Here is a 288,358-nt window from a genome sequence, read left to right as displayed (position 1 = left end):
GACATGCAGTGCATGTCATAAAAAAAATAAAAAACATTAAGAAGATTGACGTGTCATGCTGGTACCATATCTCCAACCTCATATCCCAACTGTCACGAGCCTGGGTCATTTGACCCAACGTTTTGAGTTATAGTTTATTTTGATGTTTATGGTTTATGTTTAAGTCATTTAGGTTTTCAAAGTTCATTTCTACTATGACTAGGTTGCTGTTTTAGTTCATTGTTTTTAAGATTCCTCTTGTGTCTTCTACCCCTGTGTTTAAGTCTCCCTGGGCCTTCATGTGTTTCATGTCTGTGTGTCTTATGTTGTCAAGTTTGTGTTGTCAGGTCTGCATCTCATTATGTTTCCTGTTTAATTTTGAAAAGGTCTTGTGTTCCTATGTTCAATGTGTTTAGTTTTACTCTTCCCCTGTGATGTTATGTTCATTTGTGTCAGCTGTTTCCCCATGTGTTTCCACTTGCCCTGATCACCTCCTGTGTGTATTTATTCTGTGTGTTTTCATTCGTTCCTCGTCCAGTCGTCTGCTATGTTCATGTCATGTTTTTCCATGCCAGGTTTTCACGTTCAAGGTTTTTTTCATGTTTGAATCTTAGTTCACCCAGTTTAGGTTATTGTTTAGATTAGTCTTTGCCTTTTGTTCTGTACTGTTTTGCCAGCCTTAATAAACGGTTAGTCTTTGTTTTGTCTCTTCGCACGTCTGCTCTTGGGTCCATTTCCTCACTCCACACAATCAGCTTTGCAGCCAGACTGTGACACCAACAATGTGTTTTAGTGACACATTACTTTCATTCTTGTTTCTATTTCTTCATTGCTGGGCTATTATAATAGCTATTGCTTCATTTCTGTTTTTGTTTTTTTAGAATCCCTATTGTACCAAAAACATTAACTAAGAAAAGCGAATATCAAACTTCAGTTTTTGCTAGAGCTTTTTTCCTGTTAATAGGGAGTTTTTTCTTCCCACTGTCACCAAGTGCTTGCTCATAGCTGGGTCATCTGATTGTCGAGGTTTTCTCTATATTATTGGGGTCTTTACCCTAATACTAGGGAAATACGCCAGGGTCTTTACCTTACAATACAAAGTGCCTTGAGGCAACCGCTGTTGTGATTTGGCGCTATATAAATAAAACTGGACAGAATTTAATTGAATGGCCCTAGAGTTGCTCAAGATTCATTTGAGTCCTGATTTAAATATTAGAGTAAAACATTTAAAGCCCTAGAATCTTAAACACAAGTGCTGTTATTTTTCTATGAGTGCACAATCCGAGATCCTCAGTCAGGAATCTGTTGAAGGTCTTCAACTTAGACTAAAAGACTGCAAGAAGATGCACACCATGATTTCACAAGTTGGTTCACTGAAAGAAACACTTTAAAAGAACATTCTCTGAATCCACAACGCAATCAGAAACTTTTGACTCAAGCCAGTTTTACTTATTTTAAAGGTGAATAAATGCCAACCCCTCTCCCTTTACCACAGTTAATAAAAGTTCAGAGAGTTCATCTTTTGCTACAGATGGAACGGTATTAATGAAACGAACGTTCCACGGTCGTACAATCTCTATAGTCCTCTCTCAGGAAAATGGGTTGTGCTGCACCGTTTATCACCTTCTCTCAGAAGAACACAGTCAGTGAGGGGTAGCCTGCTGGAGAGCAGGGGTAGGTGGGGGATTTTCTCGACATTATATCACCTTTTGCCAGACTGCATATAAACCTTCTCTTTAAACACAACAGTAAGTCACTTTATTAAAGTTTTGGATGTTTTTTTGACATAAAAAACTTGTTACAGAATAAAATGTCTATCAAATAGCCCCATGGTTTGGCTTTACAAAGAGGCCTTTTGTGTGTTTTCTTTTCTTTTTTTCCTTTTTTAGTCCTAAGATTCAAGCAATGATTATCTCAACAGACAAGAGAAGAGGAAGGGGACAATCAATTTGAAGAATACAGTAATTCCACAAAATGTTTGGGACATTGATTTTCCCTATTGTGTATTTTTGAAGCAAGACATAATTATGGGGAACATCACATTGACATCTTTGTCATAAAGGCAGAAGGAAGAGGTGTTCATTATCCCAAGATTGATATCTTATAAAATACTTAATTGATATTTCTGAATTGCCACGAGGAACCGGCCAGGAAATGAAATGGCTCTTTCCTCCCGTTTCACACAATAGTGTTAATTAAAATTTGGAGGATTTTAATATTTCTAGAAAATCATATGTCGGGTTGAAACAATTAGAACTGGATTCTGAAATGGTGACACTTGGATTATTCCAATACTGCCAAGACTTTATAGGCAGTTTCTACAAAGACTCCCTATACTGGAACATACAAGATTAATTTCAGTGTATCACGCAAGGCTATTTAATTTCAACTCTAAATGTCTTTTATTCCCAGGGAGGATGGCTTTTCCTTTCTAAGAGCTCATGGTGTGTGGGACAGAGCTTTGGCCTTTTTTTGCCTGAATCTGTGGGTGGTACTGTAGGATTAAAAGGAGCTGCTGGCTCACGCACAAGATGTTGTTGTTTTTGTCAGACAACTTTATCAGGCTGTCTCATGAGGTCATTTACTGTCTGTGTTTGTGTGTTCGCATAAAGTGCGCACACTTAAAATTAGCTAGGATAAATAAGTTAAGTGTAATCGCTTCCCCTTTCAGTGTGTCTTCCAGTATCTGCCCGTATCAGAGACATCATCTGCACAAAAGGACTTGCCGAGTCTGCCCTGAGTGATTCAACCTTTGGCCCAGCAAAGAATGAATATCTCCTTTTCATTTTCTCCCCAATTCATATTTCTTGTAATTAATCTAATTCTTCCTATCTTGGCATCCTAATAGTGGCACAGGACAAACGTCTGAACTCTCCTTGGGGATCCTGGCATTCTGCCTGGGAGCGTTTCTAGTCAGAAGTAAAGCCAAAGAAATCTGAGACAAAAAGGGCTAAGTCGTCCGGCTGTGTGTACTGTAGAACCTCCCAACCATAGCAACGTCAAATGTTTTTTTGCCTGTCCGGTCATGATAATGAAAGGATGACAAAGAGACAAAGGGAGCTTGAATGACCTGTCATTTCTTTAGAGGCCCCAACACTTAAGAGATTTTCATTTGAAGCCTATGACAAGGCTGATGTTACTATAGAGATAACCTTTTCTGCAGCCTCACTTTTATTTGTTTACGAATGCATAAGCATTTATATAGACATGGGGAAAAATACATTTTCTTCAAATAATATTTTTAAACCCGCAATATACTAAATATGGGTATAATTGCATGCCCAAACAAAGCTCTTCCTGTTACTGGCCACCACAGTGCATCATCCGTTTCCAGCTCTTCCTGTCCTCTGCATCTTCCTCTGCCACACCTACCATCTGCATGTGCTCTCTCACCACATCCATAAACCACCTCTTTGAGCTTCTTCCTAAGAGGGAACAAGGGAAGGCCATCTTCAACGACCTGCCTCTGTGCTCTTCTTCACTTCTCTTCCACATGCCCTGATGGCTTGGATAGTTGACCCTATCCGCCTTGGCCATTCTAACTATTCCACTGTCCTCCCTCTCATCCATGCTGAGATCACTGTGCAATTCGCAGACATCATAGTCCAAGGAGTTGTTTGCCTGATCTCATCTGCTGTCTGATCATCTAAGTAAGAATAATATACATAAATGGAAGCGTTTGGAAATGTTTTGAGTGAAAACATAGTGCATGTTGCATTCAGCTGCCATTTTTGGTTGAAGGAATACAGAAGGAAGACAGAAAACTGCTGACATATTGTTGGGCCTCTTTGAGCCTTATAAATTTAGCTTTGTATTTATTTTTGACAAAAAAAAGCTCTGGCTGAAGTATATTTGTGTCTATGATTGTAATTGGGTTTGAAAGAAGGTGTGTTAGTTAAACATCAACCTTCAGAAATATAAACAGGAATGACTCTTCCGTGAAATGTATGTTATTCCTGTCATTCAGAGCTGTTGAGTGATACTGAGCAGCTTCCTTGTACAGGCAGTTGTGTATGACAGACAGAAAGTACTCTTACATTCTCTGGTCTGAGGCATTTGTTTGTCTGTACATTTGATTAAAGGTGGTACGTCATATCTCAGAAGCATTAAAGTGTAATTTTGGATCAAAGAGGGTGATTCACAATTAGTGGTAGTGCAGCTAACAGCGGTCCAATGTAATGGTCTATTTTGGTCTGGTTACACTGTATTATCTGGGCTGCACAAGCTGATATGTGGAGAAGTAGACCTGTGATGCTGTGCCAGTGGAATGCCAAATGTCCAACAAGGCAGCCTCTTCAAGCGCAGTCATGCCACAGCTTTGCTTTCTCTTTCGTCACTCAATGAACAGCTTGAGCAAGTGTGAGAAAGACTTTCAGGAAATGGAGAAGCTGGTGGATCACGTCCAACTGTCAAACTGCCTTCCAGGAACTGAAGAAAATCATAACATAGTTACTTCAGTGACTAACTGCACCTGACATGTTTACATGTATAGTTTACTCGTCTGATTTGCAATTTACTCTAGAAAAAATACCTAGATAAAGTACAGCTCAATAGTGGAGATAAAAATGCTAAAACTTGGTGCATGTTGTTTAAAAAAACTACAAACATCACGCAACAAGAGATCAGCTCAATAGTCAAGTAAGCATTTCTGATTTGTATATGCCTATATTCTCAAACCAAATATTACAGGCTGTAGTATCACATGTATTTCCACAATATGTACAAGAGAAAAACAAACAAAAAAGTTTGTGATTATCGAGGTTTTGTACTAACTTGAGGTCAAGACTTGTCTGGTATTGTGGATCTGTGGCAATATAAAGGGTAGCACGTTGGCTCACAGCAGGAAGGTCCTAGGTTTAAACTCGCCATCTGTATGATGTCCTGTGTCTGTGTGGATTCTCACTGGTTCCTCATGCTTCCTCCCACTGTCCAGAGACATGCAATTAGTGGGGTTTGGTTAACTGGTGATTCAATATTCACCTTAGGTGTGAATGATAGTCTCTCTCAGTGACAGATTGTTGACCTGTCTAGGGTTCTCACTCTTCGGTAGCTGGATTAGGCTTCAGACCCTCACAACCCTGAATTGGATAGGTAGAAGAAAACAGGTGGATGAACAATGTAGGGTCAACTGAATAAGGCCCCAGTCACACACGCCTAGAAAGCATCCCACAACAATCATACCAGCAGTCCTAAGTGAATTATGTGTTTCCCCTGAACCATCAAAAACCGAATCCTTTGGTAGTTTGCCACCTCTTATGTCACCGCCATGCCAGTGGATACAGAGTTTTCTCATGTGACGTCATGCACATGTCCCTCAAGAGTTGTCCACCATATTGGATTTGATACAACCACCAGTCACAAGGAATGAAAAGTGGAAAATAAATATTGAGTGTCACTAAGGGGTGCTGCACCATAAGCCACTGTAATAGCACTGGTCGCTAGCAGACTGCCACAGTCAACTGTAATTTGCATGGAATGCACCAACTTATCTGCAAACTCTCACCAACCACTCTCTAGGCATTAGTGAAACTGTGCCCCATAAACCGGAAACTGAGAACATTTGCCTTCAAAGTTAAAGTAAAGCTCAAAAGGCACAACTTTTACTTTGAAGACAAGATTTCTCAGTATCTGGTTTATGTGCCACATGTCTGCTATTGTGGATCTGTGGCAATAATAAGAGGCAACACGTTGGCAGCACTTTTACTACCACCAGACAAATTGGTGTCTTACATGAAAACTACAGGTGACTGCTAGACACCAATGCAATCACAAACTGGTTTTTGGTGTAGCACCCCTTAGCAACAGCTAGCAATTTTTTCCCCTGCAACCGATGTTTGTATCACATCCAATATGGTGGATAACTCACAAGCAACGTGTGCACATGCGTGTACACATCTGTACCAATGGCATGGCACTCAGAGGAGCAGTAGAACTAAGTACACAGTGTTGGATGGAACTCAAGAACATAGCAGAACTTAGCACAATTATAAACGCAGAGGGAGAATGTCCATTTGATATACTGTGTGGCTGAATAAAATGAAAACATTAAAAAAAGGAGGAGGAAAAAAACTACATCTACAGTGTGTGTGTGTGTTTGTTTACTTGACCTGCTTATAGTTAGAAGAAAATTTGTCATAAATAAACATTAAGTTAATGACCTTTTAACTCAACTGGAATGCACTGATGTGGATAATCTAGTAGCCTTCATAATACAGCAACACTATGGGATTAGATCAAGTACATTCTCTTTAAAACATGTGCGCGTACACACACGCACAAAACTCATCTGAATTTGGGAATAATATGGAGGGTGAAAAACTAAATATTTCATTGAAATGAGATGTTTTTCCCCGCAATTAGGACATTTAAGTCAAGTGAAAACAAAGAAAAAATGTTCCCATGGTCATAACTCATGCAAGTTCTGGTGAACTTATTTTCTTCCCTTACGTAACTCTGCTGTTTGCTGTTTCAGTCCATTTCCATGTCATTTCTTTCTTTCTTTTTTTTCTTACCGCTTCCCTGTCTTTTTAAAACCTTTTTTAAAAATTTACTACCCATTCATCGGTGCAAGTACCTTCACACAGAGCTAGAATATCTTGGGAAACTCGTAACACATACTCTGGTGACTGGTAGAATTCAAAAGTGGGTTCTAATGATGTTTTGTCTCAACTCAATGCACTCATCGGCATTCCCTAGAGAAAGAACAGCTGCACTTATACCCTTAAGTACACACATCCTACGAGTGTGTAGTGCTGGCTACAACGCAGCATAAGAGGTACAAATGCATCTCTGTGTGATTAATGCCAGATGAGCAATCATTTTTAAATGCATGTAAGACTAAACTGGTTTCTAGTGTTCTATAAGCTACACAGCCACATTGTCTTCGCAAACACATGACCTAGTTTTGTTTTTGGATCTGTTCCAAAACCTGTTTGGGAGCACAACTGGTCCGCAGGTGTTTACATCCAGGTTCTGGGGATTTAATGGACAGGGTGTGAGACAGTCTGGCTAATGAAATGCTTAAATATCAGCTCATGGTTCAGAAAGAATTACATACCAGAAAGCGAGTGGGTCTGGCAGAGTGCTTGCTGGTATGGTGTAGTGTTTTATGTCAAAGTCACAGTTTCTACACCTGCACAGTGGCAAGGGACTACGCTTAGATGTCGCCATCTGCGCTTGACGGCTAATGTCCTTGCAGACCAGCAGCCCATGATCTATAGCAGTGCTGACAGCACATATTTAATGGGTAATGAACTGTGGATTTATGTAATGTATTATGTAGCCTCAGCCCTATTCCTGTTGTGTAGTCCTACACGCTGTAGTTGTTGCTGTTTTACAGGTTAATGTTGTCAAGCTCAAACCAACCATCCAATCTTCTTGCCATTAAAAAGGTGTCATAGAGCTCTCTAGTGTGAGAGGTATGCTATAAAAGAAATTCAACACAACCAGGTTTCTTTGCATTTTTCTTGCTTTTTCTTTACAAAATCTAAAACTCCAGCCAGCGATAATGGGTATCATGACAGTTGTTATCAGCTTTCTATGTTAAACCAGTTTTCCTGCTTTGGGCTCTGTGCATGCTCACATAAAAAAAGGTGTCATGTGGCTCTTCTGACGTCCCTGTCAGTGATTATAAAATGGTAATAAAAAGTTATAAAGAAGAACATAAAAGCAGTTGAAATTCCAAGGAATGTAAAAGAATTGGCAGCCGCTTAGAATCAAGCATAAAAACATATTTATATATTTTCGCCATCACCAACTGAACACATGCAAATTACAGCTGCAATGACACATACTGTTTGCACTCACGTGACTTCTTTGGGTGGTTTTGCTTAACAAATTGCATGAATAATATGTATTTGTGGAGCAGAATCTGTATCGCACTTAAAAACATGGTTTAAATGAAGGAACCAGAGAAAAATGCCACTTTCTTACTAAAACTCCTGGTTTTGATGAGCTGTGTGCTCAACATAAGTAACCACTAAGCTTTTTTTTTTTTCCTGACACAACAAAAACTGACTTTAAGCTCGGCATGGCTCAGTAATCCGTTAATCTTGCGTTGTAGTCCCCCCCCCCATGGTCTAGGGCCTTCACCCACCCATCTTTTAGTAGTTTTCATATGTGTTTTACTGGAACAGGGTTTCTTCAGTTCCCTCAGAGGTTCCCTTGCCACTGTTTTCATGTTAGTGAGAAGTCATTTCTCTTCTGTAGTCCAGTTTCTTTCATCTCCTGTATTAGTTTTACTTCCTGTCTGCTTTCCTTTGATTCCCTGACTCTTTTCACCTGTTGTTAATTACTTTCACCTGCGTCTCATCTCCGAGCCATTTGTCCTCCCCAGTCAGCACTTGGAGTGTTTGTAGCTTGTCTCTCCTCTCTTGCTTTGTCAAGATGTCTGTTCGTGTTCCCTGATGTGTAGCCCCGATTTCTCTTTGTGCCCTTGTTTTGCCTGGCTTCTCTTGTGGATTTCAGTTTTACTTTGCATTTTTGGACATATTTGTGGACTTTTTGTACCAGCCTAAATAAAGCTCTGTTTTTCCGTTTCATTCCATTATTTCTGTGTCTTGCAGTTGGGGCCTCAGCTCAGCGAAATCAAAATGCATCCTAAAGAAAAACCTATGACTCAAGCATCCTAAATCTATCAGTGCAGGATGTTATTATTATTATTATTTTTTTTTTGCAATGTTTCGAACACACTAAAAAGGCCTTTTATTACTTGTTCAAACCTAGCCTGAGTGCTTGGTCATTTTTGATCATAATCATTCCATTTATCTTTTTTACCTTTAGTAGCAGTGGCAACCTGACCGATCTCATGGAAATAAAAATGTTTTATTTTGATTACCGAGAACAACATTGTATCATTTTGCATTTGATTTATGACCATTTACCTCTATGGAGACAAGTGGACCATTTCATAAAAAAGCCGTCCACAGCAAAACAGAGCAACCACTTGCAACCACTAGAGCTGTGCTTAAGGTTTTCTTTCAGTATGGTGCTAATCTGTATACGGCAAAAACCTAAAAAAAAAGAAAAAAAAAGTGAAAATTTAGATAATAAAATGATTGAAAATATATGTTTGTGTGGTGACCCATTAGAGGGCCCCACTCACACCCAAGCTTGGAGGAGAGGTTCTGTTGTGTTTGGGCCCAATATGCTCAGTTGATGTACGGAGGTGAATAAAGTTGGAGTGGAAAACTAGAGCTCCTGTGTTGTGTGTCCCATGCCTCCATATTGGTGACCCTACTTTGAACACGCGGTGAACCACGGAGATCGCCCTGATCACCCTCTGCCTCCTGCTGCGGCTACGTTTGCCGTGGCGCTCCAGTTGCCAGACTTCTGGCTCCACGACTCCTCGTCATGGTTCGTCCATGTGGAGGCATAGTTTGCTCTCCACTGCATCTCGGCTGACAACACGAAATTTCATCTTCTGTATACGGCAAAATCCTCACAAAGAAAAAATTTAGATAATAAAATGATTGAAAATATATGTTTGTTTGTTTTTATTGGGACTCAGAATGAATACTTGTTTCTTGTTTTGATGTTTTTCCCATTTTCATTTGCTTCCTATTACTGGAAGGATTATCGCTGTTGTGCTCCCTGACTATTGTCTGGCAAGAGGACACAAAACAGCCTTTTTTTCCTGACTAGGACTTAAAATCCAGGTGAAAATAAGTTTTCATCATCCTTTTGTGTGCATGTCACATTTCCAAGATGACAAAACCACATCTTTTGATGTGAGAATTAACTGCGGTCTACAGAGGCTGTTCATTCATTATATTTTCTTCACCCAGCGCACAATCCAAAACAGCTTGAACAAGGGCCACAACATTAACGAGACCAGAACATCCACAAACGTTAAAACAGACTTCCAGTCATTGTGTGTAAATGATGGATGGAGGTTAAACATCCATTCTTTCGACACTGATTTCACAAAGAAAGCAAATAGTATAGAAGTCTATCAGAAAATGATTCTACTCCAACCATGAATTATGACCTTGAATATTGGCTTAAATAAACTTCACGTCTTATTTAAGCCAGTGTGTTTGTTTTGTATATTATTGACATCATTAGTGTCCAAAAGGAGGATAAAGCAGGTTATGCTTTACGGTTAACCTGTCGTTCTGCAGTGTTTTCAGGCTAGGCCACAGTATCGGGATCCTTCTTGTGTTCCTCCAAATAGAGCAGGGTGATATGACCAAAAATATTTATCACGATATACATTTGAAAATTTGCGATAACGATATAACTGACGATATAATTGACACTAGACAAAATACTTTACAACTCCACAACTTTATTAGTGCAAAAAACCTCATCAATGTATTTTCACTTAAACAAGCAGCTGTTATTTATGTGCATTAAAGTTATATAAAAATGTAACAGTGCAAATGCAAATTCCTTGCTGACAGTTTAACCAAAAGGCATTTCCAGTGGAAATTGGTCGACATATCCTCAGCATAACCATGTATAATATCCACAAAACTTAAAAAGAGGTTATACACACACAATACGTAATATTATGTTGAAGCACAGTACGTGTCACTCCGCGAGGCCCCCGCCTACGATAGCCGTAATGCTCCGACAATCCATCAAGCGGTGCGGGTTCGTAGCTTAGCAAAGTCGTACTGAAACATCTAACAGATTTTCAAGCGCCATGTACCACATAAAATCGTTTCGAGGTCAGTAAACACAACCAGAATTCATACATAAGGCACACGGGATTATAAGGGGCACTGTCGATTTTCAGAAAAATCAAAGGATTGATTTTAAGTGTGCCGTATTTTCCAAACAACACGGTAATAACGACGGCCCGCTAGCATGCTCTACCAAAAATAGTGCTTTGTTGTGTATCTGACGGACGAAAGCTAAACCAGTTCCACACCACTGAAGTTGCAGCATTTTTACAAACCAGTTCTGGTTCATCCGTTTCATTTAACGATCCACTTTCGCTCTTCTCATTCTGCGTCGCCGCCATGTGCGTATGTAAACAAAGGCACTGCGCATGCGCGTTTTACCCATATTCTATCGTGATCAGTGTTGGGTAAGTTACTTAAATTAGTAACTTAGTTACATTACTAGTTACTTCTCTAAAAAAGTAACTCAGTTACTTCAAGTTACTCGTTACTTTCAGAGTAACTAGTTACTAGGGAAAGTAACTTTGGTTTTACTCAGAATTCTCTTGTTAATGTGTTGCTTCCGTAACTGGATACCCAGCCAGACTGCCAGTCTTCTAGCTTGCTTACTTGCCACAAGTGCACTGTGCCACCTACCAATAGAAAGGAAAAATAATGTGCACATTTCCATGAGAGAAATCACGCCTGGACCGTTGTTGACCGCCGCCATGATTCTAGCCTGCTTTTTACATCCAACACAAAAACTGCAGTCGTGGTGCTTTTGATTGTACTCAGAACTTGGAAATTCTGCCTTCTGAATAGGAAGATGTAGGTAACACCAGACTGCAGATGAGCTGCATACAGAGCTGGACTGGGACAAAACAATCGTCCCGGGCATTTTGACTAGAGACCGCCCACCATTATAGGAAAAATCATAAAGCCTTTGAATGAAAACAAACACTGTTGTGACAGTGATGTACACTGTTCTGATGGTATATATGTATCAATCTATCAATCGTTTGTTGTAAGACTCAAATAATTATTTTTTTTAAAAGCGAGACATTTTAAATGAGAATAATAAAGAAAAGTATTTCCTTGTGCCCCCCTTTCCCTGTTAATGCCCTACCTGGCCCCCTGGCAACACTTTGCTAGACCCGCCCCTGCACAGTTACCAGCTGTCAGCTGCTTAGAAAAGGATCCTGGTGTTATTTGTCTCTCAGAAACAGTTCATAACTTCCCTTCAACTCATTCATGTCACCTAAAAGGTAAACCTGTTTCTACATCACCTGTTCAGCTCTGATGATTCAGTAAGGACATCTCCTGGTTTCATCTGCATGTTTCCCTCTCACCAGATAACCAAACCGATATCATGACCAGCAGCTTTACAGCTGTGGCTCCAGCAAACATCAGCTGATACTAGAAATTAATATTAAATAAATTCTAACAACAGCTGATCAAGCTTAAACGTGCTGCTGTTGTTTAACGCGACATCCGCTGGTTTCCTCTTTCTGGCGCAAAGTGGGCGATAAATAAACAAGAGAGAAAAGCCGATCAGCTGATCATTGATCAGTTTCGTGATTGAAGTAGAAACAGGAGAGGAGAGAATGAGAGAAGAAGAGGCAGCTGTGCAGCTTCAGCTTTGTGTCTTTTTCATTGTAGCTGAAGTCCGGGACAAACTGTGTTCCTTTTCACCTCAGTACGAAACGCGTAATATTTTCTCTGAATACCAGACGATTCTGTTTTTTAGGGGACGGTTGGAAACTCTAATAATTAACCTTATGAACAAAATAAAGTTCAACATCAGTAACATAGCACCCACACAGCTGTATAGAAACTCCGTCATGCTAGCTAGTACGCAGTACAAAAATGTCAGCATACCGAAAATAAACTCCACCTAAACTTGGTTTATATCTGACCCGGATAGACTGCAGGTCATAACTTCTTACCTGAAGTTCAGTTCAGCTGACACGCGGACGGGCGGCGCGCTCGGGTCTCCTCTTGCCTCCCTTTTCCTTCATCCACCTGCTGGCTTCCACCACTTGCTAATGTTACTGAATCTGTGGAAGCTCCGCGATATCCACCACAGGAAGTAACGAGTAACGAGCCTATCTAAATCCCAGTAACGAGTAACGCGTTCCTGGTTTTGGCATAATAACTAGTTACCGTGCTTGTTACCACAATAATAACGTAGTTACTGTAACGCGTTACTTAATAACGCGTTAGTCCCAACACTGATCGTGATATTTCATTTTTCTATCGTTGCCCAAAATTACACCGGTATTACCGTGAACGGTATGATATAGCCCAGCCCTACCTCCAAAGTACTTCTTGTCCTGCTCATGGGAGGGTGGTACAATACAATAACATCAGCACAAATGAAAACCATTGCAGTGCAGTGTTGCAGTGTTCTTCTGATTGTAAAATGTGTATAAGTTTTAATCACGCACCACATCTGTTGCAACTGGTATCACCAACAAGTCGAGTAAGAAAAGGGTCGGTTTTTAAGCATCTTTCATGTTACACAGTCTTCTTTCATTTCTGTTTAGTTTGTCTGGTTTTATAGGGTTTTTTGCAAGTTTTAGTTTTCTTATATACAAAACGTTCTCAGTGGGTACATCTGCAATCTTGCTGCTATAGCAACCGCTGTCAGGAAGAGGCCAACATCCTGTATAATCTGTGTTTAAAAAAAACACAATAAAACATCAGACAAACTCTGGAGTAATTTACCATAATATTTGCACCAGCCCCACCTCGCACACAGTTTCTTATCTCTGTGTGCTGTAAGTCACAAAGAATATTAGTAGCAAAAGCACCACACAAAGCCCGAAATACTGGACTTAACATTTGGCTTCTTCTTCTTTAAAAAAAAAAAAAAAGATTCAAAACCTGTTAAGAATGAACATCTTCCAGTTCATTGGTTATAATTAGATGGTTAGTGGGAATAAAAAAGATGAAGAGGAAAAGAAGAAAAAAGGGGGGCCTGGAACATCCTGCCTCTTTGTTCTTGTTCTCACTCACAGGTTCTTTGGGATTCAGTTCTGCTCTTGCTAAATATTCCCATTTATATGCAGGTGAGTGATCAGGTGCATGCCAGTCTATTATGCCTTTGATTCGTATTTCGTAAACAACACGTCAGAGATGATGGCGAAGATGGAGCGCAATCAGATTCTATAATTATATCCACTCTCCTCCGGAACACAACACTAATATAAGAGATTGTGCTAATGCATCTTTCAGTTAAATTCTGAATTAAAAAGCTGCATTATTCATCACTCCCAGTCTTGGAACAGAACCTGGGTAGAAAACCCGAAGCCTATCATGCATTGGTTAATAGGAGCCATTTGTCTGTGCTTCAGATAAACCGATAACTCAATGCCCCTGTTTTGTATGTATAACTGGAAAATTAAAAGGAAAAAAAAAACAGCAACAAAAAAAAAACAAAGCAAAAAATCATTTTGGAGACATATAAACCACGTCTCTGAAATGTTAGACGATAAATAGTGCGTCTTCAAAACAACTTTCCCAGTTTAAAACTAGCACTAAAGATAAGCAAGCGCTCTTAAAAAATTTCCAGGCATAATCTTAGGAACAACTATGTGTAAAACAACACAAGTAAAGTTATCTAAACTATACAGTGCAATCACTGATTTTAAAAAGTTGTGTGCAAGCTGAATAACAACACAAATGGCAAGTTAAATGCAGGGTTTAGAGTAAAGAGGGTAATTGTTATGAGCTAAGCTAACACAATGGGCACATGGAAGACATGTTTAGTTATTCTCTGCCTGCCCATTTAATCAGAGGTGATGTTTTAGTATAAACAGTGTACATGGGCAAGCTTAAAATATTTATTCCTTACTGCCTCTGGTGGAGCATTTAGCTCTCAACTGATGCAGTATAATAAATGTGTATTTGCATATGTTATAAATCCAAGATTTGTGTTTATTAACTGGCATCAAATATGAGAAAAGCCATTAGTGAACAGTATAAGTGAACTTAGACTGGAAAAGTGAGGCTTCTCTCTGAAACCTTTTATCAAAACGAGTGTGGAATGTGGAAAAGTTTCTAATTTTGTTCAAGTCCCAGCAGAGCTTTGATATAAACTTTGATGGGGGTAACATCAAATAAACAGTTTATTTAGCCGTGTTAGTGTCTTGGCACAAGTAGAGCACTGCACTTTTGAGAGGTTTAAAATGTTTCCATCGGCACGCTGATACTTTCTCGACTCCAAACTAACACATATTTTCTCTATTATACTCTCTGCTTTACAACACAAAACACCTTGACGTGACTGGCTCCTGTCGCATTCTACTGTCTCACTCGTCCGCGTACGCTTATGTCTCGTAGAAGTACACTGTGGCCAGTCATGCTAATTTTACTATGTCATTGCTACAAAACAAGTTCAAGAGCAAAGCCAAATGATTTTATGGTTTAACAACTTTTGCCCTGATGATCCTTGACTCATAATCTGTTAATGAATAGGCTGGAATCTGCTGGTAAAATTAACACTGCATGTCCTGTCCTCAAGCAAGACCGGAAAGTTCATCAAAGTGATCCTCGTTTCGGTCCACTGTTATCACCGCTGGCTTTATTTATAATTACAGACAGGCACAAAGTGCATGTAAGGGCTTGGATTGCTATCTACTGTATTATATGTGGACAATAAGACTTCATAATTATTTCAGTACAATCGAGCAGTGTTTTTTCTGTAGGTGGTGCTGCTGTATGAAATGTTATTATTACTCCTACCTACCAGTACTTACAATTCATCAGATAGATAGGGGCATGGGTTGGGTGATAAGGTCCTATTTTTCATGCTTAGTCAGGGCTCTAATGACGTCTCTTCTGCAAACAAATGTGTGTTATGCAATTATTTTAAGTGGCACTACACTGCACAAAAAATGTATAAATCCAGACGTAAACCAGGCTTTTACAGAAAAATTAGTACGCCAGTGACTAAACACTTAACTTTCCAAAAGCTGCAAATCCTCTCAGCAACATTTCCTGTCTTCATTTTATCCATTTTCCTAGTGTGTGCTGTCTGACTTTGGTTTATATCACAAGAAATGTAAGTGTTTGGTTTATTATTATAGTTGCAGCAGTGTCTGTATCCTTATAAGACACTCTGGTTTTTCTGTTGGATTTTTTTTTCTGTATTACTTCTCAAATACGACGGGGCTCTAAAGGAGTGTGAATACTATTCCTCAAAAAGCTGTTGTTTAATTTGTTGTTTTGATTATGGTGTTAGAAAGAATTAGCTAGCACAGTGGTTCCCAAAGTGGGGGGCGCGCCCCAGAGCCATTGCATGATAGCAATGTTGAATATTATTACACAGGAAAAAGACAACCACAGTACACGTAAAATAATTACACCATGACGCCTCTGCCTTTCTAAATGGAGAGACAGTAACTGCGTGTGTATATGTAAGCGTGTAAAAACTGCAGATAGTATGTTTAACAGCAACAGTATTTTGTCTCTATCCGCCATTGTAGAAATTCATCTCATGTAAAAAAATAACGTGGCGCACAGCGTGACATGAAAAAAGCCACACATCTTTGACGTTGTGTGACGAACTGCGTATTCCTCGTCCACAGGTAAACGCAAAAACTGAGTTTTCAAAAATCTCCACCCCGGCAGGAGTTTTTAAAATCTCCATTTTCGGTTATCCAAAACACCGTTTATTGTGGAAGAAGGGTCCAAATGCATAGAAAAAGCTGGGTTTTCAAAAATACTCGTGTATGTAAAAGAGTTAGTAGTTTATTTTGTTGCTACCTGTAACTTATTTGATAAGGATTCTGAAAGGGACTCAGGCGCAGGCCAGGGTTTTCCTTTAAGCGAAAGACAGTGCGTTTATTCACAGTGAACACAACACCAGGTGACTATGTACAATGTGCAGGGAAAAGGAAGTCCAGGTCGCCAGGGTCCGTGGGGGGACGGGGATCAGGGAAAAAATGCTCCACGCTCTCTGTACAGAAGCTCGAAAACCTCCTCCTCAGTCACTCCTCTCGTAGTCGGGTTCCAGAAATGATCTATACACAGAAAGGTCAGGTTAGCGGAATAATCACAAAACGGGTTACAGACTCAGGTTTGCAGATCTACTAGTTGACTGACGGTGATAGCTCAACGATCCAGCAAAGACTGGTGTAGATCCACCATCTTAAGTAGTACTGCAATCAGCTGGAATCAGCGGCCGGTGCGGTGATGAGAGCAGGTGTGTGGGCCAGCGGCGGGAGCCCGCAATGAGCATCGCCGCGGCGAAAGAGAGAGAGCGAGAGGGGGAGAGCAAAAAACCAAAAACAAACATATTGCCTAATAGAGGGTTGGCCAGCGAGGCACAGGGACCATGACATTATTGCAGTTTACTTTTATTTGTTCAATTATTTACTAAATGTTTGAGCTGTGAAATAAACTGCAATGGAGTTTGAAAACACAATATGGTGAAGATTTTCTTGGAAAACAAACAGGGGCCTAGGGAAAAAGTTTGGGAACCACTGAGCTAGCATGTCTAAAATATCATTTTAGACATACCAGGTTGAGATGTGTCGACTATGATGGCTATGGCATATGATCCACATTGTTTTCATGCTCTAGCCATTCAATGTCCAATCATTGTAAGCGTAACAGAGAAGAGATAATGTCTGTGATGCTGTATAAACTAAAAACATCTGTCAGGAAATTATACACCAAGTCTAGTCAGTACATTTGTTCTTAGTGTTGTGGAAATACAAAAAAAAATAATACAGTGTTAGTTACAAAATGTCAGAGGTTGTGCTAACTTTGTTCTTTTGCCACTGACTGGGAATGCAACCTATTCAACTCAATAATTTGTTTTTTTCCCCTCCTCTCACTCCCAACTAGTCACGGCAGATCGCTGAGGCTGGTTCTTCTAGAGATTACTTCCTGTTAAAAGGGAGATTTTCCTTCCCACTGTTGCCAAGTGTTTGTCATTGTTGGGGATTTCTCTATTACTGTAAGTTCTGTACCTTAAGAAATGAATCAGGTTGAGGTGACTGCTTTTGTGATTTGGTATTATAGGAATAATTGTTGAATAGAATAAATGTTTAAAGATGTAGCCCAGATATTGTTTATTTTAATTAAAAAAATAAAACAACAACTTTGCTTTAGAAGAGGAACATCCTAATTTAGAAAGATGTAATTCTGAATTATTCAGACACTGGTAATGCCTGCCATTTTGTGTTTCTTTATATAAATATATAAATAACATTTATTATGTGCTGCTACAAGATGCTATTTTGGATCTGCTACCTCTTTATAGTACATATAAAGAGAGCAATAATAAATAATAGCACAGCGTACATTATACTACAGTTACAGTAATTCACTGTGTATACTTACTTTCAGTTCACAGTCAAACACTGGAGGCTATCTGCTTTAATTCTCACATATTGTGGTTCAGATGTGATGGCTATCAAGGCTATGACATATAATCCACATTGTTTTCATGCTCTAACCTTTCAGTGACCAATCAATGAAAGCGTAACAGAGAATAGAAAATGTCTGTGATACTTTATAAACTAAAAACACCTGTTTGGTAATTATACACCAAATCTAGGCAGTACATTTGTTCTTAGACTTTTGGAAATATGAAAAAAGTTTTTTTCCTGTTAAAAATGATCCCCCCCACCATTGCCAAGAGCTTGCTCATAGGGAGTCATCTGATTATAAAGTAAGGAACCTAAAAAATAGAAAGAAAACTCCAACAATATAACACAAGTTGAGGCGTACATAAAAGACATAACATAAACAGAACATAGTCTATTTGGTAACACCATTTGAGTACATCACCGGCTATACTTACTATGAAGTTATTTAGGTAAATGCCATTGTTAAAGGATTAGTACTTTAATAATATGATCATGCACTGAAAAACCCCCATTAACAAGTGGTTTATAATTGACTTTAAAAGGTTACACTGGGCTAATATACATGGTAATAAGCCCCTATTTAATGCTGCATATATGCATTATAATATAAATTTCTTGTAAGAATGCAAAAGAAGAAGCCAGTGCTTTATCACAAAAAATAAATAAGTAAATAAAGAGAAAGCACATTTACACTAAAAATATATCAGCATTGAAAGAAGAATGGGTGGAATAACCATTGTGCGATATTATTTTACTTTTGTGTGGAGTTCTTACTTTATTCTTTTATATAATTTTTGAAAATTTGAATTAAGTTATTCACACTCTTATTGTTTGCCATTTTGTATCTCTTTAAATACCCATATAAATAACATTATTTGCTTAATAAGATTTTTCAAATGTGCTATCTCTTTGTAGCACATATAAACAGAAGCACACAATAAAATATATTACATAATAGTCAGACAGTTCAAGTACATCACCTCCTATACTTACTATCAATGCACAGTCAGGCACAGGTTATTGAGGTAAAAGCTATAGTCAAAAGATTAGTACCATAACAATATGATGATGCAGAAAAAACATTAATAAGTGGTTTATAACAACCTTAAATGGGCCAAACGGTGCAATAAGGCACTAGTTAATGGTAAGTATCTGTGCTGTAATTCTAAGTATGTCAGTGATAAAGCCAGAGCTTTATCACAAAAGATAGCTGCTATCTTTTTATGTATATGTTGTTTAAAAAAAAGGCTGATGCTTCTCTTCCCAGAATTTGTTTTATGGTGTTACTCTCTGTTTTAAAAACAAGTAGTACAATAAAAATAAATAATTTACTGTGAAAATATACAAATATTGAAAGAAGAACGTCTAAAATTAACACTAAAGACATATTTTCTAACTTCTGTGAAGAGTTCTTACTTCAGTTGGAGTCAATTGTTATGTTGATTTTATGGTTTATGATTTTTACTTTAAGTTTTGTTTAAAGGGGGGAAAAAAGCTCACTAACTGATGATTTTAACCATTCATTTAAAAGCCCAGTAGGTGTTTCCGTCTTTGGGTCAAAAGGGATTATATTAAAGATTTTGTATCGAAAATAACAAAAAGCACGTTCCCAGTTGATATAATGTGTCAGTGTGAGCACTAAGTCTCAGGATCTGAGATCTCTGTCAGAAACATATTTTGGCAGCATATCAAAGCTGGGGAAAACTGCATGGCTTAAAGACAGAAAACAAGGTCTTTAACTATAGCCTTACTTTAGGCCAATTATCCGAGCAGTTTCGGCGCCACTGCTAAACTGCCCCTCACAGGCAGCTCCCTCACACAAAGCCGGCTGCCACACGAAACCTCCAGACAGCAGCTCCTGTCTCACCAGGTTGCGGAAGCTCCATCAAACAGCCACAGCAGTTTGTGGCTGTTTGATTGTTGCTACAGTTTGATCTTGCTGTTTTTAGTATTGACAAACAGTTAATATGATTGAAGTTAGTTTTTTGCTTCCATCGACATACCTGCAGCATCAAACAACAAAACCCACCTATGGCTCTTTTAAAGGAAGGGTTGGATGAAATGTTATCGTACACCAACAATTAATAACTTCTAATAAATTATGTTCTAGATTGAAAAATTACTGATTGGGATGTAAAAGCGAACAAACAGACAAGTGAGGTGTTCTACAGAGTCACAGTTCCTAAGATGCAGATTAAAAACTGACTGATCCACTGATTCAGTGTGTGAATACATTTCCATGGTGCAGTAAGCAGCTTCTATAAAAATCAAAATATAGCCCCAAATGAAAGCAACTCTAACCTCACGCATTAGATGTCAGTTGATGTAATGTCAAATCTTGAACACAGTACAAGGAATTCTGTTCCTAAGCTTGTTTCTTTGTAAAATGTCAAGGTTGGATACTGTAAGCCAACTACAATCCTTTACTTATTGCAGTGCCACTATCTGTTTGCCTTATATGATGACATTTAAAAAAATACAAAAATATAGTCTGCACTTATAACATCAAAACATGTTACTGTCATTATTTTAACCTGTGTATCTCAACTGACAGATGGAAGACTTCAGGGCAGAACGACCCAGTTAAAAGCCCTGACCAGAATGAGGCCAACAGAGGCCTGTACCAGAAAGCAAGTTCAGCATATCCTGGGTTTGAAGCTACTCTGTGGGAAATATATGAAAAGGTTAAACAGATAAAACAGACTGAAAGAGAGGTAAAGCACTGTAGAGTAATATAGCATGAAGTGTCAGCTTTAAGTGCTTTGGTCACTAAGACTGGAAAAGTGCTGCTACATTAATGAAGTTTAGCCGGTTGGAAGCCAGGAAAGAACGCTGGTGTTAGACCAAAAAGTGATCATCTGCCAAAAAGTGATTGCTGGTATTTAAATTGTTGTAAATGACTTGTTGACCTATAATCTACCAAACACATCTCTCATGCATGATATGAAGCCATTTGGAAACCAAAAAGAACATTTCCATCACAAGGTAGAATCTGCAATCAGCTTTTGGCAGAGGGATTTTTTAGATCCTTGTAAAATGCCCAATTGAGATTAAAAATCTCCTTTTTAAGACAGACCAGGCAAAAAAAGGAGCAGAAATTGCACCAAACACAACATACCAGTTCTATAAATATATTTGAAGTGGCAAAAAAGGACAAGATCGATAATAATGTAGAGTACAGAGTAGGCACAATAATGCAGTCATAAGGATAGCTGACAAAACAGATCATTTCTGCATTTTATGTATAAATCCTGCTGACTACAACGTATTTATGAAAACAGGGCTATAAGCATAAAGATCAGACATATGATCCAATACTTTGATACTATATCTTCATGCAGCTATTTTTATAGTGTATATATTATTTATTATTGCTACTACTACTCTGACACAATGTCAGTGTTACTTTTACTGTTTTTTTAACTTCATTTTTACTTTTCTTTGTTTATTAGTGTTGTATATATGTTTTTTTCTCTTTGATCTCGTAGTACAAAGCCCTTACTAGGCATTGTGTTTTTGCTGTTTATTGTAGACTGTACTATTCTTTAAATTGATCATGTTTGTGGGACAACAAAGTATCGATCTCGGACACAGAAAATACATTCAGGAACATCAGGAATAACCTTTTGGCAGATGATCACTTATCAATTTTGAAACTGGAAAAGGAAAGAAAACATGAAGTCTCAAGGAAATGACTCAATGCAGGGCACATGAGGAGGAACACAAAGGCCTGATTAGCCAGCCTGAGACAGGTTGCACAGCCAAAAAAAATCAATGCAGGTGAAGACTTTTAGGGCGGAGCTGACAAGAATAAAGGTGGGGAAAACAGAAAGCAAAACCAAAGCAAGAAACAACAGAAAACTAACCTTCAAAGTGAAACAGGAAGTAACACAAACAAACACATAAAAATATAATAAACAAGACTCCAAAAATCAGAGATACAAAACCCTAGGACCATGGAGTATATGGGGTAGAAATCCTGAGTAGTATAATTACAAGGACTTATATTGTGGGGATACTTACACAGGCAGAAAAACTTTAAAACCTTGCGGTATTCCCAGTGCAAAGAAGCTGTTTGGTCTTCCATACAGCTTTAATACTTGCTTTAATTTAGCAGATTTGCGTTTGTTTGCAGGAGGAGGAAAATGGTTGATTTGTCTACAGCCTTTAAGAAATAAATATTTAGACACTTTACTTTTATTTTTACTGCACATAATGACAAGAGCATGACAGTAAAATGTAAACTCCATCCAGGACAGAAACAACCACATTATACTGCTGACACAACGTCAGCTCTTTGCAATCATGTGCACAGAAACCATGCTAACACAAAGCTAACCAAGAACCAGCAGTGATGATAAACCTATGAAAGCCCCAGCACAGCAGTCAGACCTGAACTTCATCATGTAACAAAGGCAGTGATGAGCAATCAGGCTTGCAGCCTCCATTTCTACCTGTTCACAGTTGCTTTGAAGTCTTTAGCCTGGTTTCATCATTGTGTTCTGCTGTTGGCTTAGTGGTTTGTCTTAGTGTATGGAAATGTAGCCTCAGGTTGATATTGTTAACTGGTAAGCATGAGAAAATGTGATTCAGTTCATTTAATGGAGTAATGAGAAAGTAATGTAACAATTAGTGAATCACATTACTCTAATAATCAGGTAAAGTACTGTGTTACTTTTAAGGACATTAGCGAGTAATGGTTAATACTGAGTAATGACCCCAACACTGGTTAAAAGAAGAAACCTTTTATTCACATTTTAGCATAAAGAAAATCTCACTAAGAAAGAATAAAAAAGTAGACATGTTTGATCAGTAAACTGCCACAAGAGCCTGTGAGAGATAGCCAAAGATTAGCTTATAAATCTGACACAAACTGTAACCCAAAGGTTTTAAATATGTTTAGCAGTGATGACACAGTGAGATACAAGATCAGTAGATTTTTATCTCCTCTAGTCGAGTGAGGTAGCGGTGTGTTTTGATGTGGAACTCTTTCAAGTCGCACCCCACACCAAGTTCTTGGCCTTAATCTCCGCATGGGTCTGATTGGCTTGAGTTAGAGGACCGAGGCTGCGTATGTACTCACAAGGTAGCCAATGTTCTGTGTCTGCTCCCAAAATAGGGCATCTGCTAATTGCCACTCTACTGGGATATGACTTGAAAATGAAAATCATTATTGCCTTTGATTACAGTTTGGGTAGAAAAAAAAAGTCCACTAACTGGTTGTGCAGCTTACAGAATGGTGCTTCAATAATAATAATAAACATCAAAACATTTCAGAAGCAGTTAGCAGCCAGGAAGATGAGATATATTGTGCTCCTAATGGCAACATTTAATAAAAAAAATACTTTCCTAATTTTTAAGAAAGGCTATGTTCTTTTCAAGCCTTTCACTAAGTGCCTTCTCTGCCCGGGAAGCCTTTAATTGTGGCTCTTTTGTCATTTCGCTTTTAGGTTTTCTACTAAGTAAAAGATGACAAGGCCAGATCTTGTCTTTTCCTAACCCTTTGCTCTCTGTGTGCATTTATGTGGGCATAGCAACCAGGCAGAACAGCAATAAAGGTGAGTGGAAAAAGAGCGGAGTGAGTCATCCTCATCCACAACTGAATTCACAAATCAATTGAAAGGGGAAAAAAAGGATGTAGGGGATGCTTTTTACTCCCAAATCAAGCTAGATCCCAAACCGGTCCAAACACACTCATTTAGGACACTTTCCATATGTAATGAGCTCATATAGTGCTTCTAATATGCACGTGAGAGAATGCAAAAGTACTGTAAACAAGCGCTGATATGATGTTTGCACTGTGGCAATAATGATGCCTTCAGGAAAAATAGAATTGCAAAAGGCTGGTTGCCATCATTAAAGATATGCTTGAGAGCACACAGTGGGATATCACAACACCCACATTAAAGTTAAGACTTTATGACTCATATCTGTACAAATGAACACATCTATTAGTGTAACTTTCTTGCTCTAAGTTTTAATGTCGATGCTGTTCTCATTTGGCGAACTCCTTGGCTCTGGTTGTTAGTGAAAGAGAAGTTGTATAATAGAAATGTGAGCAATTTAAGGCTGCCTTGACACCTGCGGGAAGAAAGATAGTATGTGGTAAAAGAGCATCTCGCTAACACAATTACCAGAGCACTCTCCAGTTAAAGAGCGTCGCTCAGGCACACGTTCACTTGGCTTCATTACATTCAGCTTTCCAGTGCAACCTTACCTTTAAATTCAGAGTTGTAAGTTAGAGCTCCAGCTGCCTCTTTCCCTTTTGAATGATTAAAGCAATTTAAATTTCCCTGGGTTTCATAAATGATATACATCGTGCATGCCAAGCCCCAACACATGGCCTACATACGGCTGCCACGTGCGCAGATAGTAGAATGTTTTGGAGGTGTCAGGTATGGAAATCTGTGTTGTACTACTTCACAGATTGGTTTCCGACTACAGGTGCCACTCAGCAGACCAGCCAGACCTGTTGACACCTTTCTATTGGTTCCTGTTGGCTCGTGCTAGGTCATAAATACTGGAAGAGGTGGTGACTGACAGATGTATTTTTGCCAGTTTAAACACTGATAAAACTGCTAAAGACAGGGTACTTTTGTTGTGGAAAAGCACATTAAAAAACTCCATATGCTTGAGAAAAATGAGTAAAATGGCACCTCGAAGAAAAATGAGCAGTAAAAATGTGATATTGACATGCTGAAGAAACAAATAAACTGTGACATTGCTTTGCCACACACTGCTAAACTTTGCTTTTCCTTTTTTCCCCTCCAGGACCTTTCGATTTTTTATTACATAGCTTTCCTTTTTTCTTTTCTTTTTTGCTTTTGTTGTCAGTTGATGAATAAGGCCCTTGAGTGAGTGAATAGCTTTTAGAAATCTCTGGCAAAGGTCTAGCTCTTATCTCCTTTTTTTCACCATTATTCTAAACCTGACGTGGTCAACCTAAAATGCACCAACACTAGCATATATATGTTAAATTTTACAAAAGCTTTTGCTTTTATTAATAGGAAAAGTACAACATTAAACGTTTTTAATGCAAAGTATTGTAAAACAAGATTTCCATAACCTGAGTACCATATGACCACACTTAAAACTAAGTGATTGTAATTTCTCAAGTTCTGCCATGTGATAAGAAATAGCTTATGGTATAAATAGTCTCCCTCTGTCCCAGAATAATTTTGGCCCCATGCTGTCCTGGCCTGAACTGCCAGCTATCAGGAACACTCAGGCGTACAAGGTTTCATTTGGTGGAAATGCATATGGTGTCTGCTTGTAACTAAGAGGTATCATGTGCCCCATGGAACAGGAAGATAAAGTGCCATATGCTGCAAAAATGCAGGCATAAGACACAGAGATGCCGACATCTGACCAGGACCCAAGTACACCTTCATGCGAACACCTGTATGTTGTGACCCCCCACCCCCCCAAAAAAACAAAACAAAACAACTGTGACACAGTTCAGTCTGCGCCTTAAATGCAGCACTTGCTTTTTGCCTTGTGTCGGATGTCAAATTCTCCCCTGTGCACCGCCATCTATCAGAAAAATATACACTTTTGTTTGATGCAGTTCTTGGAAGCATCCGCGATCGAGTCATGTGGCAACGGCGTGGATCATGGTTGCAAACAAGCTTCCACTGACTTTATACAGACAGAAAGCTAACCGAGACGTGAAGTGTTCTATCATATTTAACGTTTGATTTTTAAATTTTTTTTTTTTTTTTTGCCTGACCTTAATTCGCCTGTAAAATTTGCCAGTCCTGAAGCATCAGTCAACAGTTAGCATTGAAACACCGCCTGTGCTGTATCTGGTCATTAACTGTTTTGCGTCAGCTGGCCTCGTACTAGGAAAGAATTGAGCTAAATCCACACAAACTCCTCCACACAAGGAATTCCCCTTCCTTTTTAAATAGTCAGTTGGACACATCACATCCACTCTGCTTATAGGGTATGAACAAACTGCATTTGCCCCCTGCATCTCTGTTCCTCGCTCATTCTTTCACTTAACAGTGTTTCTTTCTGTTCACAGCTTGAGAACTTTCTGAGACCAAAAGAGGTCCCTTCATTGCTCAGTCAGACTCACTATCCACAATTGAACAAAGCTTATTTAAAAGCCCTGGGACCAGAAGGAAGATTAAAACTTCCCATCCGTTTGACTGTGTCTTTTTAAATGCTTGTCATGCCTCACACTAGCTGCTTGGCACATAGTTGTCATCAGTAGTTCACCCCCTGGTTAGGCTGCAGCAGCAGTGTAAGTTTTTAGCTGTATTTAGACTTTTATGTCAGTCTCTCACTGTCTGCATTCAGCATAGAAACACCAGTGTGATTCTGTGCCACAGCAGTAAATCAGCATAACCAAACTGAACTAGGAGTTATTCAGTACTTTGATCAGGCTCTAATCAGTTGCAGACCTTGTACTTTTGGCATCATGTAGGCTGACAGATATGACCTCTGCTCACTTACTGTGCATTTATGACTGGGAGCCATATTTCTTTTCATTCCTGTTCAAGGTTTCTGTGTTCCTGTAATGATGAGCGACCACTGGAAACCAGCGTCACAGAGGGACCTGGCAAGGTATTGAGCGGCCAGTTGAACACTTCCACTAACAGCCAAGGCGGCTGTGATAATTATATCTCCTGCGGGGGCAATCTGGAAAGGTTATTTCCATCTGCTGAAAGGCTTGTGGGTGGGCTTCCTCTTGGCCCTTGTGGAAAAATGGTTTGGGGAGAGAGTGACAGACATTAAGGAAAGACTCTGATGTACATCTGATATTTCTACGCTGACTAATCAGCTATAGTGAGATTGGGGTATTTAAGGCATTTCAGGAGATCTGTTATTAGGCTTTTAAATTTATTTGGTTGACTTAAGGAACCTGTTAGACTCATTTTCATCTGGGACTACAATACTTTTACTTGAATCAAAGAACAACAGACAGTGAATGATTAACTTCATCCATTATCTGAAACAAGCTGTTTCAGCTTCTGTCTATTTAGAGCTCCCTTGTTAAATGTTCACTTTCTTCTGATTGGTTAAACTTGGCTGATTGATTGTAAGGACCACCTCCTCTACCTCCTGCAACTGCAGGAGATCCAAACTAAAAGTGCTAAAAATGAAAACTCTCTTGTTAAAAATTCTTCCTTTGATGCACACACATGTCATTCCTGTATCTGTCTAGCAATCCATCTGTTTACATATATTTATCCCACTGAATCGATTACATGTTACACAAGCTTACGTGACCTCTTTAGCTTAATGCTACTGCTTGTTGTTTTTACCTATATAAAAACGGCTAAAAGCTGCAATTATATAGAACAAGCCACACACCTTTCAATGTGGTTACATATTGTGACCTTAGTTATTTGAAAATATTATCCTAATATGTTGTCATAAAAACAAACTGGAAAGTTAAGAGAAGAAGCAATTACTAACTGCTTGGTTGCATTTTGGTGCTATGTAATAAGAGCTGCTAAAATCAGGGAACTGAAAAACCTGTTTTTGTGTACATGTTTTAAATCTATACCCACATAATTACTGTTTCTAGTAATTTTCAGAGTATCACTTTAATAGTAGGACATATTTGGTGTCATGCTACAATAGATTGAGACTGAAACAGCTACTGTAAGGAAATGGGTCTTTGTCAAGGGTGAGTTGATAACACCCACAGCACACAGTGAATGCACTGTGTATGTAACCATGTAAGTGCAGTAGTAACACTGCACGCTTTTAATTGCAGCTTTGTCCTGTTATTCAAACTTCACTACCACTTTACTGATAATGAGGTTTAAATCACTATCATACTGATAATGATTTAAACAATAAACTTTATTTAATAATTAGTAGATATTAGAACGAATACGCCCAATAGGGTGAGTACGTTATGCAACACATCCTGTTTTGTCATGTCTAACAGGCCAAATATAAGAAAATGTCACCTGATGAATCTGTGAGAATCCGTTTCATAACAATTAAGAAATTTACCACGAAACAAGCCACACCTTGTTTAAACAGCTTAAAATGCTTTAACTTGATTTCTTTTGTGTTTGTTTTTTTTGTTTTAAACATAACATAATAATAATAATAGGTATATACTTCATAAATGCATATTTCCAACCCAATAATTGTTGGTGTCACTGCATACTTTTTACAACTTTTCTAAAGGCAATAATAAACCCTTATGTATGTTGAATGTCCTATGGAGGAAGGTTCAGGTGCTATTAATCTTCATGTGTATTGACCAAGCGTTTCCTGCATCATTGTGAATCTCTATGCTGTGGCATTTGGTGTTCAACTAGTGAAAAGGTTAACGATATATGAAACTAATTGTACTGTACTTGAGGAGGCTATGGCATTTGATCGGCTGTTTTTCTGATCCCCCAACACAATTAGTATTTTTGATTCATAAAGTTGAGTTGAAAATACCAAGAATGACTTATACGGGCAGATAATGAAATGTCAGGATATGCTGAAAATCCATAAGCACCGCAGCCACACCTACATGACAACCTCTAACCTTAGATGTTCGACACAACACCTTACCATGTATTTCTCATTCACCCATTAACTCACACACCAATGGTAGCAGAGCTACCATGCAAGGTACTTGCTTAACATCAGGGGTAATAGCTCCTTGAGGCAACTCTTGTTGTGAATCGGTGCTATATATATATATAAAATTAAATTGGAATTGAATTAACTTGGGTATCAGTGTCTTGCTTGAGAACACGTAGACATGGGGAGGGGCTGGGCATCTTGACAACCAATGTGGGAATTAGTGCACAGCTTTGACTTCAGCCACAGCCAGCACAGGGACATGCTCATTACATAAAAAATGTGTGTTGCCTGTTTTCCCGTTAAAAAAGAAAACTGATTATGTCCTCCACTTGAATTAATCATGTTTACTGGCAGTTTAATTTTCTTCCTCCAGCGTTGTCCTCTTACTTGCTTCCTCTCAAGTGTGACATTGTCTACACAATAGCTGCTCTTGTAATTAAATATATCCGACGCAATGCTACGCAGAGTGGATAATTGATTATAATCAGCTGTTTTAGGTTTCCAATTAACTAGGAAGAGCTCTGTTTGCCTCGGTACATCTTGTTTGTATATTTTGGACTTCTAATCATTCAGTCAGGGACTATAAAACCTGTAGGAACAACACAACCTCTTAAACTGAGGAAGCAAGATGACTCAACACTGTATGGTGAAAGTCCAAAAACAAGAGAAGCAGAAGTGACAAGGAGCTGACCCTTGCCCTCAAGGAAATAGGGTCATGAAAAAAATTATGAGAAAAAGGTGGCGCTAACAACAGGGTGAACGCATTTCAAGTTCACAATAGCACATTGTATTCTTGGGCTTTGAATGTCTGACCCTGGGCTATTTAAACTTTATCACTAATACATGTTTACCCTTTGGCTGAAGCATCACATATGGGTTGAGTTTTTTGTCCTTCTGCACAAATAAATTACTTAACAAATGAAAAAAAAGAAAGAAAGAAAAAACAAAAACAAAAAAAAGCTGAGATGCAAAAATGGGCAAATAAAAAATATATCACAAATAATAAGTCTATTGTTGGGTGCAGGCACATGCAGTCCACAAACAGTGAAACTGTCAGGAACAAACACCTGTTGTCACTTTGTAACACATGTTGGATACCACTTTTTCATAATCACTCCATGTTTATGAATTGCTTTAATTCATAAACATGGAAGTAGTGGTTCTATTGGTTGACTCCCACATTAGGAAGGTGTGGTTCGGGCCTTCTAGTCACCATTATGCTGACATCTGGAATATGGTTTATGTTATGACATCTGGCTGTTTTTCACATATTTTCATATGTTTTATGGATATGGTTACTGCTGACCATATAGTCATAAAACTCATGTAGTACTTTCACAAACACTGTCATTCAGTGGTGAAGCAGAGGATATCTCATATTTTACCTTCCTGCTAATATTGTATACAAATTGAGGTTACACTGAATGTACAAAATACACTACATATTTTACAAATGATGTACATATTCATATTTATACAGCTTGATATGTCATGAGTTTGGGCTGGAGGTGAAAAGCTTGACCAGAAAGATAAAGCCTAACAGGATGAGAATCTTTCTGAAGTTTGGTCAGAAGAGCAGCAGTGATGGCAAATTCTTGAAAATTTGCCATCACCGCATGCTTTACATTGTAAGGTAGATCCTACAAGAATACATGCAGAGAAAAACCTAACAATCATGACTCGATATGAGCAAGCACTTTGGTGACAGTGGGAAGGAAAAACTCCCTTTTAGCAGGAAGAAACCTCCAGCAGAACCAGGCTCAAGGAGTGGCGGCCATCTGCTGCAACCGGTTGGGGTGAGGGGAGGAAGACAGTACAAAAACATGTTGTGGAAGAGAGCCAGAGAATAATAACAGGTAATCATTCATTGCAGAGAGGTTTATTAACACATAATGAGTGAGAAAGATGACTAACGAATAAATACTCACTGCAACATGGAAATCCCCCAGAAGCCTACGTCTATTGCAGTATAATCAGGGGAGGATTCAGGGTCACCTGGTCCAGCCCTAACTATATGCTTTAGCAAAAATGAAAATTTTAAGCCTAATCTTAAAAGTAGAGATAGTGTCTGTCTCCCAAATCCAAATTGGAAGCTGGTTCCACAGAAGAGGAGCCTGAAAACCGAAGGCTCTCCCTCCCATTCTACTTTTAAATACTCTAGGAAACACTAGTAAGCCCGCAGTCTGAGATTGAAGTATTCTAAACGGGCGATATGGTATTATATTATGATTATATGGGGCCTGATTATTCAAGACCTTTGATGTGAGGATTTGTATTTCAGGCCAAGTACAATAATCTCAGTTATATCTGAATTTAGAAGCAGAAAGTTAGAGGTCATGTTGATCTTTATAACCTAAAGACGTTCCTACAATTGAACTAATTGGTGTGTGTTATCTGGCTTCATGAATAGATAAAGTTGGGTATCATCTGCATAGCAGTGAAAATGTATCCTATGCCTTCTGATGATGCTGCCTAAGGGAAGCATGTATAATGTAAATAGAATTGGTCCAAGTATTGAACCCTGTGGAACACCATAATTAACCTTAGTGTGTGAAGAAGACTCTCCATTTACCTGAACAAATTGGAGTCTATTACATGGATATGATTCAAACCAAACAAAATAAGACTGGTCTTTGAGTTTTCCAGCAAGGGTGGACAAGGCTAAGCATCAAGCTTTCAAATGAATTACAACTCTGTCTTGGTCTTTGGTTGATTAATTAGATACTGTGGAAGATTGCTGCTACACCGCCCCCTCTGCCTCTGCCTCAAGGATTCTGATAGTTAGTATGACTCAGGGGTGTTGATTCATTTAAACTAATATAATTATCCTGCTGTAACTAGGTTTCCATAAAGCAGAGTAAATCAATTTGATGATCAATTATTAATTCATGAACTAACAGAGACATGGAAGAGAGAGACCGCTTATTAATCCACATTTCACCATTTTACTCTTTTGTGCAGATGTGGATACTATATTGTTCTTTCTACATGTTTTTTTTTTTTGCACAGAGGCATGTAAGAGTGCAACTCTACTTCCTGGTCCCAACTCTGTATAGTCACGTTTTGGGTGGGTTTAATAAATTTGGCCAGATTTCTAGAAATAAGAGCTGTTCCATCCAAAGTGGGATGGATGCCGTCTCTCCTAACAAGACCAGGTTTCCGCCATAAAGTTGACCAATTATCTATAAAGCCCACATTGTTTTTGGACACCACTCAGACAGCTAGCAATTTAAGGAGAACATGAGGCTTAACATGTCACTCCTGGTCCAATTTGGGAGGGGACCAGAGAAAACTTTCAGACAGACAAAAGACAGGGCAGAAAAAGGATGAAGGATGAGGATGAGGGATGAATAGAAGGCAGAAAATCAAAGCAGCTGGACCCCAACTGAATCAAGTGAGGAGCCATTAAACAACTCTGATATTTTGTCAACTTACTCAGGAAAAGGTGAACAGCCTATGTAAAGAGTCAGGAATGTAGGCATATGGGTGCCATCAGTAGACACAGATTAAGTCGGCATTGTGTCTGTAAACTGAAACTAAAATACTGTAGACTCATTACAGTCTTACTGTTGGCCAATAGAGAAAGAAGGTTTGGCTTGCTGACCACCACAGATGCAGAGTGGTGTCAAAGTCCCAAGCTAATGTGGATACTGGAGCAGGATTGTGAGAGACAAGGGTGTCAATTTCCACCTCCCTCTGGCAAAGACATGCTGTCTAACTCCTCACAAAAGTGTTTTTACTGAAATCAAAGTCCCTGAAATAAAAAGGCAAATTGGCTAGGAAATGGCAACGGGGTTTATGCTGTACTGTTAGAAATTAGGGTAAAGTTTAAAAAATTGACCCACATGCTGATACAAAAGAGACAATAGGGCTGGAAAAGTAACAGAACTGAGGACACAAAAAAATCCAAAAGAAATGATCCAACTAAGAGAATCCAAATATGTAAACATAATGAAGTCCAAAAAGGTAATGAACTAAAAAACATAACTCAGGGAAGACAGGCAGACTGTGAGACATGAGAAAGTCTCACAGTCTGCAAAGATAGAGAACAGGACATGGACGACTTGACAGACTGACAAAGGAATAAAACACACAAATTAAATACTCACATGGAAGAGTAGGGTAACAAGGAAGAAGTAAACACAATCAGGCCGGACCAGGCAATAACGAGGGCAGGAAAAGCAAAAACACACGTGAAGTAAAAACACATGTCAAGCAAAGTAAATAACCTTCAGAGTACGAAAGGAAGCAAGTAAAAGACAGACATGGAAAACACACATACACAGGAAGACGCACAAAAGGCACTGAGAAAAGGCCAAAAAAAAAGTCTTTCATTACTTTCCTTCCTTTTTCTCAAATTCTCATGTGTGAAGATAATTGTTTTAGCATTTACGGTAACTAACACAAACGCATCTGACTGTTACTGTTCATAAATCTTAAAGAATACCTGCTTATTTGTAAAAACAGCTCTTGCAGTCGTTTAAAGTTTGATTAACGGCAGCGCTATAACCAATCAGCGAAAAGGCCCAACTGTCGCAGGCAGTTTCTGTAATGAGGAGAGATGAGTTTTGTAACAGAGGAAGGGAGGACAAAATGCCAAGCCATCAGATGAACAGATTTATATTAAGGCTGTGTCTCATAGAGTGGCATTGATCACGTCAACACGGTGTAACCATAAGGCATCTCTGTTCCTCACAAGACCGCGCTGAACTTTAGTCCTGATCTGTTCAAACCAAGGTCAGACAGATCAAACAACGTGTAAAACAAGTCAAAGCAGAGCAATGTGTAATTAGTTTCTCAGTTTGTTTGGCCTTGCCCATAGTAACTGCACATTTATCTTCATGCAAATTAGTTTCTCATTGTAATACCAAAATATAGAGGGCACACATGTCCCCTGGCAACAGTAGTGGTTACTTGAAGAGCCGGGATTTGAAGCCCAAGTAGAACACGTTGCCTTTAAATAAAAGTGCTGTAGCAATTGCATAACTCTTATAGTGCACAAACATTCCAGTACGTGTGGCTGAACAGCCTTTAAGCAATCTCATCTTACGCTTCTCCAACAGAACTGGTTTACCTTTTGTCCTTTATCTATCTGTCCCTTTATGAGTGGGTTTGCAACACTACAAATGCCTCAGAGAAGAAACTACATGAAAGTGCGCACCATTACCATCAAACTGCCTATCTCGTCCAGAAGAGCTGGCTTTTCAACTCAACTTTCAGTGCCTTGTAACACGCTCCAGGACAGTTATAAAACCATTTACCTTTCATCATCATTAGACACTATCATGTTTAGTCATTCTTTTGGGGACAAATAAACCTAAGCCACCTAAGGCCAAGTTGCATACACACATTACAGCTTGTGCCTGTCGCTCATTAGGCAGTACATTTGTTAGGTATTTTTCCACTGTCATCTCACACTATTGCAAATAATTGGGTGTTATTTAGGACAAGATTGGCTGTGACATGATGTAAAGGACTATTGATATTTTCATGTGATATATTTCTGGGAAATTAGCCTCATGCAAACAAACGCATGTATCAAAACTGAAATGGTTCAGGGTCTATAGCCAGTTTTGATGTAGACCTTTTACAAAAGAGAAGAAATTACCTTATTTTAAATCACCTCTCATACATCAACCTGTATGAGGTGCAGTAGTAGTAATTCAACTACTGTAGAAAATTATATCTGTGAGGCACGCTGCATCTGGAATGAAGTGCATACCAGTTTTGCCTTCTTCTTTACTCTTCATGAGCATGGCCAACAAGACCACAGCTCTTATTGCTTGCTATAGAGTCACGGAGACATTTTAAAACCTTGTCTAGGGTTCTTATTAATGCATTGCTGCAACGCCATTCTCCTCACCAGAGCTAACATTAGTAGCTAACTGTGATCCTTGGGGAGGATTTACAACATTTGTCTTGGCAGATGCATGCCCATGTGTGAATATTTACAAGTCCTAGACACGTGACTGTTGTGCATCACTTTCCAGCTAAATGAGGTTTCCAATTACCAAGGATATCGGCTACAGTTAGAGTTTGCCTCTGAGTGTACTCTGTCTCTCCCCAAACAAGGAAAATACTGTGGTCACTGGGCAAGAAGATGAGATTCTATGACAGAGAAAAAAAATCTGAATAAAATACAATCAATAAAACAATTAAATAAGATCTGAAGTGGTACAACCGTTCTTTAACTCTTTCCCCCAAGAATAATGAACAAACATCGCTTTGTATACCTCTGTCTGCTGACACCTAACATGAGGCTTAAGTCTCTTCAATCATCTCTCCCCATCTGTCTCTGTATTTTTGACATGCACAAATGTAGCACCACCCCAGAGTCAAGAGTTTCCAAGATCTTCAGTTCTGTTTTCTAATGCCAGGGCACATCAGACTGACTAGTTTCCTGTTCAGAGAGTAAACAGTCAGGGAAAATTGTGAGGTTGGAGAGATAAATAACTGAGACTTATACAAAGGAATCGATGACACAGTTTGTCAATACTGAAGTGGCGATGTTCTCCCTTCAAAAGAAGACACTGAAGAAGCGATTGGGACGATAATAAAGCATGAACTTTCTATTGCATTCTTGTTTTTGAGGACTTGTTTCCTCCAACTTGTGGGAAAGCTATAAAGTTGTGCAAATTGTGTGATGTATGCTCAGACACATTTTTGTTTTGAATACAGAATCAGCCTTGTTAACGTGTGCTATTTACAAGGCCCTGTGTCCATTTAGCTTTGCCAGATGTCCTTGTGTAACACTTTAAATCATCATCAGCCATGCAGACCCAGTTGTCTCTCTGACTTGGGTTGTGACAGTGAAAGTCACATAATCAGTATAATAATAAGCGTGACAAGTATAACAAGTGAGTGTTTTAAATGCTACATCAGTATGGTATTAAATATTGTTGACCTTGCTGCAATTTATTACACATTCAATGAGCTCATTAATGACTTAAACACATTAATGAATTAAACATTCAGGCTCAGTTTAATAAATGCCTATCTGGATGATGTTTGGGGAATGCTCTTTATTCCCAATAAAAATCTCATCAAAAAACTCATACACACTGTGTTATTTATAACCTAACCAACTTTTGAATTTAGTTTCACAATGTTCAGCAAAACACGGCTGACTGACACCAGCCGAGATATAGCAGGAGGTCACTGGCCTCATTCGTTTGTCTTCATTGGTTATGCAACTTAAATTTGCTTCTTCCTCTGATAAGTGTTGAGTGCTGTGTTTTCTGGCAGCAGAAAAGAGGAACCAGAAGTGAAGGTAATGCAGAAAGGACACCTCCCTCTGGTATGGTTTACCAAGCTAAGATTAGCAGTCAATACTTCCTTTCTTACCCTTTAGAAAGAAGAAATGTTCAAGTACTGTTTTCTTTTTGAGAGAAGAAATCAATACTAGAGTCTGCTTTACCAGGCATGATAACAAAAAAGTGAAGATACTGTCATTGGTAAGATCACACTGTACACTACACTGAACTTTAATATGAGGTGTTATGTATTTAGTAAAAGCAATATATTGTTTACTGGTACTACTTTCTGTTATAAAGTAGAGATGTGTGCATTGATATGCCTGTGCCCTTCCACAACATCTTTAATAAAGTAAGTTACTTTCCACAAAAAGGTGTTGTTGCTTAAGTAGTTATAAGAGAGAACATAACATGAGGGTTAAAGGAAAAATTAAATCTAGGATTACAAATGATGACTAACAAACATAAAGGCTATAATGATCTATATGATTTTACCTTAGCAGCTCAACACGCCATGTTTTGGTATGAGTAGCAGCACTTACAAGCATGAACACTGTGTGTACTTGTCTGCTTAAAGAAGAAGCTCCCTTCTTTGCTAATTGCATTGCATTTGATTTAGTTTACATTTTCATGAACAGTAAGCCTGCATGGTGAGTCTGTGGCTGATGTTTGCACTATCTGTAATGTTTCAGTTATCTTATGCAATGCAAAGTGTTCTGTATCCACTGGGTTAAATTTTAAACGATTTTGGTTTATGATACCACCATGCCAGATACGAATGGTGTAACTGAAAAGATTAAGGACATCTCCACCATTCTCAGCTAATGATAATTATCTCATTTCTATCTGTACTAGCAGACACTCTGGCTACACTTCCGCTCATTATCACAAATGTCTTATCAGCCAATTATATGGAAGTAGCTCAGTGCATTTACACAGGCAGAAATGGTCAAAAGGACCTGCTGAAGTTCAAATCAAGGAACAGAATGGGGAAGAAAAGGGGATTTAAGTGACTTTAAATGTGACATGGTTGTTGGTGTCAGATGTGCTGGTCTGAGTATTAAAAAAAATACTGATCTACTGGGATTTTCCCACACACACAACCATCTCTAGATTTTACAGAGTGCGGTCTGAAAAAGAGAAAATATCCAGTGAGTGGCAGTTCTCTGGGCAAAAATGACTTTTTGATGTCAGAGGTCAGAGGAGAATCAGCCTGGTTCTAACTTATAGGAGGTCAACAGTAACTCAAGTAAAGAATGGTTACAAACAAGGTATACAGAAGACTATCTCTGAATACATAGCTTATCAACTCTTGAAGCAGCACGCCACATTAAATGCCACAGCCTACCTGAGTATTGTTGCTGACTACGGTCATCCCTTTTTGACCGAGTGTACCCGTCTTCTGATGGATGTCAGTGACACCTTGAAAAAAAACACCATCACTGGATCTCAAACCAACAGAGCACCTTTGGGATATGGTGGAGCTGATAAAAATGCAGCAACTGAGTAATACTGTAATGTTAACATGGACCAGAATCTCTGAGCAAGGTTTCCAACATGTTGCAGAGTCCAACGCAATACTGTCCACGTGTACCTGATGAACTGGCCGGTGAGCGTATGTTTACACTGAGTGTGTCGGCATGGTAACATGAATGTTTACTGTAAATACTGGTTATCTGTTTGCAACACTTTATAATAATAATCATTAAAAACGTGATTGTTTATTAAACTTCAGGCAGTACTTTTGGACTTTTAACAAACAGTAAAATAATTAATAATGCAAAATAATTGGTTAATTAATTTTGAAAGTACTGCTTTCATCTTGTGAAATACACAAGCTATTCACAGTTAGTTTTTTGCATTTTTTTATTTATGATATAGTAATAGTGTATCATTTTCAAAATGAGGTAACACAGAACCACTTTAAGTGCACAGACGTTTCCCTGCTTTCTACTATGCTTGTAAGATTTATCTTCTCCTTTTGTCTTTTTCATCATGAACTGGGTCACAGGTGATATACAACTTTTACTGTCCTTGCCTTTGTCTTGACATTTTTACAGAAGTATCACAATTTCATCAGTTTTGCCCTTAATGTTGGCTGAAACCTCAGTGACAAAATGGTCTGACCTGAATATTTTGACAGTGGTGGCCATCAGCTTGTATGCCACTTATAAAGCATCACTTTTAAAAGTCCTGCATCTACCACTGTGGTCCAGACTGTCTTTTTTGGGTCAGGTGACTGAAAAAATAAACTCACCAACTTTCTTTTATCTAAATCTGTGTATGTGTTGGAATCTGTGTGTCTGTTATCTTATTTGCAGCAATCTGCCAGACATTAAATGATGGCACGTGAAGATACAGATGTCTTATTTAAGACAGACAAGTAAGCTGACAAGGAAATTAAAAAGCAATGTAACCGGTAGCATAAATTTATCAGCAGTGCAGCTGCACTTTAAGTTAAAAAATGCAATGGACGAACTCTCTCTCTACTTCAACCTGTGATTTTGTACAACTGTAGGCCTGGTTTTGTGCCATACAGTCATTACAGTGATAATAGCTCCAAATTAGCTTCATCCTGCAAGCTTGCCCCATCCGTCTTGGGCCTAGATAACAGAGGTTCATCTTTGGGAAGTGCAGATAAGTTACATTTATATCAATTATATTACCATGCCAGAATAGATGAAGTGAGACCAGATTTACTGGCTGCTCTACAGTATCCCATGGGGCAATCTTACGAGCACAGAAATTAAGCCATCTGGGAAAAGCCAAAAACTGCAGTTCTTCAAGTGGCCACTTGAGATTGGATAATTTGCATGTTTGGAGCCTGGTACACAAGCAGGTTTTTGTTCTTTCTAGCTAAATCCCCCCTCCCGGCCTTAACCTAACTACAGGATGAGATACATGGATTCCAGTACAGGCAGCTGTAGCCGGCAGCTGTCTGGAAAGCTTCACCTCTGCACATCTGAGTCACCGAACTGGACCTTTTGTGCCTTTTGGAAAGGTTAATTGATTGATGTGGTGAATTGCACTAACAACATGTCCAAGAAGCCGGTGTTTAGTGAGTGATGTTCTGTTCTGCAGTTTTGTTTGTATATTATGTAGTACTATTTAGCAGGTATCTGTAACTGAGCAGTGCGCCTATACAGTCTACGGAGCTAATAATATCGCACTCCATCATCACTTCCAAATTTGGTTACTTCTGGCTGCAATCCAAGATGGGGATGGCAAACAAGCTAAAATTCAGGTTTTAAAATAGGACTTCACAAACCATCTTTTAACATCTTCTATATGCAGTCTGTACAACATCCTCAAAGGCTGTAAGAGGATTTTGGCCTACAATGTGTACATGCTCATGCATATCAGCTGGTCAGGAACGTCTGATTCTTTCTCATGGCTACACTGAGCGAGGAAGTAGCCTGTTTACCTTTATCAGAGCATCGAACATCTAATTTGCCATCGTAAAGCACAGCTAGCTCTGCAAAAACAATACCAAGATGGCATTCTCACTCAAATTTGCTGAATAAACAATGTAAGATGTTCAAACAGCAAAAGCAGATGTGTTGTGACAACAGCACTTTTTTTTCTTGCATCACATTACTTGAATGCATACAGCCTTTACCCACATGGAATATTCTGACCACACACAGAAAACCGAGACTGAACATGACCGGTCATCACGTTGCGTGGTAATTGTGTAATACAAATTGCCAAGTGAGCAAATGCTTATTTTTTGTCAGTGTTAGCCCTTGTTTGAGTTTTCACCTAGAAAAAATAAGTACTTCCTGGTGTAGTGATTGTGTTCAATTGCTAGTTTTGAGTAAAATGATGTCTCTTCATGCAAAAAAAACCAATTTATTCCAGAGAATTTGGTTTTAAGAAGAATTTTTGTATTTGATTGCCATGTATTTTTATGTTCTCAGTCACTAGTCTGAGGCATTCACCTGTGCATTATTTACAAAGGACTGTTATGTAATTCAATGTTTTGGTTAGGGCAGATGGTCAGAAAAAAGAAAGGTCACAGAACATGTGCTTGTGTTTTTTAAGAAGCAGATTCCATAAATAACCTGTGATGGGTTTTTTTCCCTTTTTGTTTATGATGGCGTCAAAAACTTTTGCCGCTTTGTAGTGTAAAGTGTGCAGTGACAGCAAAGTACGGTATCGGCAGCATATTTAGTAATCAGGAAATCCCCTTAAAGATGGCAGGAAACATTAGGACTGACCTTAATCTGTACCAGTGGAGTGAGCTTTAAATTTTTGAATGAAGAAAAAAAACAAAAACAAATCTAGTCCTGTTTTTTTCATTAATTTTATTTAATTGCCAGACAGGAGTGCAAACAGTCCCGTATTGGCGAACCTTTCATTAGTGACAGCTGATCAATCAGACCCCCTCAGATGCCTTATAGTAATATTCTTCTTGCTGGAAATTAAGTTTTTCAATTAACATTACTGAAAATGTCTGCAATACCAACAAGGAAAGAAATGCATACACTGTAGTGTCTTTGTGCAGACCCTGTGGGTACATCTGTTTATCAGTTTATCAGTTTGTGCATGTGTGTGTGTTTCACCTCTCAAGAGGAAGGTGTAGCTTTCCCATCAACAATGTAACATGTGTGCATGACATCTCTGTGTGTTTTCTATTATGTCTTCCTATGCAAAATATATTTTAACACTGTCACCATCCAACAGTAAATACAAGAAGGAAGTAAATACTTTCCCATCATCTGGCTAGCCTCTGTTACTAAAGTCAAGCTCTAAACAAATTTTAATGAATAATTTTCTGCCCATTTGGATTTGTGGAGACTAAACTAAGAGCACATATCATAAAACAGCATAAATCTAATAAAGAAAGCAAAGCAGCAGAGAAGAGACAATGCCGTTTAAAAGCCAAACTCATAACAAAATTGTTCTCCTTATTGGGAGTCATTGTTATTCGGACCCCCATAGTCATTTTTATTGACTGCTGTTGGCATGCTGTCTTTTGATATACATATTTTGGCTTTCGGAGGTTGGAATGTGAAGATTAAGTTATCTATGAACTGTTTTAGTGCAACATCTTAAATCTGATTAGCAAATCGAATTTAGATTTGATGGATGTTCTTAAAATGAGCAGTTTCAGTATACATAGCACTGTGGCTAGTCCACAACAGCTGTGTTTGCATGTCCAAATCTCCCACTACTGCAGCTGGATTTATCTGTTAACACAAGAAGCCTTCAACCAGGGTGCTGGAAGAGTTTGTGTGGAGTCTGTACAGTATTTTCTCCAGTTTTTTCAAGGCACTGAGCATTCCTCCCAGTACTGAAAAAAACGCAGGTTTAGGGTTAATTGGTTTGACCATGTAGTGCTTGGAGGTGTGAATGTGAGTTTGAGTGGTTGTCTATCTCTGGGATGTGTTCCAGCACCTCATGGCCCGCAGAGATAAGAGGGTATGGATGGAATGATGTTGAACGGGTTAAACAGATGTTTGCTTTTTCCTTAACAGATGAGATTTTATTACACCTTAAATATCTTTTATGGGCAATCTTTTCTTATCCTTTTCAGTGATTTCATTATTAGTAATGACAGACACGTTACTCTAAAGATGTTTTAATGCTATTACAGAGTTTCCCGTTCTTTTAATGTCATGTTTGTTATGAATATCAGGCTTCTTTTGACACATTTCTCTTTGAATGAAATAAGTGAGTTGCCTGGAGTGTGCGGCTATTGTGCAAAGTTATATAGGATACCGCTGTCAAGGCTGGCTGTGTGGCTGGCAGAGTGGGATGCAATGCAGGACTTGGAAACAACAGGGGTAAACTAAAAAGCTGTTTTGTTAAACAAAACCTAATTAAAAAATAAAGCAGGCCAAAAAAAAGGAGAAACCAAATCTGCATATTAACACGGATACTATACTGCCAGGGAGGATTAACCAAGAGGGAGAATGCAATGAAAACCAGAGGGAAACTTAGGACTAAGAGAGAGAGGAAACAGCTGGGCAAAGCAAGATACAGGTGAACAGAATCAAACTAACAAGGCAAGGGGAGGGGAGGCAAAACTGAAGACAACACACGAGATGCTGGAATATCAAAATAAAACAGGAAGTTTTACCAGTACTAAGACATATGAACTTGACAGAATTAAAGAAGACAAGAGTTAATACTACAGGTGACACTGAGGACAAGACGCAGAGACAAGAATAGGACATGAAAGGCAAATAACATAATCAAACAAGAAACCACGAACTACTAATATAGATAAGAAAGCTCAGAGGGGTTAGAAAAGTAGAATCTAAACAGAAGTCTATGGAGCTCAAAAAAAAATCTCATCTTTAAACAGAATGAAACTCAAATTCTATAGAACAAAGCAAATCATCCCAAAACTCAACACACTGTTTCAATGATCCAGGGGCCGCGTAAATCACTAGGGAAAAAAAAGACTTCAAAGGTTCCTCAAAAATACATAATGATCTTTATTTATTTTTGTTAATTTATCATTAAGTCAGGTATAACCTTCAATAGATATTCAATGGATAAAACAATACAAAATGGAAATGCAAAATGGTACAGGTACATTGTATTCATTCTGAAAAAGAACAGATTCCTTTTTTCATTTATTGTTTTATTTGTTTCTTGTTTCCAGAAAACAATATGAAGCACCTTGAGGCGACTGTTGTTGTGATTTGGCACTATATAAATAAAATTGAATTGAATTGAACAGAAAAGTAGAACACTGGAATAACTTAGTGTACTGTGAATGCATTCAAACATAGTGGCAAAACAAAGCACCATGAACTAAATGTTCCTTTCACAACGGAGGCACGCAAGGCAGACTTCAGATAGGTTTTAGGTCAGTAGGTTTTAGTATCTTGGTGACATTGTCCCACATGCAGCTCCAAGATGAACTCTGCATGGCTGATTCTGATAGCGAGCCCTGGTGATACACAGGCCTCGGATTCAGTATATCTTGCTGACAAAGAAGCAGCCCCCATCATTGTGACAAAGAGCTAACTTGATGTGTATGAAAATGTTTCTGCAGATCTCCTCTAGGCTCACACAGGTTTTCATATTACCAGCCAAAAGCACAAATGCAGTCTAATGTTTCCTACTGCATGACACACAAAGACAGGCACACACACACACACACACACAGAAGTGGCATCAGAAGATGATGGCGAGTCATGTGCAAAGGTGTTATGAAATCGCTCGACTTCAATTTAAATGTGGCTTTCTCAGTTGTCACTTTGCCTGGCATTGTTGTGGCCTGCTGGCATCCAGTTTTAATAATCTAAGGCTGTAAACAGTAGAGTGTCAGGGGGAGGGGCTGCTTGATGGTGGCATCTTAACTCATACCATACCTCATACGCTACCAAAAATACCAATACAGGCCTTTGCATGTGTGTGTTTGTGCGTGTGTGCGCCAGAGTCAGACAGATGGGTGGTACATTCTAACAGAGTGATAAATGAGTGATACATTATTGAGTTTGTGTTATGTGATTCCATTCAACAGTTTGTCGTTTACAGACTGCAAAGGAATGGAAAGCCTTTATCTTTATTAGTTTTTTCCCCAGGATATAAAGATAATATCACTGTTGGTATGCTTTGTCCCCATCTCCCTTAGTCTTTCTAAGTATACACATCTTGTCAATATTCTCATAAATTGTGGCATACCAGGCTACAGCTATTTATATAAGTGGGAGATCTGCCAGATTTACAGTGAGAAACAAAACCAGAGGTATTTCAGTAGCCCACATCTCTTTCACACTTGGTATGGAAAGAGTTAAAAGTTGAATGTTTTCTACAATTAATCACTGTGAGAGAAGTTTGAAGGTGGTACAGAAAAGTTGCTTCCTTAAGTGGCAAAGAGAAAGAAATCTGCCTCCAGCCTGTTTATTCACACATTAATCATTGTGGACATTGGAAGAACAAAAGGACTGTGATTCCATGGGTCAGCCCTATTCCCACTAGTCTCAGTAAGCAAATTTGTACACTGTTGGAAATATAAAAGTTCTTACATTAGTAAAGCAAATGGACACAAACTGTTCTGAAACATTCCAAGAGGTCCATTATTTCATACAACAATATATTAGAAGAGCAAAGAATACAGTGCATGAAAGAGAGAGAAAAAAAGAAGCTAGGGACTTAACACTTAGGTGTGAATACTTGGGATTAAAAAAAATTCACACAGGTCACTAATATTGCGGTGGCACTGCATTAATAAAAAACTAGTAAATAGACTAGAGAAACTCTGCAAAACAACACAAAACACAGCTGAAGTTTAATATGACACAATCAAAGTAGAAAAACAATCTCAGAAAACACAACAGAAGTGTTTCTGGGGACACAGTAACGTGACGGAAATGCTGCAGAAGTGACAGAAACCAAAACATGCAAAGGCCTGCACTGAGACATGCTTAAAATACAGATTTGTTGGTGTTTTGAGGCAGAAAAATATGCAAGGTGATGTGTGTTCTAATCACATGATCCATATACCACTGTAGATACATGTCTGCTATCAGCCTTTTACTGTTAGCTTGTCACTTCCTCATCACGTTATGGTCTCCCAAAAAACACTTGTGTTTTATTATTATTCTATTTTGTTTTTTATTTTCTTTAGATGTTCAACTTCCGTTGTGCTTTGTGTGCTTTGTTCTGCGAGATTTTTCTGTTTGCAGGTTTTTTTCTTAAAGTGGAGTGCATTTGACCTCTCTGGGCCACCATAATAATAATATTACTGGAAACCACATGATTGGACCTCAGTTGCCTCTAATCCATATCTGTCAAAATAATTGGGAAAAAATGCCACTGTTCAATTATTTATCTTTCTATTAAGTTTCATGACTAAAATGGCACCATGATCTTAGAATATATATAAATATATATATATATATATATATTCCTCTTGGAATATATTTTATTTTATTAAACTAGCTGAAAACTGATTATCTTTATAAATAAATAAATATAGATTTTTAAAAAAATATGTATTCATATTACATATTTAAAGGTAGAATCACTCGTGCTTTCTAAGGAAAGTTGGATTAAAGTTCCCAATCCCATTCTTCCCAAAGTCTTAAGTAAAGGTAATAATTTGGCTTAACCTTAAATACCTAATTTATACTATTAATCCTGTTGTAAGTCTTGCTGCAGACTGCCTTTTTTCTAACAGCATGTTTCAGTAAACCGATAGGTCACTAGGTCACCACAGTATTTGGCCTTTAACCTCCTCAAACAAGAGTCTAATTCGCCCTTCTCTTTGTATGTTTGCAATCAATGAGGCAGAGAAAACAGTGACTCCCGTGAGACTGGCAATTCCTCTGCCAGGTGAAGAAAGACTTCCCGTCTCTAGTTTACCTTACCCTTAGATATTAGCATTAGAATTCAAGTGGGCCGCTGGAAACTGTCAAATTGTGACGGTAAAATGCAGGTGCAGGTGGAACAAACTGAATTCTCACACATTTTGCGGGTTTTAAAATTCTGTACACACAGTAAAATATGACACTGTAACAGGTGTTGCATTGAGTAACTTGTTGGGCCATCAGGTCAGCATCACAACTTCAATAAAGAGAAGTAGGAATTGTAGAGGAGATGGTAAAGAGATAAGACACTTTTAATGTGACAGTGTTTGACTAAATAGAGCAGTGCACAACATCTAAGTGCAGACAGGACCCAAATGTGAACCGGTTCTGCCTGGGAGTGACAGGATACAGGAAAACAGATGTCACAGACTGAGGAAACCAGTTGTGATTAATCCAACACTGGAACAAGCTTTCCAAAACAGAACACAGAACAGAAATTTCATTTACAATTAGTGTAGGTTATTGTACTGCATATTTAAACTAAATCAATGTGAAGTTTAATATGTACTGTGTTTCACTTAGTTGTCCACATAGGCCTACAATTACAAACGAGCTCAAGGTCTAAATCCAGCATTCTCAGACAACGCTAAAGCTGATCATCCAATAAAAAGCTGTCTTGATATTATTTAAAAATCTTTTTTCTGCATTAAAAGCAAAATAGAAAAGCTCCTCAAAGTAATACATGAAGGAGAAAAAAGCATTTGATGCCTATGCTGTACATTATAACTTACAATCTAACTGTTGGAAGGTGCTGATAATATACTGACTTATCTTTAGAGGCTAAGCATGGTGGGTTTGTCATGCATGTTGTGCAAGAGATAAGACTATGGGGGTTACTAAAATCAAATGAGTAAACACATGGGTAGGCAGCACGGTGGCACGGTGGTTAGCACTGTTGCCGCACAGCAAGAAGGTCCTGAGTTCAATTCCACCATCAGGCCGGGGTCTTTCTGTGTGGAGTTTGCATGTTCTCACCGTGTTTGCGTGGGTTCCCTCCGGGTACTCTGGCTTCCTCCCACCGTCCAAAGACATGCAGTTTGAGGGGATAGGTTAATTGGATAATCCAAATTGTCACTAGGTGTGAATATGAGTGTGAATGGTTGTCTGTCCCTGTGTGTTGGCCCTGTGACAGACTGGCGACCTGTCCAGGGTGTACCCCGCCTCTCGCCCTATGATAGCTGGGATAGGCTCCAGCGCCCCCCGCGACCCTGGAAAGGATAAGCGGAAGCGAATGGATGGAGCTGGGGGTATTTCATGGCACTATTTTTACCTGCTGATCCAGTGGGAAAGCCCAAGGAGTGGACTTTTGATTTCAGAGCAATGCATGTTTACATTTTTCCTCTTTTTGGGGCGCATGTGGAAGTTTAATCCTCACAGTAGTAAAAGGAAATAGATTAAAAGGTCATTAAAACATCTAAATGAATTTTGGGAATATGACTACTGGTTTTCATGGAAATCTGCCAAGAGAAGTTGTCATATAAGCAACATATGTAATGAGACAAAAGGTCACCAAATCAATTTAAGTCTTCCTATGAGTGCCTATGGAACATTTTCGAGTAATTCACCCAGTAGCTAGTTACTGACATTTTGCCTGGAACGTTTACTGTGAGCAACAAAGTTCAAATTAGTCAGAAGGCACCATGGTTACAAGCAGTATGCAGCATGTCTCTGACCCGTTTTTGTTTAAAAAGTGGGACATAGAAAATCATATTTGTATAAATAAGTACTGAGATGTCTGTGTAAATGCTGAAAATTGGATTTGCGCATATGGATTGAGTGGTTGGATTTGCTCTTGCGTCATCAGTCATATAGGCATTTGTCAAAGCTCCCTTGGAAGTGCACAGAGGAAGTACAGTGCCTTTGGCGTCTGCATTCTTTGAAGATCAGAGCTCTGGAAACTATCATCACTTCCCTTTGTAAGCTTAGCGTGGACCTGTACACACTTGAAAGCACCCACAGATAACTGAGACACACTTACCTCGACCTGGGATTTGAAATGTTGGACCAGTAGCTCAAAAATGACAAAAGCACAAGCTGTAGCTCATTTTCACTGCTGTGATGCTGATAATAGAGCAGCCTAATTTTCATCAAAATGTACAGTCATCTGAACCTGGTTAACAGTGTGTTCCACACATAACTCCATTCCACAGTACTGTCACTAAAATCACTTCACTCATCACTGATCTCCCGTTGGTTAGGCTTGAGAATGCCATTGGCAAAGCTCATATGTGATGTGGTATTTAAGCCATTTTACCTTGTCTACCATTACTACTTCCTCTCGGTCTCATGAGTACAAGCAGGCTGTCAATTATCACACTTCATTTACTCTAATGGTTTCTGTGTCGATCACCATCATCAAGATTCGCAGCATCAGCAAGCTGAAGCAGAAGCAGCAGAAGCCATTTGGAAAGCACTCGGACTGGACGTTGCCAGTCTTGACCAAAATTCAGTCACTATCTAAAACATTAGTGCTATCACGTGCTATTGCAGTCTACACTCGAGTTTGCAATTTGTCACTATTGGTGAAAACTGATTCTACCATTAAATCATCTTTAACAAATCTTTGTTAGCTATTTTGCTTATCTGCCACAAAATGTAAACGAGAAGTCCACTGTTGGGCAGGGTCATTGCATGGGGCTCTCAGAGAAGGTTCTTAAGCGGCACGTGCTTCTAAGCAGTTTTTGCAGTGTGGCGTGGCACGCTGTCAGGCTAGTGGTCACTGATTTTGACAAGTGGTATTGTAATGTAGTGGTAACCTTTGGTAGCACGCTTCAAATTAACATAAGTGCCAGGCCCTAGCACAACATTGCATTTTACTGATCAGTGTCATTCACTTCAACTGTCAGGTGCTTCAGTGTGGAGACTAACCGGTGTATGTTGAAGACACAATTCCATTCGTATGGCTCAACCACTTGAAAACTACCGCTTTGTTTGTTTGTACATCTGTTACACCTGCTAGCACACTTTTCAGAGTCTTCGTATGTTAGCTGAAACAAGCAAGTGAAGTCTGTGTTTACAGTGTAATCACTGTTATCGTGTTAGCTGCTTTTACTACTTTCCCTGCCTCAGGCTTTCCATGTATATACATGAAAGGGCAGGAGGTGTGTTTCCCTCTATGTTAGGCTTTTCAAGTATCCATGTAGAATGACGGGGACGTCCAACAAAACAACCAAATGCAAATTGTTGTAGATGAAAAACAGACTAACCTGTATTAGTATATTCGAGTGTCTTTTACATAGACACTACAATGTATAAGTATGAAGTTATTGTTAAGATGCCTAAACAATGAAAATGTTATTTATCTAGCTCAGAAGATTTCACTGTTTGCCTTTTAACTTGTGTAATATAATGTAAATGTACAAAAACATGGGAACAAATTGCATCTTGTGGCCGCTAATTAACTAAAACGTGGGATCAACTTGATCAGAACATTGGAATGTTTATTTAAATAAGAAATAAAGTTGCTGTTCATAAAAAACAAACACATAAACAAATATAAAAAAATTATTTCCATGCTCAAAGATTTAAAAAAAAAAAAGCTATACACACTGAAAGTAACTGTGGTAAAACATCCTGCTTACTCAGTTGTTGCACAACCAGGTCACAAACCCAAACAAACGTACTGTGGTTCAGGTGCTCTGTAGCTTTCTTATCAGCCACGGTTTGGCTGAAACACAGATAACAAAGTTCTCTGCATCAAAATTTAAATAGTATTTAAGATACATATATTAAAAAAAACAAAACAAACAAACATCCCAGTTTTTTTATGATTTGCACAGAGCTACTTTTAATATATAAATGCAAATTTGTCCTGAATCCTGAAAACATTTTTGTATCTTGATAAGGTATAGCGTGACAGCTTGTCCCTGTCAAACTGGCCACACTAGTGGTGCAGTCCTAGACTAAAATTATGAGGGACTCTTCCCTAGTTTGACTTTTAGACATCTGTACTTGTAGCATTATGTAAATCTAAGTGTTTTCATTCTGTGGTTACAAAAACTAAACGGGCTGTAATATACATTTAAGTATGCGGGCAGTATTTAAGTTCAACAAGTAAAATAGGTCAGAAAAAAATATACATAGTTTTAAAACATTACTTTGACATTAAAACATAAAAAGGTAAAGCAGAAAGCTGAGCCTGTTTTCAATATGAAATATGAGCAATGAGTAAGATCTGTAAAGCAGCTATTACACATTACCCCCCCCCCACCCCCACCTCCAAGTAGTTTTGCAGTGCCAAACTTTAAGTAGAGTCTAATTTTAAGCACAATGTAGACCTTCTAAAACTAATTTCACACTATAAAAAAAAAGATCAATCTAAGGAGTCCTTTACTTTGTTTGCAGTTTTTGTCTCATGCAGCCCTGCAAACACCACTGTAGGGACAGCGTGTTCAAACTCTTGAGAGCTCTCTGCACCCTCCGCAGGCTGGCTGTCTGATTGGCTCAGCACTGACCATGATGTCATCACTGCATGCTATAAGGGCTCTGACAAATAGCCTGGGAGACACATTAGAAGAAACACTGCTCAGCTGAGGGACTGAGTGAGTGAGACACGCGTAGATCAAGTAAAGCAGAAAGTAGCTGGGACATGTGATACTCACTGCTTTGTGGGAACTACCTAAACAGTGACATTTTACTTTGTATGGGAGCCAGGAAACACGACTGCTACCTGTGGAGGTTTGTACTTCTGCTTTTGTCTGGCTTGTTTAGCATGTTTTAAAGCTTGCTTGAAACTAACTGGATATACTGAGTTTATGTATGTGGGTTTTGTGCGGTAAGCTTTGGTCTCCTTTTTCTTTTTTGTTAGTGCTAGATTTAAGTGCATGCATTTTTTTTCATTTTCTTTTGTTGTAATTAGGCAGAATTAAAAAAAAACGTAATTTGTAAAATTCACTCCTTTTGTTTGTGTGTGTGTGTGTGTGTGTGTGTGTGTGTGTGTGTTTGTGTGTGTGTGTGTTTTGTTCATATGTGTTCTCTTCAGATGGGAAGTACAACCAACTCAGAGTACACCAATATGACTGCGATGAACTCGTCATCGAATTCAACTGGGACTGATGAAGGTTTCAGTGCCCCTGTAATGATCCTGCTGGGCATGGTCATGTCCTTATTAGTTTTGACTATTGTCTTTGGCAACATCCTGGTCATAACGGCAATTGCCCGCTTTCAGCGTCTCCAGAATGTCACCAACTGTTTCATCACATCGCTTGCCTGTGCCGACCTGGTCATGGGTCTGATTGTGATTCCTTTCGGTGCCTGTAAAATTATCTCTAATAATACGTGGTACTTTGGTCATTTCTGGTGTGACTTCTGGACTGCCACTGATGTGCTCTGCGTGACTGCAAGCATTGAGACCCTCTGTGTCATCGCCATAGACCGTTATTTGGCCATTACTTCTCCCTTCCGCTACCAGTCAATGTTGACCAAGTGCAAAGCTCGCTTTGTGGTGGTGCTGGTCTGGGTGATTGCTGCACTGATATCTTACCTGCCCATCCACATGATGTGGTGGACTGCTGATAATGATGAAGCTAAAAAGTGTATAAACCAAACCGATTGCTGCGAATTCCACACCAACCAGGCTTATGCCATCACTTCCTCTATCATCTCCTTCTACATCCCTTTGGTCATCATGATTTTTGTCTACAGTCGAGTTTTCCAGGAGGCGAGGCACCAACTAAAAAAGATTGACAAAAGCGTTGGACGTTTTCATAACAGCGACATCAGCAACACTAATTCTCTGGAGGCCAATAATGGGCGTGGCCTTAAAAAGGCAAAGTTTTGCCTTCGGGAACACAAAGCTCTGAAGACTCTGGGCATCATCATGGGGACCTTTACTCTGTGCTGGCTGCCCTTCTTCGTGCTAAACGTGGTGGAGGCTATATGGGCTGTGAACAGCCCGATCACCTTTATGGTACTTAACTGGATAGGTTACGCAAACTCTGCCTTCAACCCACTTATTTACTGTCGGAGCCCTGAATTCTGGTATGCATTCAAGGAAATCCTGTGCATGAAGAGGAACCGCCTCAGCAACCCTGGACCTGTGAATGGATACATCTATAGCAGGCACAGTTGGCAGAGTGAGCAGCAGGGGAGGAGTAAAGGTAACTCAGAAGAGAGTGACCCCACTGAAGGGTTTCTGGGGAAAGGAGCAGGGGTCTGCAGTGTTGTGGACAGAGCAGTGGACCCCAACGGGAATTGCAGCAAAGACATAATGACTGTAACGAGTATAACGACTGTCCTATAAACTTGAAGCACTGAGACTTCTGTCAACAAGGAAATCCAGATATGTTTACATTGCTATTGTAAACTTTTTTTTTAAATGGCTGATGAAGGTAAGGCCAGTCAAAAATGACTGACAGAGTCTCTGGAGACTTTAAAGAAACAATAACTCAGCTGTTCAGCTGAGTAAAGTGTCACTTTTCCTCTTCAAACACAGTGACACAAAACTGTAGGTCTCTCACATTTCCCTTTTGTGTGCGTTTCTTGCATTTTTTTTTTTTTAATTTTCACATCTACCTCATCATACCTTTTCAATATTTGCATCTTAGCCGACCATCTGTCACATTAAGTCACTGTCCGCAGGAGTTAAAGTAGGGCAGCATCTCAGCAGTTTATTTACTCTACTAAATGGCCTGTGGATTGTATGACTGCTAATTGTCTGGCTTCAACTGAATTTGTAGCCATGTTGTTTATCTTTGTGCTGGAGAAAGATCCCACAGTTTTTATTAGCATAAAATGTTTCAGAATTTCAAAGGAGAAGCAGTCGGAGGTTGTAAATTTCATCCGAACGTGCCAATTTGGCACAAAGAGCAAAGTAATCAGAGAACGATTGAAGGTGAAGGGTTAAACGTAATACCTCTTCGATGCTTTGCTTCAAGAAACACATTCCAAATTGACCGAGACTATAATCTGGCATCCTTTACTTTGCTCTTTTTTTCTTTAACGATTGTCCAAATCTGAAAAATGATCCAAAGCAGGTGTGGCAAAACCTGTCTCAGTCGCTCTGTTTCACTCCTCAGCAATGTTACGAGGCCCTGTTCCCTTCTATAGTGTATTACAGTCTCTTGCATTTGAGTTTCCATTGCGGGCGGATAGCACTAGAGATATGAAGCTTCACAGTAATCTATGAGTTACTGATGAAACCTAGGTCAAAGTGAGGGTGGTCAAAACTTGCAAGCATGTACAGTATATGCTGTCTAAGCCAGATTCCGCTGTCAGGTCAAAAGATATATGTAATCTTTCGGTGCAAAGTGGATGCCATTACAGATAATGCGGTTAATCCTGAGTGTTGACCTTTGAAGCTTGCAGCTGTTATTAACATAAATTCAAAAGTGCACATTTTAAAGTTTGCTATTGCACAGTCAGAACCCATCACTTCTTGCATTCTGTTAAGTGGCCGACTTATGTGCTACATGTGACTCAGTACATTATGGCCATTACGTAAGTGTAAGAAAAACTATTCATCTTTCCCTTTCCTTCTATGCAACAGTTACAGTAGCGCCCTTTGTTGCACAAGCCCTATTTATTTATTAAAATCTGTGGTTGCTCTGTTTCAGCATGTACACTGTTTACTGAAACCAGAGAAGCCATTTCCTTAGTCATGGCACAAGGGTACAAACCACACGTAATAATAAACAGTGTGTCAAAATAGCCAAGCGATAACAAAGTTCCACACCCAAGATGTGGCGGTGGTGAATATTCAGGCTAATAAAGATAGATGAGAGGAAGAAAAAGAAAACAGCCCTGAGTAGCGCACCGCTGTCATGGCTCTCTCACAGGTGCCTCCGCCGTTGTAAAATCAGTTGAAAATCAGAAAACCTTTGGATAAGACACTCAGGAGTCCATAGAACAGTGCCTTAGCTGTTCCACTTTCTGACATTAATTCTCTAATAAACAATGCAGGTTAGAATAAAATCCGAAGGGGCAATTTAACATGAGATCAGATACTCATGGGAACAGAATTTTTTTTTTTTTGTGACTTACAGTAAACGGTGTGCAAGATCATTAGTCTTAAGAGAAGTAATGAAGGTGTGCCTACAGACAGAACCCCTTTCCCCAGTCAGTTTGGCGGTCTCTAGTATGTCTTGATCAGCATGCTAAATGTGGCAGAAGGGGGACCAGGGATTCTCTGCAAGTCTAAATCGGTGTTAGTGACCTGTGTTAAAGTGCATGTAGCATTGCCGGTGCAGGTCTGCTGATGCTGTAAAAACTGTGAACTTTGTTCTCTCAGAGGAATCTCCATGTACTGTATTGCTATGTCCGATCAGCGGTGCTGCTGCTGCAGACCTTAGGAATAGACGTAAATATGGTATCCTCATACGTCACTGTTTGCCATGTGAAAAAACAAGCTTTCCAGGATGTCGAGCTCATTATCTGTTTTTCTTTTTAACAGATTTACAGCAAAGTAAATGCAGGGGTTGGGTGTCATAAGACATGTTGGTCTGCATTTTCCCAACATTTTCACTGTACAGTCTACGCAAAGCACAAAACGGTCAAAGCCTCTAGACCATTTTCTATGTTGCTTTTATTAAGATGCAAATAGCTGAGTCTCTGCTGGTTTAAAAGGTCTGCAGCTTAAACACGTGTAATTTTAGGAGTAATGCACCAATGATCTCTTGCATGCCAGCTTCACATTTGTAGTGAGGTGTTTGTGGACTTCTGTGCCATTTCCTTTAAAATTGATCAGTTTGAGCCCAAGTGCTGTAGATTGTGAACTATATATCCACACTGCTCTCTCCTGGCAGTGGACTCTCCTTGCACCTCAGCTGTCTCAGAGTTACTCATGGTTACTGTTTCATCAATAAGGCTGTATAATAAGGGATGCAATGCATGGCTTCACCTCCCGTTGTTGCTGGAGGACACGACACTGTTATGTGCAATGAGTCCTGAATGAATAGCTGACAGTATAACATTCCAAGCAAAGCACAGCTGATGGTTTCTAACCACATACCTTGCCTACGGATGCTTGCAGTCCACATTTAGTTCTCCCACCAGTGTCTCGCAGAAGATAAGCGATTTTAGTGTGGGTACACACAGAAAGAAATATATTTTTAAAACAGATTCAGGGTTACAGAGAAGTCTTAGAGGTTATGTTACAAAGTGACATGCACATTTCACACATATATTTTTTTGTACGGCAATCAATATCTTGGAGTACCAGGTTAAATATGATACAAGTCTCGGTGGGGTAAAACCAGTGCTTTTCTAACAGAACCACAGTTGTTCAGATTGAATAAAAGTCAGTTTTGCCCATGAGAAGAACTTAGTCATGATTTTAATTAAACTATTCACCATCCTAAAAGCAGCACTGTATAGGACTTTCATTTACTTTCAGGAAGTATTTGTAGAGATTTCGAATAACCAAATAGACATTGGAGTTCATGAACTTTAAACAGTTTTGCCTTTTCAATTGTACCATAATATTTCCATGGAAGTTCTTCTTCCTGTTTGCAGCTCAAAATAAAGACTGTAGCATCTCAGCACAGATGCTGTTCAGTGTGAAGCATTCAGAGAAAATGACATGTGTAAATGTGAATTTTTACAAATGTTAAATATTGCTTAAGCCGTCATATAAAAAAGTATGTGAAATACTTCTTTTTTTTTCCTCTCGTGGCCGGGGTGAATAAGCTGTCACTCAGCTTACTAAATGTTTACTAAATGTTTGCAAGCTAACTTCGCACAAGTTCTTGTCACTGTTTGTTAAGGTATCGGAGGCTGTTACAATATGTGGTGTCTTGTGATATTTATTACAAAAATATGTATATATGTGATGTAACATTTGTATGGAAATAAATTATTTACATGTTGCACTCAATGTCCTCATGTGCGTTTCCTTTATACACATTAAAGTGCACACGTAAAGGATACGTCAGGCACGAAGGCTTAACTGCAGTTAAGTCTATTTTAGTATGGGAAAACTATCAAAATGTGATCTGGAATGATGGACAGGAAGGACATCGGGATACAATTAAAATCTTTCCACTTTCCTTTTTAAACAGCATGTCTGCCTAGTGCTCCAAGTAATCATACATTATACAGAGCACCTAATTCTATTCCAGAAATCCAAGGGAGGAGGATAGAAGAAATATATAGAGCCATAAAAATGTCTCGATATTTGGCACTAAGCTGGAGTGGAGAGCATTTTTCATGTTTCTTTCAAGAATAAAATATGTTCATTTGCAGAATGAAGATTAAAAACCTTAAGAGTAGTCATCATAGTTAGGAATGCAGTTTCATAGAAAAGGATTTTGCTCTGGAGATGTGATTGCGCCTTTCATGCTGAGTAGAGAACACTGGGCACTGGTTTACTATTTTAAATAAGATATGAACAGTTTTTTACATCATGCAAAACATTAAAATGAGCCACTTTCAGTAATACCACATACTGCAGTTTCTATAGGTATACTAAGAACGATGAAAAAATGGTGACTAGCTTTGAAGCTTGATAAAATTTCTGCACACTTTAAGGAATATTAATTTTCAGGGTTACAGGTTAAACTCTCCACACAGACAGAACATCTACATGTGGCCTTTTCTGCTCTGTGGAGGGTCCTGGACGAATGCCATATCAGAATCCGGGCTAACCCAGCAGATGCTTCTTATTTCAGGGTTTTAGACGTCTACTGAAATTGAGTCACTAGGATGCACGCATACATGAGTCTCCAAGATTAATATTGTGCCAACTTATGTGCCAAGCCCCTCAAATAAGTCCTTCCATGGTAATAGCCGCAATCAAGCTTTACAGACTTTGATCCTTAAGAGCTAGATAAGAACGCCGTTTTCCCATAGAGACCCACCGTGTTGAGTCAGAGAAAAAAGAAAGTAGCATGGAGGGAAAACTCTGGAAAGAAGGAGTCTGTTTTGGGACAGGAAGAATATTTTCTCAGATATGTTAATCGTGTCAGGGATATACTGCATACAGGGTGTGACTATGTGAAAACATTGTCTTTGATAGATCGATATGTCCCCTGGCACCCTGGTGACTACAGTGACCGAGGCACCGCTATGTCTGCAGTTCCCTTTCTCCCAAGAGACCTGCTAGCATGTGTGTCTGTGTGAGTGTGTTCGTCTGTGTGTATTTGAGAGCGCGTGGATGTTTGGGGACTCATAGGCACATCTCAAATTAAAGTTTGCCCCCCTCTGAAAAACTAGATCCACCTGACCTAAGGTTAAAAAAGCAAAAGTGACCTTGAAAGATGTGTTTCACTCTGTTTAAAGGCCAAAGTAAATATAATAAAACACATCTTTTCAAAAATATTTTATGTTTGGTAATTCTGTCATTACCAAAAATTATCTATGTTTATCCCATAAATGTTTTTCTTCATAACCATGTCAAATTAATTTTTTTGTTTTGATCTCCAGTGAGCAACAAAATGATCAGTGTATCATTTCTATATCGCTACATTACAAGATATAAAAACCTCTGTTCTTGCAGACTTAACATAGCACCAGCAATGGACATAGCATTTTTAGTAAGCGCTTGCGGCTGCGCTCATGAGTTCAGACCAATCACTGGACTAAACTACTGGACAATAAGGTCACAGCCGATTGCGTGCTTTAGGTGTGACAATTTAAAGAAGGAAAGAAGAGCAAGGCCAGTCCAAGAAAAAGTTGGCAGTCTATGAGAGCTCAGTGAAATGTTATCCCTGTGGATTTTTATCAGCGGGGTTGCTAACTCTCGACCTTCTGGTGTGTGACATGCACATTAACCTTCATTCTCACGTTCTCACTATGTCCAGAGAAATCTCACAACAAACAGAGAGAAGGATCACAAGCAGAAAAAAAATATCAAAATCTGTTTTGTTTTCTCTTTTTTTGTTTGTTTTTTTAACATCGGGCCTTTTACCTCTTTCAGCACCAACACTTTTTCATAACCAGTGGAGAATGTAAAAAATACAGCTTATGGACTGATTTGTCAGATGGGCACAAATCTGTCTGTAAGAGGTTATTATGAGACTCACAAGTGTATATAACCTAACCCTAGTTTGACAGAATGTAAACAGGAGATCAAACTGTGTGAAACATAGAGTTTCACACATTTAAGCAGGCAGCACAGTAGCAGTGACATCACCAATTATTCACTTATTACTACTTATTATTTGTAACTATTAATATCACATCGTTGTTATAAGTCCAACGTGGTAAGTCTTGTGCTTTGAATAAAGTGAAATATGTTGATGAAATGTGGTGTCTATTGCATTAAGGGTGTAACTGTGTTTATTTTAGACCTTATAGTCCAGCTCAATGTTTAAAAAAGAAATAAAATATGAAAAAAAAAAACACTCAAATGCAGTAATCATTGTATAGAACACTAACGTGCAATTGATTCAAACTTTTCAGAAGCAGGAGGAGTATTTTGTCACTTAAAGTTGGTACAGTTAAGACCACTATGGCCACAGAATCAATTAATTGACACACACATACACATTTGTCCATCTTGGAAGCAAGATCCCAAACGCATCATTACATGCTGCCTGAAGCATTTTCATGTTTGTTTTACTGTAAGCACACTTGTGTTGTAGTGAAGTACCATAGGCTCTAAAAATGGCTATTTCAATATAATCTGCATGCAAACAGAATTTCCAGTCTAGTATATTTACTTTACTGCACATCACGAACATCATTTCAGAGATCATTCCTGTTCATTTCACATTTGCATGCTGCAAATCACAGTTTGAGCAAACCAGAAGCAGCTGCTGCAAGTATAAGGAGAGGAAACGGCATCGTCAGCATACATCCAGCATTCTGCTTCTAGTTTTCCACCTATCGTGAGATCCATCATTGATGGTATTTAAATTCATCTATCTTTATTGGCATACAATTTTAAATTAAAATAAAATGCCAGAAATTGTTCATACAAATGGAAGCTTTCCATATTAAGTATACACAATATTTGGAATATCTTGTATTTGTGTTTATTTAGTTACATACAAAAAGAATTTTCAGAGTTCAGAAATTAATAATTAAGCTAATGAAATTATGTTTTAAGCAACATAGAAAGCTAAATTTGGGCTAATACATAGTAATGAATTATTTAGAATATCATAGTGCTGATGGGACAAATTTTACTGTGAGTAATTTTTAAGATGTTATTAGGGCAGAGCTGATATTATTGATGCAAAGGTTAGTCTGATAACATTTATGGTAGTAGAAGTAGGTTGGGATAAACAATGCAAATTAATATGTGCTAATACACTCCTTTAGTGCATGCTATAAGCTTTCAGAGAGCTTGGTGCTCTTCTGTGAGTAGATATTAAACAATCCCTCCTTCTGCCTCACTCCCCATCCTTTTTTTCCTACTTCACGTACCTTAAATGATCATTTAAGATTTTTCTTTGACTGTGTTCAGTCAATAAGCAACCAATTTTTGTGCTGACTGCTTTATTTCAAATGTTTTCTTATTTACTTTTATTTCATGTAAACTGCAAATGACAATGAGTAGGCTCCCGATATCGTGCGTCTTAGAGTCCAACAGAGGACTACATCAACACTGCACTCGTGAATAATATGCATGAGCAGCTCCTTTGAACAGACTTGGCTACAAACTGCATACATCTGCTTGTGGTTTTCTTTGATGAAAAATACATTCTGTCTATGGTTTACAGAGGGTCAGGATTGTTTTTTTAACTGAGGGAATGGGTGGCCACATATAAAATATGTTAACTGCTTAAAGTAAGAAGGGAGTGTTGTGCTACTTAATTTCAAGTGTCAGGCTCTTGTTTAAAGCTTGATTAATGTTTTTCCTGTTGCTGATAGTAGCTGGCACATTAACACAGGCCAAAAGGGATGCGGTGAAAGATTCCCTTTTAAAATGTGCCTGACTTCCTGTCTTTTTCTTTCTCTGTTTCTTTCTTCCTTCCCTAATGGCTCAATTATCTGTTACTTGTTTCCAAGCAATCAATTTGACTGTGCTGTATTCTGTAAGCAACTGCCTCTTTGTTGCTAACTTTAAAGTGTCTCTTTTACTGGCTATGCTGCAGTTCTTAAGGTAAGTGGTAGAGTGGTTGTGGTGTACTCTGAACTGACAGTCACCAGTTACCATGCACCTCTCTGTGACTCCGTTGTGTGACTGGCAGGCTGAACAACCTGTTTGAAAGCACATGTCTGGAGAATTCACAGCTTTTAAACAGTACAAAAGAAACAAAAACAAAGACAGGAAAGCAAAAACCGTACTACGTAATGTTCTAAAGTGTAAAGTCACAGTCAGTCTTGCCAGGCTTCGTCACTACTAGACTGTGTGATTATCCCTCTGACACAACAGTATTCCCATAAGCATTCCCCAACTCGTGAGACAAAGATGCTTGTCAGTTTGAACCCTAATATGGTGCTGCAGCCATGGATATGGTGTGATGCTGGTGAGCAGCTCTGGCTAACAAATGTTTCTAATGTCTGTGTGTTTACGTGTTTGGCCCTATGGGCTCATGTTTAGTGTCCAGTGGTGAAGAAGTATGCAGTAGTACGCCATAACTGAGGGAGCACAGAATGTGAAATGGAAGCTATGAATTGTATTTAAAACACTTCTTGGGCCAGTAGTAAATAGTGCGACATAGGCAGTAAAATCCGTCAGGCGCGTGTCAGCAGATGTTACTTTATCAAGTAAATGGACACACACCACGTTCTGTGCTGCGTACATTTCCCTGAAGTTCGTCACAGTGTAATGATATATCAGTCATGAAATAGTCTAAGAATGTTAAAAAGCCCTTTTGTTCCAGTGTTTTTTAATCACAGCGAACACAAATTAAGATTGAATGTAGATAAAATGTAAAATACAATTATTACCATATTAATGTATTAGAGAAAGTGGACTAAAAATGGGTGGAAGAACTTCATTATATACGTACGTTATAAGACTTGATGTTAGAAGAAAATAATGTCCCACCAGTTCAAATGCAATGATCTTGAAGAACCTGCTTACCCAGGCATTTTCCACTTCATATCTGGATCGCGTCCAGTAAGAAGAGACAGTTCCTGTCAACATGAACCTCTCCTAATAAAAATCTGTAGGGGCAGGGAGTGAAACCAGAGTAAATCCTGCCGGCCAAACTTTCATCACAAGCCTCTATAGTTATTCACCTCGACCTTATTGAGGGCACTGATAGCAGGGGAAATTCATTCTGCTCCAAGCTCGTCTAAGGATGAGCAGTCAACCTTAGACAGTAACTTTGCTTAATATTATAGAGAGCACACACTGTATATAATGGGACAAACTGAAAAATGATAGCATTGTGTGTGTGTGTGTGTGTGTGTGTGTGTGTGTGTGTGTGTGTGTGTGTGTGTGTGTGTGTGTGTGTGTGTGTGTGTGTGTGTGTGTGTGTATGATGTTAGAGGTGGGTGAAATAAACTCACTCATCTGTTACAACAGCGAAGGAGAAGGTAGCCAGACAAGAAGAGTTATCATCCTAAAGCAGAGGTGAGAGGTGGTACGGAGAATGACATGGCGTTGTAGAAAAGTTAGCAAGAGCGTGTGGATGTCCTAAACTGTACAGCAAAGTCACCTGCTTCTGATGTTACCCACTGTAATCATTTTTCTCTCTTCTCTTTCCTGTCACCACCCAGCTGCTGCAGTTGGGGGGGACAATCGCTGAGCCTGGATCTGTGGTCTTTTCCTGTTAAAGGGGAGTTTTCTTCCGCACGATCACCAAGTGATTACCTATACCGGTCCCATCCCACTAATACTGCAGGATTTTTACCTTAAAATGTCAAACATTATTGGATAATATTATCTGATAGTATTTGAAAGAAAATGATAATTTTCCATACTGGTCAGGCTGTAATGTAAAGTCCTTTCAGGCAGCTATTGTTAATTGGTGCTATTTAAAACCTAAATGAGATTACTAGTAGGTTCAGCAGGCAATTATCACCTGATTTAATGATACTTGAGTTCTTTATCACATGATATATAACAAGAACAAAGTGAATTAAAGACATGGAAATGGTTAGAATTCTGCAATTGACTGCATGGGCAAGACCTTTAATAGTTTAAGAATAATGTTTCTCAAAGTAAAATGATAAGGAATTAAGATACTGTATCATCTGTACACATTAAAGGGTTCAGAGAATCAGGAAACATATCTGTATGGAAAGCTTAAAATTAACATTTTCCTCCAGCAAGGAGGTCTTTGGTAGCGGTTGCGTGCACACGTGCGTGTCAACCTTCGATTGCTCAAAAGTTATTCATACAATGCATCTGACTTATTATCAGTGCTTTTTCAGAACCTAGCATCTGTGTTAATATGAGGGTGCACTGGGTTCACATGGCTTGGGTAAACAGACATCTGTCAACCTACAATCAATGATTAAAAAAATATGAGCAGGCTTTGGCGAAAACTAGACCGCTTATTTTTCAGGCAGACCCTCCCTTCTTTTCAGCAGGACAACAACAAACCACATTCTGTACATGTTCCAACAGCATGTCTATGTAGTCAAAGAGTCTGGGTCCTAAACTGGCCTACTTTCAGTCCCCATCTGTCATTCACGTAAAATATTTGTGCATTATTCAAAATATAACAAATATATATAAAGCACGACATGGGAGAAATATTTTCTTTATTTGACATGTTGTCTTATTAGTTATGTGTGTTGCATATTTAATACAGCGTTTAAAATATTTGCAATTTTTTGCATGCTGTATTTATTTACAAAGCATCTCAGTGTTTTTGGGAACAGGTTATACTTGTTTATTATAAAAACTACTCGGATAAGTTTAGAGGGAAATAATGTGCTGCATCAAAGTTCTTACAGGACCTGAACAGGCCAATGAGCCTATTACCTGTAGTGGGGCAGTCGGTATATTACAAGGCTACAACAACAGGTTCTCAGAACAGGTCTGTAAAATCAAATGGTAGCTTATTTGAATATGCTTTGAAGGTCATTTTCATTTTCAGGAAAAGGAGTTGTTGGGAGCCAAGATTGGTCAGTGGTCTAGGATGGTTGTGTGTGTGTGTGTGTGTGTGTGTGTGTGTGTGTGTGTGTGTGTGTGTGTGTGTGTGTGTGTGTGTGTGTGTGTGTGTGTTCTTCCTGAGAAACCTCAGGGCGGTACAGTAAAACGCTTCATTTCTGTTGCGCGCTGTTGAGGTTGAGAAAATTGACGAGCATTCTCTTTGCTGTTGCTCCTCACCTTTAGCGCTGCCTCAGGGCTTGGAATGTGTTGAAAACTGGGGCTTTCAGAAAGCAGTCGAAAAGAAAAAAAGGAAAGAAAATAGCAGCTGTGTTGGAACCTGTCTGAATACTGTGAAAAATACCTAAACATGAGCTGGATAAATTCAAAACATAAGGTTTCTGATTTTTATAGACCTGTTCTCCAAGTGTTTTGATCACACCTCATTTGTGCTTTGCTAGATGAACAAAGAGAATGACGCTGGCTAACTTTTGTTTTTTTTTTCTTAGTAGTTTATTGAACAAGAATCATGGCATCAAGCCATGTTCGTTAATTATATTTGTATTTATTATAGTATGTTTTGTATACAGGACTAGACACTGCTCATTTGTCTGCAGTTGGGATTTTAATGATATTACAATATATAAGAATAATGACAAAAATAATGGCTAAAACTAATTATACATACTTAAACGATTAGCACATGACAACGATCTTTATGGAGTGTGATGAGAGGACATATTGCAGGGCACACGACACACAAAGGGAACAAATAGTAGCCCTTTAATTTGGCAAAAACTTTAAAAAAGAACAGTACCAACTAACAGAAAGAGCTTGAGATTGATGTGTAGACACTAAGGACTATACACAGGGACTGATTGGGGATAGGAAACAGGAGGGAAATGAGACACAAAGTAAAAACTGAAACAAGGCGAGAGAAAGGGGAACGACCAAAAGACAAATATTAACTCCAGTCTCATGACCACTAAAACTAACATGATGACAAAGACAGGAGAAAGCAAAAGAGCGAGATGATGTGAGTCTGACGGGAAGACTAGAATAACAATTAAGTCAATACATGAATCAGAAAGCAATACTATAAATAAAACTAAAACTCGGGGTTAGAAGAATATTAATAAAATGAATACCGAAAGCAGAACTCAATAATATTACAAAAAGTCAAACCAATAACTGGAATAACCATGAAGTCAAAACAGGATCCAGAACCTAATGAAATTCGACAAGCATTCAAAACACAAACCAATACAAAATCCTCAAACTGTCACAACTACAGGTAGGTTGAAAAGGCCGTTAATGCCCATTCTCAGCATACAGTATATGAAGCTGTCTGTGTGGTGGTGTTGTCCATGACAGACAGAGGCAAAGGTCCCCCCGTGTTTTTGGTCATCTCGAAAGCTTGTTTGGTTTCTTTCTCTCTAATTATAATAATGGAGATGATAACAATAAAACAAAAAAGATAAAACTATTCTTTGGTTAAATAAATAACTAAAACTATATTCTTGCATGAACAATATTTATCTCACAAACTAGCTTTTAGTCAGCTGGTTGAGTTTCTACAGTTGACAATTGTTTGCACAAATTAGACTCAAATGTGTAAAATAAAATGTGTCAAATGTGTAAAATAAAATGGTTACAGTGTTTTATTATATTGTATTGTTGCTATTGTTCTTGTGTTATTGTAAGGTCACCTTGAGGGTCTTAAAGGCGCCTATAAATAAAATGTATTATTATTATTAGTATTGTATGCTTCAGTAACTTGTGCGTGTGTGAGAGTTGTAGAGAGTTGTGTGTCACAGGTGAGCAACATAAATATGCTGCGTAGCTGAAATAACTGTTGATGTCGATTCATGCTATTGTGAGCAGTTACAGGACACCGACAGGGGACAGCAACATGGATTTCACCGTTTTTATTTTAACTGTTATTTCTCAATCTGGGAATGTTATCTAGGGTCAGAAGGCTAGTGGGAATCACTTTAAGCAGGAAGCCGTAAGTAATTCATTAAATCTGATTTATGAAAGAGGCTATTCATGAAGTCACTTGTTATTATGAGCTGGTAAACATTAATTATCTGTTCCTAAAAGAAAATGCTTATAAGCCTTATATATATTGTTATATATAGAGAGATATTTTTTTGCATACTGCTTTTATTTACAAAGCATCTCAGCGTTTTTGGGAACATTGTTGTACTTCTTTATTATAAAAACTACTCGGTTAAGTTTAGAGGGAAATCATGTGCTGCATCAAAGTTCTTAGATAAAACCTTTGTTTAAACAGGACAATGAGCCTATTACCTGTAGTGGGGCGGCGGGTATATTATGAGATGAGAACAAAGATTGTAAGAACAGGTGTGTAAAATCAAAAGACAGCTGATTTGAATGATGCTTTGATGTTAATTTTCGGTTTCAGGAATTTTCAGCCAAATTTGGTCAGTGGTCTCTAGGTGGTTAGCAAAGACGTGTGTGTGTGTGTGTGTGTGTGTGTGTGTGTGTGTGTGTGTGTGTGTGTGTGTGTGTGTGCGTGCGTGTTCTTTTTGACCCTCTCTCCCTCTCTTTGCCAAAGTACGCAAAATGTACAATTTTGCATAACTTTTCACATGTTTATTGTTGGATTGGTTTGGGTCACATGAGATTGTTTGCCCTTGTGGTTTTCTTTTTTGATCCTAATGAGCTCTTATAATTTCACATGAGTATTAGGTGGAGCGTAGAGTGTAAACTTGTTAATTATAAGTCCCTAAAGATTGCTTGAATGTAACCCTGGGAATACTTAAAAAGGAAGAACAATTCAGTGCTTGTTTTGGCACAGCTGTTCTCGTTTTGAACTTGTGCTAAACTCATGCTTTCGGGGGGAAGGAAGCCTTGCAATACTATTTACCATGCAGATCATGTATGCAAACATTTCTTCCTTTTCCTCATTGTGCTGCAACAATCAAGTCATTAGCCGTTTCTTTGTTTGCCCTTGTTTGAACTCTCACTCTGATATTTTCCTATTTGCCAATGAAATTCAGGGTAATTAATATGTTAGTGATTTAATCAGAAAAATCCAGTGGAGCAAAACAGTCTCCACAAAAGTATGGCTACAGTCAAGCAGCACTATATGTACCTATAAAAAATCACCCATTATTATTGTCTGTGTTTTAAAGTAAATCTGTCAGGAAGTCTGTCTTAGTTCAAATCTTCCTACTCACTGTTCATTTCAAAGCTCTGGGACATAAAGGTCATTACAGGACATTATGTGAACTGAAGCCATAAATGTGACATAGAGGACACTTTACATTATGCTCCCCCTGGTTTGCTGTCATTACCAAGCAGATTGATGGAGATATTCTTCCTCATCTTCTCTCCTATTCTACCTGTTGTAAGGCTGCTGATGAAAAAAAAAAAAAAACTATCATGAAGCTAAGCTTTGTCTTTCACTGCCCACCTCTGGCTAAAGACGGGAACACCGTGCTGATGGTTTTTACTGCACAGCCAAATACTAAATCAGTATGAGAGTGCCCTCTTGTGGAGCTGTTTAAGAAGTGCCAAATTTACAAAAACCCATCCTTAATAAAAAAAAGAAAGAAAGAAAGAAAAAAAAGAAAAAGTTTTTATAGGTTATGGTGTATATTTAAAAAAGAACTTTTAAAAAGTTAACTTTCTTTCAGTGATTTGTACTTTTCTAAACAGAAATATCTGCTTGCTTAGACTCCTGCCTTACAGGAAGTTTAATGAAATGTACTATATGTAAAGAAGAATTCATTATTGGGAAAATAATTTTTTACAGTTCTCCAAATAATGTGTTTTAGCCCAGAGAGTACCGTGGTCAGTGGAGAGGAGGTCAACCATAGTCTGAAGTCTACCTGTTCCTCTAATAATACCGTATAATTCCAGCATTATTTTTTGCTTCCCTCTATTTGACCTTAAGGTACAACAGAACTCTATTACATAAAATCTTAGTGCTTAGTTTTTGCTCAGTACTCATTGTCATATGATAAATATTTAGAGAGAGGAAAAAATGAGAGCAAAATCTGAAAATGATCAATCTGATTTATCTTTGAAAATACAACCACACTTTCTTTTCATTTTTTTTCACATTTGGAATGAAAAGTTGTCTAATATTAAAAATAAATAAATAAATAGTGGAAACACTTCTTCTCACATGTCATGGCTAATGTGATAACTCAGTAAAGTCTTAACAGTATTTTAGAACTCAAGTTGGCTAAAAGTTCAGGCTTGTGTGAAAGACCGGCAGTGAAAAGTTTAACAAATGAAGAATATTGTTCAAAACTGCAACGGATTTCTGGATTTCATCATCTCAGGAGCACAATGTGGTTAAAGGATTCGGAGAATATCAAAACATCTTTGTATACTACCAGTAATCACGGCTAACCAATTGTGAATGGCTGAAATCTAGTGTCATAGAACTCTAGGGCTTGGAGGACGAAAACTCTTTTGATCTTATTAATGGATCACACTGTGGATCAGCACCATCCAGCCGGTCATCAGCTCATTTGAAGGAAGATTTGCTGAAATACAGATTTTGAGTAGTAAACTATCTGGTAAGTAGACTCCAGTGAAGCTCCATATCAGAGTGGAGTGAAACAATGTTAGGAAGTAGGAAGGTTCTCCTTGAGTCTAGATGCTGGTGGTGGTCAGGAGGAGATGGATTGGACAAATGAGAGTGTAACAGGCAGAATGACAGAAAAGCAGTGAGATTTAAAGGATGTGCAACAGAGGTGGGCAAGAAAATGAAAATGATAACAACCGAACTGAGTTTTGCAGTAGTAGCTCAAACACAGATGGCAGATGAATGAGCACAACTCGTCCTTATTGATCTTAGGCATGAGTTTCACGAGTGGAAGTGTGTTCGTGCTCATAGCATGGATAACTTGCACATCTCTCAAAGCCTTTATATTGCTGAAGGACATATTCAGGTTTCTGAACAACATAGCATGCTGCCATTGATGGCCTCTTTTTAAGAGCACGCTTTCCTTATATCAGAAAGTCAATGCCAAACCACAAAAACAGTAGATGTACTAAAGTGGCCTGTCATCCTCTAAAAAGAAAATTGTACCAAAGACAAAATGGAAAACACTTGGTTTTCAAAACTGAACAAGTGGTGATGCAACAGAGTGGGAAACATGCCTCTGCCTCTGTTTTGCTGCCATCAAATTAAGAATAAGCATATTAAAAATAATCAAATGAAATAAGATAAAATGTTCTCAGTTTTGACATTTAGTGATAAATGCAGTATTTAGAAATGCACATGGTTTGAATTGACTTAATATGACAGATTTACGGTAATGACATCAGGGTTGCACAATAAGCGCCATGTGCTCCTAACATTACAGTCAATTTGCTTGCAAAGACACACGTGGGAAAATGAAAGAAATATGAGTGGCGCTAAGAGACTGTGTGTAGTGTGCATGTTCACTCTGTGTGGCACCAACATTGTTCACTTAGATCTTCATCACTGTTTATATTAAGACACTCTGGGAAGTACCAAACTACTTGAAATGAAGTCTCTTTTGTGGGTGTATTTTAGACTTCTGTTTCCTGTGATGTCCCTTGTGAAACATTTATTTGACTAGGCTTGATGTAATTAGTAAATATAGTAATTTCCAAGCAGTGGATTCCAATAAGCTTGTAAAAGGACTGAAAAGACACTTTTCATTATGCTCAGCCTGGATTTGTGGTTTCCAGGCATTTGGTGGAAGGTTTATTTCTATCTCTGTCTCTTTTCTGCCTTCCCTGTATTTGTATTTCAGCTGGTACAGAACAGGTCACTTCACAGCATTGGCAAAAATAAGTAAGCAATAATAAAAAAATATCAGTATCAGAAAGCCTTTCACTGTAAGTCAGATAGCTCATAGGATTGATGTAAAGACAACTTTATTAGTGACTTTTAATATTAACTTTGAATTTGTTTTTTTTAAATTTATACTTCACCAAATGGAAACTTGTGCATTATATAAATAAATACTTGATTTTGATCAGGTGCTTTATTTTTTAATTTGCTGACTAAAGTTTCAGCTAATTAATACAAAACATATGTTTATATCATTTATATTATAACAAATATATGGACCTTTGCAATTTAATGAACTCTGTTCTGATCTTACCGACCAGTCAGAGCACTTTGATTACAAATCACATTTAAGGGAAATTATACTGTACACTTCACGGCCTTCATTCAGATCACATTAATGCTAATTCAGAATCAGAATCACCGGTTGGCCTAACATCCATGTCTCTGGACTAAGAATGTCAGTGAAATATGGATGGGTTTTATGCATCCATTCCTTTTATCCATCCAGAAAGACACACAGGCACAGGGAGAACATACAAACTCCTTGCAGAAAGGCGAAATAGGAGCCTTCTTGTTGTGAGACGACAAGGCACTGTTGACCAGTATCAATGGCTTTTGCACAGCTGAACTCTCAAATGTGCATTCATCTTTGTTATGATGGCTTTAAGCAGTGCAACCTGACTACAGTATCCATTTGCCTCTTCTGCTTATGGATGTTCTTGCTTACAGTCTGATTCCATTCTTCGCCTTCTTAGTCACCCGAGGAAGATTTTCTCTTTTATGTTGCATTAATGCGATATACAGTTCATGCCTCCGACTCAGGAGGCAGAGCAGCTCACCCGCTAATTGGAAGGTTGGTGGTTCGATCCCTGGCTGCTCCAGTCTACATGCCAAAGTGTCCTTGGGCAAGATACTGAACCTCAAGTTGCTCTAGATGCATTCATAGGAATGTCATTGTTAGATAGACATGTTGCAAAAAGTGCTTTGAGTGCTCCAACAGAAAAACGCTATATTAGAACCAGTCCTTTAACCATCTACTACTCCTACAGGTTTAAATTAAAACATTTTTTAAGATCACAGTTTTCAAAGACACACTACTCTGTCGAAAAGCATTTGTGGCCAAGATCCCTCCTGAAACACTGAGGTCACTTGGATCCATTCCTCCTGCCATCATTGCTAAATCTGAATCAAACTGGCCTGCTCAAGACTTTTAACTGCTCAAGTGAGCTGCTGTGAACATGCTCTTTGCCATCTAAGAGCACTTCATGGTTGTCAAAAATGGAAACTTACTTACTTACATAAACCCAATGAAGACAACATTATGGTAAACAAATGCGCCATTTTCTCTTTCATTCCTTCTTTTGCATTTCCATTATAACAATAAACACAACAGGAATAAGGTCAATTTCAACACAGGGAGCATCAGAACCTTCATATTTTCACAATTTCCTTCATATTTTTGTGCACCAAATTGTGCCTAATCTGCATCAGTTTATGGTGGTCTTTCTATCAACCAAAACACAAATAAGAAACAAAGCCAGAGGGACAAAACATACTGGAACACACTGCAGGGAAGCTGTAGAGCATTCTGGATCACTTTCAAGTACATCTTCTCACACCATTTACTCCTCTGTCCTCTTTTTGCCTGGTTTCAAGCATGAAATCACCTGGAACATTGTGATTTCTTTCTGACATCAGGTTGGTTTTGTGCCTTCCATTAAGGAAAGTAAGCTGCTGAATAACGCACGTGTCACCTGTATGCAAATGAATTTATCTAACCTTGTATTCAAATAGCTCAGACATACTTCGGCTTATTTTTAAAACTTCCTCTACATTTACAGCATATCACACTTATCTTTGTTTTGGAATGGTTTCTAGGAAACCTAAATATATATGTATGTATATACTGGAATGGGTGGCACTGCCCATGAAATGCTACCACAAAGAATCATTAATACTACCAACCATTATAGCAGTAACAGCAGGTGATATAAATGAGCAGTGATTATTATAAAGACATAAAATAGACTGTTTTCGTGTTTTATATCTGTTCTTCCTTATCGAACCGCGCACATACTCTGCATATTCCTCCCTTATTTGATTGGGCGACCACTTAAAAATCAACACTCAGGAAAGAAAATAACACTTTTTTTTATGTTTGTGTCATATCTTCCAGAGATAAAAAAATGTACAAAACATATATTACAAGCACAGTGTCCTGTAATTGCATAAGACAGAATGCACATGCTCTAAATCAGCGAATTGTCTCATAGATTTACAGTATTGGGTTTGTGCCCTGTGGCTTTTTCCCTGCCAAGACACATGTGACCTGATGAAGCAAAAGCCGGCAGGATCCGTAAAGGGAGAAAGACTATGTGCCTCCGTCAGCGTGTTCACTGTGTGCGTCACCTGTCTCACAACCATTTCCCTCTTTGTCCTCTCTTAGAGCTTCATCATTGTTTATAACAACACTCTCTTTCTGGTCAGTACCAGGCTCTGTTTGAGCTGGAGTCTCATTAGCGAGGGTGTTTTTGTCATCCTGAGTATCAGAATCAGCGTCTTTGGTCTGTGCGTGTCCTGTGATGTCACTTGTGCAATTAACAGGTTTTTGAGTGGGAATGTTATGTTCAGGTGGCTTTAGTTGAGTTTGTAGAGTGTCAGTTGAGCTGCTGGAGTCTGACATGTCCTCCTTGGCTGTATCGAAGGACTCTGTCAAAATGCTCTCACTGTACGACTGACTGGCGATGGTATCTGTCTCAGAGCCAGACACATCCACTGAGTCAGGAAGATAGTTATGGTGGGTTTTCCCATTAGCAGCTAATCTACGATTAGCGTCCGTGCATCTGTCGTCTGATTTCACGTGCATCCTACGAGTTCTTGGAGCCAAGTCATCTTCATTCGTGGCACCTTCAGGTATAGAATAAAAAGAGGAGCTTGACTTAACCAAATTTTCTGTATATCCCACGTCAGCATCCAAGTTCCTTTCCATATTTTGGACAGCCTCACTATCTGCATCATCTTTGTTTTCCTGTCCAACAGCAGCGCCTTCCAATCCAGCCAAAACTCTCTTCAGACTCTGGGCTCTGTCTCTGTAAACTTGGCACAGCTGAGCATCGGGCATGTGGTTGCCATGGATCTCGGCCAGCTTCATGTACACCACATACAGAGCCTCAGGGTTAGCTTGGTCCTCAAGTGCTGCTGCCAGAGCCAGCTGGAAGTAGCCCACTGCATCAAAAGCATCCTGTAGAGAGAGCGCGCAGAACAGAGGTCAGAACTGGTCTCGTCAAAATCAAACACATAATTTCCACATTTGAAGGGTAGATCGCCACGAGATGAACCTGAAAGCGATTTAACTGTTCCTCAGCCAATGATTAAAACATGAGCAGGTCATTTTGACACATAGAAAGATGAAGCTTACATTTGCCATCAGCTTTTGACTGTGAAATCGATCATCGCCAACAAAAGAAGTAAATATATATCAGTGCAATTTCTCTAAAGTTATTTTTAAAACAGAAAGCAAGAAGATTTTTAATACTGCCACTAAATTATTGGTTAAAGTGTAAAACAAATGACAGTGTGAGCATGTGTGTTTCTCTTAACAGAGTAATATTAAATATGCCTGAGTCAGAACGCACTCTTATTATTTTTTTCTTTCTGGGGGCATTTTTCCATTTCTTTCTGAGAACGCTGACTTCAGCGAGATGAAAAATAAGAGAAAATAAGAGGCGGTGCGGTCGCTTCCCCACATAGGATCATTTTAGGAATGTGCTCTCTCTATCTTTCCCAATGCAACACTGTAACTGTGTCCCTTGTACCTTCAGTTTGTGTAGAGTGAAGTTTCCCAGCCTGCAGTAGACCTTGGTGTAGTAGCGAGCCTCCTTGGGTTGCTGTAGGACAGGCGGACTCAGTGACAGCGACTTCAGGTAGTAGTTTTCTGCCATCTCATACTGCTCCAGACTGTAGTAAATTGTAGCTAGCCGATGGTAAGCGCTCCTCTCATTCACACTCACTCCTAAAGCAAAAAAAAGTCAATGTTTTTTTTTTAAGTATCTTGCCAAGTACAAATACCACACTGTACCTGGATTGAGAGGAATATTACAGACATGAGGCTCAGGCACTGCTCAACTTTGTACCTGTTTTGCTGGCGATCTGGACAGCCAGTGTTGCGTACTGCAGAGCCTCCTGGTGCTCCTTTTCATTCATCAGCAGGTCTGTGAGTTTACTTAACAATCGAAACTCTGACTGGATGTCATCGATGCTCCTCGCAAACGGCAGACTCCCATCCTGAAAGCAAATATAAATAATTTTACTGAGAACCAAACTTTCTACAGTTTGTTATTGAACAAAAAAACCAGTACGCTAGAAGTATCAGTACATCCTTTTACCCTGTAGAAAGGCAGTGAAGCCATCCGGTTCCTGTGACCTTTAAAGTAAACATCTCCTGCCTCCTCATAGATGCTCATGGCAAAGTGAGGGTCATTCATCCTTAAGGCTGTCTTTACTGCTGCCTGAAAAACACCAAAAAAAAAATAAGAAAAGACACAATCAAATTTTATCATTTGATCTTATCTTATACTTCATAAGTAAAAAAATTAACTGTTTAGTAAGGGAAATGTTTGCTGCTTAGGAATGTGGAATATCGACATTCCAGGAATACCTGAAACAACAAAAGGCACTGAATGGAAAAAGTTCCCTCTACCCACCACTGTACACACACCAACACTCCTCACCTGTAAATACATGTCAGCCAATTCATCCTCATGAATGAGATAATAAATGCGTCCGACCTGTAGCCAGGTCTCAGACTCTTCCTCTTTCTTTCCCAGATCGATAGAAATTCTCAAGCTCTGCTTGGTGTAGTCGAGAGATTTACGAGATGACCTGCACAGAATGCACGATTAAAAAAAACATAAAATCTAAGACACAGGTGTTAGGTTACAGATAGAGACAGAATCATAGAAATGAGATGCAAATCTTCACCTCTCATCGTTGAGTGTGAGGTAGAGACTACTGAGCTTTTCCAGATACTCCCCCTCCAGTCTCTTATCCTTCAGTTCTCTGGATACTGACACACAGTGCTCATAGTAGACAATGCTCTGACCATAAAGCAGCATGTCAGCATACAGTCGACTCAGCACCTTGGCCACCACCATCTGACCTGTGAAAAATTCAGATCAGCATAATCAGCTGATCATACTGGTCATATTTTGATTCCTCTTCTATATTCTATTTATAGTTACGTAATACATGTGGGTTTAAAGGACAGACTACCTGCGTTAATTTTAATACAAAGTCCACTATTTACATGCAGTAGTTAGTGTGCACAAATACATGAACCTAAATGCATGCTTGAAGGTGATGCCTCACTAGCCATTTTCAGTGGAGCTACATTACATCAAGTTTCATGGATGAACTTGTACTTACTGTGCAAGTTTTTGGCATGTAGTGCAATTAGTAACCCAATTTCATAGCATGCCCTGATGTCCTGACTCCGCCCCCTGTCTTTGTAGCTACGCCCCAGCCACAGGTAGGTTTGAACATGCTCCTCATCTGTCGGGCTTTCCCAGAGATCCCAAAAAAGGCACAGGGATCTAAAATAAAGAGAAAATAAGATTATATCAAAAATAAATAATCCTATAGACGCTAGATTTGTTTGATCTGTCAAAACTTATCTGTGGCAGATTTTTCAAAAAATGTCAAAGATCTGACCTGACCAGGAAGCGTTCTGCAATCAAAGACGCCCCCGCATCCAGTGCCAGACACCCCAGGTTGGCCAGTGCCAGGGCCTGATTCCTTTGGTTTCCATTTTCTCTGGAGATTACCAAGGCAGAGTGGAGGTGCCAGCCTGCCTCTGGGATGCGACCCTGACGCCTCAGACATAAAGCCAGCAGGTTATGGATCACACCTCGCTGAGTGGGACTGTCTGTTCCCTGCAGAAAGATGCGAAGGCACGTATTACCCATGACATTCATGTTTTTTTAGATGTTATTCACTGCGTGTGCGTCATTCTTCACCAGTTCATCACTGGTCGCTGTACCTGTAGTGATGTGAGCAGTGGTTGTAGAACACTCTGGGCCTTCTCAGCCTGGCCTGTCAACACCAGCAACCAGCCAAGCAACACAGACGCCTCAAATCCCTCCTCCTCATTGATGTGGCCTCCTTTCTCCACGGCTCGTTGAGCACAGTGCAGTGCTTTATCAAGAGCGCCGTACTGCTGGTAAACTGAGGCCAAGCCCAAACACAGGTCCCTTTGGATCTTCATGTCATCCCCGCGCTCGGCTATTGCCAGAGTCTGCTGCAGGTAAACTACGATCTGAGCAGGGAGCAGTGAGGTTCCTTCCTTCCAGCAGGGGTTCAAACGAACAGAGTTCCTGATAAATAACTCAATCCTCTGAAAGACATTGTGAAGAGAGTGGTCCTGTCTCGAATCCAGGCTCAGCGAGGCCAGTGCTAAGTAAGGCATGTATTTGCAGTGATAGAGCCAGCTGAGGAGCCAGTTGAGATCCAAAGGAGCTATCGGTTGCCCGTCGGCGGCAGACAGAGTCAGCGAAAGAAACTGGAGCCGCTCGACAAAAGGAAGAGCATCATCGCTCTTCTTGAGTAGCAGGAAGAGGGTGGACATGAGGTAGCAGATACGAGCCTCCAGGTGCTTGTCCACCATCACCACCGATCTCCTCAGGAGCACCTTGAGCAGTTCGACTTCATCGGTCGATGTGAAGGAATGACAGGGGAGGCAGAGGAGCAGGGCGCTGGCCTTCTCCAGAGTCTGGGGCAGCTTGTCAGTCATGCGTTGCTTCAGGTAAATAGCAGTGAGGTTTGTGAAGAGAGCAACGAGGAGCGGAACGTCAGAGAAGCTGTCGACCCTGACGCTCAGAGCTTCCTCGTAGTATACGCGTGCCTGAGGAGGAAAGAGTGTAGACTGATGTAGATCACCAAATAAAACTGCACCAAAATTCTGTGTTTCAAACCTATTTTCATTTAAAAGGTACGGCAAATAATTTGTGCACATGACTTTATCTCTCTCCACACTGCAAAAAGCATCATTTCTAAAATTATTATTACAATATTATGTAAATGATAATGTGCTGTACAGTGTGGTGTTTTGTTACAGGCTAACTTGCCTTGAAATCTCTGTTTAGAAAACACTAAGTATGTAATCATACAGCCTACAAAACACACTTATGGTAAATACAAATAAAAGAAAAAAAAAACATGCCTGTGAGAACTTTAGCTTCCTGGCACATAGTCTCCCCAGGAGAAAGCACGCCCGCCGATGTGCCCAGTGCATTCCCATTCTCTTGGCACACTCTCTGACACTCTCAAGGTGACCTGACAGCTCGTCCTCAGTCTTGCCGCTGAAGGTCACCCACAGGAAGGAATACTGCAGGTCATACAGGGGCAAGAAAGCATCCTGGGGGTAAAAAACAACAAACAAAGGATTTTAGAGTTTTTTAGGCATTAACCGAGTTAACAGGAGGGCAAATGTCCTAATGAAAGTCAGACACAGGAAGCTCAACATGGACAAGAAAGAAAGACTTGGGTAATGTAATAAATGAATGAATAAAAACAGACTCTGCTGACCTGGAAGTGTTCCTGGTTGAGTAGAGTCAGTGTAGGGTCACTGCTCTCTGACTCCTCCCCATCCCAGCTGTTCTCTTCCAAGAAGAGAGGAGGATCTTCCTGGAACTCGTCCAGTTCTCTGAATGTGTCATCCAGGGTGAAGGATAGGCGCTCTCCCTCTCGTGGCAGAGGATTGAGAGAGTGACAGAGGGACAGATGAGGAGAGGAGCGAGAGAGCGATTGGCGAGGGGACGACTGGTGGGTGGATGTGACCCCACTTCTCTCTGACATGATGCTTTGACGAGCGCTTGTAAGGCCTTTAAGATCTGTATAGATGACAGGTATCATCATAAACCCTTTCTCAAGCTGCTCAAAGGCATCAGCATCGTAAATGTCTGGTTTCTTCTTGAAAAGTCATTACCATGTTTTGGCCGACTCCTAATGTACATGAAGTCGGTTTCATCCAGCCTATCTGGAAACACACAAGGTAAATCAATTCAGCATTGATTTTCCAGCTGGAAGCGCAGATGGAAACTATCTTTCCCAGAATAAATTACAAATACCGCCGCTATTTAGGAAACAAACATGACTTGTATTTCAGTTATGCCTCCTAGACATGATCCCTCCCTTTTCCCCTAGCTAATTAAAAGTGCAACATTTCTCAGCGAGCCCAGTCATTCCTTTACCTAGCCTGTAAACAGAGCTGATGTCAGTCGAGAAAAGCCTTTCCAGCAGGCCGCTGTCGCTCAGCTCAGAACTGCAAGGGTTAACCTGAGCCAGGCTGGCTTTCTCCTCCTCAGTCAGAAAGACCAATTGTCCATCTCTGTGTAACGGAAACAAAGGCAGCATTATGATTATCCAGGCCTCATCACCTGATCCGCCCTGTCCAGACTGCGGATCCTCGAAATAGGATTTCATAAAAGATTAGCAGAAGACTGTAAACAAGACATGAGGAATGTAGATGGCATCGCGATAAAGTGATTTTAAGGTGGAACGTCACATGTTACAATGAGACCAGCTAGTTTAAGCCACTGCCTGGATTTAAAAAAAAGAGAAAAAAAAACTTTCTTACAAGGGTGTGGTATTGAGAGGCTTGACGTGAGCTATTTGAACAAATCCGCTGCGTCCAGTTGAAGTGTGTCGTCCTATGAAAACACCCAGGCTTCGGAGCAGCAGACCCTGGATCTCCACAACGTCACCTTGGCTGAGCGGGAGCTCATCTGGTCCCACTGGGCTGTAGTCAGCTACTGCCACACAGGAGCCAGTCACTGAGGCATTTAATGAGGTGAAGGGCAAAAGAAACAACAGTTTTAAGCACACTGATTAGGAATTTGAGGGTATATCAGTTAGTTATGCAGTTACATTTCAACAGGCACTGTGGTTACAGTATGCTGTATGTGATAGCAAAGCTTTACCGATAGGATGCTCAAATGGTTCCCTTTCTGTTTGTGAGCATCCAGCATAGACTGGGTACTTCTTCAGGAACCACCTGACCAAACAGGAAGTATAATTTAACAAATATTGTACTCCACATAGGTGAAGTGGTCAATTTGAGGAACAGATAGCAACTTACTGATAGAACGGGTAGGGCAGGGGCTGCATGGCGGTGACTGGCACCATGCCGTGGTTTCCTGTGGTGAGCAAGGTGCCCTCCCACATGTCGTCCTGCCCCGTGTCCCTCACCACCAAGAGGTCATTCTTTTGAAATGACAGCTGCTCCTCATCCTCGTCATTGTCGGCTCTGGCGAACAGCGCCTTAGCAAAGCAGGATCCTGGAAGGAGAGTGATGTTTAGTAGAGAGAATCAGCTTCTCTATCCCCCCGCCCCAAACACAAAGAAACACAAAACCTGTCCTTAGTCATTGCTTATGATGCTGGTAAAAGTTACTGCACTTAAGTTCAAAATCAGCAAAATTGCCAGAGTCGTCGCGCCCTCATTCAGTCACTGGGAAATGATGGATGTTCTATAACCTGGCCCATTAAGTTAATGTAATTTTCACCACTATTTGCCAGCACTGCAGTCCTATTATACATTCCCATGATGCTTTTTGCCTGAAGGATATGTTCAAGAGAAAGAAGGGATGTCTGCTGCCCCGGCAGGAGGGAATCGATACACATTCATGGAGGAGAGCAGCGCAATAAGTTGTACTTCAGGTCTAATGCATTCAAAGAGCAGATCAAATTTGGGATTTTGGTTTAACAGTAACTCTATAAACCTGATATGAATAAAAGTGCGATTATAATGTTGACTTGATTAAAAGTGTATCATAGTTTCTAAATTAGTTTCCGCACAGCACAAAAGTGCTTCCACTACATATGAGGTGGGTCTGTTCTACAATTTTACTTAAGCCATGTGAGGCAATCTGTTCATTAAGTCTTAATTGGGGTCACAAAGAAATGGATTAAAAATAATGGGATCAAATCACACCTAGTGACAATTTGGATTATCCAATTAACCTATCCCCTCAAACTGCATGTCTTTGGACGGTGGGAGGAAGCCGGAGTACCCGGAGGGAACCCACGCAAACACGGGGAGAACATGCAAACTCCACACAGAAAGACCCCGGCCTGATGGTGGAATTGAACCCAGGACCTTCTTGCTGTGCGGCAACAGTGCTAACCACCGTGCCACCGTGCTGCCCCAAATGATCCAAATTGTCACTAGGTGTGAATGTGCGAGTGAATGTGAGTGTGAATGGTTGTCTGTCCCTGTGTGTTGGCCCTGCGACAGACTGGCGACCTGTCCAGGGTGTACCCCGCCTCTCGCCCTATGACAGCTGGGATAGGCTCCAGCGCCCCCCGCGACCCTGGAAAGGATAAGCGGAAGCGAATGGATAGATGGATGGATGGATGGGATCAAATCACAGTGAACTCAGTTAACATGCTATAATTAACTACTTAAGTTCAAGATTCCTCTGACAATGACTCATTAAAATATCTTTAAGGTCTTTCTTTTTTATTTTTTAAATCTCATTATAAATCAGTAGATTAACATTTTGAAATATAGGCAGAAGATTTAGAGTCTAAAGTAGAGACTTTGGATCACTGATTTACTGACAGGATCTCATTTCTATTTACAAATGCTTAACCTTTTCCCTCCCCCTGTTATCCTTTTGCAATGCCAGGACTGATAAAACAAACCCTTATATTTCAGTGTCATGAATCATTGCGCTTACGACACTACTGACCTTCCTGGAGTAAAAGTCCGAGGTACAGTGTGGCCAGATGTTCCTCATCCACCGTCACACTGATCTGCAAGTCACTGAGCAGCTCTGGGTCCAGCCAGAATGACGGATCGCAGAGGAAGTTTTCCAAGCAACGAGCCACATAGCCTGGGCAAGAGCACATGCGGCACCACATGAAATACTATTGCTTATACTCATGCCAACCAGTATTATTACTGTGATGACGGCACAACAAAGACAAAAAAGAGAGAATACAGACACTGAAATGTCATCCAGAAGGTTGCTTATTAGTCCTACCTAGTGCAAGGTATGTTGAAAACTTCCAGATTTCCTCTACAGTTTTGAATGTGAGTACAAAGCTATCCTTCTCAGCGTGGACAGAGACCAGACGTGCAGACAAGTCCTGCAGAAACAAAGTCTCACGTTACAGTAAAAAATCATTAAGCCATCTCTATAAAGTGCACATTACATGTACAGTATATAATACCACATAATATGAACTCATTATATGGTAAAAACATACTACTTTTTCATTTTTATATCAGAAAGTTTAGAAGTGCAGGAAAGCTTATGTGTTGTCTTCATCATCGGGACTCACTTTGAAGAGCTGTATGACGTCCTGGCTGTTGCTCTCCACCACTCGGAGTCGTGTGCGTAGCGCCTCCTGGAGGGTCCGGTCAGAATCTGCACTGGAACGCCGTCGTCCGGTGAACAAAAGCACGATTTCTAGCAAGAGGACAAAATGCGCGCTGGGGTTATCAACACTGAGTTTAAATTTGTTATCGCAGTGAAATAATGAGGAATATAAAGAATTAGCCTTTTCTACTCCACTTATATTGTACTCAAAACGCTTTATATAACATGTTTCCTTCACCAATTCACACACATTCACATTCTGATGAATGCACTGGAACACTTAAGGTTCAGTATCTTGCCCCAAAATACTTTACAGCACAGATTGGAGCAGCCAGGAATCAAACCACCAACCTTCCAGTTAGTACATCACCCACTCTACCTGAGCTACAGCTAACCAGGAATAAATATGGAGGGTATTTTAAATCCTTTTGTTCCACTATTCAGAGTATCTCCAAAAAAGTAAAACATAAAACCGAAACCAGAATAAAAACACATCATTTTCATCAAGAAAAAAAAAAGCAAGATTTTGTAAAATATTTTCTCTGAGAGCTTATATTTCAGGAAGATGCTTTGTGAGCACAATGTGATTCCTCAGAGGAATAACAAAGCTATTAGGCCTTTTACTGGACACTCAGTGTGGCCATTTAAATCCATTTGAGAGGAAGAACCTGAGGGAAAATGATGGATGAAGTTAAAATGCTGAGTGAGTAAAACATTAGCAGACGGGGAATGTTGTTCATCAGTATGCATAAATATAATGTGCATGGGAAACGGTCCTGTGTATGAAATTAGTTTAGCAAAGCTTATACGAAAGCAGGTTTTCCAGTAATAAGGCAGCACAATCCAGGCAAATAATTCCAGTAAAAGCACCACAAAGTGTACCTGAAGAGAATTTGTCTCCCAGTGACACGGTACTTCCTCTAAGGAAGGCCTCCTTCCTCTTCTTCCAGTAACTGTCAGGCTCCACCGTACCTTCACCTGATTCTACTATTGCAACATCCTCTTCTTCACCCGCACCTGAAAGAGGAAACAAAGTCATGAAACAGTTCCTGAATCTAGTTTAGATCTTAAATTTTAAACAAGGAGAAAATGAGGAGAGGAAACTCAGCGTACTTTTGGTTAAGCCAGTGTTTTCTAAACAGCATTTCACATTTGAGGTGTAATCGAGACATGGATGTTGTATGTGGAAACTATTTTATCAAAACAGACAACACAAGGGCTTTAAGAGTAGATTGCTACTGTAATGCATGTTCCAGACTGGCATGGAGATTAAACTGGGAATGTTACCAGATGACACAAGATAGCTATCGCTCTTTGCTATTTACAAAAACAACACGCTGCAGTCTGTATTTGAACAGGCTGAACTCATGAATTTAAAAGTAGTTTCTAGACTTTCTTCCTGATACATCCACAGTAGTCCATGAACTAACACCACACATCCTATCTTCCAAAACTGGATGCTGTAAGAAGTCAAGTTTTTCATTTTATGCTCAGTTTAAACTCATTTGCTACATACTTTAGTAGATTACAGCTTTAGACATATCACCAATTACTCTAGCACTTTTTCTGTGCCAGCCATTTAAGTAAACAGGATCTTAATCATTTTTAAACCTGCAGAAAGCTGAATGCACACACTTTTTTTTTTTCAGGAAAGTTGATACGGGCTGTCCCTGGTTTGTTCCATTGTGCAGGGAGGATATCCCAAACACTTCCTCTGCTTGAACACGGCGCAAGCAGCACCGCTCTTTATCACATGAACCCTAATGACTTATTTGTACTCTAAACTAATCGGGCACTTAATAATATTATGATTTCAAACTGATCCCAAACATTCGGCTGTTTGGTGCAACATAGCTAACACACCTTGAGTCATGATGTCATTTCCTGGGAAGTGTTCATTAGCTCCACCGAGAGTATATGGCGGTTCCCTCCATAGAGCATCCAGTTCGGCAGGAGAGATGTCTGAAAAAAGAAAAGCAATGACAATACGGAAAATGGAAAAAAAAATTAAATTGTGTCTATGATCCTAAGCAATAGAGTGTTAAATATCACACTAGTAATAGTCTAAAATTTGGGGATACATGCATAATGTACTTTCTTTGATCCAGCACTCCTGCATCCACTGGTTAATACAAAGCTACAGCCAGCAGCCACTTAGCAAATAGCTAACCTATCTTTAAAAAAAAAATAAATAAATCAAACAAATGTTGCTTATCAGTACCCCAAATCTCATTACGGTCCTCATTTATCACCTTTTTGAATACTTAGCTTATAAGGTAGACCATTTCCTGGCAGGAAGTGTTAAAAAGTAACCAGCAAAGAATCCAGGAAGTTATTTCATTCATATCAAGGTTCATAAACGAGGGTTTGCAAACTCAACAAAACAAAAAGATATGAGTTGAGTTTAATATTTGCTTTTAGTCCTTTAATATATTTCTAGTCTTTAAGTCAAGATCCTCCTGGGTGTAGCTTTACCTTACAGATGCTAGAGAAGGATCTTCTGGTTTTTTAAACAAATATGTTTCTGGGTGGGGAGAGTGCTGACATCACTTAGGGAGACGGAGGCATACTTGAGCTTTTTCGTTAGTTTGAGGAGTTGTTAAGGGTATACACGGACGTTAAACACACACAGGCTGAGCATGGACACACAACTGCGCTGACATCATTAAGACCTCCAGGCTTACTCATACACACACACACACTCAGCTGCTCTGCCCCTGACTCCTCAGAGCACACATTTATGTCACTGTGGTCACAACATCAGACATAATTTAAATTTAAAAAAGGGATAAAAACTGTAATAATTCGGATTAGAATTCCACTTTTTACATGCGTTGTCAGTGCAGAACCACAACAGAACATCATTATCTTGATGCAAAGCATTCACAAAACAATGGGAGCACACAATTTAGTAACACAGGCTGCAACATGACATTATGCCTAAGAGGACAAAAGCCTATTCTTTCCATTCTACAACACGGAGGACAGTTAGCACCACTGGGACTGCTTGAGTCAACACAAGCAAAGTCATGCAGTCACAGTGCAGAAACACACCATGCCTCCCCCCTTTTATTTGTATTTTTTTTTACCTTCTTGGCTAAGTGTATTACCCATGTTGTATACTGATTATTGCTCCTGCCTATATGAATGTAGCAGTTGCTCATGGCAGCAGAGCACAGAGAACGGAGTGGGACCGACCTGTGAATGAGGAGAGGCATAGTTTGATGAGCGGTCCGCAACAGGAGGAGCTGAGGAGAGGTCTGCAGCAACAAGACGCCATCTGGCCCAGGAGTCGGCAGCTCCCAGAGATCAATGCCATCCCATCAGTTTCCCTCAGCCTCTTTAACAACAACAACTCCCTCTCTTCCTCTCTACTGGACAATTCCCGGCTCCCTTCCTATTTCTGTACTCTCCTTCCTGCCCTGCTCACTCTGTCTTCCCACCAGTTAGGATCTGTCTCTAATGCCCCCCCCCCCACCCCAGTCTTAACTTCTTCTTCTTCCCTATCTGTCTGCTTCTCTTTCTAATATTTCTGTGTCTTGCTGTCTCCATCTTCCCCCTCCCACCAGTCTTACTCTCTCTCTCTCTTCAGTAGCTGCCCAGCCAGTCAGTGAATGCACAAAGCACTCTCTGCGATTGGTATGAGTGTGTAGGGGGGTGGGAGGCCAGGCCTCAGTGGTAGCGTTCTTATGTGTTGTGTGTGTCAGTGAAAATATGCACAGAATGTGTGTCACATAGACAATGTGTGTGTGTGTGCGTTTGTTGCTGGGATAACGTATTGCTGATACACAGTAAGGCGATTCCATAGAGGGACAGGCTGCAAGGTCAGCGCTAAGTGGGGGTAGGAGTTTCCTGGTGGCACAGGTTGAGGATCAGTTTGTCTCGTCGTCAAGTTTAACCCAACTCAGCTTTCCACCATCAGATAGCAAACTGATATGACAAGAGCACCGCAGGAAAGCCTCTTTCTACAGTGTGAGGTCACTGAGAAAAAAAAAGGACTGATGCTGAAAATAGAGATGGCGTGGTGAGAAGATCGTGATAGATGCCATTGTTCTCACTTATGAGACACCCTGTTAATTAAGCGCATCAAAGGGAGGGGAAAATTAGAATCATTGACCTTAGGTGACCCATTAGCATCAGAGAGGGACGCGGTAAATAATACAGCAATGGCTCCATTGAGAGTGTGAAATTCTCTCCATTCTTTAAACATATAAAAAAAAACAATTACCCATATTATGATTTTCTCTTCAACATACAGAGTATAGACAGAAGTAGTTATAATTGACAGTGTTTATGTCAATTATAACTGCTAAACATAAAAGCTAAATGGTAACTAATCATTTTCCTATATTTAATCTCTCTCTCATCCATTTTCTTAACCACTTATCCAATTCAGGGTCACAGGGGCACACACAGCTGGGCCCTATGTTGGCAGCCCATCACAGGGCTAATACAAAGGAACAGACAACTATTGACAGTCCCATTCACAACCAATTTAGAATCACCAGTTCACCTAAATATGCACGTCTCTAGACTGTGATAGGAGGCCGGTGTGCTCAGAGTCGAGCCCGACTGATATAACATGTTTAAAATCGAATCCTGATATATCAGTTTTGGGTTTTTTTGGTTTTTTTGCTCTTTCAGACACTGAAGCATACATTTCCCTAGCATTTGTTACCTGTAGTTACTCATTTACGTTCTGCATGACTCTACTCAGATCAGCTGTTACTGGTTTTTTGTGGTGTTCCAAATGTGTGTTCCCAAAAGGAAACTTGCAGAGTGCCTCCTGGTGGAAAAACTATGCAATGTGAACGATCTTAAAATTGTTGATTATTATAAAATATTATTTATAAGCTGTTACAAATGCTGGTATTGTTAGATAGCCAATACCAGCTGATAATATTTGCCCGCCAATAAATCGGTCAGGCTCTACCAGAGTGAATCACACAGGGACATGGAGAAGATGCAGACTCCACACAGAAAACTCACACACAGCTGACCAGTCGATCGGAAATTACTGAAACTAAAATACCAAAGTGGGTTTTATAGCAAAGCGCGTTTCCCACAAAATGTATGTGCACATATCTATACTTATCTGTTCTAATACTGTAAATGAAAAGTGGATAAAACTACCAAAAAGTGTCAAATTGATGGCATAAACCTCACATGCTGTAAAAATAAGCTTATATAGAGAGTAAACCTGGGTAGATTACAAGTGTACATCCATTAAAAACTCACTGTTATTAAAACTGTTAAAACTATAACAATCCGTGGCTTTGATAGTCAGATTTATGGCTGCTGGTACGAGACAAGGTCGATTTACCGCTGACAAAATATTAAGCATCTTTCAGAATTTTCTACCTTTCAAATGTCAAATGCCAGCTTTCCATCACTTTGTCAATACTGTCTAACATCACCATATTTAAGTGAATGATGCATTTTGTTTTTGTACCCGAACAGTATCCAAGTTAAACTTTGAAAACGTATCTGATGACTGCCGGCTGGTGTGCAGACACAGCAAATTGCAGATTACGCTGTTAACCATGATGGAGAAGCCAATTGATGTAATGAGGTGATAGAAACAGCTGATGCCTTACACGCCTCGTGTCAGCTGCCATCAGATGCAATCACTGATGTTGGAAAACAATTGCTTCCGCAAAATTAGGCGATGCAGAGGCCTGATATTCTTGTCTGTAACCGGTCTCCTCTTCTTCATGACTGAATCTGTGCATGTGTGCCTGGTGAGGCAGAAAGCTGTAAACACGCCAGAGCCATGTCAGGAAATATCCTGACGCTCTCTGTACAGCCCTGCTTGTTTGCCATTGTTCAACAAATGTCCAATCTAATAAACGCAGACTGGTCTCCAAGCTCATATGCGCAGTCACATGCACAGGGCTTTGTTAGCATCAAAACCTAACAGCAGCTGTCTCCATAACACCCATAGATACTATCATTAAAACAAGGCAATTTGATTATACAAGTCACATATATCCTCTTTACCAAACACCTTTAGATAAAAATATTGTTTCCTCTCAGCTTCAGTGTTCAAAACCCTTTCTCTTCTGAGTGAGGCTGTCACACCACTTCACTAAAGTCTCTTATAAACAATGCACGATTGCTGACTTGTTAAGCCTCAGACACATCATGCATTGCTTGTAATGACAGGAGTTGTTGTAACTAATGACCACATACCTAAAACAACCTCCCAGTCTCCACACAGTCTGAAGCCACAGCCAAAGCCTGGTACACTATTGTGACACTCTGTGGGCCATGACAATAACATCTAGCATAATGAGAGACATATGGTGTGATCAGCTGTGTGGTGGCTGTGTCCAACTGCATGACTAGGCAGGAGTTGTTTGAGGTGAGGTGTCTCTGGGTGTACAGTGTAGGCTTGTAGACGGCAAACATGTGGGATAGGAGTTAGCAGAGAGAAATGTGAGACAGGGGTTATGAGCTCTAAGTTTAGACTATAACCCCCTGTTAACTCACTCACATGCCTGTGTGTCTGGGATGGAGAGAGCTCCCTGCAGGGAGATTCCCACAGTTACACAGAGACATTTGGATCCCTTAAACATACACTTTGGAGGATCACTGCAAAATGTATCAACATGCTGGTGGATAATGTCTGCTGATTCTAAGAAGCCTTTGGATTGCCGCTTACTTGACTTTTCTGACCTTTTGGGAGAATCTGTAACTATTTACTGTCAAACGATTAGTGAAACCGAGGAACTGAAATCACTTCTTGGCAGTCACTTCTCATTCAAACGTTCAGAAAACTGTTTACCGTTTTCACTAGAGACTGACAACAGCCTCATGGTCCAAAGTACAGCAGCGACTGCCCAACGGAATAAAGTTTATGACAACACGAAACTTAAAGATCAGCTAAAAGCACATTCTTACCTCTCTGTTGGTGCCAGCTCTGTCTTTTCAGTTCATTCCTGGTGTGCGTGGCAGAACGTATCTAATGAATGTACCGTGAGCGGTAACCGGTGAGCTGCGTGTCATGACAGCGGCTCAGTGTGCTGTCAATCTCCGCGGGTGAAAGCAAAGGAAACAGCGAAAAAGTGTGGAAGTGAGTGAGAATGTGGGTGTATGCGTGGGTTTGTGTGCGTGCCTGTCGCTTCAAAGGCTATCCAACAGCGTGCCACTGACCGAGGAAGTTTTTTTTTTCCCTGTAACTCCTCCTACATTTACTTTGGGGCAGTCGTAGGGCCTCCTTTTCTCTCTCTCTCTCTCTCCCTCTTTCTTCCCCTCACTCACCCTCATACATAAAAAACTTCCTCTTTCTGTCAGAATCTGGAAACAGGATCCCACAGAGGACTAAACCGAAAAGAGGTCAGGTTATAAATATATCCTCAATCTATCGTCTCAAAACTATTCAAACCTGTTGCACGATTACATTCTTCGTATTTAGAGTACCAGATGCACAATAATAAATACTTTCTCTCTTCCCATTCTACAACACCAGTCTCACCAGCTTGTCTTGATGCACCACTAATGATGTCAGACGTTTAGATGACTGAGTAATCACCTGTTTTGTTTTGTTTTGTTTCCTCTCTTTGCATTGTTCAGCACATACCTGACAAATCACTCATCTTCATTCCAAAGCTCCTGTTTTTTCACAGGCCTGCTCAACAAGTCCACTGAATGTGCGAAATGTCCAGAGTGATGCCTGGAAGTGTGACATATTTACCCTGGCGTGCTGCATGACACTACAAAAACAAAACAAAACAAAAAGGCACAGCAGTGACCTCTTGTCATTCACTTTCTGGGTTATGTATCTGTGTTATGCATATCTGTGTGTGCAGTGATAATAAACCCCGAGCCGGCAGTGCTTTGGTCTACCATGTTTTTTTTTTCTGTTTCTTTTGCGTGCTTAGTTAAATATAAACTCTGGAACTGATTGTGTAGCCCCAAGTACACCACCACTAAGTCACCCTGAACACACAACATCGCCCCTGTGGTGCTCATGTGATCGTGCAACTGGCTATGCAAGGCTGGAGGACACAGACCATTTATTTTGCTCTGCTTCCAATAGTCTGAGAGTGTTGGAGAGGAGGGGGGGTGAAAGCATTAAATATCAGCAAATTACAAATAGCCAGGAATGAGTAGAAACAAGCAAGCACAGCGTTGTAGGATGAATGGTATAACACGGAGTGGGTATGTGCACTTTCCCCTTGCCATGTGAGTGGACAAAGGGCAAGGATTGTGAGATTTAGTGAAGAATGCAGCACACTGCTGATCAGTGCTACTGATAGTGGACACATGGCCACGGTGCGAATGACAAACAAAAGACACATTACCTCCAACTGATAAACAAATGAATGATATGGCCAAAAACAACACAACCACACACACACACAAACAGTTTAGCAACACATTAGTAGTGCAACTAAATGACGTGTCTGTCATGTGTTATTTGTGCTGACTGTGGTTGTTTTCCACTGCTTGGCATACTTAAAGAAACAGTTTCCATTCGAAAGAACAGAGTGATGTCACCAGTGGATGTTTGGCCTTACTGTCAGTTATGGAGGGCACTGGCGCCTTTACATATACCGACAGGACTGTGTTGACCCAGCAGCCTCCTGCCCCGCTGCCTTCAGTGCACAGGAAAGTCAGTTTCCTGTTTTTCTGCCCCATCAGTTTGGAGAACAAAAGTACAATACTGGATTGACACAGGAGCATGATCAGCAGCCGGCACAAGTCTGTCCTACACACCATCCAGTTTGTCACATTTACACAGACATGAAGATAAGGATGCTTCACGTCAGTACATCCTATTAACAGACGTCACAGTCAGTACTAACCCAAGTTAGTCCAGCACAGATAGCTGTAAACGTGCTGTGTGATACTATTAATAAGCTTCATTTGACTTACCATAAGCAAAACTTAAGACAGGTGGAATGAGGTAATGGTTTGAACTGAATGGACAGTGAAATGGTTTCCAAATAAATATGTCAGTGAGATTCATGCTAGGTTTTTACAAAGCTCCCAGATGAAACTAAGAACCAAAGTGTGCGAGGCAAAAATAAGATTAAAGGTGCAAAGAAAGAACATCTTGTAAAATCGCTGAGCTCCAGAACCAGAAGAGGTGAGACTGTGCAGCACAGAGAGAGCGAGAAAGCCGGGCGCCTTTTACATCCCGCCATTGTCCAGCTTCCTAAAGGCTCCAGAACCAGGGCTTCCTCAGGACACAGGGACAAGGTTAATAAAAACAGCACACTCACACACACACTCAGCTTCATTTCACTGCACATAAGCTGACAGAGCAATGAGTTCACCACCTTACAATCTGCACCAAACACTTAAATTATTAGGAGTTCATCAAGATTAAATGCACTGTGAATAATCAGTTGCAGTTTAACTTTGCAAATGTTTTAAATTAGGGAGGTAAAACTCATTTTACATCCTGGGCCACCTACATGTACAGCCAGACCAGTGAAAGTGCCCTTTCTGTCATTGAAAAGAAATAAAGTATTGAATCCCTGAGATGTTTCAATATAAGAATAATATTATATATAATATAAGAAAAAAGACTTTCAACAGTATTTATCCACTTTTTCTACACGATAATGAAACACACCCGCTTTCACACCTTGGCGCATGTGATTAGAGGATCACCAGGGGGTCCTTTGTCCCTCTTTGGGGGGATACTCCCACTGGGTTTAAATCTGGGACTCTCGGCCATTTGACCTTAGAACTGAAGAAGCTTCTCGGATGAGAGGTGAAACGTCTTCAAGCAACTCAAAGAAGTCCAGACGCTTTTCTTTGCAAACTCCTTTGACTGTCCAATATGCAGTGTTCAGTTTGTGGAAAACACACAAAACTTTAAGGAGTAAGTAATTTTTCCTGTTGTTTTCGAAAGCTCACATAAACAGACACTTAATAAAAAGCTGAAGGGAATATCTTTGATTTGAATCAGTTTTCCAGTAGCAAGAGGTCAGCTGGTTGTCTCACTTGTCCTGGGCTTGGTTTTCACACATGTGACAACCAAGCCTCTGATGAGAAATGTTTTTGCAGCTAAGCATGTAAAGGTTTTTGTTTTGTTTTGTTCTGTTTTTTGTTTCCTTGTTGGTAGAATGGTTTGCGTTGAGCCATACCTCAACAACCAGCCCAAGGAATAAGACTTCAGTGTGTTGTCTTCCGAAACTGGTCTTGCAAAGATTGTACTGCTGGACGTCCAAGGGTATAAAGAGTCATGACACAGAGACACAGGTTTGCTAGATGAAGCCTAGCCAAATGGAGATCCCAGAAAATGTCCACTTTTATTTTTTTTTTAAAACAAAGTTTTTAAGGTATAAGTTATCGTGATAACTATAGGGACTAACAACCCTACACCATGTGACAACTTATCCCACTATCGGGATGGTTGTCACAAAGTGTCAGAGTGTCGTTAAAGTTTATTTCGTTTTTGTTAAAATTAATTGCAAAATGGAAAACTGTAAAAACAAAATGAACACACACACACAAAATAAATTTCTATAACTCACAGAGAAAAAAAATGAACTGGTTTTTTATTATTTCATTGTTTATCTGTCTGGTGTAGTATGAATGACTATGGGGGATTTCTTTATCTGCAGGAAAAGCTGTAAAACTTATTAAAATACATTTAAAAGCACATAATTTATGCTCTCCTCCCCTGTTTTTGAAGATGTCCATTGGGCAGGATTGAGTCTGTGCAAGGCCGATTCTTGCTCCCAGGCCTTATGTTTAACATCCCATTCTAAAGGAACATATTTAGAAATCTGACAGCATAAATTTTCTCCTGTCTCTGTACCAGAAATAAATATAAAGTTTTCTTTATCACAGCGTTACCTGCTTTTTATCTTCAAGTTTAATAAGCCACTTGTTATTTATGTAATAGTTAATCCCTTAAATTGGCCAGGCGTTAACCTTTTGGCGAACTTCAGTTGTTTCCTTATGGCTACTGGCTCATACCACGGGAAACAGCGGATGGGTGTTTCACGCAAGCTCTAAGATTGAAATCTTTCAACGTTGATGCCATTGGACCTGGTGAAGAAATATCACTGAGCCATAAAGGCAGGGCAGCTTTTAATCTCGTGTCAGAACTAGCTCATGCCTTTTAAGGCAATTGCTGTGATTCCGCAGTTGAAAACCGTGGAAACAAATCCGTCCACAGTTTCTAAATTAACATGGCCTCAGCAGCGGCTTCATTATAAATAATCCAATTAACTTATTTGCTTACGTCGATTTTCCAGAAGAGGGCGGTGTCATAACAGTTTTAGCAACAAGCCCAGCCCAGCACTGCAAAAACAAAGTGGTTTTATGAACGCTCTCGACCTTCTCTAAATAATTTTGTTTTAAATATTACATGCATCTCTTGAAAAGTGACAAATGTGTTCCGGCCCAGTTTCAATTCAAGATGGCTTTGCAAATTGCAAATGAATCTAACATTCTTCAAACACTAAGCATCTTTCTGTCAGTCTTCCTTTGCTTTGGAAATCGACTTAAAAGGAAGGACTCGTGAACACGTATCACTTATTGCAGAGTGATGTAGGGTATAGTATCCCCAAAGCGCTCACAGCAGCCCAGAGTGACGTCGTTAACCCAGGATAGAAAAAAGAGCGCTGTCAATTTGGACTCAGAAACCCGGAGCAGTACCGGAAATGAGTTTACTCTACTTTCATAAAAAAAAATCAGTTTTGAATATTTATATATTTTACTAATACAGAATGTAGTAATGATATACAGCCTAAAGCCTAATATTATTTGTTACATTAAAAGTACCAAAGTATGACTTCTTTTTTATGTGGGGCTTAACATTTTAGTTCAAATCACATACTTAATACCTTAACAACACTGTAATAAGATACAGTTGGGAATTGGAATGTCTCGTACCCAGGTTGTGCATGTCTTAACTGTTGCTTGCAGTTTTGCTTTAATAGTGCATTGAATTAGCTACCACTAAATTAGATAATTCAAATCAAAATCTAAATTAACTAATAATTTAGTCTTAGCTTATTATAAAAATATAAAGGATCAAAGACGATTAGAGCTGAAACCTCGATTTAGGTCTAAGTTGTCAGCGTTTATAAATGATATTCGAGGTGTATGCATGTCTATTGTAGGCTAATATTTTAATTTCAGATACACCAGAATTATTGTTTTTCCTTTTCTTTTCACGCAACGTTCACATGCTAACACGCAAAAGTGTTTGCTTTATTTTGAAAACCTCAAACGGAAAACCATATAGGGAGGCTGTGTTTACAGCGCGTGAAAGGCGCACGATGACACGCCAGGGGAGCGCGGCGGAGCTGGGATCAGCCGGGAGCGAAAATGTGAAGGTGGAATCCGTGTGAGCAGCATTGTGTGTTGTCACTGGCGTCTCTAGGAAAAAAAAAGGGAGAAAAAAGAAGAAAGAAAATAATAATAATAAAAAAGACTGCCGACGTTCACACAGCAAGAGCGGGAGTTTTATTTGGATGTTGTAGCTGAGTACGGGTATTATCCTGCCTTCTATTTCTTTTTTCTTATATTTTTGTACCCCTCTATGCCCACCTTCTTCTTCTGAGAAATTGACTGGAAGCAGTGCTGCTGGGAGTGAGAAGCATCATTTGCGTTTAGTGGATTATCATTATTATTATTATTATTGTTATTATTGTTATCAATAATATTATTGCAAAATTGCGAAGGAGTAAAACTGCCGAAACTGAGGAATTCCTCGTGCTTTATGGGATTATTTTCTGACGAAGCCGCTTTGTTTTGGATAACAACCGATTGGGCATCATGAGTTCCAGTGGTAAGTGAATGTGCGCTCCACCTCTCCACTTGAAGCGCAGGAACGATTTATGTAGGTGAGAGCAGAGAGAAGTGCCATAGAACAATAGTAGTCTAGACTATGTCACGTTTGCGCTATTATTTATTATAAATAATAAACATTTTAAAAATAAGGATGACTTGCAATTTAATGTAATAAAAATAGGAAATTAGCATTTTTGCATTAAGGAAAAACAAAACAAAACACAAAAACATACAAACACACACACACCAGTGTGACTGTGGGTGCCAAGTCCTTATAATAGACTTGGAGCAGGTTTAGAGATTAGAGCTAAGTATATCTCGAGGTCAGAGTGGCATTTGCCCTGAGTTCATCCAACGAGGAGCATTTTTGAAATTCTTCATCCACATAACAGTTGTTTTCTGGGGCCTTCACCCACTTCTTTCACTTCCTCTCTTTCATCTTCTTCTCTCCCTCCTCATCCTCCTTCCCATCACTCTTGAGGGAACACCCAAGCCTCCAGCTGTTGCTTCTTCTTCTTCTCTTTTAAAATCCACCTGCTCCTTACTGACACACTCCTCACAGGATCAGTAAGACCTTTGGTTGAAAGTTCCTAAGCTGAGCGTTTGGGACTTTAGTTGTGTGTCTGTCAGCCTCGGGGGCTCCTGTCATACTTACCTCAGAATGGCTCTGGGACAGCCATGATGCTAAGCTGACCTTGTATCACCTGACTCTGACCCTGATCCTCTGTCAGCTGAATCAGGGCTTTCCCCGTAGGGCTTGTAGGGTAATGCGTATTTGTTTTGTTTACAAGTCAGACCGCGTGTGGATCTCAAGGTTAACTTTAAAAGAAAATTCCACCACCACCCCACCCCACCCCACCCCCGCCCCTTAGCTGTCAGTAAGGCCTCTTGAAGTTGATGTGCACCAGGTGCTCCGTGAACTGATGGTGTCAGGCGCTTCCTGTCCACCCTCTGGTATTACTGCATCATTCATAATCGAGCCTGTCATTGTGTGGCACTACATTATTCATCCAGTGCTCTTAACTCTGTGGCACAGAGTCTTGCCTGACAGCCCAGTGCCATTGCCGTCCGTGCCAGGAGTGGTGTGGCAGCTTCTTGTGGTCTGAGTAAATGACTATAATTCCTTTGTTAAGCTTCAGAATGCTTTTCTCAGCTGACACAGAGGGAGGGGGAGGAGCACACGCGGCCAACATGTGAAGAGCTGTCCAAAAGCTCCTGTGAGTTAATAGCGTGAGCTCCTACAGGTTTGCACACAAACACGCGCAGAAACAACATGCCAACATGTGGTGTTTGATGTGTCAGAATTTAAAAGTGTTTGTTTGTGTGTGTGTTTGTGTGTGTTAGCGATGACACAGCAGGCAGATGGTGGTGTGACATGTGTCTCTACTCTGGCTTTAGGCATCGAAACAAAGCAAACATGAACATGTCCTCTTCTCTCCTCTCCTTCAGTCAGTCAAATATGTGTTTCCTTCTGCTTTCAACACTTTTAAGGTTTAGACATGAACGGGCCTGTTAGGCTGTGCTGTGTGCAGTTGTTCCGCTGCACTGGGTGTTATTGCCCAGCAGCTATCGACGCACATAGAGTAATTACACACAGCTCTGATAGTCTGTCTTCATCTTCTGGTCCTTCTGTCTGTCATGGTCACCAGTTTTTTGTACGTGCACGAGTGTGTCTCGTCTCGTCTGGTCTTATTTTCCATGTGGCTGACAGACGGTGCAGTACCCTGGGCACGGGAGGTACATTTCTTGCAGAAGGAGCCTTGTTTTTCAATAATTAGATATACAGAAAGTATGTGGGTAGCCATGATGACAGATTTTGAGTTGCTTCTGCAGAATGGGCTCCAGACATTTAGTGTGTTTCAGGGGAGTGATAAAACACATGTTGATCAATATACTGATCATTGAGCTCAAGGACCTGAGGGGATCTGCAGAGCCATACATCACAGGCAGCTCTGACATGTCTCCTCCTTGCTCTCTGTCTTTATGTAGAGAAAAAAATCTAAGGCTATCCAACAAAGTGCATTTAGTAGACCATAGCTGCATAGTGCAGCAAATTGGGACTGTAAAGATATTTTCCTCTTTTGCTGTCTTAATTTAAAAAAAAGTTGTATTGTGTCTCATGAAAAATAACACATATGGTTTAAATGTTACAGCAGCACTTTCCAATATGTTGACCATTTGGATTTATTGTTTAGTCTTGTGCAAATGCTTTGAAAATACAGCAAAGTCACAAACAACAACCAAAGAGACTTGTTGGAATGAAACCTGAATCTCTCCAAACTGCTGAAACATTATTGCTAGCTTTCCTCCTACCATCATGTACTGGTTTGCCAGTGCAGTGCTGCCGAAGGATATAGGTAACTCAGAATAACAACGAATGGAAATGAATGCAAAAGCCAGCCCGTACTTACAGATGCTAGTGTCAGGCCAGTCTCTGATAATGATGTTGCTGCTCTTCTAGCCACATGGAAATGAAATTTGATGCAAATATTCATGTTCCCATACATTATATTCTAATGACTAACTTATGCCACCATGAGGTCAAAGGTGGCCCAGTAGTGCTAAAACACCAAATACCTGCCTAATGAGCATCAGCTGTACTGTCTAACAAATGCTTATTGGAAAATGGTAGCATAATAAACTAAGAGGAGAGTGATATAAATGTTGTCTGCTGGAATTTCATGTTTCAGGGATGTGCATCCTAAAGTGCAGAATAAAGCAAACAGATCTGATTGGATCAAGAAAATCGGAGAAAGAAAATCGCTCTGCTTTAAACACAATTTGATTTGCTTTAGCTTTAGCCAAATTTTAAGTTTAGTTAAGTTGCTTATTTATAGCTTCAATATGAAATAAAATAGAATACGACACAGACAATCAGTGAAAGATGACTTTACAGATGAGCAGCTCATTTGACACTTGAGGGTCATCCATAAACGACCTGCTGCCAGATGCTGTCCTTATTGGGCCCAGGAACACTAAGGTAATTAATAATTATGTTAATTAGGATAATTAAATGATTTATGACTACATTAATTAATATTTTTTGTTTATTTTGCTGTTTTATTTACTGTTCATTGTTTTCCTGGTTTTATGGGTAGCATCTACTGGAGCAGGGCTAGTGAAGGAGGAGAAGATCCGTGTCATGTGGTGAACAGTCCAAACCAGAGCCAAATGTTATTTTCCCTCTCGATGCAAAATGCCTTATTATAATAACACAGAGAACAAAGATGCACAGATGCAAACACAGATGCTGGTATAGACTGATGAATATTCATATGCAGTAACCACATACAACTGGTGTGTTTTTCTTACAGGCCGACATTAAAATGGAGCACATGTTTTTTGTTGTTAATTGCAGCCGAGGCCATTGTTGCTGCTTTTAGGTGAGGTTTTTTTTCTTTTTCTTTTTTTTTTAACAGCAGTAAAAGCCACTGTCAAATCATAATAATAACATTTAGCATTTGTTTTATCTTAAACTGTAAGTGCTCTTATCATTTCATTGCGCAGTTTAATCAGTAGACTGTTTTGAGCCAGACCACTGTTCTGTCCTCAAGGATGCCGTCTCCACGACCTTGGCTTCTGGTAGGATTGAGTGATTATTCAGACTGTCAGTAGCGACCTGACCCTTCTTGCTCTCTGTGGAGCGACAGGATGTTTGTGATACAATTGGACACTACCATTGCTCTGATAAATGCTCCTACCCAAAGGGGATATAAAGACAGGGGATGGGGGAAGGCATGGAGAAACCTGACCACTGGCTTCTTTAGATCACAGAAACGGAAGATATGATGTTGCTTTGTTGTGAAAATATATATCAGAATTACAACACCATTGCTTATGATTTCTGTGGTGTTGCACTCACAAGTTGATTAACTGTTAAGATTATTATCAGATAACAAACTGTTTTGATCATCTGACAGATGTTTTACTGTGTAATCTCTGAACATTAGAGAAACCAAGGCATTCTTCAAATGTTTGTTAATGGGCCTTCAACGAGTGAAACGCATGCACAATCGGGTTAAGATCAGGTGGCTGACTTGGCAACTCAAGAATATTCCACTTCTTTGCTTTAATAAACAGCTTTGGCTCTATGTTTGGATCATTGTCCATCTCTATCATGAAACATCGCCCAATCAATTTGACTGTATTTAGCTGGATTTGAAAAGACACTATGTCTCTCATTACCTCAGAATTCATTCGACTGTTTCTGACCTGTGTGACATCATCAATGAACGCATCAATAAATCCCCCAATGCCACTGGCAGCCATGTACACCCAAGCCATCGCACTGCCGTCGCCATGTTTTAGAGATAATATGATATGCTTTGGATCATGAGCTGTTCCACGTCCTCTCCATACTTTTTTCTTGTCATCATTCTGGTAGAGGTTGGTCTTGGTCTTGTCCAAGGAATGTTTTTCTATTATTGTACTGGCTTTTTTAGATGCTTTTTAGCAACGTCCATCTAGCTTTTCTATTCTTGAGGCTTATGAGTGGCTTGCATCTTGCAGTGAACCTTCTGTATTTACTTTCATGCAGTCTTGAATTTACTGCAGACTTGGATATCGATACACCTACCTCCTGGAGTTAGGTGCAGCAATTTCTCATATAGGTTTTTTCTGTTTTCGCAGCTTAAGGACGGCTTGTTTCACTTGCATGACCGCATGTTTTCTGTTTACAGCAAAATCTTCCAAATGCAAGCACTGCACCTTAAGCCAACTCCAGGCCTTTTATCTGCCTAATTGATAATGACATAATGAAAGAATTGCCCGAACCTGGCTATGAAATAGCCTTTGAGTTTTTTTGTCCAATTACCTTTGGTCCCTTTAAATAAACGGCAGTTGTTAAAGAGCTGAAACTTGTAAACTCTTCATCCAATTTAAATGTGAATACACTCAAATGAAAGCTGAGAGTCTACACATTATGTCCATGTCGATTATATAACTATAACTGGAAAATGTTTCAGTAAACAGGTTAAAAAAAAAACCTTCAGTACATCAGTATCCAAATATTTATGGACCTAACTACATCAGTTCTGGGATCTTTTTTTCAGATTGTTTCGCATTGCAAAGGAATAACATGGAGCTCATGGCAGTCAAATGAGTCACCTGCAGTCCTTATTTGTACTTTATTTTACACTGTTTTCATACTTGGACAATGAAAACCTCTGTAGGCCTACTGTTTTCCTGCTTGTCTCGTTAAGGGAATCGATAAAGAATGAGACCCATGAGCAGAACTGATAATAGCACTGGTATCAATAACATTTTTTCAATATCTGTGCTTGTGGTTTTACTCTCCAGCCTGTATAGACAGTAACAATAGCTGGACCTAAGCTGAGTATTTTGTTCTTGATCAAATAATGCTTTTTAAAATTTGTCACCAAGACACACATGAGACTTCAGGCTTGTAGAAAACAAAAGCTAATATATTTCATAGAGAAGTTGGGGTTTTTCCCAGTCATTTCAACAAAGCGAGTCTTTTAGGGCCAGCATCTAGCTGCCGTACTTCTCGAGTGGCTTCAACTTTTGGCATTGCTGGTTGCCGCTTGGATTTCATGGCACTTTAGAGTTTTATAAGAGGATTTAGTGTCTGGATCAGAAAATGGCAAAAAGCAGAATTTCAAAAATTCATCAGCAGCTTTCTCTAAAGGGTTTGAGTTGTCGCCCAGATACATGAGCGACATTAGGCATTGATGTTTTGCTACCAGCTGTCTAATTGTCCAGGAAGATGCCTTGCTGAAAAATTATGGATGAGATTCTCACAGCTTGTGATAGATTATCTGCTACCTTACCGGATACCACAGCTCTGTTGCTAAACTACAAGTTGATGTTTTTGCATCAAAATGACTGTCAGTCAAGTCTTTTTGCAAACTTCTCAAACCGCAGTTACTATGCTATGGATTTTCAACAATAAAAGTTAAAATTTTAAGATGACTACCAAATAAGTTGCTCCTGTAATGAATTAACCTTGATTTACGTCTAGTGCCTGTGGTCTTTGTTCAGTAGAGATCAATTAAAATTGTTAGATATCAACAAAAAAATTTAAGTTTTTGAAAACCAAAGAAAAAGCTTTGGAAAGTAGTCACAGATTGCAAAGCAGTTCTTTTCCTTTTAATAATTCATCTTAATTCCTCAAGGTCTTTGTATCGGCTCGCTTAGAATGTCCTATTCTTTTTTCTCATTGCTACCCTGCATCCCTCATGACTGAGCCCACAGCATGTCTTTCCCTGGGGCTGTCAGGTCAGGGGTAGAAATAGCAGCAACCTCTCAGTCCCTGGGGATGTTGTCTGCCTCTCTGACCAAAGCCCTGTTGTTATCACCTGTTACCAAAGGCTGTATTCTTCCAGGCTACTCTCAAATGATTTGGAGTCAGTGGATTAAACTGGTAGTCTGGTGGCCATAATTTAGAAGAATGACTCAACACCTCACTAGGAGAGAGGAAGGAGGATTGTTAGAGAGGTGCCTATAAGGGGCTTGGACTTGGAGAGCTTTGCTGCAGTTAATGAGAGTGAGCGTGCTGACACAATTAGATAGAGTTACATAATGCTTCGGCTCCTGAGCTGTTTTGGACCTGTCTTTCTGTCACAGACATTCAAGAGGTTAAACAAGCACCTAGATCATTAAAACAGACTTGTTGAGTGTTTGAAAAAAAATCTTGCCATTTACCTCACCCCTGCCTATAATTTAAGTATCTGTTGATAACTGCCATTCCTTACCACGGTCAGATTTGAGCTACATTGTTAATTTTTGTATAATGTTACCTACCTGTGTTGTGTGCCAGAGGTTTGTTCTGGCCAAGATTAAGAAGGTCAGACCTGTAAATAAATACTCTGTGTCTTTTACAGGTGCTGGCACGGCTTACATGTTCTGCCGTTAGTTCCCATCATCTCTCATGTCCACCTGTTGGGAACAGCGTTAATGATTAGGTTTTTTTTACATTAATAAAAAAACTAAAAAGACAAAAAAGAGATAGTTTTACAGAAGTGCTATTGTTTGAACCATCGCCTTTGCACTTATCAGTCAGGTTAGTGCTGCCAGCATTGTGAGGAAAGTTATGGACTTACAGAGGCTCCAGTGTGGGAGGTGGGGAGTGGGAAAAATATGCTTGCATATTTCCAGTGCCCACAACCCTGTCCAGAGTGAGAAAATACACAGCTACAGTTATACATACATGCACGTCCTCGTGTTCACGTGCACAGTGAATATCCTGTTGTCAACTTCGAGGCACGCGAGGAGCGCTCAGACTCTGAGATGTGCAAGGCCCTTAGACTGTTTAAGTGATGCCAGCCCTTTGGGATTCACTCGGTGAAATGGAATCGGTAGCACTGTCACGGCAGCCCATATGCTGCTGCTGCTTTGACTGAAGCGGCGCAATCCTTCACTTAGCTATTCAGGTAGTCAAGGCCAGCTGGTTACCCAGCCATTATACCCCTTCCACGGAGAGTATGACCTCTCATACACCTTTGAAAGATAGAGATAAATAAGTGATAAATCCCAGCTCTTTTGCCATAATATATATATCTCAATATTGAATGACTGGTTGCCCATTATCCATTTCTTTGCCTGTGGATTCAAGTGTGTTTACAACCCAGAGGAGAAGATGGACCTTTAAAGAGCCCTTAATAGCCTAAGAGATTTAGATTCAGTTAATAGAATATTTCGACCTTTTTCCCTTGTGTTTGCATTTATTCCGATACTCTTAAGGCTTTCTGTGCGAACGTGGTTTCCTGACTGTGTGAAATAGCTATTGGGCTTGCAGGAGTCTGACATGTAAGGTATAATGAGGTAAGGGGATCCATCTCGCTTTCTCTACTCACACAGCAGTGTATCTGTGTGTGTGCTTGTCTATATGTGTGTGTGTGTATATGTTTGTGTGTGTCATCCTGTATAACTGTGTGAAAAATAGAGACAGTGAGAGAGAAAGCCTGGAGCTTACCAAGCTTACATAGGTGTCAGACCTCACAGCTTCAGAGCAAGTGTTGACAGAGCTACACACTGATCTTATTGTTTGAACTGCACACAGTGGAGTCTGTAATGTAGTCTCCTGGTGCACTCAGATAACATTTGAAAATGAAAAGCCGCGTTATGTCTTTCACCCATTAACAGAAGTATTATTATGCTGATTAAAGAAGATGCTGTGGATACTGTATAGTTTCTCTGAATCACATTTGTGTGACTAGCAACGGCAATATCAAACTGCATTAGTATGTAATTTTGAGAAAAGATCATCTGCTGCGATTGCAGCTGAGCTTGATTCCCTGGCCTGCTTGAACTCATACCAGGCTCCATTTATACTGAATATTAGAATCAGAATACTTTATTAATCCCAGGGGGAAGTTGATTAAATTTAGTTTAAGAGGGCAAGAATTTAAAAAATCAAGAAATAGTATTAAAAAATGGCAGGAACGACGGCAACATGTCCATGCAGGTTAATATATAGTTATATCTAGTATATAGTATACTTGTATAGTTATATATACAAGTAACTATAACTTAAAGTGTCTTTAAAAGCTAGCATCAGTTACATATAACAGGCCTGTGAAGCTTAGGACTTTGTCAGAGGTTGAGAACTGCAAATGTGCTTTGAGAGAGAGGAAAACTAAACCTTAAGTAAACTGGGAATGGGAGCAGTCAACACAACTTTTAAAATTGTGTTTTAATGTGTGTGTTAGTGGACCATAGCTGAGTTAAGTAAATGTTCTTTTTATGCCTTCATCAGCTTATCGCCAAGACTCAACAGGCGGTCAGCGGAGCTCTGGACCAATCCGGTGCCAGCGATGTCGGGAAGTTTGCAAAGGCGAAGTTGTACGAGTACAAGAGACCCACTTTCATGTCAAGTGTTTCACCTGCACCGGTAAGAAATGAATCAGTTAAATAAACTCACAAAAACTGGAGCTGCCTTGCACAGTTCCTAAGCCTGGGTGGTCATGGTTAGAAAGAACTGGGAATTCCAGTGGTAGGCCAGAAACAAGACATCTATCTTGGTCACGTCTTCGTCTGCTGAGCACACACCCACATGCACGCTTGCAGATACCGCCTATGCGTTTTTTCATCCGTCTTCTAGCGTACATGCTGAGTGCTACTATAAGTAAACGGTGGGGATTGGAATGGATCAGAGGTGCCTTGCAGGGGACTCAGGCTCCTGCTAAGGTAGCTTGTTAATTTGCTGGCAACTTAAAAGAGATTGTATGCTATGGATTAATGAGACCGACTTAGCTTTGCAGTGGAAAAGCACCGCTGACCTCCAATGGAAACAATGGTGACATACTCACACACCCTCTTAGTGTAGGAGTTGTGTGGAATGCCTTTCACTTTTGTAATTTGTGTTTGTGTATTGTGTAAAGCACATTTACATGGCAGCGTGCTCTATGACATGTTTTACTGCAGGGTTAATTGGCATTTTGAGAACTACACACCCAGGTAAAATGTACACTGGTTATGCTCTAGACTTTGGAGGCAAAATGTATTCACACTGTGACCAACTGACATTCAAATTGAGGGAAATTTAGGAGGTTGACAGTCTGATGAATGGGATTTATATTTTTATTTAGCTCAGCAAAAATCAGACTGACTCATAGTTCATTTCAAATGCAAAACTGACATGTACAATTGGCAACATTTGCAGAGTGAAGGGCAAGTCTGAAAGGGGCTCGTGATAAGCAAGTGTCTGTGCATGTGTAACATGAAAACTGGAAATGAAAGAAGCGAGGAATGCTGTTTGTCACGCTGCTGTACAGCCTTGAGCAAGCGTTCTCAGAATTATGTTAATAGTTCCACACTAAAACAAAGACAGTCAGTAAGTTGTGGGTTACTTATCAGTTCTTTGTGACATTTGAGACCAAAACTGCTACAGGACAAATGAAAAAGGAATCGCCTTGCTACATCTTTTCTGTAATATGTTTGCATTAGTTGCACAAGTTGCGTAGAGGAATGGTTTATTATCGTTTAATGCTCTACAAGGGATTTGGAGCAAACGTTTTGTACATGCGCATGCAATTATATACACCCAAATCAATTGACAGTGTGCTAAAAGAGTCTTGAGCCACGCCTCATTTCTTTATATTTTCCTTCCAAGCAGCCAAGCTTTCTTGTAAATGTTTAAAGTGGTCTTAATTAATAGTTTGTAAAGGTCTTTAAAAAATTTTCTGTGGACATTGGCTACTTTTTCAATCATTCTCAGTTCAGTTATTGTACCTGACCATTTTTAAAGGAATATTTTTTATAAAGCCCTTTAATACTGACGTACAAAGTATTCAAGCTCAAAAATGGCGAGGGATGAACCAGTGTTGCGTTACGCATAACAGCTTAGCAAAGAAGCATTTTTTGTATCTTTAGGCACTTTGCTAGCATCAGTCTGTTGCAAAAACACATCATTTTTCCCATTTCTTTATATGAATATTTGAAAAGTGCCAAAAATAAAGCAGTTTGACAAGCCTAAAACTTTATGTTTGCACCAACAAAACAAGAACAAAAAGAGCTATTAGCTGAAAGCTTAGCAAATCTCAGCATCCTGTGCAGCATGTCCTTAAAAAAAATTGAAGAAACTGCACAATTGAAGGACAAAAAAAAAACAAGTGATGGAGCTTGAAAAAATCAAATGAACTGTTTCTGAAAGTCATGCCCTTAAGAAACAGGAAACAAATGAGCTGATAGATGCATCTATCAGATGCATCTATGCAGATTTTCATCCAGCAAGCATTAACATTGTGAAAGTGTACGACTGTTAAAGCGTAATTTAGGGTCCTGTAAATGTGTCTGTCAAGGGGGTTTTTTACCCCGCAGACCTGCTCCTTTGTAGTCCTCCAAAATCCTAACTGCATCCAGTCACTGCATCCAGTGACGTGAAGTTAGCCAAATGCTGATTGGTTGACAGGTATGCTGGAGGAGCTCACCAGGAACAGGAGGACTGCAGAAAAAACTTCAAAGATCAAAAAATACTGCATGAAAAGCACAGACAGCAGTGGACACCTTTTATTGTTTTTAACACTGGTTTCCCATCAGCTCTTTGAATGTTATAGTTTCACTCTTCTCCACGGCTGGCTGACGCACCAACAATAGCACAAGTAAGAGTGGTCCACAGACTGGTTGTACCACATACTTTGTACACTGCTTACATCTGATAACAGAGCTCTCTGCAGGTGCACGGGTTATCCCGGGACTACCAGCGGACTATGAATACACTACCCCTGCTGAACCATAAATTTGCCTTCATGCCTTCATTTTTCAGCCTGACAATGATCCCAAACTCAATGCCAATGCAGTAAAAGCATACCTGGATAGAAAAACCACACAATGGAGTACTGTGAGTCAGTGATTGGCTGCCCCAGAGCTCAGACCCCAACATTTTTGAAGCAGTGTGGGATAATTTTGACAGAGAATGGAACTAAAGGCAGCCGACATCCAAAAAAGAGCTTTGGAATGTCCTTCAAGAAGCCTGGAGAACTATTCCTGTAGACTACTTAAGCAAATGACAAGAAAGCTTTGCTCAGAGAGTTCAGGCTGTGCCAAAAAATAAATGCTGTCGTACCAAAATCTGAGTTTCAAGCTCATTAGAATTGTGCAAACTCTGCCACTGTAAACATTATTCAGTGCAAATGAATTTTAAAAAAATGAAAAAAAAAACCTCAGAAAAAATATTATTTCTTTTTTTTTTTCATTTCCTGTTTTTTTGTGAGACAGGACAACTGTCTTTTTCTTTTTTTAACACCCTGACAACCTTTTTACATAATTAAATGTCCTGAGTAGTCTTTAGTTAATCATGAAGCAATGCTGGGTAAGTTGGGTTTATTTATTCTCTGCACTACAGTGCTGTGCAGCTCCCAGACGTTCTACAGTTGATAAACTCTTATTCATCAGAGGATTGTTGTTACATCTAGCTGTCACACATGTAAAAAAAACAAAGAAAAAAAGAAAAAAGCTTATTGTGCACACATGCAGTCGTGTTTATAAGCGCGCACGTCTACTGTATACATGTGTGCACGCTCACCGTGGTTGTGTGGGGTTGCTGTGGTAACGATGTGAAGGGGCACCCGGGCCCTGGTTGGTGGATATTCTCAGCATCTCTATGGTCCTATTAACCAATCGAAAGGCTCTGTTCTGTGCCCCAGAGAAAAAGGGGGGCAGAGCACCGAAACCGAGCAGAAAAGAGAAAAAGAGGGGGGATGGGGGTGTCGTTTGTGTCGCCTAAACATTACATCATCACTTGAGTATAATGCCAGTCTGATTCTCACTTTCTTTTCTTCCTCTTCCTCGCACTCGTAGCAGCGCGACGCTAATGGAAAGCTGTCACTGATCGCATCATCTTAGCCTACACCTATCTGACAAATCTCTCCCCTCGTGTTCCAGACAGTTCTCCTGTTCCCATGAGGCAATGGGGGACTATTGTGTGGCCAGGCTCTGACACAAACCTGCCCATAATATGCTCTCCCGTATGGACTTCTGCACACCCAGCAGTTTTCTAAAGCTTTTATTGTTCAGTGTGTAAATCCCCCTCACACACAAACATGTTCCATGTTCTGTTGAACTTCGCAAACTCCATCTTTCCCCTTTTGTCTGCGTTGCCAGTCGCTGCTTTTAGTTTGTTCTCTGTCCTGAATGCATTGGTAAGATTTTTCACGTCTGTCCATCTGTCATTTTTTTTTATTCTTCTTCTGTCTCTCTCTTTTGCTTTCTCCATCTTTTTCTTTTTCCTCATGACAGTCACCCAAGCATGAAATCAATTTCTCATCTCAGGGCAGGATGACATTGGCAAGCGGTGTGTGCAATTTGGAGGCTAATGGCTAAACTGTATTATGCCAACACACCGTAGTGAAAATTCACTGCCCTGCAGCCAATATCTTTATCTATCACTCCTGGTTATGAACTTTGAGACCGGGGTGTGTTTCATCATTTGATTTTGCTCTTTCCAGGCCTTTTTTTTCTTTTTAAAAATCAGAATGAGTGCGCAGGTTATTGACCTTGACCATTTCCTTCATCTCCACTGTGAAACTATGACATAAAATCTCCCTCCTGTTTTTCCTACTTCTCCTTTTCTGTCTGTATTCCATCCAGCCTCTTTTTCTCCTCAAAAGGGCTGACTATGCCTCACTGAATAGCTCCTGATCATTCAGTCTTAAACAGTCTGATACTCTCAGTTACTGTCACCCACATTCTCTTAGAATGTAAAAACACATATAGACATATAGCCACATCATTGATCATTTCATCCTCCCTCTATCTTTGCCCACTCTTATGAACCTTCTGCATGCTACATTACCATAATTTATCTCTCATGCATTAGTTAGAGGAGGAACAGATCACTAATCATCTCATTTGAACCCATTATACCACAGCTGATTACGGCATGAAAAAGCAGCCACGCAATCAGCTGGAAAATATCGAGAAAAAAAAGAAGAAGAAGTCTGGAAAACGCTGAAGACAGAAGCCAGCTCACAGAATGATTAAACAGCTCCTGAATACATGCATCCTGTAGCACTTGTCAGCAGCTGGCTATAGTGTGTGACGATGGAGTGTTCTATTACTGCTGTATGGGCTGACTAGTGCATACTGGTTCAGTGACATAGTGACCACATTTACCCAAAGCATAATTGGCACTCTTAGATTCCAGCAAAAACAGAGGGAGCCTGTCAGTGTCACAAGCATAAGGCTAACTCAAACATAAATCAAGGTGCTTGCTGCCTATGCAGCCAGCTCACAGACTAACAAAGAACACAGACACAGAGAAGCAAATATCCAAACAGAGCAGGAGACAGATGCAAACACAGACACGTTTGCACATAAACTGCAAACCTGCTCCCGGTAGTTATTTATTTTCTGAGACAAAGCAGATTTCTCTCATAAAACAGCGCTGAGGGGAATAGAAGATTTATTCAGACAGGTCAGATAAATACTTGACTGCTCTGCTAATGCACCCTTTCTGGCTGATATTCTCACCGGGGCTTTTATAAAGCAGCAGCATCTTTGGCTCTTTCTCTGCAGATCTGTCTCAGTCAATCCAGCCTCCCTTTGGATGCCATCAGCCCCCATCATAATAACATCTACTGTACTGTACTGCCACTGCTCTCTGAAGGCAAGGGGAGAGACTGTAATGGAGAGAAGTACAGTGGGGAGTAGAATAAAAAAAGAAAACAAAGAGAGAAATAAAGAGAAAAACAAAGACAGCAAGGTTATGAGGAGAAACAGAGAGACAGACACAGAAAAAGCAAAAAAAAAACAAAAAACGTGGGGGGTTACAGGAAAGGGGAGCTTCCTGTAGCTATAGCAACCGCTGGTACGCCGGTCCAATCACCACGCCAATGCATGGTTGCTAGGGAGAGATTCCGGCGGAGGGAGAAGGGAGTGTGGCAGGAAGTAGCGCTTTTCCCTGACGACTCTGGATTTGGTTCAGATGGCAGGGATTATACCTCTGTTCATTTCTCCCAAAGTGTTTTGGTCCTGAGGGCTTTCACATACTGAGACGCTTTCTGTTTCCTCTAGGTGTGTCTGTGTGTGTTTGCTTGGCACAGTGAGGTGCAGCTTCCTAGGTGTGCAAGTGTCTTCTTCAGAGAAGGAGTCTTTTCTTGATTGTAAAGAAGAAGCCGTGTTAGACGAGCGCATTCGGACATACCGACAACTGGAGCATGTTTAGGGCTTATTTCAAAGCGTCATCTGTAGCCGTCTGGCTGTCTCTGTGTGTCTGTGATCTCGTTCATGTCTTGTTTTCCCTTCCCCTCAGAATCTCTCATCAGCTCTCTTAGGGTTAAAAGCTGAAGGCCTCAGCAGCAGGGCTGGTCTGCTGGTATGAAGAGACTCCGCTGGGCAACCATCTGTCTCCATCAACTACAGCAGCCAAATATGAGGGAAGCCCTGCCACTCATGCATGCTTTCTCTCTGCTTTAGCCTTTAGCTGCCCACCCACCTCCTCCTTCTCTTGCCCTTTCCTATAAAAACATCTCCGTCTGTCTTCTATTGCCGTTTTCCTTTAGACGTGCTCGAAGCAGAGCTCTAGGGATGGCAGCACTGGCCAGTCGATCCAGACAAAAATATCCCAAAAACTACTGGATAGGTGAACCTTATTAAATCTCTTGATGTGGATCAGAAGTTTAGTTATTTACTGAATTCCCCTGATTAATTGTCACAAATTTGGCATGGATCTATAAATTCTTCATAGACAATGAATTCATGCTATCATCAGTTCACGTTTGGTTTGCCCCAATAATTTTCATCAAGAACTTGTATGCATATTGCTAAGTAGCGAGCTTTAGCATCTAGCTATACTGCATGCACTGTAAAAATATGTGCAAAAGCTCAACCTGCATTACCTGCATATCAACTGTACGTCTGTTAAGAGTATTGAGATTGAAGCGCAGTGCCTCACAGAGCTGCTAGTGTGCCTTTTGTCTGTCTCCTCTTCCTGTTTGTCTGACCCCTTCTTCCACCGCCCCACGATTTGGCACAACTTGAGAAAACACATTATTTACTCTTGAAGTGTTCCCTCCTGTCAGAGAGCCTCAGATCCGGGGGGACAGGGAGAGGGCAGCGAAGGCCCCATGTTGGTACCACAGATGTGCGTCTGAAGTTCTTTCTCTAATGAAACTTGTCACTGCCCCACTACTAAATGTCCCTTTGCTAAACTATCTGTCACTGCCTGTATTATCCTGCAAAAGGCTGGGAAATTAGCACAATGCTGACAGCAATTAAAATGTGCCGCGAGGCTACTTTTCGGTACTGCATAAGCAAGTCAATTCACTTAATAGCGTATTATGAAAACCTAAGTGTGGCGTAATAAGCAGTGGGAAAAAGTCACAGTGACAGACAGAGCAAGGGAAGGAACACTGTAAAAAAAAGGCGAGGTTGCGTCGAGGTACAGCTCTGTAGTGGTGAGAAGAGAGGGTGCAAATTGAGATAAAGCGGAGACCTTGTGCTCAGAGCCACAAAAATTTGGAAGCAGTCTTGAAACGGAAAGGCACAGAAAGAGAAGGGAGAAATGGGGGTGGGGGTGGGGGGGTTGTCGGGACTATTTTGGAGTTCCGGCCTGGGCTGACTTTCAGAAGGGAATTTTAATTGCGTCTGTTGGCTGGAGATAAATACCCAATCAGGCAGACCCCCCGTGGATGCCTAATCAGTGCTGTTATAATGACCACAGCTGCAGACACCAGCCTACATGTTAACCTCTAATAAGGAGACTTATGATCTCTAGATGCTTCCTGCACAGCCCCAGAATGAAATACATCAAGAAGAGGAGCGTCATCTTTTGGTTTCCCTCATTAGCATGTCATTCAGGGAGGGAGCATAAAACAAGCAAATAGATGAAATTAAGTGTTTGATCTAATTTGGTTCTGCAAAGCTGGTCTTTATTTAGGCATTTAAGTGACAATAAATCTAGCAACGTCTCCACGGGATAATGCACATTTCTTACACAAACAAACAAAAAGTCTTTTTATTGACTTTTGAGTTTTGCACATCGATGTGGGATGTGCGCAGTAAAAATCCCCACGGTCTATTCAGAGGATATTAAAACAGACCAGAAAAGTTTTCAGTCGGTTGTGCTGGGCTCTTGTTTTTATGAGTGTGTGCCCGCACCCATGTGGTGCTGGTTGTGTGGCTCTTACCAAAATCTTTCTTCTTAGAGCCAAGCTGGGCCACAACTGTGTAGCAGCAGCAGAGACACCGGATTCAGTCCCAACTCCACCCACTGTGCTGGCACCTAAAATTCTGAGGGATGAGCTTAGAAAATATGCCTGATGGTCACGGTTGAATAAGGAGCACTTGGAAAGTAGAAGGACTCCTTCTGAGTAGGCTTGTAAAAGTGGAAAGCTTTTTAGGAAAGTGTTATGAATGGCACTTTTTTTCAAATATCTAAAAAGTGTAATTTTCTTTTGGTTACTCACTCAGGTGCACATTACAAAGTGATTACCCTGTTCAAGCAAACAAGCAATACTCGTAGTTTGATCTGATGTAATGATTGATTCGTAGTAATAGGCATGGTTGTAGTTACAGAAATATCGTGGAAAGTCTTTAAATCCAATAAAAAAAGAGTTGCTACAGGTTAATAAGCTACAAAAATTCTCATTTCATCATTAATGTCTGCTAAAAGTTGTTTGTTCAGGTTAGAACTATATAAATCAGACCATGGTATAATCCTTTATGTCACAATTACAGTAACAGAGAATCTGGCTGCAGATCATCAGATTATAAAAGACGAGGTTTGGTATTTACAGCTCCCCGTTCAACTAAAGCTTCTCCGAATGAGCTACCACCAGTACCACCACCACCTCATCACTCAAACTGGGACCTAGCTGTCTCTAGGGCAACCGTGGAAGGTTTATGTCCTCCTGGCAACTGGGTAAGGGGGGGACGTCCTTTGCAATGCAACCGGCTTATCGTCTGAAGAAAACAGCCCGATAAGCCAACAGGTGAACCACGCATCTCTCCCGTCCAATCCAGGCTGAGCTGATCAATTCAGCCAGCTGTGATTTGATCCAGCATCCGTATGCTAATGCATACAGTGCATTAGGCTAATTGAGCAGATTTCACTTATTTAGAAATCAATCTGGGCCGAGACTAAAAAGCAAATCATTTTGAGAACGAGGGTGGAGAGGCTGAGCGAAAGGAAAAGAGAGAGGCAAGCGAGAACCAGACGAAATTAAACCAGTCAATGACTTCAATTTAGTTTGAGAAGATGAAAACATTGTTTTTATTAAGTGAATGGCATTTCAAGACACAATGATTTTTATTTTTTTTTTTCCATGGTGAAAACATTAATAGATGTGGAAATATTTACCCTCTCATTCCCTTTTTTCCGTAAAGGAACTGGATAGCCTGTGATTTGGGTTTCTGGTAAGAGCCTTAGTAAGTCTGGCTCAAAATGCAGTCGAGGCACTTTTTGAAGCTATGTGCCATTGTTCAGTGGTTCTGGAAATGTGGTTGGCGCAGGCACACACACACTTATATAAACAAGCTATTTTATATCTGAGAGCTGTGGATCTCCTTATGGATCTTCTCCTCTACTGCAAATCTGCACCCACTTTTCCTCAATGCCAATGACCTGTCAAAATGATAAAGATCTGCTGTGATCGCGTCTCAGAGTGCACGCTGTCCAGTTCTGTCATGCTATCTCTGCATACGCAGTGTGCCACCTCATCGGGGATGGATTTATGTGTTTCCATCCTCCTGAGGGAGATTGTTTTGTTTTTAAGTGAGGGCCCATTGATCTTTTATTACACCATTAAGTCAATGTGCTCCACTCATAAACAGCTTGAGATTAAATGAGCCCCTTTGAAGGGTTTATGTGTATGTCTGCGTGTCTGTGAACTCTCAGCCTGCCAACAAAAATTGAAAACTGGGCGGCTATAGGGAGCCAAGTACTGCCTAGAGCAGCAGCTCAGTCTCTGTAGTATGTGGCCAGTATAAATCCATTTATTATCAGTAAGTTATTGGTATTGAAGGTGATTCATTCCACCGTAAGAAGAGTGATGCCTTGGTAAATTGAGATATTTATTTACTGTGGCAGTCATTTAGCAGCAGTTAACCTGATACTGTTAACCTCCTGATTTTCCATAAAGCTAATATTTCCTTTACATGTGATGATGATAGTCAGTGGTTTGGCTTCAGTGTAGAAACACAGGAGAATTTCTCATGCGTCCAGAGTTTCACAAAATAACATCATGGCATTCATATATCAATGCATTATTTTCTTTTACTGTTATTGAGGTCAGGGTCGTGGTGGGAGGCTTATTCCAGCTATCATAGGACAAAGGGTACATCTTGTTTAGGCCGCCGCTCCATCATCAGTTAATTAAAACATCTGAATGAAAATTAAACACACACAGAAACACACACTGGAGTTCAAATTTAGAAACATGGGAGGCAAATGCTGGATGTGTTTCTAACTCACTGACCATTGCTTGCAAGACTTCCTGCTTCACCAGGGACATGTGATGTATTTCTGCACAGAATCTGCTCTGGTCCAACAACACCAGAAGTTCACCTGTGTTTTTGAGATCATTTGTGCAAGAGTCTCTGTGTTCGGCAGGTGATGTTTCCACATAGAACAAGCACAATAAAACTATCATGTCAAAAAGAGTTCATAAATACTTACCAGCTCAGACCTACTGCTTATGGTGTTGATATAGTTTTTAATACATAATTTCCTGACATCATAAACACTGAATATTCTGTCTAGGTGTAGTGATAATTTAACAGTCACTTATCGTCCTGTAGGATGGGTTTTATTTATTTTCTGTCTAACTGCTGCCATATGTTGTTAGTTACTTTCACAGGACTCTATGCACTCCTGTGAAAATTAACTACACTTCATGATTTAGTATCTTGTAGAACCACCTTTACCACTTGGAATAATTGTTGTTTTGGAGGAATTTTGTCCCCCTCTTCTTCACAACAATGCTTCAGTTCATTGCGGTTTGCAGTTGTTTGTTAATGCACTTTTAAAGTCCCACCACAGCAATGAGGTCTGGACTTTGCCTCTACAACACCTTGCTTCTTTTCATTTTCAGGTGTTCTGTTGTAGATTTTCTGCTGTGCTTGGGAATCACTGTCCTGTTGCATGATCCAGTTTTAGCAAAGCTTCAGCTATAGGACAGATGGCCTCACATTTGAGTCTAGAATACTTTGGCATAAAGAGGAGTTCATGGTCAACTCAATAACTGCTCTGTGCCCAGGTCCTGTGGCTAATTCTACTGTCATGAACCTTAAGATCTAAAATGCTAACTGAGGTCTGTAAAGTCTGAGATGATTGTTTTTTGCAGTTCCACTGAGCATTGCAAAATCTGACCTCTCGGTGAATTTTCTAGGGATGTTTGTTTTTAATAATCTTCCTGGGAAGATTTAGGGATTGTGTTAAGACACATCTGAAACACTCCTAAACAGCAAACTGTCACAACTTCTGGTTTCATAGAGGTGGTCACTTGATGATGATCACCTATTCAAGTGCATCTGGTGATACTTAACCTCTTGATGCCTGTAGAAGCAGTAATGGTGTACTTAGTTTTTCCTTTATGCATAGAACTGCATAAAGTCCTCTTCCACTTGCTTTTTCACATGACTGTAAAGGTCTGAGATATAGAAAAGCACAGATTGTACGCTGAGTCTCTGAGTCAGATATAATCAATTGTTATGAATAATGAATTAAGTTACCACTCCTTTGCCATGTACATATAAGCACACAACTCACCTGCTTTGGGGATACACATATGGATTCTGTAAGGGAGCCTATAAAGCAGCAAGGAAAGACTTCTACAAAACAGCCTGAAGTAAGAAATTCAGCTTGTTGTCAAACTAGAATTAAATTATGGTTTGTGACATTACCAACCTTAAACATGCAAACTGACGTTTTGAGTTCAGTCTGATGTGTATGGACATGTGTTCACACTGAAATGTGGGAAAAAAAACATCAGATTTCGATTCAGATTTTGTTTTGCATGTAGAAAATAGACCCCTATTTGATATTAGACCAATATGTTTAGTGAGAAGATAAGTATGATGGTTGGCTCCATCTGAAGCTTTGCCATCTGGACTGTTACAGTGGTTGCTGCTATGTTACATGATAATTGTATACTATACAGAAGTCTAATTACAGTGCCCGTGTCAGCAAATGAGTAATTACTGGGTCAAAGCTATAATGCCGAAAGCGAGGGTGAAGTTCAGCATTGGCAAAGGTTTAAATACTCTTTATGTTGGTTTCAAGAATTTCTCATTTGGCTAAAACAATAAAAAAAACTAAATGTTTATACAAGTACCTCTCTAATGACCTTCATTAGTGCAATATATGTCAGGTAATAATAGTTTTTTCAGTCAGAGGTTCCAGTAATTGTCAGCTTTTCCTGTTGGTTAACCGCATAGGAAGAAACTAGAGACCACGCCGGCCGCTGATCTGTGAAAACGCCTCTTGGCTATATTGTTACACCCACTGGAATTCCCTCTCAGTTACACAGCAAAGGGCTGTAGCACGTACTGTCTGCTTAGGATCCACAATATATAGAAACACATACACAAACTGAGCACTTACCTTGTGCATACACAGCAAGAAATGTTGATGTCTTCTCCAGTGAAATGTAATGAGACCGTAGTGGATGTCCTGATGATGCTGGGAGCTTGTGGTTTGTTGTTTTGTCTCCTTCTTCACATTGTTTAGCACAAAATGACTTTTCCACTGATTATATAATTATATTCCCATCACTGCAAATTGGCTCACCACTGTCTGGAACTGAATAACTTCCCTAGCAGCCATGTGTGAAGACAAACAGACACACACAGCACAACCAAGCACACTTATACACACACAAACAGGTAAAAAAGGAGGGCGCTCAGACTGAATGAAAAAAGTGCTGACTGAAAAAAACATGTTTAGGTAGTGGAACAAAGAGAAAAAGAGCAGATGACAGATAAAGAAAAATGTGTTCTCTTAAAGCAGAAAACCAAAAATAGAATTAAAAACAGACATATAGAATTCTGTTTTGTATGCCTTACTGTTTCCAATGTCCCACTTTTCCTGTCTCTCACCATTCTGTCCACAGTGTGTAACTGTGATTTAGCACAATCTGGCTTCTTCCAGAAGAAGGGCGAATACATCTGTACGGCAGACTATCAGCGTTTGTACGGTACACGCTGTGACCGCTGTGATGCCTTCATCACGGGAGAAGTGGTCTCTGCTCTGGGACGCACGTACCACCCCAAGTGCTTTGTCTGCAGTGTTTGCAGGTATGTATGTTCCTTCTAAAAACAGACACATAACACTATATTTGAGTGTCTTGTTTGGGAAGCACTGATATATATTCTCTGATGTATTCTGATGATGTTTATGTGCACCCGAAAGAGTGAAGAAGAGCACAAGAACTTTATTCTGAAATATGAATTTTAGCTCAAGCGATCGATGACTTCCAGTCTGTCCGTCCATCTGTCCACAGTTCACAACAAGTCATAACAATTGCTAGTCATCCTACAGTACTGGTCAGAATTTAATCTGACCTTTAAGGGGCCTTCACCCACAGTTTGCCCAAGGTCAAGGTCACATTTGTTATTTTCACAGGATTTGTCACTCCTCCTAGAGTATTAGTCTGTTTTTGGCAAAACATGCACACAACATGCACACAACCTAGAGCACCCAAATTGTGCTCTAGGTTGCGCTGTAGTTATCTTGGCAAATGTATATTGTATTATATTATATAATACAATATATATATACAATATATATATAATAAATTTGGCCATGTTGGAAGATTTAAAGATGATACAGAGTCTCTTTTTCCTCTGCTTTGGTTTCCACCGATTCAGAATGACACAACAATGTCTGGCTCATCTGCTAGTCAATGTTAACCAGTTATTGCAAAGCAGAAAATGTATTATCACTTATGTGGATATTTTGCATCCACTTTATTGCGTAACATTTTATTTGATTGTATTTGATGGCTTGGGCCCCAGGAAGACTAGCAACCACTGTTGTGGAAGCTAATGGGGTTCCTTATAAATAAACAAACAAATAAACAAACTTGATGTGAATAAAAGTTGCCTATGCAACAGTTATCTTAGTTATTTTTGATTAGCTTGGAATTGGATATGTAGAATTATAACAAATAAACAGTATAATATTGTTATTGGTAGCTACTATTTGCAGCATGCACTTAGCCTGCTGCTTTATGTATTGCACAAAAGATATGTGAGACCTGCCGATTGACTTCTGTAGAGTATCTGTGCTTTTCTCAGTCTATTCTGTGAGACTTCATTAGTAATTTGTTAGAGAACAGCATGATAGAGGCGACGGGAAATAGCAAACAGATTGTGGAGGCACTGAATAAGAAACGCATGACTGTTTTTTACTTTTCTGCTATGAGTCACTATTTTCAGCCTCAAGACCTGAAGTGACGCAGCAAAAGTTGCATCTTTAAAAACAAGAATTGGCTAATTGACTGACTTTTTTCATGGAGGATTTAATAATTAACTTATGAGTCATCTTCTGAATGTCAGCAAACACGTGATTGGAAAGCTCAAGTGTAGGAAAGATAGGAAGCTGACCTGCTGTATCGCGCTTTTAGGTTTAGTAAAAGTAGGTCATCTCTCCTATGAACTCCATCAGTGTTCATGTTAAGCTCCTTCAGAATGAAATCTCAGCATCAATGTTGGCTCCTTTCTTTATTTTATTTAACCGTGTCACTCGCTTTCGCTTCAGAGCATGCTGTATATATGGGATAACCTGTCTCTCATTTGCACCCCCTCACTTGCTGACTGGTTTTTAATGTGTTGTTTACATTATAAGGATCTTTACTAACAGTATCCAGAGTAAATCATATTGTAGTGGTTTACACATTCACCTAACAAGCGAAAGATCCCTGCTTTGATCCTGGGAGAAGACACAAATCCCTTGCGGGGTTGCGTCCGGAAGGGCATCAGGGCGTAAAAAATCGGACAAATCAAACATGCAGAGGTACCTGCTGTGGCGCCTCCTTGTGAATAAGCAAGCAGCCTTTTAGCTTACTTATAGTATCGTCTTCCAGTAGAGTAGAGATTGTTGTCGGGTATCTGCTTGACATTGCCTGATAAACACACATTCAGATCCAGCAGCTGTGGGCAAAAAACAAAAAACAAACCCCCCCCCCAAAAAAACTGAAATGATACCAGCAGGACAGAGACAGGCAGTGGAGCAGCGCTGGCAGTGACAGGGATGTGTGTGTATGTGTTGTCAGTGTATGTGGAGTAAACTAGAAGAGACAGCAAGAAGCCAAAGGGTGAATCTCTTCTTTCGTGCTCCGTCTGCCCCCTGTCACATTGCTGACTGTTCCATCTTGTACGTCCTTTCTTCCCCTCATCTTTCACTCCTGTCTTCCTTCTGGACGCACCTCCTTTGCTCTTTCTTCTTCTTCATCATTCGCATTATTCACAAATGATAATCTTAGCACTCTTTAATCATCAACCACATCGCCTTCTCTTCTTTTGTGTCCTTATCATTATTCCACTTTGACTTCTTTGTCATAACTGCTTCAGCTTTAATGGAGTCCGAATGCAAGTTTCACTTTTCCACGTGAAAGTTTTTTTAACGCGGTGGTGATCAAAGCAAGAGGACATACCCCTAAAGCCAGAAATAGCTTTACTTTTTTGGCCAGTTAAGAAAAAGAAAGCATTAAATATGTAAACAGAGTAAATTTTTAAAGTGCTGCAAAAGGCTGACAAGGCAAGAGTGTCTTGAGGGAGTGAGAGCAACACACAGGTAAAGACAAGGTCAGAAATGCACGAACATGCTTTTCTGCACCATCACAGCATTTCTGGTGCTTCGTTTTGCTGAACTATACAATGTGAATGCTATGTTCAGACATGTAGAAGAGATTTAGTTTGTCGTGTTTGGTGCTGGACACAAATATTCGCATGGACACATGTCTGAGTGTTAAAATGTGCGGTTAACCTCTGGACCAGCCGAAGAGTGACATTCAAAATAAAGCCTTAGTGAAATCACTTTTCAGCAGCTTGTGTTTACCAGAGCTTTTGTTGCATAATTTGTGTATCTGCAGCTCAGCTCTCATGTTTGGATGGTTCCCTTTTGTGAATAAAATAAATGCACAGAGGAGCAAGTCTCGAATACGTTGTTAGCAAAGACACACAGAGAGAGAAGACTTTATACATGCTCTGAGCACCTTTAAGTGACTACATGGATGTGCTGCACTCATGTGTGCTGACTGGGGGCTCTACTGGAGACTCAAGCCTCCCTCTGGGTCTTGGCTCCGGCTCCAGGGCTCGGTGGGGGAGTAAAAGGATTACTGCCATCTATGTCTTTTACACAGCCTTCTCTAAGCCTTTTAGCTCCCCATTCATTCTCGTATCGTCCCTGGTCATAAGGAAATCAATCTGTCTCCTTGGAAAGGAGAGGAAAGCGAGTCAAAACAGTGCATCGTGATGTGGCAAATTTGATTTCATTGGTGTTGCCTGGTTGTCATATTCTCCGCCTGTCAGCAGGCGCATGTTTTTGCTCTTCTTTATTTCTTCTTTCTTTCTTTGAAGCCTTGAAAACAGTGACCTGGTGGCGTCAGCTGTGTAGGGAGGGCAAACTGGATGGCTAGACTGAGAGAGCAATAGGCAATTAAAATTAGTATGCGCTCCACGAAGTCTGCCTAATAAGTTTTTATTCTCACTGAGAGAGCCAGTTTTCCTTTCAGAAGCCTGTCGCATTATCGCCTCTTTAATCACAGAGCAGCCAGGTGCTCCTGTAACAATCAGCATCCTATTAACCCGTCATCACAACAGTTTGCAAATGTATTTTCAGTTTCATAGAGGATGTCGGACCGCATTCAGCTTGTGTCAGCAGGATTATGGCCTGTCTGTCACCGAATCATGTCCCTGCCAGCACCCATTTGTTATTTCAATGAATACAGTAGACTTGGATGTAAACACAGAATTACTGCAGGCGTTTTAACGCCCATTGTGCTCCGCTTTCTAATTCTCTTGTCTGTCTTTTTTTTTGCCTCCTCAGTAAACCCTTTCCAATCGGAGACAGGGTGACGTTCAGTGGAAAGGACTGCGTGTGCCAGCAGTGCTCCCACACACTTGTCAAGTCAAATGAACCGATCAAGATCCACGGGCCCAGCCGTAAGTCCAGCGCCCACCTCGCTCTGTCCATTCTGTTTAGGTCCACCAGGCGCTACGGTGAGCTAAAGCTAATGCGACGTGTCCATGAAGCCTACTTTGCTCATTTAGCTAATCATGTGTCTGTCAAATCAGCGGAGTGACCTGTTGCGTTGATCTGCCAGCTGAGAATTATGCAACACAAACAGACACATACTCCACTTCTGCCAATTTCAAACATACAGGGTTTAGCGGTTTTGTTCACTGCATGCTCGCATTTATATCATATAGTTGTTTATTAACATAAATCATTAGCCTGCTACCATGTGTGTTACTACATCTTTGACTGCATATAAAAACTGAATCTAGCCATAGTGATGTTGGGTTTGTGACTGTTTTAAAGACTCATTAAGTCAATGTCAAAGTGCTTTAATCTCACATTCTATCTGAAGGGCACCAGATGGCGATAGCTATAGCTACAAAAAGACTTCCAGTTCTACTGAAGTGTGTCTTGACCTTTGTAAACAAGCTCTTGCTGAGTCAGTCACTCATTTCGAGTCAGATTGAATAAAAAATGTGGTCTGTTTTGTAAATCTCAGTCATACTGTGTTTTAAAATTTAGGATTATCTGTGGTAGGAAATCACTAATGGCTAATGGTTTGTCAATCATAAATCATTGGTCACTGAGCAAGCAGTTTAGACCAAGATGGCAGTGGTGTTAACACTCATCTAGATGCTTCATAACAGAACTTTAGAAACCAACAGGTGATGTCACCTGCATCCATCTTATTTTACAGTCTATGATAAAACCTGAGGATGAATGACAGGATGTAGAGACTAAAATTTTTTAAGATGGTTGGTTTATTCCTGGTACCAGAGCTGGATGATCTACATGCAGTAGCAAAGAGGAGGCGGTGTTTAAGCTCTGTCTTGGAAGTCTCCCACAGTCTGCACAGTCATCCTGCTGGCAAGAGTAGCCCACACAGAAAAAGTCCTAATAATGACAGAATACTTCAGCGAAGGTCACAGAGAGCTCTTCCTTCCTCAGTTCATTCAGATATGCGTAATTCCTCCTTCTGCAAATCTTCCGCAACTGTTATGCAGGAATTTCCCAGAGGGATTATTAGTAAAGTTATTTTTCTCCTCCTCGTTATTTAAAATGACAAATTACTATCATACAGCAGCAGGATAGTGACTGATAGTGAATCATTTGTTAAGCGTAGCATACAGACAGCAGTCTGCTGCTCGGTGACTGTGCAGTAACAACAGATGGCGTATAGGCAGTGAACAACAGTCCTCCCCAGATTGCTCCATTCAGGAGAATAAAATTCAAACAGCTCCCCAGGTACATGTTCATCACTCTGTCTTATGAGGATGCAGTGTGTGTGGACGGAACAGGGCACACACACTAATGCACTGCCTCATTTTGCATAACGATCGGGATATTTAAGAAGGTAAATAAACGCTTAGTGTGCAGAATTCTTAGGGAAAAAAAAGAAAAAACCCCCAGAGCTGAGTAATTATTAAAGTTTTCTCATGCATACACCAGTGGAAGCAAAATATAAAGAAATGAGGGGCGACTTAAGATTCTTTACACAGTGCTGTAATTTCATGTACTGAGCCTTCTTAAGGATTCGAATTCAGTTCATTCAAGATTAGAACGTGATATATTACAGTGGGGTAAGAGCTTAGTGTGCCCAGTTTTGTTGGGCACCTTTGTTGCGTATCAGCCCCCTCAACTACTGCTTTCATTTTCTCTTCACCCTACCCACACAATAACAGACACACCACCTCACATGATTGATGAGGCTATATGTTTTGGGTCATAAGCAGTTACTTTTTTAAAAGGTTTTTTTTGTGGCAATTTCTGCACTTTGAGAACTGTGTATTCACACGTGTTCCAAAAACCAAATTATATTTATAAAAAAAAAAATCAAACTGAATGTATTTTAAGGTCTGAGCTCAGGGAATAGGCGTGCATGGCTAAATAAGGCGAGTTGTGTGAAGAAGAACCATACCATTTACCATTAGATTAAAAAAACTGCTTTGACATCACAGACAAAGGCATGGTGAGCAGCAACATTCCTGCATTATTTATTGTACATTTTTGTGCGTCCATAGCCGGCTGCTCTTTATCACAAACATTGTTACGTAATTTTAGATGATCTAATACCTATTTCTTCGAGTGGCTAAAATTAGAAGTGCATAATGACTCAGTAGAAGAACGGTCTGGGACTAAAATCCCAGCCCTTTTACACTCAGCACAATCGCCACTAAATCACTATTGAAGATTGATTTGGACGCCAGAGACCCAGCCTGCACTGTACACTGCAGTTTTTCACTACAAAACACAGTTTGTCTTGGCTGACGAAGCAGACTGGAGTGGTCCCTAGAGTGACTTACTCTCATGTGCAACAGAGCGGGTCAAAAAGGTTAAGCTAAAGCCAAGCGTCCATCTAGTACAAAGAAATAGAGGGCTGACCCTTTTTTAAGCCTCCCGACACTCCTGTTGGTCAGTAACACCTGCTGAAGCATCTTTCTGAGGGGAAAAACGATGTATGTGCTCTATGCTTGTATAATCAGTAATTAAGCTAACGTACTTCAGGCCAGAGAAAGGTGAACTTTGGTGCCAGAGAGCCTTGCTGGTTGTGAAGCTAGTGAGCTGTGTGTGGTGGTCTGTGGAGACGAGTGTGTGCTTCGCTGACTTACCCTTTTTTGATTTACTTTTCAGTTTAGTGATGAACTCCTGCTTTTTGTTGTTTTCCTTACTTAAAAAGTGACAGCGGCTTGCCCGTCTCTCTCAGTTTAACTAGTGATAGAAATTTTAATGAAAACTTTTAATGTAACAATTTTGCCTCCCTGTCTCCTCTTTTTTAACCCGGACACTTTTTGTTACTTTCCCACATCCCCTGGACCTCTTAGGGCAGCGTAAAAAGCACACTAGGTTTTATTTAAGGTGGTGGCAGTGATGAAAACTGCACGTAGTAGCTCAGAAAGTGCTTAAAGATGTACACTTAGTCCTTGGGCTCATTTTGCCTTCCTCTGTCTCTTACAAGTTCCACCGCTCCACAACATTTTAACATCTTATCTCTCTGCGTCCCTCTTTTCTTTCCCTCCCTTTGCCTGTTCTTTGTTTCTCCAGACTGCGCTGGATGTGGAGCCGAGATCAAGCAGGGTCAGTCTCTCCTGGCGCTGGACAAACAGTGGCACGTCAGCTGCTTCAGATGTCGGACTTGCAATATGGTCCTCACTGGAGAGTACATCAGCAAGTGAGTGTCTAAAGGGAAGAAAGACAGAGAGAAACAAAATGCCCTACAACTGCTCTGTCCTTCTTTATCTGCGGTTTCCCCAAGACAAGGCAAATTGTGTCTTTGACACTCTACTAGCAGTTTCTTTTATATGTTCTATGTTGCAGGGATGGAGTGCCATACTGTGAGGCAGATTACCACGCCCAGTATGGGGTGAAATGTGAGACCTGCAGCAGATACATCAGTGGAAGGGTTTTGGAGGTGAGAACAGAACCAGATGTCAACATTAGATGATCCCACCGCAGCAGCAGCACAGAAATCCAAATTGGAGTGAACCGCGGAGCGTAATCAGCGTTATCGTAATTGAACGGCCGCGTCGCACGTCCTCTGCGGAGTTTAAGCCCTGCTGCGCTTCAGGGAGTGACCGACTTAAGATTGAGGGGGTGATAAAACATTTTGTGAAGCTTTACTAAACCGAAACCAATTGAGCTGCACCACGTTGAACGCGCCCGACAGAACATCCGAGCAGATCGACTGTTTCTACTTGAGGTCGAAGAAAACGCAAACCACCCTCCACTCTGAGGAGGTAAAAAAAAAAAAAAAACTAGACTGAGGCACAACTTTTGTGAAAGGAACGGAGACAAAAAGGGAGTTTAAAAAAAAAAAGATCAGAGGCTAAAAAGTGAAGGGTGATGTCAGAGGGAGACACAGAAAGCGAGATTAAAAATGCACAGAGTGAAGCAGTTTTTTAAGAGATTGCTGAAGGAGTGAGCAGCAAAGGATCTACAGCAAAGAGTTAGGAGTTGGGCTTAAGAAAGAAGTGAAGGGAGAGTAATGAGGAGAGCAGGGCTGGAAATAATGAAAGTGATAAAGCGCAGATGCTAATTAAATGTTTTGGAAGAGTCTCTGGTGGGCATCTTGTGTCTGAGGGGACTTGAGGAAAGGGAGCAGATGTAGTAAAACTTTGTCAGACGCACACACACAAACACACACATGCACATACAGGGTCTTGTTGTCCCTCTGCTCCTTCGCCTGTCAGAATAGCTGGTGTAAAGTGCTTTGTTCCTGACTGTCAGCCTCTCTAGGCTATTTATAGACATGGGGACATGTCAGCCTTCATGCTGCAAGTCTCTCTCTCACTTTCTTTTCCCACTGCATCTGTGTCGTTTGTTCTCTGAACATGTGTATCTGCAACTCGCTTGCATTCAGTCTTCTGTCAGTATTTGATCACATAATGATGCACTTCTTTAGGATGCAGCGTGCATCTAGACTGACTCAGGGGAAGTCTCATGCAGAGGTTTGTAGCCCTACACTTGCAAAATGCAGTTCATTAAGCATAAGAAAAACTTAGGAGCTGATTATTGGCACATTGACAGATACCAATAAGTCACACAGACGTCTGTTTAAAAGTGTTGTTTTCATTTATGCTGTCCGACGTCAAACACTCGGATTAATCTCTCTGCGTCTGCGTTGATAATTAGGCTTTTTTTTTTTCCCACAGCGCAACGCTTCCGTTTAACTTAACACAGCCAAAGGTTGTTAGTTTAATGAGTAGTTATAGAGAAGATGGAGGAGGGGAGACATAAAGGGGGAAAGTGGAGGGTGGAGGATCATAAAACCGTCTTTCTTATGTTTCACTTAATGTCTCAGTTTGGCAATAAATTTAGCAGCCTGTTAATGCCACCAGAGAGGTTCCTCATTTGAGACGGTAACAGCATTTGTTTAACTGATACTGTTTGGCCACCGATAGTAAACGCTCCACTGCTTGGAAAACAGACAGAAGTGCTGCATCCTCCCCCTTTCGTAGTAACCTGAGCAGATAGGGAGTGCGGTTAAGATGCGTCTCGGAAACAGCTGAGCGTCTTGCTGCACAGTGGCAGTTCTTGGAGGGAGCTCGCTCATCAGGTGCGACCGATTTCCTGGAAATCCAGTAAAAATGTGCGATTTATGAACACCAGGAAGATTCATTGCAGCTTGAAATGATATAAAGTACCTCACTGCGCACACAAACACACCCACTTAAACTTGCATGCCGGGGGTGTTCAGCTGACACAGTTCAGGTCTCCTCGTCTGCAGTGCCTCTATAAATAGAAATTCTCGAATGGTGCGTTTAGGGAAGGCAGAGGTGATGGGATGGGGCCACGTCTCGGCCATCAGCCCCGCAGGGTTGCATGTGAGAAACATCAGGAGCGTGATCACTTTTCTGTGTCCATTTCAGCTGCACCGTGTGCTTGGATTTATCCCCTCGAGCCACCCTGCATGTTCAAGGGCATATTTCACACTCACATGTCCTTCACTTACATGATTCTGTATTGTACACACACATGCATACACACACTTCCTCATGTGACTGACCTACGGGGATCTTTGCTCTAATTATGGCATAGGGAGAGAATGGGTGGTTTCTAGCATGCTAATGAAACAGCTTCAGGCAATCCACTGGTGTCCTAATACTTTCTGAGGCTACTGGTGGCCAAATAAAGCACATAAAAAACATATGGAAGCAGTGACCTGCTCTGCTAGGCAGGGTGTGATTTTTAGATTAGCCCTCAATCTGTGAAAATCCTTGTGGTCATGATTTACGTTCAGCCACGTCCTCTCCTCATCACACAGGCAGGAGGGAAACACTACCATCCAACCTGCGCTCGGTGCGCCCGCTGCAACATGATGTTCAAAGAGGGCGAGGAAATGTACCTGACAGGTCGAGTATCCACACATATGCATGTTTTAGATTGTGCTCACCACTTTTAGAAAATGCATGGCATGCGGGAACACCCAGCAACTGTGTGACTGCCCTCTTTCTCTTGCTCCTCAGGATGCGAGGTGTGGCACCCGTTATGCAAGCAAGCGGCGAGAGCAGAGAGGAGACTCAGGGTGAGCTGGAGTTTCAGTTCAGTCTTTGTGTGTTTATGGAGCGCTAGTGTAAAACAGTCCTAAGAGCATTTGACAGTGGTGTAGAGAGAAGCCCACAGATACAGAGCGAAACTTCCTCACTATGTGAATTAACTCCCTCTTTGTCTGATTCTAACCCACAGCACAGACGCCTGTCCGAGGCCTCCATCTCTCCCCCGGGCTCCTCAATAGGCTCTCCCAGTAGAGTTATATGTGTAAGTAACCTGTGACTCTGCAGCTTTTAGTCACTTTTGGCTGCCACACTGCCACCAAGCCTACCCTTGAAGCACCTTTGCTACACTAGAATCACGAGCACTATGCTTAGGCTTGAACGGTCAAGCACAAAATAAGAGAGGCTGCTCGCTCCCTTGGCCTGTTCACTTTGTCTGTGTCCTTAACCTCTGTTGTCACTGCTGATGTGCCAGACATCCCATTAGATTTGAAATAAAACAACTGTGATGCGTTTGAACTCCAAAAGCTTATTGTTTAGTCTCAAGGGGTTGAACTGCATTGCTGCTTCATTTATTGTTATACACATTTCCATGCTTTCAGGGGGCAGTTCACAAGTTCAAATTCACATAAGCATTTTATAAACTGATTATTTTAATGCTTTAATGACAAAAACTGTTTTGGCTGCAAGGACCGCCTGAAGTCTGGAACTTAAGAACTGCCAAAAAAATGGGTTTGCTCCTTTTGCAAAGCTTTGTCAGTCCTTTACTGAATCTCTGTCTTCAGTTTTATTTCAAATCAAATGGCAAAATTGTGGATACAATGTGTCACTGTCTTCAACCTGACTGGATATTTCATGCTCATTTTCAATATTCAATGACCAAAAAGCACTCTACTCATAATACACTAAGTAAAAAAATTAAAGGAACACTTGTTAATCGGAGTATAGCATCAAGTCAGTTAAACTTCTGTGATATTGATCTGCTCAGTTAAATATCAGAGGGGGTTGGTAATCAGTTTTAGCTGCTTTAGTGTTAATGAAATTAATAACAGGTGGACTAGAGTGGCAACCCTCAAAACAGGAATGGTTTTACAGCTGGAGGACACTGAAATTTTTTTCTGTCATCCGCTTTCTCACTGTTTTGCATTTGGTTAGCGTCAGTGCCACTAGTGGTAGCATGAGGTGATTCCTGGACCCTACAGAGGTTGCACAGGTAGTCCAGGCATATCAATATGTGCCATTACCAGAAAGTTTGCTATGTCTCCCAGTACAGTCTCAAGAGCATGGAGGAGATTCCAGGACACCGGCAGTTACTGTAGGAAAGCTGGACATGGCCACAGAAGGTCCTTAACCCATCAGGAGGGCCGATATCTGTTGGTTTGTGCAAGGAGGAACAGGATGTCTGATCTAAACAATCAGAAATAGACTTAATAAGGGTGGCCTGAGGAACCAACATCCTCTAGTGGGCTCTGTACTCAGTGGCTAGAACTATGGAGCCTGACTGGCATTTCCCATAGACTACCAGAATTGGCAGGTTCATCATTGGTGCCCTGTGCTTTTTTGCAGATGAGAGCAGGTTCACTCTGAGGACATGTGACAGACATGAAAGTGTCTGGGGAAGTTGTGGATAACATTATGTTAATCCTAAATCTGGACCAGGGCATCACTGCGCTCCTGGACAGTCTGAAGTGCAGCCTAGTGGCGCCCTGGTCCAGATCTGCGAGGAGATCCTCCAGGCACCATCTGTCATCTTATTACCAGCATGCCCCAACATACAAACTACTGAGTACCCTTCTGACTCACTGGAATAAAATTTAATCAAAATGGACTAGCCTGTTGCATCATTTTTTAACTTTGACCGTCAAGGTGTCTTTGAATTCAGCCCTCCCTAGGCTGATAATTTTCATTAACATCAAACGATGTGGCATCCTTTCATTTCTAACACATTACAGAGTCCATATTGGTTTAGATATCCAGCATTATCTCTCCCCCCCAATCTGACGTGTTGTCAAAGTGTTCCTTTAAGTTTTTTGAGCAGTGTTTATGCTGAAAACCACATCAGAGTGTCAGCCAGGCCTCGTTTTTTGTTTAGTGCTTAGCAGTTGCACTTGTAAGTCCTGCCTTTTTGGCTGTCTAAATTGTTGCTGTGTATCACTGCAGCATTAGCATGTCAGGGGTTATCTGCATGCAAGCAGGAGTCACTGCTCAGCCCTGCCCTGCTCAGCTCTCTTCTCATAATCAATGACCTTTCTGTTTAAGGTGATGGATGAGGGAGAAATGCAGTGTAAGCACGCTTGTCGTCCATACTGTCTCCACGCTTCCTCCCTCTCTTTCGCTCTCCTGCTGTCTGTGCTTCCTCTTCTTTCTTTCTGACATATGCTGATATCCGGAAGGTCAACAGCTTACAGTGCTGTCAGCTCCTGCAGCGTGTTCGTTTGTACCTGTGTGTTCCTCATCAAGCTTTCGCTGCCCCCCCTCTACGGCTCTCACTGCTTCACGATCTCCTTGCTATCACTGGTGAAGTTCTCATTCATTGTCCATGTGGTTGATGTTGGGTCTTGTTGCTGTAGCGCTGTCTTTTGGTGGGTGTATGTGTGTCCTCTCTCCAGGCCAGAGTGGAGAATGAGATCCTAGATTATAAGGACCTAGCTGCCCTGCCAAAGGTCAAAGCCATATATGAGGTCCAACAGCCAGACCTCATATCCTCCTCATACCAGCCGTACCACAGATACATCTCTGATGACAGGCTAGACACTTACAGCTATGGGGAGGTACTGCAGCCACACACTCCAGGTCAAACACAGCATTGCTCTCGTCACTAGTGTCTTTTCAGGAAGATCAAAAGTGGGTGTCATGCAGTTTGATTGGGCATATTTTGTTACTTTTCTATTTGTTTTTTCTGTTTTTGAATGATAATCCCAGAAATTATTGATATTTCTTTGGATGATTTTGATTAGGTATTGATTGATGACTGATTGATGTGATGTTTGCAGAAGTACTTTTAAAGGTGAAAAACTATCAAACTGTCTTTTGTGGATAGCAGCCAGTTATTTGTAGTGCAAATGTGCAATTAAATGTAAACATACTTACAGGAAATTATGTTTTCATGATTAAAATTTTGATTATATTTCATGCCACTCTCACATCTGTCTTCTCAAGAAGAAAGAGCTTGCAGGTGATCGGTTTGGGTTTTAAACAACGAACCTTGCAAGCTTCAACCAAGAAATAATGCATGCTAACCTTCATTTGGATTTTGCAGTCTAAAAACGAAGATAAATTGCCACTTTCCCAGACAATGAATTAAACCTGGTCTTTAAAAAAACAGAAAAGAAAAATTAAACTGAAAGTAGACTAGACTCCGTGTCTGGGAAACTGAGCAATAAAGTTTTAATCAGTCAGCTTTTGAAATCTATGAAAGAGGTATGGAAGAGGATTACAGCCACAGATTCAGTTCAACATCCTGAGAAAAACATCACAATTTACACATTTTTTCCATCCTGAGATTTTTCTCAGAATTATTACTTTAGTCTTACAATCTCATTTTCTTTTCCACATTTTCATTTCTTTTACATTTGTATTCTGAAAACAAAGTCATGAAGCCCTATTTTCTTTTTTTTCTTACTTTCTTTTCTTCAGCCCCTCTTCTACAGAGTGGTTATCTAAGAAACTGAATGAGTTGATTTCATAAAAATTTTAAACTTTAATTGTCTTTTCCTGTCTCCACTGCAGTCACTTGGGACTCTCTCTCCCTATTCTCAGGTAAGCACTTTGAACGTAGCAGTGAACATAGTGCAAGTTCACCCAATTGAGCTGTTGTCATTCAGTGAGCTATTTGTCTGTTTGCTCGTCTTTCACCTGACTTGCTTTGTTTGTCCTTTTTAGGACTATGACAGCCTAGATATAAAGCAGAGGCGGTGCTCCAGTCCCGGCTACATCGACTCACCAACATATAGCCGGCAAGGCATGTCACCCATCATTCCTCGCTCTCCACAGCACTATGGCTACCCTGGTAAGATATCTGTTTTAGAAAGTTTAGGAAGCAGTCTCGAGCAGTATATCTATATAAATACAAAATATGCAATCAACTTGTTAGCCAGCTGCTGGAAACTTCAGTAAGTCACATAACAACCAAGTAAAAATCTTTTAATTAGAAGCTCCTGTAGAAGTTGTAGCCACATAATTAGCATATTTAGCATAAAGACAATAAATGAAGTCAACTGTGTCGTCCAACTAGTTGCACAAAATGCAAAATGTCAAACTATTCCTTTTACTAGAGATCAAAGTGTTCAAAGTCATTTCCATCTTTCATTACCAGTTAAGACAAATAGCCCCTAATATATTTGTACTGGTGACAAATATCTGCCACGGTAGCTGTTTGACTGTCACCTTTGCTGCATTTGCTCCTTGGCTATCATTTCATTTAACTCTTACACGTTTGCGTTGATGCTGTAATTACTAATTACAATTCTAAACAGCCCTCTATGCTGCTGATAAGTCAATAACCTTTGTCGTTACACAAGTGGAAAGGTTACTGAGTGTCACCTTGTAATTTTAAACACACTTTTGAGCTGTTTGGCTTTCATCTGCATGTGCTGATGCCTTCCTTCATGCTCGTGTTTCCTTCGCTGTGATTGGCTCGTGGCTGGCTGCAGGCTCTGAGAGTGGCAGGAGTTCACCTTACTATAGCCAAGACGGGCGACCAAGCACACCCACCACAAACCAGCCCCCTAAACATTTTCATGTACCAGGTAGGACTCCTCATCTCCTCACATTCACACTACTCTCAGATTTATTTATTTCTTTTTTCACTTCACAGAGAAGATTTCATCAGCCATTATTCACTGAAGGAAGTCCTTAACAAAAGGTCATATTAAGTTCCTCAGGAGTGAGCGTGTGTGAAAATGTGAATACAACACGCAGTCGATCTGGCATATTCTTCCCCTCATACTGCATATTTACTTTTCTTTACAATCATCCCTCCTACCTCGCCTGCCAGTAGTTCACATCCTCTCATCCTTTACTCCTCCATGTTTCACGTCTTCATCTCCTCTTTCTCTCCTCAGCCACAGGGGATCCCAACATCTACAGGAAGCCTCCCATCTATAAGAGAACGGGTACAGTGCAGTTAGTCCTGCCTTAGCCTGCCTGTCCTTCTGTCAGTTTTAGTCATGCTTTGTTTAACCCGATGTAGATGTGTTTACCGGCCTCTCGCCATTCAGCTTCGAGTAGTGTCGATGTTCCAGCTGTTCAGTGAAACCGAAGCCTGCACAAACAAAAACAGCAACGATTAGAAGTGCTAGAAAAAGCACAAAGGGAATAGAGTTTTGAGTTGCGCGGCTCGTTCCAAAGTTGAGGAAGGGGATCAGTCAGACTTCTCGCATTAGTGGCACTGACTGAATATAAAAGAGCAATGTTTTAGTGTGCATGCCACAAGCATATGAATATGCCTGCTACTGCGCGCAGTTCCCGACAGGTTCTTGTTGGCAAATAATGCTGGAACAGGCCATGAATGAAGTGAAGGTTGCTCAGGCGTGAGAAGCGTTGAGTACAGAGGGCTCTGAGGACAACACAGTTCACCAGAATAGAACAGAACAATGGAACAAAGCGCACTGGAAAAAACTGTTTTGTAACAGAATTTTAGATTTGCTGTGGAGTCTTCTTTTATTTGTCGGCCTTGCCTTTTCTTTTTTTCTCTTTTTAATGTGGGCTTAAACCGTTTGTTACAAGTGTTCCAGCTCTAGAAAACAAATAGACTTGTTGTTTAAAGTCTTTATTACGTTCAAATAGCATGGTGGTGTGGTTAACACGAGATGCTGGGGACTTTTTTTCACGAGGCCCAGCAATTAAATGCGCTTGAACTTTCTGGGTAGTGTGCTCGAGTATAAATATGCATCAGTAACAGAGTCTCTTTCATTAAACTGCATTTTAAAGGCCTTTTCAGCTGAGAGTCATAAGATCTCTTGACTGTGGACAGTTTTATCTCTGTTGTTGTCCTGCATGCTTTTCCGTGCTGTGCGTGTGTGTGTGTGTGTGTGGGTTAGTTAGTGAGCAGCGTGTCGACTCCCGTCACCCGTCAGTGTCTCTGTTCTAAAAATTAGTACATCACTGGTCACGACGCTGCCTCGCGCAGACAGTCCTTTACACACGATTAAGAAAGTAGCATGTACTGTAATTGGCAGCCTTTGTTAGCTCGCCTTGTTTGAATAATGACATTTAACTCATACATCAGTGATATTGATCCCTGTACTTCATGTCTTCCTGAATAGCCATTGATTAACACGTTCTCTTGTGTCAGCGCCAAACACACCCCATGTAAACCCAAGGCCACAGCACGTGCTTTCCATTTGCTTTGTTCGCCAAATGCCAGTTATGTACTAATCAGTTAGCACCCGGTCAGCTACATGTATGCCTTCCGTGTGGGTAGCAAAGCACTCACATTGGATGCTCCAATAATGTTGCCCTTTATCTTTGCACCTCTTTTTTTCTTTTATTGCATCCAATCACTTTTACTCACTTCCCTCCACCTTCTGCTCCACTTTACCCGGTGACCTTGCCTCTGTAAGTATCTCCCTCCTTTCACTGTTTCAGTTACCGTCAGTGAATAGATACAGAATTTCATTTGTCTTCATGCGTGTGTGTCACTGTATTTCGCATTCAGTGTTGTGCAGCCATACTTCCTCTGACAGAAGTATCAAGAGCGTTCAATATTGCTCTGAATGTGTGTTGGTGTCGTGCATCGTGTACATGGGACTTCAATGGGCCATGGATTGGATCTGGCATGGCTAATGGCTAACCGAGTGAAGAGCGATCTATGCGACATTACACCGCATGTCACTCCCATTGACTTCCGTTGACCGTGCTTTAGTGCAGAGTGGCATCAATATCGCCGCCCCGCGCCATTCGTGAAATGAATGCGAGCCTCAGGCTGAGCCGTAACAGAACTCCCTTTTTAATGCCGGCTATTTTCCCGCCGTCGGCCGGAATATTGATCTCCTCTGACAAGAGCGTTGGATATTATAACTGTGAAGCTGTGGAGTGAATGTGCTTCATCGCTATACGTCTTTGTGACGCTCATTAAGATGTTTTTGTTAGTGCGCTGCTGGTGCGTGCCGTCTTAAAGCAATAGTTTGACATGTTGGGAAATTTCCTTTCACAATGAGAGCAAGATGAGAAGATCAATACCAATCTTGTTAAGTATCTGTCTGTTCAATATGAAGCCAGGAGACATCTTCGCTTAGCTTGACAGAAAGAGTAGACGCAGGGTGAAGCAGCTAGCCTGGGTCTGTAAAACGCGAGGCCCTAAAGCTCATTAACAATCTAGTTTGGGTAATTTGTTCAGAAACCAAGCACCATATCTTTCCTGTAGTCTATAGACACCAGGAGTAAGCTGCTGCAAGCCAAGAAATAATCCACATTTATTTTAATTTCTCCACTCTGGTGTTGCAAGATCCTGTTTATATCTGGTTTCTACTAAAACCAGAGGATTGTCATCATAGTGAAGTTTTCAGCCTTTGTGCTAAGCTGTGATGACCCTCTAATAACATAGGTGGGCAATTAATTTTCCCAAGGGGCCACATTAGAAACCGGGACTGTTTTTGGAGGGCCACACCAATAAGCTGAACTCAGTTCTCCTCATTATTAATTTTCTCTTTATAAGCATGTTGATGTATTTCTTCACAGCATTTCTCATGTGGCCCTTTGGGGAAAATTAATTTCCCACCCGAGCGCTAGTGACTCCCGAAACATATTGAACTAACAGATATAAGAATGGTTTCTAATTTCCCATCTAGCTCCCGTCCATAAACTGAACAGGCAAATTATTCCTCTAACAGGCCAGTTCTTTTGGTTCTGCCTCTTTCTCTCTTAATTCAAACAGACAATCACGTGGATGCAGCCACCAAAAGCAGGACCAGTGAGGACATCCTCAGATCCTCCAGACTGTCTACCTACTCTCCAGAGCCATACAGCCAGTCAGAGTCTGACTACTACCCCTACACAAGCTCCCCCAGGGGTACGAAACACTGCCGTTTCACTTATTCAGAGTGTACCGATGACACACATGGGAGAGCGGTTCATTTTGTAGCCATATTGTCATGTTTATCCATTTACTCGCGCTGTTGCTGTGCTCCACGCGAAAGTGCAAAATTCATAAAGGGAATCTCTTTCATCTCTTTTCCTCTCCCAGCCTATCGGGCGCCGAGAAGACGCTTCTCGACGGGAGGAGATGAAGAGACTTGGAGTCACGGTCTTCAAAGAGTAAGAGCTTCTTCATTTTCTCTCTTTTCTTCAACATCACATTGAAGTAAGTCCCCACCTCAAAAAAAAAAAAAATAGAAAGAAAATCACCCATAAATAAATAAATAAATGCACTATTTTAAATCGCGCGACGCCTCTGCCGTCCTCCTTATTTGCTTCGATTGCTCTCTTTCTCTCTCTTTCGTTTAATTCAACAACGCATCCTTCATTGTTTCCTCTCCACCTTCTGCTTCTCTCCTCGCCCTCTTTCCTCGCAGATTGGGAGTGGCATCGGGAGGATGATTCTAAAGGAGGAGATGAAAGCCAGATCTGGTTCCTATGACAACGACCCCTGGGGCAGCGCGAGGAATTCTCGTAGCGGGAGCAAGGAAACACTGAACACAACAAGCTATGGCACCACGGCGTACAACAACACCATTAACGGCTGTAAGGATCCACCTATCCCACCCACCCCCGCAACCCCAGTACATCCACCTCTTTTGTCTGCTGGTTTCTTCTGTTTCAGCAAGTTTATGACTGTATTTCTGTACAGCCCTATATGTTGCCACAAGGGTTTTTTTTATGAGCCTCAGTATGTCGCCGGCGTTGTGAGGGCGAGGGCGATGAGGTTTGCGGATGCAGGTCACAGAGGGTCACGGCCGCTGCTGGAGGCTGGGTGGTGTATTGAGATGGAACGATGATGAGTGTGCTTAACAGCTGTGGTAGGCCAGTGGCAGGGGGAGATGTGGTCTGTCAGTGTTGCAGAGATATCTGATCACACTGATTTAGAACATTTCAAGTTAACTGAAACAGAGTGCTCAACCAGGTGTGCTGAAATTCCAGATATGACGAAGTCACATGCCGACTTGTTTCTCTTTGTAATAGCCGCACTTCGCTGCTCATACAGTGTATAAGCGACTGGTTATTTTATCTTCTGACATTCAGCCTCACCTCATCTCTATCAGACAGGTTTTTTCCCCGCTCCCTTTGCTTTCTCTCTCCGAAATTGTTCCATATGGGTGGATCTACCCTCCCATCTTCCCCTGTATCTATGTGATTCTCTCACTCTCACAGCTGGTGTCCCATATCCTGTTTTATTTATGAGCGGTAAGATCTCTCATTAAAGCCGCTTCTCAAATGGGAGTGAGCGGGGCTGAATGGGACTTGGCTCGCTGGTGGTGTTTGAAAGGCAACAAAGGCTTGTAACTGTGCAAGCTTGGGTGTTGTGCAGTTAGATGTTGAAGCATGTAGTGTATTTTTTGCGCACTTGTGCATCTTATTTTTCTCGTTTTTTAAAAGATGCTTGCATGTTCCCTGGCCTTATTGCCCCTTTGATGTTTTGTGTTCCTCGCATGGCTTGATGAATGTGGAACTTGCCCCCTTTTTTCTTTAATTCCTCTTTTTGTCAAGCCTATAAAAGACAGATTGATGTCAAATCTCTACACTTATTTTCCCTGATGAGGTTTTTCATGAATTTAGATTAGGCTCATGTGCTGCAGCATTTATTGTTTTATTATTGTTGTTGTTTTTGTGACAGGTAATCATATCATCTGTTTGTTTACAGCTCCTCGGTCACAGTACAGCACCGATAGCGGTAAGTTCATCTGCGATTTTTATATATTTAAAAATATTTAGGTTGGGTGGAGTGTTTCAATATGTGGCTCTGGTTTATTTAAATACCTGTTTTTTTAAGGCATCAGTTTATTATTGATCTTTTCCTGCTGGCTTTAATACTGCTGGATTCTTCGACCAGCATGATGTGCACACATCTGGAGCTCTAGGGATATTTTTTGTTTTAGGTTAGGCATGAGCGCCATCTTATGGTGCCAGATTGCATGAAATCAACTGAACATTTAAGCAGCTGTTGGCCACACTGATACAATGCTGATGTATTTTCTTTTTTCTGCTTCAGATTTTGTTTGTAAGTCAGCTTCACTACCAGGATATGGTCGCAACGGCATCCAGCGGGTGAGATCACACTGAACCTGGCACAACATGAATAGCTGTGACATATTCCATCATACATATTATTTGGCTTAATTCAAATATCTCTTTTGGCCCCTTTCACTTTTCATTTTTACCTTAGGCCAGCTTTCAAGCTGTTTTATTAGTTAATTCCCCAAAGCTCGCTGCTCTTGTTAATCTCGCTGTCCTACTCTGCTCCCGCAGCCTCAGAGTGCAGATTGCTACCAGTACCAATATGACAGTGGCAGCGAGGTCAACTGGGGAAGCAGAGGTAATTTAATATGAATTAAAAACACCTTATTAGAGCCAAGCAATTAATCTAATATGCTTTTTTTCAATTGCACTGACTTCATTCTCTCTCTCTCTTTTCTCCCAGCAGAACATAAAGTAAGGCTTTTTTTTTTAAAATAATGAAATTCCACTCCTTTTGTACCCGAGTGTCTGAAATATGTATGTGTGTGTGTCCTTTCCCTTATCCTGCAGATTTACCCCTATGAGTCGCTCATCGTCACCACCAGAGGGCGCAACAGGCTGCCCAAAGATGTAGACAGAGCCAGACTGGAAGTAAGTTGATGGAATGGGACATTGACGGCCAAAGAAACCCCAAAACCATGACTAGAATTTGAGACTTAATTTCTGCTATGATGTGTTTTTCCAGCGCCACCTGTCCCCAGAGGAGTTTGTCCAAGTGTTCGGTATGACCGTGGAAGAGTTTGACCGGCTGGCTCTGTGGAAGAGAAATGAACTGAAAAAACAGGCGCGACTGTTTTAATAACATACAGACGTGTGTTGAATACTGCCATAGAGCTGGAGACGGACTAACTGTAGGAGGGGACGGATAGAAATGAAGACTCCTACCCAGTTACACTGCCATGCCCGAGAAACCTGTTCTACATCCCCTCACATGATAAACCAAATTCTGGTCCCACCAGATGGACTCCCGGGATACTGAGAGACATTATGCACAGCTGGACTGATAAACTTGTGTGCAACTAGTGTGGGGTGCAAGCAATAGAGACTGTCATACAGTAGTGTTTTGCTTTTGTTAAGCCTAAAGGATGAAGGATGGCGTGACCGTTAGTGACCAGAACTGCAGTAGTAAAACATAATGAGGAGAATTTTGGCTTTGCCTTATTTGTTACGCTCTCTTAGGTATGACTGTGCAGCACCAGCAATCTGAATGAGTAGAATGTAGGTATAGCATATCATTTATGACACTTTATCAGTGAGAATGACTAGATGAAAAAGAGTGTGAGCCTGCGAGCATCACTTTGCTTTTTTTTCTCTCTTTTTTTTTTTTTTGTTTAGGGATGCATTTTGTTTACCTGTGCCCCTGTTTTCTTGCTCTCTCACAGAAACTAAGAGACCTCTAGTTTACAACAATTGAGTTAGAAATGAAAACCAAACTGAGAACGCAAATGTACAATTTATCAGATCACTCTGGTTAAACTTGTCAAAGGTCACCAATAGATTCATCTCACTGTGCAGCTGTGCGATAACCTAAAAGAATGTGCAATCACGGCGGTCCTGTCCTGCTTTTCTACCTGTTGCAATAGAACAATGACTAAATGTTTTAGGATGAGAGTTGTAGTCATCCATTTACATTTGCTTTTTATTTATATACTTTTAGAATGGTAATCTAATAATTTTGTAGCTCCAGAGATTATATCACTCACAGATAAAACACTCTGCAAAGGATTTAACGTGCTGACAAAGATCCAGGGTTGTTGAAGACTTTACTTCCTTTGAATACTGTTATTTTTGATTTTTGTCACTAAAATTAAACTTCAAATCAAAAGCAGCCTCCTCTTTTTTAATTCATTTACTGGCTACACTTTTAATAGACTGTGGAATATTTGTTTTAGGCAACTGCCCTTATTTGCTTTCCAGGTGCTTGTGCAAGTATGAAGACTGATACCACCAGAGCCTGTTCACTTCCTGTTAATGCCAGCTGGGGTGCTCAGTAGTCCTCACTGCATAGAGTACTGTGCAACAGTGTCGAGTCATCCCTCATTTCTTCATGTTTTATTTCAAAAGACTCAGACTTTCTGGTAATTTGGTCTTGAGCAATAGTTATCCAGCCCTTTGAAGGGTGTTTTAACTGGGTTTTTTTTAAACATTTCCTTTTTTTCCACTCATTTTCAGTCATGTCACAACAGCAGTCACCTCAAGACGCTTTACATTGTAAGGTAAAGACACCAGAATAATACAGCGTCTACAGCTGTCTATATAATACGGTAGAGGCTCTGTCATGGTTTCGGGCTCCCTTTCAGCCAGTGGTGTTGGGGATTTTGTTAAAACTGATTGAATCATGAAAGCAAAAAAAAAAAAAGTACTGTCAGATTTTTATTCTTCAGCATGAAGATCCGAAACACTGCCAAAGCAGTAAACGCACATCTTTAAAGAAAAACACACAATGGAACACTATGAGTCATGGTTTGGCCTCCCCAGAGCCCAGACCTCAACATTATTGAAGCAGTGTGGGATCATCTTGACAGAGAACAAAACAAAAGGCAACCAACATCCAAAGAAGAGCTTCGAAAGTCCTTCAAGGAGCCTGGAGAACAGTTCCTGAAGACTACCTAAAGAAATCACAAGAAAGCTTGGCTAAGGCTGTGTTGAAGAATCAAGGTGGTCATACCAAATATTGACTTTCAAGCTTGCTGGAATTACACAAACTCTGCTTTGGCCTTATATACTGTATTTCTACATATGCTTGCATGTTTTAATAAATAACTGCACCTCTTTCCTAACAATCCTAACGGATCAAGATTGCACAGTAGAGTAGGACCAAATGAAGCTAAATGGCTAAATGGTTTATGTATTAGTTTCACAAATCTAGTACTGATCATGTGTCTGAAATGATTTTTTTTCTCATAGCTAATCCTAGCATTCTGCTAATGCATGCTGATTGGTCAGCTATGGATTTAGGAGATTAAATGTATTCCTTAATGGCACATTTTTTCCAAAAAGATCAATACAACAGATGTCACTGCCATAGTGTGTTGAGAAAAAAAAAATAAAATGAAAAATAAAACAGTTTTCTAGAGGTTAGGATCAGTGGTCCTGTGAGACTGCTATCTGGTGGCCTGTGTTAGAAATTGTCTGCTCTTTGCTTATCTGAATTGTGAAATCATGACAAGAGTGACTCATGGTATGCCTACCTGTGTGATTGTGCCTTACACTCGCAGTTGTCTGTTTTGTCAAAACCCTTTATGAAAAACTCTACCTTTATTTTATCAATTTCCTGTTGACTCCTGGGGAGCATAGGTCCGCAACAACACCCTACCTTTATTTTACTGCTATTTTATTTGCTAACTATCAGGCAAGTCCCCTCTATGAAACAAGATACTTGGAGTTAGACTTCTCTCCTATTTAAAAGGGTTTTTATTCCCATTATATAACTGGCTGGAAGCCCCATGGAAATCATTGTACCTATCTTGGCTGTTCTTTCTTAAAAAGAAAAAAATCTACTGCTTTTGACAGTAAAACCTCTACTTGCGCAAGGAGAATAGCCAGCGGAAGCTCTGCTCCCAGGCAAGTACAGACAGGGTCACATCATCATCTTTGCAACAGGTTCTTGTCTAAGATAAGCAAATAAGTCATAATACGCGCTTCAAGGGAGCTGCTAGGTGGGCTTGGCTTTCGGGCCAGGCGAGTTCCTTCTCCTTGTTTGGCAGACTGCAGACGAAGAAGTGCTAACTTTACCCTTCAAACACACTTGTAACCTTGTCAAACACGAGTTATTTGTGGCTCCGAGCTGTCCTGCTGCGACGGGAGTTTGCTGGCTTTAGGACCCAGCAGATCAGCGGCTTGTCTGCTTCTGCTCTGTGTTGTATCCACTGTGGATCTATCAGCGGCGGCAGCAAGCAGCTCTCCACACGTCCTCACACGCTCACTCACTCATGGACCAGCAGTAGACTTAAGCAACTCTCACAGGGACAGCATCACAGCGCAATGGACACAAGCGGCCCCAAGTGTAAGTGTAAGCTGCTTTCTAATTCTAAGCTAATTAAGACAAGCATGTGTTTGTTTATGGGAACTAATCATTTCTGGGAGACTGTCAAAGAGTGACACACGCACACACACACACACCCTTCCTCTCACACTTTTATCTGCGGAAATTCTTGTTGGTTTTTGCACTTCACTGAACCCAAATGCTTACTGGCTCATTTACCTTCAACAAACACTCACAAACATGTCATTTTAGACAGAGTAAATGTAAATGAAGCAAATTTAGTAAATGTGAACTCATGTGGAGCATCTACAAAGATACAATTGTAGTCCACTTAAAAGGAAAAGAAAAGAAATAAAGCTGCTTTGGTCTCCCCCCAGCTGCTTGGACAACCAGGAAACCAAGTGCAGACCCAAGACCCACAGTTTGATTGTTGTTCTAGAAAGTGAATCTCACTCATCCTGAGTCAAGTCAAATATCTGGATGTGGAGATGAGATCTTTACAGATTGGGTGATCCTGCTAGTAATTGTCTGGTATTGGACGCAAACGGCACAGAATTCTTTTGCACAGATCTCCAGGGATATGCAGTGTTTTTGTGTGTGCGTTGAATAGCCAGGAATACAAAATGTGTTTCCATGCCATGTGTTTTCTCTGGGCGGGGTGCAGTCGCACCCCCTGCACAGCAACATGTTTTCCCACTGTAACAAAAAGCATATACACTTGCCTCCGTCTGGGCTTTAGCTAAACATCAGAAGTGATGGCATTAATCAGGAAAGGTTTGACCCAGTGTAGCATTTCAACTAAGAACATATGGTCAAACCTGTAGTGATTTAAGCTGGTGTTGCTGTTTGCTTTTAGAGCTGTGAACTCTCAAATGGTTTTCATCGACTTGTTGCCCGCAGCCAGGCAGGTAAACATGTGATAGTGATTATAACGTTCAGCTTAATGGACGTTTTTACTCAGCTGACTGGAAATGAAAGAAAAGGGGACAAACTTGCATGCCTACAAGAAAAACAACCCTGTCTTTGGTCACTCCTGCCCTCCCATCCTCAGTTTACCTCCTTTTCCATTCTCTGTGACTCTGTCAGCGTATGAGGATTATGTTGATGTTAGCAGTGTTTTTGGTGTGGAGGCAAAGCATCTTAGGAAGGAAGTTTTTAGGTCTTGTCCAGATTTGCAGATGAGCAGAAAATCTCATCTGTCATTCCTATCTTTCTCAATAGAGAAACTCGTACAAACACACAAGAATGCATCTTGACAGACTGGGCTTTTTGTTTGTGTAAACACCACCAGAATAAACACTCCCCTGTCCCCCGCTTGCCTGCAGCTATTTATTTGATCTGTCTGATATGTTATAATGATCTAATGAGCATTCGTAAAGTTTGTAGCATGTCATAAAAGATAAAGATATAAGTAAAGAACTCCACTTCAAAACATCCTGCAAAGTGATGAACACTCTCCAGGAGGCTGACATTGATAATATACAGGACTTCACAAGAGCTGAATCTTTTGTATTTGTGAGGAGCAAACTAGAAGTCAGCTTCAAGAACAGAAAAGTCAAATTAGCTCTGGGACTGCAATCTTTGGACAGACGACACTAAGATCCAAATTATAGAGAAAGGTTCAGGACCTGAGGTATATCTTTCAAAGCCCAGTAAATGCAGTGATGCATGGGTGTGTGCCTTCCAGTGGCATTGGATCACTAATGTTTACAGATGACGTGATAGGAGATAGAAGCAGCCAGATAAATTCTAATGCTTATAAAGATTTATACACATCTTCTGAGGAAGAAGGCAGCAAAAATGTGCGGAACTGCTTTTGCAGTTAGAATTCATATGTTCAGATATCAAGCTTGTAAAAGTTGACAAGTGGCAGGTAGGAACTTGAATGGTGTGAGCCAGCGACTGTGTGAGCCAGCTGCAGCAGCAGTGTAACAAAGGTTTTGTTTCCACAGTCAACCTCAGTGAACAGTGTGAGAAGCAGAGCATTCAGGTGGGTGTGAGAAGGGTGAGGTCGTCCCTGCAGAGATGCATCACAGCAACGGGGTTTGCCTGTGATTTAGCCCATCAGTTATGATGAATTGAGGCTATTGTCAGAGCATGTGGAAGAACTTGTGGAAAAAAACAATAGACTATGGAGTTGAAAATGATGCAGAGAGAAATGCACAAGTTCACCGCATGCAAATCCCTACTACATATATGCATTTCTGCTAATGTGACAATTAGCGCACTCCACATTCCACTGAATACTATACGAAAAAGACAGCCAGTGTGTTGCAGGGCATCCATGCGCCCATGCTTGTGTGGCTGTTGGAATGTCATTCCAACCCCCACCAACCTCTTAATATATTATTCACATAGGAAACGGCTCAGAGTAAGAAATATGTTTTTCTTTTCATAGAACTGAGTTCTGAGCACTGTTGGGAGACAACAGAGGTTTTAATTGGTAGCGGTTGTATTAAATCACAGCTTCAGTGATTTTAGGTTAGCAGTGCAAAAGAGCACAATTAAAATGCTACCCGCTTTCGTCATCTATGCAGTGGTCAGGGGACTTCACTGTGTGCACATTTATGCAACACTTCCTGATTTAAAAATGGTTGATCTGCATTTTTACGTAACAAACAAGGAGTCCTTATTCATTTGGCTTTTCTCCAGTATTTTGCAAGTTGGCTTTTTACCATTAGTTTTAGCAGCCAAAATGAGCAAAATCTTCCTTCCTATGATGTCGTGCTCCTTGCTCAGCTTTCCAGTTGAGTTCGATGAGGTCAAGGAGGATTAACAACAATAAAACCATTCTGTGGTTCAGTTTAATGTTGTTCGTTTAGTCTGTTTCGCATCCTGTTGTAAATGAAATAGCCAGACGTAACAAAGGACAGTTTTAATGAATTCTACAGGCCATAAAATAACATTCACCTTCATTTACAGTTCAAAAAACTCAGAAAGCTGCCTGTTCTCTGGTGCAAAGCTGTTTCCAGTAGAACTCTAGATCTTTTCTATGATGTGATGTATACAGTATAGTGTTATTGTAACTAACTTGAACCACATGAACATCAATGAGACCCAGAACATATAGAAAAGGGAATCTCCCTTCCATATAACCTTTGTTCAAAAGATTCTTTGTTTTGTTTCCCTTTTGAGACTTTAGTAGGAGTTTTTAATTATGAAGAAGCTTTGCAGACATCGGCCGATCACACATGTAGCATATATTAAGGCATTTAGTATGATATACGTGTATGTATGATATATGTGCTTCATCATTCATGAGCTTTAAATTATGGATGATTGTAGACCAGCACTATAAGAAGTGGAATTCCCCCTCTTTAACCCTATGAGAACAGGAGATCACTATGATTCATATGGCTGTATATGTGTGCTGGTTATGTGAGTGTATGCACACATGTGGGCGTGCACATGTAGCCAGTGGTCATTCTCCACACAGCTGTTTACATAGGGTTTCCATGGAGACGTGCATCACACCACTGTAGCAGGGGACTATAGAGTGTACGTGACACTGAGGAAAAAAAGGTGTTTTCTTATGCTGCTGACAGTGAAAAGGGACTCTGCCTGAGGTGTGCTGGCACACAGGCACAAGCAGTACTTACAAAAGATTACAATTTATTGGGAAAACTTGGCATAATAGGACTTGTCTAACCTGTTATCAGTTAGGACGTCTATATTTGACTTTTGAACAGATGTGAATTAGGGTGATTTATGAAACAGGTACAGAAATGTATTTTTTTTCATTTTGCTTTAGGGGGTAAAGAGACATGTTACCGACAACATGTGGTGTGGAATTCACAAGAGTTTTGGTTTATGATGTGTGATGATGTATACCACAAAACATTGTAACAGCAATATAATGTTTGATATTATCTTTAAAAAAAAGTAGATTACATGCTTGGCTCTTTTGAAGAAGTGTGAACTGTAAAAGGATATTTTTAAAGTCTTTATGTCAGTTTATTGTGGTTTTTTGCTCCAATCACTGTCAGTGAAGCTCACACAGGCCTGAGTGTAGGTCCCACTGATGTTCATGGAACGATGTAGTCGTAAAATTGTTACAGGGGAGCCCAGCTTCCTAATGCATGGACAGAGGAGGAGGGCTATAGATCATTAAACGGTAGGATAACTTGCTCAACATGGGTTGAAAACATTAACATTAACTGTAATAGAGTTCAAATGTAGCCACTTTGCCTTTGTTAACCTTTAGGTATTTAGGCATGTGATGATGCCCCGCCCCTCTTCGCTGGCAGTGAAGTCACAGGGATCAAAGAGCTTGCACGCTAATGACATGTTAGCATGTAGCTGCAAACATGATTGTTTGCCTGCATCTCGGTGTAGGTAGATGTTGTGTTGTGGATGCATGAAATGGACCGGCTCGTAATCAAACATACATGAGGCTCATTGGCCAGTTCTCTAAAAAGAAGGAATTATTGTTATTGTGTATAAAAGCAAAAATGACTGTAAAAGTAAAATATTGAAATACTGCAAAACAACTTCTGAGCTGTAGGTTTTTCCCTGTTGCTGTGCTTTGGCATTCCTTTCATTGAACCATGAAAAAAGCAGGACAAATTCTGGTATTTCATATAAGAATGTCTTAGTGGCTGGAGCCGATCCCAGGTCACACTAGGTGAGTCACAAGCAACCCTCCCACCTATGGTCAGTATAGAACAGCCATTTAACTATGAGCGTCTTTGGAATGTGGGAAGAATCTAAAACAAAATCCAAGCAGATAGACTGTGAAAAAAGACTCCAGCCAGCCAATAGCTTATTATATTGTAATGATATTTAATACTTTGCAGACTTTCCACGTTCTTTGTTTTCTGCCTCTGTAGTTTCATGCTTCTTTGAAGACTGAACACATATTGCACTTAGTGAAAAAAGAACAAAAAAGAAGTGAAACTACATGAGGCACAACGTGCTAATCCATTACCTAAAACACTGCATGGAAGTGTGTTGAAAGGTAAGTTAGTAATGATTTAGTAAATGTTATTTTAACTGTTTAGACATAACTGTTGTTTATAATCAAGACTCATTTTATTGCTTACACTGCAAAATCCATGCCCAAAGTCATCCTCATTATGCATTTAAATGCTCTTAAACTATACAATACAAAGGCAGTTATCAAGGCCTTCTTATGGCTAACATGATAGATTCAGACAACAGAAATCTCAGCTTTCTGGTGATAAACTGAATACAGTGTTTTAGTTCAAATCTTATTAACACAGAAAATCCCAAGTGGAGACAAAGCAGGCTCTCTCCTCCTTCTGTGCATGTGTGACTGGGATTCTGAGTGTATGCGTGCACGCACGCGCACTTAAATGGTGTGTGTGAGTGTCTGCCGGCGTCTGTTCTGTGTATATTACCCTTGTCTGTGCAACATCAGTGCTTCCACTTGCAAAATAGCATCTTTCTCAGTGTGTGAATACTTTTCTGTGAGGGAGACATAGCATTGTGGTGATCTCATAGGACTGAGGGCAGATACGGGATCTGAATAATACTGAGTGCACTGTAGGGGCTTTGTCTAGCAGCAGGCTGAGTCAAGCCCTCTGTGCCATCCTGGACCTGAATAAATCAGAGCAAAAAATGAAAAATGAGAGCAAGGGGAAGGAGGTTTACAGGCAGACATCCCTTTGACCTTTGACCTTAGTCCATATTGAGAAATACCCAGATGCATATGTTTACACCTGGTAAGTATTACTGTTGATCAGACTCTTTCTACCCATCTTTCCATTTTTGTCTCCTCCCTTTTTTTATTGCATTTTATTTTTCAGGGTCACTGGAAAGATCAGCCCTGCCTCACAATGCACTGATAGGGAGGCAGGGAAATCCCCTGGGCACTTTGCCATTCTGTTACTGTGGTAATGCATAAACAGGCATCATCAGCTGTTGAGATGCTTCTTCATCACACACAAGAGATTTGCCACAGTAGGCTGGGGGTAAAGGATTGTGGGAGTCAAAAGTGGAACCCTGCTACACCAGAAGAAATCTTATTTCAGGGCTTCAGTAGTACAATTTCAGTGTTGCCTCTTTCAACAGTGTAATTATTTCAGTAACATAAACCTTTCTCCCATACCTGTCAAATACAGTTATTCTTGGGGCCTGATAGCATGAGATTCTTGCTACAGAGATGCAAAAGCTGCTGAACAAACATCGCCAATGTCAGGCGGGAAGAAAGAGCAGAGTTGCTTTACTAACCTGACCTCTAACTGAGAACCTTGACCGTCTCTTTGAGATAGCAGCTCTAGCTATCACCGTCTGAACATCAAAAGCTTCTGTGCTTAATGGCTGGCCTTCAAAAAGCCAGTTAATGCTTAAGCAGGTGAGCGGGAGTGCACAAGCCCATACTTCTCCCACACTCTGACCAGAAGTGCCCCAACCACCATACATACCTAATGAGTTAAGAGTATTTTCTCTGTCTGGGATGAGCTCGTTAGAGTGGCGTAATTAGTAGGAGCGAGGATGCAGGATGGAGCCAGAAATCTGTTAGAGACAGACTGCACGACGCAAACAAACCAAATGTAAGTGATGTGTACAAATATTTGATTTGATTCAGGGAGAGGCTCAGGGAGATTTAAACAAAGATGTTAGATTGGAAAGTAATTGTGCCGTGAAACGCATGCTTCGAATACTGAAGCCTCTGCTGAATGCAACGCTGTTTATTGCTCTGTCAGTTTGCAGGTCAGTGTGCCGGCCAGTTATTGCGAGTAAAAGTAAACATCTCAGATAGAATAATACTCTACTCACGTAGAAACTCAGCATATCTATGTCCTTAGAGAGTCCCCATCACTGTTATATTTATTGTCTTTGCTCATACACTTGTATCATGGAGTGTGGGATCGTTGCTGTATTTTATAATAACCTGAAGCAGCTTCCCAAGTCCAGTAAAAACAGTGGGGGGGAGCATGTTTTTTTCTCTCTCCTTAGCCATATACCTTTGCAGTTCCTCCAAAACAAATAAGCTTTTCCACATGTTCTTCTCACCTGCTGCTCAGCTCCAGTTTTGTAGTCTACATTTAGTATATATGTTGATTATCACTGCTGTGTCTGACATTACTACCTACACAATGAATGCATTAAAAAAAAGGCCATGAGAAAATAATTATCACTGTCAGCCTGTAGCTGCTAAATGAGGTTTTGCAGTAATCGCGTATTCAAGAGCTCTGTTTTATTGTTTCTTTGAAATGCAGCTGCAGATGCATTCTCTATTCTATCTGGCGAATGATCTGGATAGTGAAATGAGAATGGGGTCACCAGAGACGCTGCAGTCAAAGTGGGAATGGGTCAGCTGACAGGAAGAGGAAACAGAAGGCTGGAGGTGATAGGTGATGTCATCGGCAGAGAGAGGAAGTCCATCTCTATTGGGGGCCATATGAGAGAACCCCATAGAGATGCTCAGCCCATTATACTAATGATGGAGAGGAAAAATGCTTTGTTTTGCTATTTTTTTTAAATCCGCCTTTCAGGGTCTTCAGTAGGTAGTTTAGAAGTGCTGGCATAACCTTTAAATACCCACACTTTCTACTCTATATGACAGACATGCTTCCAATGAATGGACTTTTGTTTCTTAAGCCCTCAAAAACACAACCCTCTATCGTAACGACATCTCTGTTTTCAGGCCCAGCAATATTAACCAATAATAAGATTTACTTAAACATTCATTAATTTTAAACTAATATATTTCACTGGAGTGTATGTTGATAAAAACTATAAACACAGCAATATAAAATATTGTCATTTTTTGTGTTTAAATGTTAAGTAAATATATCCAGCAAATCATTAGTATTCAGTTGATGTAGTGTCTGAAAGTCCAGTATTTATTTTCCCTGTGGCTCTTTGCCATCCATCAACTCCTCCAGCCTTGAAGTTTAAATGCTAACCAAAAAATAACCAGGGGACCGAGGGAAAGCATAAGATAAGAGAGGAGCTGTGGTGCTGTATGAGAAAATCAGGTGGGGCAGAGAAGTATGTGAGGCTGGTGTAGGACATGAATGAGGACAGCGAGACAGTGGTGAGGTGTGCAGTCGGAGTCACAGATGGGTTCAAGGAGGAGGTGGGATTGCCTCAGGAGTTCCTTCTTGTTTGTAGAGGTGATGGACAGATTGAGAGATGAGGTTAGACAGGAGTCTCCACACACTATGATGTTTGCAGATGACACTGTGACTGTGTAGAAGATAGCTGGGAGAGGTGGAAGCATGCTTTGGAGAGAAGAGGAATAAAAGTCAGCAGAAGCAAGACAGAATACATGTTTGTCAATGAGAGCAAAACAGGTGTAGCAGTGAAGGAGCATGGAGCAGAGTTACTGAAGGTGGAGGAGTTTAAATATCTGGGATCAACCATCCAAAGAAATGGACAGTGCACAAGCGAGGTGAAGAAGAGTGGAGATAAGTGTCAGGAGTGATGTGAAGGATAGCAGCGAGAGTGAAATGGACAGTTTACAAGATGGAAGTGAGACCAGATATAATGTATGGTTTGGAAATGCTGGCACTGACAAAATGACAATAGGTGGAGCTGGAGGTGGTGATTTTACTGGGAGTCACCAGGATGGGACAGGATTAGAAGTTAATACACAAGTGGAACAGCTCAGGTTGAGCAGTTTGGAGACAAGGTTAGATCAGCAAGGCTGAGAAGGTTTGAACATGTGCAGAAGAGGGATAGTGGATATATTGGACAAAGGATGCTGAAGAAGGAGCTGCCCAGGCAAGATGAAAAGTGGAAGACAAGAGAAAACGCTCATGGAGGTAATCAAGGGGGACATTCAGAGGCTTGGTGTGAGAGAAGCGGATGCCAAGGATAGGGTTAGATGGAAACCGATGATCTGCTATAGCAGTCTTATAGGAAGAAGCCAAAAGAAGAACTAAAGCTCCCCCAATGATATGCAGTTTGTTTGCTAATTCAAAACCAACACAACAGACTAAATCATGCTAAAATGCTCCACAAAACTTAAGGACACTACACAGTTGGATGACTACTATGTTCTCCCATGATATAACATTGAATGTTGTTTGTGCAAGAGGCCCCAAGAAGATGTGTGAAAAAGTGCTTGTAAACTGTGCACAGGTGTGTCTGTGTGGTAAACCACACTAAATCATTTTGTTGCCTAAACTTAGCCAACCAGAGTGAGAAAATAAAAGTAACACTGTTGTAGCTCCTAGCAGCTACTGCTAAAGAGCATGAATGGGGCACCCTGATTGGGGACAGTCGCTTCACCGATTTTCACCGAGTTTCATGTCTCCATTTCGTGCACTATAGCACCATCACTCAGTTGAAGCTAGAGTAATCTTTATACCACCACCTAATGAGGTACTGTTATATTCCCTGTAGCAAGTTAACTTAGGTCAGATATGGGTCATGTTCAGTCTGGAAATAGCATACAACATTATGGCATGTTTAGCAACCGGCCTAAAGCTATGCTCTCTCTTGTTTGATGGTGATGTCTGTTTCACAATCAGCAGTGATACTAACATGAACCTTATTGTATTAAAACTGTACCGTAGATAGAACACCTGGAAATGCACCAGCTTTTCCAATCAAACATAAATAAATACATTTCCATATCTGAATAAAGCCTTGGTGTATGAACTTTGTACTTCTTCTTGAGGTTGTCAAGTTCCATAATGTTCCCACTCAGGGCATTAAGCAACAACTCATTTTTCCTGCCAGTGCTTTTAACATGGTCAGCTCAAGTTGCCATGGTGACTGTGCCAGCTATATTGCTTGGCCCCCTCATCGCTGCCTGCAGCTATATTTCTATTTGTGACTGCAAGCAAGCCATTTTATACGCAGTCTTTCTGTGAGATGTCAAATATAGCAACTTTATGTACTGTGAAAGTAAAATGAACGTTAAATGAAACAGCATTTCTTGTATATCTCTTCCTCCATCACAAATGACGCAGTAAAAAGTAGCAGAAAGATTGGTACCAGCCATCAAGATGATTTGCGCCATGAACCGGATCTGTCCCTGTGTACCTGTGTGTTCTCCAGAGATATCACTTTGCGAATGCCCAGACACGTTTCTACTGGCAAGAGGAGAGAAGAGTTGTCACTCTTGGGAAATGCCAGGAATTCGAAGGGTAGGGTGGGAGGGAATTTCATCATGATAGGGCACAGCCTGGTGAGAGAAGGCATTGTTGGCACACCTCCTAATGCAATTAAAAACTGGGAGAACATCTGGCTGTCTGGTTTACCTCTTCCTTTGTTACACGGATCTATACAGCACTATACAGTGGTGTGATAAATCCTGTGGTGAACAGTGAGATAAAAGTATCTCCTTTCTGATCTGTGCTTCTTAACACTATGAATCAGCTCTTTTTTTTTTCAAACATGCCTGCCTCAGCTTTGATGACTGAGTTGGATGGAGGTGTTTAGGTAACACTCACACGGCATGATGATAACACTCAAACACCACTGTCTCTGTACTGAAAACCCTATCCTTTGACTCACTTAACATGAGATAAGATTATGCTTTTGCACACAAAAAATGTGCTTTTCGTCTCCCTCCAAAACTTGCTGGGTCGTATTGTTCAGCCGAGGAAGAAAGACACCTACACAGTGAACCTGCAGTGTGCTTTCATGTCAGATCGGGTTGAGAAATGGTTGTGTATCCAACATCTCCAAAGACAATAAGGAAAGGGGCTCTTCCAAGAATAATCCATCAGTTTTCAGTACATACGGATCTTTTGTGGAGTCACAGAGTCACTTTTTTTTTTCTCAAACTGCTTTGTCTGGCATGACTTACATCTTTATGGTTCTCCTTTGTTTTGCACTGCGGACTTGACCGGTAGTTTTCATTGTAATAAACACTAGGTTTTGTTTATCAATTACTGTGACTATTTCTGCCCCGAAGGCTTTAGCTTTTCAAAAACCTGAGATCCATCGCACCCAGCTGTAAAGTGGTGTGAATTTTACAACTCGGTGTGCTTTCACATCCCTCCTCTAACATCCACAGTTCTGTATGGGGTCAGATATTTACTGTTGAGGTCAAAGTTCAGATTTAGTCACCATCAGAACTCGTTTTCTTTTAGGCCATATCAGGCTTAACAGGATGAGTATGTGAGACTATTTTGGGAAAAGCTGGGAAGCACCATTTACGAGTGAGGAAGGGTCTGGCTTTTTTATCAATAGATTTTAGAAGGTGGTCATTAGTGCGGTGCTTTTCTTCACAAATACAATTCTGTGCAAAAGTCTTGAGCCACTAATCATTTCTTTATATTTAACTTCCAAGAAGTCCAGTCCTTTTACCGGACCATTTTTAGAGGAGTAGTTTTTGTTTGAAACACCACTTAACACTGACCTATGACTCATTTAAGCATAAAAAGACACCTAACTCAAGTGATGAACCATTGTTGTGTTTACTTAAAACAAGCAAATTAGCAATTTGTTACTAGCAGCTAATTGCAAACAGATGTAATTTGTTCCAATTCCTTTGGTTCAGTCTATGAAAATGCCAAAGATGTACAGTTTAATATGCAAAAGAAATCCCAATGAACTATCAGCTGAAAACCTATGTCAGCATGGTGTGCAGTGTGTCCTTATAAAATCTGAGGAAACTGCACAGGTGGAGGACAAAAAAGAAATGACAGGCCTCAAAACTATCTGCGACAGAGTAACAGTATCTGATTAGCATTTCTGAGACATGCATCTGGCCCTTCAGTTGATCCATCTACTGTTTGCTTGAGCCTCAGCAGAAAAGTCTCAGAATGGTGGCTGTCATAAAATCATTCTTAAGGAAGGAAAACTTGGAGAAAAGCCTGAGGTATGCTAAATTATACAAGAACTGCACTGAAAATCAGAGGCAGCAGGTCTAATGGAGTCCATTCTTCCATTTTCTATCTGCTTATCCAATTCAGCTTATCCTGTTGCAGCTGAGCCTATCCCAGCTGTGCTAGGGTGAGAGGCAGGCTACACCCGGGACAGACACCAGACACCAGTTTATCACAGGGCTAACACAAAGAGACAGACAAACATTCACACTCACATTCACGCTATGCCCTGTGGTACCTGTGTTTTTGATAAATGGCAGCACCTACATCAAATTATCCTAGCAAATATAACCAAATGAGGGTTATCTCAATACTTTTGCACAGTACTGTATATTTTTATTTAGCTACCAAAAGACAAAAAAACACACATTTTTGTATGAGTTAAATAACTAGTTAACTAGTCTCGATTAGCACAGATGGATCTTAAAACCATTCTCATCTAAGTCTGAACAAAAAAGTGAATGAGCTCCCCAAACAGAATCACAAAGGGGTGATGAGGGGTCACACTAGGATTCCAAACAACAGGTGATCTTATTTCTTGCACGCTTATGCTGTAACCCCAGTCTTCTGACATCATAGTGATACTTGTCCAGTCTTGTGCAAGACGCTTCTTATAGTAAAAGCCTACACTTAGAAGAAGCTAGTGTGTCATATTGTGGTTGTGGTTGTGTATTGAACTGTGTATGCTTCGGGGCTGTTTGTGCCACGTTACTGCCAGTGTGATTGAAGGCAGCATGTTGCATCGTGTTTGGCTGCCTGATTCTGCCTCAAGGCAGCAAATCCTCCACGTGTGACACTGAAAAGGTCTCAACTTGCCCTAATGACTACTCCACAGAATATCCTAAATCCTGCAACTTTTACTTGACATGTTAAAATGCCCCTATAACGTGGGGATTTCCACAGGCAGCTAAACTGGAACCTGTTTAGTGTGTAGCCACTAGTTAAAAGTTAATAATATAAAGAGAGAGGGAAAGAATGCAAAAGACTAAAGAATGTAAAGAAGAAGAGTTAGCTATTAGTGTGTGTGTTTACACAGCAAGCCTTTCCCAGGTGCTATACGATCCCTAGGATTACAGTGGAAGAAGGGGGATCAAACACATGCGCACACACGCAGAGCACCACCCTATACCCTGCCCCCCCACTCACAAAAAAAAAAAAAGGAGCAAGAGGAGGGTAGACGGAGAGGGAGGTGCAGGGAGATAACAGATCCGATGGAGGAGGGGAGAGGTAAAGGGAGTGCGAATTCAGCAGATGGTAGCTCACCTCCACTACAGACTTCAGAGGACAGAGCACAAAGGGTGGCTTTGACTCTGGAGTATCTCCTGCAGTATCTCTTTTGTGTATGAATGAGCCAATTAGAGAATGGTGGGACTGTCATCCACTGCCCGTGAAGGTAAGTGTTTTGAAAAGAAAACAACATGTTGGTATATTAAAGCATCTGATGCTACAGGATTTGGGCATGCTGAGGGAAAGAGAGGTGTGTAAGCTGCGGGGATGTAAAGGTGCTAAAGGCATCGTGCCCTCAATCCGAACACTGTAGGAATCAGGTGATGTTTACTTCATGCCTTGAGGGCCATGCCAGCTCACTGAAATACAGAGAAAGGCAGAAATGTTGAATTGTTGAGAAAGCTGTGTTTGCCAGAGTCGTTAGTGAAACATTGTAATTTCTGAAGCCTCTGAAGACTCTTTGTGGGCTGCAAATTCTTGTTGGATAAGTTGGAATGTCTGCTTACAGTGATGTTGTGAAACAAAGCTGCTGCTGACTGTCTGAATCCTGTCACTTTCGACATACTGTTATATTAAGTTTGTTTACGTGTGTGTGTGTGTGTGTGTGTGTGTGTGTGTGTGTGTGTGTGTGTGTGTGTGTGTGTGTGTGTGTGTGTGTGTGTGTGTGTGCATGTGTGTGTGTGTGTGTGTGTGTGGGTTGCATGGCAAGAAAAGAAGTCAGTTCAGCATGAGGGAAGTCTTTGGTACTTGGAGGGAGCGGGAGCTGAGAAAAATGGTGCAATCGAATGAGGTCAGATTATTCTTTAATTCCGACGTTGTTGGGCATGTTAGCACAGGTGCTAGACTCACTGAAATTATTCACCCATCATTCAACCTTACAGAGTTGGCACAGAAAGTCTACAAATGTAAGCTCCTTTTAAAGGCCGGAGTCTGCAGTGTTAAACAAATTACCCTCTCCACTTAACAAAGGTCTGCGCACACACACACACACACACACACACACACACACACACACACACACACACACACACACACACACACACACAATGCAGAGTCTTGCACTATGAACAAGGCGAGGAATGTGTCCAGTGTTTAACAGCAATTGTTAAGCAAGTGTGAGGAAACCAAGTGTGTTCTAAGCTTTGACTGACTTTGCAGACCTGCACAATCTTTTTTCTCTGGTGTCTTAAGTCTTCTACTTTATGATTTTTTTTTTTTTTTAAAGCGGAAAGTACACAAAGCTGAGAATAAAGTTATCCTTTGACCTTCTATGGAGACACATACATTGCTTTAACTATACTGAACCACATTCTCATCTATCACTGTAACATTACGGGAGCTTTTGTGTAATAAGTTAGAAGACATCGGTTACGCATCGCACTCAAACACACGCACGAGCAGTTGCAGCATAAATGCAAAAGATGACTCGCCGCTTTAGACGTGTGACGACACTCGTGCGTGGTGTGTTGTTAATTATAAAGGAACAATGGGCGACTTAAGGGTGGTCTCACGAGCCGCAAGTGCCAAAAATGAGGAAGTAATTCCTTCTCGCTCGCCCTTGCTCTGTAAACGTGAAATTGGGTAATCGGATTTTTAAGGAGTAAAATTGTGAAACCGTTTTAAGGAGTGAGGCGACCTACTTCACGCTAAATCCTTTGAAAGCATCGCCTCAATTTCTCTGTTGTATTATATGTAATATACTTGATTTAGTGCTGACTGGTGTAAATTTCAACTTCTCTCTGCAGAGAATGAGTCATGCTGTGGATACGGTTTTGTCTTACACTTAGGTTAGGGGAAGCCCAGTGCTACGCTAGAGCCAGAATCTAAACAGCTGGAACCTCTGGCAGAGTGACAGCGTTCACCAGGCCCACACATCCCACTCTCATGAGTTTCCTGTCCTTCCACTTCCTCATTTCTCTGCATGAATCAGATGTTAATGAGGACGCATTCCAGCTCACAGCATGAGTTAAATCCTCATGCCCGTTCCTCCGAGTGGGAGCGGGTGATTGTTACAATGGAAGGAAACCAGGCTGGTGCAGGAGACAAAGTGGTTAAACAGACACAGGCAAAAATACACCTACTGTAGCTGTTGTTGCTTTTGACCATAGCCTTGGCTGGGCATTGTTAAAACCCATAGGAAGACCCACCTAAGAAAAGTATGTCTGTCTTTAAGGAGTGGGAGCACCCTGAAATGTAGGACATACATCACTGACAAACAATAGATATTTTCTCCAGCTTATTTATTTTCTGCTTGTCAGAGGTGATTACATGCAAGTTCGCTGTGTTGGGGTCATACATTGAGACAGCCAACATTCTGCCTCAACTTATTAATGTGCTTTTTAGGCCTGCACACGATGGTGGTTCGAGTGCATTTTCTAGATAAGCAGACAAAAGTTAAGAGTTGACACACCTCGCTAAATGCACAACACATGAGCCTGCCTGTGCGTTTCGGGCTTGTGTGCACGTGTGTATGTGTCTGCCTCTGCCTGTGTTTGTGTGTGTGCTTAGCGCAACAGGTCTTGCTGCCATATGAGCGCACTCTGTACAAAGAGTTTTCTGGCTCAGCGGCTGTCCCGCGGCTGACCCTAGTAAGACGCACGGTTCACTAGGTCCAAGGGGACTGGACTGTGAAAATTGGCTAGGAGGGAGGGGAGAGAGTAAGAGATGGAGGGGAATGGGAAGTAGGGGGAGGCAGACAAGAATGCCAGCAGTGACTCAGCCATTTGTTAGGTTTTGTTTTGTTTTGGGGTTTTTTACTGTGGATTTTAGGATTACAGAGGTAATAAACTGGGTGCTAGAATACAGTCAGTGGTTACAAACGAGCTAATGGAAACACCTCGGGTAGCTGAAACAAAAAGCATTGCTTGGTGGCACTGGCTTGCAGCAGGTTGCAAATCTTTTCTCGGGCTTGCAGCAGCTGGGGGGAGTGAGCTAGTTTATTTGAGTTTTGTTCTGAGAAACAGGGAGTGGACCTGTCTTACCTCTCAGATCAACAATGATGTATGCGATATATCTGTTCCTACAATCTCGAGTCCAGAGGACCCAGAGAGCCCTGTGAAAGCCTGTTTAAGGCAGCTTGTGTTTTTCTAAGTCCAGCATTTCAGTTTCGCAACTGCTGGATAAAGATCGGGTCCTTGTGAATGAAGTTCTAGCTTCCTCATTTGGCTTGTTCTGAGCTCTCTAAAGTGCTCCTTAAGTTATTCCTGTTAGAGTCCGATGCTCCATATTGAACCATTGCCTGTATCTGTTTGTCCTTTTAGAGGGCCATGGGGACAAAAATCTCACTTTTCTGTCACTTAAATGTTGATTCAAATTTGAATTTGTGAATCCGCAGAACTTTAGAGCTTTGTTCAGGAAGTTTTGTTCATTTGCTTTTATCTTTGGTCGTCGCTCCAAATTCACATATTTACAGGGTTAATCAGCAATTAGCAGACGTGTTTCCTGTGACTGAAGCCTCTTGGCATTGTTTAGTCTGGATAGACAGAGGGAGATAGGAAGGAGACAGTGATGAGATGGCTGATGGATATTGACAAACTGTGAAGCAGAGTGACACAAATTGAAAGAAGGACGAGGGGAAAGCAAAGCAGAAAGAGCATGTTGGACATACACCTGGGATTTGTTTAGACTTGCTAGTCTGACCTTTGCCCTCTCTAATTATACACAAACGCTCGAACACACACCCACGCACCCCTTTGACCATTTGCCCTCCTCTCTGTACAGCAATGGAGGTGTTGGTGAATGAGCTGGGCGTGCTGCTGAAGATGCTGGACCAGGAGAACCTCAGCTCCACCACCCAGGAGAAGAAGACCTCAGTGCGGAACCTCCTGCAGCAGATAGAGCCATCAGGTAACAGAGAGGAAGAAAATTCATTTTTACACTAAGTTCTGAATGATTTCACATTAACTTACTGCTGCCTGTGTTTTCTTCTTCCTCCCCCCTAGTGTCAGGAACAGACTACATCTACATGAACTCATCAGTGTACAGAAATGGCACGAGCTTTGTAGAGTCTCTCTTTGAGACATTTGGTGAGCTCCACCATAGTGAGATCCACTTCTGCGATGCAAATTCTCTGCCCTTAACATAACGAGAATAAATGAATGTCTCTTTCTTTTTTTAAGATTGTGAGCTCGGAGACCTAAAGGATGTTTCTGATGATGTGAAAGAAAACAAGAATGCACAAACTGAAACTTCAAAAAAGGCGAGTGAAAAATATGAGAAAATATGAGAACTCATATTTTGGAAATTAACTAAATATTGGCTTAAAGTCCTGAAGGTGAAAGGATTCCGTGTGTGGGCTGTAAGCTTTTTAATATCAGTCTTTTCAGCACTCGCTGCCCCAGTTGTACTTTGCAAATTGCAAATCCAAAAGAGGCGATGAAAACCAGAGAGTGTGTTCCATATTGTGGGGTTTTCCCTTTGCTCGACATGCTCATTGCTCTGTTAACTGCTGGATGAGTGAAGACTTGGGGATCCGCCCAGAGCCCATGCGTCTAATTTATGGAATTTATTCAGAGGGTTATTCTGTGCGTCTCTGATTATCTAGCTCTTTTGGCTTTTTTGGCTATAGAGGAAATTTGAGAGCTTTGTTTATATTTATGTGTCTCCCTTAGCAGAGCTGTGCAGCCCCACACTCAGCTGACTCGCCACCCCCGCTGCCCACAACCCCTCCTCCGGAGGAGTACTACGAAGAGGCAGTGCCCCTGAGCCCTGGCAAGATGCCTGAGTATATAATAACAAGAGGTCAGCATGTTCCTACCTCAGTTGAACTCAGTGACCTTAGTGTTCTAGAATTTTCCATGCACAGGATATAATTGATATGAACACAATCATATAGCAGGATGTACCACAGATAATTAGCACAACAAAAGGTAAAATGCATTTTTTCCTTCCCTTTCCAGTAAGGTCCAGCCCTCCTAACTCTATAGAAGATGGCTATGAAGATACAGAAAACCAATACCCCACTACCTGCTCAAACTTACGTCGCAAAAACTCCTGTGAGAACACCCACACGTTTCCAGGATCACCGGATAAATACCGCATTTTTCCAACAAATAAAGCTTACATTTTCCCTCTCTGTCTCTCTCGTTGCTCCAACAGACAATGATTCCGATGCTCTGAGCAGTTCTTACGAGTCCTACGAGGAAGACGAGGAAGAGAGGAGCCCGGGCGTCCGGCTTACTCATCAGTGGCCCTCTGATGAGAGCTCCATGCCTCCTGCCAGGGACTGTCGCATTTGTGCCTTCCTGCTGCGTAAAAAACGCTTTGGGCAGTGGGCCAAGCAGCTCACTGTCATACGGGACAACAGGCTACAAGTGAGATGCTGCACTTTCTCATCTTCCTTAAAGAATGTTCTTTACTTAAGTATTTTTCTTCTTTTTTTGTTTTACCTCACACGTACTACATGTTGTTCTTTGTGCAGTGTTATAAGAGTTCCAAGGACATCTCCCCCTACGTGGACCTGCTGCTGCCCCAATGCACTGTAGTCTATGTCCCCAAAGACAGCAAGAGGAAGCATCACGAGCTTCGCTTCACCTTGCCCAATGGCGATGCGCTGGTGCTGGCAGTACAGAGCAAAGAGCAGGCCCACACGTGGCTTACGGTAATTTTAGCAGGCTGCAATTTTATGCAGGAGTCGTGTATTTTCCTCTGGTACAGCTGCCAATCATCACTGGTTCGTCGGGGGGGGGGTTAGCATCCAGTCCAGAGTGATAAGTCCAAATTCTCCCGCAGGTTGTCAGAGAGGTGAGCGGTCAGAGCGCAGCGCCCGAGGAATCGGCATCTCCTGTCATTCTCAGAAAATGTGAACTTGATAAGGTAAGTGTGAGAGAGAGGATGTTTATGTGAGTGTATCCTTGTGGTTGTTTTTTTTGTTACATCCCCGAACTCCGTAATTCTTCCTTACAGCTGAGGCGAGGAAAGCTCGGCAGCAAGCGGCAATTGTGCTGTCACCATCAATTTTCCTAAACAATTGTTTGGCTCGACACAGATACCTGTGTTTGGCTCGCAAAACAAAGAGGAGATAAGCAGGGTAATTAGGTGTTAAGACTACGTTGACGGAGTTGGTAGTGAGCCAGTGTCGGAAGAGGCACATCCTCTTTAGGAGTCTATTAGATCACAATCTGCAACAGGCTCACATACAAAAACAAATACTAAAACGAGGGGAGCCCATATAGAGCTGGAAGAAGACGATTTGTTTAATTATGCCATGTGTTTGTAGTTAGGAAACAGCATGAGGGAAAGACGTCCAAGAAGGTGGATATGTATGAGAAGAAATGCCTTTAAAGTATAGTTATTTAGCTCTTTATTAGTCAAAGGCAAGTGTAGACCAGCTTGGCTTAGAATGAAACCTTGGGCTCTCATGAAATCTAAACTTGTGTTTGCGTGTTTGCTTCTGCAGAGGTTGTCTGCGGAGAGGAACACATCGGATTCAGACAGTGTGGGCGTGTCCGCTGGAGAGAACTGCAGAGAGAATGGTAAGGCAGAGATGCACGCAGTCTTAAAGCACTGCAGCTGTTCCAATTAGAGCTTGCTGGGATGTAATTTGTGTGACTCTTCCATATTGCTGCATTTATACCATATGAGATGGGAAGGATTCTGTTGAAACATGTGTGATAAAATAAAACAGATTGGGAATACAGTTCCCAAACGACACAGATACATCCAAACGAAAGCATCTGATTTTAACTCTTTTTTTATTTAGGTAAGGGGAAACGGGGTCCTTTTGCTGCGGGGCGTAAGATCACACGCATCATCAGCTTCTCAAAGAAGAAGTCCACTCGGACAAGTGACCCACGGACATACAGCGATCCTCGGCAAGGTCAGAGCCCACTTCCATGTCGTGCTTCAGGAGTCCAGGTTTGCGGAATGCGTAACTTTTCCTTTTCTCCTCACGATGCAGGCCATTTGTCAGTGCTGGTGAACCAGGTGTGGCGGGAGCAGTGGTGCTGCGTGTGCAGAGGTGCCCTGCACTTCTACCATGACAAAGGAGATCCTCGGATGTCTCTCCCTTCCCTTCCTCTGCACGGCTGCGAGGTGGTTCCGGGACTCGGACCCAAGCACCCCTTTGCCTTCCGTGTCTTACGGGACAGCACAGAAGTGGCTGCCCTGGAGGTTTGCTTCTTGTTTGCGTATTTATTTTATTGCACGATATTACCAGAATGGTCGAATCTGTGAGAATTGAAAAGAGTCATCTTTCATAAGAACATAAGCAGGGAGATATATCAACCAGCTCAACAGTCTCCATCTGCCCAACAGAGGTGGTAGGCTTATTGTTGGGTTAATGTTTTGATTCAATCTCATCACTCTCGTCAGCTACACTCGGTCAGCACCGGGCAGCTGTTTCAGTAAAAAGAGCTCAGATAAACAGACTGTGAAGCAATTATGAGCTAATGAGCCAGATGTTTCTCCCATCCACTCTAATACCTGCAAACCAAAAACAATAACGATCTGTACAAACGCTTCAGAAACAATCTGAATCCATACTAACGTGCATATCACATGACCATTCACGTACGCCTGGCATGCCTGCTCATGAAGGCAGCAGACTGTCTAACAAGACTGATGTCTGTTTTCTTCCTTTGAGGTCAGGTAACGGGCATAACGAATCTGGCAGACATGTAGTAATAGATAAGATCCAGTCTGGAAAGCTAGTGTCTGTGTCGTCATTTCCAAAATTCTCAGTTGGTTTTTTTTTAACTTTCCATTTTTGGGGAACTTAAAGGTTAACAGTAAACACAGCAACAATTCTGCCCTTTCTATGAAAAATATATTACACACAGTATGGTCTCATCAAGAGTCGGTGTACAACACCACAGTCTTTAAGTAGACGGAATATTAAACTTGATTATTTATTTATTTATCCAATGCCTTTCTTTTGAATTGTCAGGCAAGCAGCTCAGAGGAGCTTGGACGGTGGCTCGGTCTCCTCCTGGCAGAAATGGGCTCTGCGACAGACCCAGAATCGCTGCATTACGACTACGTTGACGTGGAAACCATTGCTAACATCCGTGATGCTGCGCGGCATTCCTTCCTGTGAGTGAGATGAAGCGGAAGGGGGTCAGGATCCATGGACAAGTTCAAAGCCAGACCATCAACCAAAGCAGCGATGTTTTTGCTTCCATCATTTTTATGTAAACTTACTTTGTCTGTTGTCTCTCAAACTAGGTGGGCTACCTCCTCCAGCAGCACCTCCACAGATTCTAGAACATACGACGAGGTACCTAACGAGGATCTGCAGGTAAGCAGGACACTCATGCTCAGAAATCACGCGTTAAACTTTACTTTGATGTGACCAGATCAGAAGATGTATGGGCATGCAGCTGTTTGGGTTTTCGCTGTCTGACATCCCATCAGTCACCCAAATAAATAGACAGTGCTCTGCTGCATGCCTATCAATGATGCCATTTTTTTTTACCAGAGAAAGATCAGGGTGGCCGCATTAGGAAAAAAAAAGATAAAGTGCTCTAACTGGTGACAGGAAGGCAAGAGGTCATAGCAGTTTCACAGCCTGTAAAACTCCTTTCTTAACCCCATTAACATGCACTTTAAACACATGCCTCTCACCACCTACAACTAAAAACACACACACGCACACCACAGCAGTCTCCACTCAGTAAATCCCGAGACACATTCACTGCATAGCCTGATAAACAAATTTCACTTTTCTTGATCTGCCCTCACTCTTCCCACATCTGTCACTCCCCCCACCCTCTCTCTGCTCCACCCAGTCAGGAGAGAACCGCAGGCAGCAGTCTGGGAATACAGGGAAACGCCGCTCAAGTTTCTCAAGCAGCGACTCTGACAGAACCAAGCCATTAGCCTCCCTGAAGCGGATAGGCTCACGTAAGTGTGCTCAGTTTTTTTTACAGTGTGACTTGCAGTTCATGGAGTGGTGCTAAGTCTATCCTTGTGAAATAAATTCTAGAACTTTCTGAAAAGAAACAAAAAATCCTCCATTTTACATACATACTTAGCTTTTAATTCAATGCTTCCTAAATAAAAAAGAAGACATCTTTAAACGCCCCTGTTCAGAGTGTGACTAAACTGTCTCCTGACTTGTTAAATGTGTGGTAAACCAATTGTTTTAAACCATTTTAAAGGCAGTTCTCTTTTTTTATTGTTCTGTCAGTATGAAATATTGCTTACATTCCAATTTACAACTTTGAAACATTGCCATTTATTGTTTAATGTGCAGCCTTATGAGCAGTGCTGGTGTCTTTTTTCAACTACTTTGAAAGGAGCTGACTCCACATTTATTAATTTACAGGCTGAGTTTATTAACATACTTTTGTTTTTATATTAAGTATTTTTTCTATTTTATACTCATCCTTGATTTACATCTGTGTGATTAAAGGAAACATAAAAACAGCTCAAAATACTGTGGGGGGAAAAAGAAATAATTCTTCTTAATACATCAATATTTCACTAAGTCATAGATTCCAGTGCTCTTGAGCTCATATAGCTTACACACTCCTTCCAGTTGTGGGCTTGAGCACTGGCAGTCATAAAATTTGAGCTGTCATCTGGCTCAGTATTTCTTCTTTTCTTCTCTTCACTCAATCATCTTCTCACTTTCCGCCCGTATTCCATTCCCTCCGCTCTGGCCTCTCCCATTTGCTGCCTTTTGTCATTCGCTCTCTGCTGCACAAGTGAAGGAGATGAGTGTCTGAGTTACAGAAAAGTGATATCAGTGTGGATTTCTAGCGAGGGTTCCTCTTCTTGCTGCGTCTCCACTGTGGTCTTCGCTGTCACCTTCTGGCACATCAAAGAAGCCGCGCTTTCCAAGGCCTGAGAGCTGCAGGATGTAACCTGAGATTTATTGGACACTCGCATTAGATCTGCTGCCTCACCCTCTGACCTCTTACCCTGCAGGAGTGTGTGTGTTTATCTTTAATTCCTGCAACCATATCGCCGGGTTTCCTTGAATTTACAACGCTGTATTATGGCCATTATAGGTTAGGGTTTGCTTTGGGGTAAGTGGAGCATAGTAATATAGTAAGATTAATGCTTAAAGAAAGAAAAAAAAATCAAACATCCTCTGAAACATAAATAGTACATGAACACAAAAACATTATGAGACAATAAAACTTAATGTTCTCTCATATTAAAGCCACACAATTTCTAAAAAAATGAACACTGTCTCTCTCTGGCCCTGTTGTAAAAAACGACCATGCTCTACGTCTGTGTGACACTTACAGGCAGCTTCATACTGCTCCCACGGAGAGCGTAGCATTAATTATGCAGACTGGCTGCCGTGAGAGGGTTTTGTCTTATTCCCATAACCCCTGTACGTCTGACCTTTAACCTTTGCTCCCATACAGATACCAACCAGTACGGTAGGTATGGGAAAACGCGAGCAGAAGAAGATGCCAAACGCTACCTCAGAGAAAAAGAGGAGCTGGAGAAAGAGCGAGATGGCATACGTAATGCACTAGTCACCCTCCGACAGCAGAAGAGAGAGCTGAAAGAAGAGCTGAAGACAGCTGCTGGTAAGAAGATATAAAGCCAGACAGAAAGCAGATCCCGCATGAGTGGTTGCTCTTTATTGTTACACGTCACATAAACCAGGACACTTGAAGTAGTCCCAAAATGAAAAACACAACTAAAACATGCATGTACCCTCTCGATGATTAACTAAAGTATGAAGACACAGTTTGGGCACAAGGTCTTCCTTGAAAAAGAAAAACATGGGAGGATTTTAGTCTTATTTTTGCAGGATTCATTGGTGTGTTTGTGCAAATTTGCCATCATAATGTATCCCGGCTCTTTATATGACCCCGCATTGTGACCTCCTTTATTATAGGGCCATGAAAGAGCAGAAGTTTCCCATACAGCATTGGTATTAAAATTATTACATGAAACAACATGCTTATGAAAAAAATGTCTGCTATGTCTAATTACCTAATTTCCTCTAGTACTGTGTGGCGTGCTTCCAGCAGAAGCAGAGGAAACAATCATGACTGTGCCACAGAAACACAACTGTATGAAGCTTATTACATTTTAGATTTAAAATACTCTTAAAAAAGTCATCAACAAATTTTAATGAAGCAAAACATTTTCTTTAAAAACATCTAAGTAGTATTTTAATTTTTTTTTAAGTTTCATAATTACATTCTATTTCTATTACAGTGCTTAACAAATTTATAACAGCATCCTTGCATTGTGAGGTTTATGCTGCAGTTGCTGAAATATTCTTTTAATGTTAAATAACATGTTTCAGGCTAGTTGACCTGTTGACCAGTATGTGCAAATCCTTTACTTGAAATTGTACTTTTAATGCTAAAATATAATTATTGTTGTTATCCAGGAATATTCAAACATACTGTTTTACAAAATAAAGTAAAAACAAAAAGTGATAGCACATTATTATCAAAAATATGTTTATACTAAAAGTGTGTTTTAGTAGTTGAATGTTATACTTGGTTAATTTCCAAATACAGAAGTCTGTGGCTATAAAAATGTGAATTCAGTTTGCTATTTACCTCTTTAATAAATAATGATACAATTTTTTCTCCCTTTTTTTAGTCTTAAACAAGTTTTGGACAAATTTCTAGAATATTTTTGTTTTCTTGCTTTTTATAATAGGTAGTCTAATAAATTTCAGCGCCAAATAAATTTTAAACCCAATTTTTTTTTCCTCTTGAGATTGATCTGATAATTGTAAAAACAATAAATGTAGAACTTGAGTAAGTGCTTTATTTTGAAAACCTGAATTTTAAGACTTTTTTACCATGCAAAGGAGGATATGAACGTATAAATGCGTATCTTATTGTGTTGATCTGTTTCTGTGAATCTGTGTAGCAGATAAGAGGAAGTCTTTCCTGAACAAGCGTGTGGCTCAGTTGGAGGAGGCCTGTCGAGCTAAAGAGGCAGAGAGGGTGGACCTGGAACTTCAACTGACTCAGGTCAAAGAAAACCTAAATAAGAGCCTGGCAGGAGGAACCCTGGGGGCATCAGCAGAGGCTAAACCTCCTGTTCAGGTACCGCTTATGCTTAATGTAGAAAGATAGGCCCTCTGCATACAAAGATTTGTATATACTTCTATACTTTTTCTATATTGTCCAGGCTTCCAGCAAGAAGATCCAGAATATCTACAGTGATTCTTTACCAGTGAATTGTGCCGCAGAGCTGCGTAGGAGGCCACCGTCTGTTTACGCTTCTTGTACTGGAACTGTCATGCAGAAAGCAAAGGTAATAGTGATGAAATTCATCCTTTCTGCTGCACGCAGTTCAGCTGTGCAGCTTGTCGTGTATTGTCATGTTTTCTTTTCAGTCTCCTCAGGAGTTAATAGAGTCACCGCGGCATGTACCATCATCTAATGGGTTTTCACAGTTCACACATAAATAGATAGTCATCATACAATAGTGCACTCAATTTAGATATTAGTGGCTCTATATGTTAATGAAATGTGAGGCAGTCTTGATGTTTACGAGGAAGCAGCAAAAAAAAAAAAATGTGTATTGCAAAATGTAAGCATTACAAATACACCATATTGTTCCATTGACTTTCATGGCCACAGGTGTATTAAATCAAGCACCTGTTTATGCTTCTACAAACATTTGTGAAAGAATGGGTCGCTCTCAGGAGCTCAGAGAATGCCACCTATGCAGAAAGTCCAGTCGTGACATTTCCTCACTACTTAATATTCCACAGTCAGCTATTAGTGGTATTATAACAAAGTGGAAGTGATTAGAAACAACAGCAACTCAGCCATGAAATGGTAGGCCACGTAAGATCACAGAGTGGAGCCACAGGCGTGTAGCCACAGAGGTTGTCAGCTTCCTGCTACAGACCTCCAAATGTCATGTGGCCTTCAGATTAGCTCAAAAATAGTCCATCCAAGCCTTACATCACCAAGCTCAATACAAAGTGTCAGGCGCAGTGTGAAGCATTCTGCCACTGGACTGTAGACTGCTTCCTGTTCCAACATGACTGTGCACCAGTGCACAAAGTAAGGAGCATAAAGACAGAGTCCTGACCTCAACCCAACACAACACCTTTGGGATGAATTGGGCGGAGACTCAGAGGACTTCTCGTCCAACATCAGTGTCTGCCTTTGAAAGAATGGGCAAAAATTCCCATAAACACATTTCTAAACCTTTTGTAAAGTCTTCCTAGAAAAGTTGAAGTTGTTATAGCATCAGTGGGTGGGCCAATGTCACATTAATGGTTTCAGAATGAGAAGTCACTCAAGTTTGGAAAATTTAGTGCACTTTATTTTTATTTAATTTTTTTCCCAAAAAGCCTTAGGTTTTCATTCTGTTAGATTAATGTGAACTACTGTTTAATGATATAAGTACGCTTTTGTTTTTCCTGTGAAATTAATTGAAATCCATTTTCACATCATTATAAAACTAATCTGATATTCTTTCTCTAGGAATGGGAGTCAAAGAAAGGAACCTAGAAGGACGAGGGAAATAATGCATATCTGGAAGGGACTTTGGACACTTTGCCTAAAATCTGCCATTTATAAATGAAAGTCAAGACTTGTTTCATTTTGGATTGCTGAGAAACTGCATAAACAGTAATGAAAGAAATCAGCCACTAGGTGGTGGTACAGCTTACTGAATATTTCCAGACTGCTCAAAGTCTGTAGCCAAGTATTTTCACTTTCTGGAAAGGTGCAGTTTAAAATTTTGGAAAAGGAAAAACAAATCAAGAAGGGTAAGTTCACCAAAGAAAGACACATTAAAAGTATGGAAAGCACTACAAATGTATAAAATGTAGTGTGAAAAAGAGCCAGAAATGTTTAAATGGTGTCGTGAGGGGAAAAAAGAAGACCAAAGCAATGTGACGTATCGGAAACTTTGAGAATGAAAGATAGTTTAAGCCATGATGTGCCTTTTAGGTGACATAATCTTTTTGTTCTGCCTGTACATAATGAGCGCCGACTACTGTTCTACATGTGTTTGTACTTAAAATACTGTACAGCGCTTAATTTCTCATCATAAGTGTGCAAAAGTTTTAGGCACAGTTTTCCAAGGTAATTGGCAGGTATGTTCCTCTGGGGTTTCAGGCTGTCTGAGTTGCTTCAAGTAATCCCAGAGTAAATCCGTAATCTTCAGATGATACCATCTGTCGCAGCAGTCTCTCTATTCCTTGATGTTTTTCTAATGACTCCGCATCGGCTGATATCCCTAATGTTGCTACTCTTTTTAAGTGCCTAAAACTTTTTGTGCATTTTTCTACCTGAAGTCAGTATTCGGGTACGTGCCATAGAGGATTCTGGGTAAAAAACAAAGTAAATCCATGCTTTGTCCTGATCGCCCTCCTTGGCACACATTTAAATACAGCTGAATACTTACATTACAGATCATTGAGTTACTAACACAGTGGTGCTATCAGTGATAGAAATCTATCTTTTCCTTTTAATGAAATCCTCAAATGTCATTTTAACACGTTCCTTACCGAACCTGTGGTCGCCTGTTGCACTTTACTGTTCTCGTGCCTGGATGAGGGAATAATAAATGTGTGTCTTATTTTCCCAAACCATTCCTGTTTAATTAACTTGTTACCAAGCACAGACTGAATTTCCTTCTCATAAAATGCACCGACACATTCCAGTCACTGATGTAGTCTTTTAATTTCACATTGTACGGCGAAACATAATCATACAGTAAATGGTCTCATGCGAACAATGCATAGCAACCAACTGTGTGGTGCTGTTCAGCATCCTATTCATTCTAAACTCTTCCTCATTTGATCTATGGATTGGTCAGTAGACAATACAGGCTTTGCATTACCGCTCTTACATGCTGATGTGCTGGGAGCCAACTCTTTGCACACAATCAATAACGGCCTTCGTTGCAGAGCATAGTCCTGACCATTGATTTTTTGCCATTCAATGAATAAGCTGTGTCAGGTCAGTTCGTATTCAGACCATGGCGACTGGTGTTGGATCTTAAATGAGGAGGTAGAGCAGCTTCAGGTTGGTGAAATTAAGCTTTCCACGGCTTGGAATGAGCACTTACAGAAAGAGATAATAAAGCCAGTACAGGACATTGACAAAGAGGAATGCTGTGGGGAAAACTGTGCGGGCATAGCGATCAATGTTGTGCGGATTTTCCACGATGAAGACAGATGCTGCCTTACGTGATGCATCTCTCACTGATGACAAGCCGCAGCCCTGATTTGGCGCCTTCTCTTTTGTTCCCGCGTGGTTCTTGGTGTTGCTGTTTGCTGACTGCTCCGTGGAGTCCTCTGCGGTGGAGCCGATCTCCACGGACTGATTTGGTTGGCTGGAGCTGACGATGGGGATTGAGCCATTTCCATTAGACTCGCTGAGCTCCCTCAGAAGGTCCTGTTACATGGGCAGATAAGCAGATGGATTGATGTTTACAGTAACAGAGAATCTTTCCATTTTTGCCATCTGTATCATGGTTATGTGCCAAGATGTTGCTCACCCGGTATAAATCCTCGATGGTCTGGTGCTGCATGGTGTAAAAATGAGCGCAGGCATACTCCAACAGCGCGCCAAAAATGAAGGTGAAACAGATGCCCAAATAAACATCTATGGCCTTTATAAAACAGTTGGCATTGGGCAGGGAAGTGCGGGCACCCATCATCAGAGTTGTCATCGTCAGCACTGTTGTCACTCCTGCAGACAGATCAGAGTGTTGGGATTTTTTTCTTTATTTCCAGCATGACCCAGCAATTAAATCAAGCAAACAAATATTTAGTTTGTCCATCCTAAACTACTCATGCTCTCCTTTCAGGGGCTTTTTTTGGTTTATGCATTCTCTCGGTTTATTTTTTTTTCTTCAAGCAACTTCAAGCAAACAACATCACTGCTGCAGTAGATGTAAGACTAAAGGATCCAGATCTTAGAAAATACTCAGTGTATGGGGATTTGTATTGAAAACAAACAACAGAAATCTTAGTGAGCATGTAGATTAATATGGAAACAGAAAACTTGATGGTTTTTTCAGTGGAATTTTAGGGTTAAACGAATGATTAATTAGTGATGTATTTCTGTATCTACCATCACCAAGGAGGTCATGTTTTTGGGTGTGCGTGTGATTTTTTTTCTGTCTGTAAACACATTTGCTTGAGTGGGGTTATGTTAACAAGCAATTAAATATTTGTCTCAAAGTTTCCAAGGTCAACACAATGATTTATTGGTCAAAAATGGACAAAAAGCCTTGTGACTATGAATCTTACAAGTGTGGTGTGTATTGTTAACATATCAGTGTAATGCTAAATAGAGTTATTTAAAACCATCTTTCTTATTTCTTGTATTGACAACATACAGGGAATCACATATGGAGATTTTAAATATAACCTTACTTTGGCCCTCTGACTTCTTCAAGGTCAAATTAGGTCAAGCTTTCATAAAATGCCTTTTATCTTCAAAAGTGATGCTTAAAATTCTACTGCCGTTGTTTGTATTGGCTACATTAAGAAAGTGATACTGTTAATGAGGATTATAAATATCACATTATAGTTTGCATCAAAATATCATGTCGCAGTTGACCTCTGACCTCACTTTACATGACATTTCATGTCTGCCTTTCTTTCAAGTTGATCCCAATAAGAGTTACATCTTTAAAGTATTGTCAAGAGTTAGAATGAGCTGCCTAGTTAGTTAGAAATATACTGTAGTATATTATTATATAACAAGCTCAAGTTAGTCATGTCCAGTTATTTACATGTGAAGGCCCATCATCCATTAGCTACTCCTACAAAACATTAGTGTAATCAAAGTAAATGTCATGCTACCCTTATCTTATTTATTCATGTATTTGTGCACTTTTACTATAGCTGATGACTTCAGCTACTAATCATTTGGTGAGTTATTTAGTGACTAAGGTCAAAGTTATCTTTTTTATTCATAGGTCAGAGCCAGAAAACCTCAGACATTAGACATCATAGTTGTAATATCGAGAACAATTATTTAATAATATAAGTATTATTATTATAATTATGCTACAAGTAGGTGGGATGCTAAAACTCATCCCTACTTCATATGACCAAAGAAAAGCTAACACATGAAATCCTGCATCCTGTAATATGGAAATGGTCACTCTATGGACAGTTACCAGAATCATGGACTAAAAGAGTGAGATCTGTCACTGACCAATGCAGGTCCTAGCTGGCACAGAGGACTGGCTGATCCAGAAAGAGACCCAGGACAGAACCACCAACAGAATGGAGGGAACATATGTCTCCAAGATGAAGAAGAGCACGTTTCTGCGCAGTGCAAAATGCAGCACCAGCTTGGGGTAATTTCCTGCAAAAGACGCAAAGAGACATAAAAAGAAAGAGGGAAAAATACAGATTTAAACAATCCTGTGGTGCATTTGTGCTCCACTAGCAGCTGTCATTGGACGAATCCTCACATGCAAAGGAAATCCAGAGAGCTCAAATATCTTACCTGTTTCGTACACAGCCTCTGACACTGATGTGTAGTAGCTCTCCACACTGTACTGAGCCAGCCGCAGTGTGTCCAAACCCTTCACTGAATCATTTCCTCTAGTCCAGTAGAAGACCACATCCTGTAGGTTATACCCCCCTGACAAGACAAAGAGTAGTTAAGCTTTGGCTAGTCTGAAGTGCTCGGTGCAAAGCTGGTTTTCAATGTCATACTCACTATACAGAGGCTGATGAAAATGGTAGTAGTGATGATGATGATGATGATGATTTATGTCCAGCTACACACATGACGAATACTTAATGGAGCTCACAGTGAAATACTCACAGCTCTCCAGCTGCAGGGTGCACACCTGTCTGTCCATGGGGTACTTAGTCAGATCCATGTTGCAGGCAATCGTAGCTGTGATGCTGTTGGGCATTCAAAGCAGGCATTCATTACCAAGCTTCAAAAACCCAACTGAAATAACTGCAGCTCTGCTGATTTATAACAGGGGCTGTTAATTATTAGTGAACATAAAGAATTCTTCTCCCCTGATGTACATCCAAAAGATCAAAGACTTATATCTGGAGTATCATCATTGTGTCTCACATATGAATTATGTGCACAGTGTTGTCGGATTGCAAAAATGAGGCCAGGTTGCTCGAGTTCTACAGCATTCAATCACCTCCACACAATCAGATGATGGCTCCGGCTATCAATCAGTTTCAGTACTCAAGAAGAAGGAAGATGATTCTAAACATACTGTACACAGCTGACCTTTCTTTCATCTGTCAAACTGTCTAGTCAAAATAAAGTTATGTGAAAGTGTGAGCTGACAGATTAGCCTGGCCTGATTTTTAATACTCAAATCTTCACTCCCAAAGGCTTAAGTGTTTGAAGGGCAGAACATACAGGAATGCAGTGCCATACCCCTAAGATGAATGAATGAGGGATGACATTTGCTTTTTAGTCATACTCCTAGCTATTTTTTCCCTTTCTTTTTATATAAAACGTGAGAGCAGTTTGGGGTTGACTGGATTTGTTTTCTTCTTGTCTGTGACCAGCAGCGTGAAATGTCAGCTGTCAGCGAGCGTCAAAAGCTTCTGCAAAGAAATGTACCGAAGAGCATAGAGAACAGTTCCGTTGCTGAAGATGCGTATGAGGCGGTTTTCCACGGTGACATCGTGCAGGAAGGAGCGCTTGGAGTCTGGGATGAAAGTGTCGGGGATCCAGAGCAGTGACACCAGGCGACCGTCCACGCTCACGCTCTCATTACCGGGGAACATCAGCCTGGAATCACGCCAGCGCTGACGGAGGAAGATTGTCGCTGTGTAGTCCTGAAAAGATATAAAACACATAAAGACCCCTGCTCCCTCGTTTGATCACGCAGATGGCAAAAATAGAAGGAAGAGTGGTGTACCATATTGATTTCAGAGATGGCATCAATGCTGGCGATATCAAGGCTCATTCCAATTTCCACTGGGCCCTCTGTTCAGGAGACACACATGGGAAACATTGCAACTGATCCACTCTTAAGTGAGAGTCACAGAAGCATCGATGACTTTTAGAAACGTAAAAAAGCTAAAAAAAAATAAATGTCTCAAGCAACTTCATACCATTGAAATTAGGTCTGAGGTAGCGGTTATAGCCTTTCATGAGCTTTTGTATTGTTGGCAGAAGCTGGGAGTCGTTCCATTCACCCCAGTGGTTGCTATGGAATGCACAGCTCCTGATAAAAGCAGGGAAAAATGAAAAAGGAAATGAGAGAAACAATGAGACAAACAAGTGTGCTTGCTTTTTTGACCTCACAGTCACTCACCCCTGCGTAAAGGTCAGAAGGACGATGAGTAACAGGTTGGCAGACATCCTGGATCAGCTGGCAGAGGTCAGAGAGATGTGACGAGGACTAAAACACAAACACATGAGCCATTTTCATTTAATTGGGATGACACAGTTTGACCATAAGGTGGCAGCAACTAACTAAATGTGACTACAAAGCTCCGGGGAAGTCTGCAACGCAGCAGTCGTTCTCACTCGTTTCTTGTTAGATAACACAACAGCACGTTCGCCCTGACATGATAGTTTTAAAATGTTTTGGAATCTTGCATTGATCCTCATCTCTACTTATTAGTAGCTTTTCCAATGCCTTCACACACTCGTGCTGACACACACGCAAACACACACACACATAGACAAACAATATTTTGTTTATATAGGCATATGTTAAGAGATTTTCAAATGTTTCAAGTATTATTCCCACTGCCATTTGTACGTTATTGAAAGTTTATCTTTAATTTTAGTGTTAATAGTTGTTTACCCATTTATTCTTTCCATTTAATCGTATTTTATGATTTTACTGTTTCGCTGAAGTGAAGCTTAAATGAAAGACAAAAGCATAGTGTTCTCAGATATGATTCACCCAGTATATTTCCTCTGCACCTGGTTCTCTACGAGCCGTTTCACTCCCAGGAAGGGGAGAGCAGGACGTTCTTATCTATACACTCCCAAATACAAAGAGGGGCCCATTCTTCAGAATCACACACACACACTCTGAGATCATAAACTTCACACACACACACATACTCTGAAACGCTATAAATAAAGAACTGCCACAAATGCTGGTTGTGAGCCTGAGACAGCAGCGCTCACCCAGCGTGCGCACGTTGTTACCATCTAAACTGTCTTGAGTGTCTTTATTTCGCCTGAAGAATGTCTTGTTTAAATATTTACTCCTCACATTTATTTGGTCCTTCGAGCCGGATCGCTGGATTCAGAGTGACCTCGTCGTTTCCTGGATTCGTGAACCCACGCTGCAAAGTCTGTCATGACAGCCTGTTTCTAGTGAAACAGTAAAGACCAACTACGTGAATTCGCCGTTGGCCAGCGTTTTTAGCAAGAGGTCCACGATCCCAGGGAGCGAGGAGGATTCTCTCTGACCGGCATTTTCATCCGAACCAGGTGAATATAAACACTCAAGAACACATTGCGGCTAAAATCGTTTTTTAGATTGACACGGTTCTTAAAAGACTCGTCCTTTAAGGACTGGAGGTCAGGGATCTCACTCTTATGAGTGAAAGGACTCGCCTGTAAGACGGAGTTTGACGGTCCTGTGTGGGGTCACTCCGCAGTTTAAAAGGTTGGAAGTCAGGGATCTCACTCTCACGAGTGAATGAAAATAAAGGGATCTCACTCTCACGAGTGAATGAAAATAAAGGGATCTCACTCTTACGAGTGAATGAAAATAAAGGGATCTCACTCTTACGAGTGAATGAAAATAAAGGGATCTCACTCTCACGAGTGAATGAAAATAAAGGGATCTCACTCTCACGAGTGAATGAAAATAAAGGGATCTCACTCTTACGAGTGAATGAAAATAAAGGGATCTCACTCTCACGAGTGAATGAAAATACAGAACGTGTCAATTAAAATAGGATTGTAGTACCGCGTGTGAAGTTTGTGTGTTGTTGAGGAGTGAGTGACCTTTTGAATAGAAACAACAGGTTTCTGCACCACTCTTACTGTTTCCTGTGTTGACCGATGTACTGGTGAGAAGGGGTCAAAGGTTGCGCTTCAACGCATAAAATTAAGGCCGCCCTGGGTCTAGACCAGGGTAGAAGGCTGCCTTAATAACCTCCCCCGACTCTAATATCAGCGAAGGTCACACAGAGTGTATGTTGGCAGTATTAATAAATAAAAGCAAAACAAGGTGTTTCCAAATACAATAAATCAAAATAAATTATAAGCAATTTACAATAAAATATTATTGATAACTCTAAGCCCAAAAAATGGGAAATAAACCCAAAGCCTGAATTGACTGCAGATGAACTATGGTTAGAAAAGAAATGCCCGGTGCAGGACAAATAAGCGCAAACAGATGGAGAAATCCTAAAGAAAACCTAAATGTCCCACGTGGGAGGGAAAATGCATTAACTAAATTATAAGAAACCCTCCAAGCAGAAATAAATACTGAAAAGGATGCTAAAAAGAAAACAATGCGTACACAAGAGGTGTAATGTTTTAAAGCATGGAAAGAGGAATGAAGTGGAATAAACAAAAGGTTAATTTAAAATAGAGCTTATTTAATGTATTCAAATAAAAACACTAGTTAAAGACACTTCTATACATTAAATTTCAAACAAGTCAATAAGAGAAACAACTCTAGCAGAGTGGATGACAAAGTTGCTGGAAAACAGAGAAATAGTTTTGAACAATCAACTGCCGAGTGATTCTCTTCCAGTTTCTTGCAGGTTGAAAAAGGGTTGAACCAATCCAAGAACCACAATCTCCCGAATAGAAAAGTGAGCAGTAAAGTCTAGACTGCAGACCGCTCTAACCTCTGGTGTTCACTCGGTGGGGAGAAGGGCTATCAGTGGCAACACTGAGACACTCGCTCCTCTTGCTGGGTGTCTACTCATTGGAGGCCAAGGGTGTGTCCACGGTCGAGAAGAGGAGAAACGCTCACAGAGGGAGACCTGATGGAGATGGAAATACTAAATGCAAACCAGGATGCCCCTGAGGGTGAGAAACCGCACAGACGACGCCGATGCTGGACAAGAGGATGCCAACTGACCACTGTCACAACGATGTGTTCCATGCTCGTGTTCACAGTATTCTTATCACTGGCCCTGGTAGGCATGAACACGGCCTGCACCAGCAACCCATGTGACCCACACTGCCCGAGGATTTACCGCAGGCTCCAAATGTGACGTGTCCTGAAAGGGGAACCATTTTTAAGCTGCAGCCTATGCCCAGAAGAACGCGCAGCGCAACGAGAAACAAAGAAGTGGAGAACAATGCTGCACCTTCATACCTAACAACACTGCAGCTGACGGCAGTCTGACCAGAGCCCTGGAAAGACTGAAGACCCTGAATGAGAGAATGAAAGAACATTCTGGAGTGGACACTTCCATGTGGGACAGCTGGATGGACATGCTTGGAAAGTACCGCAGCCTAGTGTCATCAATCCTAGTGTCAATAGCGGTTTTGCAGCCATATTGACCCTATGTGGTTGTTGTTGTATTCCCTGCATAAGATCCATGATCAACAGACTGATAGCCACAGCTATTACACCGGACCCTGTCGGCCAAAAAGAAATTATGACACTGCTGGAACACGCCGACACTGACTCAAACACCGACGACGAAGATGAAGAAACAACCTGTAACTAAAAGGAAAAAGACACTCCTGTTAATAATGAAGCAACAGTTAAAAATGCACTGTCAAGAGACTGTATGCTGATAAAGGTTAAAATGTGTAAAAACAAATTAACAACAGGAGGGATATGTTAAGAGATTTTCAAATGTTTCAAGTATTATTCCCACTGCCATTTGTACGTTATTGAAAGTTTATCTTTAATTTTAGTGTTAATAGTTGTTTACCCATTTATTCTTTCCATTTAATCGTATTTTATGATTTTACTGTTTCGCTGAAGTGAAGCTTAAATGAAAGACAAAAGCATAGTGTTCTCAGATATGATTCACCCAGTATATTTCCTCTGCACCTGGTTCTCTACGAGCCGTTTCACTCCCAGGAAGGGGAGAGCAGGACGTTCTTATCTATACACTCCCAAATACAAAGAGGGGCCCATTCTTCAGAATCACACACACACACTCTGAGATCATAAACTTCACACACACACACATACTCTGAAACGCTATAAATAAAGAACTGCCACAAATGCTGGTTGTGAGCCTGAGACAGCAGCGCTCACCCAGCGTGCGCACGTTGTTACCATCTAAACTGTCTTGAGTGTCTTTATTTCGCCTGAAGAATGTCTTGTTTAAATATTTACTCCTCACAGCATATATGTAAGTCTATCATTTATTTTATTTATTATTTATTAATTATTGCAGTTGCTCATCCATCTGCTGATATATGTGGCCTCGATCACATTTTTTGTTTTTCAGAAATCTTCAACTAACCCTCTCATCTGGAAAGAAATCCTCACAGGAAACCCTTCCCCGCCTTCTCCTTTCCCTGATTGATTTCACTGTCAGTAACAGACTTCTGTCCTTTCACTTTATACTTTCATCCAAACCGTGCAAATCTGTCCTGCATGTTATTGTGCTTCAGTTATCATCAAAGCAATCTGCAGCTAACATATCACCATATTGCCAGCAGTCTAGAAAAGCTGCATTTAATTTTCAATGCATTATTTACACTGAAGTGCCATTCTAAATGACTGTGCGAATGAACACTATTGATTCCCCTTCTCCAGGGGCCAAAATGGCACATAATGTTATCAGGTTGTAGTTGTTTCTTAGTGTATGTCAGGTGACCATATTCTCCTGTTTGGATGCATTTTTTCGCCTGCTGTGTTAATTTTGCGTTACATCATGCATGTTTCCCTTTGTCCTCACATCTCTCTTCCGGTCTATCCCCTTTTCCCATGTATTGAACTGCACAACAGCATATTGTCAGACACTACCTTGCCTATATGTGCATCTACATTCAAATAAACATTTCTGTTTACTTTTTTTCTTTTACACTGCTTACATACAAATTTCTAACTCTTACCTGCCTCAGCTGTGCCACTCTTTTCTCCTGCTTTTTATTTCCACTTGGTCACTCTTCTGCTCTCTCTCAGCTATGTCCTTTGTTTCTTCCTCTGCTCTTCTGCCTTCCTGTATCCCAAGTGTTGCCAGTGGCTGAGATTGGTCCACTTTCTTGTTTACTTCTGATTATATATCCCTGTGTGTCTTCCAGCTACCGATAAAGCATCTAATATTTTGGTCCTTTGTGTCCTACTGCTGGTTGTTCCACTGTCTATGCAACTCCCTCTGTCTCTCTGCACAGCTGTGTTGATCTCCCCGCAGAGCCTCTGTGCAGCCCCCCTCCCTCTCTCTTCGTACTACTCATTTGCGCTGCACTTTTTTTCTCTGCCCCCCCTTCACATACACACAGAATAGCATCTAGTTTGAGCCCTCACATCACTCCCCTTTTCTCATTCTTCCTATTCTTTTTGGCCCCTTACTCTCTATCTACCTCCTCCCCCTCAATTTACACTGACACTGTACCTCCTTCTGGGCTTCAAAGCTCGACTGTGTCTCATCCCCTCATGCCCTCTCCATCTTCACCTCCAACTACTTCGTTCCTTTGCATCAGTGTCATCATCCGAATTAATTTCCTCTCAGCTCTTTCTGCAACTTAACTTCAATGAAATACCCATGCTGCTCATACAAAAGTAACAGTTTTGACTACTTTTACCTTCATAAAGCTTGCACTTTGTCACTGTTTTAGGAAGTGCACATGTAGTCCTGATGGTGAAGAAGCTGCTTGATGCTGCCAGTAATAAGGAGCAGATCCTGGTGATGATTTGTCAACATACAGAGATGTAAACATTAGCCCAAATACCAATACTGCTTGTGTGCTGTCTGGTCAGTCATTCATCTCCAGCGCTGCTGACTATATGTGATTCATCTTTATGAGACCATCTCTCTCCACTGGCTCTGGAGCCAAGCCCCAACTCTAATTATATAGCCTGACCTCTGAGAACCCATGACCAGATCTCCAGCATATGTTCAAGAACCTTTGGGTTATACTTGTTTACAACACTTTATGAGATTTCAGAGATGCTTGTACCTCTGCAGCCAATTACTCTGCTAGTCTGTGTTCCCCAGCACTGACTAATGATTGTAAATGGTCACTAACAAGCTGCTGCAGTATTTTTTACCCGGTTATTTAGTGCATCAGTAACACACTGTGGGAGTAAAGCTCCCTTTTTCTTAATTTCATGCTCCAATGGCTGCATGTCTGAAATAAACAATCTGTTTAGTAAACAGTGATGGTGAATGGGAGCTGTGGAATGAACATAAGAAAATCGTGTAGAATTTGCGTCCATGTGGAGAATCGTGTGAAACGCAGTGCGCACATTCCTTGACAGTGAAAGAGACAAATGGAGACGTTTGTGAAGCACCTGAAGGGGGAGGATGTAAATGTTTTATCTGTGTGCTAGAGGGCTAAGGAATAATTATAGCCAGAGCAGTGATGTCACAGTGAGAGACAGCTTTGTGTTAGTCAGCATCCAGCTGACATTCTTGTCCTACCTGTGCACATGTTCATTTATACCTGTGATTGAGTACATGCTCCTTTTATTTCACCTACCACTTATACACATGCAAAATCATTGTTCCCCCTGCCTGTTTATGACCTGATTACCTCTGATCACTTACTTCTGGCTTCATGTCAGGCTAACAGAAGTGCTAATGAGAGCCAGTGGTAACCAGTGGATACCAAAGGCCAGATGAATAACCTTCTGGACCTCAAATACATTTAAATCTGAAGTGGGTGATGAACACAAAAGTAAATTCATACGCATTACTGTTAGTAATTTATTCATAACAAATAAGGGGGGGAAAGCATACCAATATGTTGGAAGTGTACCACAGAGTGAAGAGTACAGGAGTGTGTTCCTCTTTAGTTTAATGGTGCAGCATGATTGAATAAACTGCTAGTCTGCAAATATCAGGTAGGAACTAATAATCCTGGGGGGATGAGGGAGGGGCTTTAAACATTAAAATGTATTGCTTTATTAATAACTGTCACAACCCAGGACCAGTTATTGAAATGCCCATATGTCTCGCATGCCAGTTTATGTGTCTGTATATTTAGTGCTTCTGTCAGGGAAGAGTCTTCCACGTTAGATCCACGTATCGGTGATCGGAGACCCTTTCGGCCACCCCTTCAGTTCATTTTTCATTTTAAATGCAGTAACCTAACTGACAGCTCCCTGCTGCCACAGCAGCCTTCTGCAATTCATGTGTCACTCACTTCTTTTATCTCTTCTTGCTCTGCTTATGTTTATTTAAGTTAACCTTTTACAACCTTGAGCTTCTTTTTCTTCTTCTTTCTATCTGTCTGCACGCTGTTCCCTATCATCTCCTATCATCCTTCCAACCAAAACACTTGATTCTGCACTTTGGTTTCGTTCCCACCCCAGTTGCGTAACCTACATCTTTTTTTCTTTCTTCTAAATCTCTTTGCCTCGCTGTCTTTACTCATGCTGTCTCTCTATTTTTCACTGCCTATCAGAACGGATAAGCATTTTGACACCATGTTTCAGGTAGTGTTCAGCTTCTCAGAATCTGCACTGAGGCACCAGAAAATGGAAACGTCACTGCCGCCACATTTGCCCAGTGATTTGCTGTCATGCGACAAATGGAAATGTCACAGGACTGCCCATGAGAGGGACACAGATAAATCTCTCCTAAATGACTGTGACGGCTGCCATGTCCAGGAGGAACACATATGAATTAATGTGGCGTAGACGCCGCTGCTCTGAGTGTGCTGTCATGTCTCCCTGTGACTGCGTATCTGCTTGAGAGGTGGATAAAGTGCTTTCTGTTGTTTCTCTCTTCAGATATGAACATTAAATTGTCATTCAACTTTTTGTTTTTGCTCTTTTAGGGCTACTTGCCAAGGCGCTTGACTTGTTCCCTGGGTTTCACCTGAGGCATAGTTTATTGACGTTCTTTTGTGACAATTTTTAAAATTTTTTCTCTTTACATCGTCCTTCTGTCATCGCACTTGTTGATCTCCAGGTTTCTCCTGGCTCAAGTCCTGTCTCCAACCTTTGCCAGTGCATTAGCTTTTATTCACTCCTGTCAAACTCATATACGTATACACAGACTGTCAGATTCATTATTCATCTTCGCTCCTTCCCACATCTTCCTGCCTTTCATGTCTTTGTTGTTAAAGTTAGGAGGAAATCTTTTCATCCCTTTTTTGCAAGCTATCACTTTTGTGATGTAAACTGCCTGGTCTCTGAAGAGCAGAATATTCACAAAAGTATAATTAAAATGCTCTTAAAACAATGCTCACAGAGCATGGCACACCCTTCTGTTTGGGACTGGGAAAGCAGCACAAAGCAACCTTAAGACTGCTAACCGCGACTGGATTTGATCATCAGTAAAGAATGATTAAGAATTTGACTCTCTGAGGATTAGAAGCATCCTGAAAAAAATAATGGCTCGATGGGAAACTCTCACACTGCTTAGACAGCCCAAGAGAACCACACTCTATACTCACAGTTTTGAATAAGAACTGACAATAACATTGAATCAGTATCATACCAAAACAAGCTGTGTGGTTTTCTGGTCTTTTAAAGCCTTTACACAGATTTTCATGATTAATTTATTAAATATAAGAATCCCTACTGAGATCTTTTATTTATTTATACATGTTATTTTGCCAGCGATAAGCAAAATGTGCAAGCCAACCAGAAGTCATCTAAAATTCAGTCTGGGCTCTATGCCCAAAGCTCAGATGACCCACAATAGTTTATGTTTTGGCGTTCTGAACACAAAAGTCTTGTTTTTGCTTTAAAAAGATTCAAAATTGAAAAGATGAAAAATTAATGTATGAAAATTCACCTACATCAAAGAGGAAGTACACCCTGTTTTCTGCGCTCCTAATTTCATCATTTTTGAAAAGATGCCCAATACCAAACCACAGGCAGTATTTTACACTGTTCCTCTCTCCTGACATCCTCAATAGATACTGAGGAACACTGGATCCAAAATTTCAAATTTGGGTTCATCACTCACCTGTTTCCACTGAATTTACGTGCAGTTCTTGTGTAATTTGGCATACATCAGCCTTGTAAGAATGGCTTCTTGACCGTCACCCTTCCACTGAGACCATTTTAGCCCTGCCACTTCCTCTTTTGTTCCTCCTCTTGTCCAGTTTCCTCAAATGTTTGAAGGACACACTGCACACCACAGTGACATCTGCGTGTTTTCAATCATCAGTTTGCCAAAAAGTGCTATTTTTTGCCTGTCAAACTATGTTCTCTCAGGCATTTTTATAGACATTTTCTTTTAGTGATAAGAAATCAAAATTTGTTCTTTGCTAGTTTGTCTGCTATGACTGTGGTGTTTCTTTTATGTGATACAGTGATATGTACGACAGTGTTTTAAAACACCATCAAAAAGCCTGAAGAATATTCACGACATCTTTAAAAGAGTATAAGAAAGCCTCTTCTCTCAAAAACAAGCCAACAGATAACCAACATGGCAGCATGCCTTAGATTTGCAAACACAAACACACAATACTTCTAGGAAAATGTCCTTAAGCAGATGAGACCTATGTAGCTATGTTTGACTGTAATTCACAACACCAAGTTTAGTGAAAACCAAACACAACATACCAGCACAAACACCAACTGTCAGCACAGTGAAGGGGTGATGATGCGGTTGTTTTGCTGCCCCAGGATGTGGACACCTTGCAGTAATTGAGTTGACCATGCACTCCTCTGTATACCAAAGTATTCCAAAGTAAAATGTGAGACCATCTGTCTGACAGCAAAATCTTGGATGAATCTGGGTCATGCTACAGAACAAGCACAGCAGAAAATTTACAACAGAATGGATGGAAAGGAAAACAAGTAAGGTATTTCAAAAAATCATCAATACATAATTTTTTCTGGCGTCCTAATATGTAAAACCTTAGCTCTGAAAGACACAGTACTTTTGGTTTTACTGTGAATGCATATTTTTCTATTTATATCTTGAACCACATTGTCTGTACTGTACAGTTGCAATGAGAGCTGCACTTCATACATAGTGGATCTATTAGGAGAGCAGTTGTGTCACTGCTTTCCTTGGGATTTGGAATTCAGCCCAGAAGGAGGGGTAAAAAAGAATAATCCAGTGTGAAATAAGCTGCTTACTCCCTCGATGTTAACATCTTATTTTCTGTCTTTAGCTGACTTCCACTTGAAATGGCTGCAGGGAGTTTTTTAAGCATCTGTATTGGAAGGCATCTGGACTGTGCACAACAACCCCAAATCGTGTTTTGTTTTTCATTATTCCAGCCAATAGTGTGAAATAATTAGCTTTAGGAAAAGACAAATTGCAGCTTGGTATAACATCAGACACCCACCTGAAATATATATATATATATTTAAATATTATGTCATAGTAACTGGGGCACAGAAGATTTGGAACATTTTATTCTCATGATTTAAAATATATATATACCTATCTGCCCCCAACCATATCCTTATCAAACTAGCATTGATATTTTCTGTGATACAATAATAATATTATAGCATCATTGTTTATTACACTGTAATGGATTTATTGTAACCAGGAGCCACACTCTCGTGCCAGAGCTCCAGCTTGCTCTACTCCATGGGTGAGCTGGGATTCTTATTAAAGATTTAAAAGTTTTAAAAACAGAAAAAAAGAAACATTATCTCTACATTAATGGGAACAACCAAAAAGTGTTCCCTTTCTACCAGAACTTCAATTTTATACTTCAATAGTTCCCTAAGTCATCACACTAACCAACTGTTTGGAAATGTGAAACACTCAAAATCTGAGTTTGCAAGCTTTCACTGACTCAGTCATTTAGTCCCTTCTGTCCTCAATGTTAAACTTCAATCATATGTAGGAATCAGATGGATAATTGTGGAAAAATGTAGAAACTAAAATATTGCTAGGATGAACTCCAGGACGTGCCAAGGTAGGAGAGATTCTTAAATGGAGAGTTTAGCTCCAGGCAAAACTATGAACACACGTTTTAGCCATGTTATTATAAGGGCTGGGGGAGTACCTTTTATTTTTTCTTCCGTTTTCTTTAAAAAAAAAAAAAATTGAAACGAACTTGGCTTTTGTGCTTGCTGGGTAAGAATCTGTTGTTGCTGCACACTGGTTTTTGAAACAAAGTATGACATATGAGAAATTCTGTGGTTTGCTTTTTTAAAAAAATCTCTGAACATGGCCAGGCTTGCTGTTAACCCATATCGACCTGCTCTACCGTCTGTTAACGGTAGCTTCATATGAACCATACAGGAATTTTCATACCTTATCAGCAATTAAACAAACAAACTAAATTCCAGCTGCTCTTCAGCTCTGTTCTTGATCCAAACCACATTTTAACCTTCCTTTATGTTGGCACACGAAGCTTCACTTTTGTGTTTATTAACCCCAACAAAAAGTCGGCCAAAGAGGAAACGAGTCCATGTTTACGTTAAGACAGAACATTGCAACATCCAGTTTTTTACAAATCTCCAGAGACCCCCCAGGTACAGTAATGCTTATGTGTTGAGGCGGTAAACTGCGCTCCAACCATCTGCACTTTCTAACTCAATCGCTTTCTGTGTGTTTTACCTCCTCTTGGATGTCAGGCATTATTTGGCCAATCGAGTTAAATGTTTTGTGTCCCGTTATTCTGCTCAAAGTGCTCAAAAAGTGAATCATGTGTGATGTGTGAATCCATTAACCATTCTGGCAGATCTCATAGGATTTAATGCTGATTCGTGTCATCTCTCAGCTGGGTCAAAGGACCGTGTTCGATACTTCAAACTGCTGAAAATGGTGGTTATGTCAGCTTATTGTAGCAGGTGGTTGTCTCTCTTACCTTAGACACAGCATGCCAGTTCATTGCTGGCTTTAATATTGATCTGTTTAAACCACTCTGATGTATTTTTTCTCTCACCACTTACCTTTATAAAATCACCGTACTGACAGTGATAGTGTCTTCTTCCAGGAACACCCCTTCTCCCCGGAGCATGCCCTGTCCCTTTTGCCTTTCTGCTTGAAATTCAGATGAGTCGAGGTGTCAGCAGTGGTTATCGTCTGGACTTGGGTGACATCTCATTCGGTTCTGCAGGGGGGAGATGAGGGTGGACAGGGAATTCATCTGTGCTGATGGGGCGATGGTATAAAAAGAAAGAATGAAGGTGTCAACATACTTTTCTTGTGTTCTGTGGTGTGTCTAAAATAATTTCATTGTTATTGTTGTTGTTGTGTCTTAAATAAAATAAATAACTGCCCCCTACTTCTCTGTGAGTCACCCATTCCTCTTCAATAATAGATTTAATGTCATCAAAAAGGCTCATTCTGTGACAACGTATTTTGAGGTCCCATAGTGACCCATGCAACACAGTTTTACCTGTCTCGAGAAGCATTTGATCAAGGACTAAAAACAAGAGCGCAAACACCAGCATAGATTTATTAACAACTGGACTCCTGTAAACAGCGGCCAGTGAACGTAGCAGAAAACGACTTTCACAACATCTGTCGTATTTGCTCCGAGCACAATATAAGCGATAAAAGCGAGTTGGAGGGAACTCAAAATTGCTTATTGACAAATGTTGGCAAACACAAAAGCATTCACAATGCTGGTGAAAGACGAACTGCAAAATTATTCCCCTTTTGTCCTTCCCACTGATACTGTAGTGCCAAAATGTAAATTTCCATTGACTTCTGATTCAGCTCAGAAATCTCTCTGCACGCTGCAACTTTCAAAAATACAGTTAAACAGACAAAAAAAAACGGGCAAAGCATCTATACCACGTTTGGACAATTTGTTAAAATTAAATAGAGGTTTATACTGTTTGATTAAACATCTTAGGTGAGTAGCAGGCTCTCGCGGAAATCAGTTTAGTGTAAGCTGCTGAAGAATGTGGTGTCCACCTTATTATTAGTAAGGTAGCCACCTTGTTTGTTGGAGTGGCTGGTGTCTAAAAAGATCAAAGCTGGCTGCACTGATGTGTAAGGAAGGATTTCCTGCAGCTGTAGGATCAGACTCATCTGCATGGTGCGGTAGACTCATCCACCCACACACACACACATATATTCACTCATGGATGCACACACACACACATGCGCGCGCACACGCACGCACATACTGTTCCTCCTTTTGCCACGGGGATAAAGGCACACCAATTAGTATGCACCAGCTTATTTACCAGAAAAAAACAAGCCCAATGGGAACACAAAGGTTCAGAAGGCTATGACCGTGCATCCAGCCTGGACAAACAAAGTTTTACTGCAGCGAGAATAATTACGCAAGCATGAGTTTCTCAGATGTGTAGAAACTGTCATTTCCTTGGTAATGGACATTATAAAAACACAAAGACGCTGACATGGCGTTCTTTCTATGAAGAGTGAAGGTTAAAAAATACAAGTAAATTCTTCCTCGCTGGTCCTGCCACGTCATATGAGTGATGCATCACTCTAACTGAAATATAAGATTTCCAGGAATCTGGAAAAGTGGAAAGCCTTGTTGTCTCATTGGCTGCATGTTATGCACCTGGTTTTCTTGGAATTCAAGAATGAAACTCTTTCTGCATTTAGATAAGAGCCATAAAGTAGTTTAGTCTTAATGATTTGATAAGGTTAATCAGACTGTGTTGGTACAAATTTGAGAGAAAATGCTTCAAGACACCTAAAATATTAATATTTTTTTGTTTGTTTTGTCAAATTTTTTTGTGAACTTCCACACCAGTGTGATAGAAGATGTATGCATCATATGCACCATATATGTGGACGGACATGGGTTTGTGTTGTGTGTTTATGCTTGCTGATTACTTTTTTGGATGTCAGTGTACTTGTTGTTTAAACAAGGCACTGGCTAACAGTATACTGTGCTCTGGAGTCCTTGGTGGAATAGACTGGAAAATATATTCTGTTTTAACAACTGTTGTGCAGATATGAAATGTATTTGTTCCAGCTCTGGGAGCTACTTGTGCTCCCCGGTGTTTACCTGTGTGGTCACACTTTAGTGGTGTTTGTCTATATATTATTATATATAATTTCTATCCTTTTTGCTTTTCAGCTGTCTCACCACTTTCCTCTTTACCAGTGGCACCTTATCAGACACATCCTCTACCCACGTTTGTTAATCCTCCAGGCTCTCTGCTCTCTCCCATTCTCTTACCTAATTTTTTTTATCTTTAACCTCAAAACCACTAGAGCCCAGAACAGCCCACCAATTGTCTACTGTTATTTTAATGTTCTAGTGTTACTTATTACTGTGGAAATTCATCATTAAGAAGCTTATGTTTATGTTTTACTGATGTGCAAATCATAAAAGTTTTTGTGATCCTTATTGAGAATAGCCATCCAGCCACAGGCTACTGCTACATCAGACAGTCAAAGTCAAATTCTACATCTGTCAGTTTGAAATACAAGCACAAACATAATCAATAACACAATAAAAATGGGATATGGGTGACTCTTCTTCACATATAATAAATTATAGCTATACAGTACTGAGCTAAGTCTTGAGTCACCCTTCACTTCTTTATATCTTATTAGGAAAACGAGATAGGTGCAAGGATTTATTGAAAGGAGTAAAAAACAGTTCTCCAGACTTCTTGAATGACTTTCAAAGCTCTTGTTTGGATGTCGGCTGCTTTTTGTTCTGTTCTCTGTAAAGTTTACCTTTGAGCTCTGGGGAGGCCAATCTATGACTGATAGCGTTCCATTGTTTGTTTTTCTGTCTCTTCTTACTGAATTTGAAGTGTTTGGGATCATTTTCATGCTAAAGAATGAAACTGTAGCCAATCACATTCCTTCATCGACCTCCACAAAATGTATCAAGTACCAAAAAAACAGAGTTGCTGTGAAAAAAAGTGGCTTCTCTATCTTTGCTGCAGATAACACAGTATTAAAATGTGGCAGCTCTACATTAAGAAATAAATATTAAAGAAAACAAAACAAGTTCATCACAGCACATGGAAACACACACTGAATAGAAAGCTTCAAAAGTTCCTACAATGACCACTAGATGGTCTCTTGGTATTTAGGTAACTCTTTCTACACCTGGCCAGGTTGCTACACAGTCCTTAAAACTCACCTATAACTACGATATGAAGCAACGGTACATAATTAAACATACATACATACCTGAGTGAAAGTGGACCACAGATAGTTTGTAACAGTGAATGTCCACAGGCTTTGTCGTAAAAGAGTTTTAAAAAAACTGACATTCATTTTTGATTCATAATTAATAGTGATTAATTAAAATATCTAACCAAAGGGGTGCGGTGAAGATCCTTGTTCTTGTCACTGAGGCAGCCACACTCTTATTTTGGTATTTGGTAATTGAAAAAATGTCATACTTAGCATGCTTAAAACTCATCACCATGATTTTAAAGCTTGCTGTAACGTAAAGGAAGTTTACTCCTTGTTAGCTAAAACACCGATAATATATGGAACAGTAGTGAAGTGACACATCTTGAGAACCTAACAGTTTCACTTCAAGAGGGATGAAAAATATCACCCTGTTAGATCTCAAATGAGCTTATAACAAACTGTCAGCCTGCAGGTACAGTCAGTTAATGATTAAAAAAAAGCTTTTGTTTTGACAACTTGGGAAAACTGGGGCCAGAGGGGTTTTTTTTTTTTTTTTTTAAAAGAGAGACTTGATCTTTGTTTCTGACATAAACCTCAAACTCAAGATTTTGACTTGTTGCTTAGTTTTAAAATGTGAAAAATATTTGCTTGGACTTAAATATTATCAGGAAAACCCCTATCTAACCAGATTGGCGTGGTGAAGAACCTTGTTTTTGTCACTGAATTCAGAGGAGTGTGTCATAACACACGGGCTATGAGGGATGCACCAGTCAGATGTTACTAGGCATGCAACGCCAACAGAACATTTCCTGTTATGCAAACAGTAGAACTGATATGTAATCCGCTATAGGTAACCTTCAGCTGCTGTTAGTAACAGGGTTGCTTCATGCTGAAGGGTTTAGGATTAGAACTGATGCTCTTTACAGTAGAACCACAGAAAAATAAGTGACATTATGTGACCTTATAAAGTTAGATGGGAGTATATCAGAAGGAAAGCTCAGGTGAAACTGTTATACCTGTCTCTCTCTCATTCACACACCTGTTTCTCCTGACTTTCATTCCTCTTTTCTCAAGTGCAAACCGAAACCTCTCCAGGGTCTCTTCCACCTGCTCCCTAATTTCACTACAGATCACAATATTGTCTGCAGACATCACAGTTCAGTGTCTTGTCCACAAACTCTTCAGCTCACCTTCATCTCTCTTCTGATGTGATATTAAAGGATCCACACTGATATACCAATAATAATACAAGAAATAGAATCCATTGTTGTCATTACAATGTTGACTCCCTGGTCACTTTATTATGTACATAATATCAGTTATTAAATTAGTTGATACTAGACGTTTGAGGAGAATCATTAAACTTCTATGAGTTGATAGGAAGGTAGCAGTAACTAAAAAAAAGAGTGATTACAAAGAAAGTATGCAGAAGACCATCTCTGAAGACCGTACCAGAGGCCAATCCTGTCAGCTAACAGCAGGAAACTGAGACTACAGTTCACACAGGACCATCATAATTGGCCAACAGACGACTGGAAAAATGTTGTCTGGTCTTATGACTCCTGATTTTTGCTGAGATATTTGAGTAGCAGATTCAAAATTTGGCATAAAAATGAAAGCATTGATTCATCCTGCGTTGCATTAATGGTGGTGGTCTAAAGGTGTGTGTATTTTTTTGGCATGCTTTGGGCCCCTTAGTACTAATTGAGGACTGTTTAAACACTACAGCTTAGCTGAGTATTACTGCCACCACATCTATCCTTTTATGACCACGGTGTAACTGTCGTCAGGGGGCTGCTTGCAGGATGATGCACCATGTCACAAACCTCATATTATCTCATTTCATCAATGAGCTCAAAGGTCTCAACAGTCAGATTTTAATCTCGCAGAGCATCTTTGTGGTAGAGTGGATGTTAAGCTGACAAATCTGCAGAAACTATGTGATGCTACCATGTAAATATGACCATAATATGTGAGGAATGATTTCAGCACCTTGTTAAATCTATGTCACAAAGAATTAAAGTAGGCAAAAAGAGGTCTAATCCCATATTAGCATGATGATCTGCTAAAACCTTTACAGCAATCCAGCTTACAATTGTCAAAAAACAATAACAATGAAAGTCGATAGATCCTGTTCTCAGGAAACATGGATTCAAAATGATTGATAATGCTTCCAATACACTAGTTCTGATATTTAAGTTTTGATTAAAAGGGTTAGACTTACTGACCAAAATACTAATACTGCCATCGCTTAACAAGACACGAGTGTGGATTTTACTTTTAGATACTTGTTAATTTTATATCTACCATTAACTAGTCCCATCAGATCAACAGTAAAATGCTCACAAATACTATTGGTCAAAAAAATGGGAATACGGGAAAAAAGGTTACACAAGTTACATAAGATGCTGTTCCAATTTCTTAGATTACTTATTCAGCTTAGCTGATTTGAGATGTATGTATACACTTTATCCCACTCGTCTTTCTTCATCTCCCTCCCTCTCAGCAAAGCCCTGTTCATATCGCCATGTTTACTGCATGTTGACATGGAAAATATTTTAGGGGGAAATAGGAATGATTCATATATACACACCGTCTCACTCCTTTCTGTGTTTGTCTTCAAACTTCACTTTTCCCCAAATCGTGTATATAAACCATGTTTAACAAGTGCAGATCACTCCCTGCTTTATTTTCTGGACTCTGGGACACAGGGATGCAGTACAGGGAAGGAGCTGCCGAAGATTTACACTTTTCTTAGGGACAACTGAAGGAATTTTCCTATGGACTATGGCTCTTGGACCAACCTGCTGAGACTATTTAGACACCTTAAAGTCTTCTGTTCTTTGTGTCATGAGGATCAGTGGCATTTCATTTGTCAACGGTTAATTTAAAAATGTGAAGAATTTTAAATATAAGAGTACTTCATGGACTTGGATCCTGGGATGTAAGACCTCGTACAAAGCTAGCTTTTTGCACTGACCTTTGAAAAGCATTGAAAACTAAAAGAGTGCTGAGTGACTTTCAAAACTTGCGTAAACCGATTTCCCTCCTTTCATCACCTGTGGCGTGTGTGGAGGTGTTTACACATAACAGCAAGCTGGTAATACAGTGCTGTGGCCATGGGTATGATGACATTTCTCCAGGCTTGATGTTCTACCGTTTACTAAACAGCTTTGACAGGACATGACTGTTTTAGTAAATACAGAAGGCGCGTGTGGCGTGTCCTTGTGTGTGTTTTGGGTTGCTTTGGTACCACAGCAGTTAGCTTTCTGTTCAGGTAGCAGTTATTCAAGGTGAAGTGGTGCATCTGCTCACTTTGGAGGAATAAACATGAACTCATTCCTGCCAGACCTTATTCTCTATACAGTGAGGTGTGATTTTTTTTTCCCACCCCTCACACATTTATAATCAGGAGAGTTCAGACAGGAAAGATCTCTCATGCACATCAGCTCTGGTATAATCGTTCTCTGTCTCAGTTTATAATATAAACACTACACACGGGCCATGCGTTCCGTTAGTTTGACAGGTGTGTGGAAGACAGCCACGAGCCAGGCGGCAGGTGGAGATGAGGATTTATAGATTTTAATCGGATCACTCTATTGAGCAATATTTCCACTGCCTAAGGCAAAGAAGGTTCACAGCTCTGTATGATTGATGGACGCTCTACTGGGTATCCCTGAGACACAGAAAAGCTACTGTGCCTCACAATAGATGCAGATTAGTTGTCAATACAAGTGCTTATTGGCTTAATTTTTCACTTTCACTGTCATTTTTATAAGGTAAAAACAGAGATTCAAGCACCTCTTAAAAGTTTTTATTTTGGTAGATGTGCAGTTTTGGACTCCGCAACAGATAAAGACAGGTGAGAAGAAATGCCAGGAGGGAAATAAAGAATAATTGGATGTTATATCACGTAAGATGAGTGCGTGATCTGTCCACATAAAGACAATGTTCAGTCTAAATCAATAAACAGACTAAGAGGATGGGGAAGTTCCAAAATACTGAAACATATTGTGTCAATAAAAGAAAATTGACTTTGGTTTCAGAGAAGTCTGTAAGTGAAATCCCTCAGGTTTTACCGTTTATTATCTGAAAGGCTCCACCTGGAATTCCAGATTACATGATTTCCAGCCTTGATGTGATAAACAGTTAAGAATTTGCATCGATTTTGAACTGTCTGCCTAAAATGACAGTCTCCTTTGGAGTCTCCGAGACAAAAGTCCTATAATGTTTCTGTTGGCAAAAGTACTCAGGCTTAATCGACTAGGCAAAAAGGACATTTACCTGCCAGTACAAAGTCTGAACACGATATGGAGCAGGGGGGAAAAAATAAACTAATTGGCTGCATGAACCTTTCAATGTGCCAAAGGATTTAGAGATAGAAGTGCGACATGTTGGAACGCATATGCAGCAATACTGACTATACATTTCTCCTCTTACCTTTATCTCTGACTTCCGTCTCTTTGTCTTTTTCTGAATCTTCATATACTTGGAAATCATATTGTCTCCGAGAAGACTAATTCCCTGAATGAGTGGAAGAGTTGAGGTTTGGCATAAGGGTGGCTATTTTTCACACAGTTAAATCAGATATCCTAGCAAGTCTGACACAAGTAATAAAACAAGACTTTATGGCCCATGTGAATGCAACCTCTTTAAAATCAGTTATGCAAATTTTGACAGGTTGACCTCGTACACTTTGTCATTTGTGCCAAGATGTTAAGTTCCACCTGATCTGTTTCTGAAAGTGTGTCTTTTCCATCTTCTTTTTCCCCCTTCTTGTTCTTCTTGTTTTTGTGTTTAGTGTAAATGAGTGTCATGCTGCCTTTATTTCAGGGTAAATAAAGGCCCGAGGGTGACAATGATCAAAGAGTTTAGATCTTTTTAAATACCAAAAATCAACAAAAGAACAAATGAAAACAACCAAGACAATAGGCATCGCTTTTAATGTTTTTTTAATTATCATTGGTAGATGGATTTTTCAAATTTTCACGAATCTAGTTTACATGTATACTTTAATAAATTCCAAGTGCTTAAATACAAAATGTAACTTATCTTGTTATATGGCTGTGCTGGTAAGAACTACTTTGTCAAGATATATAAATCCAATTTCTTGGATAGATCTGACTTTACAAAGTTACATTAAAGTTGCACATTCAGTTTACAAAAGTTTTGTAATAAGTATTATTTCTTTATTAGATGTTATATTTTTTCTCCAAAATGTATACAACACTTAAATATGTATACGTTTTTGTTTTATTTATTGATGTACAAATAAAAAGCTTATTCTTGGCACTTTGATTTAATTAGTTCTCGTTTATTGTTAGGACTGTTCTCATTTGGTACACAGTTTTGACAGTATTAAAATTCATCGGGTAATAACAAATGAACATGATGTAAACTGGATTGAGCCGCTGTGTTTCATTTAGTTGGTAATTCATGCATCAGCATCTTTACTGCTGTTTTACAGTTGATCCCCTTTCCCCTAATGAAGCTGCTTGCATCCAGTCAGCAGTATGTGTGCACAGATGGTGTGATAGAGAATGATTTTAGTGTTTAGAGTAGGGAAGAGGGACAGCATGGGAATGTGGATTTTCACCGTTTAGGAGAATCAGTTAACTATCCATCACACAAAGATCAGGTTACACCGACATGCAGGTTCCACAGTACTGGTCATCGCTTTTCAGACAGGACTATTTTTTTTTTTTGTCACGAAGTGCTTATCATTTTATTTTTCTGTCTTTTTTTTGGTCAGTGTTTGTGATTGCCTATGGGTAGTTTAGTGACCGGGAAAGTGTAATTTATTTATCTCAAAATAAATAAATAAATAAATAAATGAATAATAAGGAAAATGCAGCTGTAACTCAAACCTTTTATTCATATCAAAATGCAACAAATATAGTACACACCATACATTGCAAATCCATTTTACACAATAAAAGTTGTACCGACAAACCAACAGCTCACATGTATAAAATTACACAACACATAAACATATTTACAAACTGCAATTACTGTTAGGACTGTAGGTCAATGAGATGCTTTTGTTTTAGAACTATAAAAAAACCATGGCATACATTCTCATTTTTACTTGTTTTTTACTTTACAGCAATAACTACACATGCTTTGTAGACAACAGAATAATTTACCTACTCTAAATATGCTGAGCACTGTAATGGTGATACCATCGGAGAATCATAGATAGCAGTGGAATAGCCTGATGTCAGCACGTCAGATCTAGGAGCGGTTTCAGGGAGTGACAACTGTAGTCCGCTGCAGCTGACTAAGCTGTTCCTGTGGGAATTAAAGACTTTTTACGAAGCTTTCGCACGCTTTGGTGATCTCAACTGTCTCAGTCAGCGCAAACACACTTTGTGTTTGTGTATTTTCTACAACGGACCCTCTCTTAGAAAAAAATAACCAGACGGATTTCCCATCAAGAGTCTCTTCAAACACCTTCTCCCCCATCAATGTCTTACTAAACCTCTGTGCCCTCACGATGATAGATGACACCTGTAGAACTCAGTGTAGGATAAAAATGACTGTTGGAGCCATTGTACTGATTGAGAATAGGGCTAGTGTAACCTAGTGAGGAGTGGCTGGGTGAAGAGGAGAGTGCAGGTGGAGCTGGAACTTGTGGTACCCACTCTGAACCACTGGAGTTGGCCGAGTAGGTACTAAAGCTTCCTGGCTGCGTGGGTCTATGTGGCCCATCTATAGGAACGTTCATCTGCAGCGGTCTGCTCAACCCACTACCTCCCACCTCATTTGTTCCCCCAGTGGAGACTCCAGACATTTCAGATAAGAAGCTGCTCAGGCACGGCCCGGGACCTGACAGTGAAGGTGAGGGAATCCTGTCCGCTGCGGGCGACATGTTTAGGCCGGGGTTGCTGGAGTGTTTAGGGCTGGCCCTCTCGCTGTCACCTGATTCTGGAGGCCCTGAACTGCCATCTCCACTGGACAGAGAATCAGACTTTCTCTTTCTTTTGCGACGGAAGTTCCCATTGTCGAACATCTTTTCACAGTTTGGGTCAAGTGTCCAGTAGTTGCCCTTACCTAAATTATCAGGGAGGAAAATAAGACTTTTAGAATGGAAGAGACGTAAATAGATTCCATTAAAGTAATTCAAAACACAACCATAACCATGCAAAATGCAAAAATTACATACCTGGGTCATCCTCATCTCTTGGCACTTTTTTGAAGCAGTCATTAAGGGACAGGTTGTGTCTGATAGAGTTCTGCCAGCCCGCTTTGCTCTTGTTGTAGAAAGGGAAATTATCAGCGACGTACTGATAAATTTGACTCAGTGTCAGTCTCTTGTCTGGTGCTCCATGGATAGCCATGGCGATGAGAGCAGAGTAGGAGTAAGGGGGGCGAACCAGCTTCATCAAGTCTTCTTGTGAAGGGAGGGAGAACCAGCTCAGTTCCCCTCCTGGACCGCCAGCACCAGGTGGACCCAGGTAAGGCCTCTGCATGCCATAGTGCTGAGGAACAAACGGAGGGCCGGGATTACCTGGCGGGCCGGTGGTAGCCAGGTACGGCGATGTGTTGATCCCAGAGCTGTTAAACCATAGGTAAGGGTTTGAAGAGGAGCTGGTGTAGTCACTTATCTCATAGGTGGTAGGAGTAGTGCGCTGAGGACTTGGCAGTGAAGGAGGAGGATAGTAACAGTCGCCGTACATGCTGAGTTCAGGGGGCTCCTGGCCGAGGCTCGGAAACTGCGGGCCACATCGAGGAGGAGACTGACTCTGGGCCTCAAATGAAGACATCGTCAAGTTTCTTCTCACTTCTCTGTCTCTTCTTAATTCTTTGCCTTTGATGTGTTTTCTTCTCAAGACTTCTCAGACTCTTTCTCTCCACTCCAAAAGTCCTGCTCTGCACTCTTGTCTTTGTCCTTGCTTGTATGTCAAGATGTCACCTGGCACACCTTTATCTTTTCCTCTGGAAACGCCCCCTCTATTTTGATTGGCTGTTTCTTCAGGTGAGCTCATTTTTTTTCCTGTTGTCAGCTAGTTAACTACTTGAGTGGAAAAATAATTTTCCACTCAGGGTGTTTGTCCACCATTTGTCATGTTTTTTGGATATTACAAGGATACTATTAAGTTTAACCTATGACAGACAATTTTGTTAACACCCTGGTTTATGATTTCTTTATAATCTTTACAAACAATTCATGTTAAACATATAAAAGTAGACTACTTGATTAACCGATCTCATTCAAAAATCCTTAAGAAGTAGCCTTAAGGAAACAGTATATTGTTCATGAACAAAACAATATATTACATCAATACATACTGTTAGATAACAAACAGGAAAAGTACTCACTTAATACTTCCCTTCAGCAGTAATGAGGAAAATGGGCTGTAAGCAGATTCAGTTTATATAACTCTAAGGGGACTATATTACCTCCTTGAAATATTATTGGATTCAGCAATGGAAGCCTGTATTACTGTTTCCTTAAGGCTAATACAGTCACCTACACTCTATTCGCATGATAGCAGGTTTTGTTACAATAGGTTTATTCAATTCATGTGTTAAAATAGTGCATTACTGTGTAGGATATTAAAACCTCATCACGGTTCAAAGTGAGCGTTTGTGACATGACAATGCGCATGTTTATTTTTGCTTTCTTACATTAGCGCGAGACCCTTATTTTCCAAAGCAGCCGACAAACTTTCTAAAGGTAAGTTTATAAGTTTTGAACATTACCTTCAGACTCCGGCGAGTAAACTCAAGTTTACTAGCCTGCCTCGACAAACGTTACAACATCTTAGTTTTATAAGTCTACTTTGCTAACTTTTTTTCTACCCTAACATCACCTTGCTAACAGTAACAGGCTCGTTCCTAGCGTTAGCTAACGTTAGCTATTTTCATGCGGAGGAGTTTGAAAAGGGGCATGTGATTAAAAAATAAAATAAAAATACGTGTGCAATCAGGATGGCCGACTCGTCCGCTCGCTCCGACCTTCCACGCATCAGCGACGACGACAAGTTGGAGATGAACAAGGAATTGGAGAGGATGATTGAAGACGTTGAGAGTATGTCAGGTACGAGACGTTAACTGTATTGTGGCATATTTACCTCTCTGTCACAGAGAGGTAAATATGAGCTCAGATAGCTTGGGCGTGAAGCTGACGTAACTAAATTAAATGTCTGAAACATGCAATGTCACTCTCTTCTTATCTGTCTGCCCGCAGCGCACCTGACCTGGATGGCCTATGATATGGTGGCACTGCGGACTAGTCCGGAGCTGGGAGCCTCTATGCAAAAGCTGAAGGAAGCTTATCTCAAATGTAGAGCTGCTGTCTGCGGAGACCCTGACCAGGAGTCACAGATTGACAAATATGCTGAGACTGCTGTCACAACACTTTCTCAGATGTGATGCTTCTTATAAGAGTTTTGAGTTCACAAGTACCGCACTAGAATTAACCTGTTTTAACTTTTAAATGTTAACATTGAAATTCCAGCAGATCTGTTTGTTTTTAGTAGCTGGAGGTGGGCATTCATGCCTTGTTTAGTCCTGACTACTTGCACTAAAACTGTATTTTGATGGTTAATTATTCATTTGAATGGACTGTAATGTTTGTTTTCTGACGATTAAACTGCCCTGGTCTGTGTAATTTTTTTTTTACAAAGATTTTAAATTAATTAAAAAAATTTAATGAAAATTGAAATAAGAATGTGTTCTGTCATTTTTTTCTTTGTTTTTTGGAGCCCTATCCTAAATGTAAACAGTAAAATATGTGTTTTAATTGTACTGTTATGGATGACTTTTAGCTGAAATACAAGATTGCCATTCATGATTGTCTGTCACATTTAATTTACCTTGTTTATGCTGATAGGTGACTAATTGTTTTTTGTGTGTATGAACCTCATTTTCAGATGGAGAACACAAAGAAGGTTGAAGAAGAAGCTACCTCTAACACCTGCATTGACCTGGTAAACATAATGAGAGAGCTAGATTCCCTTTCAAGGGCCTTGGATCGTCTGGCACGTATGTTTGACTCCCTTACTTAGTACTTCAAAAATGTCAGAAAGCATCCATTTTTGCCACTGACGTGGAGTTGCTGATCAATTTGCAAATATGCAAAGCAGATGATGAAACTCCTCTCCCAGATGTGAAATGTGATAACTACAAGGGCATTATGGGCTGGCCCAGCCTTGCTTGCCGGTGTCAGTGGTGCAGATCTGCGTGATACTACATGATGTCTGTCAAACTGTGATCTGCTGATTGGTAGATAGGAGTAACTGAAGGGTTTTACACATGGTTGTCCATCAGGGTCTTTGATGTGAGGCATGCAGCTACCTTTTTTTTTTGCCATGGGGGACAGCTTTGTGCAACTGTCAGATCAGTGTGACTTTCTTATCTGCTCACTTAAATATCTAAAAGCCTGGACCCGAATATGTATATATATATATATCTATATCTATATATATCTATATATATCTATATAAATGATCTAAAATTATGTCTTGATATAGTACATTTTTGCAATGAATTAAGTTATCCCCAACAACAAATCATACAAGGTGTACTCAACTTAATGTAAAAGTGTTTTAGGTATAATATTTTTGGACGCTTAAGTGGAAAATATTGTTTCACTTCTAAATAAATGCAAAGCCTCGATTAATGTTCATTATGTATTTCTTTAATTGTAAAATAGTCACACCAATAGTTGTTATCTTTTCACCAAGCTTATTGCTGATGGTCTTGTAGCCCATTCCAGCCTTGTGCAAATCTCCAGTATTGTCCCTGATGTCCTCTGATAGTTCTTTGGCCTCGCCCATTTTGGTGGAAGACATTAATTCTGTAGACAGGTGTGCTTCATATACATAATGAGTTGAGATCAGGAGTATCTATAATTGTTTGACTGATTAAGTGTCACATGGGGACAACCTGAGTTCTGGCTGGATTGTATGCAGGGGTAATTTTACATATACATATCTCACTCAGTTTTTGGTCTAAATCTTTTGACTTACTTGAGCTACCTTGCTAAGTCCTGATGTACTAAATAAAGGAAAAATGTTTCCATCAGCACACCTCTCAAATTCAACTAATTTGGCTTGCATTACGTTGCTTTGTAAATGTGGGACACATAAACGTATGTTGCTGTCAGTCACACTGAAAGAGTAGTGCTGTTTGAAATAGCAAGACAAACGAGAAAGCAAGCTAATATGTCAGTGCATGTTTTGTTTTTTGTTTTTAAATTCAGACTGTGTGTTTTTAAAGTGTAATAATATTTGATAGAACTGACACAGCTGTGAAACAAGATATTTGCTTTCTGCTGGCAGTGCGAACCCATCAGAGACAATGTGATCTGATCGTTTGTGTTGGCCACCCTGACAAGTTGGCGTCTCTAAAAATCCAAGAGGCAGTGAAGCAGCAGTCCTCAGAGGTGTGAATAAAGGAGGTAATGCTGTGCTCATTTGTGTACAAACTGTGACCCATGTTAAAAAAAAAAACTCTGTGTTTACTAAAAATACAAGTGAGAGCAGCACAAAGATGAATTACATAACAATGACCTTTGAGAGTGAAAATTGTGACATTTGCTTTACATGTTCTTAAAAAGATTTTGAATAGGCCACGCATGCATGCATGCACACAGATTAGCATATATGAGCACAGAGAAAGGTGCGAACACGCACATTAAGCTTGTCGTCAGTGCTGGTCAATGTCCCGTAGGGTGCAGCAGACAACTCTGGGGATGCTCTTCATGACTCTGGTCTGTGGCATCAATGAGCTGCAGTGGGGTGTGTGTGTGATGGGTAATCAGCTCCTTCACCCCAGGGAAACTCTGAAGCACAAACAGCACACACAAAAAATGACAGGGACCTAATGACGCAGTGCAGCACAACTTAGCATCACACATTCCCCGAGGCGTGCCGCAAGATGTGAACTTATCAGTTTACTTTAAGCGAGCATGTTGATTTTTTTTTTTGTAACATTACGCTGTCATTGCTTCCAGTTTACCTTGGTGTTTTTGAGGCCACTGCCGAGAGTGTAGCCGTTGCCTTGGTGACGGATCTTAATGTTGTAAACCTTGTCTTGATACAGCAGCATCAGGGTGAAGGGGTGCTCGACTGAGGCTTTAGAGCTGTCCCTCACCACAAAGGCACCATCCTTAAAGATACATATGTGTAAATACACAAACCCATACATTCACATTATGCATCCAGTAACATTTCAGATGTGTGTGTGTGTTTATCTGTCTGCTTTAGAACAAGAAGGTGCAACATCTAACCTTGTTGACCTCCCGAAGAGCAGCTTCAGCTTGGTGTCTTGTCAACTTTCCTCCATACCAGCTGGAATCCAAGCCCTGAGCGCACCATGATAGAACAGTCAGTGTAAGTGTGGCGCTATCAAAGACAGTTTCAGTTAGTCAGGCTAGTTAATAAAAGGCAGTTTCTTGAGCTCTCATAGCAGATATAAGCATCTCTGTTGTTCTTTCTCTTTGTACAGCATTGTGATCTGCTGTTTCCTTTCAGAAAGTGCTCATGATCTATAATAAAACCTTAATTGGACCATTGGGTTTTCTCACATTTAAATAAATAACTTTACACGCTTTAAAATTTATTTATTTTTTAACCTTTTTTAGTCTTGGTGTCGAATTGTATTCTTCAGTAGATTGTGTCACTATTGAAGGTTCTGGAATTAATTTACTTGGCCTGAAAGAGGAGAGATTCAACAAACACAATTATTAAATAGTTACACTGAATTAAAGTGAAGGGCTTTTTATGCTCATAAATTGTTCAGGCTGTTCTACCTATTGGACACATCAGTAGGCACAGGCACCTTTGGATGATGAAATTTGCTGATAGTATCCTTTACAGCACTGCCCTCTTGTGGACATTGTTGATGGTGTGAAATAGAAAGGGTAAACATTGAGACAACAGCGTAACACTTTTGCAGGACACCTGCTATAACTATTCCAGCATGTTGTAGGCTGCATACTTATTTTTGGAATGTCTTTCTGGGATGATCCAGGCTTCTTGCTCCGGTCTATGTGCACACTGGCAGGCACTTGTAAATTAAAAAAAAAAGGAAATCTTTCAATGAAGTTGGCGTACAACACTCATCATAACTGGTAAATTCAGCTTGTTGATTCAACACATTTTTGTTACCTGCTGGTTTTAACGGTCTTTGGAGGATGTGATCCCCCCTTGGGGTAGATGGCAGTGGAGGTTTGGAGGTTCTTTGAGAGAGTGCTGGATCAGGAAGAGGCTCTGTGCACATGTTATCATACATGCAGGACACATTAATGCCAGTTCTGGTTTCAAAGCATACTAGGTAAAGGAGGAGCAGGAGAATTAGCTACTTCCAAAAAATATAATAAATAAATCAAATAGTCAGACCTCAGAAGAAATTGAAAAGTGTAGGTAGGCATAAAATGCTGCATAAAATTCTCATCACAGAAACCTGTCGCAGAGCTACATTTTCAGTGCTACAGCCTCAAAAAAAAGCTGCATAATAATGTTAGCAAACCACAAATTTGAAGCCATTCCTCTTCTTACCGGTGAGTCACACTAGTCAAAGCAAATGTCACTGATTGGCGCCACAGTCTTGAGTCAGCCTGGGGGTAAAGTGTCTGTTTTGTTTGGCTTGAAATTAGTCTTTGTTTTTGTCAGTCTTGTCTCAGATTAATCTCTGAGCAAAAATAAGGCTGCTCTACCCATACAGACAAGTCTAATATAGTCTAGTATCTCTGTGAAAGTGTCCCCAATTCATATAGGCACTGAGATGCTTTCATATATAACTGCATTTCTTTATACAGTATTATTCTGAATTGCTGTCCTTTACCTCTTTGACAGTCTGGAGGTTTTGGCCCTCGGGGAGGTCTTGGAGGCTTCGCTGGGTCTCCAGCGGCAGGCTGCTTGTACTTTGCTTCGCTTGTCTTGTCCTGTCCTGGTTGTTGCTCAACTACACTGCAGTTGTAATTCTCTGCTTCGTGTTCTTGACCCTCATAGATTGGATCATCGCTCTCATTGTCCTTACCGCAGCCCGGACATGTGATGCAAGCAGAGCGCATGAGTGCAACTCATGACAAAAGCAACTTTTTAAAAGTTTTCACATGACGTATTAGGTGGGTAATTAAGCTGATACAATCAACACTCAATAGCCACTTTGTTAGGTACATATGTACAACTGCTTGTTAAAACTCAGGTAATCACGTTACAGCAATGCATTTAGGCATGCAGACATTTTGAAGGCCACCTGCTGAATGTGGCATGATTGTTCGCGACTTGTCTGAGTAGTTCAGAAACTGATGAACCTTTGGGATTTTCCCTCACAACCGTGTAAAGGATTTACAGAAAATGGTCAGGAAAAGAGAAAATATGCAGTAAGTGGAATGTCAGAGTTCAGAGGAGGGTGCCTTTTCTGTTTTGAGCTGATAGAATGGTAACTGTAACTCAGCAGTAATTCGATACAACCAAGTTATGCAGAAGAGCATCCCTGAACACACAGCACATTGAAGCAGTGGGCTGCAGGAGAAGAAGACGACTCCTGTCAACTAAGAACAGGAAACTGAGGCAACAGTTCAGACAGGGTCATCAAAGTCGGGCAGTAGAAGATTGGAAAAACATCTCGTCGAGTTTGGCTGCTGCACCACGTCACAACGCTCAGATCCTCTCAAACTCAACCATTAGAATCAGAACCAACAACTGCAAAATGCCATCATGTAAACATGGACTAAAATCTCTGAGGAATTTTTCCAGCACTTTGATAAATCTATGCCACAAATATTAAAGTGATTCTGAAAACAAAAGGGGGTCCATCGAGCAAGCAAGGTGTGCCTAATGAAGTGGCTAGTATATTTACTTACAAACTCATCAGATTCCCAAACGTCTTCTTCTTGTACAAATACTGTAGTGAAATAAATTGTAAAAAGAGGACTGTCAAGCCTTACAAAAGATGGTAGCACAGTGTTACAGACACGGTTGAACTGACCTTTATCTTGTTTCAGATACTTCAGTGGTTTTGATCTGGACAAAAAAAGCAGACAGGTTTAGCTTTGATGTTCGGTGAGCAACTGTTTTAGAGTCAGCTGAAGATATAAATAGTGTATGTAGTTTACACGCTTACTTGTGACTAGAAGCCTTCTTGTGCTCTTCTTTGTTGATTTCAGTTTTTATCTTAGTAATTATTCTATAAAGGTGCAGCATAGAGACATCAGTATCACTATATTATTTATTGATTTAGGGTCCAAAATACTCAATACAAAAAAAAAAAACATACAACCAAACAATATGATGAACCTTTTAATGTCTTCAGAGATATTAACTGATGGGTAATTTGTCAGTATAAGAAATACACTTTCAGTCAGACTTACGGGACAAAGAGGCAGGGGAACATTTGCAGGTCACACTCTGTCATATTCTACATGACATGGAAAGTTAGAAAGCCAGATTTATTGTGATTTCAGAATAATAAAAAATGAAAGGCGTTACACACACACACACATACTTACCATAAACTGTGCTCCATCTATGCTGCTCTTTGTCACTACTCTGTCACAGCCTGACAGTTTAAGCTGAGAAGAGAGTGAGCACTTTTAAACCATGCAAGTTTTCTTGTATGTTTGGTGTTTTCCTTAAATTAGCGTGAAGCTAATTATCAACACCTTATCTACTTTTTAGATAAGGTGTTACTAACTAAAACAAGGCGTGAATGAAAAAGCAGGAAATATATATTTTTCTTGGATAAAAACTGAGCTTTTGTTTTTGCTAATTATGCAGTCCTGCTCATCAGATGTTCTTAAATAATGTTAATCAAGAGACTACAGTAACTGGAAGGTATAAACATCTCTACTTTCACCTTCAAATCACAGTTTTAATACTCACCTTCCGCATGTAGTCCGCTAGAGTTTGGGGATTCCATCCCATCACCTCTGCTTTAGAGGGGACGTTAGAAAAATTCATTCTTGTCTGTCGTGAATGATAACTTGCACTTGAAAACACAATGACTTTACTTGCCAGCCATCATCTTACTCGTCACTGTGAAATGATCAGTCTAAAATTACCCCTGCTTAAGCACACTTTAAGCATGCATGTGTTTTTTTTTTACCCTCTCACCTATTGTGTAAGAGAATAAAAGGCTTCTGTGGTCAGAAAGCTATGAATAGAGCATGCATGAACTGCAAATGGTCGATCTCTAAACACAGAGGCTGTTGATTTCATGTCTAACACATGGTTAAGTCTGCTCAAACTCAAACTATATATATGTATATGTACATACATATATATATATATATATATATATATATATATATATGTGTATATATATATATATATATATATATATATATATATATATATATATATATATATATATATATATGTATATATATATATATATATATATATATATATATATATATATATATATATATATATATATATATATATATATATATATATATATATATATATATATATATATATATATATATATATATATATATATATATATATATATATATATATATATATATATATATATATATATATATATATATATATATATATATATATATATATATATATATATATATATATATATATATATATATATATATATATATATATATATATATATATATATATATGTATATATATATATATATATATATATATATATATATATATATATATATATATATATATATATATATATATATATGTATGTATGTATGTATGTATATATATATATATATATATATATATATATATATATATATATATATATATATATATATATATGTATGTATGTATGTATGTATGTATGTATATATATATATGTATTTGTAAGCTTTTATTACCATTTGTGTTCGGTCTTTTTTCCCCACCTGCAGCTTGTGTGAGACCTCTTGGTATCTCACACCCTGGTGATAGAGGAGGGCAGCAGTGAGAAGGGGTGATCAATCACGCTCAGACCCCCCTGAGCCACTCTGGGAGAATACACGAGTTCCCCTGGGGGGTCCTTGTGGCAGAACCCCCTACCTGTGTTTTCTTCTTTTGTCCTGAATTGGAAACATACCCCTGTGACATGTAACTGCCACCAAATGTGGTATAAATAATAAAAAGAAAGTGATGAACCACTTTTGTCTAAGTGATAGGTCAATGTAAGTTCTTCCTTAAAAAAAGATTCCTTTACTGAGTCTAAAATGTTTGAAATGCTAAAATCAAAAAACTGCTGCAAGATAAATAAATGCAACTGAGTGGGTAAAGAAAAAAAAAAAAGTCAAATGCAGCGTCTGCTCAGGGGCATCTCACTTTTAGAGTGGATCCAAGCACAGCTGAGCATCATATGGGAACAATATGGCACCAGTAATGTATTCACTAGAGAGCAGAGATAAAGCATGAGGGCCTCCAGTGGGGCAAAACCTTCATTAATGCACAGCAGGACAGCATGGGAAATACGGGACATCCCTAGAGGGGAAACAGACAAATGGGAAGTGTGGGAGGGAGCGTTTCGGGTCGCTGAGAGTGTTACTTGTTTGCTTCTGCAGCCAGGGATTTAACTTGATGTTATGCTTCTCTGACCCTTGGTTGTGTTAGAACCCAATGTTGTCCCAAAACAGTACATCAGCTAACAGTAGTCTGTTTATTTGTACAGTTGTGTAACTGTTTGCCACAGTGTTCGTGTTTAGATTTAATATGACATGCCTAATTTCACATTGCAAACATGGGTTAAAACTGAATACGGTAAGTGGAATGCATTTGCTATTTTGCCCCAGGTCTCGGGGGCTTTACGATGTAGAGACACCAGATAGTCTGATAATTCATGCCAGAATTTCTCACTTATCTCTGTGTTTTTATTGGTGCAACAGTAACTGGTCTATAAAGATAGTGAAACAGACCTGTCACCAGACCCATAACTGTTAACATTCCCTCCCCCTCTGCCTTCCCCTCCAGCCATGGACCCCCTGAAGAAGGTAATATCCATGCCATCACTCATTTAGTGGAATCAGTGGCAGATTTATGACACATCCAGCTGAGAGGCAAGGTTTTGGAGATATAGGGGGTACAGGAGAGAAGGAAGTAAATGAATGGCTCCTTTAAACACTGACAAGCCAGTGTGGAGAGATAGATCTAATACTAATACCTAATTATTTGAAAATGATAAGATTAGAAATCATCTTGCTTTTCAGGAAAAAAGTGAGTCATGCTTTTATATAAGTGTCTGATTGCATATACAAGATCCATGTAACAGCGAATAAACACCAGGCTTTAGCTTTAATGTGTTGAGATACATTTGCATTCCATTTGGAATGTGACAAAGACTAGCGTGGGCATTGATGTCGCCGATTACCAAACCAAACACCCTGTAACTTGAATGGTGGAAGCGCTTCCCTAATTTGTCTTTCAAAGGCTCTTTGCTCTCTGAATAAAAATCAATCCACATTGACATCAAAGTGGTGGTGGATAAACGCTGGATCGACACCTCGGTGTGGTGTAAGCTGCACGATGTTATCCCTGGAATCCCCCTTTTAAAATGTATGCAGTTGATTCTTATTATGCGCGTGCGCGGTGTCAGAAACTCTGATGGCCCTCTTCTAGAGCAAAACTGAAATTGTAGATAAAAATGTTTAGAAGTTCTTTTTTTAAATTTTTATTTTAATTACAGAATTCTTAATAAATAGACAGTGGGATATTATACACGAAAATGGGGAAAGTGCAAACAGACAAATCCATAAACAAATCCAGTCGTTTTCATTTGGGTCCACGATCTCTTCGTCTTCCATCCCCACCGTCCTTCCTGGCGCACACGTGTTTGACTGTAACGTGGGCGCAGTCCTCGCAGTGCACCTTACAGCACCAGTGGAATTTGCAGTTACAGCTACTCATCACCTCCGTGCGCTTTTCTTCCACTCTCAGGCCGCATTCGTGACACAGCCTGCGGCAGCTCCTTCTTTCCCCTTGCGTCAAGCCCTGTCCGTGCAGCAGACACTCCCTGCCCTCCGTGCCGTGCGCCCCCAAGCTGGCGTTCTTTCTGCAGTAGTCTGGAGAGTCCTGTAGGTAGATGAGCTCTGACTGAGCGATGCTGCCGAGCGCGTCCATGATGGCACCTTGGATGTCCGCGCTGTTACCGGCATTCATGCGCTTTTGGTCGATGTCCAGTTTTTCAGCGTGACTGTACTTGATCCTCAAGTAATTGCCCACGGCTCTGAAATCGGACAGCTGTGTCCAGCAGGTTTTGACACTGCAGCTCTCAGACATTCCGTGGCATCTGCAGATACGCGTCATTGTGTCTTTTACGGCCTGTTGGAAACAAGGTTCTGTTAACGGCTGCTGATGCCTTAGAGCTGAGTGATGAAGGATTAGTATAGAGTTGCGTGTCGTTTGAGAAGAACTCACCAGTCGGCCAGCCGCGTTGTTGTGGAGGTTGACAGCAGCCCTAGAGTCCTGACCCGTCTCTTCCGCATCCACGTACTCTTTGGAAATCCTCTCTCCAAACTCCACGTTAGCACTGCAGCCACCCCACAACCATCCGCGACCGCCTGCACGACACAGATTTGAATATTTAAAGATTATTAATTAAGAACTGGGATTTTGACAAATGGCGCGGTAACTCGTACGATTACTCACCAAGCTTTCCGTTCTTTGGACCATCGCAGCCACAGTTTTCGAGTTCACCAAGACTGCAGTTCCTGGTCAGAGTGTACATGACCCCTGCTGAACTGATAGCATGAACGAAAGCCGTTTCTCTGGTGGCTGAATGAGAGGAAACATACAAGGTCTACTGCCACAGCCTCTTATAGGAAAATACATAACCAGCATTCATTAATAACGTACGTGTTGGATTGTTTTTATTATAATTCCGTGATATTTAGGGCCATACTGCAAAGGTACAAAGAAAAATAAAGTGGTATAAAGGTCAACATGTCCAAAGGTCACCAACTAAATCAGCATCAAAAACATGAAAAATAGATACAGATCCACATCCAGGGGTGTGCATGTGCATATTCAAGCACGGGTAAAAGAGTATTTTAAAGACAGATCTGGCCAGGGGGGTAGCAGAGATTGCAACAAGTGTAACAATAGTTCTATAAAGATATTTTAATTGATTTTATTAAAACATAAAAAAACATGTAGAAATACTGGAAATTACTTTTTGCCAGAAAAATCTGGCAAAAACCAATCATTTGTTTGGAAATGCCGAATAAAACTTGAGGCTCAATAGAAAAACAATAACTACCTCGTTTCAGTCCTTTAAGCTGGGTTGCGCTGTCGGGGCAGTTCCATCGATCCCAGGCAAACTGGCGTTTGCACTCCTCGACTCCAATCTGTGTGCCCACCTGCACGCTCTTTGCGTAGGTGAGATAGTCCTGCAGAAGAGGCAGTGACAGTCTCTCCTTTATTTTGTTTTTATTACATTTGAAATATGAAACATTTGAAAAATGTTGCCACAATAAAAGCAATCAAATAGAGGTAGATATATATACCTTTGACCCCGTCATCAGAAAATTGCTTGCGACCCTGAGAACAACAATAATAATAATGATAATAATAAAAGTCATATAATTCTGTCTTGAGTTCATTTATTTTAAAGTATGCATGCAACTAGTGTATACATGTCTTACCAAGCGTATCCAGGATTGATTCTACACGAAACAAACAGCAGCCAAAAAATTGATTGCGCCATCTTCATCTGTCCCGTTATCGTTATCCCGCTTATAGAGATGTAAGTATTTTGACCCCGTGTGCTGCAGCTTTGTCCTTTACTTGACTGAGGACCTTGTTCTTTGTCTTGGAGACCCGAGAAAGCTGATTGGGTGACTGGTTCAGGAGACGCCTATTCGCACTTCAAAGGTTGGCATTAGGAAGTAATTTATTTACTTCCCAAAGACTGTATGACACCAAGGCATCCGCATATAAGAGTGAAAGACTCAGAATTTTACCACCGACAAACTAGGAGGCAGTGACGTGTATTGTATAAAAATATTTATTATTTTAAATAATTATTAGGTAGACTTTTAAATATTAAACCAATTTCAGTAGTCACACTTTATAAACAGCGAACAAACATCCTCGGAACTCCCAACACTGGGACTGTTGCTCCAATGCTTGGAGATTTTGGTCCACAAGACGAAATTTGACCTATACACAATCCATTCAAGACTAAAGGGGGGGAAAGGTGCTTTAAATGACTTCAGCTAAAATTTAAATAACATTCTCATGATGCAGAATAAATTCTGATGTAGCTCGTAAATATAAAACTGATTAATATGATGAAAATCATATTTATCGAATAATGTGAAGAGCTCAATTTTTGCAAGAGATCCCCGTCACTGTTGATGCGCACTGTTCCTGCCTTTTTTGTTCTTTTTCTTCCCACTTTTGTGCGCACAAAAATATTTGGCTACAACTCGCTTGCATTTTTCACACTTGACTGTGCAACACCAGTGAAATTTGCAGTTGCAGCTGATGAAAACCTCTGTGCGCTTCTTCACCACTTTCAGGCCGCATTCATTGCACAATCTGCGGCAGCTATTTTTCTCCCACTGGGACATGTTCTTGTCCTCCTTAAAGCACTCCCGTCCCTCTGTACCGTGGAGTCCGAGGGTCTGGTTCTTGACGCAGTAATTTGGAGAACTCTCCAGGTAAATGAGTTCCGTTGTAGCGACGCTCAAAAAAGTGTGCGTGACTGCGTCTCGGTTGTCAGCGCTGTTCCCTGCTCTCGCCGCTTTCTTGTCCATTTCCAGTTCCTTTGCATGTTTGTACTTCATCTTCAAGTAGTTACCCACTTCTCTGAAATCGGCCATCTGCATCCAACAGGTTTGGATGGTGCAGCTTCCAGATACTCCGTGACATTTGCAGGCTTTCCTCATGGTTGCTTTGATTGCCTGCGAGAGAAGAAAAGTTTTACCAAAAAATAAACACAAAGCCAAACAAAAACAACGATCTCGTTTTTCATTTACTAAGCTGTGTCAGAACACTAGTGACATAAAACAAACGTCAATAATAGTAAGATCAAATCTTACCAGTCTGCCTGCCTCGTTGTTATGCAAGTTGACCGCTGCGCGCGAGTCATGCCCATCTTCCAGCGCATCCACAAACTGTTTTGAGATCTTCTCCCCAAAAGCCACATTGTCACTGCATCCTCCCCAAATCCACCCTGCACCGCCTGAGACAAAATAGCACATGACGTTATTTCGCTGCAGGAATACAAGCCAATTTCAGATCGCTTCCTGTAACCGTGGATAGAATGCTATGGAATACATGTTTACCTGGCTGTCCAATTTTGGAGTCATCACAGCCGCAGTTGTCAAAATCCCCAGCTGTACAGTTCTTAGTGAGTGTGTACATCACTCCGGCGGCGCTGATGGCATGGACGAAAGAAGTTTCCCTTGTGGCTAAAATAAATAACAAAGAAAGAAATCCGGGTTGTTTTACTTGGATATCCAGTTTGGCACGATTAATGCGTAACTGATGAGTTCTAGTGCTGTGCGTGAAAGGCACTTTACGCACAGGCGCTTCAAGATTGCTGACAAGAACGACCACACGGCCACACTAATTTTGGTTGCCATAGATATGATCCAAAAAGAGTTCTTACCACTCCGCAGGCCGTTATGTGGGGACAAGGAACGCGTGTTCTCTGGACAGTTCCACTTCTCCAAAGCGAATTGGCGTTTACACTCTCGTATCCCACTCTGTGCGCCCACTTGCACACTGCTGGCATAGGTCAGATAGGCCTTGGATGAGAAAGGAAAGGAAGTTATGAATATTAATGTCAGTGCTAAATACATAGAATCTGGCTGGAAGGAACAGCTTTTACGCAGCACTCATTCTTAAAATCTTAAAATCATTTACCTTAGGTCCAGTCATCAAGAAATTATTCATGGTCCTGTAGAGGAAAAAACAAAGATAGTCATGTTAAACCTGTAAGTTATTGTGCCAATTGCAAACCCATAGAAACTATAGCATTTAAAACTTTCTTCCCGAGAGAAAAAAAAGCATACCAAGCAGACGACAGCTGAAAAACACAGCACAGGAACAGAACCAAGACTGTAGAGAAATTCATTGGTTGCATAGCGTGTGTATTCCAAGCAGAGGCCAGTGTGACGTATTCCAGATGTGAGCGCCAAGAAAAGAAGGAGGCGACTGAAGTTTGTTGCCCTACTCGGCGCTCATGATATTTATATGGTCGTGCCCCCTTTGACAGACAGATTTGTCCAGCAAGTAACATTTTACTGTGAAATGCGTCAACGACATTGGCTGGGGCTTCCCATGGACAAATAGGAACTGTCGGTGCATAAGTGCACTTCAAAGAAGCAACGCAGACGAATTCACCTGTTGTTCCCAGGCTCTGATGGTAATTATTAATACAAAGTATATGCATGGATTTAAAGTATATGTATATGTGTCAGTATATGTTAGTCCATGTGAGCACTACGTATAGAGTAATTAAAACCGTCTTCTAATAATTCCCCGGACTTGGAGATATTTGAGAATAAAAGCATTATTTTAGACTAATAGAAGATCATAATTCACACAAAAGTAATCTCTGTATGTTCATTGTATGTTCAATTGGGTTCATTGTGATGATTATTGTTGATGTTCACAAATGTGCACACAAATAGAAGATAGCTTAGCTAAAAGATAATATAAATAAAATCACTGGAACTCTGTTCTGAATGCTGAATCGCGAGGCTTGTTGTGTAGTTGAAACATTTGGGAGATGGCACCAGTATCCCACGGGGACTCAGAGTACTACAAAGCCTTACAGCTTTTCAGGAGTGACAGTATATAGTCATGTAAATACCGCCTCACACATCGGCGAAATTGGCACCGTTGTGATAATAGGATAATAGATGTTTCCCTGGGAAACAACTTGGTGCGAAAACAGTCTGGAATTTACACGAGTAAAGACACATAAGACACGTAAGGGCTGTGACAATTAAAATGTAGCATTGCAAGGTCATTTTATTACATAATATGTGTAGTTTGACTTTTGACCAAATATTTAAAAAACAAACAAACTGTAAATTGTATGTAGGCTTAAGTATTGGATGATCCTTTCAGGCTGATCAAGTTTAATCCCGCTGATTCGCTTTCTCGCTTTTGCCCACATAATCATGTCCCTCATCAAGGGATCATCACCACCAGTTTCTGTCTTTTCATACTTTTACTTGCGACTTGGTCAGCGGACTTGTCAGATCCCATTTAAGCCACTCAAAATCCCTTAAAACAACAATTCACTCAGCCTGCACAAAAAGCGGAGAGGTGTAGGTGTCGATAATCCCCACTAATTAGATATCAGCTAAGGTCGTGACTGAAACCTACAGCTCCCCTCCCCACCCCCGGTCTGACTTACTCTCAAAAAGCTGAGAATAGTAGAGAACAGCTTAAGGCAATAGGGACCCTTTAACGTATTAATGGGTTTACTGATAGAAACAATCAATCTGGGCGTGTCTACATGACGACTTAAGTATCGAAACTGTCAGGACTACAGATCAGGACAAAACACCTGGCTTACCGGGTGACATTTTAAAGGAATATTGCAGAGGGCACATTTCGGACACACGAGACCAGTGAGCGTTGGTGAATGGTTTGCAGTGTGAAGTACGAGAAATGGGTCTATCAAAGCTCGGGAGGTGACAGGTTTGACAGGCGGAGGCAGGGTGGCAGGAGCAACACCCACAGGCGGAGATTTGGGGTTATAAATCACTGATATTGAGTTTAGGGTGAGTTTAGAGTGGTCATTCTTGCTGTCACCGTAATGTTTACTAAATAATTCTGAACATCAATTTAGAAGTCAAAACATAGCTGTAACCAGTGCCTTTACAAGAATATTGGGAATATTGGGAATGAAATTATTTTTCACAGCATACTCAGTTTTATGGTCTTTTTTCTTCCGATGCAGGTGATGCAATCAAATCTAACAATACAAATCATTACGTGCTATTGTAACGGTCAACAACACCCCCATTTCCATTTAGCGCTATTTCTGTGAGCTGCTCCATTTAACTTTAATATTTAAAATGAAACAATCATTGCAACAGGACAAAAGGCTGTCAGTTAAAACAATACATACATATACTACGACTGTGGATGCATTGACAAAACTGTCAGCTTTGTTGACTGACTTTTTCTGCAATTTTAGTTGATTCACCGAGCTCAGCAGCAGACGTGTGAAAATGCTGATGTCTACAATCATGGTTTGGAAGTCCTAACTTGTGGATGATGGTCAGAATAGGGATGATCTTTGCATACAGGAGTATGGCTGTTTCGCTGTATCAATGCGTCACACTCCTGTGTGCATCATCAAGTGCAATGGCAACAAACCTTCATAGCAGGGTTTTCTAACTGAGGCATGTCCCAAACAGCAGTCCCAGAGCATAACTGCAATTCAATAAAGTTGAAATGAAGCTGCAGATCTCATTATTGCAGGGAATTCTGACGTTGATGATCAGACCTGTGTTTAACATTGCTAAGAAATGTTTGTAGGGGTTGTCTTCTGTCTCCTGTAAAAATCTTACACTCGTAATTCTCTTCATTTTGAAGTTATTTAGTTTGTGGTAGTTTTCACACTGAAACCGCAGTGCTTGATTAGATCATCCCTCTGTACACTGTTACAAATGGAAGCTGAGAGTGAACATCAGCTTTCTGATATTTTTTGACCATGTGGAGACACATTTTTATCTCCACATGGTCAAAAAAAAATATTTTTTAATTTATTAGTGACTATTTCTTCAAATGTAGTCTACAGTTTGTATTTTTTTTTGTTTTATATTTTTGTTACTTCTCACTTAATTTCCCAAATCCTTCAAATGGAGTCAGTAAGCGCTTTCAGGAAAACTAGTTTCTTTTAGCCACTGGTACTAACATTCACTTAAATCTGGCGCTTACCTTTTGAACTAACAATTAATTATATTCTATTCTAGAGCCAAGATTGACAGATTTGTATTGGTTTAGTCCGACTAACACCATAAAACCTAAAGCTGTTCTATTTATTACATGAGCCTGAACCCCTGAATAGTTAGCACCCGTTTTCTTTAAAAAAGGCTAAATGAATTATTGTTATGATTATTATAATTGTTTGTTATTGAAGACAAATTATTTTGTCTATCAGTCAAGTAATAGCAAATAAGACAAGGTAGCCTGAAATGTTAGCCATTGTGATAAACAAATATGAATAATTTCTAATTCAGAATTATTCTGAATAGTTTCTCAATTACTATATTTCTATTTTCAATATTGTTTTGTGTGTGTGATTAATTTATTATTTAATTTATTAGTTCATGTTTAACATTTCAAGAGTCAGCATAAGGGCATAAACAGGCTACACAGCTGTTTGAGGCCTCCACACCACCAGGGGAGTCTCACGCTCATTAAATGTCACACAAAACTAGCGGATATATATATATACGTATATATATATTTCATCCGTGGAATATCAATTTTGATCATATAAAACAAAAATGAGCCTTTAAGTAAGGTGAGCTTGGTTTATATTGTATGTAAACCAAAGGCATTATGGTTAGCAGCCTACCTTTAGCTTACTAGTCAGTTATAACAGCCCAGAGAACATGTGTGGTCTTTGTGTTTGGATTATGTTCCTAAATAACGATGATCATTTTAAAAAGTATGTCCTTAATATTTGACTACCATTGTCCCATTATGAAAGAGGCCTTTTGTTCTATAGACCAGCCTTATTTTGGACTATATGCTGTTACATTCCAGCATTGTTACACCTCAGTTAGCTTGACGTTTTAATTTTTTAAACCTGCTTTTACTGCTTGATTAAGATATTTCCTCAGAAGCTCTGCTGAAATATTTCGGAACATAAAAAATAACATCTGCCTATGGTGCTTTCCAGCGCACTATAAGCCACGATAATGGTTTTGTTAGACGTTCAAAGCACCAAAAATCAAGCATGGACCATATATTGTTAACGCTAGCGCTTCTGTGGGGGATGGCTTCGAAATCAAATTGTGCTTAAGGCCCCATGAAACCTTGGGCTGAATAGCCCTGATTAGCCACTAGAGCTATGTCTTGTGATCCCAAACCTTATGCTGGTTTATTGTAATCACATTAACATTAGCACTCTAATATTCATTAGTAGGTAAAATGTACACCAGTACTATATTACAATTTTTTTTTGTATATTTTAATGTGTGAGTCATTTGTTTTATTTCTTTGCCTCATAAATACAGTGTGTGTCCGTGTTTGTGATTGTCTTCATTTGCACAAATGTAAAAACGAGACATCAAGATGCACAGGACTGACTGGTTCCATGTCTTCATTTTTATTTCATAAATAAAAGTAAAAAGTTGATTAAGAAAACATCCCACATGATTTAACTTCAATTACTCCCATGTCCATAACCAACTCCCCACCAGCCCTATAGCCTGGATGCCTGCCTGTCTCTCTGTGCTACATCACTACACCACTTCCCAGTTTGGCAACATTGGAGACATGTTAGCTATACGCCAACAGCACAAGACAGGCACCCAGGCTGGAGTTTTCATATTGGTTACAGAGGCCCCCTTGTGAGGATGCCATATACCCTTACAGCACCCTAGGGAGCTTAAGAGCACCCATTTCTGAAGACAATGAAAGAGATTCAAATACTGTGATAATCAAAAGAAAGTGCTTTTTGTTGCCGCATCTCAGCTTCTTTTCTTCGTGTGCTTGAATCAAGGTGTGGCATCGCCTTTCCTCTCTTGCTCAATGGCTAGAAAAGAAGAGAGAGAAACACAACCGTTGGTAGGCTCTTGTTCAGTAAACGTGTGAGAGGATGCTGCTTTTTGATTTTGCTGTGTATAACTGTGTGATGACATTGCAGCTGTTTGCTTCAGTGCTCCCGCTGGCTGACAATGCGGTCTCTCGATAGCACAGGAAGTGATGATGAGGAGCTACTGACAGTAACAAATGATTGCAGACGACGAAGCCTTTGTGGCTTCAACAGTGATCAGAAACACACAGTTCACAACGAGCACTCACTCTCTTTGGTGGGCAGAGGGTTTTTCTCTTTTGTCTCCGTCTTCTTCAGCTTCGTCTTGTCGAAACGAGCGATCTCGGTCATGTCAGGCTTGTCAGACATTTTGGCTGGCAAAGGTGAGAAAGATACCTGAGCACACACATTTGACCTTTCCTGTCAAGCCTTAAATTGATAATGCAGCATAATGTGATCAAAATCATTGTAGCAATCTGAAAGTTCATCATAGGAGCCATTAAATCTGTAAAAGCTTTGTCTAGCCTTTAGCATAAGCTTTGCAATCGACTGTACATAAAGGGAGTGGCTACTACATGTGCTGCTCAGACTACATCCACATGGATGAACATGGGTGGTGGCTGCCTCCCACACAGCTTCACATTGGCTTCTCAAAAATGTAGATGTAGTCAGCATGTGCTTGCTTTCACCCAGCTGTATTTTCTTTCCTTTGTCCCTGATTTTACCTCTCTAAGGCTAAAGTCTTTGTTCTCTCCCTCTGCATCATCTCTCTCTCTTTCTCTCTCTCTCACCCTACTGCATCCACCCCTGCAGCCTAGTGGATATAGGCAATGCTCCACAGGCTCCACTGCAGTCTTATTCCTATGCTAGCCTCAGGTCTGACTAATCTGCCTTTCACAGTCTAGCCCAGTCATGCCTGTCTGAACTGCTGCTCTGTCATAGTCTTCTGTGGAGATATGACAAGCCCACAAGCCTGCAGCAAGTCATTTGCAAACCAAGCAACAGCAAAATTCTCCTCACTAGTGTGAATTTGAATGGGGCCTAGGAAAATCACTTTGACAAAGGAATAGATATGCTTGGCACACATCCAGAATTTTTAAGGCACACTGAGTCATTTCTTTATCGCGACATGTATATACACTAAGCTTAGCATTAATATTAATTGCAGCAGTGATATTCTCACCATTTCCGATTCATTGTTAAATCAAATAACCCAAATAATTTGCAATATTGTATCTTTATCACTATGACCATCAGTGTCCTCAACATCCCTTTTTCTACATCATTTTCTCTGCTGCCATTGCCCATCCAGCCACACCCCAATCCTTTGTCTGAGTCCTGGTAAAAAATGAGAACCAAAGAGAAACACAGAAATGAAGAGCATACCAAGAGATGAATCTTTCTTACCGACGTTCCACGAAGCAGTGGGCTAAAATCCACCGGCGGAGAGAGTAGGGAGGGACAGCGATAGAGAGATGGAGAGAGGAGAGCGGCAAGGAAGCTGAGTGAATCTGCCGGTGTGTGGACGCCTGCCTGCATCCAGGGTGTGGGTATAAGAGAGAGGGAGGGGAAGAGAGAGAGGTGGTGGTGGTGGTGAGAGAATGACTGAGAGCTTGGTCAGCCTCCCTTCATGTCATCAATATTAATGTTCTCAAGGGGAAAAGAGTAAAAGGAAAGCAAACACTAACATGAAACAGCTGTTTTGTGTAGATCATCTAAAATTAAAATGATTAATTATTCATCTAATACAATGTGTTTGTTATAGATTGCCTTAAACCCTGTTTTGCTGAGTAAGCCGGAGACACAGTGCACGAGATGCTATAAAGGGGAGTCGAGCTGCTTCTATTGCTAAACACGATGGCATTTAATGAATGTGTATAGTGTATTTCACTGAAAAATGATATATGTTATCACTGTACTTATTTGTTTTTTTCATTTGTCACTATAGTAAATAATAAGTATATCATTATATCAAAGTTCACTAAGTAATAGCGGTTTATTTTTACTGAGACATGCCATGGACTAATGCCACATTCCAGTAAGTATCACAGGGTGTCTTTGCTGTACATGGTCTAAGCATCTGCAGTGGTGAATAAATAAACTGTTACACATCTTGTGCATGTTCTCTCAGTGCCTGTGTAATAGTGTGAGGAAAGTACATGTTACCATTAGCAGTCACATCTAACTTTGATATACTTCTCCCCAAAAACCACTAAAACCACCAAAACAGGAAGTAACAGGAAAGAGATCACATACAGTTATTAAAACACCCAGTACTTATAACAGTAACACCTAGTATTTCCTGTTTTAGAAAGATGTGAAACCGTACCATGGAACTGTATACACTAATGTACAATGTACTAATGTAATGCACACTAATGTAACTTATACTGACAGTATATCAGCAGCACTTAAAGAATTAAAAACAAACAAACAAAACAAAACAATGGAAATTTGCATTTGTCAAAATAAAAGTCGCTACTCTTCTGGACAGACAATAGCCTGTTTATATCATAGCACAAAAAAATTCTATATTCATTCTCTCTATATATTCAAATATTTAATGGGGGGGGGTTATGTTCTTTAATTAAAAAAGGTTTTGTACTTAATAAAATATTTGACTTTGGGGTTTAGTGGGTTTAGATTTTCTTCTTTGGTGTTTAGTTTTTTAACAAACTAGACTGTGCTGCATCATTTTTGTGGTTTATGATTGTGTTTTGTTTAGTTACCCCTGTTGTGTCATAGTTGTCTGATCAGCTATTATATATGTCCCTGTATCTCATTTCCGTTGGTTTGTTGAGTTCGGAGTTCTCTGGGTTTAGTTTTGTTTCTTTTACGTCTTTTATTCGCTCAACATTTATTACTTTTTAAAATATATATTTTTGGGGGGTTTAATTAATTAAAAACCAATTTTTCTAATAATTCCCGTGATTCCTGCTGTTTCAGCTTGGTCCATCACAAACAACAGCAACAACAACAACAACAACATTAATAATAGATATTTTATTTCTTAAAGCATTATTACTTATGTAATTAATATTAATAGTTTAGTTAATTTTGATATTTAATCAAATGTACTGTATGCTTTTCTTTAATACACTTTACATCTTTTATCCCAAGTATAATCCACATTATTACTTCAAAGTTTATATATCATCATGTGACTCTGGTGTCACAGAAATTTCAAGTAAAGATTTTATGTGTTGTACTTCTATAATTAACCCAAACTCCATCATTTTGACCCCAATATGAAATAACTGAAATAAACACACAGCTGGCCAGCCAGGAGATCTAATCTCTCTGGAATGCCTTGGGTCTACCCTGGGGCCTCCTTATCTCCTCCTTCTAAGGCATACCAAAAACACTTCATCTACAAGATGCCCAGGAGCCATTCTGATGCCTGAACCACCTCCAACTGGCTACTTTGGATGTGGACGCATAGTGGCTCTACTCTGTGTCCCTCCCAAATCAACAAGCTTCTTATCTTATCTACAACAGACAACCCAGACATGCTTCAGAGGAAGCTTGTTTCTGTTTGTATCCATAATCTCATTCTTTCAACTATCCAGAGCTTGTGATCACAGTTGAGCGTCAGAACATAGATCAAACTGTAAATCAAGCTTCATATCCACATTACTGAAGATGCCACACCAATCCATCTGTCAAACCTCCCCTCAAACATACATAACATCCTGAAATACTGAAACTCGTCATGGACACTCCACCTTTTTCCACATGAGAACCATGCAATCAGACTTGGAGGTGCTAATTCTCATCCCATCTGCTTCACACTCAAATGGAAAGTGTTCCAATGCAAGCTGGAGGCCGATGAAGTCAACAGAACCACATCATCTGTAAAAAAGCAGCAATGACACCACTGAGCCTTCCATCCCCCCTCATCTTGGCTGGGCCTAGAAATTTTGCCCCAAAATATAATGACAACAATCAAAGGGAGCCCTTTCTTCCCAATCTGACTTATTGCAGAAACAATTACAAGCATCTAAAACTAATCAAACTCAACAGGCAGTTATGGCACATAGTTTTCCCCATACTATGCTCAGGGTGTGCTGACATGTTACAGGAGGAGCAAACAGTTGGTGCCTCCCTTTCTGTGATTTGGGAGCAAAGTTAAACACCATTGTTGAGTAGATTTTCCAGCTGAGCTGAGTTGAATGGTCAACAGGTGGAGTTTTTCCTCACTCCCGAGAAGGTCATCGCTGCTTTGATTGGGGCTTTTAGGCTACGTCCACACTAGCCCGGATAGATTTGAAAACGGTGTTTTCGTCTTCGTTTTCACAGAGTTGTGTGTCCGCATTGAGACGGCTGAAAACGCTTATGTTCCAGTACTGTGCATGCGTAAAACGCAAGAACATTCGACCTGCCTCATTTCTGTCTGCCGGTTATTTACTTTCTGGCTCTTTGAAACGTTGCAGCAGAATGTTGAGGAAAAGCACCGAGTTGTTAAATGGACTAACAATGAGGCGGAGTTGTTGTTGGGAGTAACACAAAAGTACAAAATTGGTCATATGACTAACATGCGTCATCGTTTTAGAAAGTCTGCATTTTTGCTGTCCACACTGCGATGTGACAGCACCGTTTCCAAATGTATGCGTTTTCGAGAGCGTTTTCAAATCGCTGCATTTTCCATCAGCGAAAACGCCGTCTCAGTGTGGACGGCAGGCCAAAACGGAGAGAAAACGATGCGTTTTCAAACGAAAACGCATTAGTGTGGATGTAGTCTTAATGTAGTACTATCAACTCTCCTTTTCATGTGTGGCAGACCAGGTTATGGCCCAACTCTCGGGTACAGTAGATCCAGCAACTTCTCCACCATAATGATAACTTCCCGTATGTGAAGTTCCCCATCCAGAAGATGAAGTCATGGTTGGCACAGTTGAAGTATTTGTTCCTTAAAATGACTGACAGAGTTTCCCTACCCCCTGGATACTGTGCATTACTCCAATTTAGAACCCATGGCAAATATATTAACTAAATATTAACTAAATACTGTAAATAGTTCCATCTATTAAAATTGCAAAGGTGGAATTAAGTGCTTTTGACCAAGGTACCCTGGAGCACCGAGTTGTTAGTTACACACCGGAAAAACAAACAGAAAGCAGACACAGAAAAAAAAGTCCATCATTAGGAACAATGTGGCCAACTAAGTTATAAAAATTTGGATTGATAGGATGCAAAAAATAAAATAAAAACACCTATGATGAAAAAATATACATCTGTATTCTGCATGCATGTATTAATGTCAATAAACTGGTTCTTCTTGAATTTTTGTAGTGCTAGGCTGAAAACAATATTCCACTATCCTTTAAACTAAGAGGATTAATGGGGCAATCATTAGTCATTTCTTATTCATTAGCAGCTGTATGTGGGTGGCTTTATTTGCCACCTAACCCACTTTGTGCTCAAACAGCTCTTGATTACATCATACACTAATAAAGTTGTGATGTGAGGAGCTCATGGTCCTTTCCTGACATCATGAAGCCCACTGCTCATTCCAGAGGTACGGTTACAGTCTGCTGATGGCAGCTGCTGAGGAAACCCATCTCAAAAAAGAACAGCTCATCTCCGATCAGCACGGATGATGAGTCAACATGACCTGGAATGGAATCAAGTGACTGGATGTAAAATGACATCATTCATAAATTTTTATTCTTTTATCCCCAATAAATACTATCTACAATTTCTTTTTCTTTTTTTTGCACATCTCTCCCTCTTTCTTGCTGTATATTTTATGATACTTATAATTTTTTGGCATATATGTCTTTCCTTAATCTATAGTGCTGTACCAATGTCTTGAGCCACCTTTCAATCTATTTTGCTAGGAAAATGAAAATAGATTTTTTGTACAATTCTAACAAGGTTGAAGTCAGTATTTGGTATTACCACCTTTAGTCTTTAATAAAGCCTGAACTCTCTCAGGCAAACTTAGCTGCCTGTAGTAGTCAGTGGTATTGGAGGCCAGTCCATGAGTGATAGTGTTCAATGGTTTGTTTTTCAATCCAGATATATTTTTACTGCAGTGGTAATTTTTTTTTTTTTTGCATCATTAATATGCTACAAAAATAATTTCACATTTCGCATTTCACACTTTCAAGATGGTACTGCATGGTGGATCAAAATCTGACAGTGTTTTTCTGCATCATAATTCCATAAATTTTGACAAGATCCCAAACATCACTGGCTGAATCGCAGCCCCAAGCCATGACAGAGCCTCCACTGTGTTTTATAGATGGCTGTGTACATCTCTCCTGACCTCCTCTGCACATAATGATGATTATTTAAACTAAAACTTTTACCTTTGTATTCCTCACTTCATAACATCTGTTGCCACAGATTTTCTGTCTTTGGGAATCTCCTTGTTAGTGCAAAATTCTATTTTTATAAAGTAAGATGGCTCAAAACTTTTGCACAGTATGGTATGAGTGGTATTTCTGATTCTTCAGTTACTGATAACATGTTGCTAATCATATTTACTTTTGCTACATTGTGCTATGAATTCCCTGCACCAACATATAGTATGATACATAAACACATCAGCACTTAGCTCTTTCAGTCTGAGCCCAACCCTTGAAATGATGCGGTGATTTAAGCAAAATGATGCTTACCTCTGGTAATCACTGTGTTAATGTGTGACATCACATTACTGGATGACTTTGGGCTTTACTGGATTACATCAACGTTATATTAAGATCACTGTCTCTAAAGTGCTCTCTGAGGAAACTACAGCACCACCTACTGGCTGAAGTCTTGAGGTTCTTCATTTAGCCAGGTCCATTGTGCATACAGAATTGAAAAAAAATTACAACAAAAGTAATCATATCTTGCACCCTGGTTATGCTTAGACTCTACTTAAACCTTGCTGAAACCTACATACAGTCCCTAAATAATCAACACTATCCTACGTGAATGCCTTCTGGAGCTCATTATATTTCAATGCTCTTCAAGTCACACACTGATTCAGCCTTTCAAGCACATCTTTCTAATAGGCTGTTTGTTTCCTTGTAATATTGTGAAGTGGGAAGAAGATTTCTGACCTTCTCTAATTTGTCCAGGCCCTCAAAATTAACCTTTTTGCTTGAAATGTTATATCTGAGGGTGGGAGATGAGACACGCTCTGACAAAGGTCAGCCTTAGAAGCCAACTGACTTGTCAGAGAAATCTGACATCCTACTTCCCGTTGATGGGTGGTAATAGACCAGTACACCTTTTGTGGGTTCAAGTCTGTGTTTGTGCTAGAGTGTTTAAGTCAATGATACCAGTAGGGAAGAGCACATACTGAGATCCCATAGGAAAAAATGGCAGCACCATACATTTCTATTCTATAGATGAATAGATAAATGATGGGTAAGAACTTCTTTTTTCTTTTCTCTCTCTCTCTCTCTCTCTTTTTTTTTTTTTTACATCCAGAAAGGCCTGTTCTGACACATTAAAACAATTATTTTCTTTGCACTAAACACAGGATGGCAGCACAGGACTATTTACAATTTGTAGGCTTAAAACTAAAGTGAAGTTAACAGCCTATGAGGGACCACCAGGGTGCAGTCATCCCTCAGCACTAACCAACAACTGGTAACAACTTAAATTGTACTGTCACTGACTATGTACATATATATGTATATGTATATGTATATATATATATATATTCCCTCTCCCACTTACTCCATACTTGTTTCTTAAAAGCAAGAGTTTGAAGCCAGTTAGCTCAATGGTTTCAGTATGACACTATAAGATGACAGGAAATTAGTAAAAAACTGAGCCTCTAGTAATTATTGTCAATTCTGCAGAGAAGCTTCAAGTACAGCAACATTTACAGTAATGGCAAATAACCATGCTGCCTGTGGTATGAACTACAGTTCTGTGACTAAATTGCTGTCAGGCTGTTCGTTTACAGCGGCTTCTTAAATTCCTGTTGAAGGTTAATCACTGTCAGCCAGTTAATATGAGAATACTAATTAAATAAGGTTAACAGGTTGGGAATTGGTAAAATCTAGTATTAATTGGTTGGGGAGGGCAGAGGTGGGTAATTAAGTTTACACTACATTTTATTCCACGTGTATATACTATGCATTCATTATAATTTGCTGTACAGAATCAGTTTGGAGGCATGTTTTGTCATTTTGGTCATAGTTTGTGAATGTTTGAGTATGCTCATCTGTCTTTGCTTGTGGGTAGAAGAGAAAGTAAAGGTAAATATGAAGCTGTGGCTAATGGATACAAAGGATAGGTGGCATTTAATAATTTGTGCTGTCAACTTTTGTCTTCATAACTTTAGCCTTGATGAATTTAATGTTTGAGCACTGTACTTTGCATAAAAGAACATCGTCCAACCCTTCTCATTATTTAGTTGCTTTCAGATGACTAAATGTAACGCAGCAGTTGTTGGAAGAGGACAAAGGAGACCCATAGTATAATTAGAACCTTAGCATTAGCATAATCAGTATTTGAACATTTTTCAATAGCATCCGCTATTTAATTGTACAAGCCTTTTTCCTCACCTGTTAGCTTAGTACAGAGAGAGAACAGCACACACAAAAGCATATATAACATGTTGAGGTTGTGTCAAAAAATTAGCTTTAGCACTGGTGGTAGGATGACTTTGTTAGCTTTTGTCAGTCTTTGTCAGCCGCTAAGTTAAGCGAGTTGGGTTTATATTTAGCCAAGCATTAAAACATGGTGGTTGCATCAGTCTGAACCACAGACAATATAAACGACAGATATAACTTCAGGCTTCTGGAAAGTGAAGACAAATTGCAAACGTGCATTGTTTTTAAAGAGGAGGGTAATGAATGTGGCTGAAAAAAGACTTTCAGACCGGGAGAGAACTGCTAACCATGTGACATTAACTGGACTGCCACTTTAGACATAAAAATGTGTATTCCCCAAGTGACTGGCAAAAATATTCATGTAATAGCTTTTTCAGTGTTCTTTCCCACTTCCCTTTTCTGGGAGGCAGTGGGGAGGTAAAGTGTACAGCCCGATCCGGCGGGGAGGTGTGGGAAGCCAGATCGGGCGCCCCCCTTCCGGCTCTCCTCTCTGCTCTCTCCTATCTTGTCTGTTTTGTCTTACTTCTCTATATCACCTTTTCTATCCCTATGAAGAAGTTTGGCTCCATAAATGCTAAAGAGGTAAGTATTATTTCTCAGTTGCAGTGAATAGATAGGAGAAAATAAACTGTAGGAAACTAAACAGAAGAAAGAAGAACTGAAATAACAATTTAACACAAACCAGTGACACACTCCAGGGCCTGATCAATCCTGGCAGGGCCTCCTTGGATGAGGGTGTCTAGTGATAATGGCCGAAACGCCCGATGAATCCAAGGTCCACTGCTGACGATGTGTCCCAAATCTTAATACGATAATCTAGATCAGATCTCTTATCCCCCCCAAAAAATGGCAGATTAGCTTGGGTAAAAGACCGAAATTTGAGACACACAACGATGTGTGCTGCTGGTAAAGTTTCTGCGCTGCCTTTTCTCATAACAGCCACCCCTCAATATTCTATCCATATAAAGCAATGCAATATTAGGGACTATAACATCTAGTCCTCTTACTGAATTTGATTACTAGCGGATTGCTAAATTTTCCTGTAGTTCATAAAAGACACACTGACATATCTGCAAACACTTGCCAATACTCTTCAAGCAGTGGCAAAACTGTGAAAAGTGTAACACAAACTGGAAATGGAGTAAATGTTAAGCCTTTTAAAACATGTTCACTGCAGTACTGAGGCACAACTACTGCTTTGCAAGCAAAGATTTTACTACCATTCTGCTTGTAGTTAGTGAGTGCTTGCAGTCAAGTTGGCACAATGACTGCAGTCTGTTGACAGCATCAGTCATAAAGAGGATTCTGGTACAGCACCGGATTTGCAGCTTCAGCTAGTGACAGCTAGCAATGTCCAAAAACCACTCGCCAACCAGTTGAGCTACACATATCTCAACAATACATCAACAGGGTTTTGAACTGTCTGTGTACTGTGGTATGAATGTGAATTTGTGTCACGCTATTCCACTCTTGCTCTCTCACACACTCGTTTCCCTTGCTATTTTTCTCTCCTTGCAGTCTGGTGGACAGAGAAATGCCTCTGAACACACATTAAACGTTACAGGCATCGACACAGACATTTGTATGCACACATATCGACACTTGCACACAGCTTAAGTTATTTTTCATCATCTGGCCTGATGGAAGATGATTTTAAGTGCTGGAAATAGATTGGGCAATTTATTTAGCTCCCCCCTGAACAAAAGCGAGGCGACATTGTTATTCAACAAGAAGAACTCTGGCTGAAGTGTAATTACTAACCACATTCAAACAAATTAAATCCTGCCCAGAGCTTTTTATCAGCCTTAAACCAACAGAATGAAGGGACTCTAATGCAAATATGCAAAGGCCTCTCAAAATAATCTTTTTACTTTGTCAGCCATTGTGAGAGCACTGATTTGTCTGTCAAACAAGTCTGATTACTCCGTATTCAAAGAGGAATTAGGTGTTAAACAAAATGGAGCTGGTAAGCAGACAAACTGAAACTCTGCGTGCTTTTTTTCCCAAAGACTTGTTGGATTTGTGGGATGGGTTAGGACAGAGCAGGATCAGTAAGACCCGATAAGCGCTCTGGCTCAGCTCATGATCTACACGACTAATGATGCAGCGTTTGATTGGTGCCCTGTGTTCCATTGCCGGGCCAATGAGCTGAGAGTATCTCGGTGTGGAGGAGTTATCTCACCTAGCCAGCTGGAGGACAGTGACAGAGATGAAAAGAGAGGGAAAAAACAGCAGAGATAGAGCGAGAGATGAAGGATGAAGGAGAGAGAGAGTGGGGGAAAGAGATAGATGGAAGATTCGAGCACTGTTCTAAAAAAACATGTTTGCAATGCACCTTATCAGGTAACACTAAGGAATGACTATCTGAATTTGTTGCCTGTAATAGTGTCTCTGTATGTTCGTGTGTTCATAGTTTTGTTAGTGTTGTTGGGGTTTATGCGCATCCACTACATCACTCGTCCTGAAATATCTTCTTTTAGGGTGAGCTAAGGCTTTGTTTGCAAGCACATCAAAGTAAATATCCTCTATGCATCTTCTCTCTTTCAACATCTCTCCCCCTCATCTCCTCCTCAACTTTCTCCCAGGGATAAATGCGATGCGTTAAGCATTCACACAACTGAAGGGCTTGAATAGATTAAGCAAATGATCAATCCTTTCAATCCACCCGCCTGTAAATTAAATGACTGGCACAACCAACAAATTTGCCCATTTGTGAGAACTAAACGTGAGAAGGGTATTGAATGCAATCCCTGGCCCTGCAGGAAAACAAAACTGAGCGTGTCGCAGCGTTGTTCATCTCTGACAATTAAAATAACAATTAGCTGCTAAATGATGGTGCAGTGGTGCTCTTTTTAAATCCCCGTATCGGAGTGTTTTTAGTTTTCGGTTATATCAGCAAAGCACAAAAGGTTTGAAAATGACTGTAAGCGTCTGCAGCATGTACCTGAACTCGGGGTGCACATTCACTGATCTCTTGAAAGGTTGTGCTATCGTCTATGGTGGCACTGTGTCCCGGACACCTCGCTCTCTAAATGCTTAAAATTCAGGTGTGGAAAGTGTAAAGAGGTAATATTTAATGCATCACTGAATAAATTTTTCCTAGTAAGAAAAAACCCACAAAAAACAAAGAAAAGATGATAACAGGGGGGAGCTGGAGCCTATCCCAGCTGTCTTAGGGCGAGAGGTAGGGTACACCCTGGACAGGTCACCAGTCTTTCACAGGGTGAACACATAGACAACAAATTTCACTCACCACAATTTAGTGTTTCCAATTAACCTATCCCCACCAACTGCACGTCTGTGGGAGGAAGAACCCACGCGAACACAGGGAAGTCATGCAAACGCCACACAGAAAGACCCCGGCCTGATGGTGGAATTGAACTCAGGACCTTTTTGCTCTGAGGCAACCGTGCCACTGTGCTGCCTTAATCATTTCAAATCTGTTATTTTTTACATGGCATTTGACACTTCTTAGGTCTGCAGTCTGTCGTGTTATACAGTCTCTACTTCCTGTTATCGGTCAACCAATGTCAGTAAATGACCAAAGAGTGGCTGCTTGGTGTGCTTGTGAGAGATCTGTCTCTGCTTTTGATCTCCTACAGTGAACAAGATTTTCTGCCAGTTTGTGTTCACACTTCCCGGCCATAACATTTTATTTTTGTGACTGCATGATCGTGCTTCCAATCCATCTTTGATTTGTTCCATTTTCCAGATAAGCACATAGTTGAATAATTTTCTATGACTCTTCTTCTAAAGTAGCTTGAAAATCTGCATTGCATTAAAGAGGTCTCGGATGTTTTTTTTTAAACATTTTTTTTTTTTTATAATATATAGTTAAACTTATTTTTCATTGCTGCAATCATTTGCTTACAAATGCTCTTAGATAGATATAGGCCTCTATGGGATGCTTGTCTCATGCAGCAGTCACATAGATGTAGATATTGCATATCCAAAATCCCATTAACAAATGCATAATAAACAAATGCATAATAGAGGGCATGCATATGAACAGAAGGGGAGATGAAAATACAGTACAAATTCAACAATACTGAGAACACTATAACTTAATAAATGCGGCAAATGATAAAAGCAAAACACATAAAAACAGTATATCAAACAGGACCATGTCAGTCACCATGGAGAAGTGATAAACTGTCACTGATAAAAGGATGAAGCAGCCTAACATTCAATATAAGGTTAAAATAGTGTGTAGGATGAGGGCAGGCATGTTTATTTATTTATTTGTTTGTTTTCCTTGGCTGAGAATATGAAAAATCTCCACAGAAGCAGTCTTATCCACTTTCCTAAACCCTCTTAAAGTACTAATTTGCCCTCATATTGTATCTCTTTTGGTGAGATTAGAGGCAAATGGTGTGGAATAATATATCTATACCATTTGAGTTCACTATAAGGATTGTAGTGTATGTGTGTATGTGTGTAGACATGTTAAACAATCTTGTAGAAATTTACCATATAAACTGCCTAAGGTGCCAGCATTATCAACATCTATATAGATTTTGGGAATTATTTTTGTAACACTTTAATCCTTAGAAATAATAAACATGATAAACCAAAAGTTAGGTATTAATGTGTTTGATTAGTTATTTCTTTGTTGTAGCAACAATTCCTGGCAATTAATCTTATACCATTGGAAAGCCTGTTTGTTTCCCCTTAAATGGTGCAATATTTATAAGGAAAATACATTTGTGTGTTGAGCAGCAAAGTTGAGTATGTGGGCCATATGACAATGATCACCCCAACTAAGTGGGGTTTATTAGGGACTACCTCCAGAATTTGGGGGTGGAGAGGACTCTGTAGCCTCCCTGCAATCCTGACCTCAACACTACTGCACACTTGTAGGATCAACACAAATGCTGGTTGAAGAACTGGATGCCATCGCACAGCATTGTGTGACCAAGCTGGTGACCAGCATGAGAAGGAAGTGCCAGGTTGTATTGGTTGTGTAGAGTTCTTCCACATGCTATTGAGGCACCAGTTTTTTAGCAGAATAAGCTGTTTGACATTGGCAGGGAAGACCTGGCAAGTTTTTCATGGGAACAACCCACATACACAACTGCTAAACCCATAAATGCATTTTCCTTACAAATGTGGCACCATTTAAAGAAAACAAACAGGCTTTCCAACATATATAAGTCAGGGGTGGTTGTGACTAAGGAGGTAGAGCAGGTCATCTACTAACCGGAAAGTTGGTGGTCTGCATGCCAAATATTCTTCGGCCCACGTTGCTCTCCGATGCATCCATCAGAGTACAAATGTGTGTAAATATTAGAAAGAAAGCATTGCTGCACAGAAATAGTGCTTGTATGAATGTGAATGGGTAAATGATACATGTTGTATAAGTTAGTCTGGTAGAGTAGAAAAGCGCTATATAAGAATCAGTCCATTTACCATAAGATTTATTACCAAGGAGCAAGAAAGGGCAGGTTTATGCTACTTTATAAAAGATATACAGTTTCTGCTTTATTATTATCATTTGGGACGTGTTGTTAAACAAAGTAACAATAATAAAAATGTATAAACCCAAAGTAATAATAATAACAATTTATAAACTTTACAACCATGCAAAATATTAAAGCCATTTTTATATCATTTTAAACTTGATGTTCTCTTTGAAACCAGGACTTTTAATTTTTTTCCCCAAGCTTGGCTGAATTCAGACTGAGAAATTTAAAAATGTACCTAAATGCTTTTGTGAGGAAAAAATAAATAAACAATGGAACAATTTTGCTTGTGTGAAAAAAGAATTCACACAAACTGGCTGTTAGAGAGGATGTAAGTGGACTTTCCCTCATACCAAATTATTCTTTGAAGTATATCTGTGAGAATTTTTGTGACATTTAAAAATGCTAAAGTAGAAATGATACTTTAGGGTTTCTTTGGGATAGAACTTGAGAGGAACTCTCAAATGGTCCCTTTGCGAGTTTCTGAAGTTCAACAGTTAGGATAAAATGACACATTATAGACGAAATGTTTCTGTTTGGTGTGTAATCGAGGTACATTTCAGAATATCTTTACTCTCTTTTTAAGCAAGCTCCTTCTCTGACAGCACTCAGAGCATTTTGATTTTGGTTTCTCTAAAATCAAACAGAAGATGTATTTTGGGTTCCTTTGCTAAACCATTGTACCTTCCTCTGTCAATAGCTAATGATGATGCTGTCTTTTGTGATCTTATGCAGTAAGAGGGCTTTTAGTGGCTTACCGTAATTTTCAAATAAACGCTATGAGGGCTGGCTGAGTCACTATGGCTTTTCAAAGGGAGGATTATTTATTAACGGAGCATCTAGCTATTTATAACATGTTGCATGCAAATCTTCTGGTGACCAAGAAACCGCAACATTAGTTGATCTCACTTATGGCGGCTCTTTTGGAGCCACAAAAAAGGAGGAGTAACTGAAGACCCAACATTAGCATCCAAACCAGAGCAAATGTTCCTTTTTATCTATAACTTTATGCATAGACTGCAGTGTCACACTCATAAACAAATAATATTAGGAACAAAAAGCTTAGAAAAAAATGCACAAGTGCCCTAAAACTGTCCCATGTAGGCAGGAATCTGTTTGACTTAGCTGTGATGAATTGTAATGGCTCTGTCATCACCATCAGCCTCTGAGACAAGAGATCAATATCGAGGTTGGGTTGCCGCCGGATGTGAAGTGGCAAGGTCTGCATGCAGACATAGCATTGGTAAAGACAAGTAAGAGATTGTCAGAAGAGAAAAAAACTCCCTCATCTTTTGTTATTTAGGATGAAAAAATGGAACAGTTTAGCAACAAGTCATGGGGACAAACACAGAGACACACACACATTCACAGATATGCTGTTTTTGTGGTAAAAAGACATACACACACGTATCCTCTCTTCTTCTCTTTTGTCCTTGTTTACAGTTCACGATGAGGGGTACTGTAGATCACTGAGGTGACAGTCGAGTCTTGTTACCTTGACAATCAGGAGCTGAATAAATGATTTGTGTGTGCCTGTGTGTGTCTGTGAGCATGTGTGTGCTTCAGAAATCCAGAAAACCTTACTAACCACCTCTCCTAAATAGAGGAGAGGTGATTTTTTTAAAAAGAAAGAAAAAAGCATCCATCTTTCAGTAAAATCTGAATAACTCGTGTGATTTTAATAGGTGAAAGTGAGCCGTGAAAATAAACTGGAGGTATTTCTTTGAGAATACAGGAAGTAGGGTATGAAAAAACAGAAGAGATGCTGCCTTTTTATTTTGCACTTTTCTGCAGCAAAGGCAACAAAACAAAGCTGGTTTTGTTTTGTGATTGCAGCTCCATGTTGGGTGGATACGAGGTGACATCTGTTCAGGAATCCCTGCTCACGCACCTGAAAGGCTTTTGCGCACTTCTTCTGAAATAGAGAGATTAATAAATGTCCCTGTGACTGCTTAAAAAAAAAAAAAAAAAAGAGCACGCACACACACGTGCACACATCCGGTGCTGTGAATGTGTGTGTGCGTGCACGCGTGTGGAGGAGCATCATCGTCTGCACAATATGCTGTATGTTATCTTCACACTGCCACCTGTTTATAAGAAGGGAGTCAACAAACATCATCTGAATTCCAATAAGGCTCAACCTCAGAGTGCACACACTTCATCATCATGAAGCTAGCACTGTTCACTGTAATCTAAATCCCTTATTTGAAAGCTGTGCGCGTGTGAGACGGGAGGGTGGTGGCAGGGAGGGAGATTAAAAGTGACAGCTTTCAGTGGTCTTAGGGCCCCGTGAGAAGAGTGGGGTTAAGATAGTGGGTCTATGGTACCAGCAAGAGATTGATCACAGGGTTAATTAGCAAGAAGCACACTCACCGTGAAACTGTCAGGTAAACCAGAGGTTTGAAGGCGCATCTTAAAAACACACTGTGAAGGATTTTCTCATTAGTGCTCCACTTGTGGTCAGACTTTGTCTGCAGTTTTAAAAAAAAGAGGGGGGGGGGGCAAAATCCTAATTTCTCATGACATGACAACAAAGTGTGTTATTCTGGCTCGATGCCCAAGTTTAAACAAGCTCTTACTTAAGAACAAAAAAAATAGGAGGAAACTCTTGTGCAGCACTTGAAGAAGTCGAGCATTCTCATCACGTGCTGCTCCCATTTTCAGCAAGGAAATAAGACTTTTTAAACTGGAAACGTGTCGAGAATTAAAGCTGCTAATCCCGAGGATTAATACAATTGAGTTTGCCGGATTGTGGTAATGCCCTGTTTCCTAAGCCTTGCCCATTAGGCACCTGCAGCTGTCACACTCGGATGGCTTCACAGGAAATTGCCTGGTTTTAGGATGGTGAAAGTGTGCCAGGGCATTTGAACTGAAACACAGAAAACCACTCGCACACACGCGCACCGCACAAAGGCAGGAAGGGAGATTTTGTCTGTCTTGTCCTTTGGCTTCGTGCGCCCAATTACCGAGCTTCAGCATGTGTTTGTCCATGTGTGTGAATGCGTCAGTGCGTGTCTGCAGGCAGGTGCGTCAGCAGACCCTGACAGTCAGATTTCATGCACTGCAGGCTTTGCCGCAAACAGACATACTCTGTCTCGGAGTAGAAGAGATGATTGGGCTCACGGCTTCTCCGGGAAGCTTTCTAAAACATGATAATCTCGAGGAGCCTATTGTGAACGAGCCACCGTACCTCCTCACCTCACCTCCTTAAAGCAGCTTGAAACAAAGTTGCACAAATTGAACCGCTTGTCAGTTAATGAGGTGAGAGGGAAACATACTGGAAACATATAATAGGTGGATGCTCAGAAGACCCCGGAAACAACATTTCTTGATGAAATCATGCATTTCCCTGTTTCCGTGAATGAGAATTGGCTGTTAGTTCAACTCCAAGTTTTTATAAAACCCTATTTATTATCTGCGTTCTAGAATTGAAATTTGTGACCCGAGATGAGGGATTATTTCAGATGTTTTTGTGATAATGTTACTGCAAGATTTTATTATATTCTATCCAGATTTTTTTCCTGCTATGACATCAAATTCAAAATAACAGCAAACGAAGCTGCAGGCATAATGTATAGTTTTGAAAAGGACATGAATGATAATTTGTGTCTCACAGCTACAAACTATATTCACAGGATCCTACAAGGGTAGAATAAAACATGAAAAATCTCAGTCACACACGGGGAAAAAAATTCATACTCTAAGTGAATTTAAAGGGAGCTCTCCGGGCTTTGATTTATAGTTCAGCAGAGGATTTTTTCCACGTCTGTACTGCACCAGGAGAAACAGTGGCTGAATGTTTCCCATTCTTTCATTCAGTCTGTGATAGGCGCAGTGGAAAGGCCTTCACTGTTTCAGTGCGTCTCTTTTGTGAAGTAGCTTATGGATGTTGCTTCTAACAGAGATATGTGATCTATGTTTGCAGTGAAAAAAAATGCAGTGCTATATGCATCTTTTTTATTTTCAGTTTGCTTCATATTGTACTCACTATACTGGATTGATTCTCTACTATCACTTAAAGCATAGAAGAAGACAAGACCACTCAGAGAGCGCAATTGCACTCAAAGGGCAAGCCTATAATAAAACTTGCTAATGACATTAGCCTGTTGTGGCGTCATTGTCACATTGATGGGTATTGTATTGCAAAAACTGAAAGTGTTTTGTGCAGCTCTCTCTATGCCCTTAATTTGATATATTAATCAATATGGTTTCTTTACATTTTTTTTCTAGGTCAAATTTGACCTTTGCCACAAGCAATGAAGGTCAAGTTCAAATGCTTAGTCAGCCTAGGTACTCGTGTTCTCTAAGGTTGTGAAATTTTAGGATGATGCATAAAAACTTGTGCATAATATAAAGTTTTTACTGATTTTCAAATTTTGTGTAACCTTGACCTTAACCCAATTTACATTAAAATGAAATCAGCTCTACCTATTATTACTATCTACCATCAAACTAAATTTGAAAATGATACCTTAAAAACTGTGAATGGATTACATGCTCCCCCCCTTTGAGGAAAGAAAAACACAAGGAACTTCTGTGGTCACCATTTAGTATTTGGTTGGTGATTATAACAAAAACATACAGTTAAATTTATCAGGAGGCATGCCTAGCCTACAACCTATTAGTGCACAGATATCATTATTACTTTGCTGTTTGTAAGTCCTGTGATTTAGTCATCGTCAGCCAGTTTTACTGCAAACATTCTTTAAAGTGGCGCTAACGTTGTCAGGCAGGCAATTAGCAAATTAGGAATGTTAGCTAGCCTGTAACCAGCTGTTGTCATTGTCAGCTGTCCGCAGACAGGGAAGGGCTGCACGTTTCATCGCTGACAACAACTAACTAAAACAATATTACAAATGAAAACGCACGTTTATGCAGATTTTATCGTGTTACAGCCCTGAGTTCAGTTGGGGAGATGAGGTGCCACATGAGGAGAAGAAGATGATGAGGGAGAGGGAAGTAGAGGAAGGAGATGAAGAAGAGGAGGAGAACGAGATGATGGAAATGAGATTTTGAAAGCATAAATGTGCAAACCTTAAATGGTCATAGATAGTTTGGAAGAGCTATTTGTGAGCTTCGATATTTCAGATTACTTTATTTGTGCCCTTAGGTAGATTTGGTCTGCAGTAGTAGTGAGTCACCCACCTTCACATGCACATGTTCAGTACAAACACACCACACAGACCATAGATAAGCACAAAAACATGATACAAAATATCAATTTTGAGATGTTAAAACTAACTTATATTTAGAATTTTTAATAGTTATTTTGCTAAATTCATGTTTTTAAAGTCTTCCTCAGATTTCCACTTTCTTTTGGAATTCTCAGGAATCTGGAACATTTAAAGGGAAGATTGAGAAGCTTCAGATCTGCAGGATGTAGTGGCTAGCAGAGGGAGACTCTTCTCTGGTTGAACAAGTAGTCTGACTGCATAGAAGCCTCTGGTATTCCCTCATTCACTACTTTGATCTAATAATGAATACAACATCATGTTCATTAAGTAGACTTAAAAAGGGCATTAAAGCAGGTTTCTCTTTAGTTTAAGTTTTGCTAGCTTCCAACTGGCAAGCTGCTGCTGTGTGAGACTGTAGTTTCCTTTTGGTTTATCAGTCAAATGCAGAATGTGGGGTCTAAAGTCCTTACTTATATTGGACCACATTGGGCTCAGGAGTGACATCACTCCTAGGTCTGACATTTGACTTTACCTGAGCTAATAGGAACCAGGCATATGTCCACCTTTTTTATACAGTCTATAGCTGTGACTTGTGGAAAACTGGTCTGTTAGTGAATGAACAGCCCCCCCTTGTGGAACTTTTGTAATATGTACTGTATAGCAGCTGCATCCCAGTTCCTCTTGGTGTGAAGTAGAGGTGTTATGTTTTACAGCAAGCCAGCCTAATATCAGCGTGCTTTAAAAATTCACCCCTCCCTCCATCCATTCTCTTCCGCTTCTCCTTATCCAGGTTGTTGGGGTGGGGGGGTGGAGCCTTTCCCACCTACCAAGGCGAAAGGCGATGTACACCCTTGACAAATCGCCAGTCTGTCTGCTTTTAAAAATGCCTAAATAAAGAACAGATATAACTGAACTTGCAAAAATCTTTATACTTTTCCTGCTATGAGGCATAAATCAAATCTTTGAGTGTTGGGCAATGCTGTCTACACATCCAATACCAGCGGTAGATAATTATAAAGCTGGAAACTAGAGTCATTCATGACACAATATAATCAAGATGCATTTACCACAATATCAGTGCTATCACAAAAAAAGCCAATTCTTTGATACTCAGTGTGCTGCAAAATGATTATACACAATATATCATAAATTCTATGTAACTGGAGAAAGATGATTTTTCTACAGTTATATTTATTTACTGGATTCCAATAATATGTTTATTCAAAGAATTAGCTCTTTGATTTATTTTCCCCCCTGTAGGTTTCTTTATTCCTACTCAGTTGTATATAGTATTTGTATTTCCATTTTATTCTATTGTATATATTATTCTATTCTATTTTATTCTATTGTATATGGTATTTTATTTTATTTTATTTTATTGCTTTCCAGTGTTTCTAATTTCTGCTACATAACTTTGCACTTGGCTGTAACAAAACATATTTCTCACCTGTGGGACTAATAAAGGTCATAAAGGTCATCTTATCCCACCATGTTCGAGACCTTATGTTTACTTCATGAGTCAGTATTTGAGTCAATATCATGTTCATATACAATGTTAGTACTAGATCAGCACGTCTCTATTATTCACCCATCTTGTCTTCATCTATCAGTAAATCGTACATCGGGCTATATTAGGCACCAGCAAGGGCAGAGCGTCACCTACCCAGATATACAAATGTATCAGTGCCGCGGCAAGGGTGATAAAAAACCCACCAAATTAAATACTCCATGCCTACTTAAAGCAAACAAGTAGCAGAGGAGGAGAGCATCATCCTGGAACACTGAATTATCTCTTCTTTCTGCATCAGTCAGATACAGGATGCCATGCACTTATGTGCTTTCACACATGCACTTTGCTCACTCCTTCACATTTTAACCCAAAGACTGCATAAATAATCCAGCACATGACGTTATCTTCTTTTGTGTTTCCTCCTTGATTTCCTTCTGCGCTATGCTTCTCTGCCATGACAAATAACCAGTCACTTCATTATATCTACAGTTATGCCTCTACTGACCCCATTCTCATTTGTCCAGCACTTCCTCTTCCCACACAGCCAATGCCACATACATGTTCAGGGCCCTCAGGAAACAAAAGTAGTAATTAGTATGCTGATACATGAGCCAGTGGTGTCGCCGTAACTATTTCAACAGCTATTTCTACCTCTCGCTCTGTGGTGAAGCACTGAAGAAGCCTCAGATGTGTGTGTGTGTGTGTGTGGGTGTATAAGCGTGTATGTGTGTGTGTACTGGAGTGTGTCTTATAATGAGGCTGAAGTAACACAGCGGTACATACTGTTCTTGTCACAGTGTAAGGTATACCGTTGATGACAGAAGCTCTCACTATGTGGTCTAGCGCTGACTCACCCCCCCCCCCATCGGTCTGTCTTTCTGTCTGTCTCTTTATACGTGTGCGGGGTTGTGCAGTTACATAAGAATTCACACAGATTCCTGGGATATGTTCGTTTGTGCAAAGGAGCGAGGGAGTGTTACCATGACGATGGCATTAGAAACCAACCTTACATCAAACAGTGTGTGTATATTTGTATCTTCCTGTTGTGTTTTTTTTTTCCAGAGTTGTGTGTGTGTGTCGGTGTGCTCCTGCATTTGCTTCTATTAGAGTTGAACTGAAAAAATAAGGGCCTCTTGGTGCACAGAAAGTGAAGAAGAAGAGGGTAGGATGACGGTAACGGCATAGATGGAAAGGACAGGAGGGAGAGCAAAAATGAGGATGCAGGGGAAGCTAATTAGAAGGAGGGGGATACAGATTGTGGACCCAGATGTTGCCAAATGATCCTTTGATAACCCCCCCCCCACTCCACAATGCCAACCCCCCTCAACTCTTCCTCTCTCTTTCACGCCTTTGAATATGTCATTTTGCAAATCCTGTGATCAGCCTCTGCACCTCTGCCAAATCTACGCGTAAGCTGTGTGGGCTTGTGCATGTGCATGCATGTGACTATTAGAGTGTGTTTGTCTGAGAATGTGCCTGAGTGTGTGCGCATATATTTGTCCCGACCTTCTCGGGTCAGATAAGTGCTGTTTTCTCTGTAGCGGTGCTATGGAGTGCAAATCCATGCTTGACCCACAGCAAGGGTCGCCACACCTTTCCCTTAGGTCACCCATATTGCCTTTTTTTCTCTCAGATCTCAGAATAATGATAGGATGGGATATTACATTTTCAGTTTTCTTTCTTTTTGCAGCACTTCAGCATTGATATTAAAATCATACTAGCCTGCAGTCTTTCAATATCTGAGCAAGCTGTGAATGGATATGCATTTGTACTTTGATTTTTTTTAACAAAACGGACATGCTTTATTTTTTATTACTTTCCTAAGTCTTTCTAGAACCATGCTACAACATAGTGCTTATTCACTGTTAATAGAATTATCAAGAGCTCTGTTAGAGAGCAGGACGGTCCTGCAAAAACATTTCACATGGCTTTTGCCCTAGTGCAATTATCACTTTTAGCAACCCACAGCAAAGGTCAGTTGAATTCATGAAAGCATATATTTGTGGTTGCTAACATTAGCAGAAATACACAGTTGACCTCCATATTACCTCATCATTTTCAAAGATAATATATAGAGATTTTTATCTCTGTTGTTGTCGACCTCATTAACTATAACAAGACAAATCCTCCTTAAATGCAGTCACTTTGTCAAGTGTTATTGTAGGCTGTAATGTTATCTTACTAAAAAAATATATTGTATTAAAAAAAACTTGATACTCAAAAAATTAGACTAGTCAATGCCTGAAAATACACTGCTCAGAAAAATTAAAGAGCACTTTAAAAGCACATCAGATCTCACAGGAAAAAAAAACCATGCTGGATTTCTATACTGATAAGGGTTCAGAAATGTGTTATGAAAGGATACCATACTCTTTGATAAAAATGAAAATGACCAACTTAGAGGGCTGAATTCAAAGACAGCCTGAAAATCAAAGTGAAAAAAATTATACGGCAGGCTAGACTTTTTGGCCATCACAGCAACTAAAAATTTGTACTCAGTAATTTGTATGGCCTCCACGTGAGCAGAGGATTGTAATGTTGGGGGATGCTCTTAATGACAGGATGAATGGTGTCCTGAGGGATCTCCTCCAAGATCTGGACCAGGGCATCACTGAGCTCCTGGACAGTCTGAAGTGTAGCCTGGATGAACTGAAACAAAATGTCCCAGAGATGTTCTATTGGAGTAAGGTCAGGTGAGTGTGGGAGCCAGTGAATGGTCCACCTGTAAAACCATTCCTGTTTTAGAGCGTTGTCTCATTGTTGCCCCTCTAGTCCACCTGTTGTTAATTTTATGAACATCAAAGCAGCTTAAACTGATTAACAACCCCTCTGCTACATAAATGACCAGATCAGTATCCCATAAGTTTAACTGACTTGATGCTATACTCTGATTAAAAAGTATTCTTTTCATTTTTTTGAGCAGTGTATCTTTCTTGAAACACATCTTGTATCTTATGTTTTTCAGGTAGACCTTCAGTATTATGCATCTTACAGTTTAGAGATTGCACGGTGATAAAAAGAATATATTGAATGTCCCAAAAAGCCTATTACAAAACTTGGCAAAGGGGTTCATCATAGGTCACTCAGTTCACACAAGCGAACTGACACTGATGTCACACAACTGATGTCACACAACAATCATATTTGTTCTGTTTGGGGTTCAGTTTGTCCTGACCTGTACCTGATGCTACAAGTGGACAAGTGAGGGTTTTCCCCGTTCATTTGCTTTTTCCCAAAGTATAATTTTATACATCATATAGAAAAATGTTATAAAAAGTTGCAGATAAATAATGAAACGCTTATGTTTACATTTTGAAGGTTGGTCTCTAATCAAGTCTCTTAATCTATATACATGCATTTTTAGGTGCATGAGGAAAAAGAGAGTAAAGGCAATTCTCTTTTTTGTAATTGTAATGGTCTTAATGTTTATATGTGCACCAAACACGTGGAAAACTCAAGATAGGGAGAGGGGCAGGGTGGCAATCTACCTTTTTACTACGTAAATACTTGCTTTCTTGCCATTTTTAACTACGCTTGCAATTATTTAATCCTGGCACTGGGCCTAATTAACACACTGGAGTCGTAGAGCCCACATTCACACAAATGGAGTTGCACATTTTTGCAAAATCTCACTGTGGCAGGGAAGTCAGAGGAGCATTGTTCTCTTGTCCAGCTGTTATAATAATGTTCATTTGAGTTATGCCATGTTACACTCATTTATATGTCTACTTAATTAGAGCAGAAGTTGCTGTAATTATGATCTGTGCACACCGAGTGCAGTGAGTGCCGAGTAGCTTTGTCATATTCCTGTAACATAAGAGCTCTTGTTTGGAGTTTTGCTCGACTCCTGCCGGGCTCCGTCCTGATCTCATCAACCAACTGCTGTTTGCCTGAGTTTCATAAATCTGAGAGCCGAATGTTTATTTTCTATTTCGGCCTAAATTGGTGTTACAACAAACATTTCCCACTGGAGTGAAACGCGGGTATCATTGACCAAAATGTAGCCTTGTTATTCTGTCACTATACCCTCCGACACATCTTATTCACATCTCCACCACCACCACCAGACTGGATCTATCAATGATAAAGCAAAAATCGAGCCTAATCACCTGTGCTTTTATCCTGAAAATGACAGAAAAACATCAAAATGGCTTAATATGTGAAAGGAAAATCACAACTGGAAAACATTATTAGAACACATGGACAGTGGGGATCATTTGGAATAAACAACAGGGATACAGACACACAAGTCGAAGCTTACAGCCCAGATCAAACAATGTTTACCTTTTTTTTTATAGCCCACGCAAGTAAACAGGATAGTTACGATCAATGCTATCACTGCACTACACACAGCTGCATGTTTTTGAATTCATCCTGAAGCTCAAATCCTTTTAACCAAATTTAAAGTCTTCCCTGATAAGACATACAAGACCGGGCTATCTCTGTGGTATTACTCAGCTATCTCTCACTGTAGTCTATCAACTGTGAGTTTTCTCAGTTCAGGGAACTTCTTCCTCCTATTTCACTTTCTTTGCCAACAGAGAGAGCGAGGGAGAATCTTGCATCTTTATTGCAATGCAAAAGAGCTTTGAGAAACTTCTAATGCTTTTATTAGTATTCATGTTTTCCTGTTGTTTTGGATAATCAAAAAGAAAATTGCACATGTAGGACAAAATATCAACTGTGAGTTATGAATATGATAAGAAAAAAAACAAACAAACCCTACCCCCCAATTTGAGAGAATATCACATGTGCTTATGCCGTGTTTCATAAAAAATAATCACAAGCGACTAAGCAGAGGCCAGAGTAAGAGAAGAGCGTCGCAATAGATGAAAAATGAGAGAGTGATAAAAATAAAACCCGCCAAAAAAAGAAGAAGAAGAAGAGTGAGAAAGGGAGTGTGTGTGGTCTCAAAGTGCTCAACCTGTCATTCAAGCTTTAGGGGTTTATCTTTGGGAGCAAGGGCACCTGGCTTAGCTGGCTTTGCTGTGGGGACGGCAGATATCGGCACGCACACTCGCTGAAGATGTGACAGCAGGTATCCACTGGGGGGAGAGATATGACACCGTGTCATTATGTGCGATGCATAAAACATTTGCAGCAATAAGCTCCTCTTTTTCACGTTCTCCCCTCTTTTGTTCTCTTCCAACATGCCAACAGACGCGCACACATAAATGGAAGCAGTGGGCTGTGAGGCGAGATAGAATAGAACAGGAACGTATGTACGCCTCGACCGGTTATCTACTCTCAGTCAATGCACCACACGATGACTCCCCCGGGGGCTTGAAATTACAATCATGCTCAAGGGAAGGGAGACTATTTTGGATGAGTGGCACCACCGACTCCAACCTCTTCTGCACCGACATACACTTCTGTACAAGTACACAACATGGACAGAGAGAACATGGGAAAAAAATAAATGACTCACAGAGATGTACAGGCGCCCTTATGTTTTCAGCTATCTGGATAAAACAGAGCATCAATAAGAGAAGATCCCACAGCAACAGTTCTCACAAGGGTTCAGAGTATGATGTGGCAACAATATATAACAGTAGCAGAGCCTATAGAAAACACAAAAGACAACCTGTCACAAATCTGCAGCACTTAATGCACAATGATGTAAAGCACATCAGCACATTAGTGAAGACCCTACTTGAGTCATACTCTCTGAATAACTGCTATTAGTCCTGCATTAAAAAGGGATGATAATTAATACTTGGAATTAATATGTTGACATTCCAAGAGAATCGACACCGTGGCTCTGCTTAGCACAGCAGTCTTTTGTTCTGCCTGCCCTGTACTGATCTGCAGCATGCGATAAAGGTTATTAAAAATGTGCTTAAAACTTCTCTGTCACCTTTTTTGCTGAACCCGCTCTTACTCCTCCACACGCCTCCTCCAAACCCCTTCAACCGACTGACGTCACGTAGCCTAGAGTATTAAAACAACTCTGCCAGTGTGTCACTCTGGAATTCATCAGTATAACCATTAAAGTAATTAGAGACCACGCAGGTAATATATATTATAACAAATTTACGCTGTGGTGTTGATGCTGATTGAGTTTGTTTGAGTTAAAGGAGTGGAATTAGCTCATGTCCTCAGATGTCTCAAAATTGGTTTTGGTTACAGAAATCCAACTTTGAAATCTTTCACAACGGAGATAATGGCACTTTTTTTATCATCCTAATCCTGAACATAACCCGCAAGCATTACGGGGAAGAAATGCGGTGATAAGGCTGTCTCATCTCTTCCTGAGCTGAACTCAGCTGAGGCCAACGGCTGGCCAGACGATGTTTCGCCAGAAGACATTTCCTATTTTCCAAATGTAATTTTCCTTTTGATGCCAGAACAGTGGTCATAGTTGAGCATGAGCGAGGACAAAGAGCAGTATATTACAAAATGCAGTGTGCGTGCCGTTTCATATTCTGGCCTTATTTTACCTCTATTTTACCATGCCAGCCTATGCACAAATTAGTGTAAACTGATGTCCTGTCTTAACGCAGGGACAGGGGTATTATTTTAGACAAACCAAGAAAATAACAAGTACCATGCTACTGAAATGTTATTGGTCTGCATCCCACAATTAGTAAACTATGTCACAAACGGTAGCCGTCAAGCACGCTGGCAAGAGCAGGAGAGGTTCCAGAGGAGGTTGCTCTGCTCTCTGGAACAGCAAGGTGCTGACCTTCTCTCAGCAGGGTGACAACAAACAACGTCCTGACAACATGTGTACTCTGACAAGGTGACTGCATGGAAACCATCTGGAACTCGATGGGAACTGGTTCTGTCTAAAGTGATCACTCACCTTAAGAAGATTTGTGTAACTGTCTGACGAGTGACGTTTCCTAATTCTATTGATATCCGGCAAAAACCAAGCAGCGACACTGACATCATTGAAACCTGAGCTAACAGACCATTACTGGTTTTACTTGGATGAATAATCAGTACTCATTTTCTTTTTTTTAGCCTATTATGACTGGACAAAGTGGGAAAAAAATGGGTCTCCTGTTCAACCCAGTGATCCATACTAGCACCTCCACTTCTCATTTTCAGTTTTGGAAGGCATAAACAAAAAACGCGTACTATCTCAGAGCCATAGAACTGTTGGAAGGATATTTCTTACTCTGGACAAAGCTCAAGTCTCAACTTCAGCTCCATGGTTAGGGTACAGACATAAAAGAGGAACCAATATTCAGGATCTATCCGGTCTTTAAGTCTGATGTCATTAGCCGTGTCTGGGCCCAAACTACGCTGCAGGTCCCAAACACCGTGGGATCGCTGAGAGCTGAAAAACTGTCTAAATTCTTTCATAAAATAATCAGTGTGGATGCTCTACCAGGTGTAACAATTAAGTTTAAAATCCAGGAATCCATGAAAACAGAATTTATTAAATTTAACGGAGTTAGAAGTTAGCAGGAAGTTAGCTTGCTAGTTTCCATCTAAATATAATATACAATGTTCTGACTGAGAGATTTCTGAAACAAATTAAAAGGTACAGCTCTGCTATCACTTCCGACATAAATGAAGACAGGAAAGTAAACAGCAGTGATGTTTGTGGGGTTACTGAAGTTGGACTAGCTGGTATATAATGATGTGCTACGTGATCGCTAGTGACACAGCTATGTTAGCATAACATTAACACAGTGAAGCTGGAGGAAGAATGCTAACTTTTTTCCACTCAATAAAAAACTTAAGTCAGGAGAAAAACTGAGATAATCCATCCACAATATGAGGTTAGTCATTAATATACTGTATATAATCTTAAAGTTTTAAAAACTGAGCTTTAAAATGATAAAAATGAATAGCAGTAGAGGCCAACAGTGATCACTGACTGCTTTTTGGGGCTTGTTGAGATTAAATAGAACAAGACACAAAGCATTAAAACATGTTAAAAACACAACAGCCTTATTAAATGCAGAGTAGTTTGGGCTCGGAAGCAGGATTCATCACGTCATCACTTAAAGACTGGATTGTTTGTTTGGGACCCAAAGCAAGTTCTAGCACTAAATACACAGTAGCTCTATCAGCAAGGTTTATCCCTTTTAAAGAGTTTCATACTTTCATGTTTAACAGCATAAGCAGTGCATATTACATTTTTCATACATTTGGCCAAAGGCACCTTTTCTTTTTTTTCCCTGCCTTGTTAGTCATACTGTTAGGCGTGCTGCTCACGACGAAGCTGAATTTATGTTTTCCACAACAGCAAGCAGGAAGAAGATGCTGAAGAACAAATTGTTTACAAGAACCCAAGCAAGTGTTGTGGCTGAAACGAGCAGTATAGCCACTTTGATTTTTCTTTCTCGACAAAGCCTTACAGGTAAAATGTCTTCACACATACACACACAAACACACACACACACAAACAAGCTACTTTATATTAACATCATTCACTTCTCCCATCTGCCCCCGTATCTTTTTTCCCCTTTTACTTCCCGGACCTCTTCAGCCAAGCTCCTTTCCTCTTGGCTCATTACATTTCATCATCTCCACTATCCCTTCTGTCATAAGTGGCCATCGGCTTTTAACAAGACGCGGGAGGCCAGTGAAGCAAGGATGGTTAAACGCTCTCTGCCCCACCATTTCCCTCACTTGAACGCAGTGGTGATGGAGTCTCATGTCTGGAAGCTTTATTTCCCCTGTGGGCACTCTAGCATATTGTGGGTCATTTGTAGTGCTTAGATGACTGAGCTAGTGAACAGATCTCAGCCTAAGCCTGCCGCAGAGGGCCTCTGTCTCTGCCTCAGAGTGTAAGCCTACAGCCAACCAAAAGAGAGGCATTGCAATGGATGACTGACTTTCTGTCACAGTGACAAAGTATTATGGCAGCGTCATTAATTATTCTGTGTTGCATGTGAACTATATATATTTGCTTCATTATGAACAGAACTAATTGACTACTTGACCCCACCACGACCACCATCAAGCTTTCAACCCTTCATCCACAAACCTTGCATAATTTAACACTCAAATATGTTTTTTTATGCTGCCCTTGTTGGACAGTGCACAGAGGTCACAGGATCTCCTAGCAGAGGTGAGAATCAGACATAACCAGCAACTTCAAACCCAGCCAAAAGGTGAGTCTATGACAGCAACCACCAACATCCCACCAAGGTGACTTTTGATGGTCTCATTTTGCAGAGTTCACCATTTGGCGCCATCGCAGGAACCACTTCAATTAAGGGTGGCTACTACCTGTGAAGTAAACCCTACTTTCATATAAAGTTGCTTCATTAAAGAGACCCATAGTGTTAGAATGCCCCATAAAAACTTGAGAAAAAAGTGTCATACCATATTTTGAACTGCTTTCCATAATGCTGAGCGGGTATGCTTTCCTCCCACAGAAGTGCAATAACTTGAACAAGTCAGCAGCTCGCAAAGTTGCACCTGCCGAACTGGTGGCAGAATGCTTTCTCCACAACTGACAACAAAGCCCGGTTGCATAATGTGCTGGATCACTACCTGCATATGTATCCAGCTTCATGGTCTCATAATATTCAGAATTGTCTTCCTCTAAAAGTGACCTGAATGGTTTAGGCCCCATGCTCATATGAGATTCACATATTTCTTAAGCACTGTTCAGTGCCTGAGGCTTTTTCACACAGAGCCTCTTGATGTGCAATGCAGTGGAGAGCAGTCAGTTCTCCTTCTGTGCGCCCCCATTTTCTCCTGCACACTAGAAACTGGTCCACGTCTTTACCCAAATAGCAGTCACGCCTTTGCTTGTTAGCCACATGCCTTACTATGGAGAACTGTTCATGACCTAAGGTTGTTTGGCTCATTAATTTAAAGTCCAAGAAGTCCAATAACAGAAGACTGAACATCAACTTGACAGACGAATATAACCATCTGAACTTTGTCTTTTATCTAAACCCTTGTGACAAACTGCCTATCTTTGAGAAGTCACTAGAAATCAGGACCTAGTTCATCTACTGGACTGGATATTTGAGCAGGAATGACATGTGTAACTCCTCGTTTGTTGGGGAATGCAATATCAGAAAGTTGGAGCATATAGGCTTCAGTTTTTTCTGAAAATCCCCCACTGTGACTTTTGTCTCTGACTTGGTTAATTACTCTGCTTCTCTATAAAAATCGTTCCTTTACAGCACCATCATTTTGACATTTGCCTTGAAGTCATATATTCTGTTTTTGTTGAACATCCCATTTCAGTTCAGTGACTTCCTGAAGCCTGTTATCCCCTTCATGTCTCCACATATTTGCTTGTGTGTGTGTGTGTGTGTGTGTGTGTGTGTGTGTGTGTGTGTGTATAGATATAGCAAAACTATACCTATAATTGAAAATAGGTTATTTGAATTTTTCTTGATACTCTTCTTTGGATAAGTCTGCCTTCACCATCAGCTTTCTTGTCAGCTAGGTAGCTAGCTTGCAGGTGAGAACCCTGTTTTCTCAGCTACAACTAGAATGCCCAAAATATATTTATAACCAAAACAGGTCAGAGATATAGCAAACATGTTTGAATTTTGCACGTGTGGTAAGGTGCACAAATTAAATGCAGTGTTATAGCTAGAACCATGATTAGTAAAACGGTTAGCCTAACATGCTAATGTTTGCAACAAACACACTTTGTATCCTATTACTTTTTAAAAATTGTTTTCAACAGATAAATTACCCACCAAACACTATACTATATAGTTTTACAGCTCATGTGAAAATATCCTCAAGACTTAAAAAATCCCAAACTTGACTCAGCTACCATTTTATGGCTCCTAGATATCGTCTGGGTAATTGCAGTTTGGGAACAGTCCCAATGTTCTGCATTCAGTAATGTCTACAGTTCAAACACTGTAACTGCTTTGTTCTGTCCCAGTAAACAACCTCTGTACAAACTGTTTCTGCATGTGCTTCCAAATGGCTGTTCAAACAGATATGGGAGATTTGACACCAATTATGAACAAAACAAGAGATTAATCCACAGCATGAAAACAATTTTCTGATAACATTTAAAAATCTGAGAAGGTTAATGGAGCTAAATCTCCAGTGTCGAAGGTGTGATAATGTGTGATAGATCTCTTAGCTGGTTTTATTCTCCCAAAATGCCTATTTGGAGCCAAGAGCCAAAAGCCCATCTGTTTGTAGTTGCAGAGAGATATAAAGAACCTGAGAGATGGGGAGAAAACTGCTTTTACATTATTTTCAAAGTGGCACACAGAAATAAAGTAGAGACACAAAGGAGGCATCAATATAAGCTAATTGGCATAGATGCACAGGATACCCATGAAAAACTCTTAATGCAACCTGTGCCAATGCAGCAGAAAGACAGAGCAAGTAACGGATATCAAGAGGGATAAAATGGTGTTCTTCTTGTAGTAGAGAAGGCTTTGTGATGAGTTTATCATATGACACAAGTGTTTAGTAGGGATAAGGAACATATCTGCGGTGCCAGTGTTTTTCTGGAAGAAAAAAAAGAAGCGCAAGAAAACTTTTCTCACAGAGTATGTCAAGTCATATCAGCTTCAATATAACACTGAGCCTGGCACTGTTCAGGACTGTCAGATGGAATATCTTTTCTTTCTTAAATGAAAACATCGATACGTGTGCAGACCTGGTATATTTTTTGTCCGACTTTGCAGAACTGTGTGTAAGTGGTCACAGATACATGCACGTCTGTTTAGTACAATGGTGCAGTCCTGGCAAAGAGTGGCAGAATAGTGTGGTTTGTGTTCAAGCAGCACCTGCTCTGTGAGGCTGCGATTTCAGCCATACTCATTATACGGCCCAGAGCTGCCTCCACACTGATACAGCCATAAACCCTAATGGAGGATAATGAGCCACAGTTTCCCCGGTGCCTATCAGACATTGAGCAGGGTCTGGGTAACCACGGAGTCACAGTGCTGCAATCTCTGACAATCCACTGATACGGTAGAAAAAGAAAACAAGAAGAGAGTGGTGGCTGATATGAATTGTGTTTCATCATTACTAAATTGCTTACCCGATATCAAACAGAACTGTCAACTCATTAGAGTCCAGCAGTGCCTCCACTCTAACCCATTTGTGTGGGGGAGGAGATTCAATTTTTCCCTGCAAACACTAGTGACCAGTATATATGAACCACAGCTCTACAACAGGGTTAGTCCCACCCGTGGTATTGAATGGTGGGTACGCTAAACTGATTTCTCCACTGAGAAAACACTCTTTTGTGTCGCCGTTCCACATGAATCAGTAAAATTGGATAGATTCAGAAACTGAGACCAACATCTAAACTAAAAGAATTAAATTTCTAAACTATTGCTGCTTTTTGGACTTTTTGACCATCAGGTTAGATTTGGACAAAATGTTTCGCTTTTGTTAACTATAATAACCTTGAAGTGGACCAAGGCATCTGATCTGGAAGGCTGAATTTGCCTTCAGATTAATGGGAAGACAGGCATAATGTAGAATACAGATAGTTTGAAGTGTGAATGAGAGTTTTGTAGAGGTTAAGTTGAGTGCAGATGGATGTGACTACAGAGGGAGAAGGACAGAAAATGAGTGCGGAACAAGAAAATGTGTTAAAGAAATTCCAGGAGTATTTGCATTAACTCCACAGCTGATGTGAAGAGTCTGCTTCAAGTACGTAATTCACAGGCTCTATGGTCCCTGTCACTAATGGAAATTAGAATATCATTCAAGGTGCCCCTGAATGGCCACCTAAAAACACAGAACAGATAGTCAAATTTTGAAAAATAAACCCAAGCACATTTCTTTTCTCTTTTAACTTAATACAATCCAAAATGAATACAGCTGCATATTCCTGCATTCTAGTTTTTACTACCTGCTTTTAGTTTGGCGGCAACACATTTTGAGTTCATGTTCTGCACCACAAAGCAGGAAGTCATCCCTGCTATCAGTCAAGTCATTCTCTATGTGTCGTGTCAGTTTGGAGCAAAAAGGAGATAATTAGAAGCTGCATCCTTTTATGCTGGGAATCGTAGAGACCCAACAAGCAGCAGTGCACTCAAACAGATCAGCCTTACTCACTTTACTTACGACTGCCATAGGCTGAGTCAGTATGGTTTGTGTGTATGTGAGTGTTGTGCTGTGAAGAGGTTATTTGTGGCAGACTACTGTGGTGCCTTTGTTTCCCTTGTCTCTTTGCTTCTGAGAGAGGGAGGAAAGAAGTCTCGCGCACTGTGCTTTGATCACACACTGGAACAGCTTCATACAGATAGAGGGATGGGAAGTGGGGAGTGAGATGGAGTGATGGAAATATGAAAAAGCTAGAGAGTAGAGTTTTGGGTTTGGTGGCGGAGCTCAAGAAGCGATTGACAAAAAAAAAGTGCCAGCGTGAGATTCTCTGGATAATAGAAGCTCGGGGTTTTATGGATCTTAAATCAATGAATGGGGAATATTAAGTAGCGGGGGTAAATGACTGAATAGTTAGGAAACTGAAACAGGTGCGTTTTCAAGAGCGCCACATGTGACTTGCACAATATGAGTAAAATTTGCCATATGTGATGACACTCTTCACTAAAAAAATACTTAAGTGTTCATATGTGTTGCATGGTTCCTGTGTCTCTCTGTTTTTATATGTACACTACTAACCTATACTTGGAGAAGGCATGTCACCTTCTCCTTTTGGGGCTCCCATGGGGGTGCTTCAGAAGTATGATGTATCTGGCTCATTGTTTTTTGGTCCCTTTACAACTGTAGCGAGAGCTTGTTTTGCATTGCCGGCAGTAAATCAGACCCATTCTTGGAGTAGGTTGGACTCCCACAGGATGCTCTGATCCACTACTTCTCCAAATCGAAATCAACCCGTTAAGGGGGTTCAGTAATCTGCCTAAAACTAGTACTAGAAAGATGCCCATAGCAGATCTAGGACATGCTGGAGAAATTACATTTCTCGGCTGCTTGGTGTTCCCTCCAGAAGAGCTGGAGGAGGTGGTCTGAACTGAACTCTCTTAGATCTGTTTTCTTGTAATTATTTATGTAGTCTTCAAGAATAGTTCTCCAGGCTTCTTGAAGGACATTTCAAAGCTCTTCTTTGGATGTTGGCTGCCTTTTATTCAATGGTCTAGCAATTTGATCCCACACTGCTGCAATATTGTTGAGATCCGGGCTTCTTAGAGGCAAATCCATGACCTCTAGTGTTTTATTTTACTGTACTGGCAGTGAGTAATGCTTAAAAAAGAAGTAATTCCCATCAGATGCTTTCCAGATGGTATTGAATGGTAGAAGAAAATCTGTATTCATCTTAATCCAACACTGACAACAGCTTTAACCGTATAGGCTGAACTGTAGCCACAAGCATGACAGAGCCTCCACCATGTTTTACAAATGGCTGCAGTGCAGTTTTTGTGCAATTTGGCATACTTCAGCATTTTACCCTTCCTTTATAAGTGCTTCATAGCAGCCACCCTTCCACTGAGAGGAAAGTAGTCAGTGCAGAAATATTTGAGAGGCTCAGATGGGTCTCTCATGTCCTGTGTCAGGTCTTTGCTGGACCTTTTCTCCCCCTCTTTCTTAAGACATGACTGAGATACAGTTTATCTGCTGTAGATGAATTTTTTTGGTTTGTTTGTTTTGTTTTGAGGCTTGTCACTTTTTTTTCCTCCTCAGTTTGTCCAGTTATTCAAATGTCCAGACGCCAATGTCCAAAGTAAATCTTTCAGACACCTTCAGAAGGACTGGAGAAATATTTTTTAAGACCAATTTTCCAAAAAATCATTAGAAAGTCTTGGTCCTCAAAAATAAAACATAAAGCAATGATGAGAGGCTCAAGAATTTGCACAGTACTGTATATTTAAACACGGGTTTTTCACAGCCTTGATTGTCATTTTGTGAGTCACAGAGCAGTTGTGTCTCTGCATCCTTTACACTACAGTAATGCCGACACTGGACCATACTTGTTACTTTAGAGTTTTATCTAAGTTAGACTTTATTTTGTGGTGAACTGACCTAGAAGAAAGCCACAGACGGCTACAAATACCCTCTCTCTGACACAGAAAATTGTATTTTCCAAATTCGCTGAATGACACCAAAGTAGTCATTGCAGAAGCGTCTGAAATTAAATTCTACAGATTTTATTACATCGTATTCTTCCTGTCAAGTTTGTCCATTCCTTATCGACCTACTTGAAACAGTTCAAAACCTTTAGTGCCTAAAGCGTTGGCTTCAAAAAATGGAGACATTACAATCCCAAAATGACAGCTCACTTTCTTGTTTCGCTTCTGACTCACACAACCTCACATCTAGCAAAAAGAAATCCAGAAAAAAGATTTGCTGCTTGGCATATTTGCTTCACAAACAGCCTGCAAGTCTTACTTACAACCCCTTTAATAACACCCTTCTTGTAGACAGCGAATATTTTTATAAAGATCTTGAGTCTTTCAATCCTAATGTGTCCAGTTATACTGTAACTACCTGGTGTGGTGGAGTTTTTCAGAACTTTGCTATTGGCAAATTGCTTCAGTTATCAGTTACTTCTAGCAATCAAATTTAAAGGGTGCCATTCCCATTTCTTCCTCACTTTATCAGAGTATTTTTCCATTAGTTTTAGCACCTCCCTGAGGACAGTTATGGTTTGATTAGAAATTGTTGCCTTACAACAATAAAAACATCCGCTCGCCTTTTGTTCATTCACTGCTCTCAGATTTCTTTGACATGCTCCAGGCAAAATACATTTTTTTCATGTATGTGTCTGTTTAATTATTTAATGGCAACAAATAGCCTAAGAACAAAGAAAAAGCACGCATTTTCATTCGTGCTGCGGTCTTTATCATAAAACTAAAGTGAACAAAGAACCCTTGGAACTTTTTTCCAATTAAGCAACAAACAAATGGAGCCAAAGAGCATTTTAACTGTTATGCAGACAGAAATCCAAAGAAGTCCAGCCTCCTTCCTTTTTTTTTTAGCAATGAAAGCTGTATTGTTTGAATTAATTGACCCATGGGGTTCAAAGAAAGATGATTTGTTCACATACTCATTTTTTTTGCCACTGAGAATAGTCTGAGAAAAAATGATAGGAGATGGAGGATACAATATATATTAATGAATTATGTCTGCTCTGTCAGCAACATCCTGAAATCTATTTTTTCTTCCTTCACTCTCGGCCATCTGTGCAAGTTTGTTTTCACTGCTGAGTCCTCTGCTTGCATTTAGCTCCGGGGTTATTGAAAGACACCCGGCTACAAATGAAATATGGTGATAGGTGTCACAGCTTTTGCTACAGACACCTCTGCATGGTTCTTGCATTCAGCAAAGACAACACCTGGTGTCAGCACATCCACCGAAAGAGAGTACACCCAGGAATAAAATGGGTTTTGTTTTTGCTCAGTCATAGCACTTTCCTTTAGTTTTCAATGCATTTACATTCTTTGTGCACAGTCCACTTGTTTGTAGAGGGTTGTTTGATGTGAGATGGATTTGCATTTAAAAGCAAAGACAAAGTCATAGCCAGTAAATTTGAAGTGATATATATGTGTTCCTGCACAAATGTCTGTCCCCTTCTTTGTACAGCAGTTATCTCCAATGAAAATGTAAATTTAATTGACAGGCGGCCAAAACTAAAAACAGTGTCCCTGGAAATTTCCTTAAGGAAAATGTATGTGGTTTGGAAGAAATACAGATGAAAAAGAATATATAAAAAATCTAAAATACAGAAAATATAATACAAAAAAAGTATGGGTTACATCAGACAAGATATGTTTTCATCCTATTGCATGTTAACATAGTCAACTGAGCTTTTTTTCATATACACTCATCTTTACAGAGTCAAATATAATATTTATCCATCTACACATACAGGTGTGAAAAACGACATGTTCACAGGAGTCTATGCAGTCATGTGAAAAACTAAGTACACCCCATGCTTCAGTAGATTATGGAAACACCTTTAGCAGCAGTAACATGACACAGAAATCTTCACAATTTATCAGTCTCTCACATCATTGTGGAGGAAATTGGCCCACTTTTCTTTACAGTGTTGCCTTCGTTCGCTGACATTTGCAGGGGCATTTATGCGGTGCTCGATTAAAGTCCTACCACAGCATTTTAATTAGGTGAGATCTGGACTTTGACTGGGACATTGCAACACCTTCTTTCTTTGTCAGCAATTCTGTTCTAGATTTGCTGCTATGCTTGGGGTCATTGTCCTGTTACATGACTTAGTGACTGCAAAGTATTTTAGAGTCAAATGTGAGGCTATCTGTCTGACTGCTAAAGCTTAGATGAAACTAAGTTGAACATGAATTCCTTGTATAGGTTCTGTTGATTTGCATGAGCCCAAATCATCACCTCTTCACCACCATGCTAACAGCTTGTATTATGTGTTTGTGGTTTTCACCACATTTGGCCCTGTGCATTATGGTCAAACATCTCCACTTAGGTCTCTCCCAGGGTCTTGTGATTTGTTCAGACTTTCCAAATCCTAGATCAATTAATCTAGTGCATTTGATTGATTAGCACCTGGCTGCTACTTACCCTTTTAATTTCTATGGAAGAAAGACATACTAAATTTTATAGGTCTGCCTAGAATCTTGTGAAAACTTGCTTTTTACATGACTCTATGCCTTACTTGGTAAAGCTCATTTAGCAGTGATAGCACATCTGAAGTACCATGGGCATGCTAGGCCTTTTCATCAGTGCAGTGTAGATAGTTGGGAACCTATCAGGTTATTATATCACTTTATTTCCAACAGCCACACAGAAAGCTGACCAGCTGGGGTTTAGTGTTCAAAAATGAATCTGTGCATCTGCTAGTTGTGCTTTCCAGCTTGTACTTTTGAGTGGAATTTAACGTGAATGAAGGGTCATTTCAACTGATGATTATCCTAACACGTCTTTTATTAATATCTGTAATCCTGTGATCCAGTCTAGCTCACTGCTTTCTTTTAGAAACATGCCACAATTGTGCATGCATTATGTACTCTGTCTTCACCCAGTAAACTGGGTTTAATCTTAACCAACCTCTTGTATATTAAAAATGAAAGCTTAGAAGAATGGCTCTCAATTTCTCCAGTTGTCTCAAAATCTTGCATCACTGTATATATCAGTTATAGGTTTGGTTTAAGGCCACAGATGCAACTGAGTTTGTTGTTCATAACTTTGTGACACTGTGTAAGATAAACAGTTGTTGCAATCCGTTGATTCTTGGTTGTGTGTCACCTGTTTCTTGCCGACGCTGTCAGAAATAGGTATAACGTGTCTTTACTGGGATTGCCTTAGCTGCCAGATCCACAAGAAAGCCAGGACTTTTTGTTACGTAAGGGACACAGAAGGGAGATAGTCACATGTGCAGTTGTCAGTCAGGGTACAAAATATAGGTATGACTGTCTTTTGAGTGCAGTGTTATTTTCTTTTCAGCTTAGATTCAAGCTAACTGTCGTTCAGAAACCACAAATGTCATGCAGTGAGAAACAGCAAGAGATTCTAAATGTTTACCATAGGTAACACCCCAGAGGGCATTTCTCTTTATAGTAACAGCACTCTACTCAAACTACCCTTAAAACAGCAGAAGAAAACAAGGTTAGCATGACAAGTAAAAGGAACAGGCGGGGAACAGGTTCTTCCTTAATGCCAGTGAATTCCTGCAGCATCTTAAAAGCCAAAAAGCAAACAATCAGTGTTGAGATGTTTAGAATCAAATTGGCAATTGGTTCACAATCAGTGCAGGAGATAAGAAAGAGACTTGAAAATTTCTCTCTGATCTGTGGCATTTAGTGAAAGATGGAAACCAGCCTACGCCAGATCAGACAATGCTCAACTCAGATCACTCCCACTGTAGCTTCAGCTATGACAGGAAGCGCAGATTAATGACAACTGCTTTTAAATATAACAGGCTTTTGTCCTATTTAGGATAAGATGAAAGCACGCAGGAGTGTAAACTGGGCACAAGTCATTAGGAAGCATACAGTTGCTTTGATGGAAAGCAAAGCGGATTATTACCGGAGTCTTTTAAACCTCAGTATATCAGTATATCTCTGTATGTAAGCCTGGAAATGGTTAAGTGTTGCTGCGTTTGTCTAACCTTGTTATTGCTCAGAAGCCCATAGCCACAGCATGACAAGGATTTATCTTACTAATACTGATAAAACTAATTACACATTGCTGATTATGTGCTATAAACAGTGAATGGTAATGCATCTTTTTTACTGAGATCAATAGAATTGAAATTGTGTTCAATAAAACACATCTGAATCCGAGATGAATCTGAAATGAATAATCAAATTACAGGTCATGGAAATTATACACAAAGATTTGCCACTAATTCCCAAAACAAAACAGCTTTCTCATATTCTTTATGTAATCATCAGTACAATAATGCAAAAAAAGGACTGATTGCCACTATCTACTATCTACACTATCTACTTAACTTCTACTTAATTTTTAAATGCCCATCTTACAATAAAGATCAATGTCTAAACTTATCCGTGGTAATGTTTCCCCAGATTCTCACTAAGGAAATATCATGGAGGTACTCATCTGGAAAATCTACAAGGTTTTGAATCAAAATATTTTAACGGCCAAAGGACTACCGATAAAGAATGTGAATGACTACAACTGCATCGCTGTCATGGACATTACTGTCTGCTACGTCCGTGATTTCACTGACAAAATAACACTTAAAGGATAGAGTCTAGACCTGGGATCAATACGTTGGGAGAGGTGATTTGCAACTACTTATGTTAAGCTGATTCATGTCCATGCAATGAAGTGAGCTGAAAGAAGGTCAGGTTGTACGCTTAATGGCCTCAAGACACAGACTGAGCTTGACAGGATACCCTTTAAAAGAGGCCATGGTATGCTTTTTTGGTGTGTTATATAGGATTTTTTGTATATGTATGGTCATAAAGCCATTCTATATATGCCACGTCAAAGACGCCCACTCTATCCCACAGAAATCCACCCTGCAACATTTGAGTGGGATATAAATCTGGGATTTGACAAGATCATTACAGTTTTTTAACCCATTCTTTGGTGAATGAGCTGGAGTGCTTAATAAGATCTGCATTTTAGGAACTTATTGTGGTTACAGAGACAATGTTTTATGGGTATTTCAAATGTTGTCTGCTTTTTTATAGTACAGATGGAGATTAACAATGCAGATGTGGGTGATGTCTGCAGAGAGGGAATGCAGTTTGTGTGTGTAAAGGTGTTTGTGTGTGTAAGGGTGATAGAGAGCACGATGAAGGTGAGTTGTGGAAATAATAACAGCCATTTCAGTTAAAGTACCCGTTGTTCAACATTTTTGTAGCTCAACATGATCTGCTCAGCTTAGTTATATTGTGAAACACTGATATATATTCTAGTGCATCTCAAAAGAATTAGAACAACATGGTTTAACTCAAAAGTTGCGATTGTTTCCATTTAATGCACAGTACAAAGCACAATAGTTACACCGTTTTGCACATCCTCTACAGTAAAAATAACAAATAAATTTTGCAGTCTACAGTTTAGACTAAAATGTCAATCATATATATTTAATCTTTGTAATATTTATAACTGAGCTACTTATAGATATTAGAGCTATTTCTTATATTTTTTATAACTTTGTAATATATTGTATTATTTTATTTAGTTAGTTTGTTACTGTTCTTATTGCCTTGGAGCAACTGTAACCACATTATTTCCTTAGGCACTAATAAAGTATTCAGATAAATGCTGACAGTGATGTCTTGACTTGTGGAAGGGTTCGTCTTAAGCATTGAGAAAAGTCTGTGATCACCAACTTTAGTTGTCTTTCGTGGTCTTTCAGGCTTTTTGGTGTTGCTTACCTGTCCATCTTTTTAAGAATGTACCATATATTTAATTTGGTCACTCCTGACTTTTTTGCAATCTTTCTGATAGATTTTTTTCCAGCCTTATGATGGCCTCCTTAACTCCTTAACTGATGGCTCCTGCAGAAATACTGACCAGTGGCATGCACATTTTTTTTGTTGCTTCTGAAAAGCCTGCCGTTTAAACTGTTAAACTTCTTGACTGTGGCCTGCAGGCAATTTCATCAGGGACACTTAGAATGAATTATGAGGGAACAGGCCTCACCTGGCTATGAAGCTGCTAGTCAGTCATTCAATTATCCAATTACTTTTGAGCCTCTGAAAATGGAGGACTGTGTGTAAAAGCAATGGCTGTATTACTTTAAGTTAATGCAATACTTTTATTTAATAACTAGGATCAAAACTGGAACACTCTCTCACAGTCTGTTCTCTAAAACCTAAAAGAGAATTATGGATTTGATCAACTGGTCCCTGAATGCAATTGACACCCCTTTCTCAATGAGAAGTTTGGGCTCGGGTGAGCCTGAGTGCTGAAAATATCTACCTATTCAGAACCATGATAACAGGGTTCTTGCTGATCGGAGCTGGCTTGGCCCTGGCTTATCGAAGAATTAAGGAAGCGGAACCGGCTGTTCAAACCCCCACAAGGCTGCCTGCTGGGATTGAAACGATGGGATGAGGCGTGAGTTTCTCAAAATGGGCTCATTGAGTGCAGCACGGATAAGATCTTGGAAAAGTTTACGGCTGTGGTAAATACTCAGAATAAGACCTCTGAGTGCAAACTGGATTACATCTTGGAGGGGCTCGCTCGGAATAACACCTTTGAGCGCAAATTGGATCACATCTTGGAGAAGCGCACTGTGGTCGTGAGTTCTCAGAATCGGCTCTCTGAGCACAAGAATGACAACATCACGGAGCGTAAGTTTGATAACATCATGGAGCAACAATGGAGAAGCTCACGGCTCTCCAACGGGAGATTGAGAGACCAGTGTTGGACTGTTAGAACAGCTTTGAAATTCATATGAGTTGTTTACACTAAAGTAAAAACCACCATCACTTCATGCGGACACCCCTTTGGCGCCACATGCGGTCTCAAGGCTGGAGCTGAACAACAACACCCTGATAACGACTGTGTTTAGACTGTTCTTCCCATTCTTTTTTTTTTTTTTTTTTTTTTTTCTTCCCATTCTATGCAAAGCCACCTGGGTTGGCTGGAAGACTGTTTACTTAGCCTGGCAGGGCGAAGGACACTGTCTCAGCTGAACTCTGGACACACACACACACGCACACAGGCATATATATACACATGCAGACATACACTCATCCCCCCTCCCCCTCCAAACGCCTTCGACGCTTATTCCCTTCCGATGCTGACGGTGGATCAAGGAGACCAGCGCATAAGCTGCAGGCCCAGATGTACTGTCTACACTGGCTGTCTCTCACCCTTTACCCACCCTTGTTGTTTGTCATGTGTTTCTTTGGTGTATTAAGAGTTTTTTTCATGTGCTATGTGCAGTGGTGTTTTTTTTCTGTTCTCAAACTGATCTCCCTGTTGGAGCTCAGTCTGGGGGGAGTTTTTTTTTCTCCTTATCTTTCCTCATGTGGTGCATTTTCCATTGTTATATCTCTCTGACCTGTCTTCCCCATGTGATGTTTTTGTGTAATGTATGTATGGTCGGAGGGTAAGATGGCGCCGCCATTGCGTGCAATAGGTCGACAGCCTTAACATGAAATTTCCCCTTGTGGGACAAATAAAGGTATATCAAATCAACTGAAAGTCTGAGCTTCAATCACAAGTGCTGTGGTTAAAAACGTAATGCAATACATTTTATTTATTACTTTTCTTAGTCATTTGTAATTTGTTACACTATTCATTACGTGACTTTCTCATTACTCCATATAATGACATTGAATGCACTGTCTCGTAACTACCAATTAACAGTATTAACCTTACAATTCCACACATGAACACAAATCCCTATCCTAATGAGGACACACATATATTCATTCTTTTAGTACTTACATATAAACACAAACTAAAGATAAGAACCAGCATAAAGACATTTCAAAGTGACCCAATGATTCTACTTAAGAAACACATACCTGTTAAAGTTCGGCTCTGGTTGCTGAGCTGGGATAAACTTTAGCTTTATGTTAGCAAGCTAGGCGGGTGCATAAAGGTGCTGAAGTTTTGTTAGCAATATAATGCAGCCGATTTGGCCCTGGATGTAGTTTGCGTCAATGCGTTCTTGTCCTTCTTGTGCAACAAAAATAAAAGTAATGTCCATAGCTTCACTGTAGTTTGCTCCACCATCTTCCTCCTTCCAAACATGAGCTAAAATCAGCTGATTGTTGCATAAGTGTGCAGAAAGAAAAAAAGCAATTTTTTTTGGAGTTTTTTGTTTTCTTTCTCTCCACCCAGTGCACAGATAACTGAAGAACATTTGTAACACAAGCAAGAATATAATTATAACTGTAAAGTACTTACTTAATTTAGTACTGTAATGCTTTACACTACTGCTGAAAAATGTGATGTGATTTCAGCTGCAACCAACACTTATTTGATTTAAAATCCTTTTGTGATGGTGTACAGAGTTATTTTGTGTAGCTCAGTTTCTAACATAAAAGTCTGGCATAACTGGAATGGGTCAGAAATAGGTAACATATTGATGGTGACATAAAACAAAAGGGGGTATGATTTCAGAGCTTCATAGTCATGCAATCATAAAGTGCACAAACAACACTGGCTCTGTTTTAATAAACTGGAACATCTTATAATTTTATGATCATTAATTTGACTGAGAGTGATAGGTATTAATTGGGCAGTTTTTTTAAAATTGTGAACACAACTTTAAAATAATGTTAAATATGATTGTTTTACTGGCAGATATAGAAAAATGAATCAGAGCCAACAGGTTCACCCAGCTGTGCATCTTCAACTGGTGAAAAACTATGGAGTCGTTATTTATCCCTTTCAAATAAATAGCATTATTTGGGAGACTGAAAACTTGTTTATTCACTCTTTGGATGATATTCATATTTGCATGAAATTTGAATAATCTCCAAAATTATTAATACAGTGTAGAACTTCACATCATTAATTTACATTGTCTTCCTAAAACCAGAAGAATGAAGGATGAATCAAAATTGAATTTCTAGCTACCTGTTTTTATATTCAGAATTTTTATATTCACATAAACCTTCTCTTGCTTGTCTGATGTGAAAAGGTTCAAGTATAGAATGTAGTGGTGGTAGGCCTGTCAAATACATCGTGATGTACATGAATCACGGCACTTTTAAAAACTCCACTGAAAAGAGATGAAAAACGGCACTAGTTGAAAACACAAATCTGTGTGGGGGAAATGTTTATCGAGAGCTCTTGTAATTATGTAATTTTGTCTCGTCTTATCTTCTACAAAGGTTTGGTGGCACCTAACTGGAGAATTAGTACCTTGGGCTGTTTGTATGAATTAGCTCCTAACATTTGAAAAACTGGTGAAAGAAAACACAGGACTGCATTAGTAGTTCTGGAAATTCTGTTAAAATTTGCATTACGTGTGGATGGAAACTTGTTTGATGTGACTCTTCTGCTAGCCTAATGCGTTTTGCTGGGATGTACTGATAGCAGCATACCCAGTGCACCTATTAGAATATCGAGCCAGTGGCTAAATGTCTGTTTGTTGAATGTTGCAATGTGTTTATATTTATAATATCTTCTTTTTTCTTTTTTTTCCTTTTGCCCACAGCTGTTGACTGTACTAGCGGTTGTCACAGAATGTGCCAAATTACATGCTTTTGATATCATATAAAAACAGTAGCATGTATATGATTGCTTTTTTCCATCACCTAGTAATTCTTTTGACATGCCACATTTTGAACACCTGTAATTAGCAAATTATTACCCTGTGCAGTAGCGCTACTGATTCAAGGAGAAAAAAAAAAAGGTACTAACCGTGTTTAAGACATTTCGATAAATATCATACACAGACTGCCACACAACACCTTGGAGATGCAATTGCCTTGACTGAGGAGTATTATCATAAAGATCTGCAATAGAAGAAAAATCTAGGTCCCAAAATTTAAAATAGCGTGTTGGGGCATGGTTTTTCCAAATTCATAATCAGGTTTTTGCATTATCAAAAAGGCAGGGGTAAGAAATGCCTACCACAAAAGGATTATATGAAGGAGATTGGCCAATTACTTGGAGGGTGTGAGGACTAGAGATGGGAAAAGTAGGGTGAAGAAAGAGAAATATAGAGGGAAAGAACAAAAGATTGAGTGCGAGAACGAAATGCTGATAAAATGAGACAAAAGCGCTGCTAGTAGACTGGAGGGTAGATTAAGCAGGAGGTAGACTGTTTCATTGCCACCAACAGCAACAAATCCCCCAATAATAACTGCACCCAATTTCATCAGAGTGTTGCAAAATAAAGAAATAAAGGAATGCAGCTTTATGCATCAAAGCGTGAAAAATCCCTCTGTGGCTGAGAGCTGGATGCCAGTGGTCTCCTTCCTGGTATTATGGCAGATCTTATCAATGACGGGGGGCATTTTGTTGGCAGGATTACCCGGGCTTGTGAAAGGGGATATTCATTAACTCCTGTTGACATCTCACAAAGCGATCATAATCCTGCAGAGGAGAAGAGGACGGAGCATGTGAACTGGAACGGAAGCTTTGTGCCGCTCAGTGGCACCGAGATGTAGCCACCCTTTTTTTCTGCAAAGAAATGCCAAAGGTTCCCTTACGGAAGAGTGCCTTGCCCAGCAATACAGAGGGCACTTAAGCGGTAAATAAAATCATACTGTGACCACAAACCAGAGAGTATGGAAAAAACCTGCGAGTAGCATCAAACACCACCCTGGAGGTTTTCTGCAGGGAGTTTCGGAGCTTGCATTTGTGTTTAACACTCAATGCCATCGGTCACTATCTGAGATCACTCAGGCCGAGCTACAGTCAGACAAGCAACAGCCTGAGTGTGACTAGCTGTCAAGCAAGCATGCCCCCAGGGAGTGAAGTATGCTTACACAAAGCTCTGGGAGGACTTCCAACATCTGAAACTTTTTCGATGCATTAAAGGTGGGGCTTTCAAAAGACAATTCCCCAAGCTTATCCACTTTATTCAATTTGCTCAATGCATCAAGGTAAGAAAATAAAGAGGGCTTGTGTGACAAGTTAATACAACAGAAAACTCATGGTCTGTAGTATTAAGATTCTTTGATTCTGAGCAGAGAGCTCAGAATGCTCAGTGAAGAGAGCTATGCTATAGCAACGCGAGACACAGCGAGAGTCTTGGCACTACTGAACATGGACCGCAAAGGAGACCTGGACAGTTTGCTACAGTATATTGATGAGTGTTTTGAGCACGTTGTTATGGCAAAACAAAGGCAACAAGGTGCCAAGTCCCTCCAGCAGTATAAGGATGTCGTACTCAAAACTAAGCCGCTCTGAAGGCTCGCCGGAGCCAGCTTCTCCTCAAACAGCAACATGGTGGACATTTTCATGTCGTAGTTAAAAAAAACACCACACTCAAAGAGTCGGTAAAATCCCTCACTCAGGAAATGACCCGACTCTTGGAAGAAAATAAAAATATCTAAGAAACTGTCATTGAGCTCTGGGTCCGCATAATGAGGTACAACTTGGTATTTTCAGGAATACCAGACAAGGTAGAAGACGATCTGGAAACAACAGTGAGAGAATTTATCCAAACCTACCATTAATTCCCGGAGGACGTAGTTAAAGCCATATCTTTTCATCGTATTCACCGTCTGGAAGGTCAAACGTCCAGATGCACGCAGACTCAGACTGATATTTGCCAAATTCTAACACTTCAAACAAAAACAGCTGGTGAAGAACTGCACCCAGGAGCTTAGACGAATGGACTTAAGCGTGAATGACCATTTTCCCAAGGAGATCCTGGAGCGACACAAAATCTTGTTCCCGATTTGAAAAAAGTTCATTCCAGGAAGCTCCCGAACTGTCATTGTGGTCGATAAGGTGTACATTAAAAGGCAGCTTTATTGTGACCAAAACATCGCGCCATGGCTGTACTGAGTCAGGTGATCGACACAAAAGTCTTTTTCTGATTATTTTTTTCAGTGTTCTTTCCCACTAACAGAGACGTCTACTGTAGAAGAATTAATGCTGCTCTAATCAGCATAGCCTGTTTCCTTTCCTTTCTTTTCTTTTCTTGTTATTTTTAGGTGACTCTGGAATGATTATTTGTTGACGGCACTGTTTTATTTATCTTGTTACTTTTCACATCTTTTCTCTTCTCTTTCTGTACTCATTATGTCTGCTTTGCCTTATTAACAACATAGCCTAAGCATACAGCACACACATATACACATAAACATACCACACACACAAACACACACACACTCACTCAGACACACCAACATACAACACCGAAGCATACACAGCCACACTACACACCTTTAGTGAGCATTCAACACACCACCAGTTTAATCACGACCACACAGATATGTCAATGGAATGAACGTAGAGTTGGTTCCAGGGAAAAGAAGCTTAAAATTACTAACTGGTTAAACAACTTGAAGGCAGACATCGTCTTTCTACAGGAGACTCATATCTCCAAAACATCTGCACACACACTCACATCTTCACAGTTCCCTCACATGTACTAAACCTGTTACAACTCAAAACAAAGAGGCATAGCCATATTAATTAATAGAAGAATGAACTTCACTCTTACCAGCTGTGTAATAGATCCAGAAAGAATATTTATAATAATTAATTTATGTATTCAAAATATGGATCTGTGTATTGCTACTACATATTGACCAAATGTTGATGACCCCTCCTGTGTTTATACATTCTGGTGTCCATTAAATCGCAGTGATAGCAGTGAGTCAAAGGAACTGGCATTAAACAATACATGAGTGATTTTGGTCTTTGCAATGCTTTGAGTTCACATCACCCCAATCACAGGGATTACACATTTTCACCAGTACACCACTCACATTCTCGCTTGGACTACCTTAATTAGCAGCTCCATTATGAGGGATTGTTACATCCTGTGAGGCTGTGGGAGTGTGTGGGCGTGGTGTTGTCTTCTCCCTCTCCTCCTCCTTCTTTCTTGCCCCTCCCCTTGTCTCTCTCCGCCCCTTCCTTCTCCTTTAGAACACACCTGCTGCTCATCTGCCCTCGTTGACCACCAATTACCCTCAGAGGTGATATAAGCTGGAGGAGAGCAGTGTGGAGGGGGGAGAGGCTTCTGGTGGGTTTTCCTGTGTTGGTCAGTGTGTGTTTCCAGCCTAGGTGTGGAAAAGGCCTGCTGTGTGTGTGTGTGTGTGTGTGTGTGTGTGTGTGTGTGTGTGTGTGTGTGTGTGTGTGTGTGTGTGTGTGTGTGTGTGTGTGTGTGTGTGTGTGTGTGTGTGTGTGTGTGTGTGTGTGTGTGTGTGTGAGAGAGAGTGTGAGAGAGAGTGTGAGTGAGTGAGAGAGAGAGAGAGAGAGAGAGACAGACAGACAGACAGACAGACAGACAGACCAGCCCCACCGCACGTGGCTTGCTGTGAGTAGCTCAACTGGGCAGTGGTTTTGTTTGAGTGACGGCGGCCCCTATTACTTTGTTTGGCCTGCCTAGTTATTGCTAACAGCAGCGTTGCTGTCTTTTTCTGTTGAAGCCTTATAGTTGTTTTCTTTGTTGAAGTGGTCACCATTCTCTTTGGGTTGACCTGTCTGAGTTATCGTTAAAGCAGCGGTGCTGTCTCTTTCTGTTGTTACCATTTATATGATTATTGAGTTAATTGATTATAATAAAGACTCATTTTGTGTTAAATACCTCTGCCTGGCGTTCTTTTCATTTCAACCCGGATCCAACTGTTACTGTCCCCCACCCTCTTCGCCTAGCTTTCATGTGGGGACGTAACAGGGATATTACAGACACTCAGATTCATCCTATCACTATTAGCGATCATGCACCGGTGTCTATCTCTCTGAGAGAGAAGAGAATCACACCACCAATTAGGAGCTAGAGATTTAATACATCATTAGCTGAAGAACAGGATTTCATTAATTACTTCAAAAAGGAGTAAAGAACGAATTTAGAAAACAATGACCTGCCAGGAATATCTCCATGTGTTCTTTGGGAAGTTGGACAGGCAGTAATGTGGGGCAAAATATACTGCTCCCATAATAAAAATAAAGGAAAAACACTTATACACTTATACACTTAACTGGGACCATTAATCATGATCCACAACAAATAAATAAATATTGTGAATTCTTTTATGAAACCTAATACTGATTACACATTAATCCACCTGATGCGGACAATATCCGACTTTCACAAAGAATTTTGGCATAAACTAGCACCCGCTTTTTTCAGACTGGTAACTCAAGTTCAGAATGATCACACATCTCCAAACATGAACTCTGCTATCATTAACTTATTTTTTAAACCAGACCTTAAAATACTCTGCAAAGCCCTCACCAAAAGATGAGAGAAAATCACTTCATTTGTCAAAGTATTTGACTGAGGAAATGGAAATTTTTATTAGCAGCTCTACACAAATTTGGATTTGGTTCATTCTTCATAAATTGGTCAAAAAACTACACTGCTCTCCAAATGCTGTGTAAAGATTGAATCTTTGGAAAGTAATATGTAAATATTAAAGGAATTAAAACTGAAAATACAGACGATAAAATAAGCCTATATACTGATGATGTATTACTTTTCCTTGGGAACACACAAACTTCTGTTCTTAAGACAATCACACTCATAAGTTCTCATTCATATTAGGCTATTCCGTTAACTGGAGTAAATCATCAGCTTTGCCCCTGAATTGTACATTTTAGAACATGTTGACCACTCCACTGCAGTTGGGTAACATTAGATATTTAGGTATAAATTTTTCTACCAAGTTCTCAGGCTTGGTATGATTGAACCACATTCCTCTACTAAAAATGGTATGAGTGTCATAATTCGGCTATGTGCAGGCAGGAAAGGACCCAAACGCAGACTTCACGGAGGTGAAAGTAGACTCAAAAACACAGCTTTATTTGCTGAATGGCAAAATAGTACAAAACCATACTGGGAATAAATAAAAAAAAAAAAAACACACAGGGAGGCACACAGAGAAACACACACAACCAAGAGGGAGATCACAGTGCTGGACGGAAGAAAACAAAGGGCTTAAATATACAGGGATGACAAAGGGACAGGAAACACATGTACAGCACAGCTGGGCCAAATTACACAGAACGAGACAGAGGACGCAAAGCTAAACATAACACATGAGACGAGATACCTTCAAAGTAAGAGAAGCAAAGCAAAACATGGCACACACAGACAGGAGACTACCAAAGTAAAACAGGAAGTAACGGGAACACACACACAGAGGTGCAGACAAACACAGATCATGACTGACTGAGGAAACATGGATAAACATGGCAGGCAGGGGAAAACAGAATGAAACATGAGGATGAAACAAGACCCAAGAACTCACACAACCTATATAAACACAGACACAAGGAGAAAATACTAATCAATCAAGGCACCAAACAGGGAATATAAGAAACTCAAAATAGAGTAACTAAAGACTACTGATGAACCAGAACATAACCTAAAATACAAAATACCACAAGAATACAAGAAAACACAAAATGCTAGGACCGAAAAGGACCCAGAACCATGACAGTAAGATGATCTCACACATCAGAATACTTTATTTATCACTCATGGGAAGAGTCAGCATGGTTAAAATGATGGTTCTGTCTAAAATAAGCTACTTGTTTTCACTGGTCCCTAATAAACCCTCTAATTCCTCTAGTTTAAGTCACTAATGGAAAAAACAAACCACACAAATACATCTGAAAACTCTACAAAGGCCAAAACACAATGGTGGTCTAGAAGTACCAAATTTTGATTACTATTTCTTATCCAATAGATTGCTATATGTTTCAAAATGGACCAAACCAAGCTCGCCAGACAGCCCATGGCTGGACCTAGAACAAGCATTCTGTGATAAACTAAATCTCTAATTTGCCTTTCATAAGGCAAATTAGATAAAGCTTCAGCATTAATTATCATAACTGCTTTAAAAGCCTTAACATAAACACCTCAGTCTGATGGGAATTTTTAAAAATAACTAAATCTACTCTTGTTCCATGTAAACTAACACCCATTTGGAACAATCCAGATACCTGCTAGAAGAAAAAAAAAAGCAAAATTTTCCATCATGGCACGAAAAGTGAATAAAACCGGTAATGTGCAAACGACCTGATTCTGGGTCAGAGTCTTGTGTGCAGGAAACTAAAGAGCCAAATTAAAACTGCACTTATTTTTTTAGTGCTATAAGTTATGGACAAACTTCAACCACTTCACTCCAAACTTCACTCCCCTCCCCTGGTGACTCTATAACTGCTATATAGTGCTGTGTTAGGTTTACAGCATTTACAACCAGTCACCCTACCAGCATGTGGCGAATTTTTATGGCAGTTTCTTTAATATAAACACTCCATCCACAATGAATACATTCTGGAAGCGAGACTAAAGCAAACTAGTATTTTTAAAGCAGGACAGGTTGTAGGATTAAAGCACAAACCTGAGACCACAGTAATATCCAGCTCTCTTCCATCCACTTTTTCACCAAGCTTCCTGCAGTGTCCACAATACCTTGATGAAATATGCATCAGCTGTCTCCGCTGCCCCTGTTTCTCTGTCCTCCGCCTTCCACTCATGGTCAAGCAGAAAACTCGACCAAAGTCGGACAGGTGAAGTTGTCAGTCTAGACAGACAGGTGTGAACCAGGATGACTGTCCTCACAGAAGTGTGCCTGTGCACAGTAATTACTCATGCAAGTGAGAGGTACATTTTGAGATGCAAGCAGAGGAGGATAAATATACAAATCATCTGTGACCTGTATAAAACTGACAGGGTTTGACTGAAGCTTGTTATTTCAGCACTAGCTTTAATGTGATATACAGTAACCTTTTATTGTCTAATCGTCTTCATTTTCTGCTTATTTTGCTTGAAGGACATATTAAAGATTATGGATTATAAAATCATCTATACAAATATAAATCTGTTATTAATGTGACTGTGTAATATGTGCAAGATCTGGAGTTGATTCTTGTTTTTAAACTTGCATATATTAGCTCTTTACTGGAACTCTCAGTATGAGGAGCAGAGATATTGATAGAGGTAATCATCAGGCTGAAAAATCAAAAGGAACCTATCAGACATGCAGGGGTGAAATCAACAATGTGGTACATTCTTAAAAGAAGGGATGCACTGGCCAGCTCAGCAACACAAAGCAACAAAAGGTGTCAAGGTTACCCTGGAGGACAAAAATGCAGGACAAAGTTAAAAAGTTTAAGAGTTTTAATGACAGGGTTTCCAGGAGCAACAATAACAATGGATGCCACAGGTCAGTATTTCTGCAGGAGCCTAGGAAGAGTTTTCAGGTAAGTATCTTAGCTGGATTAAAAAACTGGAACAGCATTCAGGTAAGTCTATTTTTTAGATATGTTTCCAAACAGGGAAGAGAACGTCTTTTCTTCAGAGCTGTGCAGGCTGAGGCTCTCCTGGGTGAGTGTCTTTGGGCAGGAACGCTTCTTTCGTCTTCAAAGCTGAATTCCAGTTCTCAACTCTCTGGGCAAGTAAGTAATGTTAACAGGTAGGGAGAGAGTGTATCTTGTAAGTAGCTGGTTGAATAATTCACAGGATTCCCTCTATGATTGAGGATAAGGCAGTACAGAGCTGGCAGAAACACAGAGGTAAGTAAAGCAGAGTTATTAGTGATCCTAGATAAACTACCATGTGTAGGACAACAATCTGGCATTCTGAGTTCACGTACTGCACTGATTGAAGGTGGCAAACAGGTTTGCCAGCTGGAACCTACTGAGACTACCACTGCAAGAGATTGGTCAATGCCACCTTCACCAACATAGACACAGACAGAAGAGAGAGTGACAGGAGCAAGAGGGAGAGAACGAGAGAGAGCAGGAGTTCCAGGAGGACAAGAGGAACCATGAGAAGGCATGGAAGACCATGGAAAACAACTAAAGTGGATGATTGCAAACCCCTTCACAGTAATAGCCATAACAAAAATACTCTTACTCTACAATCAAGAGATGCCTTCATGTATAGAAATACAGAGGGTTTACAATAAGATGCAAACCACTGGTTAAACCCAAAAACAGGAAGACCAAATATCCTGCCCAGAACCTACCCAGTAGATAAAGGTGAAATGGCTTGGACATGAATTGAGCTGCGGTTTGGGGAAGGCCTCTAAAGGGACTGGCGTCAGCTCCGGGGCCTGGCAGATCCCCAAGTACTAAATAAAGGTGAAGAAGTTAAAGAATTTGAAAGGGCAGGGAGAGTGGGGCATGTAAACACGAATGAACAGCTTGTAGAACTGGGGCAACATGTATAGATAAGAACCAGAAGGACCGTGTTTGGAGGCGTGGTCCCGCTCCTGAAATTCTGATACTTTATCTCCAATTGAGGCAATGTTATGGCATGGGCATGGATGGGTGCCACTGGAATCAGGTCAATAGTATTAATTGATGATATGCTGCTGTTGTTAGAAGTAGCAGGATGAATTGGGGCTATACTTTCTGCTCATATTCAGCCAAATGCTTCAAAACTGACAGCTGGACAGCTCTTCCCACTGCAAATGGATAATGACCCAAAGCATACAGCAAAAGCAACCCAAGAGTTTCTCAAGGCAAAGAAATGGGATATTCTTCAGTGGCCAAGTTTGTCATCCAGTCTCAACCCAGCAGATCATACTTTACAGTTACTGAAGATAAAACTGAACATAGAAAGACTCACAAATGAGAGAGCGGCTGCAGTAAGGGCCTGGCAGAGCATCTAAAGGGAGCAAAAACAGCATTTGATGATGTCCATGGGTTCAAAGCAGAACTTTAAGTATTGAAAAAGTGGCAATATACCATTAAATTTTATGTTTGGATTGACAAATCTTGATTTCAAAACTTGGAACATAAACAGTATTGTTATGTTAACTATTTCCATAATATGGATTTTGATTAGCTGTTTGAGACACCTTCACAATAAACAAAAGTCTGTCAGTCATCTTTTAAATGTCTCCACATATGAAAAGTGAAGTCACATCAATGTCTCTTCTTACACAAATCTGTTTAATTGATTCACTATTCATCTCCCGCCTCAGTGATTAGGCCTATTAAAGCTCTTTTAATGGGACAATCTCATTCTAGTGATTGATATTTGGGGAGAGGAAAGTACAGCTCCTTAGGGGCTGGACTGCTAGAGTTTGCAAAAAGCTTGCAATTAAAAATTGTCTCAGCTAGATTTGGACAGAGCAGACAGGGTTCAAGGGAGGCCATTACTTTACCCATTTATGAATTAGATTATACTTTGGAAAGTATTTAGAACATTTCTTAAAGTAATGACTTTTTTTGCTAGATTTCTATATACGAAAAAAGGTCTGTGAGTCTTTTGGGATTACAAGGATTTCTGCATTTGTTCATCACAAAATGTGTCCATCTGTGACTGTAACAATCAGATTAAAAAACAAAACAAAAACAAAAGCCTATTTGGTGGCTGAAGAGTAGAAAAGGTCATCTACTAATTGCAAGGTTGGTGGTTTGATCCCTGGCTGCTCCAGTCTGCATGCCATCCTTGGACAGGGTATTGAACCCTGAACTGCTCTGGATGAGTTCATTAAAGTGCGAATGTTAGATGGAAGTCACTTAAATGTTTACAAAAGTGCAAGTCTGAAGTTTGCAAAAGACCGCCTGGGTGTTCTGCAACAGATCCACATTTGGAAAAAATGCACACCACTATATTTCAAGGAAAAAAAAAGATACAGCACACCAAAACCTTATCGCAACTGAGATACATTATGCTTTGGGACTGCTCCTCTATACCAGAGGCTTGGAAGCCTGTACTGTAATAAATGGGACAATGAATTCAGATTTGGATAAAAGATTTTTTTTGCAGGATTATATCAGTGCAGCTGTCTATCACCTAAAACTTAGAAGAGGTTAATTGATGCATCAAGAAAGGGAGTCAAAGCACAGAAGTACACAAAGAGCTGGAATGGCCAAGTGAGAATTCTGACCTCGTCCCTATTGAGGTGTTGTGGCATGACGAGGCCTGCTGAATCAAAACCTGACAGAAATATTGATGAAGCAAAACTGGGGGGTTTTTTGTAGGGAGGAAAACTTGAAAACTTCTACATTGTTGTGCATGCCTTAAAAGCAACATTTTTGTTTGTTTAGTGGTAAAAATTGAATTCTCCCCAGTGTGTATTGGCTTGGGAAGTGCAAGCAGCATCAGTATGATCAGTACATTGAAATGCGGAAAATTGCCCCAGGCTATAAATTCAGTGAGACGTATTCTACCTCTTTTGCCTGTAGGTAAGGCCTCTGGCATCCTCAGTGGAACTATGTTCAAAGGTACAGTGTGTGTGTGCAGATGTGTTCACATGTTTGTGTTTATGCAGCCTCATGTTCGCCAAAGCCTTCGCTCGTTCGCTGGGCATACGCACATGGCACGACAATCTGCAACTTTTCTTTTTTGGGTAAAAATGCTACGCCTTCATCATGTATCGCTAATGATGTCTGCTAGAGCACAAACATTTCGAACGTCATGGGCTGAAAGTCAAATCAAAGAGCATATATTTTTAACTGTGGGGTTTAGAAATACCTGTAGTAGGAATACCAAAAATAGGGGAAATGACTGATTTATATTTAACTGTTAGCAGTAAAGGGGTTTTTCTTCAAGTACAGGAAATTCATTTTTTACAAAGCTACTGAATATTTATAGGTTTTGGGATCACCTCAAGTTATTGCAGTTCATGCTGAAGGAACCATTTCATGGCAGTCCATCCAGCAGTTAAATATAGTTGTATTTCAGCCTGTGAAGCACTGACCGACCGTGACTAAAATGTGTCCCCACTGTGTCGTATCTATTTCACCAGCAACATGGTAATATGACTCCTTGAACTCTTAGCACCTGAAGGGATGAAATGCACTTCAATTTAGTGAGTGTTTGAAGTGTTAACACAGAAAAGCACATAAGGGATAAGGTGTCACACTGCATTACAAAATCCGTCCATGCTGCCTTGTTAAAAGGTGGGGCTGAAGGAATTGAGTGTGATGCCAGATGGTGATATCGATGCAGCATTTTGTTATTTGCCAACTGCAATTCATATTAATAAAAGGGAATGAGATGGTATTTAATCATCTTTCTGTTCGGCGTGAAAAGCTACTGTGACGAGGAAGCATTGAACATGCAAGCATTGTTTGCTTTTTAAGATCTATCACCTTTAAGGAGAACACAGCCTTAGCTGTGAGAGAGAGAGAGAGATGGTTGAGGAGGGGTGAGAGTGTCATGTCCTACTTGAGAAGGTGGATTAAGGAAGAGAATAAAGAGATCTCCCGATGGATCCTCATGTTTATTTCACAACATGATGTGCCAATAAAAAAACCTCTCCTTGAGTATTTACCCCAACGCTGTCCGCATAGTTTTGTGTTTCTGCTCTAAACATTTCATAATATTTTACCCTGACCTCTTAAGCTAGGCTAAAAGCTCTCCAAAGGATTAGATATCAATCACTCCGCTGCTTGGTTTTACTTCTGTACATTTCCAATATCTGTCTTCGTTTCTCTTCTCCTGCTTAGATTTCTTCCTATCGATTTTCTTTTCTTCCACCAGCCATCTCACTTTTGTGCCTCATCTCTCTGTAGCTCATTGAGCCTCCCCACGTCTTGCCCTCAGTTTGTTATGTAAGTGCCACCCTCCTCCTTTTATCTTCCTTGCCGCTCATTGTTTTCTATTGCCATGGCAATCTGCTTAAGCCATCATGGTGATGAGTTTCACATCTCCTAACAATATGATTAATCTCTGGGATTGATTCACTGCTTGCAAATGATGCAATTATACACGGATTGCTGACATATCATAGGATATTTTATCTCCATTGCTGTATTATCCATGTTCTGGACCGCTCCGTGCTCTCTGCATAATTTTTAAATTTCATATTGCCACGAGCTCTGAGTTTAAGAGGATGCACTTACACAAGAGCTTTGATGTCAACTATTTGGCTGGATCTTTGCCTAAAAAACTTTGTTTATCCCTGCTGCTCTTACTTTCCACTTCATCCAACATCAATACCCGTCATAGAGCTGCGTCTAGTGTGAGGTTTAGGGTTTTGCTCTGAGCTAATCTCTCGTGGTGTTCAAAAGCTGAAGGCCCACTGACTCCAGCCTGCTGACTCTCCCTCCACTGTCTCCCAGCAGCTTGTTTCCATGGTTACCTCAGCTCAGTGGCAGGCCGATGCAGCAGCAGTCTAATGTATGATACAACCTCCTTCACTAAACACTGGTGCTTTTGTGTCGCTGTCATAAGCCGCCACCCTGACGCCTTCTGCTCGCCCCCTCTATAACTGTCACCAGTCTTTGTGGAACTGCCTCGGTAATCCAGGCCCTTTCAGGTGGACAGCAGGGCAAAAATGACTCACGTTATGTTCACTTCAAACTCTGCGAAAGAGGCTCACAGGTTACAGGTTACGGGGGGGATGGCCATTGACACATGACTTAATCGAACACATGCCCTTGGCCAGATGCGAGTGCCTTTGAGTGTTTATGTTTGGGAGCAGTCTGTATAGATATGCCCCAAATTTACGCCAGCAGGATGAAGATAATGACCTGGTGTCCTTGGAGGGATGAATTGAAAATCTGAGGGGAAAATGAGGGAAGTAGCGGAGAAGGGGGGAGATTATGCAGGAGATAGAGAGGCGAGGAGAGTGAGGGGTGGTTAAAAAGTAAAAACTGCTGAATGTCGGACACAAGAGGACGCAGAGTGTGGAGGGTATCTAACACTTGCAGATACTTGTTTATGCAACAGAAGGGTAGAATAGGGTTGAAGACTGTGTAAGACTGAGGAAATGAATTTATCATAAGTAGGTTATCAGACACAGCACTGTACATTTTGTAGAGCAACTTGTTGAATGATGTTTACAGAAGTATACTGTACGGTCTAATCTATATAAACAGTATCTGAAATTTATTCAGCAAAATCAGATTAATTGTATGCTACTTTGTGCTTTCTAATTTGGATAATGAGGCCACGAGTTATTTAAAGTCACTGGCAAGGATTGAGGGGGGGCAAAAAAGGGAATCTTGCAGAGGAAAAAAAAAATCTCTGTCTCCCTCTTGCCTCAGGCTCATTGTCATCCCTAACAGTTTCATGTAATATTAACATGTTAGAGCAGAGCAGCAGAGCCTATCATGACTGTAAAAATCACCGGCGGTTAGGACTACTTCCTAACATGGATAGGATGAGGGCACTCTGAGAATATCCATCTTTCTCACCCAGTAGCCTACATGTACAACCAGGTGGACCTCAGGCTTCCCAATTCTTCCCCCAGAGACACGTCTGATTAGGCCTGTGCTACAACTCTAACAACTACAGTATTTGTGATTTGCTCGAGGCTCCACTGTGCGATATCATTTGGTAATATAATAAGAACTAGCTCTTCCCGAATCTGATTTTTTTTTTCAGTTAAATCAGATTTGTCTGCTTACTATAAAGATTCAGATATAGTTTGTTTTTTCTTTGGGGGTCGTTGTCTGATTTATGAGGGGGTTTATGATATGAAAAATTACGATAAAGATATGGATATATCTGAATAGCTAACTAGGCACTTCACACATAATTCTGTTCACACAAAGCTCTTTCTAGGCTTTTTTCTTGATTTCGTGTCAGCTTGAATGAATATTGAAATAAATGTCACTATGGATCTTACTCTTTTTTGCTCACAGAGTTTTGCATTCGAGTTTTCAAGGTTCTTCGAGAGCTTAGAATGGTGCTGTGTTTGTACTTTAGTCTGGCTCATTATGTTCAGACCAACTCTGAGGTGATGAGGGGGAGTTAGAGAGAACTATTGTAAAGCCTATATTCTCTAGCCTACACTACACAAAAAAGGCAAGGGTTAGCTTGAACATTGAAACAATTAACTTTATATACAGGTATCAAGGGAATTATCAAAGAACTGTACCCACAGATACACTTCACACATTTCTTCTGTCGGGCCTTTTCACCTTAACTTTTTTGCTCCCTCTCCTCATCCCCAACCTGTCGCGGCAGATGGCCGCCCCTCCCCGAGCTTTGTTCTTCCTGTTTCTTCCTGTTAAAAGGGAGTTTTCCCTTCACTGTGGCTAAGTGCTTGCTCATTGGGAGTCTTCTGATTGTTTGGGTTTTCCCTGTATTATTGTCTTTGGGTCTTTGCCTTACAATAAAAAGTGCCTTGAGGTGAAAATTGAATTGGATTGAATTAACTTGTATAAATGTTATCTGCAACAAAATGGGTAGATATTGCATACCATGCCAGCTGGCATCTGTATGTGCACACCTATTCACATTTTTGGCTGAATGCTACAAGGAAATGTCCCAGTGCTTCCAGTGGGCAATCTGCCACTGCCTGGGACTAAGTGCTGATGACACAGTTTCAGTGAATGCTTAAGTCGAAGAACCCATGTTGAATCCAAGATCTTTCACTGATGTGTCGAAACATCAACTTCCAGGAGGCAACCAAAATAAAAACACCTAATGAGTCACAGAAAGACTTCCACCATAAACATGTTATCTGAGCTTATAACACAGCAAATAGACACTGTTTTTCCTTGGGGTCGTGGAAAGACAAGCTGTCCAGTGATATTTCCACATAATGTTGTGTTTCTTATAGGTTCATCATTTGACTCGGTGCTCTGTTAGTAAGTAGGAGAATTATGTCGTATACATCAGCGGTCCCCAACCCCCAGGCCACGAACCGGTACCGGTCCGTGAGCTGTTTGGTACTGGGCCGCGAGAGTTGAGGCTTGGGTGTGAAATTTATGTTTTTTATCCTTTTTTTCTTTTTTTATCATTATTTTTAATCTTTTTAATCATTAACTTGGTTTCCCTGGGTCTTTTGTGTGTTATGAATAAATCTTTTTTTTGGTACCGGTACTGGTTTTATTTTGTTGTATTTATCCTCGACACCTTAAAGGTGTCAATAAACCGGTCCGTGGTGCCAAAAAGGTTGGGGATCGCTGGTATACATCCTTTATCTATAACAATGTAACAACACACCTTTGTACCTTTCCAAAGTCACCTCCGATGTGATTTTATAAGAATTTGTCCATCCAATAAACGAGGATCTCTCTATTCTGGTAAAGGAAAGAAAACATGAAATGGAATGAGTTAGAAAGAGCACATGTTCAAGGAAGTCCATAATAGGCGGAGGAAAAGGGAAACCTCTCAGCTGCGATTCAAATAAACCATTGTCTACTGAATGAACGCTAGCTTGAAAAAAACTGACACGTCACAGATAAACTACAGGGAAATTATCTTGTCTCTGGGAATCCAGAAGTGGCTGGCTGGACCAAACCCAGAACATTTGCCTCCTTTCAGTGTTCAAGCAAAATCACATCAGCAGGACACTGAATAGATCAAAGCTAAAACAATTCCATCATTATCTCAGCTATTCAGCTCTACCAGGTGTGAACTGACCTCTAGGAAATTTCCTACTTAATTACACTGCATGCCGCCATTTATGGAGCATAATGACTTTATCTCCATTGGCTCGGTGCTGTTGAGAGATGAAGGCAAGCTCATATTGATCAAATAAGAGTATTATACCATTCAGCGGTGTGGCGATTAAAGACGTTACTAGTATTAGATTTTCTGAACCGTTTAAAATGCAGCTGACAAATAACTCATTGCCCAGGTTTTGAAATGTCAAAGAACATCAAAATTAAATTGAAAACACTTCAATTTCACCCTGCTCAGTCAAGTAAGACTTTCCATTTGCTTCCAGACCTTTTTCATGATTAAAGGTTTGTATTATTTACTCCATTAAACAATAATTACAGCAAAACCTCCGTACAGGTATTAGAGTAGAGAAGCAGTATCAATATATTGAGTAAACTAGTTCTGGGGTATGGAATAATATCACTCTCATGGTTGCTTGCTGTATAGAGAGGCTAAGTTGAGCTAACCCTAACTTCTGGTTAAGTTCAAGAGGTAAGAAAACACTATAACGATATGTGTACAGCCCTAAAACATAACCTTACATGAAAATGCATTTTATATCTAGATTATAACGGCAAAATAAATAGCACACATAATCTTCTATCAATGCAAAGTTCTGCTGGAACACTTTGGACCCTGGCATGGCATTCTTCTGAAAGTCGCTACTAACCATGGCTTCGTCATGACAATAGCTGTACACATCAACACTAGGACGATAATGCTACTACGCCACAAAACTACCCCGAAAATGACTGAGGAAAACAACAAAGAGTCCAAGATGTTGACCCAAATCTTATCAAGAATCTGAGTGTTTTTTGGATTGAACTGATCCATGAAAGCCCCATCATGTCACTGGGGACTAAAGTCCAAATCCAGAGCCAATGCCAAACGAAATAGGACACCCTTAGAAATCCAGTTTTAGTTAGACAATATTAGGCAAGGGGTTTTAATGATCTGAGAACCATTTTTGGATTCTTATCTAATGTGAAGCCAGAAGGTGAGTAAGACGTTTTCCTGAAATCGTGACTATAGTTCCCTTGTGGACTCTTGTGTATTCTAATAAATGTTGGTTGCTTGTAGCAGGTCTTATCCTTCATTTTATATCAATATCAGCTGACTATGGGAGAGGAGCCACTTGGTAAAAATGTAGTGATTTACTGCCTTTCTTTACTCTTTGCAAATCTTTTTATTACTGTTTTAGTTCATTGTTTGAGTTTTATGGCTGGGAAGTTTACAGTTTCAGTTCACTGTCACCACTCTTAATAGCACTGATTAATGGTGTAAAAAACATCTGATTAGTCCACAGTAGATCAGCAACATAATTGACAGAAACCACAAATAGAGATAAAATAAATTAATATTGTATTTTCAGCAGCCAGCTGCTCAGAAACTTGAGAGTGAAGTAAGCATATTTTTTCACTGGATGCTGGATGTACAAATAAAAACAAATTCTGTGCATTTTTGCTCATAACAACTTAAAAAACATCCATGTATGATTATATTATACTCCAATGCTACTATCTATGCATTTTGCATGGCTTCTGTTTATTTATGCTGGAAGACATGACCTGTAGTTGATACCAGACGTTTCTAGAACTTTATTTTATGGTATCTATTTACTAACCTATATAGACATAAAAAAAAACTCAGTGGACTTGCACATGTTATTACAGAGAATCGATTAAAAGCCATCACAGAAATCTTGGCCAAACAATTTCCCTTTTGCACTCAAACATACATTGCTGGAACCAAAGTGAAGCTCTTACATATTATCTAGAAAAAGAATACTGACTCAATGTCCTGGGAAATTCTCATACCCGAAGGCTAAAGAACTCTAAATTACTTACTTGAGATAATTTCCAATGAATAAAATGATTAGCGAGATTGGCAAGACTTAATTTCACAGCGTCTGCAGTGTCAGTATTGTGGATCAGTAGCACCATGAAGATAACTTGTGTGGTTAGACAGGTGACGGTGTGTGTAAAATAATAATCTGATGAGTGAGGTTTGTCCCAGACCTGTAAAAAGATAAATCACAGTTGTTAGATACATCATTACCTTTAGAGTCTCTATCTCTGCCGGTGCCTCCCTCCCCCCGATGTCTTTTGGCCTGCATTCAGAGGCATAGAGGGCGCCATAACAACTCCTTTATTAATCACATCAATCTTCGGTAACACCAGGGCAACCAAAGGGAGCTCTAATCGCTTCTTACCAAGCCGACTATTTCTTTCCTGAGACGCTCGTTGCACTCTGCATTAACTTGATGTGTGTACTTCTGTGTGTGTGTGTGTGCGTGCGTGTGTGTGCGCATGTGGGAGGAAATCTGATTGTCTGTCAGCGTATTCTCTGTATGTACTGAGGGCACCGGGGAGAAAAAGTTGCTTCCTTGAAGTTGTTTATTACAATTGCCCTCAAAACTTTGTTATCGCACTTTCTTTTGAAGGAGAAGTAAAATGTTTCTGCCAGATTTCTTGATATCACCTTTACAACAACCTCCCCATATCCTCTGCTGATATTTTTTTGCCTCTTTGCTATATGGAATTTCTCTACAAATAAAATCTTGCTTTCTAAGGAAGCGGGGTGGTGTTCTTTTTTTTAACTTATCTTGACCTTTTGCTTTCAGTAAGTGCGGTTCAGCTGGTGCCCCTGATGTTATTTTTTCAGATAGTCATGTTCATGCCTTTCAGGCAGTCCATCTATAAGTCACATATTTTAATATTATCAGGTATAGGAATATTCTGATGGTTTCCTCTTTTAAGCTGTGTAATAAAATAACAAATACTCTGTAAAAAGAAAACAGAATCGAGTTTTTAATTTGCTTTTATTATATAATTTTATTGTGTCTAGCATTGGGGCCTATTTTATTAACATGTTTAAATGGTAGAAGCTCAGTGTGTTAGGATTTGTCTGTGTGTGTCTATTTAAAGCATAATTAAGAGACATAAGACATAATTAAATTCATTTCAGTCCTATTCTATTTATACAGCACCAAATTACAACAACAGTTGGCTCAAGGCCTTGAGGCTGATTGACCCATAGCATCCTGGCAAGGTATTAATGTGTATTCATTGACCAGTTGGCAAGTGGTTGCTGGAGGTCTTTGGTTGCTAGCAGACGTTGAAAAAGTACGGAAGCGTAGAGCTGTAGAGCGTAGAGCCATCCAGGCAAAAGAAAAATAGAGCTATATCAGGTTATAACAAAAAACCTTTCACGTTCTTACAATATCGATATTATATTGTACGAACGTGATAATTATGTATATTGTAATAACGTGATTTTATGTTGTTCAAACGTGAAAATTATATTGTTAGAACAATAAACTTTTCACGTTATAACATGATATAGCTCTATTTTTCCTTTGCTGGGTGGCAGCTCTACACTTCCTTAAAAAAGACCCACAATGAAATACATAGCAATTAAAAATGTAAATGTCCAGTTACAGTCAATAGCCTTATGACTCTTTATGACGCCTTAAGTTCATTCACTGAATTGAGTGCGTGTATGCATCTATATAAAAGATCTGGGTAAACAGCTGCAAAAGAAAATAGAGTACAGTTTTGAGTCAATATTGAGCCGCCTTTGAATGAAAACAGTAACAGTGTTTTCGGTGTAGGTCTACTGAAAACAAAAAATATTGACAAAATAATTTTAAATGTATAACAAGATATGAAAATATTTTAGCTACTGGTGGTACGTGTCAAGAAATACACATTTTCCCTAGCGACTGGGGCTTCCCAGCGGGCAGTGGCTGGTCTCTAGGCATGCATGCCTGAAGTTTTAGCAATTGATTTCACAGCAACTGCCATCAGCCTCCAGCAACGACTTGCTGACCATTTGGTGAATGCACATTTTTCCCTTGACCTCCTCCCTCACTTCCCAGGGATATATGGGCAACCTTGCTTAGCTGCTTCACCCGCAACCTGGCCTCAGATAAGCAGAAGAAAATAGATGGATGGAAGGGCGAACATTTTTCCCTAACAAGCGGTCGGTCGCCACGCGGTCACTGACTAGTTTCTAGGCCTGTGTGACTGAGTTGGATGGAGCTTGTTGTATGCTTTTGCTTTTTTGTGTATTTCCTTATTTATTTTTTCAATTGAAATAAGTGGTTTTACATATCCTATATTTTAAAAAGCTTATTTAATAAAATATACAAAATATATATAATTTGTTACCAGTGCTCTTTGTTTCCAGCCTTAAACAAGCTTAAGGTGTTAAAGTATTGTTCAAACCACTGCTGTGATTGGGTACAAAGTTAAGGAGCTGCTAGCATGGTAGACTCTGAGTCTCACTTAATCATAGGCCACCCTCTCGAGTAAGAAAATAGACTGTATGAATCCCTTTTTATGTCTAATGCAGTGGCTGGTGTGTAATTGTCAAATGTGTAGGTAAACATTAATTGCATTCACTGCCAGGGACTGTTTATCACTTAACCTTAACATTTGGATGAGCTACCTCTAAATCCTTTTTTGTAAATGTGCCATCTGAGGCTTCTCTCTCTTATATGAGTAGCTTGTAGATATATTCACTGACTATGTTAACAATCGGTCAGCTTATTCAGACCTAACACTTTTGATTAATTAACTGGCTGTTCTGGCCAAATGCAGCTTTGGACAGTTTCTTCACACTCCAGAGTGAATTTTTGCCACATGTTTTTCTGCTGAATTCCTGTGTCATTCACTGTCACCTTCTAGCGTGCCATCAATCAAACGATTTTAATGGATATCTCTACATAACACCTTCTCCGCTTTTAAATATAATTTCTCCACTGCCTTCACAATATCTTAAATACGAGCATGTCCCACGGTTCGTGCAAACCCAGCCTTTACAGCTATCCCAAACTTCCAGTTTGACAGAAACAAGGAGCATTTGCATAACCGTACGTGCTCGTATTGCTCTGATTCCTCTGCAAATATACGGCGCCTCATTAATTAAGCATAACATGACAGGCATTCCTCACGTCATACAGTTTCAGCTGAGCAGGCAGATGGTTTATGCTTTCTTAATGGGGAGAAATACTTACCAGTGGGATGATAGCTGCTTTGACAGATCAGTGGTAGTGAGGAGGTCAAAGTCAGTGTAACGCACAGTATGTGCAGTGTTTTCCAAATAGGGCTGTTTGTCAGAATGCCTCCAGCACTTGGATGGTGTTTGGGTGTTGCATTGTTTATGTGTTACAAAGTGAAGGCTACACATGAGACCTCTTTAAAGTTAAGGGAGTTTGTTTTCTGTGAGTGGATGTGTTTGTTGGAGTTAAGGCTCAAAGGAATCGTTCTTAGTCAGATGAGAATTTGGTATGAAAAGGGGGTGAAAAAAAGCTAAATCTATAAATGGTGGCAGACATCTCTTTCTCTGCTCAGAGTTCTGTCTGCTGGTAGAGAGGCTGTGGGCAAGCCAAGGCAGTGGGCAGGGCTCCATCAGATAGCAGTTACTGGCCAGGGTTCTGACACAGTCTCAACACGTGTTTCTTTGATTTTCATAGACTGAAGAGGTTTCTACAGCCCCATGCTCATGTATACATCACCATCACAGACACTTTGGTGTTTGTACATTTTTCAGTCACAGTGGAGAGCCTGGACATTTTTCACACATGAAAACATGACGCTCCGGACCCTAGAAGGCCATGGCATGTGTATTTACCACCAAATGTTTTTCATTTGCTGATATATTGAGTTTTTGGTAAGACTTATTATGGGCTTTTCTATTTTTCTCTGTTTCACATGTAGCTAGGATTAACACTTACAACTTACAGAAACAAATGGCCACCCGCTAGAGAAAAGGGTAGAGAAAGGTTCTTGAGGAAAACAATTTATTGCAATTTGCAGAACAAAATAATTCAGTTTGTCCAGGGCACCATTAATAATTACCCAATTTAACGCACATTTTGAATTTTAACATTACTTTGTTAGCTTCAGGTTAGAAAAATCAAACAATTTTCATAGTGCAATGCTAATCATAAAGAACAAAGTTTAATTTCCACATACTGCAAAAATCCAGATATGAATTGAGCCAAAATGCGGTTAATGCATTTGTTGGTTACACAGTGGCTGAGAGCCAGCATGAAATAGTATAAGTAATAAGTATAAGCATTTTTATGCAGCTGCTGTTGTTTGATAGTTAGAAAGTAATAGGTCACACTCAGCTTCATATTTGCCTAAATTATGGTTGTCTGGCTTCAGTAACTGTGAACATGATATCAAGTGATAAGCCCAAATTAAAACGTTCACATAATTTCGATGTTCCGTATTTATCACTGAAATATGGAATGCATGGGTACATACGCTACTGCAGTTCACACATGTAACTAGATTGTAATATAAATATTTGTACAGAGAACGAATAAATAAAATACCACAAAGGAAAGAAAAGTTTCAAATGTGTGATTTAAACCTGTAAATACAGTGTGGCTGATCCGTAGACAGAAGGCCCAATAGTTCAACCTTCTCAAACATATTTCTTTAGTGTGCCTTGCAGCATCAAGGGTACTGGCATTGAAATATTTGTTAGTTGACTAGTTTATCACAATGGTCAAAAATGATATTTAATTTAAATTTTCTGAGTCAAACTTTCAAAACTGTACAGTTATACTTTCCATGTGACGCTAACCAACCTTGGTTAGGCTCAACTGAGATTAGCCTGTTGCACAGGGACATAAATACTTGTGGCAACAAGCCTTCTTCTTCCGCCTGCTTGCCCCACTGTGACTGCACGGTCTCTTCCGAAATTTGTTTTTAGTAGCCATAAATTCGGTTGGTTAAAAATTGTCTGTGCATGTGCTAGCCTCTATAAACAGACAGGTTAGCATGCAGTTGTTTGATTTTTAAGTCAGAATTCAGAACCTGACCAGTGGGATTGTTTGTTTTGTTTGCAGCCAGGTAAACCTTGTATTTAACTTTGATATTTAATTGAAATGTGCCTGGGGACTGAGCCAAACACTCATTTTGATCACTGAAGGGTGCTTCTGTTGCTTTGCCAGCCTTATTTTTATTTTTAATTTTACTGTTGATTTAGTGCATTTGACTTTGTTTTAAACTACTGCTTTTGTTGCCGAGTATTAATAAATGTTTGCCTTAACAGCTGCTTTTATTCTGTTGTTTTAATTTGTTTTGTTGCTAACTTTAATTAATTGTGATTGGATTTTAAAGAGGTAAACATAGATAATTAAAGGAGTCAATCAATCCAGGTAACAGGTGGCATCAGTCTTTACTTCATGTTTTGACTTACCTTACATATGCAGTATGTATGCTTGAATTTAATGATATTCATTTGTAGTTGTGGAAGATCATTTCTGCATGCCATTTGATGTTTCAAGCTGTGCTGCATCACTGTTTTAATAAATGTCCTTTTTCATTGTTGTTTTGCTTTTTATTTGGATCAGCGTAAAACCAGTGCTTGGTTTTAGGGATTTTAAGTGAAGTATTTATGTAATGGTTATACATTTTCAAAAAAATTATTATAAGGTTGTGCTGGGTCACTTCCTGGCACAGTTATTAGAGCACTAATGGGCCAGCGATAGTAGTGATGCTAAACACACCAACACCTACTAAACACTAGTGTGTAAGCATAGCAGAGTATCAATTTGAGGTAAATGTTAACTACCTCCAGGTTCTGATGTCCTGCTTTTACATTAGATTTTTATTTTCTATCACAGTGAAGAGGCCCAATGCTGAATAATGGAAAAGTGACATTGAAATAGAAACTGTTTCTCCACGGTTAAGTTCTCCTCTGTTCTGCCTCTTTGGCACACCAAAGGGCTCACTGCTTGTGAATCTAATGAAGTTTGATTTGTACCCACACCTCATTGCTTCAGGGGAATCTCTGGGGTCAAAGTAGACACACACTCACAGTCACGCATACACCTCTCCATTTACGACTGCTATGCTTGACAGTACAGAGAACAAAGTTTTTTCTTCTCTCATTTATGTCTTTTGTGTGGTTGGACATGATGACACCTTCATGAAGACTCTCTGCGTAGTGTTCAAATGGTCTGACACTGAAAATGTCTTATTGTTTCACCAGCCCATTTACTTCACCTTCTAATGAAGCAGCTGGTAGACCTGTCACTTCTTCTTTGTATGAAATGTGTTTTCCTTGGTTAGTCTTTAATCTTCTTTCCTCCTTGTGTGCTCTTCTTCTGTTTCCCGCTTTTGATTTTAACAGGCCTAATAACAACCTTATCTCTTTCTCCCATGCAATTTATCACCGTCTTCTCCCAGTGTGTGGGCAAACAGGCACAAGCACACGCACGCTGCTTGGCATAGCTTGCTAACACACGTTAATGAAGGTCAGCGGGCCACTTCACGCTCATGGTTGCTTCCACTGTGTGCTCACCTACCAGATACCCTCTTCACTTCTCCTCAGCCCTCAGACAGATCTTCTTGAATGCTCTGTGATGACTCCCTGCCTCATATTATCCTATCAGGTTAAGCTGCAGTCACTAAGGAAATTCTTAACTTGATGCTAATAAGACAAGACACTATAAAATAAATGAGAACATTTTATTTTAGCTTTCATTTTTCATTTTTCGTGTTGCAAATTCTAAGGGTGGGAATGCTCTGCAGTGCAAGCTTGCCTATTAAAAATATATTTCAAATAGACTTTAGAAAGACTGATAAAAATTTAAGTACAGATGGACATTTAAAATTGGAAGATGCACCCATCTGTCATAACAAACACTGACTCAAGTAGACATGCACTTTTAATTTATTCACATCTTAGATGGAGAAATATTGGCATTCAAACTGACTTGAAATTAGAATTATTCCATGATGATGATGTACGTTATAGTGGAAGTAAAGTGTCTTCAATTTATCATCAGTTTGGTAAGTGCACTGTAACGTAACTCTAATGTAAAGGCCGTCTACTTGAACAAACAGTAGGAAAAAATTGCTGATTTTTTCACCCAAAATATCGATAGATGTTTTTCTGTTGATAAAAGTATAAATTAAAGTGAATTTGTAGTAATCCTAATGTTAAATCTGCTCCATACGTATAAGACAATAGTATGCTCCATATTCTTCCCAGAAATGTAACATTTTTGAAAACACAGACTGCATAAAGTGGGACTGTTACTTGGTACTAATATGCTGTTATAACACTACTCATTAGCATAAGCAGGGTGCAATTTTCCAGGGGTTCCCCTTCTTATCTATTTCTCTCTGCCTCGGCTAAATTATTATTTTTTATCTGCAGTGAGGATTAAAAATCTATCCACCACCTCAATATTTAGTGTTGTATCTTGAACTGTGAACAGCACAATCAAATCAGGAACTAACTTTCACTTTCAGCCATCAAGATGACACTTCACAGAGAGGGATGATCCAGCCCTCTTCTGTTCCAACTTTTCATTAAGCCACTAAGCACCTGATGTTTCAGTGAAAACTACCATTGAATAAATAAAAAAGACTCTTGACTCTAAAATTCCTTTCAAGCTGCTTGCTTTACGCCTTTCAACTCATCTTTCAACTTTCAAACTGCACTGGAGCTGTTCTCTGTGACATCCTGCAGACGGTAGCCTATCCAAAGTTTGTCTCTGCAACTGATGGAGCAACAGCTATACAGTTAGAGAGGAGCGGCCACACTCCTGAGTGAAAAGACCATCCCTAACCTGACCTCTACACAAGTTAGAACCTACTGTCCAAGAAGCAGCTGAACAGTTGCAGGTAAAAGAATGCAGATGATGCTCTGCAGGAAAGAAGAAAAACTCACTGAAGCAGACTGCTTTAGGAATCTATTGTAGCATAATGTTTTTAATGTTTTTTTTAATAACATGTTTGTTGTTGTTGATGACACAGCTGGGAAAATAGCCCTAAGTAGAAGGGGGATTTAATTTTGGCTTGTTAAACCACTTGTATTATTAAATGTAATTGGGTCACCTGTGTCTGAAAAGGAAAACATAAGACTGTGAATATTGTGTGTATCAGTTTTAATGAAAAGAAATGACAACATTCTTGTAAACACTATGGCTATATGTTTAAATTCTAAACTTGTTTAGTTTAAATTTGTAATACAGATGCATTCTATGAATGTTACTTTATAGAATAAAAGTAATAATAATAAATACTCTGGTAAATAAACAGATTAAGAAAATTACTTTTACAGAAAAATAAATTGATAAGAAAAATGCATAAATGTCAGTGAAAGTCTAATGCAGACTAATGCAAACATTCGTGTAGGCTACCATGTAGACCAGGGGTCCCCAACTCCAGGCCTCGAGGACCAGTGTCCTGCAGGTTTTAGATCTCACCCTGGGACTACAAAGTGTTCTATCCGCTTAATAGTGGATAGAACATTTGCTTGTCTTAGGCAAAAGCAAAAATGTTCCTAGGATGTACCTACTTTTTTACAAGATCCAATCAGACATTGAGCCTAGAGTTTACACAATATCATGGGATTTCTTTCTATCGTAGTCTGACAAAGTCTCTTAGTACGCTGATATTATAAAAATCAGCATAAAAATTGTGTTAAAGTGTTAATTAAATAATTCTATTAACAATTTACATTTTCTTGAATTACAGCAAATCATGTAAGATCCCAGACTGGTTTTGTTTGGGCCAGTTTTTAGATGTTTACATGGTCAGTTTGTAGTTTCTTCATATTGCTCGGCCTCAGTGTTGCCAGAGGGCTTCTATGTAGTAGTCTAAGAAAAACTTTACCATCTTTACTAAATATCTAATATCTTTATACAGATTTAAAAAATGGTCATGGGTTAATCATCAGCTAAGTTTGGGATAATAATAAATAATAATTAAAAACAGTATTATGAATGGAAAGTTCTCCAAAAAAAAGCTTTTCTTTCACCCTGTGTGATTATAGTGATTAAAGGATTATGGTCCACGACTACTATAGCTTTTCTAATGCTTGCTATTCATTTAATTGGTACCCTGACAGTATAGATTTCACCATGCTTCAATGTAATCAGATGATGTTAATTCATTTATAGTGGTTTGGATGTGGCAGAATTGCTTTGTTCCCCTAATTGGTCTAATTCAGATGTAAATGGAGATATGGATAGTAATGAGTTCTCAGTGGATTAATGGTCTGTCGCTACCACTAACTTGTTATTTGAGGATTATTGTTGCAGCAGGGAATGGCCCCGTTATTTTCTTCAACTGGGTCCTGCTCTGACTGGATAAAATTGTAAAAAAAAAAAAAAAAGCTCATAGAAGAAATCCTGTTACACTCTGCACATCCCAATTATACATATTGTAAGAATATTATTCACTTAAGGTTTTGAGACTGAGATTTGTAAGCTATTAACACAGCCTCGACCTTTCCTTTGCATCACATCACCTCAGGGAGAGGAGGTTGAATGGGGTGCGTTTGATTTAGCTACAGTGACAGCTCTGGATTCATGTACTCTTCAAGGCTTTTCTAAAAGACAATACAGCGTCTCTAAAAGCCTCAAGCTAAAGCATGATAGGTTGGTGCATAGCCCCATCCACTCTTCTTCAATAAAGATTGTAGCTCACTGGAGACTAAGGGAATGAGATATCTTATTTCTTAAAAACAAACCTCAGTATACACTGGCAGATTTTTTTTTTTCCATTTTGGTGCTGTAAAAATTCACCACAAGCTAAAGTATTCATCAGACTTCACCCAGATTTGTAATTTTCAGCAGTGTGAGTGTTGCTCCCATGTGTTACTTCACCAAGAGATAGGCAAGCACGAGGCCTCGTGAGATAAGAATGATGAGATAGGAGAAGAAATGTATTAACTAAACAAATCAATAGTGCAGTACGCCCTCCAGGAGAGACCCTAAAAAAGAATAATACTCAAAGGCAATAAGCATAGAGTACCCAGCCAACTTTAAATGCCTCCTTGCACAAACACACAAGGCAGGAAAACTTACCTTGATGGTCCCACAGTAGCTGACTTTGAAAGCTACTGGCACAGTAAATCTGATGAAGCGGGCTGTGTTCGTATGTGAAATGGACGAGATCTGTTATTCCGGTGACAGCAAATTTTATTACAGGGGCAATGAGAGGAAGGGGAGATGACTACTTTGTACTAGTTTAGTTTCCAATAGGCTCCTTTCAGAATAGTTAAAGGAAAAAGCAGGACTGTGTGAGAAATAAATACACCCACAGTCACACGATAGTCACACAATGGTCGACAATCAGATAAGATTCATAATTTAGACAACTGTTTGCTATTTATTACTGATAAATCACACTTAGCGTTGCTTATTTTAAGTGTTACCAAGTTAATAATTTAATTGTAGCTATGTCTGGAAAAATTCAATTTTTTTTTTTTTTAGCTTTGATATTTAACGTAGGGAGACACAGCACACCTGAAATGTCACTTTGAAAGGATTATCTGTGATATTTTGGAAACTAATTAAACTGAAAAAGTAAACTGAATTTTGTTGTTTATTTTGGGTTTTTTTTTTTTTTTTTTGAAAGTTTGGTAATTGCAGTGCATCACAATAGAAATGTCTAGATAGAGTTTTTCTTTTGCAATAAAAGCTTAGCACTTGAGTGATAGTTTGGGTTGAATCTATTTTCCCCCTATTGTGTTTTTCTCATTATAAACAATAACTGTGTGGCTAAATAGATGTGAGTCAGTTGGAGGGTCCCGAAAGATAAAAACAGATGCTTGGTCGTAAGCGCTTTGTGACTCTGAAAAATGAAGCAAAACAACATTTTTGCACAAAGGAGGCTCTATAGAAGAACTTCAGTCAATAATTAAAAGTCACTTTTGTGCCTTCTTGTTTGCATTTTCCACGACCTCATGTAAATCAGGAACATTAGAAATAAAAAAAAACAAACAGGTTTATTATCTGTTTATTCTGAGTGGATTGAATTAGTGTGATGCAAATGATACAAATCCAGGTAGGAAGAGAAACTAAAATAGTTTCCATAATGCATTTCTTCAAATTAACAATGTGGTGTCTCTGTAATATTTTGATAAATGAAACTGAAACTTTGATTATGCTAAGATCTGTTCAAAATGCAATAATGATTTGGGGTTATTAAAATATTTCTTGGAGTCATGGAGAGTTCTTGCTGTTGGCTAATTGTGTTGTTTTTGTTAGATATTTGGTATACACTCACTGGCGACTTCATTACCTACTTCTGCTCAACTGCTCATTAATGCAGCTATCAAATCAGCTAATCGTGTGGCAGCAACTTCATCCATTTAGTTCAACCCAAGCATCAGAATTGGAAATAACTGGCGTTTAATGTAGTAGAGCCATTTGGGTGAGATGGACTGGTCTGACTATTCCACCAAGGGTTGAAGAAGAGCATCTCTGAATACATGTTGATCTTTAAAGCAGGTGGACTAGTTGAAGACACTGGGTGCCATTTCTATCAGCTAAGATCAGTTTCCAGATTAGGAAACTGAGGCTACAGATGGCACCGGTTCACGGGAATTTGTATTAAACACCATGAAGCATGGATCCACCCTGGCTTGTATCAGCATTTCAGGCTGGTGGTGTTGGTGTAATGGATTAGAGGAATTTTTTCCTTAGCAAATTTTGGAACCCTTAGCACTAAATGAGCATCGTTGGCATTGTTCAAACACCACAGCCTACCTGATGGATGTTTCCAGCTGAATGACACACCACAAAGCTCTAGTCACTCAAGCTGGCTTCTTGAACATGACAGTCATCAAGAATGGAGCACCTTTGGGATGTGGTGAAATGACAGATTTGCATAATAGTACCCAGTGAGGTTTTAACTTAATGAAGTGAGTATATAATGCAGCTGTATACTATCTGCCATAAAGTAATGTAAAAAGCCACAGATGTTTTGTCAGGGGAGAAGGCTCAGCTCTGTGTCTTCTTGTGTTAACCTGAAACATTTTCAGCACCTTCACAGGACCTGAACCCAAACAATGAATGCTGTTTCACTTTTTAACACATACTTAACTCGCCTGGGCTGCTGCCACTGCTGATTTTACAGAGCCTTCTCAGCCTCTACAGTCCTATATGTCAACACTTTTAATTCTCTCCTGCTCAGCCTTGGGTCAGCTCTCTCATATAATCCATGGCCACCAAGAGTCTCGCTCCATAGAAGAGTGCTCTACACTTGTGTAATTACCCAGGATTTTTTTTTCTATGTTCCCCTGTCTGTCTCATGGGGTCTCCCTCTGTAGCAAAAGGAACAATTAATTTTGGGTCACTGCTGTGGGGCATCTGGAAATTAAAACTGTCTCCCTTGGATTATTCCTGCTAAAATAAAACAGCTAGATTACTCCCTCAAGAATTTTTCTCCTCTCATTTCCCTAACCTCTAGTAGCCTTGATAATGGATGACCATCCCCTTGATAGCTTTTGAGGGGATATTCCTCTCATTAAAGTGTTTTGTTTTCTGTCAGTAGTTACATGGCTGAATCTAATATGTCATGGCTAACATGCTTAACAGAGTAAATAATTACTGGGGAATATCCAGAGTGTAGCCTGCCTCTCACAGAGTATCAGTCTCACAATGAGCAGGTGTTGTACATGAATGTCTTCTAACCTTGGTCTTTTGTGAATCTTCACACAAATCAAGTCCATCTAAGCATGTTTGCCACGTGTGATATGTTATTTCCTGTTGCTTGATTTTGGCATTTCTGTTATTAGAAGCACAAAACTTTGTCATACAGGAACAGGTAAGAACCCTTAGTCGTAGATAACGATAGCAGAGACACATGTCACAAGTCAAAATGAGGCTTCCCTGGCCCCAAATATCAGTTTAAACAACCTCTGCCACATATGATAACGCTAATAGGGAAAGAAAATGTGGAGTCCCTCGTTTACTGTGGAAAAACCAAGAAAATATTATGTTCAAATTACCCATGGACCAAAACAATGCAAGAACAACAGAACTGGTCATCACCTAAAACTTTTTCGTTGGCAGCTGTGGTAGAACAGTTTGTCTACCAAATCTGAAGGTCAGTGGTTTGAGGTATTGTAGGAGTATTCTTGGGTAAAATAGTCAACCCTCAATTTCCCCAAATGTGTACATGATAGAGAGAAAGCACTTAAGGCATAGAATAAAGTGCTGTATGAAAGTGTGTGTGTCGGGGGAACGACGGTTGTGGTAAAAAAGGGCTTTTAGTTAGAGTAGAAAAGTGCTATACACAGAACCAGTCCAATTACTTTTCTTACCAACCCTT

General features: G+C 40.1%; 11 protein-coding genes and 3 long non-coding RNA genes across 30 annotated transcripts; 6 read left to right on the top strand and 8 right to left on the bottom strand.

The window, feature by feature from the left end:
* Positions 1-3,120: 3,120 nt before the first annotated feature.
* Positions 3,121-5,058, bottom strand: LOC120432914. Of its 2 annotated transcripts, none has more exons than XR_005608191.1 (3): positions 5,003-5,058; positions 4,753-4,904; positions 3,121-4,407 (listed from the first exon to the last, which is right to left on the bottom strand). It is a non-coding gene; the product is annotated as an uncharacterized LOC120432914 (long non-coding RNA). The 2 variants fall into 2 exon arrangements; XR_005608192.1 differs by having other exon boundaries at positions 3,121-3,625; positions 4,226-4,407; positions 4,753-5,045.
* A 30,833-nt stretch (positions 5,059-35,891) lies between these two features.
* adrb2a (adrenoceptor beta 2, surface a) lies at positions 35,892-54,899 on the top strand. 2 transcript variants are annotated; one of them, XM_039616213.1, is made up of 2 exons: positions 35,892-35,970; positions 50,083-54,899. In XM_039616213.1, exon 2 carries the CDS (start codon positions 50,083-50,085, stop codon positions 51,340-51,342), a length of 1,260 nt encoding a protein of 419 aa, XP_039472147.1. In that variant the 5' UTR covers positions 35,892-35,970; the 3' UTR covers positions 51,343-54,899. The 2 variants fall into 2 exon arrangements, with proteins under 2 accessions (XP_039472147.1, XP_031589195.1); XM_031733335.2 differs by lacking the exon at positions 35,892-35,970 and adding an exon at positions 49,563-49,778.
* Positions 54,900-68,055: 13,156 nt separating this feature from the next.
* sh3tc2 (SH3 domain and tetratricopeptide repeats 2) lies at positions 68,056-86,386 on the bottom strand. Of its 4 annotated transcripts, XM_039616202.1 has the most exons (23): positions 86,067-86,386; positions 82,253-82,361; positions 81,027-81,125; positions 80,046-80,180; positions 79,126-79,253; positions 78,825-78,930; positions 78,531-78,674; positions 76,917-77,115; positions 76,759-76,832; positions 76,416-76,611; positions 76,030-76,166; positions 75,765-75,815; positions 75,365-75,669; positions 75,000-75,194; positions 73,821-74,681; positions 73,493-73,713; positions 73,208-73,374; positions 72,764-72,941; positions 72,514-72,664; positions 72,169-72,291; positions 71,917-72,067; positions 71,599-71,795; positions 68,056-71,024 (listed from the first exon to the last, which is right to left on the bottom strand). In XM_039616202.1, exons 2-23 carry the CDS (start codon positions 82,275-82,277, stop codon positions 70,155-70,157), a joined length of 4,713 nt encoding a protein of 1,570 aa, XP_039472136.1. In that variant the 5' UTR covers positions 82,278-82,361; positions 86,067-86,386; the 3' UTR covers positions 68,056-70,154. The 4 variants fall into 4 exon arrangements, with proteins under 4 accessions (XP_039472136.1, XP_031589196.1, XP_039472133.1 ...); XM_031733336.2 differs by lacking the exon at positions 82,253-82,361 and having other exon boundaries at positions 86,067-86,385; XM_039616199.1 differs by lacking the exon at positions 86,067-86,386 and having other exon boundaries at positions 82,253-82,608.
* A 5,054-nt stretch (positions 86,387-91,440) lies between these two features.
* ablim3 (actin binding LIM protein family, member 3) lies at positions 91,441-135,548 on the top strand. 5 transcript variants are annotated; one of them, XM_039616190.1, is made up of 23 exons: positions 91,441-91,926; positions 100,645-100,779; positions 113,438-113,621; positions 117,376-117,491; positions 120,610-120,736; positions 120,883-120,976; positions 123,329-123,416; positions 123,531-123,589; positions 123,751-123,822; positions 126,167-126,328; positions 127,287-127,316; positions 127,440-127,566; positions 128,210-128,305; positions 128,621-128,671; positions 131,434-131,568; positions 131,743-131,813; positions 132,071-132,239; positions 133,357-133,386; positions 133,705-133,760; positions 133,962-134,028; positions 134,137-134,144; positions 134,241-134,321; positions 134,416-135,548. In XM_039616190.1, the coding sequence occupies exons 1-23, from the start codon at positions 91,914-91,916 to the stop codon at positions 134,527-134,529; spliced, it is 2,085 nt and encodes a 694-aa protein (XP_039472124.1). In that variant the 5' UTR covers positions 91,441-91,913; the 3' UTR covers positions 134,530-135,548. The 5 variants fall into 5 exon arrangements, with proteins under 5 accessions (XP_039472124.1, XP_039472120.1, XP_031589200.1 ...); XM_039616186.1 differs by having other exon boundaries at positions 134,134-134,144; XM_031733340.2 differs by lacking the exon at positions 128,621-128,671 and having other exon boundaries at positions 134,134-134,144.
* A 1,852-nt stretch (positions 135,549-137,400) lies between these two features.
* On the top strand, positions 137,401-165,189 carry afap1l1a (actin filament associated protein 1-like 1a). 5 transcript variants are annotated; one of them, XM_039616167.1, is made up of 19 exons: positions 137,401-137,736; positions 154,419-154,544; positions 154,640-154,723; positions 154,817-154,896; positions 155,309-155,438; positions 155,597-155,692; positions 155,796-156,010; positions 156,118-156,297; positions 156,429-156,512; positions 157,096-157,171; positions 157,399-157,515; positions 157,597-157,808; positions 158,584-158,729; positions 158,862-158,934; positions 159,425-159,539; positions 161,018-161,185; positions 162,498-162,676; positions 162,762-162,887; positions 164,075-165,189. In XM_039616167.1, exons 1-19 carry the CDS (start codon positions 137,715-137,717, stop codon positions 164,099-164,101), a joined length of 2,256 nt encoding a protein of 751 aa, XP_039472101.1. In that variant the 5' UTR covers positions 137,401-137,714; the 3' UTR covers positions 164,102-165,189. The 5 variants fall into 5 exon arrangements, with proteins under 5 accessions (XP_039472101.1, XP_039472092.1, XP_039472098.1 ...); XM_039616158.1 differs by having other exon boundaries at positions 137,401-137,742; XM_039616164.1 differs by lacking the exon at positions 137,401-137,736 and adding an exon at positions 150,680-150,864 and having other exon boundaries at positions 162,501-162,676.
* Positions 165,190-165,261: 72 nt separating this feature from the next.
* LOC116315137 (gamma-aminobutyric acid type A receptor subunit pi) lies at positions 165,262-175,221 on the bottom strand. 2 transcript variants are annotated; one of them, XM_039616176.1, is made up of 10 exons: positions 174,570-175,221; positions 169,869-169,955; positions 169,666-169,778; positions 169,470-169,537; positions 169,169-169,386; positions 168,395-168,477; positions 168,071-168,208; positions 167,774-167,926; positions 166,101-166,294; positions 165,262-165,997 (listed from the first exon to the last, which is right to left on the bottom strand). In XM_039616176.1, exons 2-10 carry the CDS (start codon positions 169,913-169,915, stop codon positions 165,665-165,667), a joined length of 1,347 nt encoding a protein of 448 aa, XP_039472110.1. In that variant the 5' UTR covers positions 169,916-169,955; positions 174,570-175,221; the 3' UTR covers positions 165,262-165,664. The 2 variants fall into 2 exon arrangements, with proteins under 2 accessions (XP_039472110.1, XP_039472107.1); XM_039616173.1 differs by having other exon boundaries at positions 174,566-175,220.
* Positions 175,222-190,490: 15,269 nt separating this feature from the next.
* On the bottom strand, positions 190,491-192,946 carry foxi3b (forkhead box I3b). The gene is made up of 2 exons (XM_031733346.2): positions 191,801-192,946; positions 190,491-191,688 (listed from the first exon to the last, which is right to left on the bottom strand). The coding sequence occupies exons 1-2, from the start codon at positions 192,399-192,401 to the stop codon at positions 191,111-191,113; spliced, it is 1,179 nt and encodes a 392-aa protein (XP_031589206.1). The 5' UTR covers positions 192,402-192,946; the 3' UTR covers positions 190,491-191,110.
* A 220-nt stretch (positions 192,947-193,166) lies between these two features.
* On the top strand, positions 193,167-194,275 carry syce3 (synaptonemal complex central element protein 3). The gene is made up of 3 exons (XM_031733347.2): positions 193,167-193,315; positions 193,569-193,678; positions 193,829-194,275. Exons 2-3 carry the CDS (start codon positions 193,570-193,572, stop codon positions 194,011-194,013), a joined length of 294 nt encoding a protein of 97 aa, XP_031589207.1. The 5' UTR covers positions 193,167-193,315; position 193,569; the 3' UTR covers positions 194,014-194,275.
* A 996-nt stretch (positions 194,276-195,271) lies between these two features.
* Positions 195,272-201,727, top strand: LOC120441387. The gene is made up of 5 exons (XR_005614043.1): positions 195,272-195,556; positions 195,924-196,042; positions 196,851-196,976; positions 198,597-198,712; positions 201,482-201,727. It is a non-coding gene; the product is annotated as an uncharacterized LOC120441387 (long non-coding RNA).
* On the bottom strand, positions 196,055-200,763 carry lcp2b (lymphocyte cytosolic protein 2b). The gene is made up of 14 exons (XM_031733329.2): positions 200,472-200,763; positions 200,099-200,161; positions 199,961-200,007; positions 199,714-199,776; positions 199,579-199,613; positions 199,454-199,494; positions 198,430-198,619; positions 197,754-197,855; positions 197,584-197,652; positions 197,396-197,471; positions 197,219-197,297; positions 196,874-196,948; positions 196,603-196,752; positions 196,055-196,426 (listed from the first exon to the last, which is right to left on the bottom strand). The coding sequence occupies exons 1-14, from the start codon at positions 200,547-200,549 to the stop codon at positions 196,301-196,303; spliced, it is 1,194 nt and encodes a 397-aa protein (XP_031589189.2). The 5' UTR covers positions 200,550-200,763; the 3' UTR covers positions 196,055-196,300.
* Positions 201,728-203,284: 1,557 nt separating the features above from the next.
* LOC116315145 (protein Wnt-8-like) lies at positions 203,285-205,275 on the bottom strand. The gene is made up of 6 exons (XM_031733330.2): positions 205,214-205,275; positions 205,076-205,109; positions 204,829-204,958; positions 204,219-204,344; positions 203,988-204,130; positions 203,285-203,891 (listed from the first exon to the last, which is right to left on the bottom strand). The coding sequence occupies exons 1-6, from the start codon at positions 205,273-205,275 to the stop codon at positions 203,343-203,345; spliced, it is 1,044 nt and encodes a 347-aa protein (XP_031589190.1). The 3' UTR covers positions 203,285-203,342.
* A 643-nt stretch (positions 205,276-205,918) lies between these two features.
* LOC116315147 (protein Wnt-8a-like) lies at positions 205,919-207,663 on the bottom strand. The gene is made up of 6 exons (XM_031733331.1): positions 207,593-207,663; positions 207,444-207,477; positions 207,187-207,325; positions 206,861-206,986; positions 206,615-206,757; positions 205,919-206,476 (listed from the first exon to the last, which is right to left on the bottom strand). Exons 1-6 carry the CDS (start codon positions 207,661-207,663, stop codon positions 205,919-205,921), a joined length of 1,071 nt encoding a protein of 356 aa, XP_031589191.1.
* A 4,195-nt stretch (positions 207,664-211,858) lies between these two features.
* Positions 211,859-213,863, bottom strand: tmsb2 (thymosin beta 2). Of its 3 annotated transcripts, none has more exons than XM_031733326.2 (3): positions 213,718-213,863; positions 212,580-212,706; positions 211,859-212,310 (listed from the first exon to the last, which is right to left on the bottom strand). In XM_031733326.2, the coding sequence occupies exons 1-3, from the start codon at positions 213,847-213,849 to the stop codon at positions 212,273-212,275; spliced, it is 297 nt and encodes a 98-aa protein (XP_031589186.2). In that variant the 5' UTR covers positions 213,850-213,863; the 3' UTR covers positions 211,859-212,272. The 3 variants fall into 3 exon arrangements, with proteins under 3 accessions (XP_031589186.2, XP_031589185.1, XP_039472074.1); XM_031733325.2 differs by having other exon boundaries at positions 212,580-212,684; positions 213,718-213,855; XM_039616140.1 differs by having other exon boundaries at positions 212,580-212,684; positions 213,697-213,826.
* A 27,373-nt stretch (positions 213,864-241,236) lies between these two features.
* LOC120441428 lies at positions 241,237-252,519 on the top strand. The gene is made up of 3 exons (XR_005614077.1): positions 241,237-241,334; positions 242,018-242,091; positions 252,403-252,519. It is a non-coding gene; the product is annotated as an uncharacterized LOC120441428 (long non-coding RNA).
* Positions 252,520-288,358: the final 35,839 nt, after the last annotated feature.

This window comes from Oreochromis aureus, linkage group 2 (genome assembly GCF_013358895.1).
Source record: "Oreochromis aureus strain Israel breed Guangdong linkage group 2, ZZ_aureus, whole genome shotgun sequence".
Taxonomy (NCBI): domain Eukaryota; kingdom Metazoa; phylum Chordata; class Actinopteri; order Cichliformes; family Cichlidae; genus Oreochromis; species Oreochromis aureus.
This window is presented reverse-complemented; position numbering and strand designations above follow the sequence as displayed.

What these genes read in the sequence shown, in the direction of transcription:
- LOC116315147 (XM_031733331.1), bottom strand. Translation starts at nt 207,663, where the DNA reads ATGCAACCAATGAATTTCTCTACAGTCTTGGTTCTGTTCCTGTGCTGT. An exon ending in ACATAACGGCCTGCGGAGTG is followed by an intron (nt 206,987 to 207,186) that starts GTAAGAACTCTT and finishes TATTTATTTTAG; the next exon opens with CCACAAGGGAAACTTCTTTC. An exon ending in ACAACGAGGCAGGCAGACTG is followed by an intron (nt 206,477 to 206,614) that starts GTAAGATTTGAT and finishes CTTCTCTCGCAG; the next exon opens with GCAATCAAAGCAACCATGAG.
- syce3 (XM_031733347.2), top strand. Translation starts at nt 193,570, where the DNA reads ATGGCCGACTCGTCCGCTCGCTCCGACCTTCCACGCATCAGCGACGAC. An exon ending in AGACGTTGAGAGTATGTCAG is followed by an intron (nt 193,679 to 193,828) that starts GTACGAGACGTT and finishes GTCTGCCCGCAG; the next exon opens with CGCACCTGACCTGGATGGCC.
- afap1l1a (XM_039616153.1), top strand. Translation starts at nt 150,834, where the DNA reads ATGGTGGGACTGTCATCCACTGCCCGTGAAG. An exon ending in AAACTGAAACTTCAAAAAAG is followed by an intron (nt 154,897 to 155,308) that starts GCGAGTGAAAAA and finishes TGTCTCCCTTAG; the next exon opens with CAGAGCTGTGCAGCCCCACA. An exon ending in GCTGCGCGGCATTCCTTCCT is followed by an intron (nt 158,730 to 158,861) that starts GTGAGTGAGATG and finishes CTCTCAAACTAG; the next exon opens with GTGGGCTACCTCCTCCAGCA.
- ablim3 (XM_039616186.1), top strand. An exon ending in ACTGGAGAGTACATCAGCAA is followed by an intron (nt 120,737 to 120,882) that starts GTGAGTGTCTAA and finishes TCTATGTTGCAG; the next exon opens with GGATGGAGTGCCATACTGTG. An exon ending in CTCCCAGTAGAGTTATATGT is followed by an intron (nt 123,823 to 126,166) that starts GTAAGTAACCTG and finishes TCCTCTCTCCAG; the next exon opens with GCCAGAGTGGAGAATGAGAT.
- sh3tc2 (XM_031733337.2), bottom strand. Translation starts at nt 82,482, where the DNA reads ATGGCATTGATCTCTGGGAGCTGCCGACTCCTGGGCCAGATGGCGTCT. An exon ending in GGAAGCTAAAGTTCTCACAG is followed by an intron (nt 74,682 to 74,999) that starts GCATGTTTTTTT and finishes TTTCCTCCTCAG; the next exon opens with GCACGCGTATACTACGAGGA. An exon ending in CTTCACTGCCTTTCTACAGG is followed by an intron (nt 72,068 to 72,168) that starts GTAAAAGGATGT and finishes ATTTGCTTTCAG; the next exon opens with GATGGGAGTCTGCCGTTTGC.
- adrb2a (XM_039616213.1), top strand. Translation starts at nt 50,083, where the DNA reads ATGGGAAGTACAACCAACTCAGAGTACACCAATATGACTGCGATGAAC.
- LOC116315145 (XM_031733330.2), bottom strand. Translation starts at nt 205,275, where the DNA reads ATGGCGCAATCAATTTTTTGGCTGCTGTTTGTTTCGTGTAGAATCAAT. An exon ending in TTCTGATGACGGGGTCAAAG is followed by an intron (nt 204,959 to 205,075) that starts GTATATATATCT and finishes CCTCTTCTGCAG; the next exon opens with GACTATCTCACCTACGCAAA. An exon ending in GCTTAAAGGACTGAAACGAG is followed by an intron (nt 204,345 to 204,828) that starts GTAGTTATTGTT and finishes CCTCTCATTCAG; the next exon opens with CCACCAGAGAAACGGCTTTC.
- tmsb2 (XM_031733326.2), bottom strand. Translation starts at nt 213,849, where the DNA reads ATGCAGGCAGGCGTCCACACACCGGCAGATTCACTCAGCTTCCTTGCC. An exon ending in CACTGCTTCGTGGAACGTCG is followed by an intron (nt 212,707 to 213,717) that starts GTAAGAAAGATT and finishes GTGTGTGCTCAG; the next exon opens with GTATCTTTCTCACCTTTGCC. An exon ending in CCCTCTGCCCACCAAAGAGA is followed by an intron (nt 212,311 to 212,579) that starts GTGAGTGCTCGT and finishes CTTCTTTTCTAG; the next exon opens with CCATTGAGCAAGAGAGGAAA.
- foxi3b (XM_031733346.2), bottom strand. Translation starts at nt 192,401, where the DNA reads ATGTCTTCATTTGAGGCCCAGAGTCAGTCTCCTCCTCGATGTGGCCCG. An exon ending in AAGAGATGAGGATGACCCAG is followed by an intron (nt 191,689 to 191,800) that starts GTATGTAATTTT and finishes CTGATAATTTAG; the next exon opens with GTAAGGGCAACTACTGGACA.
- lcp2b (XM_031733329.2), bottom strand. Translation starts at nt 200,549, where the DNA reads ATGAATTTTTCTAACGTCCCCTCTAAAGCAGAGGTGATGGGATGGAAT. An exon ending in GAAAGACATTCCAAAAATAA is followed by an intron (nt 197,472 to 197,583) that starts GTATGCAGCCTA and finishes AATGTCCACAAG; the next exon opens with AGGGCAGTGCTGTAAAGGAT. An exon ending in CGACACCAAGACTAAAAAAG is followed by an intron (nt 196,949 to 197,218) that starts GTTAAAAAATAA and finishes TGGTGCGCTCAG; the next exon opens with GGCTTGGATTCCAGCTGGTA.
- LOC116315137 (XM_039616176.1), bottom strand. Translation starts at nt 169,915, where the DNA reads ATGTCTGCCAACCTGTTACTCATCGTCCTTCTGACCTTTACGCAGGG. An exon ending in CTTCTGACCTTTACGCAGGG is followed by an intron (nt 169,779 to 169,868) that starts GTGAGTGACTGT and finishes TGCTTTTATCAG; the next exon opens with GAGCTGTGCATTCCATAGCA. An exon ending in CCATCTCTGAAATCAATATG is followed by an intron (nt 169,387 to 169,469) that starts GTACACCACTCT and finishes ATATCTTTTCAG; the next exon opens with GACTACACAGCGACAATCTT.